The sequence below is a fragment of the Meleagris gallopavo genome, chromosome 1 (assembly GCF_905368555.1).
Source record: "Meleagris gallopavo chromosome 1, MGAL_WU_HG_1.1, whole genome shotgun sequence".
Classification (NCBI taxonomy): domain Eukaryota; kingdom Metazoa; phylum Chordata; class Aves; order Galliformes; family Phasianidae; genus Meleagris; species Meleagris gallopavo.
The window spans coordinates 13,636,550-13,862,768 of NC_139404.1; the positions used below are offsets into that span (position 1 = coordinate 13,636,550).

At 41.3% G+C, this 226,219-nt stretch overlaps 5 protein-coding genes and 2 long non-coding RNA genes across 16 annotated transcripts; 4 read left to right on the forward strand and 3 right to left on the reverse strand.

Moving 5' to 3' along the window:
- Positions 1-4,418: 4,418 nt before the first annotated feature.
- LOC104914493 (uncharacterized) lies at positions 4,419-10,632 on the reverse strand. Its single transcript, XR_004159356.2, has 3 exons — positions 9,685-10,632; positions 9,198-9,250; positions 4,419-8,658 (listed from the first exon to the last, which is right to left on the reverse strand). It is a non-coding gene; the product is annotated as an uncharacterized LOC104914493 (long non-coding RNA).
- A 164-nt stretch (positions 10,633-10,796) lies between these two features.
- PUS7 (pseudouridine synthase 7) lies at positions 10,797-32,662 on the forward strand. 3 transcript variants are annotated; one of them, XM_085217088.1, is made up of 18 exons: positions 10,797-10,936; positions 11,724-11,965; positions 12,742-12,813; positions 13,411-13,890; positions 15,650-15,746; positions 15,850-15,951; positions 17,233-17,377; positions 20,834-20,945; positions 22,246-22,323; positions 23,990-24,118; positions 24,339-24,464; positions 24,736-24,797; positions 25,225-25,385; positions 26,280-26,406; positions 27,335-27,436; positions 29,846-29,975; positions 30,996-31,087; positions 31,797-32,662. In XM_085217088.1, the coding sequence occupies exons 4-18, from the start codon at positions 13,526-13,528 to the stop codon at positions 31,931-31,933; spliced, it is 1,965 nt and encodes a 654-aa protein (XP_085073214.1). In that variant the 5' UTR covers positions 10,797-10,936; positions 11,724-11,965; positions 12,742-12,813; positions 13,411-13,525; the 3' UTR covers positions 31,934-32,662. The 3 variants fall into 3 exon arrangements, with proteins under 3 accessions (XP_085073214.1, XP_085073228.1, XP_085073224.1); XM_085217102.1 differs by having other exon boundaries at positions 15,650-15,734; XM_085217098.1 differs by lacking the exon at positions 10,797-10,936 and adding an exon at positions 11,293-11,413.
- Positions 32,663-32,942: 280 nt separating this feature from the next.
- Positions 32,943-44,809, forward strand: RINT1 (RAD50 interactor 1). Of its 3 annotated transcripts, none has more exons than XR_004159355.2 (13): positions 32,943-33,445; positions 33,514-33,755; positions 34,627-34,800; positions 34,873-35,022; positions 37,069-37,225; positions 37,959-38,069; positions 38,261-38,486; positions 40,571-40,708; positions 41,414-41,613; positions 42,763-42,977; positions 43,515-43,695; positions 43,776-43,919; positions 44,568-44,809. XR_004159355.2 is itself a non-coding variant. In XM_003201905.5 (13 exons), the coding sequence occupies exons 1-13, from the start codon at positions 33,269-33,271 to the stop codon at positions 44,782-44,784; spliced, it is 2,307 nt and encodes a 768-aa protein (XP_003201953.1). In that variant the 5' UTR covers positions 32,945-33,268; the 3' UTR covers positions 44,785-44,809. The 3 variants fall into 3 exon arrangements, 2 of the variants coding, with proteins under 2 accessions (XP_085073195.1, XP_003201953.1); XM_003201905.5 differs by having other exon boundaries at positions 32,945-33,445; positions 43,801-43,919; XM_085217069.1 differs by having other exon boundaries at positions 43,515-43,919.
- Positions 41,757-46,974, reverse strand: EFCAB10 (EF-hand calcium binding domain 10). Of its 2 annotated transcripts, XM_085217117.1 has the most exons (5): positions 46,800-46,974; positions 46,456-46,620; positions 46,194-46,278; positions 45,661-45,732; positions 41,757-42,960 (listed from the first exon to the last, which is right to left on the reverse strand). In XM_085217117.1, the coding sequence occupies exons 1-4, from the start codon at positions 46,897-46,899 to the stop codon at positions 45,699-45,701; spliced, it is 384 nt and encodes a 127-aa protein (XP_085073243.1). In that variant the 5' UTR covers positions 46,900-46,974; the 3' UTR covers positions 41,757-42,960; positions 45,661-45,698. The 2 variants fall into 2 exon arrangements, with proteins under 2 accessions (XP_085073243.1, XP_085073236.1); XM_085217110.1 differs by lacking the exon at positions 41,757-42,960 and having other exon boundaries at positions 45,275-45,732; positions 46,800-46,973.
- A 4,242-nt stretch (positions 46,975-51,216) lies between these two features.
- ATXN7L1 (ataxin 7 like 1) lies at positions 51,217-168,919 on the reverse strand. Of its 5 annotated transcripts, XM_085217036.1 has the most exons (12): positions 168,787-168,919; positions 168,286-168,354; positions 123,014-123,118; positions 84,181-84,403; positions 76,943-77,226; positions 72,180-72,262; positions 71,100-71,356; positions 68,666-68,858; positions 67,382-67,503; positions 61,085-62,021; positions 56,541-56,615; positions 51,217-53,878 (listed from the first exon to the last, which is right to left on the reverse strand). In XM_085217036.1, the coding sequence occupies exons 1-12, from the start codon at positions 168,899-168,901 to the stop codon at positions 53,837-53,839; spliced, it is 2,505 nt and encodes an 834-aa protein (XP_085073162.1). In that variant the 5' UTR covers positions 168,902-168,919; the 3' UTR covers positions 51,217-53,836. The 5 variants fall into 5 exon arrangements, with proteins under 5 accessions (XP_085073162.1, XP_085073168.1, XP_085073177.1 ...); XM_085217042.1 differs by lacking the exon at positions 123,014-123,118; XM_085217051.1 differs by lacking the exons at positions 123,014-123,118; positions 168,286-168,354; positions 168,787-168,919 and adding an exon at positions 97,907-98,141.
- Positions 168,907-178,253, forward strand: LOC109370887 (uncharacterized). Its single transcript, XR_014881363.1, has 2 exons — positions 168,907-169,036; positions 177,218-178,253. It is a non-coding gene; the product is annotated as an uncharacterized LOC109370887 (long non-coding RNA).
- Positions 178,254-192,051: 13,798 nt separating this feature from the next.
- Positions 192,052-223,836, forward strand: CDHR3 (cadherin related family member 3). The gene is made up of 19 exons (XM_085217139.1): positions 192,052-192,229; positions 194,572-194,774; positions 197,425-197,593; positions 199,687-199,772; positions 200,536-200,630; positions 200,722-200,826; positions 204,917-205,065; positions 206,369-206,558; positions 207,879-208,047; positions 209,489-209,588; positions 209,736-209,834; positions 210,830-211,056; positions 211,934-212,105; positions 213,724-213,968; positions 216,486-216,667; positions 218,183-218,196; positions 219,861-219,892; positions 220,557-220,605; positions 222,536-223,836. The coding sequence occupies exons 1-19, from the start codon at positions 192,184-192,186 to the stop codon at positions 222,847-222,849; spliced, it is 2,646 nt and encodes an 881-aa protein (XP_085073265.1). The 5' UTR covers positions 192,052-192,183; the 3' UTR covers positions 222,850-223,836.
- The last annotated feature ends 2,383 nt before the right edge of the window (positions 223,837-226,219 follow it).

Sequence of the window (226,219 nt, forward strand, 5' to 3'; positions counted from 1 at the left end):
TGTCCATTTGGTTGTTTTCAGGTCTACTCCATACCTAGGCTACCACTTCACATCTTCTGCTGCCTGAATTTCCTACAGTAACAGCCCTTTTTGCCCTCATCTAAAATTTGAGACAAATTCTCCTGCCACAAAAGCTGTCCAGTGTGACTGTTCCAGCAGATGTATTTGCAGATTTTAATTTTCTTGTCCTGGCACTGAATTACTCCCTGCTTGATCCTCTCCTCCTCAAACTTATAAAAAGTAATCATCTGTAAGTGTGTGCCATCCAAAATAACCTTCTTTTCTGAGCTTACCCCAGAGGACTACTGGAAGGTTGTGCAAGTCTCCATCTAGTTCACATATGCTGAAACACATGAGTATCTTTTTGCATTGCTTGAAATAGCTATACAGAAATTAAGAAAATCATGTGAAGACAGGGATTTAAACTGCTGTATGGTCCCTCGTATTGAGGAGATAAATGGAAAATGAAGAACTAGACTGATAAAAATAGAACTTGTCTTGAACTCCAGAGTAATATCCAGGTGCACATGCTGTAATTCATATACTGTACAATAGATGGGATGGATACCAAGTAAGCAAAACTTAACTTTAATTTATTCCCTTGGTTATGCAGATAAGACCAGACTTAAGAGGACTTCAAGAACATTTCCTAATATGACTTTTTCAGGACAAGATCACAAGGTATGTAAGTGTGAGACATGCGTCCTCTTCCATCCCATTTTCATACATTAGTAGCCTTATGTAACTTTTAATCTTTCATATCTCTGCAAAGACATGATATATCTTTCCACCATAGCCTAGCAAGCCTTTATCATCAGGGCCAAACTTGTGTTCCTGAAATTATGTTTAAACATCCACTGCAGACAAAGAAATGGCTATCAGTTGCATAAGAAGGTTTACATTAGCTCTGAATGAGCTATCTTGGGTTCAGTAGCAGCAGCCTCTGGCTGCTGTGAGCTATATTACTGAATAAATGAGTAAGTAAGATAGAAAATTAGCATGCTACACTGCTGAAGAAACCAAGATAACTAGTTAAAGTTAGCTTAAATTTGTTAACACAAGCTGTAGTTACACAGGATCAGCAGAGCTGATTTCTCAACTGTACACTGAAATGCAATCCGGCCATGCCTAACCTTCCCCAGTGCCTGGTTTGGATGTGTGGAAAGAGTATCATAAAAACAATCTCTGCTTTCACTGAATTTGTTAGAAAATGGATGAATATTAATTACTTGTATATCAAATTTTACAGCTTCAGAATAATTCACTAGCAAGTAATCTCATCTGTAGTGATCCATTAGCAGTAGGATGAGAGGGAATGGCCTTAAATCGCACAAAGGGAGGTTCAGGCTGGATAGGGGGAAAAATTTCTCCAAAAGAGTGGTCAGGCACTGTAATGGGCTGTGCAGGGAGGTGGTGGAGTCACCGTCCTTGGAGATGTCCAAGAAACATTTAGATATAGTACTAACGAACATAGTTTAATGGGCAATTTTGTTGGTAGGTGGACAGTTGGACTAGATGATCTTTGATGTCTTTTCCAAACATAATGATTCTGTGATTCTATGATTCTATTCTACGATTCTAAGGAGAACCAGGCAGGTTCCAGAACCAAAGGAGGGGAAAGCAGCTGTGCCATGCTCTGGTCTGGGCTGCCATCCGAAGAACTGCAGGATCAGAGTAGGGACCTCATGCACCACAATTGCCCTGCACTTCAGATAGGACTCAAAGCATTTTGGATTATATTACACTAATAATGAGTTTATTGGATACTGCATGCATAAAAAACAATTTTCTCCTAGTTTAACCACACTGCTTAATCATGCCTCCCCAGCAGACAGTAAATCAGATATTTCAGATGCTTTCCCTGCTTTTCTTCAAGTAGCATATCTTAATTTGCTCAGTTAACTAACTCAGGCACTCAGCAGTTTTTTATTCAAACATTATTTAATTAAGTAGGAAAATCATCCTTTTGTATACGCAAAGATACTGAATGTAAATAGAAATACGTATCAAATTGCACTCCCCTGCATGAACACTGCAGTTTGCAATGGAGTCATTTTAAAATGCCAAAAATGCTAGCACCAGAACATTTGCAAATGTCAGAAATTTAATTTAGGTTCTGAAAGTTTTTACTCTGAATAAGTTACACATTTTGTAACTTGCTTAACCTCTCCCTAATTGATGATCTTAAGCTTTTTTTTTTTTTTTCTGAAGGGAAAAAATTATGTATTTGTACTGAGTTCAAGCAATGTAATACTGCAAATTAATTAAAATATCTAAGTGAAGCATGTCAACTACTTTAATTACTACGTTACTCCTAATCTTTTTCATAGGATTTACTAATTTTTTCTTATTTGATAAGAAAACAAAGTTCATATGAAGGGTTAGTTCCTGAATCTGATAATTTTTTAATTCATTTTCCAGTTTCACATTGATCTGGTTAGAAGTCTCAGAGTTACTACAAAGAAACTAAGGATAGATACTAATAACGTTTCCTTTCACGGGAAAGAAAGAACATAGGAGCCTATTTGACAGGAGTTGTTGCATCCTCCCCAGTGAGTGAAACCCATTCCGCTGCTATGGACTAGGCAACTAGTTGAAAAAGAGCAAGTAGGGGGAAAAGGTCGTGTCTAGAAGGATGTACAAATGAGCTTAGAGTACTGCAAGACTGGGGAACTGAAATATAGCTGAGGGTCTTGGAAGGAAGTGCAGGAGATGAGGAAGAAGACTGGGAGAATGCTTTGATAGTATAAAAGTAGGAAGATGTAGGGGATATAGGATATCAATTAATCAAAAAACAACTTTCATTAATTTTACTGCTTATAAAACAAGGTAGTGATTTGATAGGTCAGAGTCTTCTTGGCACTTTTTAATGGAATCTGTCTGCACCTGAATTGCCAAATCTTTTGAAAGTGGAACTTCAGACAGGGATTCGTAAGTTTGGTCTTAAAAATGTACCTGTTGACTCAACATTTAGAATTAGACAAGATTGGTATAAATGATAGTGTAATTTGTACACTTGAGATCTCTGTATCTTTTTTAAATTTGAGAAAATAGCTTTTTTGCAAATCAGAGAGTTCTGGCTTTCCAAACTCGATAAGCTGAGTAATCAGAAAGAATTTGGTTCAGTTCTCATCGCATTTATTTTCAGCTTAGGAACATACAATTTATAAATAGCAATAGTTTTAAAATGAGTATTGAGCTTTACACTTTGATTCTGATTAAGGGACGTAAGAGAAATTGCAGTAATGACTGTAAGATAATACTTTCTCATTTGCACTAAGTTCAGTTAATTTTTTGCAGTAGTTGACCTGCACTCTTCCTAATGCCTAAATTCTCTTCACATTTTTACCAGTGTGTTTCAAATACACCTGAATTCAAATAAAACTGTCTCTCTTGTGAATATTTTTAGTTCTTAAAGTAAAACAGTCTCCAGTCAGTTATGTGATCTGTCTAGTTTCACGGTAGAGATTCTGAATTTGGTATCTTTTTTTTAAAGCAAACCATCGTTTTGTTAGTCTGAGCTGCAACTTGGCAAGTCTAGCTGGGACAAACTGAGTGTGTTTTTGCTCATAAGCCATTGCTGAGCATGTTGGTAATTTGGAGCCCAAGTCACGTGGCATACCTTTGTCACGTCAGTATTTTTGGACCTAAGCAAAGGATAGTCTAGTCATGAAGAGTGTGTTGTGCATAGGAGTTACTGTAGATATTGGCCACCTATGGCTGCTGTGTGATATTGCAGTTCAGTGGTGAGCCACAGTGTGCTGTGAAGATCGTTTCCTTCATATGGGTATCACAGCTTTGAAGGAATAGGACTTTTCACTCTGCTCTGGAGAGAGTTTTTCACATTTCCACAATTTGTAAAGGGCAGATTCAGATCTGTAAAGAGGAGTGTGAGACAAGCAGCTGCTGATTAATGCTTTCTGCTTTGTGCCTAATGAATTTTATGGATTAGAGTGAATAAAAAGCTAATTTGTCTCTTTAAGCATATATTGATATAAATGTGATCATTTTCTGCACTAGGTAACCTGGGTTAATGGAGTGTTGTTTCACTGTGTTCTGTCTGTATCAACAATGTCTTTGAGTGGCCTGAACTTGCCATTCCTTACAAATGGGTGAGCATCAATAAGCACTTCAACAAACAGATATTTCTTAAGCTGTCAAACTTAAAGCCTGAATAACATAAGGAGGGCAGTCAGACCTGCCAAATGGAAACAATGAGCATTTTATTCTAAAAAATGTAGAATGGGTTACAAATCAAACAAAACTTAAAAGTTCAGTTGAACTGCAACTCAGCTGTAGTTTATGAAAATGTTACTAAAGAAAAGACTGAAGGCAGCACCAGCGCCTGCTACCAACTGCCTGCTTTTCTGCTTTTCTCTCTATTCTATGAAGAAAGGCTAAGTGAACTGGGTCTGTTTAGCCTTGAGAAAAGACGACTGAGAGGGGACCTGATCCAGGTTTATAAATATCTGAGGTGTGGCAGCCATAGCGGTGAGGCCAGTCTCTTTTCAGTGGTACGTGGAGACAGGACGAGGGGAAACGGACATAAGCTGCAGCATAGGAAGTTTCGCACGAATGTGCGTAAGAACTTCTTCACGGTGAGGGTGACGGAGCACTGGAACAGGCTGCCCAGGGGGGTTGTGGAGTCTCCTTCTCTGGAGATATTCAAGTCTCGCCTGGACGCCTACCTGTGCGACCTGGTGTAGGGAACCTGCTTTGGCAGGGGGGTTGGTCTCAATGATCTCTAGAAGTCCCTTCCAACCCCTACTATTCTGTGATTCTGTATTTCTATTCCCTTCCTGCTTCTTTCATGTATAGCACAATGCACTACAGGCACACAATGGGAAAGGGTTCCTTGATCTGATGCAGTTAAAGTTCTTCATGTTCTGCTGCCAATTCCAGCACACACAGGAAACTAGAGAGAGACCTAAAGAGTTAATGTCTCACCAAGAAGCTGAAGCAGCAGCAGACCAAGAAGCAGGTGTCCCTGATTCCATACAGAAGCACAAACATGTACAGCCAACATCACCATGATCTAGGCTCTTCCCTTTAGCTTTCACCTGTAAGAAACTCTGTTGAAATTCTTGGGTCTGCACACTCTAAACACCTGAATTTGAAAAGATAATGCTGTTTCCTTACTTAAATTTCTCCCATACTGTCCATTCTTGCAAACTGCTTTTTCTGTTGTCTCTTTTCCTGCAGTAATTTAGTATTCTCTACTGAATGATGGTTGTCATGAGTGCTGCAAAATGCTTTTTGGTACTCTGTGGCAACGTGTATACTGAAGCAAGGCAGCAAAATGCCATAGCCCTCCAACCTGGAGCCTCAGACTACAATCAAAGCCAGTCATTTGCTGTGTGTATGTGGAAGAAATAGACCCCCAACCCTCCCAAATACTTCTACAGCATTGAGACATCAATCACAACTTTACCACGGTAGATTTTTCACTCTCACTCACATACACAAGTAGCAAGCAATCACTGATTAACAAAATCATAAGAACAGAAAAAGCAATAAAATATATTATGTTAATTCACATTTTACTTTTAAGAAAGATGTTTTATTCCAGGAGAAAACAATATGAATGTCAGTGAAACAGCTACCAGAGAAGAGAAAGTAAAAGAGCTGAGTTTACTGGTCAAGGCTGTCTGTCTTTCCTGGCAATCCATCAAACATATGCATATTTTGGAAATCCCTGAATGATGAAAAATGTGTCTTTTCAGTGTTGGAAGAGGAGAGTTTCTTTCCAAGAATACAGTGGTGCTTTTTAGAAGACCAGTGACTGAGCAATATGTGCGTCAATGGAAGTTCTTTTCAGAACAAACCTTACCCTACCAGTGTAGGCAGCTATTGACTAACATCACTGGCTGACTAAAATTCTTGTTGCATGAAAAGTACAGATAAATTGCTTTAGCAAGCACTTTCTGAATGGTGTCTGTGAAGCAGACTCCTCCCTCGGCACAAGTTAAGAGGAGGAGGAAAAAGAACTGTCAGGGCTTCAGCACTGAGGCCTTGCTTGGCTGATTTATCCCAGATGAAACTGGGGTTGGCCAACAGGACTTCAGCCAAAAATGCTACTGCTCTCCTTTTCTCCACCATTTTTCCTATTCCACTCCAACACACAGTTTCCACAGAAACAGAGTAGCACAGACAGTACAGTTTGGGTGCCTTTCTGCAGAGGTAAATGTTGTTTAACTGAACTGTGATTAAAATATTGGCTAGTTAACATCTCATTCTGGTGAAAAGCTTTATTAGAGTTAAAATTCAGAGATTATCTGCATAAGAATAAACATATTTGAAATTCCTCTTCCTCTCTCAACATTTTAAACCTTATATAGTAATGCGGGAACTGCATGACTGTCTGGCAGCAGAAATACCTAAACTAATATTCTAATTCATCACCTAGGACTTTTTCAGTATTTTTCCCCACTATTCATCATCAACACTGGCAAATGTCTGACAGAAGAAACAGAATCAAGCAAACCACTGTAACAGCCCACTACACAGCCTGCACTGTGTCTCACAGCCAAGGTGAGACCCAAAGCAGAATCCTTCCTACCATTGTGCTTATTTCTTTATTAGAAGGTAATTTTTTACTCTGAAGTGCACAGTGAAGGTGGCTGCATTGGGACACCAAGCAGGTACCTGAGCAATGTGGTTCACTGAAATGCTAACTCCAGTTCTGCCACTGAATGTTTCAGACAGCCTCCTGACCTTCCAACTGCCTGTAAATAATTTTCCCATCAGAAAAATGTTGTCATGCCAGTCATTAAGCCCAGTGATTAAAAGTTGGCAAGTACCTCTCATTCCTTATAACAGGCACACTTTGCTGGTTTATTTTCAGGCTTCTGGCCCTCATTCTCAGCTGCATGGGAGAGCTTATTTGCATGCTGACAGTGGTGATGTGCTGGCCCAGTGAACGCTCAGCCAAACAAACTGCTACGAGATGGCACTGTGGTGCAATATGCTCTTATCACCATACTTGAAATCATGAATGTTTACTGTATTCCTAGGCAGCAGATAGAAGTCCTTTGTCCTTCTTTTGTCACGTAGCCAGGAGGAAATGGGAATTACTTTTGCCTGTGCTAATAAGTTTGGACAAATCTGTAAGAGAAAGAAGGATCGACAGTATCTCCTGAGTGCAGAAAAGAAGGTGCTGATAGGTGAAGGACTGCATGTATTCTGAGGTCATATTATCCTCAAACTATGTGAAGAATTAGGCATGTGAAGAGGGAACGCTAGGTGTTGCCACAGCGTAAAAGAGAGCAAAACACAGTAGTGTTGGGCAGTGAGATTTTAATGTAATTCACCGCTATGATTAAAAGCATACCACGAGTATTGCCACAGTCCATTTCAGCCTTGTATCTATCAACACTTGATATGTATGCTGTGACTTCTAAAGCATTTTTAATGGCTAGATCCAGTTGTGCAAAGGACAACATTTCACACCAGTACCAGTGATCAAAAACAATCAAAGAAATTTTATGGAAAACCAAGTGTGACAGCAGATATGGCCAGGGCTGGCAGGCACATACAAAGCAGCAGCACAGCTCATTTTCTCTCTCCATTTCTGCTTTCCCCCTGCACATGAGGCAGCAGCCGTGCTGCAGGAGGTGATCACACCCAGCACATCCATGTACACCTGCTGCTCGGTAGCCTTGGGAGAGCAGTGAGAGCAACTGGCCCCACTAGGAGGTAATAGTTCAGGCTTTGTATGCAGGCTGCCTTGGTTGTTTTATTCTTCCCATCCACAGTGTTCCAGCATAACTACACAGGAAGGTCTTCCAAACCCTGGAGGTGAAAGGCCTCCTGAGATAATTATGGGTACAGGAAGAAATATGTTATTATTCCCCCAGCTCAGATTCCCTGAGTCCCTGCAACACTTGCTCTTTACTGTTCTTGCAAAAATCAAATGCTGCCACACAAAGATAGAGACATTGGACCTGTGGGCAGTAACATCCTGTTTTGTGTGCAGTGCTGCCAAGCTTCAGGCATCTAACAAACTTTTAACAGAGAAAGAGAAGGTATAAATGAATTTCACAGTTACTCCACAAATTCAGTGATTAAAGTTTTACCTAACATTCTGGACACATATATCCTAACCTAAAATTACTCTGTATAGCACAATTCCTGACTGATTACAGCTGTTTATATACATATATATGTTTTGTTTTGTTTTGAAGAGAAACTTGGTCAGAAAAATCTTCTCTGCCTAAAATTCTGATAGTATACCTACAAAACATGTTTCTCTACCTTTCTACTATTGCAGACTAATTGATCAAGGGAACTGGAGAGATCAATCTGAAAAATTAACACTTTTTCATTTTTAAAATAGAATGGGGGAAGGAAAAACGAATCCACTTAAAGGCAATGGCCTTTGAGTTAATGGCCCTTAAAAGCTCCATAAATTTCAATTTTTTTTTTTTTTTTTGTCTTTGTTTTGGAAGTCTGTATGATTCTTTTTTTGACTGCTCTCATCATACTTCAAAAGAACTTCCTAATTGAAATTGTTTACCTTGAGCATTAAGTTCTCCATCTCCCTCCATAACAGGTTTTTTTCATAACGCTTTACTTCTGTATTTTGCTTGCTAATGAATTATCACCTCCACTTTTCATTTCACACAAGGCTTCAAAACAGGCATTAGAAATGCAAACAACCTACATATGAAAAAAACACATTAGGCTTTTAATAGTTCTTTCATTCTAGTTCTCTGTGGTGCTATTAGTGACACAGGTAAAAAAATCAGACAAGTGCAGCTGGTGCAAAGGGTGTAAAATTACAACTTAATCAGTCAGATTGTCTGTGCCCCCGGGAGGGTTAAAGCTGAAGAGTGATAACTGATATTGATGCTCTCCTTTATTATTTTTTTCCATAGAGAGGAATACACCTTTGGGTTTTTGAGGATCCTGCTTGGAAGAGACTGATTTGACATGCTCTTGACATGAGTTCTCTTCCTACCCAGATTTACACTCCCACCTGCCAACGCACGCTGTCCTGATTCCCCTTCCTGGTGAGCCTGAGGGCACAAAGCCATCATAAGCTCAAACTTATTACAGGCCAGAACTGTGGTGACCATGGCTGGTCATTGTTTTTTCAACAAAAAACAAACAAACAAAAAACCCACTTCTTTTAGGCTGCGTTAAATAACTATATTCACATTTTAACTGAGATTAAAATATAATTTTAAGAATACCACCTGAATGATATAAAGGCCATTCATGATGGAGTATTTTTAGTTGTTAAACTAACCTGAGGAGGGGAAAAAAAAAAAAAAAAAATCAAGTTAGAGTTGCAGTCATATTTTCTTATACTTTGGTATGTAAAAAGGAGCACTTGTCTAAGGGAAAGAGAAAGCGGTGATGAACATACTGTTCTTTGCCTGCCTGCACTCAGAAACATCATAGCAGAACATGACCAAATATGCCATTTTGAAGGCATGATGTTCTCTACAGGTCATAATGGCTCTGTTTTATCTCAGAAACAGACATGAGATTCCCTCCTTCCTGTCCCCAAGCTGTAGAAAGGTCAGTCTCAAGGATTTTGCCTGTACAGTCTTTAACACAGGCAATTAGTTCTTTAGTAAGTTGAAGATTGCTTACCGGTTTTAAGAAAGGGGTAATTAAATTTGCTGAATATACTGGAAAACTTAAGAAATGCACAGAAATGATAGTATAGCTACTTACCTTGAGGTAGCACCTGCAGGTCCTTCAAAATGCTGGTTCTTCCCTATGTGAGACACTTCATACCACTCCAAATTCTATTCAATTCAAGCTAATGGTAATGGATGGAAGATCAACAGTCAACAGGGAGAGCTAGGGCAGGGAGAGTAGGGTAATTATCATACCAAGCAGAGGTTGTAACATATGAGCTTCTTAATTACTGACAGGATTTTGTAGACAAAGTGGTACTTACTGTAGGAATCTGGGGGAGGAAAAAATTAATGTTTTCGGGAACCTCTTGTGCAACATGAAAGAAGCAATAAGTTACAGGAGAGAAAAAAAAAAAAAGTTGGATGTGTGGGAGAAGTCTTACTGAAAGATTGCCCAGACAGATATTTTCAGGCAGATAGTATCATGTCTTTGCCTTGGATGGGTGAAGGTATGACCTTGCAACACCTACATACAGCAGCTATAGCAGTAATTCATAAGAAGACAACACGATTCAAATGACACAAAGCTCTTTTTCACATTTCTTCTACTGCCAAGACAGCCTGGGAATTGGGAAACTGCAGTCACAGCTCTGGAATCCTCTAAAAGGTCTGAAAAGACAAATTATATGTGTTGAAGTTAATGATGATTTTTGCACTACCGCTCGAAACAGAAAGGTGAACACAGACATTCCAGTAAGGTCAGAGAACGCACAGCGCAGACACAGCCCTCTTTGATAATGGCCCCACGATCTGCACGGCGCAGGCTCCGAAATGGCGCTTCCCGCACCGCCCGTCCCGGGACTGAGCGCGGCCAGCAGCGCCTCGCTGTGCTGACTCACTGCCTGTACCGGCCGGGGGAAAACTAAGCTGCTTCTGTACAGCTGTTGTACTTTAGAGGAATTTATAATAAATTCCCGCCTGCTTCCCCTAGATGCTTCAAAGCAGTCTTTTCGCTTCTAAAGGGATCTTCAGCGGGCCGGAGGTGCAGTACAGGCGCTGATGGGCACCACCGAGGCCGTCGGCTCGTTGGGAAAAGGAACCCATCGCGACAGGGCTGCCGAAAGGCTGCTGGAAGGCTGCCGAAAGACGCCCCGCAGCGCCGCCACGGCAGGAGCGGGCGCTCAACTCACCGCGCGGCGCGGGCGGTGCCGGGGCCGGCCGGCCTCCCTCCTACTCCCGCCCTCACACACGCGGAGGGGAGCTAGGGCGGGCCCGCACGGCTCGCTCCCCGCGCCTCCTCCCTCTTTCCCCTCTGCGCCCGGCCCAGCCTCCCGCTCCCGCGTGCGGTAAGTAGCGCCGTGTGCCCGGCGGCGGGCGGAGCTCTGTCCTCCTTCGGCGGCGCCGCCACCCCGCAGGGCTCCGTGGCGGCCCGTCGCCTCCGCGCGACTCCCGGCTCCAACTTGCCGCGGGCCGCGGCCCTGCTCTCTCGCCCGAGCGGCGCCGCCGCCCCGGGGAGCCGCACTGCCTCTTCCGTGCCGGGGCCTGACGCTGCCGCCCGCTCTGAGGCCGTCTCCCCGGCCCTGAGCCCCGCGGGGCTCGGCCCCGCTCTGCCGTATCGCCGCGTGTGCCCGCGGGCCGCGCTGAGCCGCCTCGCCTGTGGGGGAACGGCGGCCGTCTGGTGTCGGCAGGACGCTGGCCGCCGCCGAAGCGCCCCGTGTGGCGGGCCGCGCTGTGAGCGACCGCTCCGGGAAGAGAGGCGGTCTTGTCGGTGTAGCGGGAGATCCATCTCTGTCCCTGCTGAAACTGCTGCTCGGCCGCGCTGGGTGCGGAGTCTGGCTTTTATGGAAACACCTGTTCGTGAGGGAAGGGGCTGAGGCGGCCGCATGGCTGTCGGGAAGAGGCCAGACCTTTCCTGCAGTGCCCAGCCCCTGCGGGCATTGCACATCCCTTCCAGTCACGGCCCTCAGAACACGGCCCTGGCTGCCGTCAGGGCAGGACTGTGAGTCTGTTGTGAGCACGGGCAGTGTCCTGCAGCACTGCAACGTCCGTGGCCAACGCTGAGTTCTTGTAACCATTTGCTGTCATTTATTAGCTATTTTACAAACATCAGATTTATCATTACCTCCTTGGCAGGCGTTTCAGGGGTTTTCAGTGTGCCTGCTTTGATTTCATTCGCCATGCAGAAGGTCTCAGGAGCCATCTAGAAGCCTTGTCCACACTGATGCTTTACAGTCACGGCTCCTGACTGTATGTTTAAGAAGATATGGGAAGAATATGGAAATGCTGGTGAACTGCTTCTCTTGGATAAAATTACCTTACTTTTAAAGGAGGATTTTATTTGAGGACAAACTGAAATTCAAGCTTCCTGCTTGAAGGTACATTGCTTTGCGGATAGTTTTACTTTCTTCTGCATGTTTTGTCACTCTTTGAATCACTTAGTTTATAAGTCTGTGTATTTTCTTCCATTCTTTTCTTTAGCTTCCTTTTTCAGTCCTTCATTTGATGCAAAGCAGGTGTCCCTAGGACAGGCATTTTCTCTCTATTTACCCTACATTTATGACAGCTATAGAGTGAGAAGTCCCAACGAGGAGATGAACTGTGGCTAGCAGTAGCAATCAGTTAACAACTCAGCACAGGGTGATTAATGACTTAGTCATGAGTCCTCCTTTAAAAACATCATATTCTTTAAAATTTAAAAAAAATGGCTTTCCAGTGTTTGGAGAAGTAATACAGGATGGTGTGCCTTGCTGGCAGGTGGGCCCCGTCACAGGCTGTGGGCCCCTCAAGGTGTCCCTGCTCTGGAATGGTGTGCCTTCTTCCAGGAGTGCATCTTCAGCTGTCCCCAGCAGTGTCTCCTTCACATCCCTGCCCGTATCCTCTCACACCTCCTCTTGTACTTCCAGCTGTGCTGTCTGCTCCTTTTCTTCAATATGCGTTAGCACTTCTGCAGAGGGGAGTTTTGGCATGCGGTGGGTTTCATCCATTGTGGAAATAGCTGGAAGCAATTATAACAGCCACAGGGCAGTTGATGATATCCTTGCAACATTAATTTGTTTGTCTGTTTGCTTGTTGGTTCGCTTTGGTAGGTTGTGTTTTGTTTGTTTTTGTTTCTTCCTCCCCACAAACCTCAGAGTTTTCTTCCGTTTTTCAGGCCTTGATGTTTGGGTTCTGCTGACAGAGAGGTGGTGGCTGAAGTTGCCAGTGAAGAGTCTGCTCCACCAGTGTGAGTAGTCATACTTTATTCTCATAGACCATTTCACTTGCTTGTGTTTTGTTTGTCCCACTCATTCAAGGATTTTGTCACCATTTCCCTGCTATCTTTTGATCTGAATTATTGCCATCTTGTGCTCTGTATGGAATTGTGTGTGTTACAGCAGATGAATGTAGAAAAGAGGAAGATGAAGTTTTAGGCTTAGAAAAATCAGGCCATCCTCTTCCAATCCTTGCAAGGGGAATCAAGCCATCCTCTCTCAAACCTTGCAAGATGAAGTCTTGGTAGAATGAGAAATATTTGAGAGTAGTAGTTTAGCAGAAGATGTGGGAACGGAAAGCTTGATAGGCACTAAATTACTGTTGACAGCAGAGTCTACATGAACAGGGCTGGCTGCAGCTGTGATGGCAAAACTGATGGTGATAAAGAGATTGTGTAGTGTTTTTCTACAGTCTAATGCCTTTGATGCCTTTGGGTGGATATTAAGTGCCTTTAACAACTCCTTTCTTTCCAAGTCATGTTGTTTCAGCTGTAAAAAAAAAAACCTTTACCTGGTGTTTTACTAAAAATAAAAGGCAGAAAATTTATGGTTTTCTTGAACTGTTGCAGGGTGCACAGTCCTTGGAGTGGTGAAGAGGCCATGTATTGATATTGTTTTTAAGCAAACAAGGAAGTAAGCCATTCTTGCTTCTCAGGGCTTTCTATCCTACACTGTGCCTTAAACATGGAGACTGTAGAAATGAATAACATATCCTTGAAACGTCCTCATTCTGAGGATGATGCGGCTAATGCGGATGAAATTAAAAGACAGAAGATCTCAGAGAACTCTAAGACAGGAAGCAACTCTGAGCAGAATGTTCAGACTGTAATAGAACAACCTGACAAATCTATGCTCGAGGACACCAAAAATGAAATAATTCCCAATGAGGAGGGTGAGGAGCAGGAAGATGAGGAACTAGAGGACAGTGATGAAGATGGAGATCCAGAGAGCTTTGCAGACATGATGAAGCACGGACTGACAGAAAGCGATGTTGGCATAACTAAATTTGTTAGCTGTCACAAAGGATTTTCTGGAATCTTAAAAGAGAGGTAACTCTTTGTCTTGTTACGTATGTTAATTCCCCACATTAACAGCTGTTCTCTGTTTTCTAACTCACCGGATGCAACCAGATTATGGGCTGCTGTTTGGGAGGTTCATCACTTTTTTTTTCTGATGCTGAGATTGAAAGAAATGTTTAATTTGGCATTTTTCTGGATTGGTTTTGGTTTATTTTTTCTTTCCTGTCAAATGAGAGGGAAGCTCAGTGTGGATAGAGGTAGATGATTATGCTAATCTTTGCCATTTATTTTACTCTGTGGCAGCAGCATGCAGCATAAAGCTTAATGTGATACAGCTACCTTTCATACCGCTCTTCAGTGCTGATACGAGATGCAATACCTGATACTAATACTGAAACCATCCCTCTCCAGTTCTCCCCTGCTTTTTCCTAACTTCTGTGCAGCGATTGTTACACATGTATATTGGCAGATTGTCCAGTAGGCTTTAAAATATGTTCTGGTCAGTTGTAATGTCATTTACAAAACATAAAAGGGAACTTTATAACACGGGCTATGGATCTTACATTATATACTTAGTAATATATTTGAATACTAGTAGCTTTTTTCCCCATAAAAAATCTAATTTTTAAATTAAGCACCTTTGAGTAAAACTCTGAGTGCAAACACAAGAACTCTGAAAGTCATTGTTGTCCTACCTTAGCAAGACAGTTTTGTTTTACACCAAGTCCTTGTTTTTAAGTACTAACTTCACAAACAGATCATTTTATATAATAAAATATGTAATATGATATAAAGTGAAATGTTCTTGTGATGTATTTAATCTTTCCATGCAGCACGGAACAGCTAGCACAAGCCTTCTCTGGTGAGCACAGTCTGTGCTGAAATGCCTTTGGGGAAATTTGCCAGTTTTCAAACTGAAGCGGCCAGAGGTGGCTGTGTGGTAGAAATGTTTGTGGACTGACAGTTTCACTTTGATGTCAGTTTGTAGCACCTATAATTAACTTAATCCCAGCAATTTTATGGTAACCATCACTAGCATGTCTAGACAGCTGCAGATAATAAGGGAGGGTACAGAACACTCTTAAGCAAGGAATTCTGCCAATAACATGTATGGCTAATAGCATGGCACATGTAGAAACATAGGCTTGGAGGGTGCTATAGAAACATTCCCATGATGAAGTGTTTCATTAATCTTTCAACATTCATACATTTATAAACTGAGGATATTTTTTTTCTTTAGAAGTGGTTGCTAGTTAAAAAGAATGTAGGAAGTGCAACATAAATTGCCTCAACTCCCCTAAAGTTAGGATGTTTCATTGTTGGGCATCAATCCAAAACACTGTGGTCAATGTTTTTGTTGCTGTGACAGAGGATGCAGAACAGCTTATTTTGGAAGGTGTTCTCTACAGTTGAACACGTGGAACAGCTGTATTTGTTCCTCTTTTCTTAAAGAATGGCTAATGTATTTTGTCCTGCAGGTTGTTGAGAGCTACAGTTAATACATGTGTGTTGAAGTTGTAGCAAAGTAATGGAGTCTTAATTATTAGCAGGTAACTACGGCATCTGCTTGGGTATCTGCAAACATCTTTGTTTAATTATCTGACACTTTTTTGCTTTGTTTTCTTGGTATATTTTGAGGGATGGGAATGGGCACAGTTTTATCATAGCTGAAGTTTCTTTTGCGCTCCCTGGAATGGCTTCTACAAACAAATATTTTCTTAGGGAAGCACTCTGTGATGTGGGATTTCTTTTTTTAATTGCAATTTTTGTGTGCTTTTTTTCCCACCAGGTACTCAGACTTCGTTGTTCACGAAATAGGCAAAGATGGACGTGTGAGCCATTTGGATGACTTCACTGTCCCAGTGGATGATGAGGTAAATTTTGAGGTAAAGGTTTGGTAACAGCTGAATGAGCAAAAACATGAAGAGAATGAAAATTGTTTTATGTGGGTTATTGGTTGTTTGTTTTTCCCCCTTAAATATGTGTCAGGATCCATCAGAAGAAACATTCACTGTTTTGTCAGATGAAGACAAGAAGCGTTTAGAGGAGCTCCAGCTTCTTAAGAATAAGGAAACTAGCGTGGCCATAGAGGTAAAACGAATAAATAGTATGAAATTTGTGGGGAGGGAATAAGAGTGTGAGTGGTAATTGAGCTTTCTAATGCATGTCAGGTATGAGAGCAGCTTGTATGTGATGTTGCAGCAGGTAGTGCTGAAATGTTGCTAACTTAGGATGCAATTGTGTAAAGCATTACAAACACTTGAATTTGTGCATAGGAGTAGTTATTTAGATTTCAGTGGGACACCTGAACTCAAACACATCTTAATTTCTGTGGTGTTAAAATTTTCTTGCAATGTTTTGGTCCTCTGTCTAGTAGTGTTTTATAAGGTGCTTATTTGAGAAGTATTGAATAAACATCCATCCTGATAAAAAGATTATTTCGAAGGTGAGTATTAAGTAACTTAATAGAAAAGAGGCTAAAAATGGTCTTCTGTAACAAGAAATATAAGCAATGTACAAAATAAAACAATGCTTCGTATTTCTGAATAGTCCAATATTCCATATTTTTGAAGAACAGCTGTTGAATTTGTGTTAGATAGTAGAATAGGATTAGGTCTAATAATTTCAAAGAAGCATTAACATATTAAATAATCATAGAATGGTTTGGATTGGAAGGGACCTATAAGATGACCTAGTTCCAGCCTTGATGCTGTAGGGAGGGACGTCTCCCTCTAGACCAGGTTGCTCTCAGCCCCATCCAGCCTGGCCTTGGACACCTCCAGGGCAGGAGCATCCACAGCCTCACTGGGCAGCCTGTTCCAGTGTCTCACCACCCTCACTGTGAAGAATTTCTTCCTAATATCTAGTCTAATTTTGCCCTCTTCTAGATTAAAGCCATTTCGCCTTGTCCTGTTGCTACATGCCCTTATGAAAAGTCCTTTCTCAGCTTTCCCATAGGCCCCCTTCAGGTGCTGGAAGGCCTCTATAAGGTCCCCTTGGAGCCTTCTTTTCTCCAGGTTAGGTAATCTTAGGCTAGGTAATTTCCAAGCTATCTTACCTCATCTTTTTGTTTTTTTTCTTTTTCATATAGAAAAGCTTAGTTTTGCCAGAGTTGTTGCTAAAAGAGGAAATTTTATTAAACACAAAATTAGGGAATTTGTCTTGAGAATTTGTGGTTTTCTGGGATTTGTAGCATTTATTATTTTTAAAACTAATGACTAGGCCAGACTTCTTAAACTATACCATTCAGTACTTCGGTATGATTCAGTAGTTGTTTGGTTTTATTTTTAAGCGTGCAAAACTTTAAATCTTGGGGAGTCCTTTTCCTTTTGTGTTATTTGATTTTGTTTGTGCACACCTGTGTTTCAACAGGTCATTGAAGACACTAAAGAAAAAAGAACAGTTATTCACCAAGCTGTTAAGTCCTTGTTTCCTGGGCTGGAGACTAAAACAGAAGATCGAGATGGAAAAAAATACATTATTGCCTATCACGCTGCTGGGAAAAAAGCACTGGCAAGTGAGTTTCAGTATCACAGCAGTTGGGTAAAGTAAATGCTAAAATTAATCTGAAAACTAAAAAAAAAAATAAAAAAATTGTATCATTAGAAGGCAGTTCACATGGAGTGTACATCCTAATGTAGTCTGGCTTGCTGTTTTTTTGCAGCAGTACTGTGCATCTAAAATAACTGGAAACATAAAGAGTATCTACAGTTTATTTTTTTTTTTACTCATTTTTCTTTCCAAATCTTTAATCAAGTATAGGTATGTTAGAAGCAAGAGGATCTTTTGCTATTACAATGGAAACAGGCAAAGTAGGGGCTTTATTCTGTGTATTGTTTGAAGTGGACTTCATGAACCTGCCTGGAAATGTATGTGTGTGTTGTGGTTGTAGCTGAAATGTACCAGTGTAATCCTGACTGTCTTGAAAATTCATGACAAAATTCTTAATGACTAGATTAGAGATATTTTGTTTTCTCAGAGTTACTGTTTATACAGACATAAATTATGAGTATTTACTGTGGCCTTTAAGTTAGCTCCAGTTATGAGGCTACTTCTGCTTTCAAGGCTAATTCTATTTTCAGAGAATTGTCCATACATATTATAGTCACTATTTTGGAGCAATAGAAGTAATGAAAGATTTTGAAAAGGCAGTATTATCCACTTCAGTCTTACCAAATCTTGTTTTACTTATGGGAGATAAATTCATATGTTCTACATTTATTTATTTATGTTTTTTAATGTTACTACTTCTTTGCTCCTCCTGTAAGTTGAGAGAATTGTCTGAATGCCATTTAGGACACGTAATTATTATTCAGATACTTAACTATTATTAAGATTTGATTTAAACTGCTTGATTACTATTTCATTTCAAACTTTTGCAAGTGGTACAATCTGTAAACCTAGCCCTTTCATTGTAAAGAGGGAGGAGGTGGAGAAAGCAAAAGACAAAGAAATAGGATAATTTAAAATTTGAAATAAGACCATCTCCACCTTCAATTTAGTTATTACTTCTAAGGCTTTTATTATGGAATAAAACAGGAATTTTATTAAGGAATATAACAGGAATGTTGTATGTTTATTGGTACAAATTATAACACGTTGCATATCTCGTTTAATCATTTAGAAAACATGTATATTTGCATGCACTGTGCATGGATATGTATACTTAGCAACACAGAGTTCTCCTCAACCAGTTTTATTCTCTGTCAGTTTGTATTGTTTTTACCTTCACCTTTCCCTTCTGCTTGCATATTTTCTTTAACCATTGTTACAGTTGAATTTGTTTATTCAGCCAGTCTGATTTGACAGTATTGACTGTAGACTATTGACTGTATAGAAGAATTCAAGTATTTGGAAGACACTGAAGAGAACTTAGCGATGTATCTCTAGGATTAAAATATTATCTGGAGCACCATCTTGTGAGGCAGAGGAGCATCATCTGTTTAAACTTGGCCTTTTAAGTTGTGATGCTACAGCCACCTGTGCAAGTTGGTGGAGATGAGTGCAGTTTCAGTGGGTGTGTGTATGTGCTAATGAATGCAAGTTTTGGCTGCAAGTTGCTTTTAGTCAGGATTATGTCTTCCATGTTTATGTAGCCACCAACACTTCTTAGTCCTGTGTGGGCTCCCCAGGCAAGAAACTCTTCAGAAATGTGCAGTAATTAGCTGAGAGGTATCTGATTACTTTTGTTCATAACGTAAGCAGGTAGCAAAAATGACTTCCTAAAATCTTAAAATTAGAAGATACTTTGCGTCTATAGTAAGTTCAAACCCCAAATACTATAGATTGTCAGTAAATTGCTGTTTCATCATTGTCCACAAACAAAGTTTGTTGCGTTTCTGATTGAAGCTTTCCATATGTTCACCGTTTGCCTCTGCACGATTCCATTGCATAACTGTCTAAATTGCTGTCATCCACCACCTAACTGTTGGATGCTCTAAAGCATAAACAATCCCATAACCATAAACCTGCATGTTCACCTTTAAAAACCCTTCGACATTCTAAAAATTAAATGCTACTCTTTTGTGCTCTTTATGCTATGCATTGGGACAGAGGTCAGAACTGCAACAGGTAAGAGATGTTGACATTTCATGCTAACAAAATGAAATGCCAACCATTATGACCTCCTAAATTGTGATAAGACTGGCCAAACTACTTACAGTTCTAAAACAAAACTAAGTTAAGCCCCAAACAATCTACACACAAGTAATGTTTAAAATTCCCAGAAACAGGCAAGAATTGGGCTTGTGCTACCACTTTTTTTTGCTAGTGCAGGATAGTCAGTAGCCGTTCAGTGCAGAAAAGATATCTGCCAGTGATAAGTGATGTTGGAAGATCAGGGTTGATGATACTGTTTGAAATCTATTGTAAATTTCCCTTTGATTTCATTAAGCCTAAATTTTACCCTTCAGCCTTCTATTTCAGAACACAGTTTCCAGATTGATACAACCTCATGTATCGTGCATTCTGATCTTAACAAAGAGCTTCTAGCCTTCGAGTTGCAGAAAAAGATTTGGAAGAAGGCTTGGAAATATGATTTTACTGTGAAATGTGTAACATGACTCTGGAAAATAGCAATAAGGAATGCAGGCTGCCCCTCCAGCCCCATCTACCTGATTGAATACCCTGACATACTGAGTGAGGAATGGTTAAACATTGGGATTATAGCTGCAGCCCTCCAGTACTCAGTGTGATGGGCAGTGTGGGAACAGGCACACTGTGGCTGTCGTGCCCACAGCTGGCAGCCTCTTGGTGTATTGCATAGAGAACTGTTAATTTAGCTCTGAGAAGGGTTCTTTTCTTGGAGGATGTGACAATGACTGTGTGCAAGATGGATTGGTTAAATAAGAACTGTTCTGGATGGAGAAGACTTTCCTTGTGAATTGCTCTGTTTTCCTCTCTTCTGTTTTATTAATGATTTCTTGATGGAGGTATCTTGCTCTTCAAGGTAAATGCAAGATTTTGCTGAAGAAGACAAGAAGAGCTGCCCTTTAGTGAAAAGCTTAATGAAGCTTAAACATATTTACTGTCTCCATATAAATAATAATAATAAATAATACTGTAGTCTTCTTACAAACAGTGCTCCAATGGTCCTCATCTATTAGATGAGTTAGAGCAGACACTAGTTGAAATTTAGAGTGGCTTTTACTTTACTGGCTGAAAGTCAGTATAATGATAAAGGTTTTGAAGAGCTTAATCAAGTGAGATGGCAGTCAAGTGACATGAGGATCTTTTTTAGCTAGTTTTGTGACAAAGGAACTCACCATTTTGTATACACTGAGTATACTTTTCAGTGTGCTTTGTGGCTTTTACTGTCAATATTTAATTTTTCTTTTTATTTTTCTAAAGCAGATGGAAATAATCAGAAACTGACTATTGTGTATTTGTTTTAAATGAAGCTTCAATGGCAACTATATTCACTGACACAATTAAAAAGAGACGCTTCTAACATTCTAACCTTTTGTTTTTAAAGATCCAAGAAAACACTCTTGGCCAAAATCCAGGGGAAGCTACTGCCATTTTGTACTGTACAAGGAGAACAAGGATACAATGGATGCCATTAATGTCCTATCAAAATTTTTAAGGTAAGGCTGTTGTTTCTGTCAACTTGTCTATCATACAGATTTCCCTCTGCCTGTTTCATGTTAATGTGATGCCTCAGGGTAATGTAAGAGCAACACAAGTGGTTACTGTTGCCTAATCTTTAGCCAAGTTTTTTTTTTCTTAAAAAAAAAAAAAAAAGGATATCAAATTTAAAACTTCAAGTCTCAGAAGGAGAGAGCCAAGTGATTTCAAGTAATTTAAAAGACTGTACCCTGTTATTTCAGTGGCAAAAGTAATTCAAGTGGGCTCATTGGAGAAAGGTGAGGCAGCCCATTGCTTCGATGAAAATAACATAAATTAAAAGCTATTTGTTTCAAGTGTGTGCATATATATGAAAGTATGTTATGAGCATGTGTATGACACATACTGTTGTGATGATATGTTAATTTGTTCCTAAGCACTGATTGATAATCTGTAGTTCTATGTGTTAATTTCTCCAGGCAAACACAGTCTGAGTTCCTTTCACCCCATCAGGTGCAGCAACAAAAAGATTTGTGAAAGGCATGATGTGAACATAATGAATTACAGATAAAAGATTATCTTTAAATTAGGTCAATTCAGTGATCTATTGCCTGCTTTTCCACTTCTCTTCATTGTTTCTGTCCCAAAGTAAATATCTGTGCTTCAAACTCTATCCCACGCCGTATTAGTATTTCTATATGAGAAGAGACTATTGGGGGTGTAGTTTGATGGAAATATGTATGTAACGGCAATCCTGATACCATCTGGTGCCCATTGATGGAATAACTGGAAACACAGGAAAGGAAAGGAAATTTTCTTCTTGAGGATAGAATTGGAACAAACTTTAAATTAACTTCCCATATTCTCACATGATATGCAGGCATGTTATTCAAGCAGACATGCTATTTGAAGTTTAAGGGAGAAATGAATGTGTTGTGAATTATTTTATTTATTTATTTTTTATAGTGATTACTGCACCTTTGTGAACTGAGTGCATTTATGTAAGGAAGTATTTTGAAGGCTTGTAGTTTGAAAGCACAGTTGTGCTAGAAGTGAATCGGTCCGGAAGGTTTCCTTGTGTTTTACATGCTTAGAGATAACTTAGATAATGCCACACATATTCAGGAGTGTCACATTGCATTTTGTTTCCCAGAACTAGGCTGCATCTACATATATATGTGTATATTCTGTATTCTGTATATTTTAATGTAAAATTCATATTTTTCATATAAAATAATATCACTAGGTAATTATACTGAAAACTATGTCAAATCTGTCTCTGCTTTCATAGTTTTAATCTATTTCATTATTGCCTTTAAGAGTGAAGCCAAACATATTTTCTTACATGGGAACTAAAGATAAAAGGGCTATAACAGTTCAAGAAATTGCTGTTCTTAGGTAAGTAAAAATACACTGGAGTGTTTGCATTCCTACCACAGATACTTCACTACCTCACTATACTCCTCACTCAGTAGGCATGTCATGAGTAGCGGATTCATGTCCTGATCTTGCAAAGTACTGGAGCCATGCATTAATAAAAATACTGTAATCCCTCTTTTTATTCTATGGTGATTGCTGATATTTTCCATCAGCAGTGTCCTGAGTCAGAGGCTCGGCACATGTGAATGCATGTATCCAGATGAAGCAGTGGCCCAACTTGCCTCTATGTGCTCCCACACTACATGACCCTCTGCAGCACAGCAAAGCAGAATGACACGATGGAAATTCTGTTTCATTTCCATCCTGGCCTTTGTTTCCCCTTCCTCCAGTTGGAATCCTGTTTCCTTTCTTGCTGAACTTTCTGAACAGCTCCAGAGAAGGGTAACCACTGCCTTTCCCATCTCTGAGTAGCCAAAAGGGTAAGAAAAAGACAAGAAATTTTTCCTGCCTTAATCTGCTCCCAAAATAAAATTTATCTTGGCATGATCTGAGATAAATACATGGTTCCTTGGCACTTGAAATTAGTGCTACATCAGTAACTAAGGATGCCTCACAGCCATGGATTACAATATCTGTTTAGCTGCTGTAATATTCTGCCCCTGTTGCTTTTTACAGTCCTTTGAAAGCCGTTCTCCTCAAGTGGAGGAATTCTGAGGTCTAAAAGCCAGAAACTTGATCAAATCCTTCTTAAAAGGAAGGCATTCACTGCTTAATTGTTGGTAGTTTTTCTCCCAGTGGTTTGCATGTGCATACGCTTGCATGTATAAAGGGAATTCTTAATTTCTGAATCAGATAAGAAGCCCCAGATTTTAATTTCTGATAACAAGTTTATCAGTTGATGGGCAATTAGCTGAACTTGTGATTTAGCCATCTTGGGTGCTGTTCTATTTTTTTTCTAACATTGTGTCCTAGAGCTCAGCCTTTTGTAAGCATTAACAGCCTACTAGGGAGGAACCTGCTGATTCTGGTAGTGTTCAGTAGCATTGAGTACCAGACTCTCCTGTAGAGCACTGAAGAGAGGTGGAGTAGGGAAGGAGAGCTTACTGATCATCAGCCCACCCTGAGCAAAGTATACAAACTCCATACTGTTTGATAAACTTCTCTGTTTTGGTGTAAGTTTTAGTAGAAATGTCAAAGAGCCAGCTCTGTGATGCAAAGAACAGGACATATTTCTCAAAATGCTAGTGAGAAAAGAGAACTCAGTGATAGGTTCAACTTCATGCTCCTTCATTTCCACGAAGCTTACACAGTAGCTAATTACTTAAGTCTGTTTAAGATTGTGCTGTCTTGAGTATACTCGCAGTGTAAAGAAGAGTTACGCTTGTGGTGTAGGGTATGTTATGCTTTAGTATTACAACTTTGAGTTTTTGAGTGCATACACTAATACAAACATCAGACAGCATGAACGGCTTTGTCACAGTGTATGTTTTGTTGTGAATAAAAATAAACAGGTCTTTGGAATTTTCTTCTAGATGTTACGTAAAAATACTTCGAATAGAAGAGCAGAAGAGTGGTGAAACACAACTCACTGCTTTTTGTTTCAAAATGATGGCATTTTTATATTTATTTACCTTACTTGCTTTTCTAAACTGTTGGTCACTGTTGGTCTGTTTCTTTTTTTTAGAATCACTGCACAAAGACTTGCTCATTTGAATAAATGCTTGATGAACTTTAAATTAGGAAATTTCAGTTATAAGAATCATCCACTGAAATTAGGAGAACTGCAAGGGAACCATTTCACTGTTGTTCTCAGGTAATTTTTTTTCCCCTCAAACAGGACAGGGACATCAGTCATCTGGTTTTACAACAAAGAGGAAAGGTCCTATTGGGATGGAAGTTACTGAATTTGATGAGTGTTGGATAATGTTAATGTTGAGCTTTATTATTTTGGGGACCTTAAAACACTGTGAGCCCTTTAAAAAGGTTAAGAAAAGTTATAGACAGGTGTTTTTTTTTTGTTTGTTCAATGCTAGAAATATAACAGGAACTGATGACCAGATAGAGCAAGCAATGAACTCTCTCAGGGAAATTGGATTCATTAACTACTATGGAATGCAAAGATTTGGAACCACAGCTGTTCCTACATATCAAATTGGCAGGTATGTGTTGTTTTCATCCTCTTTTTTTTTCTTTTTTTTCCTCTTAATCTCTATAACTTTTAATTTATTTATTTCTTGGAAGGCTTTTCTATTCTATTGCATGTGCTAGTTTTAATTTTAGATTCATGAAGGAACTTGTTTTGAACTTGCTTCAGCAGGTGTCCTGCATAATGCCAATATTGCATAAACACAGTACTTACTTTGTTTAAATTTGCTAAATTTTAAAATGTATTTAGTAAATTCTTAATATACTTTCCTATTTGGATCTTAGAGCTATTCTACAGAACAACTGGAATGAAGTAATGGATTTGATACTGAAACCACGACCAGGAGGTAAGGACTGAGAAATACATGAAGTGTTCTTTTCCCTCCTCCCCAAAGAATTGTACTTTGAGGAATAACTTCTCGATTCTGATTCTTTTCATTTGAAAGGGCATTTGGGAGGACAACTTTGCACAGCTTCTGAAATTTAAATGTCAGCCCGTTTAGCAAGTGAGATGGAGTCTTCAGGTTCTCAGCCTTTCTGTTTCTTTTGGCTTACTGTGCAGTTTCTTGCACTGCATGTGGAAAGAGATCTGAATACTAATACACAGTCTGTTTGGACTGCACTTGGAGCACTCCAATCTCAAACATTCAGTGATTCTGTTGATCTCTGCAGTTACTGTGACTGAAATGCTAATTTTTCAATTCTTTTAATAGAAGAATAGATGGATTTTTATGTGTGTGGCTAAAATATTTTTATTTTGCATCCTTGTTCTAGCTGAGAAGGGATACTTAGTAAAATGCAGAGAAGAATGGGCAAAGACAAAAGATCCAGCAGCAGCTCTCAAAAAACTACCTGTAAAAAGGTGCGTGGAAGGACAGCTTCTACGCGGACTGTTAAAGTATGGAATGAAGAACATAATCTCTGCATTTGGCATAGTGAGTGTAAAAGTGCTGTGGGGCATTTACTGGAATAAACATATTCTTCTTACGGTATCACATGAATTTGAAATAGACTCATCAGGCTTCTGTTAGTCTAAACTTGTGTAAAACCTTTGCTTTTATCCTACCTTTTTTGCTTGAACTACTGCTGCATAGTAATGTGTGACATCTGTCACACATTAGTTAGTTAGCGTATGCATAATGAGCTCTCCTTATACCACAGTCTCTTTAAGTTGGAAGCCATACAGTTATATTTAGTAGCTGTGTATAGTATGGATCTGAGAATGGTGCAGAAAATCAGAGTTTTTCCTGTTGGTTTAAAAATATAAATCAAACTGACAGTGTGCTAATGAGGCAGCACTGTATAGATGTGGTGGATTCACTGTCACTTTTAAGTACTGTAATTAAGATGAAGTCTTCGGAGAAAATATCTCACAACCAGCAAATTATTGGCCCAGCATAGGAGCTGAGAATTAATTTTTTGTTTGTGATGAGGATAATTAGGCTAACACTGTGCTTTAACACCTGCAAAGTTTACTTAAGCATTTCAGGAGCTTGAATATGATTTCAGTGTTTTATAACAGCTTCATTTCTTTGAGCTGTTCAATTAAAAAAAAAAAAAAAAAGATGTAGCTTCTCATTTTTAATTTTAACACTTTTTTTTGTGTGTGTGTGTGTATGGATTTCCAATGTACAAAAGCATTACTTCTTTATACACCCTTTTTCCAAATCTCAGATAAGTTTTTTAAAAAGTCTGTATACCAACAAATGGTTTTGCTAGGTCTTCTGCTGGAGAAGGTAATGCTTCAAACATATGCATTTTGGGCTATGATTAAGAGAAAGTCCTAAAAGTACATATTTCTAATTTTTCACTTTTTTTTTAATCTCCAGATACCAAGGAATAATCGTTTAATGTATATTCATAGCTACCAGAGTTATGTGTGGAACAATATGGTGAGCAAGAGAATAGAAGAATATGGGCTTAAAGCTGTACCAGGAGATCTCACACTTAAAGGAGGTAAAGGAGGATGTTGTGAATGCTTTAGTCACAGGAAATTACATCAGAATTTACATTGGTAAATGTGTTCAAGCCTGGACCCCCCAGTACAGGAATGATGTGGAACTGTTGAAGCAGGTCCAGAGAAGGGCCACAAAGCTGCTTGAAGGGCTGCAGTACTTCTCCAGTGAAGAAGGGTTGGGGAAATTGAGCTTGTTTAGCTTGGAGAAGAGAAGCCTTGGGGAGACCTCATTGCGACCTTCCAGTACTTGAAAGGTGCTTAAAAGCAGAAGGGGGGACTGACTTTTTACACGGTCTGATAGCAACAGGACAAGGGGGAATGGCTTTAAACCAAAAGAGGGTAGATTTAGGTTAGATGTTAGGGAGAAATTTTTTACTCAGAGGGTAGCGAGGTGCTAGAACAGGTTGCCCAGTGAGACTCTGGATGCCCCATCTCAAGGCATTCAGGACCTGGCTGGATGAGATCCTGTGCAGCCTGACCTACTGGTTGGCAACCCTGCTCATGGCAAGGAGGTTAGAACTAGGTGGTCTTTAAGGTCCCCTCCAACCCAAGTCATTCTGTGATAGCATCTAGTAAAGCAGAGACTCAGTCAAAGCTTTGTTTACTTGGATTTTTCACTGGCATTTTGATGCACTGACAGCATACACAGTATTTCTCCTTCATGTAAGCTAGATGTCTGCTAGGAGACATCATCTAGCAGTCTTTACGTCATTCAGCTTTAAAAGTCCTTGGAAACTAGGCTGTGATTCTGCTTATAGCAGCCTTGAAAACTTATTTCTTTTCTTGGAAATGTTGTCTATTAAGTGGAGATTAAAACACAATGGTTACCCTCCCCAAAGTAGGCTTGTTTCAATCAAATGATTAATTGTAAATTTGGCTAATGTAGCTGTAACTAGAAGCTCTTTTCCTTTTCTGTCCTGACTGTAGCCACAGCTGTACACATTGAAGAAGGAGATGTTCATAACTACACCATTCATGATGTAGTGATGCCATTACCTGGATTTGATGTTATTTATCCAAAGCATAAAAGTAAGTCTGCTAACCTACACAATAAAACTGAAACTGTAGATCTGCTTTAAAATAGCTCTTAAAAGGAAGGTGAGATCTATGCAGCCTTCCTGACTCTCAAAAATTGACTGTTTCAGAGCTGTGCTCTAGTAGTAGATATGCTACTGTCAGCCTCTCCCACTTTGATAATAGCTTACATGGTAATTTGTTTCATTTAATATAAATCTTTTTCATATTTCAGTTTAACAAATAGCTTTTCCTGAAGAATTCTACTGAGGCAAAATGATTCATCATGGCACAGGGAAAAAAAAAGTAGTGAAAAGCTCATTAAGGAGTATATGCATTTGGTTTTTTAAAATTAGGAAACAAGCCCATACTTAGAGAATATGTAACTCAAAAACTTGAAGTTGGGAAGAAAATAAACAGATATGGTTTAATTAAATGTTAACATGTTTTCATCTTTCATATCTTGTTATATCAAAATTGTTTTTGATTGAATAAATTCAGCAATCCGTTTGGAAAACTGTGTTGTTACTAAGGGGTAGTCATAGAATCATTTCTGTGATTGATTGATTTCTATGACCTCAGGAGGCCATCTGGCATTCAGGCCAACTTCTTCGGGGCTTTGACCTGTCAGGGCTGAATTTTCCAAGGGCAAATAGTGTCTCAGGTCTCTGAATCTTCTCTAAGCTAAAGAAGCCCTGTTCTTTCAGATTCTCCATACAAGATATGTGCTACAACTCTTGGCCATTGGAGTATCTCTCAGTTAGACTCATTCTGGTTCATTAGAACCTACTTTGTACTTATACCTGCAACTAGACACACCGTTCCAAGTAAAACTTAATAAAAGCCCAGTAAGGGGCACTAATTGTTTTTCTTGGTGTAGCTACAGGCTACATTTCTGTTGATACAGCGTAGTATGCCATTAGGTTTTTTTGCTGCTGGTCTCCTTTCCACTGAGACTTTCAAATAACTCAGTAAAGTTGCTGTCTAGTCTTTTAGCATCACAAGGAGTTAAGTGTTCCTAGATGCTCTCGTGGGGTGCATTGAAAAGAGCATGGCCAACAGGTTGAGGGAGGTGATCCTCCCCCTCTGATCTGTCCTGGAGAGGCCACATCTGGAGTAGTTTCCTGCTCTGGGCTACACAGTTAAAAAAAAAAAAGACAGGAATCTCCTAGGAGTCCAGCATACAGCCACAAAGATGATTAAGGGCCTGAAGCATTTCCTGTATGAGGAAGGGCTGAGTAACCTGGGTCTGTTCAGTCTAAGGAGAAGACTGAGGGGAGATCTGGTTAATGTTTATAGATATCTAAAAGGAGGTGAGAGGCAAATGCATGAGGCCAGGCTCTCCTCGGTGGTGTGTTGTGATAGGACAGGAACAATGGCCTAAAAGTTGGAGCATAGGAAGTTCCATAGAAACATGCAGAAGAACATAGGGTGACAAAGCACTGGGACAGGTTGCCCAGAGAGGTGTGGAGTCTCCTTCTGTGGAGATATTCAAGACCTGTCTGGGTGCCTACCTGTATGACCTACTGGTAGGGTACCTGCTTTAGCGGGAAGGTTGGACTTGGTGATATCTTGAGCTCTCTTCTAACCCCTACAGTTCTGTGATTCTGTGATACAAGGACACTGTCCTTAACAAATTTCATAAGTTCCTCTTGGCTCAATCATCTAGCCTCTGCCTAGGTCCTTCTGAATGGCAGTCCTGTCCTTGAGCGTGCTGACTGCTCCCTTAGCTTGATCTTGTCCACAAACGTGGCAGGGAGTGAATTCCAGCTCCTTCTTTCCACAAGAAGGCTAATTTATTGATTCAGATTTCTCTGGTTATGCTGGTAATTGTGCTGTAAACAAGAGTATTTCAGCTGCAATGGATTCTTAGATTTCCACTGCCATCCCATCTTTCCCAGGTGTATATACACACACCTTTACTTGGGGATATGAGATTATAGTAGTTAATCATTGCTTTGGCACTGTAAGAGCTACTAAATAGTACCTTTTGCTAAGTTCTTCAGATGACTTTCCTAATTCTTTTCAGTCTCTGCTTTTTCAAAGACAGAACAAGCAATAGTTTGGCCTTTCTTTTTAAAACTTCATATATCTGAGATCAGTTTTCTGAAGTGTAGATAATTGGAAACTGTATATAAGATGCTAGTGAAATGTCAGTAAATTATTTTCTGAGTTTTGTTTTCAGCTTCAATTTTTATTTGTTAAGGAAGATTCTTTCTTGGTTACTTGCCTCCGTTAATCAGTTTGTATAAGAAAATACTGTAGTTAATAAAGTTTTTACTAAATAAGTTTAAATTTTTGTCTAACATTTAACCTATATACACTGACAACTATTAAAATGCGCATAAAGGAAGGAGTGCTCTATGAAAACAGCCCATTTCAATCAGCCACACTACAATCTCTGATTAATATCTTCTCTTCCAGTTGGAGAAGCCTACAAGGAGATGCTAGTAGCTGACAATCTTGACATCAACAACATGAGGCATAAAATCAGAGACTATTCACTTTCTGGAGCATACAGAAAGATTATCATTCGACCTCAGAATGTCAGTTGGTAAGTAGGAGGACAAAGAAACTTGGATGTGAATAGAGTAATATGTGTGATGACTAAGAACCATTAGATTGACCTACAGCATACACATGCAGAACAATGTATAGGTAGGAAGAAATCTTTGTGCATTTTTTCTCTCATTTTTCAGTTGAAGTTGAATCATAGTATTATTTCTTCACTGGTCCTCTGGTTTTGTAATGTATTAGTGTCAAGACATCTGTTGCTACCCTCCTTTGCAAGGGCTTGCCTAAACACTCCATAATTACTCAGGTTGATGGTGAAAGCATGATAGATAATATTCAAAACAGTTATTTTTTGTAATCCTGATATGAGAAAGTTGGTCTCCAATTAATGGTGTCAATCAGAAAGATTTCTATTATGTAAATGTACAAGATCATTGTTATTAGTGGCACCACGTAGCTGTCACATAGCAACTGAATAAATACCTTTTAAAAAGGTGACTGTACAAATGTACAAATAAATTTATCACTATTACATTGGAGAAAAAAAAATAGAAGGTTTGAAAGGGAGACAAAAATTCAAATATTTGAATTTTATTTTAATTATTACTGATATTTAAAGCTTACCTTCTTCCTAGTTGCTTTTTCAGCGTAGTCACTGCATATTGAATAGTTTTTATTATATGAATACGTTGAAAATGCTTAAGAACCTGTTTTAAAGTTTTAGAGAGGTTTCTTCAAAATTAAAAGAAAAAAAAGCCTTCAAGTATTCTCAGAGTTGACAACATTCTTCCCATAATTTCATAAACTGTACTTCTTCTATAGCTGGAAATCCTGATATTCCATGGGAGGAAAGAGATGAATTATGCAAAGAAATCTATCACTAGTTCATTATTTTATAATCCACGTGTAAACAGAAGCAAGTTTTGTACTTAAAGCTTTAGCTGTTACTGCAAGATAAATACCATCTTATCTAATTTAATAGACAGTAATTCCATCTCAATTGTATCATTGTAACTGCTGAATTAGAATAATAATAATAAATCCTATGTATGTTACGTAGGGAAGTTGTTGCATATGATGATCCTAGAATCCCATTATTTACTACGGATTTGGATAAGCTGGAAGGAAAACCTTTACCAGTTCTTCCTACAGGTAAATTGGTGTATTTGCTGATCTTTGCAAAACTGAAGGTTGACCTGGCTGTTGCTTTAAACTGCTACTTGTTGAAAGTTCTTTAAAAGAGCTCGCTGAACAAGACTGCTAAACAGTGGTATTGAAAATATCAAAATTAGGTGTGTAAATAAGGACCCTTATTTCTCAAGAGTGTGAGCAATTGTTCCAGCAATCTGTATCGGTTGCTACATGTTCTTACAGACATCTGTACAATCAAATAAACATCCAGCAATAAATCACTATGGAATGTGTAAAAAAAAAATTGGAAGTGAGCTACAAATTATTGCTATGTTTAAGTGTTTATCTGTGCTGAGCATAACAGACCACTCAGATACTTAACAGAATTCAATGTAAATCTTTCAAGTAACTTTGGTCACAAAGTCTTTCAACAGTAGTTTCCAGACAAAAAAAAGAAGGGTGGATAGGAATTCAATTTTACAAAACCGTCCATCTAGTTTTTGATGAACATTTAGAATATCACTTCCTGCTGAAAGAAAATGTTAAATAGAAGATAGTGTAAAGCAGAATTTTGTAAACCATGGACTGTAGACTGGGATGTGGTGATAAAGGCCGTTGTATGGGATCGCGGATGGTGGTGGAAAACTTTGGTCCAGTTTGGATGGGATTCAGAATAAGCATTACTTACGTTCTTTACTTTCTTTTTGTTTTCTCTCTCCTCTTATGATAGATGGTAAATTCCGGGCACTGAAGATGGAGTTCTCCCTTCCTCCATCCACTTATGCTACTATGGCAATTCGGGAGGTTTTGAAAATGGACACAAGCATAAAAAACCAAACGCAGCTGAATACTACCTGGTTACGCTGAGCGAACTGCTGGCACGGCCTAGATTTTAACATGCACAGAGTTTTTTCCTACTTATGTTCTGTACAAATCTTTAAAGGGTGATAGTAAGAGATCTGTATTTTTTTAAGTTTTTATTAGTGCATTTAAATTAAGTAGTTATTAGCAAGATGCTGGTTGTAATGTAATACAAGCCTTAGTGATTGGTGCTTTTTAATGAATGGACCATGAGGTTGCTTGAGCTGTGTTGCCGCATCTCTGAGAAGCAGGCTTATAGCTTGTGACCTGGACAGATGTTCATCTTGCTCTTTTTCAGTGAGCAGTTGGATGTTTTGATCAATTCAGCATACCTTGAAGTCTCTGTATTAAGTTACAGATTTAGGAGAAATAGTTAGAACTGAATGAAGGTCCTGATGGCTGTTTGCTTCCAAGAAGCTGCTGCAGTCAGCCAGGCTGTGGCTACGTGCTGTCACAAGGCACAGCTGTTTTAATTAGCCAAGGTGTTCTCCTGGGGAAAATGTGTGTATTTTCAGCTTTGCCACTACCCGTGCCAAGTACAGGTGCTGGGAATATGTTAACCAAAAAGAACGGTGTGTCAGTCCATAGCGCCTCGCTCTGTCCCTGGCTGAGCCAGGCTGCTGCTGGGAGGCAGAACGAGGCTGTTGTACAGCGGCAGCTACGCTGCGTTTTCAACGATTCTAAACCAAATCGGGAATTCGTGCTGCTTGTGTGAATAAAATCCCATGAACGGAAGGTGGTCCCGGCTCCGTGCGCTCTGAGAACGGGGGTATGGGTCCGGCTCGACACCGCCCGGCGGCTGCCGGCTCCTGAACCGGCGGGGCAGCTTCATGGTGGGAGCGCCATCTCCTTCCGCAGAGCTGCCCGGGACGGAGACCGCAGCGGTCGGTCGCGGCGGTCCCTCAGGACCGTGCCTGAGGAACAGCGCGGTGCCGCCCTCCGGAGATAGCGGGGAGGGGAGAGGAGAGGAGAGGGCGGGCGCGACCGTGGCCGCGCGGATGGCCGGGGAGGAGGCAGGCGCGCATGCGCCTCTGGCCCCGCCCAGGCTGTGCTGCGCGCGCCTCGGCTGCTGCGTCCTTGCCGCACTGTGCTGACGCGGCGGGGGTGGCGTGGGGCAGCGCGGTGCTGCCGGGCCGGGCTGAGGGGCAGGCAGGGTGCTGGTGGAGCTGCGCGCCGTCCCGTCTCCACCTCACTGAAGCTGGTATTGATATTAAAGGCCTCGTTTAACGTTCAGGTTGCGTTTCCCGCAGCTCTGTGTCCTCGGTGGGTCAGTAGTTGGTAGTGCTGCCTTAGTGGTGACCAAGTATAAGTTACGTAGATAACGTTGCGGAGAAAGAAGGCATGGCAGCCGTTAATGTGACGAAAAAAGAAGTCTTTAGAGATCCAGATCGCTGCGATATCCCATATTACGTTTCGGAATTTGTGGAAAGAGAAGTTGGGAATGACTACGATTCTCTGAAGAAGCTGGGCAGCCTCATCGAAAAGCTGTCTGAAAACAAAAAGCAGTTGGAAGAACAGGTGAGTATCTTTGCTCTTTCTCAGTGCGGTGTTCCTGTGTGAGGCTTAATGCTTATCTGTAAATGCAGGTGCTTACGGTTTCATCCGAAGTCCCTAAAAGAATTCAGAATGCCTTGAAGAATGCAGAGGACTCTAAAAAAAATCTGAATCGGCTTCTAGAGGAAGAAACTCTCCTGTCTGATTCCATCAGCAGCCACTTAGAGAAAGCTGAGCCGTGGATGGAGGATCTCGGAGTGCTGATCAGCCAGGTGGAGGAGATTGAGCGTCACCTGTCCTATCTTAAATGGATTTCCCGAATAGAAGAGCTCAGGTAAAGCTCATGTACTTACAGAGAATTCCTACTAGTGATATCACACAGCTTTTTCAAAGATTCAGTGGTAAATAAATTTAAGAAATACATGAGGACAGCAAGTTGTCATCTGATCATGTAAACTGTTAACATGTTCTCTCCAGCGAGAGCTGGAAATTATTGCTCTGGTTTAAGGAAGAGAGCAGTAACTCTCTATGGTGCTATGTGCATAAAACTTTTTCACTCATTGTAAGTTACAGTGAAAGAACTGAAATATACTTGAATAACTTGAGCAGAAATGTTACACTTCAGACTTTGTAATCCTGAGTTTTCATTGTGGTACACTGATTTTATCTTAATGGGAATGAGCAGTGCCATCTTAGTTTATGTGATTTGTAGCTGCTTTTGGTGGAAAACTTTGCGTAATGCTTGTAAAGAATGTTAGAAATTGAAAGGTACTTTTGGATCAAATCTTGTATAGAGAAACTTAAGTTATGAAACAACTTGTTCTAAGCTACAAAAGTGCGACAGGTCAGCTGCAGTCTGAAACTTGCTTCCACTTTTCCTCCTGGGAAGCAAGAGAAAAAACTTCTTTGAACAAGTTACTTAAAGAGAAGTGCTTCAAAGAACTGTGGGCCTCCATTCTTTCCTTCAGCAGTTCTGTCTTCAGGTCTCTGTGACAGGCTCTCAGCCACTTAAGGAATTTCACACAAAGAGCTTGGTTCATGAATCCTTGCTGAGTACTACACATATGTGATGGGAGTGGTAACCTAGTTTGTCTCATTAAAATATTTCAGATTGAGCAAGTTTTGTGTCAATTTCTCAATATGCAATTGGTTCTTTTGTGTTTTCCTTAGTGAATTTTTGTCTCAATTCTTCTTGTATTTTATAGTGATAACATTCAGCAGTATCTGATGACCAACAATGTTCCAGAGGCAGCCAGTACTCTAGCATCTATGGCAGAACTGGATATTAAACTTCAGGAGTCATCTTGTTCTCATCTTCTTTCGTTTGTGAGATCCACTGTTAAATTTTGGCATAAAATTCTTAAGGACAAGTTGTCAAGGTACGGGATGCCTCATCACTCCCTCATCGTTGTGCTGTAGCTCTGTGGTAAAGTATGTATTTTGTGTTGCAGTGACTTTGAAGAAGTGCTCACCCAGCTTCGTTGGCCATTTGTGGGGCCACCGCAGTCTCAGGCATTTGGCCTTACTGCACCAGCCAATGCTTCTGATGTTTATAACAATTTAGAGATGTTGTTCTGTCAGCTTCTGAAATTGCAAACATCGTATCCTTTAAAAATTAATGTATTGTGAGGGTAATAAATGTTAAAGGTGCATATTCTCGTGGAAAGCAGTAAAACTGTACTCTCTAAAGAGAAAAGACAATTTGAATTTGTTACTTTGTGTTAACATTAGAATGTACTTTTTCATATGGGAGATAATAAGTGAACAGAGCTAGAATTCAATAAATATTAATCACTTTAATATGCCCCATCCCAGAAGGGAGAGAGTTGAAAATATATGTGTGTGTCAGAAGGGAATTATAAAAAACAGAATGATTTTCATTGAGTAGCAATAGAATCTCCTTCTGTGATTGAGTGATCTGTCTGGTGGATGAGGCTGTTGGCAATCTACCTCGACTTCAGCAAAGCCTTTGGCACTGTTTCCCACAGTATTATCCTGGGGAAACTGGACAGATACACTCTTTGCTGAGTAAAGAACTGACTGGAGGGCTGGACCCAGAGAGTGGTGGTGAATGGAGCTAATCCAGCTGGTGAGAGATCACGAGTGGTGTTCCCAAGGGATTGGTATTGGAGCACATCCTGTTCAGTTGTTTTATTAATGACCTGGATGAGGGCATTGAGTGCACCCTCAGTAAGTTTGCAGATTACACCAAGTTGGAAAGAAGTGTCGATCTGCCTTGGTGTAGCAAGGCCCTATAGAAGGATCTGAACAGGCTGAGTCAGTGGGCTGAGGCCAGTGGAATGAAGTTCATCAATGACAAGTACTGGGTCCTGCGCTTTGGCTGCAACAACCTCAGGCAGTGCTATTGGCCGAGTGTAAGAAATGGACCTGGGGATGTTGGTTGGTGGTTGGCTAAACATGAGCCAGCAGTGTAGCCAGGTGGCCCAGAAGGCCAGTGGCATCCTGGCTTGTATAAGAAATAGCATTGCCAGCAGGAGCAGGGAGGTGATCGTCCCTCTGTACTCAGTGCTGGTGAGGCTGCACCTGAAGTACCGTATTCAGTTTTGGGCCACTCACTACAAGAAAAACATTGAGGCCTTGGAGCGTGTCCAGAGAAGGGCAACAAAACTGATGAGGAGTCTAGAACACAAATCTTGTGAGAAATGGCTGAGGGAAGTGGGATTGTTCTGTCTGGAGAAAAAGAGGCTCGGGAGAGATTTTAGCATCTGTCCAACTGCTTGAATGGAGATTGTGGCGTAACTGGTGATAGGACAAGGGAATTGCCTCCAGTTGTGCCAGGGGAGATTCAGATTGGATATTAGGAACTTCTCTGAAAGAGTGGTCAGGCACTGGAATGGGTTGTCCAGGGAGGTGGTGGAGTCATCCCTGGAGATGTTCAAGGAACATTTAGATGTTGTATACTAAGGGAAAAATATTGGAAGGTGAATGGTCAGACTGAATGATCTTGGAAATCTTTTAACCTTGGTGATTCTGTTCTCTGATTCTGATCTGCCTTTGAGGTAAATCAGAAGATGCTGCTCATCCTGTTCCTTTACTTTGAGGGTAAAATCAAGCAGAAATAAAACTCAAGATTTTTTTTGTTTGGTTGTTGTTTTTTGTTTTTTTTTTCCTGAAGTGGTTTGAACAAACAAAACCCCAGAACAGTACTGCAGTAGGAATGAATGTGGTCATTTTACGCAGCGTGGTGCTGGTAACAATTCTAGTCGGTTACATTAGGCCAGATCACTTGCTTCAAGGAGGGAAATCACATATTACATGTATTATTTTCACGAATCTTTGATACTCCTTTAAGAAACATAAATTCACATGTCTCTTGGATACAGGTTTGGGAGTGATGATGGGGTTTTGTTTCGTGATACTGATTTCCTAAATCATACTGACTTCAGTGACTTGTATAGTCATAGAATAAATAATTCTTAGCAGCCAGAGTTATGTTAAATATTTTATAAAACTGAAACTTTTGAGTATTGTACAAACTCGAGGAATTCTATAGCTTGTGTAATACTGCCAGTGAGGTACAATACAGTCAATGAGGTAGAGCTAAAACGTTTTGTTTTTGTAAACAATTTAAGTCATGCTTTTGGAGCAACTCAGTGCTTGTATTTGTCCTTAACTATCAAACTTAGAGATGAACTGTTAACTAAACCTAAACAATTGCCAGAAAAGTACGCCTTACCGCCATCACCACCTATTATCCTTCCAATACAGATCATGCTGAATCCTCTTCAGAAAAGATTCCGGTATCATTTCACTGGAAATAAACCAACCAATGTTTTAAGCAAGGTATGGAAGAAAACAGTTTAATTTTATTGCTACTATTTTTAGCAGCATTACATTATATAGCTTTAACGCTTTTGTTTTGGAAATTCAGTTTCTTAAAATATGTGGTACTTGTGTCTACTGTAGTGTGGACAGGCAGTGCTTGGAGACCTTTGAGAGGATTAACGTCTTTTCTGGGCTAGGCAATATTTTTCTCTTGCCTAAAGCTTTTTGAAATCATTACTGCAGCCTTAGATTCACTTCCATCATTTCAGAAGCATAGATTGATTTCATCTTCGTCCTCGCAAATCGTTTTGCAATGCTGAAAATTGCTTGAACTCAAAGATTGTTTAAGGCTGTGGCTTTGATTTTTGTTGCTGTGCTCTGCAACATTCAGGTAACTGAAAATACTGGATTCAGCTGCTGGTGTATAATGGGTATAATTTTGTTTGACATATGTCCAGATTGCTAGTTAGAAATTGACTTTCTTTTTGTATGAGTTATCTACAAAAGCTGAGTCTTTTCATCCAAGAAATGTCATTTAAGCAGGTTTCTTACAAGCAAAACATTAACACTGCTGTAATGCTTCTGCAGCAGGATTTGAGAACCATTTTGTAAGAGTTTAGATGTACAAGTCTGTGTGTTTGTGTTGACAGTCTTGGGCAAATCTAACTCTGACAGTTGCTAGTACAGAGTATTTTTAATAGTGTAATGCATATTAGTGAGTTTATTAATTTTATTTTATTTTTTAAATAAGCCTGAGTGGTATCTAACACAAGTGCTTATGTGGATTGGAAATCATGCAAAGTTCCTTGATGACAAAATCCAGCCAATACTGGACAAAGCAGGATCGCCAGTGAATGCTGGGGTAAGCACTTCAGTGGTTTTGTGTGTGTATAAATACCTACACAGCCTGTGCAGCACTCTTTTGCTGATTTTAACTTAGTGTGCAGTGAGACTTAACACAGTCCAATAACAGTTTTAAAAGTTAAATACATTTGCACATGTTTATATGTACCTCTCTCTGATATTTTATTCACTTCTTTTTTCTTTTAAAAGCTTGAATTCTCTCGTGCTCTTGTAATGCTGATTTTGGAGAAGCTGGCTGCTGATATTCCATTCCTGTTATATGATGACACTCTTTTTTGTCACCTTGTGGACGAGGTACTTCTGTTTGAGAGAGAGCTATACAGTGTTCATGGTTATCTCAGCAGCTTTCCCAGTTGCATGCATATTCTCTCAGAAGAATCCTGCTTCCAGAGATGGCTAACAGTGGAAAAGAAATGTAAGACTTGGAAGGAATTTTGTTGGTCTGTGTATGTTTTCATTCTGATTGGGCAATATATACTCCTCAAGTAGGATAAGCCACTTGAATGGGGCTACTACAAAAGACACATTCTTGAGGTCAGCAGTGAGTAGAATGCCCGGGGGTCAGTACTGGGTTCAGTCCTGTTTAATATCTTCTGTATTGATCTGGGTGGTGAGGTAGAGTGTACCCTAGGTAAATTTGCAGATGACAGAACGGGGGGAAGTGGCTGAGTCACCAGAGGGCTGCACTGCTATCCAGAGGACTCTGGACAAGCTGGAGAGGTGGGCTGGCAGGAACCTTGTGAAGTCCAATATGAAGAAGTGCAAAATCCTGCATATGGTGAGAAACAGCTGCCAACACAAGGACATACTGGGGGCCATCAGCTGGAAAGCTGCTCTGCAGAAAGGGATGTAGAAGTCCTGATGGACAATAAGTTGAACAAGAGCTAGCAATTGTGCTCTTGCTGTCCTGAAGGCTAATGGTATCCTGCATTAGGCAAAGTACAGCAGTTCCAGGGAGATGATCTTTCCTTCCCTCTACACTCAGTATTGGTGAGATCACTCCTGCAGTAGTACTGTGCCCAGTTCTTCCCTCGCCACCAGTATGAGGGGAGACATGGACATAGTGGAAAGCAGCACAGGGCCACCAAGATGCTGAATGGACTGGAGCGCCTCCGTTGTGAGGACAGGCTGAGAGTTGGGGCTGTTCAGCCTGGAGAACAGTGGGCTTCAGGAGATCTCATCACTGTGCCTTTCCCCTCTACTCTGCCCTTGTGAGGCCCCATGTGGAGTACTGCTTCCAGGCCTGGGCCCCCAGCACAAGAATGGCATGGAACTGTTGAAGCAGAACCAGAGGGCCATGAAGATGACCAGAGGGCTGTGACACCTCTCCTATGAGAAGAGGATGAGGCAGCTGGAATTTGTCAGCCTGGAGAAGGCTCTGGGGAGACCCCATTGTGGCCTTTTGGTAGTTAAAGGGAGCTTATTAACAGGAGAGACACAGACTTTATTCGTTTGCTGGTAGTGATACAACAAGGGGAAACAGTTTTTTTTTTACTAAAAACCAGGAAATTTAGATTAAATGTTGAAAGAAATTCTTTACTGATGAGGCCCTGGCACAGCTGCCCATAGAGCTGTGGGTGCCCCATCCCTGCAGGCGCTCAGGGATAGGGATATAGTGGAAAGGAACCAATCAACTATTTAAAACGGTTGGATTGGGCCCTGGGCAGCCTGAGCTGGTGGGGAGCAACCAGCTCACAGCAGGGGTTGGGGCTGGGGGGGCTTTAAGATCTGTTCCAACGCAAGCCATTCAGTGATTCTATGATCCATACCTGAAGGGAAGGTGCACAGAGGACGGAGCCAGACTCCAGCAATGTTCAGTGCCAGGACAAGAGGCAGTGGGCACAAACTGGGAGACAGGAGGTTCCATCTGAACACCAGGAAGAAATTCTGTGATGTGTGGGTGGCTGAGCACTGGCACAGGCTGTGGAGTCTCCTCCTTGGAGATCTTCAGAAGCTGCCTGGACGTGGCCTTGGTCACCCCGTTATAGGTGCCCCTCCTTAAGCAGGAGTTTGGCTAGACAGATTCAGGTCCCTGCCGACCCCAACCATTCTGTGATACTTCAGTATTCTGTGGTGGTTTTGACTAAAAATTGGTTTGGCTGCAGTAGTGCTCCTGAAGTTTATAAGACTAAGCTGTATGGGATCTAGTATGTTTAATTTTAGACAGTGTTACATATTTATTTGTGCAAAGACAGACTTGAAATGAAGGGAAGGTATTAATTTTTGAGGAAATGGAGAGGAAATATAGTGGAAAGGAACCATCAACTATTTAAAACAAAAACCACAGTCAACCCTAATGTTGTATCTCTGTCTGCAGTACTGTTATTGGAGCTGGTTCTATATAAAACCAGTCATCAGGAATTTTTCTGTACATGAAAAGATAAAATTCAACTTACTGGAGATAAACATTTTTATATTGATGATTTTTTGGATTTTAGATAATTGAGGTTTTTTTTATTATTAAGTACTAACAACATTTACAATTCTTTTGCATCTCAGTTGCTCTTCAGAAAATGGACTCTATGCTTTCGTCAGAGGCCGCGTGGGTATCGCAGTACAAAGATATCAGTGATGTGGATGAAATGAAAGTCCCAGACTGTGCAGAAACTTTCATGACTCTGTTGTTAGTTATAACAGGTAACTAACTAACCTATGGGCATTCCTCTTGTTTATAATGAGTAGCAGAAAAATGGCAGCTAATAGATTCCTTTATTGAAGATTAATTGTGTCAGCAACAGTTACCAAATAAAATTGTTGCAAAGTTGTGATATTTAACTTAATAAAAAATTTTCCAGTTCATCCTGTGTTTTGGACACAAATTTCAGGACAAATAATCTTGAGCTATTTAGATATTTAGAAAGTAACACTTAAAAAATACTGAAACACATTAGTAGTAGAGATACTAAGATGATCAGAGGGCTGGAGCACCTCTCCTATGAGGAAAGGTTGAGGGAACTGGGATTGTTTAGCTTGGAAAACAGAAGGCTCCCAGGAGACCTTATTGTGGCCTTCCAGTACTTGAAGGGAGCATATAAACAGGAGAGGGAACGGCTGTTTACAAGGGTGGATAGTGATAGGACAAGGGGGAATGGTTTTAAACTGAGGCAGAGGAGATTTAGGTGAGATATTAGGAGGAAGTTTTTCACACAGAGGGTGGTGACGCACTGGAACAGGTTTCCCAAGGAGGCTGTGGTGTGTGCTCCTTGATACTGTTGTGAGTCAGGTGTTTTGAAGTGCTGTATGATGCCTTTATAGTAGTAAGGATAAACTGCCAGTAATGTCTCTTGTTCAAAACTTTTTTCTTCAGTGTTGGATAATATAAAACATTATATTAATTCCCAGACAGGTATAAGAATCTTCCAACGGCTTCCAGAAAACTGCAGTTCCTGGGGCTACAGAAGGAGTTGGTTGATGATTTTAGGATACGATTAACTCAAGTAATGAAGGAAGAGAGTAGAGATTCTTTAGGCTTCCGATACTGTGCGATCCTCAATGCTGTTAACTACATAGCAACTGTGCTGGCAGACTGGGCTGACAATGTAGTAAGTAACTAAAATATTGAATAGTTTTGTTTGTGTCATAATATTTTATTTTCAGCATTACTTAAATGTATTCAGAAGAACTTATTATGGAAAAAGATAGGACTAGATATGAATTCAGATTGAATAAAAAAGATATTGGTAGATTACCATTTGATGTTTAAGCTTTATTAACAATCATGTTGGTAGATAGATGCAAAGAGAGCCTGAGGAATGGAATAATTTGAACAGCCGAAAAGGTGCTCCATAATACTGTAAAAGCAAGCAAGTTGATTTTGGAGATCTGAGCCAATGTTGCTGGTTGAAGTGCATGGAGAGCAGTAGCATACACATGTTTCTTGAATTCCTGTGCTAAGTTAGCTTAAATGGATTTGATTTGGGTACCTGTGTTACAGCTCAGACCAGGTGTGCAGAAACAGCACTCATTGATAACTGGTTATTAGGTGTGAATTATTTTGCTATATAATAGCCTGGTGACTGCTCAGCTGCTCTATGACTGCTGCGATACAAGGTCATACAGCTGTCACATGTAAAAGATGTGGAATAGGCACTGTGTGTGGGACGGGCAGCCTCCAGGGTTTTTTTTACCTTCACAGGAAACTGTGGCTCTAGGAAATCATCTTGATTTGAGGGGAGAGCAGCCTTCATGTTATGTAGCTGCATCTGCACAAGCATCTTGATGTTCTTAGAAGCAAAATGGAGATCATTACTGCTGTCATGTTAAATTCAATCCATTTCCTTGCTGTTGTCAGACCAGCAAACTTACAATTTAATGAGACATTAATTCTGAAACAAATTGTAAATTCTAGTTTATTGTTGCAGATGGGATGGGGTGAGGGCAGATGATTTTGACTGTTTTAAAGTGTTCTGCTCTCTTAAAGAACCTACTTAGTATTTCTCTGAATCTGTTCCTTTGACCTGTCTGCTGTTGTATTTGAAACCCATATTGGTTATGCTTTAGGATTAAAACACAGTGCTTTGTTTTTACAAAAATGGGGACCATGTGGAAATTGTTTTTATAATCTTACAATTGTAAGATTATGAAAGTGTCAGATGAGTGTTTTCTAGAATCCTACCTGTTAAAGTACAAAAGAAAAGTTCAAATAATAAGATTATTTTTGGTAGTACTTATATCTGATTGTCTTTCTCTAGTTCTTCTTGCAGCTACAGCAGGCTGAACTGGAGGTTTGCGCAGAAAGCGATGCTGTCAGCCAGCTGCAGCTGGGGCAGCTGGCTTCAATGGAGAGTTCTGTCTTTGATGAAATGATCAACCTCCTGGAACGCCTGAAACACGATATGTTGAGTCGTCAAGTGTACCATGTCTTCAAAGAGGTCACAGATGCTGCAAAGCTGTACAAAAAAGAGAGGTGATTCTGTCTGCTCATTCTCTTCTCACATTGCAGTTTTTTTTTTTTCTGGTAAAAATACTGAGGCAAATAAGGCAATAGAAAAATAAGAAATTCAGCTTTCTGAATAGGAAGGGCTCGGAGTAGCAAGCATTTCAAGGGGTTTTGTACACTTCAAGCCTATTTAACATTATGTTTTCTAAAGCACTTCTGCAATAAGTGGGACACATTACCTTAAAAAAAAAACAAGGAAGAAATCTGGGTAAATATAGCTTAGATGAGAATTGTTCTCTTCAAAGTAGTATTAAAAGTGGCATGTAGTGACTACTTCTGTCTTCACAGAATCACAAAGTTTCTTGGCTGGTTGATGATGAGTTCCTAAAATACTTCAGTAAACAAATACAACAGCTCAGTGATTACTTTTGGCTTTGAAGTGGAAAGGGAGAAAACTCTGCACCATTGAAAACAGCTAGGTTTTGTTTAAGCGATATTTTAATTTCAGCTATTGTAATACGAATAATTTCATTGTAATGACTTCAGTGTGACAATTTCTTTCAGGTGGTTATCTTTACCATCTCAAGCAGAGCAGGCAGTAATGTCTTTGTCAAGCACAGCTTGCCCAATGTTGTTGACTGTACGAGACCGCTTGCTACAGCTAGAACAGCAGCTCTGTCACTCTCTGTTTAAAATATTCTGGCAAATGCTTGCAGAGAAAGTGGACACTTACATATATCAGGAGGTGGGTGTGCACAAAATACACACAGTACAGTGTTGGTGTACAGTACAGTATTTTACAGTGTTGGTGGCTGGCCTAAACAGAAGGTACACCCCTTTCTGTTGGCAGATAATTATGGCAAATCATTTCAACGAAGGAGGAGCAGCACAGCTTCAGTTTGACATGACCAGAAATCTTTTTCCTTTGTTTTCACACTACTGTAAGAGGCCAGAAAACTACTTCAAGCAGTAAGTAGGAAATCTCTTCAATCTGTATTTCAGAAAAGAATGTCCAGATGCATGTGTTCTACGTATCAAGAATCTTTTCACAGTTTGATAGGGGAAGAAAGACTTAAAATATGTGGATCATCTGTGCTCTTGGGGAGGCACAGTGTTGATGTTTGTAACAGAAAATACTTAGCAAAAATAAATATGCTATTTCATAGACTGAATCATAGAATCATAGAATCATAGAATGACCTGGGTTGAAAAGGACCACAATGATCATCTAGTTCCAACCCCCTGCTATGTGCAGGGTCGCCAACCACCAGACCAGGCTGCCCAGAGCCACATCCAGCCTGGCCTTGAATGCCTCCAGGGATGGGGCATCCACAGCCTCCTTGGGCAACCTGTTCCAGCGTGTCACCACCCTCTGTGAAAAATTTCCTCCTAATATCTAACCTAAATCTCTGTCTCAGTTTAAAACCATTCCCCCTTGTTCTGTCATAGTCCACCCTCATATTTGTCATGCTACAAGCAGTACTTTCCTCTTCAGTACTTCTGATCCTTTTCAGAAGTCAGTAGGAGCTTTTTTTTCTTAGTTGCTGGGCATACAAAATAAAGTATCCCATGGTTGCTTGTTTTATAATCCACATGTACCTTTTTTCCCTCGTATAGCATCAAGGAAGCCTGCATTATCCTGAATCTGAATATTGGTTCTGCCTTGCTTCTGAAGGAAGTACTGCAGTCAGCCTCAGAAAACGAAGCACCATTACAGCCAAACCAGCCATCAGCAACAGCAGCATTAAATGAACTGGGAGTTTACAAATTAGCACAACAAGATGTTGAGATTCTTCTCAATTTGAGAGCTATTTGGCCAAATACAAGCAAATAAAGACTTTTTTCAGAAGTGGTTAAAACTTAATCTAGATCACTTGTTTCAAAAAAATAAGCAGAAAGCTGTGTCATTGGTTTGATCTAATCTTACTTTTCATTATATACAGTTCCAAAAAAGAAAAAACTTTAAGATGCTATGGTCCTGTCTTCTAACTGCACAGATCTTACTTTCTTTTCCATCACTACTTTGTCTTCACACTTAGAAGCTCACAGGTTCTTCATTACTAATGAATGTGTTACTTGTTTTCTGGTAGTCTGCCTTGTTGCTTTGGCATGCTGTCACATTGGTACAGTCAATACGGAGCTGATGCATGTATGCAAGTGCAGCTACATACAATATGAACAACTGGCACGCTCTCACCTAACTGCAGATGTTTTTCACTTCTGAATCCCTGGTGTAATGGGTGTTCTGTATTAAAATGTGTTCAGCAAGTCTCAGCATGGAGTGAAGGAATATACCATTTTTATTTATCAATACTATTTCAAAATTCTTTTTTTTTTTTTTCCTGTCCCAAAGCGGCCTCTGTTTTTTGAATAGGACTTCCTTTATTCTTGAGCTTATTTAAAAACTGTTATTTGACAATGCTGTCTTTCTCCAAACATAAACATGTTGAAGTTGCTGAAGCTGATGATGTTTTTTGTACCAGCACTGTGAGGCCACAGTTGAAGGAGGAAATGCCAAAACACTTATTTGTAAACAGGATTTCTACTTAATCAGGCAATCTTTTTATCTTAATACATTTCTAGTGCCTGGTAAACACAAACGTGTTTTTGTCATTTGTTCTCTTCAGCCGATAGCTAAAATGGATGGGGGAAAGATAAATGCACGCTTAAACTTGTCTTGACACACCAGTAAATGGATGGAGCAAAATACCTATTTCTAACACACAGAGCAGACCGTGGTTCAAATCACTACGCAGTCCAGCCTTCCAGCAACGTTTTCATCCTAGGACAGAAGAGAACATCTGGTTAGGTAAGTTAGGACAACTGGTTTGTTTTCTTGCAGTGGCTGTAAGTTGCCAAACGACGTCCCTCAAAGCACGCCGTGACAATCAGCAATGAGTGCAAGCTGGAGCTCGCTTCAACGCTGCCTTACTGCCTCTGCTGCGTTACAACGGTCAGCTTTGCTTGAGCGCGCTGTTTCTATAGCAGCGATTTGCCCCCTGGGCAGCCTGCTCCGGTACCGGAGGGGTCCCTTCCAACCCAAGCCATTCTATGCTGCTGTGAGCTGCAGGATTGCCTGATGCCGCCCGCTTTGTGGAGGAGGAGAGAGAGGGGGCTGCTTTGCAGGGATCCCGAGAGCTCAGCAGCCCTTCCATGCTACAGCATCGACCTTCCTAGGTCTCGCAGCGCGAGGTGGTAACCTTCAAGGATGAGCTCCTGCAGGACCCCTGCGGCGGCACTTACATTTCTTCCTTGAACGTGGCCAGCCCGACCTCCTCCTCATCCCCGACGCGCAGCTCTGCGGTGCTCAGCCCCAGCGTCGTAAGAACTGAGGGGAAGGAAAGAGGTTCCCGAGCAAGTCTTCGGCAGATGGAGTTAACGGCAGAACGCGACCGGGATACCGTTAAAAAACTAAACATATTTAACGTTGCGAAGCGCCGGCCGTGTCGGCACAAGCGCCGATACCGTAGAGATCTGAAACGTTTTCAACAAACGCGGGACCGACCTGCTCGGCACTGCCTGCCCGTGACGAAGCCGCGCCCCGCGGCGTCCAGCATCCTGAACACGACCTCCACGTCCGCCTCGTCCAGCACGGACGGCATCGCCGCCTCGCCGCGTCGCGCCGCGCGCACCGCTTCCAGCGCCCGGAGCAGGAACTGCCGCGGCCGCTCTGCAACGGAGCGAGGCCGGGGCTGCCGCGGGCCCTCCGCGCCCCTTCTTCTGCCCCTCCCCGCGCCCGCCCCGAGGGTCTCCTTCCCCGCCCCGACGGAACCCCTCTCCCTCTGGAGCGCGGCGACAAACGCCGCCGACCCCCCGTTTCCCCTCAGCCCCTCCCCCGGAGGGCCGCACCGGGCCGGCTGTACAGCAGCAGCGCGGCGAGGCGGTGCAGCAGCTCGGGCAGCCCGTGCCGCTCCAGGTACTCGCGGCTCCGCTGCTCGCCCGCCGCCATGGCGCGTTGCTAGGAGCCAAACCGTCACACCGCCGCGGCGCCGCCCCTCGCAGCCGTCACAGCCCTCGGAGGTGCCTGAGGAGGACGGGCGGAGCGGGGCGGACCTCGGGGCCGGGAGGGGGCGGAGAGTCAGCGCTTGGGGCAGGGAAACGGCGCGGTTCTCCTTCAGCGGGCAGCGGCGGTAACCAGCACGAAACGCGCGTCTAAAAGCTGACGATTGCGGTGTGCGCACACAGGAACCGCAGGCTTAAGTCAGCGTGTTTCTGTCAGGAACGGTTCCAAGAGTCACCAAGCAAAGCAAACCTCCATAGGAACATATATATATATATAATGTCATTTCTTTGTTAAGAAAGCACAATTTATTTCCTTGAAAAACGTTCTGATAACACATCATGCAAGGCACAGCACAGCACCAGCACATGCTGCACCAGGGTGAGCTCTGAGATGCTCACCCAGCGGAACTGCATTTCTGCTGATGAAGAAAAACGGGATTTGACAACGCATCTGAATGATTTCTGGTTTCATCACAGTAATGCTGCTAATTAAATTTTAATCACAACCACAAGGATCGTATCTATTTTTTGTTTGGTTATTTATTTAAAATTGAATTTTGCTGAAAGACTTTTACTTACTAACTGCTGTGGCAGGAGATGAGCCTCCTGTAGAATACAACACATAACTTCAGCCTTCTCTCTATCATCTCATTACAAAGGACTACATAGACTACCAACAGTCCTAAAGAGTGAAACGAAGAGGAGCAGGGCCTGCAGGCAGCCGTGCTGCCAGCTGCAGCACTATTTGGCTGGCAGGGGAGAACGGGCAGGTGGGCATTTTTCCAACTCAGAGGGTAGAAAACTGATGCGCAGGGCTGTGGGAAGAGATGGCAGCAATAGGAAAGGCTCTGTAAAGTGCCAAGGGTTGCCATATGGAATGGCAGAATGATTTTGGTTGGAATGGACCTCTGGTCAACACCTCCTCCTACCCCAGCCAAAATGGGGCTGGTTTCAAAGGCAAGATTGGGTAGTTGGTAGCATTGTCCTGTCATGACTTTAGTATCTCCAGGATGCTGATTCCACAACACCTGTTGTTCCCTGTTCTGGAGTTTGACCTCATTGCAAAGTCTGTGTCTAGTTTCCCTTGCTGTACCTTACATCTGTTGTCTTTTGTTGTGCACCACAACAAGTTCTTTACAGAGAAGAGGGGAAGTTCTTTACAGAGAGTGGTGAGGTGCTGGAACAGGCTGCCCAGAGAGGTTGTAGATGCTCTGTCCCTGGAGGTGTTCAAGGCCAGGTTGGATGAGGCCCTGGGCAGCCTGGTCTGGTATTAAATGTGGAAGTTGGCGGCCCAGCATGTGGCAGGGAGGTTGGAGCTTCATGATCCTTGAGGTCCCTTCCAACCCAAGCCATTCTATGATTCTATGACTGCGAAGTCTGGGTCCATCTTCTGTGCAGTCACTCATTATGTAGCTGAAGGCAGCAGACTGAAAGGAGCACTTCCTTTTGGCTATTTTCTTTTTTTGGAAGTGTACAGCTCTGCAAAATAACCCAAGTGAAAACCAGCTTTCTGCACCTTCAGGGTCTCCTTGAAAATGAAAAGGCAAGCCTGCTGTGTTGGGGTTACTTCTCAGGCTATGAAGTCCAAACACAAATCCTAAAGGCCATTAACAAAGAAGGAATTTAACTATGCAGCTCAAAACAAAAACAAAACATAACAAAGCCAGCAACAATAAAAAGCCAAAACCACCACTAACAAAAACCAGTCAACCAACTATGTATCAAAATAAGAGGGGGGGAAAAAAAAAAAGTAAAAGTAAAAAGCTGCAATTTAAGAGCGGAGCTGACCAGAAAGGAAAGCTTTGTGCATACACTGTTGAGAGAATCTGAAGGAATATGGGCTGATGTATTCTGCATCTGTGGTAGGGAAGACTAAAGGGTTGAACCTGAGTAATCCTTTCCAGGCTGTGTGTGCTCACCTGTGACACAGCACTCCAAATCAGCTCTGAATATATTTGCCACTGGGAAGGAAGGATGGTTCCTCTTCTGAGGTGATGCTTTGTCACCATTCCCCTCCCTGGCTCAGTCCAAGCCCAGCTGCAGACACGTGGGACTCGCAAGTTTTTTGGCCACTTGCCGCATTAACGCCAACAGGCCCTTACACCTGTAGCATGCTTACATTTACTTTGTTCATGCCAAACAGCTTCTCTGAAAAACAAGTCCTGTGTGGTGTCACATTAATCTTCTTAACTGCTCTGAATTAACCAAACCCTGCTTTAATTTCAGAACCAAAACTGACAGGTTGGAAAACACACAAAGGGGCAGCAGAGCATTCGGCACCACATGGAATCCCTCTGGTGTCTTTACTTTCAAAATCAGTCCGTCCTGGATCCTGAGGATTTCTGGCAAGCTTCCCTTGAAATGGGGAAAGCTTTTGGAATTCTTCCTTTCTCCCTTCTGTGGAGAGAGCTGCTCACAGACTAGATCTTTATGCTACTGCAGGTCAGCCCTAACCAAAAACTAAAAAAGGCACCCCCCTTCCCACCCAAAAAAAGGAGAATCCAGCTCATGTAATTTGTGATGCGTTACGAAATGAGAACAGGAGAGCATGCATGCCATCTACCGTGCATTCTGCAGCTGAAAGTGAAACCAGGGCCTGCTACTGAGTTACCAGCTGTATCTGCCCTCAGCCTAGGAAATGAAGTTTTAAAAAAGGCCTGTACTTGTTTGGAGTTGTAACTTTCAGGAGATATTCATGGAGAAAAACAGCAGAAAAAATTGCATGAAATAAACACTGTGTTCAAAAGTCTGAATCCGCTGCATGAATCGCCTCCAAACATTTCTGGAACCAGTAATTGGCGTGGCTTCCAATTGTCAGTCCTGACAGATTTGGATGAGTAAAACAGATACTGGTTGCAGACAGCAATGACTTTCTTCTAAAACAGTTATTTCCCTGGTAAAAACAGAAGCCTAAGAACTAGAGTGCAATAAATAAAAAAAGTTCTGGTGTGATTTGCTTACCTCTGGAACTGGTGGCATTTAGAGCATGTTAGATAATAGGAGAGTACTATTGCAAGCAAAATACTTGTTGCATAACCCAAAAGGGTGTGGGAAACCAAACAGAGAACAGCTTGTAAACCAGGACAGCAAAGCTGCAAGCACTAATAAATGACTCAGTCATATTTGGAAAATAAATGTAGGGCCCTTGACCTCTGCTGGCTGTGACAGATGATGGCAAGCAACCAGTAACTCGTGGCTGCAATAATCTGTTTTCTTGGTTGCAGCCTTGATTTCTACTGCCTGTAAGAAATACCTTACAATATCTTACAAACACAATGTCTCTTCAGCTATCTTCAGGCATACATGGAGATCACTCTGTCAGATGAAACTTCAACATGCACTGTGATCAAATGATGTTTGGTTTCTCTACAGCGTACTGAAAAGGTTAAACTCAAGACTAAAAAGAAACATCAAAATATAAGCAGCCAAACGTATTGTGTGGTGAAGAGGAAGTTCAAGATTAGCTTCTGCCACAGGCATCAAGAACAAGCAAGACATTACACACAATGCTGTTCAGCTGGAAGGTAAAGTCTTCCTCCTATTTTTGTTTCCTGTAACCCAGGGCAGCTTGCTACCTCTTCTGCCTGTTCTAAATGTATGCAAACACAAGCCCAACTTGTAGTTCGATTTCTTGCTTTCAAGACCATGCTGCAGTGATGTCTCTTTCCTACAGCATCTCCAAAATTGTTGTTCCTAAGAGGAGAAACACGAAGCGTACGTGTTCCCCAGATCTGCAGAAGAGGTCCGCTGAGTGAAAAACCAGCAATGCTCTGTGCAAAGCTGACAAGGCACCGAACAGTGTAAGTCTCATTTGTAACTGGAGCAGGCTTTCACAGAGAACAAGGATCATAGCACTTAGAGATAAAAGTTGCAGTTTTAGAATTAACAATGGTAATACATTTGCACTGCTCACTGAAGTCAGAATTCCTAAATCCAGCAGCTCTGGTGAGGTTAATTCTTACACCAAGAAGTAAGAAAACACATTCAGCTAAGCAAAGGAACTGAAACACGACTGATGTGTATAAAACCCTCACTCGCTGAGGATACACGTGCCGATGTGTGAGCACAGGAATATTTTAGACACGAGTGCCAAAAATAATCCCAGTTCAGCCCTGCAGAGGGAGCTGTGCAGATCTCCGGCACAACCTCTCAGTGCTGGCCACCCATCTGTGCTCTGTATGTCAGCCCCAGGGAAGAGAAGGGGCAGCCCTGCAATACACACCGCTTCTGCTCTGCAAAGGTAAATAATGACAGAACTCATCTGTTTCTTACAAACATATAAATTATTTTATTTACAAAGCCATGTTACAAAAAAAAAAAAAAACAAAAAAAAACAAAAATAATAATAATAATAAAGCAAAAAAAAAAACAAAAATACAATCGCTCACTAGAGAATATCTCCAGGCCCGGTGTTGAACCATGGCAGTATCAATCAGATACATGTTTGTTCTGGTTTTCCTTTTTTAAACTGTAAGCCATAGAATTTACTATTTACACCTACTTTAGACATTTATTCCGCTTACAATTATCACAAGCATGGAATGGATTCTATTTGATACTGCTAATACATAAAGGTGCAGGACAAAGAATGAAAATACTTAGTGTTACAAAATATGGATTGTAGAAAAGAAATTGGCTGTACAAGTATGGCATTTCTTTCTTAGAATGATTGGACATGCTTTCTTCAAAAGTCTTCTGGAAAAGGTTCTAAAATCTGTAGTAGGAAAGCACAATATAGCAGGTGCAAATTCATTTCTGTGCAACAACAGTTATTTAATATACCCCATGACTGACCAGCTATGCAAAACCCACAGAGTTTTGTTAAAGTGCCATGGGTCGACAGCATAACAAAATATAAGGTGTAAATAGAAAAATTTCTTTTTTTCTTCTTTTTTTTAAAACAATAGTTCACTGAGAATCAGCAATAATAGAATATGCTGTATAAACTATTCTCTACAAAGGTCGATCAGCACTATTTACAATTGTTACATCGATACAAAAGAAGGCATACAAGTTATCCAAGTCGCTTTTTATGGCTGACGGGCCTATGCATTGCGTATGTGTAACAACCAAAGCTTCTGAGCCTCTATTGCTGGAAACAAATCACAAGATTTTCAGGCAAAGGGTAACGAAAAAGAACTACCGAGTGAATGCTACACTAATAATGCATTATAGGCTGGTCCAGTTTATATCCATTTTATTCAAATGTTTACTTCCATTTCACTTTTCAGGCTGAAATTTTCAATACTTGTAATTAAATAATGATTACTCGACGATGAAAGACTGTGGGATTTTACTTGGTGCTTAACTTCCCCCAGTGTTGCCAGGTGTAAGCCGGTTGAAAGAAAGCAATTAAGCAGCATTCAAAGGACAGGCTCCATATTCCAGCTTTCCAATTCCAAGAGGCGTGGAAAGAGCTTAAAGCTTCCGAGCACCAGCACAGCGCTCCTCCGCCCACTGCTGAGCGCTGCTCCTCAGAAGCGACCACTGCACCTCACAACCACTCTCTTCCCTCAACAACCAGAAACAGCCGCTCGCTGATCACAGAGGATGATTTGTTACTGAGATTGATAAACTCCTGCGGTTTTGTAACTCAAAATAAATTAAAAAAAAAAAAAAAAAATCAACATAGTACTGCTCCTAAAACTGAACGAGACAAAAATTGTGCAAAAATAACAAAGATATGTACACATTTTTCAGTCTGAAGAAATGTACAATAAAAACATAATTCAAAGAACATTTTAAAAATATAAACATTGCTTAAACTTTCCTAAGTTTCATACTGTTTCTGAAACTATACGGTCAGTTAGCTCTGAAGTATAGCAAAACATAAATTATTACAAAATTAACACTATAAAAATTTATTTTAAGAATATTTCTAAACTTCTTTTTTTTCAAAGGGTCTAGCCTTGCTTATAATTGCTTAAACATTTTTAGTCTTAAAATTTACCTTAAGCCTTCTTTTTTTAAAAAAGAAAGTAGTAATAATCTCCCTATTTGCAGTCTCTCGCCTTTCCCCAAGATGTAAATAAACCAGCATATAAGTGCACTTTTAACACTGTAGAAATAAAAATCAACTCCTCCGTACTATTGTTCCAGTACCTAGCATTGGCTTCCTGATTATAAAATCTGTATTTTATTAAAAAATTATTCAGTAATCCTATAAGAAACACTGTCAGTGCAATTCTATTAACGCAAGCCAATCTGCTCAACGCCTGTCCTCGCACACTCAAACTGTTTACCGAAGTTATCAAGTTCTGTTATCTTAAGGGTCTAGAATTCCTCCAAGGGGATTTCACGTGTTGAGCCTTTGATAACATCCATTACAGTTTGGAGCAAAAATCCTCTGCGCTTCGATCGATCCCGGAAGATGCCGAACACTCAGAGTTCCCACTGAAATCATTAAATGCTGTAGGTAGAGAGCACCAGGCAGGGTTAATCCCTAAGGCTGCAGTGCCCCAGCTGTTTGCGAGTCACGAAGAAATGCACTCAATATTTATCCGCGGGACAAGCTGAAATACAGAATTACTGTAATTTTTACTTTATGAAACAATTTGGAGATCCTTTCAATAAATTCAAATCGCGATCTTTTTGATTTGCTTTGTTTTTGGAATGTCCACCATATTCTGGTAAGGAAACAAAGGGAGCATTGCAACGCTAACAGCTTGAAAAGGCATGAAACATAACCAAGCAGAACGCACAGATCAGTGGCAAATACAAGTGAAAAACTGAACAAATCACTATTACAGTTTTCTGTAAATTTGATTCTCTTTAAAACCACAAATTCATAAAAGGTTAAATCCATCTGCAGGTCATAGAAAAGAAAAACCCTGTGGAGTAGGGCTGCTGAGAGATAGAGATTATAGGCTGGTTCCTGTTCCGTGTTATGGAAGAGTCCTTATTCTACCAGTCCGGTTTGATGTCTTCTAGAAGAGAAACCAAGTTCAGATTCAGAAAACATCTTTCGGTACATAATGCTTTAACAACATCTGCATCCGAGAGAACTCAAACCAGGAACTTATTTCACATCCACCCCTATTTATTGATCACATTATAGACTTTTAAGAACTGCTTTGAGTAAACTGGGTATTTCCTTTTGCGACTATCTGATTTTAGAAAGTTTTAGTGAATCTTATGTTCATTAACTCAGTGTATCAGTAGAAATAAGAGCAGCAATCAGACAGTAACTTTGAGGAATTGTTTTTTCTGCACAGCACATTTTCATGCCTGAGGAAACCCCAGCACACATACTGGCACCTTCCCTTCATAGAAACAGCTCAGTATTTATAAACCACTGCATACTGAGATCTATGATCTACTTAAAAGCACTATGAAGAAAAAAACACTGATTAGTTACAGATCTGGAAGGAGGACAAAATCCGGACAAAACAAGCCTTAAACATATATACAGTATCTACAGGCACAAAGAATTTGACTGTAAAACTGTAACTTCATTCACATTTACTAAAAATGATGAAGATTTTGTAAGGAAAAGTAGTGCTTTTTATTACAGCAACAACAGCTGGAAAACCAGGCACACCTTTATGTACACAAGCTCCTGTTCAGTTCTCAAATAGATGCAGGAAAGTTCAAAGTAAACATAAATTGAGAACAACCCGTGTGAGCTGAAGTTGAGTTTAATGCAGTGGAGAAAGGCAAGCAGGTCCAGCAGGCATCGAGTGCCCACGGCCCACACAGCAACACTGAGAACACCACGCCTCTTATGTCTGCTTCCCAGGCCTGCTCTCAGGAATACATGCCTGTTTTTTTCCAGCTGTAAAACTCCATGTAGTAACTGACGTTCTCTCTGCCTACTGACATTGCATCACTTGGACTCTGATTATCGTGGTTACATCAGCACTAATATTAAAAGCAAAACAGTTCAGGCTTTCTCTCAGGCCCCAGCGTACACTGACTGCCAAAGAATACATTTGCAGATCCACTTATGTTACCTAATTAATAACACTTTTTATAAAGAAATAGTACAGCTCAGCTTCAGACTAGAATTTTATTTAGAGGCAACTCCTTCACCAGATTGGAGAATCAAAGCTGTCAGCAAAGCAGCTCCGATGTGGCAGTGGGAAGCAATCATGGCTCCAAGCACTAACATCCTGTGTCAGAGTTAACACAGAAAAAAAAAAAACCAACAGGAACAATACGTTTAGTAAAGCTTAACAGATCTTCATTTTCCTTTGTATTTGTATTCTGAACTCCATGCTCAGCTACGAAGCTGCCAGAAATATATTTTTAACACCAGTCTGCGAGGCTTAGAACAAGCAAACACTTCTATTTTTGATAAAGTCATGGAAACAGGCAGCTGAAAAGCTTACCAGTAGCCTCTGTTTGTATATAGCTGCCACAAAATTAATGTTTTGTCCAGTAAGGTTTTCCCTGCGGGATCCAGGCAACAGATCCCAGCACTATGTGCCTGGGCAGTGTGCATTTTGTACTCATACAGGAGCACAGGGCTAAAACAAAACCAGTTCTACACTTCAGATGAGCTTTATCCCACATTTATCACCAGTAGCTGGATGACAGTGTCTCACACAGCAGCTTGCCAGTCCCTACGAGTGCTGTGGTATGAAGACAACCCTCCACTTACTTCCCTTCAGTGCAGTGCTGTCACACGTACACTCCTTTGCATTCAGTACCAAGGGTGCAGAGGGTGGAACTGCTTTACCTTTTGACAGTTCATCATGACTCAGAACATGTTTTAATGGTGAGAGTGCTGTGGGTTATCACCACCACAATAATTACTTTTCTTATGCTGCACCTGCAGAGCAGAAACTAAGCAGCATAACCATCTGGAAGAACTACGTTGTGGTGTACTCAGAATGCACATGGGATTCTAAAATGCTGACCGGTCAAACAAAGAAATGAGCTGGCATTTCTGTTTACTTGTGGTTACATCTTGCTGAGGTGGAAACCTTTTTCAAAACAAGGATCCTGATAATTCTTGATAGATGACTCAATTTGGAGAGTCAAATGCAAAAGAGCTGACCTTCAGAATTTACTACAATTACCCAACCAGCAGTCTGTGCGATAAACAGGCCTGGTGGGAGCATAAGGATTTCTCAAGTCTGAGAAGAATGCAGGCTACACTTTCAGATTAGTTTCTCTGAACAATTAAGTCCTCTGCCTTCCCCGTCCTGCTTCTGCCTTCCCTTTGCTAATTTTCATTTCTGCCTCTTTTTAAACACTGTCCTTTCTGTGCCAGTCTGGGACTCTGCCGTGCCATCCAGCCCAGCAGGGGAAGCGGGACGGAAAAGACACGCTAGCTTAGCTGGATCCTGCGGAGACACGTTGCTGCTGCTGCTGCTTTTTTATCACCAAAGCAACAGACAGTGGGCATCGGATAAGCCAATGTGAAGCATATTATAGGTGGTGGAAAACAAGCAGAGAACTTGTTATTCATAAATCTCAGAGGGAAAAATAGCTGGAAAAACACTAAGCGTGAGGAAAAAAACCTAGTATTAACCTGTAAATAATTGCATTTATAAAGAAAACATATTTTAAGGCTTTGCAACAGAAAATATTTAATCACCACTTACAAACTATTTAAGTGCACTTTTAAAAAAAACAACTTACTTGTCTGTTGTGTACTGGGTTTGATGTACTCGAAGGACTGGATTGTGACAAAGCTACACTGCTATTTTTTCCAATCTGAAAGACATTAATTGAGCAGCATTGAGAGACATATTTGTCAGTTGAATGCAGACGCTGGTAATGGCTTTCCTTTTCCTGAGCGAAGTGGCACTAATTGATTTGCATTTGGAACACAGGTATTTTGCTATTACAAAAAAAAAACAAACAAACAAACAAACTTCTTCAGAGTCATAATTATCTCTTAGAGCCAGTATTTTACATAAACTCTTAGAAGGCACGTCAATACTACCAGAGATTAGAAAGCAACATTAAGAAATGGTTTCTGGTGGAATTCAGGTTGTAAAATCCCACCTCTGTGGCCAGGAGAACTGGTTTGTGTGCTCACCACACTCGCTTTGTCAGCAGGCCAGCAAATGACAGCACAGTGCTCAGAGCCCTCCTCCCACAGCCCCTGCCCTCTCCTTGGGGCGCATGGCTTTAGAGCAGCTGGCTGAGCACCATGGCACGCCCTGCCTTACTGCATCTTCTTCCACGTGGCCTTTGTTCAGCATTGCTCAAAGAAGCACATATTAAACAGCAGAATCAAACTCCAGAGGTTTGAACACACAACTGTCCCACATTACTGGATCACAGAATTTCTTTGGGAATAAGTGCACATTATTAGTATGTGTACATACATTTTAAAAGTATGTACACATACTAATAGTGTGTACATATTAAATAAATAAATAAATAAATAAATAAAATACTGCAAAATTCCATCTGTGTACTTAAATCCTTGAAAGATTACAGCACTCTGCAGGAGCAGTCTGTTTTAGACTTTTTTGCAGCGACCCATAAACACACGGTGGATATTTCTGTTGCTGCACAAGAGGGAAGAGAGCTACTGAATCAAAGGGGTTATGAGACTGACCAAAAGTGACCAGGGACACCTGCTCACAATGGACAAGTGACCAGATATGAGCAGTTATCCACATCAATGATGGACTTGAAGTAATGGCAACTTTAATCATCTGACAGAGAGGTAACGAAGATCCATCATCTGAACAAAGTGAGAAATGCAGCTGCAAATTTCTCACTGAATAGACAAGACTTAGGCAGTGGCCAGCAGTTTTCATCAACATCAGTTTTCTCCTTCCCTTCTGCAGCATCATTTGTTATTTCCCATTTCATACATACACTGAAGAGCAGCCTATGGCTCCCTGTACACACCTGGGCAGTGGTACACACCTGGGCAGAAATGGGCATTGCTTTTGCGTACAGCTGACTTCTACTGCAGTTCCAAACAATGGCACAAAGACTGAAGGGGCAGCCCCTGCCCACCCAGCTCCCCCTCAGCCTGTTCTGAATGTTACAGCTCTTCTTCTCTAGATAGCAATGCATCACATGCAGCTTTTCTTCAATAGACAAATCTTGAACAGATACACAGCCCTGTAAAATCTTTCCTAGCTATTCCGAACACTATGGCAAACTCGCAGACCTTTCCTCCTTATATCCACCATTGACAATATTCATAAAATCCTTGCACAATACAATACAAACACATAGAATGGAACCAGAGAATGGCCTGGGTTGAAAAGGACCACAATGATCATCTTGTTTCAAACCCCCTGCTATGTGCAGAGTCGCCAACCACCAGAGCAGGCTGCCCAGAGCCACATCCAGCCTGGCCTTGAATGCCTCCAGGGATGGTGCATCCACAACCTGCTTGGGCAATCTGCTCCTGTGTGAAAAACTTCCTCCTAATATCTCACCTAAATCTCCTCTGTCTCAGTTTAAAACCATTCCCCCTTGTCCTATCACTATCCACCTCGTAAACAGCCATTCCTCCTCCTGTTTATATGCTCCCTTCAAGTACTGGAAGGCCACAATGAGGTCTCCTGGGAGCCTTCTGTTTTCCAAACTGAACAGGCCCACTTCCCTCAACCTTTCCTCATAGGAGAGGTGCTCCATCTTTTAAATGAGAAAAACACTCACTGAGAAACGGGTTTGCAGCTTGCAGAGATCTTGGAATCACATGGAGAACACAGCCCACCTCTGCAGAGCTGCCCTCTGTGCTGCCCCGATGAAAGGCTGAGTGCTGCAGGCTGCTGCTGGGCTGCGCTCCTCAGCAGAAGGGCCGTGTGAAGACCGAGCAGCCGCAGGCCGCTGTGAGGAGAGCGAAGACAGCGCCAACCGTGCCGGGGCTCAATGCTGCACACACCATCTATAAAGCGGGAGGCTGAGGCCTCATCCTTTCTTACTTTTAAAAATAAACTCTACTACAAAACTAAGCGCTTAGCACTTTCAGTACTACCTATCAGGAAGACCTGAATTAAATTAGAAAAAAAGAAGTCCAGGGCTTATCAGCAGTCACTTGAGCTTTTTCTTGTGTTCTTATTTCCTTAATTTAATTTTCCTTATTACATCAGGGAGCAGGAACAAGATTTTAAGTAACGTCGTATTTTTTGTGGAATTTTTACTGCAATTGCACTTCTAGTGCACGGCAAGCCAAAACAGCACAGCTTAAAGCTGATTGCAAGTGCTACATCCTCTAGAGTTTTAGTATTCCCACATACAGGACATAATATTCTAAGACCCACGTGCTTAAGCGGGTGCAAATTTCATTTGTTTATGGCACAAACAAACAGCAGGAATTCAGCATCCTTGTCACAAAGCTGTGAGTCAGACACCTGAAACAGTCAGCTTCACCTCACTGCTATACTGGACAGCCAGCGCAGCTCCAAGGACAGCTACTTGAGCAGCAACAGATGACTTCTACATATACATACATATATGCACACATACACCTCTATGTCTACTGTTCATCATCATACATATCTAACATTTTTCTTAAGGGAAAACTACAGCGTGAATTAATCACATATTAGCAAAGGCCTCTGAATGACCCTTGATGGTTTGTTTACTGCTGTTATTGTGTGAGTTGCTGAAATATATCCTACACTGGCACAGGAATGTCCCACAGGCACATATCCAATCACTAAGGGACTCAGAATGTGAACACGGGACCTCCTTACAAATGCATATATCTCACAAGCCTACATACACCATATACATTTGTAAGACTTCTCTGGACTACAACAGCTACAGATATATTTACGTAACGTGAAAAGACGATGCAATCCATTTTCTCCTGCCAGTGTTTGCACCAAAGTAACAGCCTGTACTTACTTCTTCTTCCCATTTGAGATATGGTATCTCAGGGTAAGTTCACCTTTTTAGGCACATACGTATTTCAAACATCAGATGTGTGACTGAACGATGAATTTACAGCATTCTCCACTGATTTCAGTGACTTAAAGATTAATTCTGATTGCAAGACACATTTAAAATGATAAAGGGCTTTATAAAAGGATTTAAACAGAAAGACAATACTGTAGCCCATTTTTAAATGCCAGTTCAATAATCTCAGCTGCACCTCTAATGGAAGCAGGAAGGAGAAAACAGACATCTAAGCCATTCTGAGGCCTTCGTTCTGCCTGTTACACTGCATTTAGCATTTCTTCATTCCCTCCTTCCACTCCCACTGCTGCCTGCTGTCACCCATGGACTGCCTTGTCCTAGACACTACCCTCTCCATTTCTTAATTCTACTTCATGCACAACATCCTTGTGAAAGGCGAGTTTCACAATAGCTCAGAAACAAACCTGTCCTAAGCTACTTTCTCTGGATTTTCTGACATTGCTCTCTGTGTTTCTGACACCCAGAGGCCAGGGCAAGCTTTGTTTTCTGCACACAGCACTGCATTGGATGCAGTGGCAGAATTAACCAGAAGATCATATTAAAGATAGCACTGGCAGCTTTTTCAGCAAAATTTAATTTACATGTACTGTTGTCTATATACAGAATCACTGAAAGAAAAGCCAAAGCTCTATTGCTAATGATGAGGAAGAAACCTTATCTGCTACAGCGACTTCAATATTCTGAAGGTGTTCACAGTAAAAGATAAACAAGCGTCAATTAAAGATGATCTGGTTAAGATCTTAATTTCTTAATTCTCTCGGTTTCAAATAGGAAACAGCATCTGAAGTCACGTGTCTCAGGCCTCCCCCACAGGAAAAGGCAAAATGTAAGCACTCTGCATAAATGAAATGAGGTTTATCATTAACATTAAACAACGAATCAGCAACAAATGTGGGAAAAACAGAAATGTTGACTCTTATCTCCCAGCTTTAATGACACACAATTTATTTCAGAGAGATGAGGATTAAGACTGAAAATTGATTTCTAAAAATTACTTATCCATTCTTGACATTTAGTTTCACTTTCAAATTCACAAATGACTATTATATTAACTGAATAAAAATTCTCATTAAAATATTTCAAGACAGTAAAAAAACGCCTTTCCCCTTGGCATGTCTCTATGATTTGTACAAAATAAATACATTTCTATATGAACCCAAAAAATCAGCTGTTTGATGAAAAACAAACCAAAGCAAACACTGCATTTTCTTGTTCATAATGCATGAACTACTTCAAGTGAGTCAAACATGACCTGCAAAAAAATAACCAGAAGGGTCCCTTACCTGCCGAGAGATGGAGCTGCTTGTTGGATCTGGCACCGCAGAAATAAGGTTGGCAGTGCTCTTTCTATGAACACTATTCATACCAGGCATTTTAGTGATTTTACAGGCTTTGCTACTAGAACTAGAGTTTTTACGTTTTTTTCCTTCTGATTTGTCGAAAGAAAGGGGTAGAGAAGACACTGCATTATGTGCTCCCAGGGAGTGGTCCCCTGAATGGTGCACAAGAGAAGGTACAGACAGATTAGAAGAGTCAATACTGCTTACTACCATGCTCATGTGTTTCACTGAGTCTGTTGAACTACTTGATAATGAAGTCCGTCCTGAGGGCTCCAATTTGGCACTGAGTGGGCTTGTTCCATTGTTTGTATTGTGCACAGACATACTGTTATAGGAAGATGTGGCCTGATAGGAGTTCAAAGTCGAACTGGTGTTCAGGACACAGTTCTTTTTGTGGGACCCTGAAAATGAAGATGAGGAAGATGTCTGCAAAGATAACGAGGATGACGATGACTGCGGCTTTTTCTTTTTGTTACTTGAAGACTCGTCGCTACGAGATGACAAGTCTTTTACTTTTGAGGATTTGCTGGTTTTTGTTTTGGATGGCTTGTGGGATGGGGAAGGGATGACTGCTGGCACTGGTGACACAGCTGATGGCGCCTTGAAGGTCGAGTCCATGATACTTAGGCTTGCAGCCATATGAGGAAAAGCTGTAGTGTGTGACATAATGGAATTTGTATCCGACGTCGTCACAAAGGCTGCATTTGATAACATGGCTGATGTCATTATGTAAGAAGAAGTGATTCTTGAGCTGATAGGTGTTGACGGAATATATACTGCACTGGGGTTGCTGAAAGGTTGTAAGACGGACGCTGGAAAGGGAGTGGAGACGTGTGCTGCTGGAGAAGGCATGGGACTGTCTGCCGCAGGAGGGATTTTCCTGAACAGGAAAGAATAAAAGAGATTTAGATCCATTAAAAACTTCCATCTGAACAACATGGATAAGAGAAGATTCCTGGAAAAGACCAACTTATTAAAAAAAGAAAAAAAAAAGGCAAATCTGGTTCATTTTTGTTTTGCTCCCTATTCCGCCAACCAGACATATTTTAATATTCACAGTTTGAAATAAGTTGCACATTCTATAACAGCTTAAAAATACCTTCACTCCTGATTTTTTTCTTTATAAACTTCAAAAGCCTGTCACAAAGCTTGCGTGTTTTGATGTTCTAAGATTTCAGGAAAACAGCAAATTGCCTTTTCCTAAAAATGTATGTTCAGATGAGGGACACTCATTCTGTGAAGGCACTGGAGATATAACAGAAGTTTAGGTGAAGATCTATGCAGCGCAATGTTTTGTGCATGGAACATCACCCCTAAACTGTGCAGTTCCACTATTAAACCAGAGCTGAGCTGAGCTTCTGCACACTTGTCCCATGTTGCAATTACATATATGGTGTTACAATTAACCACCTTCTTACAAATTTTATCTCTTTTTTTAATCTACTTTACAAAAAAAAAAAAGAAAAAAGGGAAGGGAAGGGAAGGGAAGGAAGGAAGGGAAGGGAAGGGAAGGAAGGAAGGGAAGGGAAGGGAAGGGAAGGGAAGGGAAGGGAGGAGGGAAGGGAAGGGAAGGGAAGGGAAGGGAAGGGAAGGGATCTGAAATGCCTGACGGTGGAGTCTACAAACATACTAAACAATATGCTTCATTCACTGCATAAATGCACTTCATGAGTTTTGCCTGAAAGGTCAAGCTGTAGAACAGTTTCAGAATTAGCCTGAGCACAGGTCATACCTGTGAGGGCAGTAAATGAGTCAGTTTTGGGTTCTGTGAATTACTTATCACCGAGCTTAAAGAGGAAAAGGAGGTAACAGGTCAATGGCTCATCCTTGCTTCAATGCAGTACCATTCCCAAGAGCTCACGTGGACAGGATTAACTAGTTAAGTCATTCATTTCACTGATACTGAAGGACTGACAGAATCTGAAACAACACTTGATAAACTCTATGACTAGTTGAATACTATTCTGAGAATAAAATTTAATTATATTACCTGTGAAAACAGTAGAATGTACTTAAGTTCCTTTCTATTCTACCACCAACAGCACATCACCTATTACTTTATCCAGTCCAATGTTAACAAAAAAACAGTTTTCCATAATGTCTCTTGGAAAATTATCATGTGAGTTTTTCTCATTATTTGGACTATTAATCCTATTCCTCTTTGTTAAGAGCCCACAGAGCATCATAATTCTGCCCTTGTTAATCCCCAGTACTGACATCTCTTCAGTTTGAAGAGACTCACGCCTGCCCTCAGTGAAGTACAATAAAACAGCACAGGGTATGGTTTATGACAGAATTAATCCTCTGCTGTTTTACCATAAATCAAATCCTAATTAACAGGCTTTTCTCCTGGTATTCTTCCTGTAGAGACTCTCAGACAGGGTACTGTTCATGACAAAAATGAGTAAGGGTTTGCACACGGACTGTACTCTCAGAAATAAGCAAAGTCCTACTGCCTGTGACTTCCTATGGGGCTATGAACAAAGCAATTATCAGGCCCGCTCCTCAGTCTACTATTAAAGAAAAGCAGTAACTCTTACCCAGCTTTGTAAAATACACTAAGAACTAGGGGTAAAAAGCACTTTGTAGATGTTGTTATTGTTCTCAAAATATGGCCTTGCGTCCCTTTTATCATTTGGCTCAGCTGGATGAGCCACAGCTACAGCTGGACTAGCTCCACTACAACATAACAGCTTTATGCACAGTTCTGCCTAGGGAAGACAGGAAAGGACCAGCCCAAAGGATGGAGGACAACAGTGGGATACAAAAAGGATTAAGCGCTGTCAGCTTCCTGTGTTACACAGACAACTAAGTATGGATGGAATCCATTAAAATATTAGAGGCTGCATTAAGAGCTAGAATTTGGGAAAACATTTACAATTGGATTTAGGGGGAGCAGGACAAGACCTGTTTATTTCTTGTATCACACAACTACTGCAGAAGTTATTTTAGTTTTTCATGAAAGGAACGATACTTGGTGACACTTCCTCAGAAACCTGAATGTCTTTTCGCCTGACATACAAAGCCAACAGATAATAAGTTTTACTTCTCCTATTTATAGAAACAAAATTAGTTTTATTTGTAGGAGGTGGCAGACAGTGGTTAACAGCCAAAATTGCTAAGTAGAAGAAAGGAACCCATTCTGGACTAAGTGCGATCTGTCTCTAAATAGAGATGCAAGTGGTCCTTCTATGGCAAACCCACCCATTTCCAAATGATGTCTCCAAGCACAGTAGCACTGTTATCACCCAGTTACCAGGTCAGTCGGACAAGCCATGGTTTATCACAGAATCACAGAATTGTAGGGGTTGAAAGGGACCTCTAGAGATCATCGAGACCAACCCCCCCCAAAGCAGGTTCCCTACACCAGGTCGCACAGGTAGGTGTCCAGGCGAGACTTGAATATCTCCAGAGAAGGAGACTCCACAACCCCCCTGGGCAGCCTGTTCCAGTGCTCCGTCACCCTCACCGTGAAGAAGTTCTTACGCACATTCGTGCGAAACTTCCTGTGCTGCAGCTGATGGCCGTTTCCCCTCGTCCTGTCTCCACGTACCACTGAAAAGAGACTGGCCTCACCACTATGGCCGCCACACCTCAGATATTTATAAACCTGGATCAGGTCCCCTCTCAGTCGTCTTTTCTCAAGGCTGAACAGACCCAGTTCACTCAGCCTTTCTTCATAGGGGAGATGCTTCAGGCCCTTCACCATCTTTGTGGCCCTCCGCTGGACTCTTTCCAAGAGATCCCTGTCTTTTTTGTACTGGGGAGCCCAGAACTGGACACAGTACTTCAGATGAGGCCTTACCAGGGAGAGTAGAGGGGGAGGATCACCTCCCTCGACCTGCTGGACACGCTCTTTTTAATGCATCCCAGAATGCCATTGGCCTTTTTGGCCACGAGGGCACACTGCCGGCTCATGGCCAACCTGTCATCCACCAGGACGCCCAGGTCCCTCTCTGCAGAGCTCCTCTCCAGCAGTTCATCCTCCAGCCTGTATTGGTGCATGCAATTATTCCTCCCTAGGTGTAAGACCCTACACTTGCTTTTGTTGAACCTCATCCAGTTTCTTACTGCCCAGCTCTCCAGCCTGTCCAGGTCTCGCTGAATGGCAGCACAGCCTTCAAGCGTGTCAGCCAATCCTCCCAACTTCGTATCATCAGCAAACTTGCTGAGGGTGGCCACTATCCCCTCATCAAGGTCATTGATGAAGATGTTGAACAAGACCGGACCCAGCACAGACCCCTGGGGACACCACTGGTTACAGGTCTCCAGCCAGACTCTGCACCACCAACGACGACCCTCTGCGCTCTGCCAGTCAGCCAGTTCTCAACCCACCTCACTGTCCACTCTCTATCCCACACTTCCTCAGCTTTGTTATAAGGATGTCGTGGGAGACAGTATCAAATGCCTTTCTAAAATCAAGGTAGACTACATCTACTGCTCTTCCCCCATCCACCCAGCATGTGACAGCATCATAGAAGGCCACCAGGTTGGGCGAGCACGACCTCCCCTTGGTGAACCCATGCTGACTACTCCTGATAACCTCCTTTTCTCCCAGTTGTCTGGAGATGGTATCCAGCACAAGCTGTTCCATCACCTTTCCAGGGACAGAGGTGAGGCTGACAGGCCTATAATTACCCGGATCTTCCTTCTTGCCCTTTTTGAAGACCGGAGTGACATTGGCTATCCTCCAGTCTTCAGGGACCTCCCCTGTTATCCAAGACCTCTCAAAAATGATGGAGAGCGGTTCAGCAATGACCTCCGCCAGCTCCCTCAGCACACATGGATGCATCCCATAAGGTCCCATGGTCCTATTTAGTACTTCAATAATTTATATAAATAAAAATCAGACCTCGTTCATCTAATGGTTGGCATCCAATGAATATAATACAGTCCTGATAATAAACAGCGACATGAAACACTGCACTTTAGAGCAATTGCACTGAAAGAAGAATGCATGTTCCACTGCAGAATTTAAAAAAAAAACACAAACAATCACATCTGCAGATCCCACGAGCCTTTTCAAAATATATATTAAAAAAAATCTTTTTTTTGTGTAGTGCAGTCTATTTTCATATTTCTATGTAACCTAAGCATATAGTGGCAGCAACCTGCATACGTCACCTGCATACGTCATACGTGAAGAGGTGCTTCAATACTGAGTCAAAAACAGAAAATTAAGACCTCTAGTGCTGGTGAGTCTAGAAGGCACTGTGGACTAAAAATTTCCACATTCCTTTACACATTAGCAAATATGAGGACTGCTCTGAAAGTAATGCCTTCTATTTTATTATGCTGGCCCATGACAGCAGAGGTGGATGTTGGTGGTATGGCAGTAGAGGCTGAACCTTCCCACCAATATCCCATTACATTTTGTTGCTGTGTGATAGATGGCAGCAGAGGGGCAGTCTGACAGAATGGGGTCTGACACGGAAGTGTGGATGAAGCAAAGGTATGTCATGTGGAAAAAATGGCACTCATTGACATTCACTAACACTTGCTGAATGTCAATGCAGACCAACCAGTGGATGTGAGCACAGTGAGGCATTGAGTGATGTGTTTCAGCAGTGGCAACAGTGATGTGAAAGACAAGCCCCATTTCAGATGGTGGTGCAGAGCAGTCACACCATGAAATGAAGAGCATCTCTATCAGCTCATCCACACAACTTGGCAAATGGTGGTGACTATGTTGAAAAACAGTGTTCTGTAGCTGAGAATTTGCTCTAGCAAACGATGTTCTTGTGCTTTTGTATGTTGTAGTTTCCATGCAAATAAACAGGAGGCATTACTTTCAGAGTGACCTATGTATATATTGAGTTTCTTACCACAAAACACAAGTTTCACTGAGAAAAGTCTGAATGGTGATAAAGCTGTGTGACAAATATAAAAGTAGAGGCCAAATCCAACCTGTGTTATAAAACTGCATGATATCAAGACATACCTCCAAGCCCAGAAAACACCAAGCTTTCATGCACTTAAATGTTAGCAGAACTACAAAATTATTCCACCCCCCAAGATTGGAGGGACTACAGAAAAGTTCTATATCTGGCAGAACCACATATCAGAATAGGTGATTGCACTCTTGTGCTGCATATTCCTCAGTGGAAAAGAAATCTTGTATTTGTATAACAGGCTTAACACAGAGGTAATTTCAAAAACAAATCCCATGGAGCGTTTCATTCAGTGGTTATACAGAATTAAAGATGTTGAGCTATGCCCACGTGTAAAACTCCCACTTACTTCCACATCTGTGAATTCAAGTGTTTTTCTACCATGGAGTTTAGTGCGAAACGAAAATGGTCCCATCTTCTGTCAAAGACATAGTACCCTCTTCCCATTAAGCGACTACCATATGAACAGAACTGCAAGAAAAGATAGTTCAATGTTATTAAAAAAGTTTCTGTGCTATAAAAGAACAACCATTTATCCTGCAACATCTTTGTAATCTGTATTGCAAAACAGCTTTAAAAAGGTATTTCTCTCTATTGCAGCATAGATACTTTTTTCATGATGTATGAAATACACACGTAACTTTTCTGCCTAAAGTATACTTTGTACTCTGCTAACAATTCACTTTACTGTCAGGTACCTACCTATGTGTCACAGGGAAAGAATACAAATGCCAAGCTACTGTTAAGAAAGCAATTCTGGCTAATAACATTGGGGTCTGACAAAATTTCTCCTTTTCTCTAAGGAATACAGACAATGTTACAGTTATCACACTTTATTCTGCATAAGGAAAACACATAAATGAAGTCTTCACTGATTTCGCTCCTTGGCTTGATCTTTGTGAGAAACAGCTGCTCAGGTGTTGGCAAGTTCTCCCATTGTTTCTTCCCATTGTTTGTACAGCATAAACAAATTCATACTGCAAATTCAGTGACACAAGGTACTCTGACTTACAATAAAGTTTGCTACTAGCATGGGAGAGAGACAAAAACAGCTGCCAGAGAAACACATTCTTAAGCCACTGCCAGAGCAGATGGGCTATGCTGTGCTCTACTTTCCATTTTTAGATGAATGAAGCAATAGCTCCTATGTCCACATACACTCACATAAATGATATTTAATTACTGCTTCATAGCATACTACAAAGATCAACGAGTACCATAATAGCTCTTCAAGCTCTTCACTGCCATATGATTTTCAGAGGTATAGCAAATTGCAATAGTTTCATAAGAACTATGTATGACAACAAATTGTCTGTTCACGTCACATTTAAAACACTGCAACTTCACAGTTTAACAGAACTACACTCGATTCAGACTACTGAGAAGAAAACTAAAAGGAGAACTTTACTTTCTATTTCTTATCCCATCCCACAGCCGGCAATGTTTAACTATCACATGCAATGACCAGTCTTCTCCTTCTACCTGCTCCCATTCAAACCATAGTTTTCTGCCAAATGTAATATAGACTCAGAATAGTCTCCCATTCCTTACATTTTTACCAAAGCACGTTTCTTTCCTCCCTTCTTTAATTACTTAAGAGTAACAGCAAGGCACGCCAGCGAGAGAGACATACCCCAAGAGGTCTGGGATGGTGTCCAGAAAAATGACAGTCTAATTTCTCAGATTCTTCAGCTCCATCCACTTCTCCTTCATCACTGGACAATCTACTAGTTAAATCTCCTCCCATGGAAGGCAGTGGCAGTTCTGGTACATACCCACTGTGGTTTGAAGAACTGTTGCTGTTTATGCTATTGGCAGATGATGGTCTAGAAAGAGAAGATACATTTAAACCACCAGTGTTCAACAGCCCTGCAAAAGCACCTGACTGAGTCAAGCCTTGAAGTAAATTACGCCAGAAACGATCATGGAAAGAAGGACAGTAAAGGATAAAGAGCAGCTGACATTTGGTCTTGCAAGACCAAGTTGACATTAACAGAAGTATCTTTGTATTGCCTGAAAAGTTAAATCCACCAAAAAGTTCAGTTTAAGATCTCAACAGATGCAAAATATATTATATATGCAAACAAAACTAGATGTGTAAAATCTTCCCACAAAGCACCATTACTCCACTACTTTGTTAATCCCAACTGTCCAGTTATCACATTTATTTCTTACTGAAACATGCATACTAAATACAACAGGAGTCTTTAGTTTACTCCCTCCACAGTCAGTTCAGTATGTGCAGTCACTGGGAGGACTCTGCAGCACGTGAGGTTGTTTTTTGTTTACCTTTGCATACAATCCAATAAAACAAAGTGGGCATGCCTTTACATCACAGGACACAACGATGTCTGTCAAATTAGTGTGGAAGCAAACCAAATGAGAAGGGGTATTGGGGGGAGGGAAGGTGTGGACCTCTGTGACTGGACAAGATACCTGCGCTGAGCAAAACCAGAAAATGAAAAACAAGCTCTCCCAAACTAGCCTTCCTCATCCAGTGAACTTGGGCTATCAGCCGCTAAAACTGTGGACAGTGCCCTCTCCTGAACTGAGCTGGGATTGTTCAAAAACGTCCACCAGCTGAGAACCTCTGCTGCAGCTGCTGGCTGGTGCATGGGATAGATTGTCTGAGAGCTCCTCAGCCTTGAGGAAGAGGTGGTCTGGTCAGGCCAAGTCACTTTCAGGGCAACCAGCAAACTTTGCTTGGGGGAGCAGGCAGCAGCACGTAACCTCTGCCAGCAGAGCTGTAGGCTGTATGCTGACTCACAGCAGGGAGCAAGGCTTTCCTCTGGCACGGCTGCTTGCAAAAACAGGAAAGATGACAGAACAGAGACACTGCAGGAGAAACAGAAGTATAAATCGTACCAACGCAACATATGACTGCTAAAGTCCTTCTCCTTGCATACCACTATCTTTTCTTTGCAATTTCTTCTGCTGCCACTGAACCACATTTCAGTTTTGTTTTTTTGACTGTAACACCTACTAAAACTAATGCCTGCTTGTCCCTCTGTGCTCCTCTGCACGTAAGCACTGTGTGAGGTCACCCTTCTAAAAGAAATAACACAGAATTCTCATCAACTTTCTTATTCTTTCATTCATCCAAAGCCCTGCAAGATTCACCTCTGCCACTGAGTGAATAGAATTTCACTATGACTCGATGAACGCACAATAGAAAATGGAAATAGCTGTCTGTAGAACTGAAGATAAGACTCTGAAAGAGGGACTTTATACAGATGACCAAAAATGAATACCTAATTCTGACCAAGACTTCTGCAAAGACGTGACGTATGAAACAATGCCAACACAAAAAAAACCAACCAGCTTAACTCTATCCACTCCAGAAAAAAACAGGAGTACCTAAAAACCCACTCCAAAAGTGAAAAGCCATACAAAACAAATGGGAAGCTTCCCAGAGGGTAGAATAGAATTCAGTAGCTACAATACTTCATAGTGGTTCTTCTAAAGGTACGTTTTTGGAAATTTACATTGTCTTTCTGATTTTGTCCTTTCTAAGAAGAATTGCCACAGTGGTGGAAGACACACCATGGGCAGACTCAGACGGATGGGTTTAAGACCTAGCTGCTTACACTGTCATCTACATGGAAGCACACCTTTCTTTAAGACATTCCACTGATGTAGTTGGTGACATATCTGCACAAAACATTCCTATACAACTGCACAGAATTTTGCCAGCAGTATCTCAATTCATATAAGCAACTTTCACTTCCAAATGTGTAAGAATGACCCAGTTATAACCCTTCCTCATTACTACCAACCATCTTAGCCAAAAAAAGCTGTTAGTCTGAGCTTCAGACCAGAGGACAGATACCACTCCCTAGCCCAGTCCCAATCAGATCACAGACTATCATGGATGGGTTTACATTAATTTAAGAGTCCTCTACTTTGTACTGCTAAGAGAAATCCTTACATGAAGGTATGTTTTATCATGCAATAGCCCAAACACTAAGTGTTTATAAAATAAACTAAATAAAAAAGCTGTATAAAGAAATAGCACCTTTCTTACAGCAATTCCAGAATGCAACACTTCACGCTGGAGAACTGCTCACCTTGGAAGTACAGAATTTGGTGGTCTAGATTTTGCAGGAGATGTTACTTTAGATTCTTGCCCAGAGTTCACTGAAGATCCTGACAGAGAGTCTTGTGCTGGTGTGGGCTGGCTCTGATAGCTCTCCCTTGCCGATGGTGGATGCTCTTTGTCTTTTGCAACTTCTTTTTCCCTGGATCGAGCTTTGTGTTCAGCTAGAAGGATGTCAAACTGTTTTTTACGGCCTGGAACTGCTCGTCGATGATTAAGTGAATGAGTCTAAAAATAGGGTGGTTAAAAAGCATTTGTGTGTGCATGACATTGTTTATGAGTCCTCTATACTTCCGATACACCACAACTCTAAAAGATAAAAATCTACTTCAAACAACTTCAGCCACAGTTATGGAAATAAAACTGCTACTCCATATTATCTTTGATAATTTATGAAATAATTTCTTAAGAAATTACTTTTGCAAGAATTTTCATAGCAGAATCTATTGACTTACCTTTTCCAAGACAGAAAGTGTAATTCCAATAACTTTAAAATATTAAGAAGTAATGCCATTGCGGCTCTTAACTTACAAAGAAAAACTGATTTCACTGGATTGAAAAATGTGAATACGTTTTAAGCAAATGTAACCGATCACCTCTACCAACAGGCACTAGCTAAACATACAAATGGTTGTTATAAACATCTTACATTGGTGCTATTTTTTAATGAGACCCATCATTATCAGAAGAGCAGCCTCCAATTACATGAAAATAATGTTAAATTTTTACTCAAGTGATTATACTTCAGCATTTTTGCACATATGAGCTGAAAAGGGAGCACTAAAAATAACTTTTGTGCTTCTACGTGAAACATTAATGCTTTCTGCATAACAGAATGACAAGAAAAAAACATCTCTCTAGAAGTATCAGCAGAACAATGTAGATGCTCTGATTCAAAGGAACAGAATTACTCAAAAGAATTACCTGAAGACAGCATCTGAATACCATACCCACTGTCTGTAAGACAGGAGCAGGTATGACCTCTCAAACTACTGTGGTAGTATTTAAACTATAACAAAGCATCTGATATTTTATCTTCTAAGAAAAATACCTTGCAGGTGAGCGATCTTGTGCAAGGTTTCTTTGTTTCAGGATCCAGTACTCCACAGTGTTTATTTGGATCAAATTCTCTTTCTGTTTGATGAAGGTGGAGGAAAAAAGAGAAAAAGTAGATTATTTCAGGAATTTTAGCCAGAGCACCATATTTGCCTAACAATACTTAATGCAGCCAGGCTCAGTCCGAAGCACTGTTCCCAACCCCAGTTCCACAGTGGTGCCATGTGCATCACACTCAGCCACTTGTGCTTTTTTTTCTGTCTGTATGTGTTTCAAACAATTTAGTCACAGACTTCATAGGACTAAGTCTGCTTATGGAGTTATACTCAACAGAATGGTCTACACACATAACCCAGTCATATCCCAAGGAGTTCACAGAACCATAGAATCAGAGAATGGTTTGGGTTGGAAGGGACCTTTAAGATAATCAAGTTCTAACCCCCTGCTACCTCCCATTTCACTCTCTAACACTGACTGCTTCTGAAGCCATGAAACACATTTGCAAACCCATCCTCTAAATTTGACTACAGAGCACACTTAATACACATACAGACTAAATAGCACAGTGCGTTATATAACTTTACTGTGACATACTCTGAAACTCTGAAAAACAACCAGTGTTGTTTAAAACATAAACACAAGATTAGTAGTGACATGCTAAAAAACAGAATTTATCTAAATCTGTCTCATCTTCAGGAAGTATAAAGAGAAGCATATGTTAATTCTTACTTCCTTAAGTCATGGAGGCACAGAATTCAAAGTTTACAGAGATCATGAAAATAAAACTTCATTTGAGTTCTACTTATGATTAACATTAGAAATGTATTTAATATTTAATGTGCTATATTTGCATATTTCATTGTCGTTAATATTTCAGTATTTGTATACCACAGATAGCATCACCTCCTTTAAGTTGTATTAATATAATTCTAGGTTTTGCACTACAGAGCTGTAACAAAACCATGGACGTAGAGTTATTACTTATGCGAAAAAAATCTACCATCATCTTTACACATGTAGACATGGTATGTTTAACTGGCAGGCTGGTTTGCATCTACTTGATCATGGAATGTAACTGTTTGCCAAGGTCTTCTTTCACTATATAGTTGTGTTACATTTGGATAAAAATAAACATCCTGTACTTAAATACAACAACTGATGTAAGGACCTAAACATTCATTAAAAACAAACAAACGACGACGACAAAAAATCAGAGTTAAGATGAAGACAGTAATTCGCAGTTACTGTACAATGTTAGGACAATGACACAGCCAGCGCAACAGGAAAAATTGCAGGCCAAGGAGCCTGCATACGGTAACTCTTGCCTTCCAGGTAACAAAATTATTAGCAGTTGTATGTAATCTGCTACATAGACTTAAACACGACCAAGTTCAATTCACGGCTATGTTACTGGTCTACTAGCAGAGACATATATCAGAAAGTGAGCTTGGAAAGAATAGTCAGCACTACTTCTTGGTAAAATCTACCAAGGGTCTGATATCTGTCACACACATTTGAAGTTTCTGTGGCTTTTACACAGCTCAACAGAAATAATAAAAAGATCTGTGTATGACCAAACATTAAAAAAAAACAAAAAAACCCACATTTTTTCTTACTTTTAGTGGATGAAAACATATGTTCAGGAACTAAAAGAGATAATCATTGCTGTTTTTTTATTACAACCTCACAGAGGGAAGAAGAGTCAAACTCCTATTTGAGACATAACAAATAGAGACTCACAGAATGGTTTGGGTTGGAGGAGACCTTAAAGCCCACCCATCCCCAACGCCTGCCGTGGGCTGGCTGCCCCCCACCAGCACAGGCTGCCCAGGGCCCCGTCCAACCTGGCCCTGAGCACCTGCAGGGATGGGGCACCCACAGCTCTATGGGCAGCTGTGCCAGGGCCTCACCATCCTCTGAGTAAAGAATGTCTTTCTAACATTTAACCTCAATTTCACATCTTTTAGTTTAAGTCCATTACCCCTTGGTCCTATCACTACATGACCTTGCAGAAAGGTCCCCCTCCAGCATTCTCGTAGGCCTCCTCTAGGTAGTGGAAGGATATTTTTAGTTTCAGCTGGGCAGCTGTATTTTTAACTTCACCCCAAAGAGAACAGGAACTGAAGATATTTAAAAAACACAACAAAAAACACATTTTTTTTCCAGTTTGCTACAAGAAAACAGTGATCCACTTAGGCCCGGTAGCTACAGACTCTTTTTGGGGGTCAGGGAGCTGCTTTCCTCTCTCACCAAAGACAGCATCTCCAAAAAGGAGCAGGGGCATTCCTCACCTGAACAACCACCAGGTCTCAGCAAAGATTAAAAAAACCTACCCAAATAACAAATTAACCATCACCAACAAAAAAACCAACAACCAGAAAACCCCTTCAGCCACAGCCAGGGAAATGGTATGAGAGAAAATGGAGGCTACTGAAAGGAAAGAAAACAGATGTAAGCCAGTCAGACCTTCACAAATTAACAGCTGTACACTTGAACAGTGAAGGATGGAGTGAAACCTAAATGCCCAGCCAGCTCCTCATTCTTTTAATGTAAAATGGATGAAATTTATAGTAAAGCAAAAATAATCATCTCCTTGACCTTCCAAGATCTTTTTCTCAGCCTCTGCACAGTTCAGTATAACAATGGAGCGGAATCCATCATAATGACACACAATCTACAGGCAATTAATTTACAGTGCTCACAGAACTTCTGCTATTTGCATCATCACTAATTTATCGCCTTGCTGCACGTGAGGCAGCACAAGCAAGACTTAATGGATTTCAAATTGGCTAATCAGAGAGAAGTTTATAAACAATATCAATTTAATTTTTTTTTTTTAATCTTATGAAAGGAAACGGAGACCCGTCAGAGTGCTCAAGTGGTCCTGTGCAGAGTCCCAGTCTGACTGGAAATTTCCAGCACTGAAACTTTCCCTATCATACAGAAATGAGAGAGTGATAAGCCCAGAGACAGACTAATGACAGTCACCTCCAAGGAACAAGGCAAGCAAGCTGAAGGAGGGCCCTTCAGAACAGAAATGGCTCTCCTTTATGAGCATACTGCAGCAAGCACTTGTACAACAAAGGTACAGTATCTCCTACAGTGCTGCAGCGGCACATAGAGACACGATTATCAGTATCACTTTCAACTGCCCAAGCGAGAAGCCCTAATTGATTAGCTAAATTAAGCTTATGGAATATTAAAGGAAATAACGGGTAAAAAGAAGTCAATGTTTTAAGTTAACTGCAAAATACATTACATGGAGTTTTTCTGGAATAACAAATTGGATCTTCGCAAGTGAAACACGGTATAAAAGCCTAACCAGTTCCTTTTTCTTAATATTTTTTAGTTTTTGGAATGCTATCATGAACAACTGCTCTGTCTTCTTATATGCCACCTTTAACTAGTTAAGAAAGCAATCAGTGTTGGATCCCTGAAGGCGATGGCATCCTTCCATACCACACGCAGCCCTAGCAAATACCTCTCTCTGCTCTGGATCTGAGCCATGGTAGCAGTACCATAGAGCTCACTGCCAAATTTGAGGGGAAAAAAAAAAAAAAAAGTGATATTCAGTCAAAAATAGGACACACTTATTAACTGGAAATTAAAGCATTTATCTTGCACACTTATACTTGCTTCATAACCAGTGCATATTTAGAAGTCATTTGAACTAACTCTGTCATCGGACGATCTAATGTGGCTCATGCAGCCATTAGCCAAATTAGCCTTTCAGTACACACAGGCAGCTCCTGCTCAAACCACGAAGTACTGCCAGCAGATGAATAGACCCTGTGCAGCTCTTAAAGCAGTAAACTTGGGTCAGTTACTTTTGCTCAAAAAACAACTACTACTATAACACAACAACAAAACCCAAAATCATAGAAGCATCAAAACATTTTTTTTTTCCTCTTTTGATTCAAAACAAAAACATGTTTTCAGCTTCTGAGGCCCAAGAATGGCCACAGGTCACCACTGGGGAGCTCCATGGAAAAACACCTTTTTCCAAAGCATGGCAACCTTTCTAATCACCCCTCAGCCCTCCCACGTGGGGCTGTTCTGCACGTGGTGACAATTTGCACAGGGCCCAGTGCCCTCAATGCTGCACTGCCCAAGGCCACCTGAGGCATTTCCCCTCTAATGCCAGCCCCTCAGCCCCACCATCTGCCCCTCCTGAAAAAAAAACATAGGCTCCCACACTGACATCTTCTTGCTCCTCTCATATGTAAATTGCAGAGGAAGAGGGGGAAGCAAATTATGACTTTCCTAACTCCCCCCAAATCTCCAGTATCTTCCTAGAATTTTCTAGTATTTGTTAAAGAAAATTATGACTTTGTGGATAACTCCATGTCCTAAAGCTCAAGCTGCACAACTTGGTCATGATTGTTCTGAAGTCACTATAAATATTGTTTTTTGTTGTAAATAAACTGATATTACACAACAGACTGAAGAAGCCTTCTATCTTTCTGCTTTATGATTTTACTTCCTTAAAATTTTACTTGTGACTTTACTTGACCAGCTGGCCAATTGAGAAATGCATGAAGCACTCTACATTCAAGCTAAATGGAATGAGTATTTTGAAAACAGATGTCACATGCTACAATTTTGAAAGCTTTCCTTTTCTTACATGTAAACTGGCATCTTCCAGCAGAAAGATCAGAACAAAAACAGGCCACAGCATTTTACTAGTATATTATTTCTGAGCTATAGGAATATTAGTAAAGTGGACTATATCAAAAGGTAAACTATGACATTACTCACCTGAAAGTCTTTTGTAAGGCTTGTTACTGCTTTTAGTGCCATTCTGGTGTTTCTTGTCTATTGATGGAGCTATAATTCCTTTGCCGTTCAGAATCTTTTCTGGCGATGGCGGCACTGACTTGGATGTCAAACCAGATTTAACCAAGGTTGGAGCAGGTATGGTGGATGACGAGGCAGAGGAGGAGGTGATGGTGGTAGTGGTTGCAGAATTCATTTTAACGTTGGCACCATCTGCCTTCACTAGATTAGGAATTTTCTCTAGACTGACTACTGGAACAGGAACACTGGAAAAACAAAGAAAAATGTTCACGTTGCATTTTCTGTATCACAGATGCACACTTCATTAACTCTTTTCCATAGATAAAAAGAATTTGATGCAAGTGAAACAGCACCTTCAGACCAAAACGAAATACTTAATATCATTACTCACTACTTTTGTTCAATCAAACCTTTACAAAACAGCCATTTGTAAAGCCTGGCAATGGAAAGAATCAGGCAAAGTTGTTTGTTGTTGATTTTTTTTTTTTAAAGACACATTTCCCCACTACTCATAAACAAAGTAATTCTTTGGTGCCAATAACATACATCCCTTTAAGGATACACTCTTATGCCATTAACACAAGTAAGTCGGGGATACGTTCACTACAATAATGAAGTAATGTGCTAACAATATCAATAGTTTAAAATAAAAGCAATTCATTTGCTCAGAATGGCACACAAAAACAAGGAGAAAAGAGATTTTGAGCGTGGAAATCCTAGTAGCAATCCCTTAAAAAGTAACATAATCCTCAATGAAGTGAACATTGCTAAAATGTATTTTTAATAAAATCTGTGAACTTACAAATACCTTTGCCTCACTTAACTACTGCAGTAGCACGCTTGTGACACTAACACAGGTTACGTTCTCAGTATGGTAGCAAATCTGCAGCTGGAATTACAGAAAACTTCTATACTCTGTTGTATCTTAAGTGCAGAAGTAAGCTGGTCAGAACACAGAGCTGACTACAAAAAGATGTAAGGCGCTGGTCAGCATGAAAACAACTGAACTTACTCATAAAATGAGCACTGCAGGAGGACTCTGCTTTGCTTTTAAACAGATGACAAATAAATGTGTTGAAAATAGGAGAATGTCTTTTTTTCTCTAGATCAAGTAGTTTTACTATAATAGAAACTATACATAAACTGGAGCTAAACGTATCTTCGCAACCAGCTTATAATGCTTATCTTAATTCAAATGCTGATAACACAGTGAAAAGATCAAGCAGACCCATTATTCAGGTAACGCAAAGGAAGTTTTATGTGTTTTGCAGTGCACAGAACAAGTCCTACAACACACGTGGGCTGATCAGTAAAAGTGAGCCAAGCCTAAGGGAGCAACGCTTTGCTTTACTTTTGTTACAGACCAGCAAGTCAACCTTGAGAACAAGTGCAATTATTCTTTCTGCATTTCACTGCAATGTGGAAGAAAAAAAATTTAAATATTTTGATATTTTAAGACAGATATTCTGTATGACTCCATACAGCCTGCAGTAAATTATTTTAGATTTTGGAAGATACAAATGATAATCACTCTCTCTTTCTTAAGCTAAACGCACAACACAACATTAAAGAACTCCCATTTCATGTCAGCACAAGTAAAGCTGAATCAATAACTGAACTGGAAACTGGACGTTGCTTAGGACACAGCAACTGTGATTGAGACTACTAGTGACAAAAAAGGTAAACAATTCACAAATGCTCCGATTTATACTTCGTGGCTCAAGAGAGTTCCTTTTCCAAATCAGGTTTCTTTGACTGAAAAGTGAGGATATTTCAAAAAGTTATTTTGTTACCATATTTAAAAAAACATTTTTTGCATACAGAGTTTGTTCAGAGTTAGTAAAGACAGTGGCTGCAAGGAAGAGTCAGAAAAGGAAAATACAACAAAAAGAGAGGAAGGGCACATGGCAATCTATAAAAATGAGAGAAATGAAGGTATGGAAGACTGCCAAAGATATGCGAAAAAAAATCTATATTAATCTGTATTCAGCTGTGTTTTTTGTCTTTTACAAGAGAAATTCTAACAACAATAGCAATGTGAAAAATCACAAAAATGTTCTATGTTTCTTCTGTTCTAAGAAAGAATTATGATAATGCACTTCACTTGGATAAAGGTGTTTTTTGATACAATAACTGTAAAGTGCTGGTTGAAAATATCTGGGAAAAAAAAAAGCTGGGCAATGTGGCCAGAAGTTCCCAAACTGCAGAAGAGAGATCTTCTGGTCTCTGCACATTAATTTCTAACTGAACACTGGAATATTTGGCAACCTGGAGAAGATAACTGAGTGCTGCTGTTGCATTCGCACTGAAAACGTACACGAGAATATCTCAGAAATAATAATGGAAAAACTAATAAAAATAAACTGACAAGCAATCTGTTCATGTGGCTGTACTGAAAAGCAAATCTTAGCAAAAGGATTCTGCTTGCACTTTTTGATGAGGTTACCAGTGAAGTTGACAAAGATCACCAGGAAATTGTTACAATTCTCAGAAAATACAAATAAAAACACTCTAAAAGCAAATGTTAAACAACTGAAAATTAGCTTTTGGGGACTTCAGTGAGGGTGTCTGCTTGTGGGATGTTCAGCCACAATCACCCAATCTGAAAACCTCAATGGCTTTTAGAAATAAACACCAGATTACTGTTAGTAACATTTGCCAGTGGCATCAGGATTGAGGGAAACATGAGCAATGAAGAGACAAAGGCAGTTATAGAAAGTAGCACGGATTGTTTGGTAACGTGCATTCAATCAAAGAAACATATGCCATCAAATGTAAAGTTACACATGAAAAAACAGGGCAAATACTGGAAAATAAGGACAAAACTATTTAGTGGTCATGACGAACAATACGAGCTTTAATTGGATTTTGTGCTCATACTGAAAGAAAAGGATAGAGCAAATTAGATTAAGAAGCAGATTTGCTTTTCACGTACCCTTTGTTACACTGATACTGGAACGTGATTACCAGTTTTGCTGACCAGTATTCAAAACTGACATCCATGAATTAGAAAGGAACCAGAAAAAGGCTACAGATCTATCTGAGGCCTACAGAATACACTTTATCATGGCGGGCTTCAAAAGTTCACTCTCTTTTTTAGATAACTGATTTCCTTCTGGATTAAATAAAATCTTCTTCAGCAGAGCCTATAACAAACTCCTCAAACAAGGACGTATTTCTTCTTCAGTAACCTATGATAATTTCTTTCAGTTCAAAGCCATTGCTTGTCATGTCATTCCTAAGGAAGGGTTACAGTGTGCCACAATATCTGTCTCTCCCTATTACCTAAATTTTCATTTCAGGCTTTATTAAGTATTTTTTCCTTGTTCTAAGATAATTGTGCTGGATGGGGGGAATCATTTATTACTATAATCATTCTAAAGTCTCACCACCTCTTCAACTAATTTTTAAAAATTCTTAAGAAAATTCATAAGCATTAAAAACTGTAGAACATTGTTCTGGCCTGCAATCTGGAAGTGCTTCTAAGATGTAACAAATACGTGGCCTAAATTAACTCTTGTGAATTTTTCTGCATTAAATCTTGACAAGCTTCACTTTTTTTTTTTTTTTTTTTTGTATGAATAATGATATTTCCTGAACACAAAGAAATAAAGACTAAGGGATGATTAAAAAGATCCTCATAAATGACACTACAAATTGTAAATGATTACCCACAGGTATACCTCTGTGATCCTATTACAAAAAGACTGAGCTTGACGAAAATCATGAAATTTCCATCTCATTTTCTTCATTTTCTGAATTTCTGGCGGGCAGCAGCTAAACCTTGTGGAGGGAGGTCAAGGAGACTTGTTTCAGCTTAGAATGACAGACAGGTTAGAAAAGATCTTCAGGATCATCTAGCCCTTCATCCCAGTTCTACAGTGCCTCTGGACCATGGTGTGAAGAAGTGGATGCCCTGTAGCATCAGGGCACCCAGATCCTGTAGGGAGTGCAGAAAGCAAAGCTGTGCCCTTTAGACACACAGGGTTGGAGCCAGGACAGCTCCAGCCAGGGCAGCCAGAGCCTATGGGCCCCTGGGCAGCAGCCCTCTGAGAAAGGAACAGGCTGGAGAGACAAGCGGCACCAGAATGCCTTTTACAAATGGTACCTGGGCTGCTCTTATTAATGATGAACTCTTATTCAATATTATTATTATTACTAACAATCATCTTATTCTTTACCTTTTACTATTTTCTACCATCTTGCTGTATCTTCTACAACCTCGAATGCAAGCTGCAGAAACACTGCAGGTTTACGCCTGCCTCGTGCACACTGCAGTCATGTTCCAGCACTGCTCTAGCCTCTGAGCACAGCTGGATTGACAGTAATGATGCTAGAGAGACACAGGAAGAAACAGCTGAGAGGTATTTCCAGGTAATATAATCACAATATTCTTCCATACTCCAGCTAGGGAAGGATTAAGACAGAAGGAACAAAACAAAAGCAATTCCAGATCTCTTTCAGCTGAGCATTCTGATCACACATTTTAAAGCATTAGCTGAGGAGCCATCTGAACCTCTGCAGTACATCTCAGGACAAGAAGGATGCAGAGAAGAGAACAAGCTGCTAGGGCAAGGTTTATGATGATGAGTCAAGCAAATCAATAGTGAATTAAACACCAGAAGAGCTGGGTCTACATGCAGGCAGGTGTGACAACGGATGTACTGGGCCATGGTGTTGCAGAGGCCATTGCTACTAATGATAGTTCTATATCACTACTAATCCCAGCACCTAAAATTTAAGGGATGCTGAGTAAAATGCTAAAGAATCAGGTAAGTGCAACAAAGGTTACTCTAGTTCTGGAAAGCAATTATTACAAGCAATACCCTGAACTAAGCTAACCCATGTAAAGTAAATATCTGTGGCAATTACTACAATGAAATGGACAAACTCAGTGAATAACTGGAAGTTTCTGAAGATATAAACAATAACACGTGGATAAATGATGAATTCCACTCATATATTTTGAAGCAAAAATATTTTTCAGTAATTCGTTTTTAAAAGATAAGGAGGTGAAATTTGACAGACTGAACAGACAGGTGAATGGAAGATACAACCTTACCATGAAAAGGAATTACATTTATGAATAAATTTTTCTTTGAGAAAATGAGACCTGCTGAATATTTTATAGAATCCTAAATGAAAATGATAATCCAGGTAATTCTTCTAATTTTCCAGGTAGGAAAACTCTTTCTTCATTAACTGATGTCAGCTTGGTATGAACTGTGACAGTTATCAGACTAATTTTGTTCTCTAAAAAGCCATGTAAAAAGCCAGGCACTTAACACTACATTTTGAAGGGCAATTTTATCGATCTCCAGTTCAGACTGCTAGTGATTTGTTACATTAAGATTACAGTCTCTTGAAGCAGTATATACTTTATTTTCCCCACTGGAAAACAGAACCACAGTATTACCTCCTCAGAGAGCTGCAAGAATTCTGTAATTTATGACTAGATCTAATCACAGATTAATTGCCAAATAATTAATAAACCATTACAACAGTTTTAAACAACTCAATCTATCTTCTTAATCATCCATAGATGTTTGGGATTTTCCTAAATAGGAAAATGACTGGTGAAATCACGTAGTTATTTTGTTCCCTTTTGGTTTTTATTGACTGACAGAATGCCATCGGCTGCCAAAACAGAAGATATTTGCTTACAGCTTCACGTAGATGCTGAAATAGATATGGAAGTTGTTGTCTGGAACTGGAAAACAGATTCATAGTCGATAGCATTAATGCTCTGAAGAGCATTCTGAATTTCTTTTAATTAGTTTAAAAAACATGCTCTTGTATAAATATCCTCTCTTCAACATTCAACAATGAAAGGTCATTATTCAAGCAAGAATATTTTTTAATTGTAAGTGAAGCCCTTACATGTTAACTAAAATAGCCCATATCTCATCTGTGTGAGTAACCAAAACATCCACAATCTCTATTTTCAGATTAAATGAAATAGCTGTCTGCAATGTTCATCATATGTACAGGAATGGTGGGTTTAGATTTAAAGGAAAATGAGATTTATTCCAGTGCAAGGTAAATTCTGTGGCTAAGCAGACGGTGCTGTCTTTGAAATTATACTGAAGAGTGTATATTTACAGCAGAAAACATCAGCTATTATTTTAACTTAATATGAGTTTATACTTGGTCTCACTGGTGAATGATTTGCATGAAATTATTTACTGCTTTCAGGCAGTCTAAAATCATGACCCTCTTACGCTAGACACTGCATATAAAAAGCAAGGTTATTTACTCAGCCATTAGATAAAACTTGATGAAAAGAAAAAGGAAGTCTGATTATCTCAAGTTCACAGACACAGAACCGAGGCTGAAGAGATGAAGCTGTTACAGCAGCCTGTGCAGAAGCGGGAACCAAACCCAAATCTCCTAAGTCACCACCAATCTAGTGACCAAATCACAAAGCATCTTTTCTGTAGATAAGTAAAGATTTACTAGTTTATTAAGGACTAAAACAATGACCCAGTTCTGCTCTCCTTTACATTTTTGCAACTCTGCTGCAACCATCATCACCGTCATGGGAGGATGAGGCGGGCTGTCTCCAAGCCTGTATGTGGATATCTGTCATAGTACATGATGGGAAACTTCCACAAAATAGTGATTTTTGCAGCTGGAATTCTCTTTGTCTGATAAAGCAGCACATGCTATCAAAATACAGAAGGAGCTCCAACAGCAGCTGCTGTTGAAGATAAATGACTAGAAGCAGCAAGTTTTCATGAACACAAGCTAAGTCAATACTAGGAACTCTACAAAAATTATGTGGCTGATTAAAAGCATCAGTTTTAAGGGCTGACATTGTGAAGACAGGTGGACCTTGAAGATAGCAAACTGGCCCGATCCCGCACTTGCTACATGCACCGCAGACAAGCCAAAATTTGAGGGACCATTAGAAGAATAAATCAGCTCATTTTTCCTTTTCAAATATACGCATACATACATATGTCACCCTTATGTATGTGTACACAAATATACATATATGTATACAAATATAAATATATATAAAAAAACAAAAACAATATTTAAAAAACATCTTATTTTCCTCCCCTAGGAAATGTAGGGGCTTAAATGGTAAACTTTAGAACAAATAGCAGATTTTTGTTTTTTTGTGATCATGAACTACGCATAGGTACTTATTTCTGAACACCAGCAGCTCAGGTAACTGGTCTTCTGGAACTTACCATGGTTTATCCCTCGAAACTTTTGAAGGAAAGACTGTGTGCTGTTTGCTACTGGAGGTAAGTAGATTGTCTTTGGGCGTTTTGAATGGCTTTGAGTTGCTGCTGACAGGGTTATGGCCGCTGATACAGGATTTCGGTTTCATCTGCACTAGAGATGTCCTGGAATTGCAAGCTGGAGAAGCTGGAGAAGGGGAAGGTTTGCACATTGAACCGTGTCTTCGTTCTGCAATGGAAAAATAATATACTTTAGAGCACTTCATAGGCTAAAAGAAAAAATAAAGGTCAGGGAAGAGGAAATTTTTCCTCTCTATTCTAGCTGAAAAGAGTGGATGTCACAGGGAGTGGCATGGTCTAGAGCGGGCATGGGTTGATGGTTGGACCACATGACCCTAGTGGTCTTTCCAGCCTTAACAATTCTGATTCCAAACAGGATGGTAACAGACCATGAACTTTGCCAACACATAGCAAACTGTTCAGGTCTAAAGTCTCCCACACTGAAAGCGGTGTGGCTGGGTGCTGCTCTCTGGGCCTGCCCAACATCATCACCTCGTCAGCCAGGAGCGGCGTAAGGTGGCAATGGCAACCTGCTGCTCCAAGGACAAGTGTTGTATCACACCACAAACTGCATGCTCCCTGATTTGATATTTTAAGGAGAACTAAGAAAAATTTTCCCACAGGGAATCAAAACACGGCAATTTGTCTGGCATCTCCGTGGGTAAAAACATGCTGGGAGAATAGGGATTCATCCATGACTGATTTGCAATAGGCGAACACCTAAAGAATGAAGAGAAATGCTTAAAATACATACGAAGAATATTTTCAACTGTTCTTTTTACATCTCTAGTGACTAAACAAAGCTGTTTTCCATTAAAGACTAGGCACTTCCATACTCTATATCCAAGCCTCAACTACAATTGCAGAAATTCACTCAAGATTCTCCCATTATCGAAGACCCAAACATTCTTACTCATTTTTAACACAAAAAGCAGCTCCTTTCACCCCCAAATGCTGGTTCTCACCCTGCCATCATGTGCTGGTTTCCACCCTGCCACAGGCCTCAGCACACAGACTCTACCTCCAGAACTCTTTGGCTGGATGCAATTAATATACACTCATTTCACGACTCATTTGTGTAACGCCCACGGAAGCTATGCATTTGCCTCTGAAATGTGGAGTTTTATTCGTAGAATGTTTGTTTAGTGAAGTAATAGCTATTCTTTTAACAATTACCAACCTTCCCAGCAACTATTTAAACGATTGAAACTAGCTTAATAAAAATGTGTGATTTTACCATTAAATACTGATGAAAAAGCAACTGCTGCTTAATCAATAAAACCAAGCCACGTATAAAGTGAAACTTGGAACAAACATGCTTCTCACATACAAATCATGCAAATTCAGGATAAACCACTCAGATCCTTGCCTTAGCTCCTGGTGTTCTCCAGACCGACTCTCCTCTGGTAAACCATATGCTTGATGCTGTCCCTAAGAATATATTTGGAAGCTAAGTACGCTACTGTGTTATTAAAATTAATCTTCTGGAAACACGGACATTCAAGATACGGGCCATCTAAAATTATATTTTAAAGTCATCTAAGTATCACATGCCATAGCAGGATATTTTTTAAGATTCGCCTTACCCTGGATTTTTGATCAAGCTAAACCAAGACAACTTTTCAATTCATTAATTCCTGAGAGCAAAACAGTGTGTTGACTTTGGTGGCTTTTCTTTTTTCAATGTAACATACAAAATGATAGGAGAAGCACAGCAGTAACATGGCATTACAATAACACGTACCCCCCTCTTTAAAATAAATGCTTACCCAGAAGATAGGGAAGGAAAAGATCACAAAATTATTTATTTTATCTCTATGTGTCAGATCGGAGGTCAGTTTTGCAATCAGAACTGACTGTTGCACTTGGCATTTCCTTTCATCTCCAAACTGCCCAATACACAGCTACAGAAAGTCCTGCATACTTCTGACACTTATCTGAGCATTACCAGTGTTATTCAGCTTCTCTTGAAACCTCCTAAGTGTAGAATGGAAATCGCGACCACTACAAAATTATACAGAAGGAAGAACGTGAACAGTCGGTGCTGCACGGTCCTCGATGGCATCAGGCACTGCTGCAGCAGGGAAAATCAACGTGTTTGCTCACGTGAGGTAACATCACTGCAGCAGGAGCAGGAGCTGACGGCAGCAGCACCTTCGCAGAGCTGCAGGGAGAGCTGCTCACGGGCGGGCAGAGAGAGCAGGGCAGGACCTGGAACAGGAGGCCGGACAGCCAAGGTGGGAAATCACTCAGTCAAAGCCACACTGCGGAGGGGGGGATGGGCATAAATTGTAACTAAATATTGCTGTATTCCTCTGCACAAGCTATCATGTTTGGCACTTGTTTCTCTTTTTCTTTCTGTATGTGCTGGGTGGCTGCGCTTCCCTATCAAAATAAACTTCCTGGTCACACCGCCTCCTTACAAAATTCTGCTAATTTGCCTATTAACATTTTACTTGTTATGTATTGGTCTGCTGTCATCCACCCTATGTAATAAATGTGAATATAAGACATTTACAGATCAGATGGCCATTACAAAACAAGATATTCCTGTACTGGCACATCCGGCATGTAACTGCCCAGTCACGTAAGAACCTGGAAACCCCTCTGCAGTTGATGCACAGACAAATGGCACGCAGTGGGGCAGCTGAGCTCATGCACACACAGCTGTGGCCATAGCTGTCCCTGCCTGCATGAGCAAACAGCACAGTCACTGGCTAGACATGAACCCAAAGCAGATTGAAAGTTTTTGCCCCACAAAAAGAGAAGTGTGAGACAAGTGGAAATCCAGTTACCGCTCACAAAGTAACAGCCTAAACTTTACCGCCATTCCCACTGCTTCAGAAGCATGCAATGCTATGAATGTGCACTCATTTAAAACATGAGAGAACTTTCTGAATACATCCAAATAGATGCTTGCTCCACAAAAATAACAACGCATTTTCTGTTTTTCTTCCCCAAATTGCTGCTGCTGTCAACTCCAAGAACAGAGAGGGCATGACCAAAGTTCCAGTCCTTTGCCCCACACTAATCCTCCTGCAACCTCTCAGCTGTCTCAGTGCAGCCCTTGTGGCAACTGACGAGCAACATGTGACTGCTGCTGTCAAACAGTTAATGTATTAATGACACGAATCTCGGAGAGAAGTTTAGCACGCTCGCACTGAATTAACTGCGCTTCCTAAAGAATTTATTTCAAATCAATGTTTTTGTTTCTTTCTTTTTCGGAGTCAAACTCAACACTACATACTGTCCTAACGCACATTTCAAGCATTGGTAGCATTGCATACGGTCTTAAACTTTTCCAGGAGATTCTCCGTGTCCTATGGAAACATGGATACCATCCAACTTTCTCAGCCAAATCAGAATTGTTGTTGCTAGTTGTGCTAGTCTCCTTATGTTGTTGGAGACTTAACAGTCCCCTAGCCTCCAGGGCTTCTCTCCCTTGTGCTCCCTTTCTCCTCCTCCCTCCCGTGTCCCACATGATGCAGCCCCCTACCTGTCCCCAACCTCGGCTGCAGCTGCCCAAGTCCTCTAGGTCTGGCTCTGAATCTTTAACTCCACGTATACTCTGTGACTGGCCACAGGGGAATACTAGCAGCTGTTTTGCAGGAAACGCCACATCTCCTTCTAATCACACGCGAAAAAGCAAAGCAATAGAAAAGCAACACAATCTCCAGATCCACAAACAGTGTGTGGGAAAAGGGGTAAAAGCACATTCTGAAGTAGAAAGAATCTTCTCTAGGTTTCACCTTGGCTCTCACATCAGATCAAATGCCCACTTAGCTCATAGCAAGCCTTGTAACACCTCAGCACTAAACACACTGCCAGTACTTTATGCCAACCACGTGCTGATAGGCGGACTGCAGTCATTTTGCACCCAGAAAAGACCTTTACATGATACTGAAACCACAGACCTCTCTCGCCTGGACTACACACCAACACCACTTGCAGTACATCCCATCCGCATCCCTTCTTACCCCGCCTGCTCTACTTAATTCACAGCTTTAGCTCACAGTTAGCGTCCCCTTTGCTGGTGAGACTTAGAAGGTTGCACAGGAAGGAGTCATGAGACAGCTGGGGCGCAGAGGAAGATGTGCCTTTGGTCTTTCAGTACAGTTTGCAGGTAGTTTGAACAAAAAATCCCTCTAACTTTGTTGGAAGAGACGTGCCAGATCTCTGTCAGCAGCAGTCATTGTGAAACACAGCTCTCGCTGAGCACGGCCCTGCTTCCCACGCGCCGCAGGCCCGGAGCAAAGCTGGGCCACGAGGAACTCCGTGAGCGGCGTGAGGGACCGTGGCTCGGGCCCACGTTTGGAAAACACAAGCAAGACGCAACTGCTGAAACCCAGACATGTAAGAATGTTATTTGCTGTTAATAAACAGAAACGGTGTAACACCATTCCTTTCAAACTTAGGATCACCACAACACTCCTGTTTATAGCCCTTTTATTTAAAACAGCATAAACTAACCAGACCTCCCGTATGTGATATGAGTACCGCTTATCGTTCCCCACATACAATATTTAAGCAAACATTAATGCAATTTAGTATCTCAGCCACAAGTGACTCTGTTTCACAACAGAACCCGGTGTTGTTATGAGCCCGTTACTTATGGTAACGCCATCCAACACCTATGTACCAATTACAGGTTTTCTATTTACAGTATATCCCGAGGTGTTTTGTTACACCGTGTGGAGTTGAGCAACGCATACTTACAATTTCAGCAAAATGCAAAGGGAAACCTTCCACCTGGTACTTCTCCAAGTTCAAAGTTTAAAAATGCACTCGGCGTTAATTCTAATCAAACCAAACCAGGAAGAAAACGGCACATGCCTGAGAAGCGAGAGCCAGCACACAGCACGCCCAGCGAGCTGCCTGCTTGCAGAAATGTGTCATCCTGCAGCAACTGGCAGCTGCTTCGTAACAAGAGTTCATAAACACCTTGTAAGCACTTTCATTTTGCAACCGCGGTCTAAAAAAAAAAAAAACAACAAAAAAACAAAACCAACAACCTAACAAAAGGCAGGACGTGCAGCTCGCTAAAAATAAACACAGGCTCGGTGCAAACCAACTGCAGCATAACGTCGCGAGAGTGAAGGACAACTTTACCAGCTTTGTGGGCACAACGCTGCCCGGAGCGCAGCTGAACCAGTGAGGAAACGGTGCCCGCGAGGCGCTCCTCCTCCCCGCAGCGCGCTGCGAAGGAAACGGCACAGCGAGTTTCATTTTGATACTTCTTGTAAACTGACAAAGGAAACGCACCACCAGCTCGACCCCGGAGCCGACACGCTGCGCAGGACGCAGCTCAGCAATCACAGCTTCAATCCAGGTCAAATGACATAAGTGGGAAATTATCAAGTGCTAAAATAACCACCCTTCTGCCCACGTTTATTTACGACAAACAGGAGCTCCGCTCTCTGACACAAACCCACCGAAACGACTCTCCGTTTCACAAAGCCTACGAGCGCGAAGGGTCGGCAAACTTATGCAAAACATCCCGCAGGGAGAAGAAACGTAAACCGAGCCACTTACAGCGAGGAGCGGGCTGCCAACTTAATCTGATTCTACGACGGCTGTAAACGCGCACTTTTGGAACGCGCGATGATTCACGCTGCCGCAGATGCCGTCAGAGGAGCGCGGCATTCCGCACGCGCTGCCGGCAGAGGACGACCTGCCCTGCAGCGCCGCCGGCCCGCGCGCGCCGCCTGCTTTGACTTCAGGCACTCGCCGAGCGCCGAGTTTCAGGTCCTACCAGTCGGACACCAGCGCGGGGCCCGCGCCAAGAACAACACGCACTGAAAGCAGCTGTGGGTTGGGTGCTTTTTTTTTTTTTTTTTTTTTTTTTTTGGACTGTTGATACAACTGAAAGTTAAGCGCAGTTAAACCGAAGTGTAAAATGGAAAGCAACAAACCCACCTACTGAGAGGAAGACGCTCTGGTTTTGTTTGGCTTTGTTTTTTTCTTTCTTGACTCAGGAAAGAGGGGGGTGTTTGTGTCTGACGGAGCAGGACAAGCCTGCTGCTTTCCTGAAACATCCTTCGTCTGTGGGATAACGGGGTAATTACACATGAGACAGCAGGAATAATCTCGGGAATACCACTAAATTACTCTTAAGTAGCCAAATCTCTTAAAAATGGCCAAATTCCATAAAAAACACTCAGCATTTCCCAGAACACTTACTTCTATTCAGTAGGAAGTGTAAAAAAAAAAGAAGGGTCAAGCGGAGCACCACCACAGCACAACACTGCTTCCAATAGTGGATTCACTGTGCCAAATGCGAAGCGGAGCTGCTGGCTGCTTGCTCGCTCCTTCTGCGAGCACCCCGAGGCACCCCAGAGTAGCAGAGTTGGGAGGACGATGGCAGGGCAAATACCCTGTCCTGCTACCAACATCACGCCTTGCATCGCGGCAGCAGGAGTCCTAGATGTAACTCTGGTGACAAGGCCTACTTCTTCAGCTATAAAATGGGATAGTAACAATGCACAGTATTAACTTGCTTCAAAAAGGAGTTGGATATCTAAGTAGGAAGTCATCACTTCTTATAAAGACACAATTCTGTATGTGTAATTGGTATTTGCCCCCTGGCACACTGCTACTGCAGCAAAAGGTTGGCTACTGGAACTCAGCTTTTCACAGCTCGGTAAGATCAGAAATCCCTGGGCAAAAAAAACATATACAAAAGCAAATGAATCGTAGGTAAAATTTTTTGGATTTTTTTTTCAGTGACATTCTCCCAAAGAAGGGTGAGAAGAGCTTTGCATGGAAATTTCCAGCTGCACTGGAAGCAATGTTCTGATAGTCCAACATAAAACCTGTGAGACATTCTGAACTGCCTGGAGGGTGCGGGGTTAATGCCATCCTATACCCCGTGCTCATCCTGCAAGGACAGCCCTCATCTGCCTTCTGCATGGGTGTTCCATTACCTGCACTACCAGCCCTAACCTATTAAGTTCTCTGGCAGTCAAGCTATGATACTTCCTTCAAGCAACAGCAGCACCGCAGACAAGCAGGAATTCTACGGGTGATTTCGTGGCTGTATGTGAAGAGAAATCTTTAATTGGAGTATTTGTTGGACACAGCATTATGTTTAGCACTGAAATAAAACGTGAGCAGCAGTGGTCTAGTTTACTAGATACACAAATTCAAAAGCAACTCATCTATTCCCTCTCTGAAGCCCAGGACTTAAATCATTTTGCTCCAGACACACTGCTGGAAATAGTGGAAAATTTGGTATGACCAGCCCCCTGGTGCAGATCCTTCCCATCTAGGGTCATCTTATTTATTTACATGTATATCTCAGGTAAAATATGTCATTGCATCTCAATCTCCATCTTCAGTGATATTTACAAAATAAAGTAATTTACATATATTAGCATTTTAGGAACTCATCAGATGTTTCCCCTTATCTATAATAGGACTATTTGAGAAAAAGGGTATTCTTCAATGCTCTACTTAATCTAAACAGAGATAGAACAGCATTTCTTTTCAGAGCTAAGAGAATCTAAGGATGGACAACTGAGGTGGCTGGCAGGACTCCACAGTGAGCTCAGCACTAGATATCATATTTTCTCCATACTCAGATCAAAACTAATGGAATGAATGGTATTCAGCTCCTCCTACAATGCTGAATGCAATCACAACGGCTTTTCAGGTAACTGAGCTAACGGTACTAACCACATTACGGATACTACTAACAGAGTCAGATTTCAAGCAGTTAAAAACAACTGCCGTACAGATAAAAGAGTAAAGCAAACATTACAGCAAGATGAGCCATGTTTAAGCAGCATACATATATTTCAGACTGGCAAAAATACCCAACAACAACACTGTACTATATAACTCAGAGGAAACAACCTATCATCCTTAGGAGACATATGTTCATGATTGGTTTATATACATAGTATCATGACAGAGTTTACTCAATAACCAGATAACTTATTTCACTGTTCCTTAGAATAATCACGTACACAAGTGGTAGCACTACCGAATTAGCCGAGAATAACAGCCTTGCGGTGCTTGGATGTAATTTACTACTTAAATGTTTTGGCTTTTAGAATCCCAAACCAGCATTTTCATGATACAACATACGTATATATTTTCTCTCTGTACTAACAGCAAGCTGTTCCATTAGCAGAAAAATAGCGAGAAGCGTTTTTCTAAAATTCCGTGGCTTTTCTCTCTACATGTGCTCCACCTCGATCACCCTGAGCTGTCCTGCCCCACAGCACTGCTGCCATCTCATCCCATCTCCAGCTCCTTTGTGCTTCCCCAGCCCCTGCGAGACAGTGAGCAATGCCTGGTCTAGAGGCACCCGTGCAACAACTGTCAGAGCACAAGTGCTGCTGCCACACCAAATGCTGTTCTCTGGGGGCATGTTAATGAATATGCCTCTTTACAGTAGCTGGTTTTCAAAGAATCGCTGAAACTATGCATCTTTAATGCCATACTGGTAGGGAGTTAAAAATTCTGAGGGAAAAATCAGTGTAATTGGATGAGCCTTGTTGCTATTGTATTTATTTTTCAGGAAACTCAAGTTTACATTTTTACATGGTAATTTTACTTGTTCTTCTGTGTTTGTCACTCCTCATGGATACTCCCCAGCCTCAAATGAATCCCCTTCAGATATTCTGACAGCTTTTGAAAATCAAGTTAACCAAACAGATCTGCCCAACTGGGAACTGCAGGTTTGTTTTGAAATTTTAATGAGCTTGCATTTCAGTTTCATTCTGAATTACACTGCCTTTATAGCAGGTTTGATAAGTGTCAGTGCAGAGTATTTTCTCATTCCCAATGTTTTAGATAAATCAGCTCCTTATCTGTCAGGCTGATTATGTGCCACAAATCACAAAACCAATTCTTTAGAAGACTGCAGGGATAGCCATGGGTTATAACCCCACATTCACAGCCTCCAAAAGGAAGTCCAAAATAATTCCTGGAGAGGTCACTTATTCGTGTTTCTCTCACTAGATACAATTGCACTTACAAACACCCAAACCCTCAGCCTTCTACAGAAGAAAACCGCAAGCAAACAATACTATAGACATACCCAAATCACAGAGGGGTCTCTATAAAGGCACTTTGGTAGCTGCTCCTTTTCCTTCAGAACCTCTTTAGTTCTACTCTTATTTGCAAGTTAAGATCTAAAAATGATGGTTTCAAATTCAACTCGTATCATTTACAATGTCTAGCAGTGTAAACTAAACAAACTCATCCCTAAGAAAACATAAAGACATACAAATCAGCTTAAGAGAATCCCAGTTAAATGCACTTTGTGTTCTACCTCTGAATGTGTGTCTAAACCATTACTCACTGTAACTAACTTCATGTGCCATGCTTTGGATAAACGATGTACCAACCTTCCAATCGCTGACCTGAATGGAAGAGAATGATACGTGTCTATGATTTTAGATGTCACAGGAGGTCTCACAGAACAAGCACACAATAAATATCTTTCTAAAGTATCGTATGTTTGACATGTACCAGTTGTTGCAACTGGAGCACAGGTAAAACATTCTGGGATGACTTTCCTATAGGGGTTGAGTTGGCTTCATCCATGCCAGATTGAATGTCACATCAGGTGGGAAGAATGAACAGCACAACCCTTTGACAAGAGGGGAAAGCAGCTTTTGGCCAGTCAAAAAAAATTACAAGGGGAGTAAGCTTGGGAGCCAACAGGAAAAAGAGAAAACATTTTAAAGGGCAGGATTGCAATGTGTACAGATGAGTTATTTATAGAGTCAACACTCAATTACCCATGGTCAGATTATCTGTACCAGAGATGCAGAAACAAACCAGCTCCAGTTGGGCTCATTAGCCTACATGCAGCTTTGTGCAGACATTCCTACACTTCTGGGTTGGCGTGTGTCTGGAAATGTTACAAAAGCTTTTTCTCCAGCAAAAGACTGGAGTCCTTATTGATTTAAACTGAGGCGTTCTGGCTGTCTGTATGGCATTTCCAAAAGCAAGAACATTGTAGAAAGCAGAAGACTCCAGATGAAGCCATTACCTTGCACTCAGGTGAAGCCACTACCTTGCAGCATCAGTCCTGTGCTCTCAGTACCAAGAACTTTTACTAGCTCAGGCACAGTGTCAAGGCAGAGTTGGCTGCATGCATTCCTGCCAGCCTGCATCAGGGCTGTGGGAAGCTGGGGAGAGCAGTGCAGATGAGCGCAGGACACTTGTGACAACACAGCAAAAGGCAGCAGCCAGCACAGCAAACGCTAACACAGCTGGGATGGCCTCCGTGCAGAGGGAGCAAGCTGTGAAATCGCTTGGGATCGTGATTTAACAGCCAGATCATTTAAACCCGATAATCTCAATGAGAGAAAAGTTAAAATACAAGTGCTTTCCTAACTGTAGGAAAAACAAAGCAACTGATGGTACCAATCCAGACTGAAGCTGTTTTCCTGGCCACAATGCCAAAAGTGTAATTAACAGTGAAATAAAAAGGTAGTCGTGGAATGAAATGGAAAAAAACCAGCAACATGACTTCCTACCTGCCAATTGCTTCCTTTGAACTAGACAATCTGTGCTCATGCTACAGGGCCAAATCCTCTCTCACTCATCAGAAGCAGAAAAGTCCAAAGAGGCCTTACACTCCTAGATCCTTTTGGAAGTTGTCCCTCCTCATCAAAGTGATGGTGCTACAGCTGAAATAAACCCTACTACTTAGAGGTAACAAGAAGTATTTAAACTCAGAAATTGGAAAAGTTTAAAAATCTCCTTTTTTTTTCCCCCAGCCATGGAAGCAACTTGACCAAAGAGACAGGGAAAGGACAACATGCAGAATATTGGCATGAAAAATCTCAGCTATAATCAGCTGACTCCAGCCTGATTACAGAGGAGGAACTAAACTCTTTATTTGGCAAATTGATCTCAGAGCAATTATTGCTGTGTCTGCCAAATGGTAGCTAGAAAGTATAGCAGATTTAACCAGCAATGGCTAACACATGAACCAGAAGTATCCATGCCTGAGCAATCAACCTTGTCTTTAAATACTAAGGAAGAGATTTACTTAGATCTGAAGACCACAGTGTATAGCACAGAGCCTCTTAAGCAGTTTCATATGGTATCAAAAGACAAAGGGTCATGGAGGACTAGACAGAGAACAAGAGTTACCATGAACATCGCTGTAACACTTCTGGGAATCTGGAGTCATATATCTAAAACATTATTACCTCTTCCTTCTTTCTCCCTAGTACCAAATATCTTGATCTGCCAGATTGTTTGAAGTCTGAAACAGAAATAATTCAAGAAAAACAAGAGTTCAAAACCAAAATTCAGACTATTGTTACTCATCAGAGAATTCTGGAAGATTTAGTTGTTTTATCTCCTTAGATTTCAACACCTGAAAGCTGACAGCAGTAGAAGTTACAGAAGGTTTACCATCCTCTACTGTTTTATCTTAGGACACAAAATTCATTCTCATGATTAAGAAGTTAATACATGTATTTTGGATGGTATAACATTCAGACAACAACAATGGAAAATGATTATTTGCAGGTCTTAGGTACCGTGTTTTTTTGGGAGTATTTACTGATGATGAGAGCACAAGCACTAGAAAGGAATGGACTCAACTACTGATAAACAACTGGGAGCAACAGACTTTGCTAAACGTTCAGTGACTCATATTAGCAGAAGTTTTTGCCTCTTATTTACTGTAAGAAGGTAAAGGCCGATGCTCCCCCTTCCCTACTACTAAATGCCACGAACTAGGAAAGACCAGAAATGCAAAGCCCACAGCGTTAAACCACCACACTGAAAAGTCTCAACTGCTGTGAGGTTTAAGGAAATACACCAAAGGTATTTCTCCTTCATGTGGGCTCCACCACAGCAAACTTCAGTCGGTAGCTTCCAGGTAAAGCAGCTGTTTATCTGTCCAGCAGACACACACAAAACTGTGCTTAAATAAATTTTCTGCTCTGTTACTGCTCCCCCTGCCACAAGATAACAGTTCTAGCCAGGTACACGATTAGCAGCATGTGAAACGCTTTCAGAGAAGCTCCAAGGACACACATGTTGAAGGACAGTGACATGTTATGGCCTGAAGGCCCCAGGGAAATGCACGGAGGCTGGCACTGGGCTTCATGCATGCTGCCACAGTCATACTGCAATCAAGAGAAGCAACTTCTGCACCTGCTCTACCTCTTCTTAAAAACACTTCTGGTTCACCTTTGTTTTCAATCTTGTATTATATTAATATGGGACTGCATTAGGTGTAGGAACGGAGAGCAGGCAAGCCACGTAACTTAACCTCAAGTCCTTCAGTGAGTGCTCCTCAGATGCTACTGCTGGGCCCTGCTATCCTGTCACCTGGGGGCTGCCCCTTGCCACCTGGGCTCAGGGACCTCACTCTGCTTCACTATTTCATGCCCATCTGCCAGTCACAAAACTTACAAGCAATTCTTACCCCTCTTTCTGATAACTGATGGGTTCCAACAATCTATCAGTCCTTCTGAGAAGAAATGTTTCCAAATATCCAACCTGAACTCCCTCTGGCACAACTGAAGACCATTCCCCCTATAGCTGTTACCCATAAGCAGAGGCCAACTCCCACCTCACCACAACAATATCCTTTCAGACAGCTGCAGAGAGTAATAAGGCTTCCCCTGAGTCTCCTCTTCTCCACACTGAACCACTCCAGTTCCCTCAGCTGCTCCCCATGAGTCCTGTGCTCCACACCCTTCACAGCTTCATCGTCCTACAGTGCAATACTGATCAGAGATCTCAGAACAGGCTCTACAGAAAAAGCTTATTTGGCAGTCATGGACTTCCACAGCTGTGGGCAGATGCCACCTCCATTGGCTGACACTGGTCTCAGGAGGATCCTGTCTTCTGCTGGAAAAACCCACAGAAGTGCCACTTAAGACTTGATAGTTATCACAAAATCACAGAATGGCCCGGGTTGGAAGGGACCTCAAGGATCATGAAGCTCCAGCCCCCCCACCAAGGCAAGGCCACCAATCTTCACATTTAATACCAGACCAGGCTGTCCAGGGCCCCATCCAACCTGGCCTTGAACACCTCCAGGGACGGGGCATCCACAACCTGTCTGGGCAATTATAATCACTTATAAATAATGTAATGGAGATAGAAAACTTCTTTCACCTATTAAAACCTTCTTTTCTCCTATTAGAGCACATAGCAGAAGGTTGCAACTGGTACCCCGCAAGTAACGGAGCTGCAGTCCATGCTACAGCACAGCAGAGCAGCAGCGGTAATGCCAACACTAAGACATGCACACAGCCCTGACAGCCTGCAGGTAACCCTGTTCTTCCAAGAACTCCAAACTGAGAGAAACCACAGATATTTAGAGAATACAAACAAAAATATTCACTTTCTTTCAATTTAACTTACACAATTCAAACCATATCAAAGCTCCAAAAGCAAACACTCTGTAATTCCCCTGCTCTTTATTTAAAAAGCTCTAGGGAATTTACGTCAAGGAGCCCACTATGAAGCTGACAGTTGCTAGCTCAGGAATCAGCAATTTCCCAACTGTGTTTAAACTGCTTTGGTACCGCTGTCACGTCATCATTCAATTCAAGGTACGAGTGATGTTACTTCTGAGCCTACTGCCAGCACCACCAGCAGAGTCTGCACTGCGTTGTGCCACACGGAGACACGTGAAATGAACGTGACAGTGCAAAACCGAGGCCATAGGAATACATACTATGAAAAAGGGCGAAATCCCGGTAACCCCTCTGCACGCGGCTCTGGCCGAGGTTTCTCTGTCTCTCTGTACCCCTGTGAAGGGCAGCGATACGGCCTGCACTGGAACTCGGCATCAGCGCTCAGACTCATTGCTCACGCACCGGAGCAAAAGCGAACATCGTGGAGTATGTGAGATTCCAATTCCGCAGGCAGCACACGCGATCGTTATTTGCACAGCGCTACGCTGATACGGTTGGAAAAAAAAAATCACGGCGCAGATAAGGCGGGGGCCAAAGTCCCGCCGGGAGTCCGGCGGCGGCACTTCCCGATTTGGGCACGCCGCCTCACAGCCCCACCCCCGCCCCACCCGCCGCCGCAGCCCCGCTCCGGGAGGCGCCGGGGGACGGAGCGGCCGCCGCCCGGAGGTACCCGCGGCTCGCAGCCCCACGCCGCGGAACGGCCGCGCCCCGCGCGGCTCCGGTGCGAGTACGCCCGGCGCCGTGAGCGCCCCCTGGCGGAGCGGCCGCCGGCGGCAGCAGCCCGGGGCAGCGCGCCGTAAACAGGCGGCCCGGCGCATGCTCCCTGCCGAAGGCCTGTGCCGCGTTCTTCAGCCTCCGTGCTCCCACTGACAGCCAAGAAGGTCCCGAACGGCGAACGGCCCGGAACTGGCGCAGGAAGTGCCAACGTTTCCGTGTTCTTCTGAACAGCTGTCAACAGTGCAGAATTACAGAATGTCCCAAGTTGGACACCCGTGGCCACCCCCGTGGCTCACCGAGCCCTGCTCCCAACTACCTGTGGCACAGAAGCTGCACCCAGAAAGCCAGCCCAGGACTTCCATTGCAGCCCGGCAGCATGGGACCTCAGCTTAACACAGATCTATTCTCACAGCTGTGGCCAACATAAAATGCGCTGACAAATGCAAGCTCAACTTGTAAGGCACTTACAGCCATCTTATGTCTTAGCATGTGTACCTTTGCACACGTGGAGCTCTGTTCCCTCTTGTTCAGCTCAGAGATGGCTCTGGAGCCCTGTGTACACCAGTTGCTCATCCTCCCACCTCTGCAGTGTCCCCAGGGATGGCAAGGGGACAGGCCTCATTTACCCGCACCTCTCTTACTCACAGAACCCTCTGCTGGAGACCCTGGTTGATGAGGCAGAGGCTGGCAGTGCAAGCAGACAGGAGCAGCGCTCCCAGAGATCCGCTCAGCAGGGCACTGCGGCTCCTGGCGCAGCTCCAGTTGAGCGGAAGAGAGAACTGGATATGAGAGATCCTGCGCCACTAGGCCCGAAACGGAGCCCAGACAGTGCAAATGGAGCCAGTGAGTCTTTGAAGGTGCATAACCTGTGGTGGTGGGTTTTTTCCCCACCTTATTTAATTTCAGTGTGGGGCCTGAAGTAAAAACAAACAAGCAAAAACAAAAGCCCACAACAAACTGCGTTTGGGGCATGTGCCTACCTGAGCACAATAATACTACATGCTTCTGGGATTTCTGAATGAGAAGCATTCACTATGGGTACACATCCCTCATAGAAGAGAGGATTAATGAGACAAAATAAATAAGATAAATAATCAGGAGAGAAACTAGCAATAGATGCAGAAATAACAGGCGAGTATATAAGTAAATAACAGATAGTTAAGTAAAAACATTTAACAAACATTTTGGTAATATCTGGAAAAAAGTCCAAGTATATATGCACATATAAAGGCGAGATAAATTAAAAAGCTTAATTTTCCAGGTCATTACTGCATAATTTATGGCTGGGACGTAGATACTGCTAATACCTACTTGTGTGGCTCTGGCGGATGTGTGCAGGGCAGCTGGCAGAGCACCCAGTGACAATCCTGGGGATGGAGCCGCACTGCTGCACTGAGCGGCGCTGGCTGCCTCACGTGATCGTGTGATAACATTCACACTCCAGTTCTTGAATGGCAAGTCACAGCGTGGTTCTGAATGTTTAAATTCTAACAGTTGGTAATGTTAAGGAAGAGTTAACTCCCATGTGAAAAAAAAAATAACTCTCCAATGCTGATTTTCTGGGGAGCAGGAAGATGCGTAGTAACCATACAAACAAACAGCCTAGTAAATTTAAAATGATGCTTTCACTACCTGAAAATAAAAAGGCACTATCTGGCAAGCAAGGCTGATGTTAGTTTTTGTTTAAGATACATCCAGGAGGTTGTCCCTTTTTCATATCTTAAAATAAAGTGCCTTAAGTGATCCATCAAGAGACTGCCTGAACCAGTGCTCCAGGAAGTGATAACACTATCGTTTTCAGTCTAAAATGGGGAATCTAGCAACAATATCAAAACTCTTACTTAAATGTAAGAGAACAACTTCAGCTTAGATGAAGACCCCAGACATTTTCCTTATAGATGAACTTCCTGTAAATATTTTTCTTTACAAAATGGTGTACTAGGAGAGACAGGTTCTGCTAATGACAGACGAGATGTGTACCCAGTTATTCACAAAGCACTGCAATGTAACTTTTTTCTCCAGAATCTTAGCGCAGAAGTTCTAGCTACAGAACCCAGAATCTTTAAGAAGGTTGAAAACAAAACAAGCCAAGAATGAGAAATACAATTCACTGTATATAATAAATAATAAACAAGATTTTTAATTTTTTTTTTTAAAGATCACACTGTGCTCATCTCACAATCTCACAAGCTTTAACTGAGTGTCTAAGAAACAAGGAACAAGAGAAAGTGATTCCTTTGCAGCCTACACTTTTGAAACTCTGAGTGTGGCTCAGGAAAGAGTACTGCTCCATAAAAACATGAAGGAGACTGCCCATTTAGCCTTGGTGTAGACATGGGTGCTTTTAAGACTGTTTTGAAAAGAAAATCTCACCTCACTGTTGCTAGGTTTGGACCGATGGAGCTGGGTTTGTCCCTGTTCAGAAAGGGCATCATACCAACACCACATGGAGCAATTTTTTTTTTTTTTTGATGCTGTGCAACAGAAGAATATTCCCATGCAATTTTCAATAAAAGGATCTGAATTTTAAAAATAAGAACCCTTCTTAGCACCTAGTACATGGACACTGCCGAGTCTGCAATGTGTTATGGGACTAAAACTTTGAAATGCAGAAATAAGATTCCAATCTGTTGGGAGTATGTGTGCTTCTTGCTGAAGTTCTGTGGGCCTAAAATAGTGACAGAATTAATTCTATTTCCTCATAGTGCTAGGTAGGTCAACATGCAGGCTTTTTTTTTCCACCTAGAAACAAGGCTACAGCTTCAACAATCCAGCACTGGCAAAAACAACAGAGCTGATTTCAGGCAAAAAAATAAACCCAACACAGAATTGAAATACCAGCTCGTATATTTAAGCAGCAGCTGTATTAACTGTTTCAAGAAGGTTTTCTGTAATGACGTATTAATCACACACACAAGCCCAATTTTAAATGTTTCAGGGCCGTGGATATTTCTGCACTGGTGGAGGGAAGAGGAGTTCAGAGCAGTGTAGGTCAGAACATTTGGGAAAGCCAAAATTCTCCTGATTTCACCTGCGGAGATCATCTCAGACGAATCCCTAAAGCTCTAGCTGATCATCTGTGCAGATTCCTGGAAAAAACTGTTACCAGGTATCTTACCTAAACCATATTTAGCAGGGAACAGATTTCTATGAATTCCCAGCATCCTGACTCGACAACTTCACAAAATCAACCATCTCATCCATTTTCAGAAATGCGCTCTACCAAAGCTATGTCTGCAGCCTATAAAACACTCCTGATATATCACAGATCCTCATAAACAAATCAAATAACTGTTACTGTACTGAGAAACTGCCCCATCCCTGGAGGTGCTCAAGGCCAGATTGGATGGGGCCCTGGGCAGCCCTGTCTAGTATTGAATGTGGAGGTTGGTGGCCCTGCATGTGGCAGGGGGGTTGGAGATTCATGATCCTTAAGGTCCATTCCAACCCCGGCTGGATTCTGTGATTCTGTGTGGAAAAAGTACAAATCCTTGACTAGCAAGTGCTGCTTGACAGACATTCAGTTATGTTTCTGTTATCTTACAGATCAGGCTGATGCTTCAGCAGTCCCTAATTTTCAGAGCTGCTCCTCCAGAAAGGCCTGGTATTCTGGAGGAATTCAAGGGGTATTTTAAAAACAGCTTTGAATACTTTAACAGCAAAAGAAAAGACAGCCTCCTATCTCTGCTTTCCTAAGAAAGTTCTTTTTTACTGTGTTTCTCCTTCTTGGTCGTAGTCCAGAGGGGGTCTTTAGAGATAAGTTTCTTTTATTAAAAATAAAACACTGTAACAACAAAATTAAGAGCATTTTTTTCTCCATTTTGAGCTGAACAAGGATTTCTTGCTGTAAAACTTCCAACCTAAATTGTCTAAGCAAGCTGAAATAACAAGAGATGATCACATTGTCTTCCCAAAACATAGCTACACTTAACACTGTACAATCACATAAAAACCAGACCTTGTTCTCAGTTTCTTACAAACGATTATCTCAACACTTGGGCACCTCACGAGTGCCATGGAGCTCAGCGGTACTACTCTGGGTATGGAATAACACTTACATGAATCTAGAGTAATAGATGAAGCTAACCCAAAGAGGAACGAACACTCCTCCTCTAACGCTCAAATCTGCAGTTCTTTGTGCAACCTCAGAAACAAGACTCTTCAGTACTCCTCTTGTACAAACTTTTCAACTGTGCTAGGACTCTGAAAGCTTCTGAATATTTTTTAGAAGATTCACGTTAAATGATACATAAGGAGTGAATGCACAAGTAAAAATACACAGAAATAATACTTCCTATGGCAGTAATGCTGCTGAACAATGTAGTGTTTTCCTAAGTTTCCTTGCATGCACATTGCTTCCTTAATGGGTTAGATGGGAAAAGTCTCAAATGTTAACCAACAAATTAGAGCAAACAAGAGCATCGTGAAAGGCTGAGTAACCTGGGTCTGTTCAGTCTGAGGAAAAGACGACTGATGGGGGATCTGGTTAATGTTTATAGGTATCTAAAGGGAGGTGGGAAGCAAATGCATGGGGCCAGGCTTTTCTCAGTGGTGTGTAGCATTAGCGAAAAAAAGCAGTGACCTAAAACTTGAACATAGCAAGTTCCATTCATATATGCAGAAGAACTTCTTCATGGTAAAGGTGACATAGCACTGGAACAGGTTGTCCAGAGAAGTTGTGCAGTCTCCTTCCATGGAGATGTTCAAGACCTACTGGGACACCCACCTGTGCGACCTACTGTAAGGAACCTGCTCTAGCAGGGGATTGGGCTCGATGATCTCCTGAGATCCCTTCTAACCCGTGTAATTCTGTAATTCAGTGATCTTTGTTACTTCACCTGTGCAGTGCTATATAATGTTCGTGAGCACTCCAAAGTTGCATTTCTTTTCTTTTTAGAGATTCCAGAATTCCAGCTAATACTGTGATCTCTTACTGACTTAATTAATAAAGGTTTTGCTTCAGCCAGCCTCTTAGCATTGCATTAGAACCAGCAATTTAACTTATATTCACACCATTATTTTCATGTTGTGTGGACATACACATTTTGACAGCATTGCAGAAATGTACTCTAAGTTACAAAGAAGGTGATTCAAACTGTCAAACTGGTATTTAATTGCTTGTTGTGGATATGTGGAAAATAGACCAGAGTGTATTTATCTAAACATACAGAAGCACACTTGTGCTTCTTTTATGTACAAAAGTACGATCAGAAAATGTGTCTTACAGGTCACCTGCATGCACAGGAAGAATGTAGGTATTATTCCTACATTTATTTACTCCTGAATTACACATCAGTTTTTTCTGTTTTTAGAAAAACTGTTTTTAGGCTGCATGTACTGCTATCAGCCTTCCAGATGGATTTTTCCACTAACAAAATGGATAATAGAAAATTCTAAGATTAAAAAAATAGTAAAAATGTTTAAAACATAGAAAGTTCCTTACCTATTTTATTCCAATCTCCAGCCTTTCAGAAACTGGAGTCAGTTTCAGTCTCAGTGCAGTCTCACTAAACACAAGTGCACAGATAACATACAGTAAAAGCATCCTTAGGTACGTTCACAAAGTATTTGCAGAGACTCCTATTCAATCTGCTATCTCTTCCCTTCTGAATGCAGTGCTGCAGAAGCCAATATTCTGCATATGTAGTCTGGCAAACCTCACCACTTTTTGTTTTCTTCTAATTGTCATTTCCTACAATTTACAACTTTCACTTCAATGCTATTCAGTCAAAGGATACAGAATTTTAGTTGTGAAGTCATCCACTGTCAATTTTCTGTGTTGTCTGATAACGTTATCAGGCTAGCTCCATACATTAAAGCTCTCTCCTTAGCACATCCTTTTGGGGCTCTGAATTCCTATTAGAGGTGAGCATGCCTTTCGGGGGGAAATACCACACTGCCACTAATACCTGAATAAATCATCAATCTGTACATAGATCAATCTGCACCAACTACCACAAAAATACTCAAACCTGAACTGGTATAGCCCAGAAAAATACCACTTCTAGGCTAATGCAAACAGCAAATCTTTCATCTTCAAGGTAAGATGCCTTTTCCAAAAGTTACGCTTTTACAATTGTAGTTTAGATATGACAGGCCAAGCTAATTTAATAATTGTTGCTGTTGTTCCCACTGAACCACGTACTCTCCTTTTTTCTTTGCCTGATCAGCTTTTCTTGCTAAACCAGCTGAAAACTAAGAAACAAAAGGAGGAAAGATGTGAGGCCACAAAAAACAAACAAAAAAACAGAACAAACAAACAAAAAAAACCCCATATGAACAACCAAATCCAAGTGCACAGTATTCTCTATTTTTGATAGTGAGTTGAATAGTCTCACTGAAGCTGAGGTTAGCTGCAGAAGCACTGTGGGTAAGGAAGATGGAGGTGTGAGCAGGGACAGACAGGTGAGATGAGCAGGGTGGGTGCTGTCCCTCTGCACAGCATGCCCCAGGGCGATTCGATCCCCATCGGGTGCCCAACAAGCCACAGCCTGGCCCAGTCACAGCCATGCTGATGTCACCAACAGAGAAAGCAACCTGGAGAGATGATGAAGTTTGACAGTCTTGTTTCTACTTCTGATACTCCACACCACATTGCTGGCTGCAGCTCACCCTGCATTCTTCCGTCACAGCTTCATCCAGCAAAGAGGATGTGATAAATGTGGTAAGGACAGGCATCTCTTCATACAGTATTTTCAGAAACATTACTGGGAGTCTGTAAAGAACTGGACACAAAAGGAGACGAGCTCTTTGTTTACTACCTATATGCATCAGTAAGAAACAGCCTTCTTCATTTTCAAGAACAGTGCTCTGGAACAAATGATTGCTGCAGAGCTCTGTACAGCAGACCTGCTTCATGGCCACTCAGCATGCCTGAGGACAGCCACCTAACAGCTACAGCACTTCTGCACTCAGCACACCTTGCCAGACTTGCAACTCAGTGCTGTCATGCTATTAGTACCTTGCTTGTGACACTCAGCTACTTCATGGCAAAAAAATCCAGCCTTGCCACTGAAAATTCTCCCAAATCTAAACTTAAAACAACAAAATGTTTTACATTTTTAATTTGTGTCTTCAAATAGAAGATGAATTAGAAATACATCAGTGCACCATTCGTTCTCTTTGCTTACTAAAAGCCATGCCTTTCATTCAATTCAAGGTTCAACACAGTTTTACTACATTAAAACTAAGAATCTGACATTGAAAAAAAAAATAAATGAAAAACAGAGTTAACACTTTTAGGCGTGAAAATTCATTTGTATCATAAGAACATCAGTTATTTTATTTCTTGCAACCCTATATGAGTATTCTACACATTAAGGAAGGCCAGATCACTAAAGCAACAGAAATCAGGATACCTTCAGTAGCTTTGAAATAAGATGGAACGCACCCACAGTGACAAAAGTGAACTGCTATAGCACTGGGAGAACTTCTGTGCGTGGATAATCCACATAAATAAAATCACTACTAGACACTGCTGTAGCTAATCTTTTAGTTTAGATTCATACTGAGTAAAACAAAACATATTTTAATGTAACCATGTGGGTTGCATTTTAAAATTGTTTGGTCATTCTGGTCATCCGTACAATGTAATGTTTCTAGGAATGCAAGATATTTTTATTAGGCAGCCAGCTGCAGACATTGCTGGAAGTTAACAACATTAAGTTCCAAGAAAAATAACCCCGGGAAAATTACAATTCTGCTTATGCTTCCAAACGTTTCCCCAACACATGAATGGAATATCTGTTTGAATGGCAGAAGTCAAAGAGTTTTGATGCTCAATTAAAGGAAATAGTGATTTAATTGTAAGGTATCTTTTCGTTCTACTCAAAACTGCTTTTGCTGTAGTGCCTGAGGTCTGGTCCCCATTAACAGGAAGGCTGCAGTGACATAGTACAAAATAATCTTTAAAAAAATGAATGCTGAATGAATGAGCAACAGCTCTGAAAGAATCACCTCCCTGCAGAGAACACCACAGAAGTTGGGGCTGAGCAGCGGGGCGGCTCAGGCCCTCATCGCTTCATACAGCCCACCACCAGGCTCCCATCAGCGAACATTCGCTCTGGAAATGGAGTGGGCACAATTCTACCTGTGCTGAACGTGAGAGGCAGTGAAAGAGATCAGCAGGTCACCCTTTCCTCTTCTGGGGTAAGCATCAGTGCAACTATATGAAAATTGCCCTTGCCTTTGCTCATGGAAAGCAAATACTGAATGACTTCCTCATGTATGGGTGTTGACACATCCCACCTCAGCACAGGTAAGCCTGCATTTCTACATCCATGCTGTGTGATGGTATATGGAAAGACTATATGATAAATAGTCTTATTTTTTGCAATAACGCTGATACTTGATATTGCAACGTTCTTTCATTCGACAGAGCAATCTACAGAAAAAAAAAAAAAGGTATTTTAAGCCACAGCATGATTCTACATACAATAATCAGCACTGTAATTCTTCAAATTAAACAAGTTATTAATTACTACAAGTTCATCCGGCAACATTTCTTATGCATATTTCTAAATGATCTAAATTAAACGTATTGCTCTTAGCAAAAAGTGGAGTTTAGTTTTTGTAAATAGGTGCACTTTATTTTTTAAGCAACCAAAATACACGATGCTTCAACATTCTCCAAAGGATTCCACCTTTTGGTGACACAAACCAGAAATGTAACTCATGTTGCAGTCTCAGGGTGTTGTTACAGCACCACCCGGCATGAAGCTGAGCAGGCTCCAGCCCCTGGGCAGCATAGGAGCAGTGCTGGCTTACTGCTGAGGCCACTCAGCTTTGTCAGTGCTTAGGAAACCTGCGTGGAAGTTCTTGGCAGAACACTTTCAGACTCAGATCTACAAACCGTTTCTCCCAGTCCAAACCAAACCTCGCTGACTGAAGGCGCCCCAAGGGAGCCAGTTGTACACAGCATGCCTGCCATATAGCCATGGTCCTCCTTCAGCCTGGAGGGTGTTAGATCAGGGGTGGCCATTATTTAAGGAAAAAACAGACCTCTTCCAAACTACCAGGAACAACTGGAACATTGTAAAGACCAGCTGGTGACTGATCAGTGCAGTGCAGCTGAAACAGAGCTTTAAAGAAAATTATATGACAAAAACAAGAACAGCAAAGCTTAACAGGTATAACCAGCATAAGGCAGGGCTGCTGCTGTCTCATCCACTGAAATGCACTGTGTAAATGCATTATGTGCATTATGTGAAATGCATTAAGAATTCCAGCATAACAAAAGAAGGAAAAGACAAAAAAGAAACAGGCCCAGGCAGGGAGAAATCCTGTCTTAAAAACTCAGCATGAACTGCAATACAAATGCCAGGAGTGAGCGGCTTCCTCTGCGAGTGAAGCAAGGCTGCAAGCCCTTCCTCTGTCACAACTCCGTGCTTCCTTCTGCACATGCTGCTGGCAGTAGCACCATCACCGACACTGCCAGCAGCACAGGCACATATGCATTAAACACACCATACTGGAATTACGTACATCCAGCTTTAGAGAAGATACGTCTGAATGAGGCATTCAGCTTTTTGCTGCATGGACTGCCCACTAAGATTATTTGTGATGAAATACCCTATAATTTATACTGCATGACTTAACTGAATGAGAGCTTTTTTTTTTTTTTTTGTGAGCAGAAGTCGAACAGCATTTTGCAGAATGCAAAATTACTGCTCTAAAATCTACCGTAAAAAAAAAGAAAAAAGAAAAAAGAAAAAAGAAAAAAGAAAAAAGAAAAAGCTACCTTTGCATCTCACATAACTCCATAAATATGCTTTACAAAATGGAGTTAAGCAAAGCTTTGCTATGAAGCAATTCCCTTCACAGATACAGAACGCCCAAGTCAGACCTTCAGTTAGCCGAGTGTTTACACAGATACATAAGAAAGTTTCAGATGATTATGTTAATGAATCTAAAAAGAGGCTATAGCGCATTTTCAAGCAGATTTTCTCATAAACTGGAAAACAAAATGAAATAAGATGTGTAGTGGTGGACTCCTCAAAATCACGTTGGGGAAGACTGGATTGAAGTATATTTGGTATTTGCTGAAGCTGAGAAGGGAAATTGGCAAAAGAAAGGTGTGATATGATAAAGCAGCAGAGATGACAGTTTTGTTCGGTCATCAACAGGCAAAAGTGTCACCTGTTTTACTCACTTTTCAACTGATATTGTGCAATTCACAATATAGCTGTTGTACGTATATCCATTTGTCATTAAACATGACTTTCCAATAAACATTCTAACTTTCCCTTAAGATTAAATAAAATACTTGCCTTGTGTTTTCTCTTTTGTGATATGTATGTCTAGAAAAAAATGAAATAAAAATCAATCTAATCCTACATCAAGTGTTATACTTTAAGAAACAAAAACAAGATGCAAGGCAATTCTACTAAATTGACATTAAACTAAGATTCAGTTTAAAAACTGGAAAGATTTGTTTTATAAAATGGAACTGTGGAACCAAACCCCAGGAACTGAACTGAAATGAAAATGAAGAAGCATACATTACTCAGTGAATAGCTGATGGCTGTAGCTTGCATTCAGCAAGCTGAACGTGTTAAGTGTGGAGTGGAATATGTTTGTTTCTATAGCTCTCATGAAACCATTATGCTTTATTCTCAAGTTATCTGTTATTTGAACTTCATTTTATCTGACTGATACTATCTAGCTAAAATTGCCACTTCCAGACTGTGACACAAAAACAAAATAAGTTGTCTGCTTAAACATTGCTTCTGGTGTAAATGCTGGTAACAACTTTATCGTTTCTTCACATAACTGCATCATGTGATAAGCAACTGGAAATAAAAGAATCCTAGCACATGGGCTACTGAGTAACTTGAATCCAGTTCTGTGGATGGAAGAGCAGAAGAGACTGATAACAACCTTGCCAGGTTTCGGTGGCACAGGCCTCAGAAATGCATGGAAGGAAGGTATTTCACCTCACTGTCTGCACTTCCAAAGTCTGACTTCTCCTTTTGACTTTTCATCATGGGAAGAATGAAGGGGTCACTCATGGGATCACAGCAACCAGGCATCCTTGAAAGAAGGCACGAGTAACACCTCAGCTCTGTCCGCTCCTGCCTGCCCACAGCAGTTTGCTGTGAGGGTTGCAATAATCCCGACCCACTCTGTGGCAAGGAGGAATAGCTGCAGATCATGCGCCGGCAGATCATTGCTTGGCCCATGCCAACTGCGAGATAAAAGCTTTCTGAAGCTTTCATGTGTTTCCAAGAACTCCCTAACTGGGGAATGATACTTAGATACTGTAGTGATCTCAAAACTATAAATGTGTGTGCTAGCATTTCTGAATTTCTTTCTTAAATGTTGTGAAAATGATGTTGGATACAAGTGAAGAAGTCAACACAACATGGGCTGGATACAAAAACATCCCAAGGGACCTCTCTGCTTAGTTTCCTTAAACAACAAACCAAAACAGAGCAAAAAGCTCTGCTAAGTATGTTTCCTGCACCGGCATTTTTGTTGACCTCTCATTCTCACCCTTTTCCAATTACAGACAGACTGGTTTTGACCTGGCTGGTTCCAGCAGGCCAGGTAAGAGTGACTGAAGCAGCAGGGACATGGGCCAAGGAAGAGAAGAGAGCCTAAAATATTCCAGATTTTCCCAGGGCTGACAGGCAGACCTTAGATGAAGTTTTCACCACTTACCGAAGTGGTAACCGAAGTGGCCACCACCTTCCAACTGAGGAAATGTGATTGTGCTACTGGGGTTGTGTGTTACATTCTTGTGTACGTCCTTCCTCTGCTTTTAGCTTAAAAAAAAAAAAACCAAAAACTTTTGAAATCGTTATTCTTATTCTTTACCTTGATAGGACAAATATTACTGGACAAGTGTGGTATTATCATGTCGTGCAAGAGAATATTTAACTCAGTGCATGGATCTCCACCCGACAGGCTGTGCAGTGATGGTGCAGGCTGTGCTGCAGTGACGCAGAATGAACTGTAAGGGAACGTTGAGTCTTTGTCAACAAACCCAACACAGATAACTGCTGTCTGAGCATCCTGACTGTCCTCAGAGTTATTTTATATTCAGGATACGGCAGTACTTATCACTGATCCAATAATACAGAGTTGATACTACTATAGATCTTTTTTCCAAGTATCAATTTATAATTCTCCGAGGATTCTGTAACTGGTTTTATTTTTCTTTTCTGTAACTGCCTTTATTTTTCTTTAAGATCCCCTCAGATTTGGGACAAAAAGGGTAAACTGGATGTCCCACATCACATATAACTGTTCCAATCTCCAAACTAGTGGGTACAGGAACAGAAATCATTTTGTAAACCTATTCCCTTCATTTCCTCCATTTTTACTTCAGTCTTGTAAAAGAGATTTCAACTCAGGCCAAATGGAACATGAAATTTTTGCCTTTACCAGCATGAAATTCTCATTGAAAAGAAAATTAGTTATATTCAAGCCACTTCCTTAACATGAAAGACCTGCATTTTCTTCTTCAGCAAGCTCCATTTTTCCATCTCATTTATGCAGGCAGCGACAATAAATTGCTCCCTAGTAGTTATTCCAGAATTAAGGCTACTGTTGCAGTCAGGGTGCAACAGCTTGATCAGTTAATATATAAATACGCACACAGAAATGTATGCGTGCACAAAGACATACAAAAATAAAATTTGGTTGTTTTCTAGTCCTGACAAAAGATTTCAGTGGCTCAGAAGGTTTGGGGTTGTTTTATGGAATACAACAGTAATGCTGAGATTCCATCTTTAACTAAATGAATGACAAATGACTAAATGGCTGCAAAGCAGACTGGCAAGCATAAACCAATCCCATTTGTCCAGGAGCTCCCAGAACTCTCAAACACAGTTTTTGAGCTTCCAACCTACAAGCAAAGCCTCTCACTAAAAAGCCCCTTGTATCGAAGTTCAGAAGATAACATCACCTTTGGGACAGCACAGATAAATGAACAGTAGCAAGTCAGAAATGAACCCAGGTCAGAGTGGTAGAAACCATATGAAGAAACCAAATCAGTAAATGTACGGATGCGTATGATATACTGGGAAAACATTATGAGTCACAAATATTCTGGAAGACAAAAACAAACATGTACACATGAGGAATCCAATAAATGCTGTCTACTTAAATTTCCAAGTGAAATTAAACTGTATTTATGTTTCTTAGAGCAAAGGTAGCTGCCACGGAATTGGAAGGAAGACTCCAGCCCCATCCCACGAAGGCTAGCTGACTACCTACTAGGCAAGAAGAAGGTGAAGATGGTTGGTTTTCTTGAAGAGTTTCACCAGTGGCATGCAGCAAAGGTCTGCATTAGGGCCAGAACTATTCAACATACTCAGAAGCAGTTCAAAAAAGAAGGTGGTTAGCCAGAGAACGAGATCTTCAGTATATAATTACTATATAATTACTCAGAGAACTAAAGATAAAAATCAGCAGATTGCAGAAAGACCTAATGCTGCTGAATGGTGTAATAAAATAGTAAAAGAAATCCAATGCAGAGAAATGTGAAGTGTCATGGCTGAAAAAATGGAAAACATGGAAGAAAAAATTCTTAATTTTATATACAAAATGATGGTCTCTTAATCATTATTACAGAGTAATGAGATACTGGTTTGTAACCATCATCTCAGTGTTTTGCAGTGGTCAAATGTTTGTTAAGAAATACGGCACGCGATACCACTGCTTCCCTCATTTCAAAAATGTTTTAGGAGCGCTGAGTCAGATACAAAGACATGTGGCAAGGACACAGTCTCTACTAGAGTGACAATTAAACAGATGTGGACTTGTCAAACTAGAAAAGCGATGACAGAGCAGGGTTATGACACACATCTATAATGAAAGGTGGACAGGAAGTGACTGTTTGCTGCTGGGCAGCAGGTTCAAAACAAAAGGAGAAGTATTCACACAGTCTACAGCTGTGTACATTTTAAGAATCCTCTCTGCAAGATATAGCTGTTAAATTTCCATTAGGTTCAAAAAGCAATGGGTCAACAAAATTGTTCAGTAGTCCAATGACAGACATCACACCTTTCTTTTCAAAGTTCAATTTTTTTTTTGCTGCAGAACTTCCGCTGCATTTTCACCTAATGGAAAGGTATGCTGCATGCCAGGCTAGCCTACAAAAGGCTGTCCTGTTATGCAGTGATTTAGACCCAAATGATCTATGCTGATATAGAACTGCAGATTTTGAACTCACACAGAATTATTTTCATTTGAGTACAATCTTCTCTTGTTTTGCAGCTAATTCCTGCATCGAGGCTGTAATGGCTTCATACCAGTTTTTAGTTAATGGAGAATAAAAAAACCCCTAGGATTGAAAACGCACTGTCCCGCACTGTGCTGCTCTCTGCAGATTTAAGTGTCTCACCACACCTTTCCTGCCCATGCAAAAATGCTGAAAAGCTTTACTGCTCATTTCAGCATTCCTACTGAATGCATCTGGCATTACACAGCAACAAAAAGGTTTAAACAGCAAACTAATTCTTTGTTGTCCTAATCAACTTCAAAAGCACCATTTTCACAGTTTCTTACAGCTTTTAGCGACCCAAAGTCACAGCATGAGTCTTCATACTCATCTGAGCACACACAGTGGTACTGCCAGGGTGAGAAAGCTTGAAGAACATGCAAGGATATACCAGACTGCATCTTTCGTACAGTCTGATCACAAAGCACAAACAAAATCAGTCTAAACAAGTATGATCTACACAGACCTTTTCAGTATTACTGGCCAGTTACTGGCCCACATTTCAGCTTGCACAGATCTATTCCTGCTTCAGTATTTTGAGGTAAAAGGAAAAATGAGACTCTTCCCAGCCAATCCTTCTCCAAAAAACTGAATTAAAAAATTAAGCAGTTTTCAGTAACCTCAAACCTCTAAAACAATATTAAAATAAAATTTTCTAGTTGCATAATTAGTAACCCACAGCACTGACGATGCACTCATGAAAAGAATAACTCTGCACAACACATTATTTATTCACTGGGAATAAAATAGAAGCAGTAGTACAAAATAATGATAGACTAACACTAGCCTTAAACATACTTTTTATATGCAATGGTTGGTATTTTATGTAAGCATGGTATTAGTTATACTTCACTAGATATAGAGCAGACACTAAATATGATAAAAGATTATTTTCTCAGAAACAGGAAGTCTGTCAAAAAAAAAAAGAGAAAAAAAGTCTATTATTTCCCATAACGCTAGTCAAAGAAAACGTTTCCCATGAGCAGCATCAGTAATCTAACAAACATAAATATCTAGTGAGGCAGATTTCCTAGATTTTATTTCTGCATCTTAACAATTGGTAGATTTTGGAGCAGGAAGCTAAATCAGGCATTTGAAAATAAATTCTAATCAAAATACACATCTAGTGAGGTGAATAAGTTGCCCTTCATCTATTAATTCTTATTGTGTCCTGTAAAATCTGATTAATTACTCTATCCAAATAAATACAACATTTTTATTTTAGAAACTGAATCCTATAGCACTTTTAACCTATCTGTAATGATAAAATATATTTTAGAATGTCTCATTCAATATTTTTAGATTTTAATATGACAATTATTACATTAATACCTGAAGTTAAATAGAATAACATTAAACTGTTAAGATAATTATATGAATCACTGCAGGACTGGGAAATGAGAAACACTCAGAAGAGCTTCAGTTATAGCTGAAATGATGAGAATTTTAAGTACAGTGTTTTATGCATGCAAACAGAATATTTTGAATAGATGTAGCACCAGTCAGGTACCACAGTTTTACAGTATAACGAGCTGGTTACAATGGGACGAACTGAGGCAACCCAACCTGGGCAGCCATGAGGCCCTGTACTGTGACTGGGATGCCCTGGCCTCCTGCCAGGCCCAGAACCTGCTTTGCAAGAAATTCCTAAAGTTAGCATATGAGAAATTGCATGTAACAGCTGGAAAACTAACTAGACTGAAAACGGTCAGAGAACTGCTAGAAGTCATTGTCATCGGGCAGGCTTATGCACAAACTCCTACAGAACTGAAATGGAACACCACTGGGTTGTGACTAATCCAGATGCTAATTACCTTCTGCAACACAAAAACAAATCTGAATGCGTCAACTTTCAAAAAACAACCCCACCCAAATAAACCCACCACATCTTCCTTGTCTGATCATGGGCTGGATCAACAGAGAGCAACAGAGAGGAGCCTTGCTTTCCAGACTTTGGAATACGCTGAAGAAGCAATGACTTTCTGTCTGGGCCTTTGGCAAACCCAGATTCCACATCAAATGTACCTTCTGAACAGTGCAACATCACATGATATAAAATAGACGTATTCTTGCTTATGTTTAGCTCACCAAAACACTTCTGAACAGTGAATTCAAAAAGCTCTTAATTTGAACTTAACTTTACCTAAGAATAGGACTGTGGAGTCTGGTTCATTTTTTGCTTTGAGAGAAACAAACACCACCAACACATTCCTTCTCTAAGATGGAAGACATCAACTGAAAATTCTTCAGACCAGGAAAAACATACTATGGAAAACTTAATAATTTTGGCAGGTTTTTACAGTCTATGACCGTACCGTTCCCATCTCCCTCACTATCACACCCCCACCCCTCCACAAGTGCAGCAGTTGGGAGAACAAGGCACTAAACTCAGCCCTGTAAATTATAGTATGTAGGAGATTAAACTTAAGCCTAATGCTACAGTCAACCTTCAACAGCTGAGTTCTATAAATGGACACTCCTTAAAAGAAATCCTTATTGGTTACTATTTAAAACTACATCTCTATTAAAATCTCAACTGAAAGAAATTACAAGCGATATGCATCTCCATCAATGCCATGACAACACCATGCAGTTTAAGTATCTACTGTATCATTTAACAAAATTTATCTGCAGTTAAAAAAAAAAAAACAGTTCACTAATGAAGTATTATCAATGATTACATTACGAAAAAGAGAATAAAGAGAATTACTATCATTATAAATTATCTTAGGTGTAAACATGAACAAGGCACTTTCAGTGCATTTAGAAGCCCAATGCCATTATTACTCTGTCAACCTACTTCCTCTGTGGAATTATTTAAGATATTTAAGCACAATCAAGCCACTGTAAAACCAAAACTTAAATGAGTAAATTATGGAAAACACATCAGTGTTTTAGTTTCAGATTTTTTAATTTCACATGTAGGTCCAGAAATAGGTGAAGGGTAGGGGGGAAGGTCACTATGCTGAATAGCAACTGCACACATGCATAGCATTCTGTTCACTGTTGAAAGTCATCTTCTTTCATGTATACTCTCCAATGTACAATCCCTTGAGAGTTCAGCACTGCCAAAATGTTCCTGCTTTCTCATTAGAAGTATCTTTCAAATGAAGAAATTTTCAATTATTGGCATGCAGAATCAAGCCAAGGTTGGAAAAGACCTCCAAGATCACCTACTCCAACACTCCATCTACCACCAGTATTTTCCCATTTATCCATGTCTCTTAGTACAACATTTAAATGTTTCTTGAACACCTCCAGGGACAGTCACTCCACCACCTCCCTGGGCAGCCTGTTCCAGCCCCTGACCACTCAGAGAAGAAATGTTTCCTAATGCCCAACCTCAACTCCCCTAATGCAATTTGAGGTCATTCCCTCTTGTCCTGTTGCTACTTACATGGGAGAAGAGGCCAACCCCCACCTATGTAGATGGCAAGGGTGAATTTCTGAAATGCAGTTTTCTATTGGCAGTTGTGAGCTTTCCACTTAGACTACTCATTGACCTTCTATCTCTCTATATATTTATATATCTGACCTTTGTTTTAAGCTCTGTGAACATTAACTAATAATAAACAGGAAAGCAGTATAAGCAGTGGGATGATAGTAGAAAAGAAATAAAAAAACCAACCCTATAAAATATTGTACAGCTTGTTTCTAAGCAAGCAGGTCAGCAAGTCTGAACACAGCTCCGACTTAAGTTCACTTGCTAGACAGAGAAAAGCTTTAAGCTGATCTCAGTGACCTACAAGGTGAAGACACACCACATTGCTGCTGCTCTGAGCATTGGCTGCACATTTTTCAGTCTCTGCCACAGTCCATCCCTTGGATCTGGATGCTAATCTTTACATTCAGATTCACTTTATCTGATACACCCCCAATGCAAAAAGCATTGCTTTATTGTGGTTTATAGTGTGTCTGGTGGTTACAGCATTCTCCTCTCCTAGGAGGTGGAAGATGGGAGAATAGCAACTAGGAGGTAAGTCTACTAAATCCATGTACCTTGCTTCCCGGCCAAGTTATCACAGAGAAGGTAGGATTTTGTTTTGTTTTTCTTGAATGAACATAGCCTTGCCAGTGTTTCTTTCATCAAGCTCTCTCTAGGGCACATCCAAAAGAAACCAAACCCCAAGCTGTTCCAAATGAGTACAGTAGCCAATACTGAGGTGACCAACAGTCTCATGCATACAAGCAGCTAAGAATTCAAATGAACCAATGAATAAAAATCCTTAGGTCTTAAAATTTCGATTTACCTTTTACATATCTAAACACTTTTCTGAATCTGGACAGAGTCTATCAGCAGTTAGGATACAGAGCTGCTCTCTCCAAGACAGAATTGGTATTTCTGTACCCATTCAGAATCCCAAGAATTGCTCTGATAGTCTAAAAATACAGCACTCTAAGAACACCTAGGGAAAAAGATGAATTCAAAATAGTTCTTTTAGGTTTGCCTTTGCAAGGGTAGCATTCACCCTACCTGGATTATCCGTACAACACTGTACTACTATTTAAGTTCTATGGGAATGGTGCAGAAGATGGCTTGTGGCCTCAGTTTCACAGAGATCACTGCCACATTGGACCCACAGAGCCCTCAAGGACAAAGAACTGACCTACATCATTGGCACGCACCGCTGCAGGAACTATGGCTAAAATATCCACCACAGACAGGAACCAGAGAGTTATGCTATTGACTGCAATTTGGTCTGGAGAACAAGATTTCTGATAGACTGTAAAGCTAGAGAGAATTTTTGTATGCTTTCAGCTACAAAGAGTTTCCAATTTCAAGTAACAAATGAAAGTTGCAGAAAAAAATCAGTGTATCCTAGCCAATTGCACAAGTCAAGTTAAATGTACAAATACAGTACGTACAAAATACTCAGTTCCTTCTCTTCTCTACCTCCAAAAAAGAAAAAAGAATACTTGGATTCTTGCCAGTCCAGCTGCTAACATTAAACAACTGTTGCTACATTTAACAAAAAGCAGGGGGGAACAGTTCTCTTCTGTAGTGAAACCTAACCACAGGCGAGCCAGAAATTTATTTGATAAACAGAAACTACAGAACAAGTTTTGACAAAGCTGTGAAAAAAATCACAGCAACAGAATGAAAATCATTCAAAACGTCATTGTCATTAAAGGGCACAAGAATGCTTCCTCTGATAAAAGATCAAATGCAATGGATAAAATATTACCATTAAAAAAACCCAAACCTGTACTTAAAAAAAAATAAATAAGACAAGGAGTAATTGAAAATCATATCAAAACGGAGAATAATCCAGCGAATGTGACAGTGATACTCCTAACAAAACTCTTACAAACACGCAAGAATACTTGCTGCTAGTGTTCTTTATTCATGTTAGAAAAGCCAAGCATTACTATTCATACTGCAAGCTCAGCCTTCTGTTCTTCAATTGTGGTTCATTAAATTGTAACACACAAATATTATAATGTAGAATCGCTAGTCTGAGTAATTCAAAATATATAACTTCTCTTAGGAAAATTATTTATATTTTTCTGCACTTCATTACTTTCCAGCTTGTTTCTTTTCAGTGACACATATACGACCAAACTGAAAGATCAAAAGGAAATAACAGTTTTCCTACTTTCATAAGGACATGAGTATGTCAACCCAAGGATTTATAACACAAGTAAGAAACATCAAGGGTAGTTTTTTCTTTTTTAAGGAATACGAATTTCTACTTCTTAATCAGAAGACTGTATTTGAACAAACTTAGAAATAGGAAGGACAGATAGCAATGAACCTCCAATACAGAAATGAACAGAGATCTCTGTAGCCACTTTTCCTTGATGAAGCAGAATTGTTCTCCTCTACATGCTACTACATCAAATGGGGATCTTAACCATTCCATTCATTAAGATACCTTCCACATTTCTTGAAACTGTTCCAGAGTATGTTTGGAAACATGTTATAGTGCAGTTATTGTTTAACCAAGCTTTGTTATTTAGCTTGGTAATTCAACGCCTCTTCTCCCCCTTTACTTTTAACACTTTCTCCTCATTAACTTATTTCCTCACACTAAAAGAAGAAGCTAAGATGTTTTGACAAGCTCTCTGCTCTTCCAGAGCTACCTTTTGTAAGAGATTTTCTTTTCAACAGGAAAAGACCAAAGTTAACAAGTCTATGAGAGTAAGGAACATTTCTGAAAAAATAACCAGAACCGTATGTGATGCTTTTTATTCTGATAAAGGATAATGTGGGATAAGAATATGAAGCTTTGCTCTGACTGGGGCTAAAATAAAAGAGAAACATCTCCTGGGAAACGGTACAGGCCCTGTCTTAACAAGCAACAGACAGACTACCACAGAACTTGAGATAAGAGAAGTCGTACGTCAGACACCTCAGCACAGGCTGCTGCTCTAAAAATCTTCTAGAAAACAGATACATTGGAGAAAACAAACAAACAAAAAGCAAATGTTAGGAACATTATGCACTTCAGGGATTGTAAAGCACTACACTTTCAGTGTCCCAAAAATGTTCTATATTTTCATTGAGGTCAGCATTTGAGAACAAGCAGTCTCAAACCTAAAATTCTCCACATACCAATATACTTAGATATGCTACAAGCCATCTAACAAGGCTGATGTCTCATTTCAAAGCCCTTAATGAAGAAATAAACACATGTTCACATACTAAAATATATATATATATATATATATTGTTCCACTCTAAGAAGCTACTCTGTATCATATGCATATGAATGGTTTAATCCTTACAAATGGATGCAAACGTTTATTCCAGAGGTGTAAGGACTTGAAACTGCTCTTAACAATTCAGCATTTCTCTTAGAGGTTTGGACAGATCTGATGCTTCTCAACACTGGACTTTATGGTATGTTTATTACAGACTCCCAAGTTCAGCAATTCAGTCCTCCAATTAACCAGATCTCTTATTTTATTTTTCTGACTTCTGCCAGTCCAAGGTTGTATGACGTACCGGCCCCCATTTAAAAAGCCTGAACCACAACCAGATTTCTCTCTGCTTCTGCTTGATAGTCCAGGAAGCAAACCCTTAAAAGTTAAACAACAACATCTGCTTCTTCAATCTTCACAACTTCCCAGCACCAAGGCTGGCTGCCACATGCCTGAAATTAGAGACAAATGCAGCACTGGGTCTTCTAATGCTCTGAAGAAAGTCACATGCCATGATGGACACAAGAGAAGTGTACACGAGCCCAAATGTTCACTAAACTAAGCAATCCAAATTAAGCTCCAATGTCAAGACCTTTACACTGCAATGCAGGGAACTCAGAGACAAAAAGCACATGTCTGGGATGGATCTAAATCCTTACTGAGACAATATGCACTGTGTCTTATGTGTCTTACCGGGAATATTAGTAACAAACCACATATTGCAGGAGATTCTGGGATAGATCTCTACCAGTCCCTGTCAGTAGCAATAAAGACTCCCCATGATGCAGCCTTCAAGAGCCAAAAGAACAGTGGTGGCTTCTAATGCTTTCTTCTTCCATTGCCTTTGTTTCAACATTAAAGCTGCATTTCAACATGTGAAATAATATTTTTTATAGTGAATAGGATGGTCTTAAATAACCTCAAAGTCTACTGACAGAGATCTTCAGTATCACTGAATTTACAGTTATATTACTGCATGATCAAATTAATTAAAATCTGATTAATAAGATGCATTCTTTAGATCTTAGCCATTTCTTATCAAAATGGTTGTATGTTAGCCAATGCATGTCAGTTACACAACATGTAGTATTTGCAGTAGATTAACATGCTTAAAAAAATATCACTGTTGTTATACAAGAATTACTAAATCCTCCAAGAACATTTTCTTCTTCTAAAACTTCTTCTCTATATGGTTAGTATATCACTTTTTCTGTTTCATCTTTAAAACAAAAATAGACATATATTTAGAGCTCTTGTACAGGCTTTTTGGACATATTCTTGTATACATTTCCTGAAATAAGTTTGACTATATTAAGTAGTTAAGTACATTAAATACAATCTTCAAAGGGTAAAGCCTTTGGTCAATTATTTTCAATATTCTCAATCTCTTTTAATGCAACTTTTGATTTAAAAGTCTTTATTAACCTTGGGGTCTTAAATCCAGAATTTAACTCTCAATTGTTCAGTGTAACAGGATTGTGAGAATGAAGTGAAAGAACTGCATAAATAACAATAATGGAGAAAAGGAAAAAGGGACAGACACAGTGTCTTAGCAGTTCACAGGCAACACACTAACACAAAAGTTATGGTCAGTTCCAGTAAGCTCAGAAAGTTCCTTCCAACATGGATTACTTCACTCTCATCTATAAGAAATATTTTGCCCAGCTTCTTAGCTTTCTGCTATCCTTACCACAGTTCCTTTCAGTATCCTTAAATTGTTTAAAGAACGTATTACTAACAAATTCCACCAGAGAATGGTTGTTTTAACTATGTCATCCTGTAGCAAATTTTGACAGATAAAAAATTCAAAACACTAATTCAGCACATCACTTTACACTTCTTGTAAGAGTTTCTACATGGCTCCTGTGTGAAAACAGGCCCAACTTCATAGAATCATAAGAATCACAAGGTTGGAAACGACCTATAAGATCATCTGGTCCAACTGTCTTCTCATTACCACTGCTACCACAGGCACTAAACCATATCTCGCAGCTCCTCATCCAGGCACCTCTTGAAACTGCCAGGGACGGCGACTCCACCACCTCCCTGGGCAGCCATTCCAGTGCCTGACCACTCTCTGAGAGAAAAAGTTTTTCCTCATGTCTAACCTAAATCTCCTCTGGTACAACTTGCAGCCATTCCCCCGGGTCCTGTTCGTTGCCTGGGAGAAGAGGCCAAACCCCTCTTCACCACAACCTCCCTTCAGGAAGTTGTAGAGGGCAATGAGGTCTCCCCTGAGCCTCCTCTTCTCCAGACTAAACAATCCCAGCTCCCTTAGCTGCTCCTCATAAGACTTGTGCTCCAGACCCCTCACCAGTTTCGTTGCCCTTCTTTGCACACACTCCAGGGCCTCAACATCTTTCCTGTAGTGAGGGGCCCAAAACTGAACACAATACTTGAGGTGCGGCCTCACCAGTGCTGAGTACAGGGGGACGATCACCTCCCTGCTCCTGCTGGCCACACTATTTCTAATACAGGCCAGGATGCCGTTGGCCCTCTTGGCCACCTGGGCACACTGTCGGCTCATCTACTGCTTCCCAAGCCAGAAAATCACATCCAGTACAACTACAGAAGGCTACATCAATGCATTTTTGATAGAAATTAGTCAGGAATTCATCAGCACTTATTTTTTGGTTTATGACATACCTCTGTATAATGCATGAATTCCATTTTTATTTTCAACATGCATGCAGTTACTCTTGCTTGGCTGTTAGTAGTTCATCCATAGGAGCCCAAGGTAATATTTTGGTAATCTCCCTTCAAAGCAAATACATTTTTTACATTTTTCACTTACTGAGTTGCCTTGCTGTTGAGAAGATTGAAAGGGACACAAGATTTATGAAGTCTATTTTGTTGCACATAGGCAAGGAAAATCTCAGTGTTTGTTTTTTCATTTATTTGATCTCCCCTTAATGTATTTCACTGATATCACCACTAGCTACCATTCGTTATTTTGCAATCACCTTAAAATTAATTTGGTTAAACTGAATTTTAAGAAGAAAAATTTTAAAAATCTAATACAAAGTGAGCCATTCCAGTCATGCTCTGCAATCCTTTAAAACAACAAACCAGAAACAAACTACTGGACAAATAATGAAGAAACCACCATATATAAATAATACATAAACCAGACCTTGGGATGAAGCTTTCAGAGAATATTTGACAGCAGTTTGTTAATCAATAACAAAAATTTCTAACCAAAGCTATTCTACTTACAAATAAAAATTATCACCTTATCATATTAATTAAGAAATAAGTATTCTCCACATTTCTGCAGTTTCTCAAATGAACAGTTTTCAAGCAAATCTTAACAAATGTGACATAACATGCCAACTATGTTAAATGTTAAACGCTATGAGAAATAAAATAAACCCTATAAGCACCTATGTATAAATCCCATCAGAAAACAACCCATCACAACATCCAAGTTCTAGCTAACATCAACCAGTATCACTGTGCTGCTTTAATAAAAGATAATCCAACATTACATCATAACAGTTTAGGTTAGCTAGTATCTAACCAAGAGGATTGGTTAAAATAGCTTAATTTAGCATAACAATTTCAACTCGAAAAGCCCAGCTTCTAGGACGACTGATTTAACTTCCTTCTTTACACGAAACATGCTTATCTAAAGGCATTCCTCATATTTTCTGTGGAAAGAACACAAGATAATTGGAAAAGTATCTGCAATGCCTCTGTCATGACCATATGCAACAATTCTTAAGAGAACCATAGGTTGATTTGGCACTGTAATTCAGGAAAGAAAACATTCACTTACCGCAGTGCGACTGGAAAACCTGTGGCTTGACTACCTGATTGCAGATATTGCACACTACAAGATAGAAATCATCATGAGCTGGATAATGGCCAAATAAGTGCATATCTGTGGGAAAGTTAAAAATATATACAAGAATTAGAAATTATGCTTTAAATAAATGTTAAGAAAAAAAAATTTAAATACCGTAGGGCCATTATTGTTATATTAACTTATAGAAAGCAAATTTATACTGCTCCGTAACAGTTTATTACTATGTTTAAGAGATTTTTTTTCCTCTTCAGGGTTTCAAGGTCCTATACTACAGCTGTGGTCACATTCCCTCAGTCTGAGTCAGAAGGCAGGCAGCAGTGCTCACTGCCAAGAAGAGCACTAAACATTTCTGTGCTGGTCAGCTGTAGAAACAGCAGAAGAGTACGTCTTTTCAGATCTCTACAAAAAGATTCTTTCAGAAAACACAGTGCATGAATTATATGCTCCATGTTACAATATTCCAAGCTCAATTACAGATTGCTGCAGAAAGTCCCCTGCTTAAAAGCTGGTTATAGCAGCCAAGGACAGGGATGCTACAAGAGCTTCACACAGTCAGGAATGACATCCTTGTTCTGAACCAGATGTAATGACATGAAATTCCTTGTTCTCTGCAAATCTCCCTCCTTGTTCAATGCTCTGCTGTTTAAAAAAACTGGGAAGAGACAATGATGGTTAATGAGGTATTTCCCAGTGACAGCACAAGGAATTGCATGGAATCTGATGATGGGACAGTCACACGATGATGGGCACTTGTCCCTCTCAGCTGAAACACAGAAGGCAACACACACATTCTTAAGCCATTACAAGTAGAGAGTAAAATGGGCTTAAATTACTACTAAAGGCCTCAGAGCTCTAACAGCAGTGAGTTAACACACTTCGCTCTGCGTTGCTATAACTTGAGAACAAGCACGTGTGCTCAGCCACTACATTTCAGCTTTGAGGGCAGTAACTTTAGCCATGTTTGGTCCAATGACTGTGCCATCGGAGCCAACACTGCCAACAAAGGTGTTACTGCATTAGGAACTGTGTCTCATTTGGGCCACACGGGCCAGTAACATCTTTACTTGCTGTCATTTAGTTAAATATGTCACATCTTTAAGTAAAGACGTCACAAAATGGCATTCCAGTGTTACTCAGCAGCATCCCAAATCCATTACAGAACCTGCAAAAATGCCTTCTGACTCAGACTGAAGCAACAGCCTGGCACCTCTTAGGCAGGCACTTCTTCAACTGGAAGAGAAACACATAGATCCTCAATGACAATAAACATGCACAACAGCAGCAGTGATTGATAACCATTAGTTCTCCAAGAGGTTTTTGATGTGTCACTTTTATGTAATGATAGCTATTTCTTTCAAAATTGACTTAAGCAAGTGCATTATTTCATTAGTTCTTACCAAAAGCAAACATTCTGTCCCTAGCATTATGTTTTAAGAGATTTGGGCTAGCCTGCACTGCTGTGCAGGTTGCTTACAATGTTAGCACTTGCGGACATGGAGCAGAAACCATCTTCAGGCTGTGAGAGCTCCCCAGGACCAGGGCAGCCCCTCCTGCTATTCAGGCAGCCCCACAAGCAGATCCAAGCAGGCTTCCTTAGGCACACACCAGTACTACCAACTCACAGATATTGTCCTTACCCCTGAAAATCAAGCCCTGTTTCTGTTACTGCTCTTACCAGGCTGACACCTGGCTGAATGACTCACAGTCACCTTGCAGCGCTAGGCCTGGACTACCTGAAGCTTTCAATGTACCACAAGCAGGTGACTACAAATAACACATTTGAGGTAAATTTGAAGGAGTGCAGTAGTAAAGTATAACTCCTTTGATCTGCTTGCCTTATTTATTTATTTACATGTGATAGTCAAAACCTCATTTCCAATCAGAACATAGAGATAACAACAAACAGATTTAAAAACACCAATGAAAACAGTATTTCTTCAAGGTATAATTTCATACAGACTCCCAGCTCAAACCCAAGCATTTCATTACGTTTATAGAATATTTCTTTTTTCCTCTTGCTTGAATAGTCCAGTGACAATCTTGCTATGAAAACACACAGAATTTGCCTTTTGCAAACACAAAAGATACTTAAAAGTTGCAACCTTTTCAATGTTAAATTCTTTAAGTTGCTCTTAGCTTGCACCTCTCTGTACACAAGGCTTCATTCTACCTAGCTCTAAAGCATAGAGTCTGACTGCAGGGAACAACTTACAGAAACACGTACAGTATTAATATAGCAGAAATCTATCCAAGGACACAGAATAAGAAATCGGGTTAGTTCAAAAGATCACAAAATCATCTGCTTTTTCCCACCAGACATGGTCAAGTAGACAGAATGGCAAGTTCTAATACCTGCAAGCTCTCTGCAAACAACAAACACTCAGGTTCCTGTGATACTGAGGTGGCAGAAGCTGAGGTGCAAAGATACTGCACAGACACACAAGAGGGTGTACTAAAACAGAGCTGTGAGGGATACAGCACCAAGCATCAGAGTGCTGCACAGATGCAGGGTAAGTGACATCCTGAAAGGCAGCACCTTGGAAGTTTTTTTTGAGTTTGCAGATTCATAGCAATAGTCTGGTGGAAGTGCAAACCTCCATTGTAATTATCAGCCTTCTGTTACCAAGTTGATGTTATTAGTTACCTGTTAGAAGCGACTTAAACTAATTGAAAGACTGAAGAACAACAAGTTGAAAATCAGAAGCAGGAATCAGACTACACAAATAAATTGTTGTTCTTTAATGACGGTACCTAAAAAACTTCTATAAACAATGTCACTCAGATTGGATTCCTTAAAAACTCATTATGCAGGAATTTATAAGAGCAAAAATTCATCAAGTCTAAGCTGGTTCAACTAACCTTAGTAGTTCCATTGATGTTAACAAGACTGGCAGAAATCAATCTTCCTGATTAAACTCATGATTTCTAAGCACACACACATTATATATAAATTATTTTTTAATTAGAAGCTGTACCAAGCATTAGTATTGTCTCACCAGAAATTCAAATCAGAGATTTACTTTATTAGGCTTGACAATATTACAAATGCAATCCGTATCGTAGAGAATTTAGAACCAAATAAACAAGGACAGCACAAAATGAAAAAGGAAGCAGACAATATAAGTAAGCATATATCTTTTTATTATTATTATTTTTTATATGGTTTCTTCTTTTAATAAGAACAGGTAGTTGCTGATATGCCCTACCCAAAGCATCCAGAACAAAAGCATTTGTTGGACATTACTGTTCCTAGATCTGATTACAGCAATTTGACAATCTAGATCTTTTTATCTGCAGCAAAAACAACAGTGTCTCCAAACAAAGATTTATCTCCTAGAGGCAACCACTGCACCTGTTAGCTGGAAGCGCTGGCAATAAGCTCCTCAGGAAAGGTTAGCTTCAGACCACTTCCAAAAAGTAAAAGCTGCTCATGGGCCCTATCGTATTCTTTCATTTATTTGAAAATGCTTTCAGCAGACTGAAAGCAGATTTTGATGGCAAGAAAGGACAGGTAACTTATTTTATAGCTTTGCCAGACTTTGTGGAAGGTCTACTCTTAAGTGCCCTTCTCCTTGCTGCATCAAATCACTGGACCCCCCATAATGAAATCTTTTGGCCTGCCATGTATGTTAATACCAAGCATGGACAAAAGTCTTGCTTGCAAGTGAGCTACCTGACTAACAGGATGTAGAGCATCCTGTATCATGGCAAAATATGCAAGATACGTGGAATCAGAGACAGTGAATGCTGACTGTAGGAAACCTGGCATTCTCAGATTAAAATCTTAAACTTACTATTACTGTGTAGATGCTTTGCCGTGGTGCTTGGGAAGCAAATGCAATTCTGCTTGTAGTTTTTATATTACTAGCATTTGCAATTATAAAGACAGCTGTAGCCACATGACACAGTTTTGTAAGACATCAGCTTGGTAAAATGTGCATTAAAAAGCACAAATGCCATAGAAAGGGAAGAAAATGCTGCTTCTACAAGCTGTGGCAGGAACACAAAAATGCAGGTCTCAGATACAACTTTTAACTTCTACAATAACACACAAAATAATTATTTTTAGCAACAATCAAAGCCAGATGACTTTTATTAAGTTCCCTGTTATTATATAATTCATAATCATTTACATCCAGCCGTATAATAAAATGCAAACTAGAAATAATCTAAAACACTCTTCCCCCGCAGAATTAAGGTTATTGTGAACAGCAAGACCTCACAATATTGTGTGGGAAATTAAATTTTTAATGATGATCTTTTGCTATAAATTATACACACTTTAAACATTCTCTTATATATCTGCTGCTTTGCTAAGTAGTCACACAAGGCCTACTTAAAAAATATTAGTGATACATATGTGGAAGAAGGGTGGGAGGAAAGAGGAGAGAAGGAATACTGCAGTCAAAGTGGTTTAAAACTAACAAAAGAATAGCTTTAAAAAAAAAAAAAAGCAATGAAAAGAAAAGCCAAACCCATGCAGAGATACAGACTTTCAAAAGTCTGCATCTAGAAATTTGCTCAATATTTCCCTCTTGTTCTAGAGCTGAAAAATCTCTGCAGCATTCAGAAATGAGGCTTTTCTTCCAGAATTCTGAGTTTTATGAAATTTATGCAGGCTATTCACAATTTCAGCCTACAATAAGTTGGCAGCACAGGATCAGATTTGCCAGGGCTACCACAAAAATAATGCTTCACAAGAACACTGGACAATATAAAACTCACATGTTAAAAAACGTGCTGCACACTTGCAGCACCACGAAATCTCAGCTTTCCACATCTTAAGATAACGCAGATGATGAGACAGCAGCTAATAAAAGTTCTTTCTCCTTGAAAACCTCACTTCTGGAAACTTGTCCCTATGGAAGTTCTTACCTCCTGGAGCAGGCAGAAAACAGCTCTTCTGCTCCCAGAGTCTTTATTTCACTCTGTACAATGCAGATAAAGTGCAGCCCCTGATACAGAACAAACCAGTAAAGCACCCAGCTACTCCTTTGTGTTTGAAAAGGCATTTGATTTCTTCTCTAACAATCTTTTTTCTGTAACACTGTATGACTCTCAGAATAAATGTTATTTTGCAATTTTCTGTTTCAACTGTACATCAGGCAGCAGTGCCATAGGAATTTACGCTGATCAAAGCTAGGCACTGGTATGGTCCTTCCCCTCCATCCTTCATCCTCCTGCCCCTGCCTTCTGCCACCAGCATTCAGAAGCACATCATCTGCTTTACATAGTTCTTCATACATTTCTAACACTAAAATGATCTTTCCAAACAAGTTCCCACTCCGCTATTTAACTCTTCAGTGATGTAGTGTAAGGCAACCAAACAGGTTAACTTTTACCTTCTCTGTTCCTGAACACCCTGGCCTTCCTGTCTGTCCTTCAGTGACAAAGGGTGTTAGTAATAATACTAAGAAACCAGAGCATGTTGAGAGACGGTCCCATGTCACTAAGGTTCACTTGGTTGGTCACGTGAATTCCTGTTAAAGCTTTACTGTTAATTTTTTAGATGAGATTTTATACCACAGGGTAAACACAAACATTCAAGCTGCTAAAATACAGATAAAGTCCAGTGTATATGTGCATTTAGCCACTGCAGCTCAGGGCTGGAGTGGATTGATGTCCTGGGAGGGTGCAGTGAGAGCTGAGACAGAAATTGCCCTGCACTGCCTGTTCTCTTCTAAATCTGCAGGGAAAAACTGGGAGAGCAAGACATGGGGGAATGCAGTGGCAAAAGAGTTCAGCAGGATGACAGGCAATGAAACCAATGCTAAGGAATCAGGAATATACTGCTAAGAGATGAACCGTACAGTTAAAGCTTATGAATTCTATCAATTTCAATTATATAATGCTTACTTTTAACTAATTTTAACTAATGCTTAGCTTTAACTATATCTTTAAATAAGAACATGCAGCAACTTTAGCAACTCTCATAAAATCAAAATATTGCCTACAAAATTTTAACTGCTGCTAAAATTTTTTACTTAATGCAGGGAAATCATCTCATGAACCATGTATCTTGATTGTGAGATGCCTTCCATCTAACATATAGCAACAATTCCAGTAACTAGAATAGGTGCTTACAAGATCTACTACGATAAAATTGCATTAAGTGAAAACTCAGAAATGAATGAGTTAAGAAAACCTGTTGCTGTGCAGTAAGGTATATGCCAGTTCAGCGTATTAATGTCCAAAGACAAAAATAAACAAACAAACAAAAACACCGAAACAAACAAGCACCAAATCTTTCACCCATCAGTTAGAAAACTAACCTCAAAAACTAAGGTAAGCAAAACATAGGGAAGAAACAAACACTTGTATGCTTAAAAGAAAGCTAGAAGAGCCATGTAAACATAGACAGTAGTTCAATTACACAGGTAAACAGATTTGGCTTTTGGGCCATATGGAGATGCGGTATGTCCAAAAATGTTTCTGTTTTCCCTACCAGATACAATTAGTCTTTTTAAAGATATCACCTCCAGCTACAAACTTTGTCTTGCTTATGTCTGGAAATCACCAAGATAGTAACTTTATTATGAAATGAGAGTCAAAATTAAATCATTGATGGTAAGAAACATTGAAAGATATGTTACTTGTAAAGACCCTGACTACACAATCCATATCCAGAAGCAGAGATGACATTCCAAGTGTAGAACATACATGTAGAACACCCAGACACCTGCACATGAGAATAAGGCATGGAAGCCCTGCTCTGACCTTGCAGAAGGAGTGAATTTCTTTTACAAGCTCAAGTATAATACTATCAAAAATACTAGAGACTGAGTGTGTTCACACTCAGCTGGGAACACACAGGGGAGAAAAAACGCAGTTCACTGCATTAGACTTCAGGTTTATTCAGTTCTGAAAACCGTAAGAAGAGAAATAGCTTGGAATCATGTTCATTTCCCTCATAACTCCAAGTCAATGTCATACAACCTAACTGGAGATTCTCCATGAATCATTATGTGGCAACAGAACAATTCTTTCTTCTTGAACACCTATCAATAGAGGGCTTGCTGCAAATGAGACTTGTCAGCACCAACAGTATCCTTCATGGATGATGGGACCACATTTCATTTAAGATTGATGTATGGCTCTCCAGAGTTAGATGCCTGACCTTTAGCAACAGCCGCAGGGTTTCACCACACACACGCTTACTCAGACATCTGCAGCAGGTGGACTCTGCCAGCTTCTCTGCTGGGACAGCCCACCTTGGCATCCAGAAGACAGGAAGAGATCTCAGCACTGCCTGTTGGCTACAGTAACCAACAAAATTACAAGGTTTTGATGTACTGCCAGAAGATGCCAAAGCTTTCTGATGAACCAGTAACACTGAAAAAAGAAGGAATCAACCTAAACACAGTGGTAATGCAGAATTAGCAGAGTGAAGAGCAGAGATATTTAAGAGCCCATTGAAATGTCTGATGTCTTTTCAATGCTTTCCTTGGTATTTCAAATATTTCTAAGCTACAGAAGTACTGAAGCTATGAAGAAGGTACCCTGGATTTCTCAGCTTTCTCTTTTACAACAGCTGATGACTGCCACAGGGCAACAGCCTGGTCTCACTGCCCTTCACTGAGCAGCCATTGTTCGGTGGGCCGGAGACATTAACAGATTTCAAAAAAAGTGTATCGGACTTCTGCAAGTCAGGAGAGTCCTCACATGCTAAATATGTCAGTCTGTCCATAGGCAAAGGTGGAAACACTATCAGTGACAATTGGGGATTTTTTTTATTATTTTTATTTTTTTTCCAGGAAAGACGAGCCACTCAAATACTCGTATCATAGAGCTAACTCCTTATGGTAGCTTGGCACTAGAAGTTTGGCTAAGAATGCTAATGGAGAAGGAGACTTCTTCCCTTTCCTCAGTGATGCAGAATATATTCTCTGTTTCTCTATAGCCGTATCAGCATCCATCAAAACACAGGTGATTTCCATGACTGCCAAGATGGGTACCAAGCCAGCCAGCAAGGCAAATGGTGGTTAGGGAGTAGAAAAAAGGCTCTTCAGTTCCTGGCAAGTGAAACCTCAAGAATTTGAAATATGTTCTTACAGAACTTTCCTGTCCCTTTCTTTAAAAGGCTGACTTCCTTTCTACGCTTCTTGGTGAGCACTTGGTATGATCCCATTTGGAGATAGACTAATATGATAACAGCAAGTGAAACGAAATAAAGAAGAAAGGTTTGAGGTTGCTCATGCTTTCCTTGAGTTAAGCTGTAACAGATAGCAGCAAGACTGTGCTTTGTGAATATGACATAAAAATGGAAGGAAGAGCTGCAACTGTTACCATTCCCTCCTGACTTTGTACAATTAAAAATACTCATCTCCCATATGACTGGTATGCACTGCTGCAGCAGAACCAACAGCAACACCAATTCTAAGAACGTTCCATCTGTAAAAGTTATTTCCTCCCTACAGGACACCAGTTAAGACTTAAAAGAAAATAGAAATTCATACACTTTTAATTCTGGAAAAAAATCAGGTCCTTCTCTACTCCAAAGCAAATCTCAAAGATAACTTCTGATGTTCAAATTTAGGCAATAATTGCTAACCAATCACCACAAGAGCATAACAAGCTATTATGGGATCATTAAAACAGCTGAGAAACAGCCAGAGCAACCAGAGAATTGTAGTCTTAGTTCAGTGTGAATGTCGTTTCTGATTATGGCTAGCCAAAGAAGTGAGAAGTAGCATCAACTACTGTCAGTCTGTGTTCTTTTTTTACAGCACTAATCCTAAGAGTTCAGTATAATCAATAAATATTTACTAATGGTGTAGGTGAGCTATTACTTTAATTAGAATCAGCAGGATTTCTACATGTACCTAGTGCAAAGATCCAAAGTTTCCTGTTGTGTGAGTCAAAGTACTTGAAATGAAAATAATAACCTCTCCTCTCTCCAAATCACACAACCAGTGTGCCACACATCATCTTTATGGTAGGTCATGGTGAGTTGCTGAGAGTTTTTTTCATTATTTTTCTCATTTGTTAAAACCATGGCTTTGACGATTTTACATTAAATGATAAATTAGGTGGCCCAGAAAAAAAAAAAAAGGCAAGAATGTAACATCTCTGACATTTATTAACTTTTGCTTTTTTTTTTATTTTTAAGGAAATGCTGAATACATTCGCTAGTCCTTAACATATAAGAAAAAATTAAAAAGTTTTAAATACAATTAATTTATAATAACTTGTTTTAGTAGAACCATCATTTGGACAGACTACAGTGAAATCCTACAAGGAGTGCAGATTTTCTTCTTCCATTTCCTTGAGAATACACACCAACAACATTCACTCCACAGTCAATCATTCTTCAAGAGAAAATCCCCTGACTGAAAATACTTCCTTCCTATTTCTTCTGTGCAGACTGCCATGAAACAGACCTTAATCCTCCAACTGGCATTTTCTTCATAAACACTCAGCAAGACAGAACTGATACCGTGTCTCTCGCCTGGGAAGCTGCATTATTTTCTGCAGAAGAGCAACTCTGGTTGAAGGCAGTACAACTGGGCTGAAAGAGAGCTTAGTTCCTGGCTCCAGAACAACATTCTTGTATGACCTTGATTAGATTTTTCTGTGCCTCAGTATCCCATCTCTAAAATCAGGATAATATGCTCTTTGTCTGCCACTCCTGTTTAGATTGCAGCCTGTGTTCTCTTACTATTCGTCCATACACTGCAGCCACAGCAGAGCCCTTCATTTTGGCTTGGACTTCTCTATTCCTACAGAACAGGCGATGAATAAGACAACTCTCACTATGTTTTAGAACTAGTGTGTGACAATTGCAGTGCTATCATAAAGCCTTAAAGAAGTCTTAATAATCTTTACAGGAGCATTTGTAGATCCAGTTGGCATGTACAATTATAGCAAATATTCTTCTTTGTTGACATTACCAAAAAAAACTATTCATTCTTCACAGAAATCCCACTTTTTTGAGTAAGAGCCTACAGTTAAGGTTAAAAAGAAAGTCCTATAAATAGGTATTTTTCATGACTTTCTACCCTAAACAAACTTCAACAATAGTAATAATAGACTGTACCATCAGGACTACTGACTACACACTCCTAATTTTTCTAGCATAGAAAACAATGAGTAAAAACAAAAAATTTAGAAAAACAGAATCCCTAATCTCAGGTCATTTACAAAATGTGAAGCATCTCACTGTTTGCCCTTATATGGGACAAGTGAATCCATATGCTGTTCCCATTTCATCAGTTGTTGTTATAACAGTCTTTTTGTTGTTGCTGTTGTTCCTCTTTTTTTTTTTTTTTTTGTTACTGCTGTTGAAGTATCATTTATCGCTGAGGAAAATTTGTGTTTCTTTATACTTCACATCTAGTTCCTCAGCTCTCAGAGCGTTCTACATATTTTGACAATCAAGTTATCATTTCCTTATGACAAAAAAGGAAACATCCTGTTGCTTCAGTACACCTGAGAAAAAAATGCAATGTCCAGTAAAAGGGCAAGTCTAGTACCATCTTTCACTACTAGGTTGCTACTTTAAAGTAAGTGACTAGTAATTACTATGACCACCAAATGTTTGGTGTCTATTGTGTAACTAAATTTGTTACAAAGAAGTTTTTCCAACAAACATAAGGAATGAATTAAAAAAAAAGAGGGTACTTCCTACGCAGCCATGTATACCAATGTAAAATTCTTCCAATATTTGCCACTTGCCAAGTTCACCACCAAAGGTACTTCTGCTTTGTCACTCCAATTTTCCTTTCAATGACAACAACAAAAAAAGCCAAGGACAAAGAGCATCTTTCAAACTAAGAACTCTCCTCTTACCAAAGAAGCAAGGTACCTGCTCATTCCTAATGACAGCTGGATATTATATGAAAGTGTACTGTTCTGCTATTTCCAAAGTACACTAATTCTTATGCCAATTCTTTTTGTTACCCTTCTGCCACTAACTGCCCTGTGCTTTTTCTGTCTTGCCTCCTACATCTTTAACAGTGCTTCAGGAACATTGTCTCATACATACCAAGCCCCTCCTAGAAGATACATTCAAGTAGACTTTCAACAAGATCACATTATGTCTATCGCCTCTCTTTCCTGCAATGATGTATTTTACATTATATTTCCAGAAGACCCTGAAAGTTTAAGTGGACTGAAAACATCCAGCCACCTAATTTTGTTCATATCTTGTTCAACAATTTGCAATAAACAGTGAGAGCAAAGGTCCTCTTCTTAGAATACTTCATACACGTACAAATCCCTATGCCCAGAGAAAAGTACTCCTAAACATCAACCTCAGTATTGCTTTCAGAATGCTATTTGAAGATCTCCAAATGTTTCCATAGACTACTGCACAAAATACAGCATGTGTGCATGAATTCTGTAGTCACTACTGCAAAACTCTAAAAGATGGCTGCTAGCAGCTAACGTTGGAGCCATCCCTCCTCTTCTTTATCCTTCATACAACTCTAAATGACATGGAACTTAGCTCTCTTTCTTGCTGATATGCAGACCGAGTTACCACAGCATTCAGGTGGGCTTTTATTGCAGTGAGAGGACTTTATGGCAAAGAAGAATACGTGAGAGAAAGGTCATAAATGGATAACAGGATGTGGAAATATGAAAGAGAATGTTTTCAACTGAAGTTTGCACATACAAAAAACTCTACCCCAAGGCCACTTTGACAAAACTTTGACAAAAAGTTGATAGTATTTCTAGCGGAGTAAAGAGCAGCCTTTAGTTCCACTAACATGCAACTCCAGAAAATACCTCTCGTTTTAAGAGTTCTGCTCTCAAGGGAATAATTATCCTTGCAAGTACAATCAGTCAAGTGTTTCAGTCTGAAAAAAGTGCACATACATCATTAGCTCTTACAGTTATACGTACACAAAAAACATCTCCAGAATAAGAATATACTACTGCTGGTACAAGATGCTAAATACTAGTCTGGCAATGCAACATGCTGTGCTGGTACAGTGATCTCTTCCCCATTCTCAAAGAAAGACCAGGAGATACACACACTTTTACTAGATTAACTGGGTCCATGCTAAAAGCCTATTCTTACCTCTGAGATACCCAACCCTTGCAGAGAATATGCCCGTGCACAGCACAAGGGTCAGTACATCTCCACACGGTATCAAAACACCCATCAGATCTTCAATACGAACATCCTAAAACATACATACACATTAATTTCAGAGGTGTTCCCTCCTTCCTTCAGGGGCACTTCCAACAAAGTTATAGTTTGTTACAGGTACAGTATCAACCGAGGCTTCAGAATAAAACTCTGTAGTTAAAGCAAGCATCCTATAAAAGATCAAACCGAGTACTGAGACACACTCAAAAGAATCACTGTCTAGATGTGAGAAAAAGGAATCTTTTCTGTTGTTGCTTTATCAGAAAGAAAAGACCTTAAGATAATTTAAGAGCTTTCACCATCTAAAGAATGAATAAAAGAAACCAAAGTGTTACCCTCCTCTGAAATTTTAAGATAGTTCAGTTTTAAAGGCCTTAAAAAAATTCAAAGAGCAAACTTAAAGAAACCTGCACATACAGTAGTACTGAAACAGCAAAATAAAGAAATGAAAAAACTGTGGAATATGTGTTATTTGTATATATCAAAAAGATCCTCACCACTTATTACATTGCTCAGTAATACCCATAATATAAATCATCAGTTTAATATTGCCTTTCAAATGCTTGCTCATCCATATAATAAAAACTATTAATGGGTCTCTTTCCTTTTAATGAAGGAAAGCAGCTTATTAGTTCAATCACATTGTAGTTCAATTTCAAATTCTGCCACCCATTGAATACTGCAGAAATCATATTCTGATGTGCACGTGTGTAATTCTCACAATGCCATTTAACACACAAAATTATGCAATAATTTCATTTTCACATTCTCAAACAGAGGCTTAAACTTAAATCTTTGGAGAGTTTACTTCCTGAACAGGAAGGAAAAAAAGGGGGGCTGTTAAGGAATTAACTACTCAAAATAAGGCAAGATAACTACTTTTCTTACTTTTACCTTAAATATTTGATGCACTACAAGGAACTTTGAAGCTCACTTTTTTTCAAAACATTGCTTACTTTTCCACTATTTGGCAGCAGCAATAATTCCTAGTACTTCAAGCTGTAATACAAATACCATGAGGCAACATTTCTGCAGGTTGAGAAGCTTTTCTGTTTAAAAGACCTCTGCACGTGATCAAGAATCAGCATGCCAGTTCTGATTTTGAGCTGTGCTACACCGACCTAAAAAAAAAAAAAAAAAGAAAAAAAAGAAAAAAGGCTGTTCTGCAGCCATTTTACCACAGAGGCATTGAGTGTGCCTCTCAAGGCAGCTTCATCATGAATTTCCTCACAGTGGGTACATGACAGCAGCTGCACTGCTATTGACATCTGAACAAGGTTGCCATATAAGGACGTGGGGGTACTGGCGGATGGCGAGTTGGACACGAGCCAGCAATGTGCTCTTATAGACAAAAGCCAACCGTATCCTGGGCTGCATCAAAAGCAGCATGGCCAGCAGGGTGAGGGAGGTGATCCTGCCCCTCTGCTCTGCACTGGTGAGCCCTCACCTGGAGTACTGCGTCCAGATGGGGAATCTTCAGTACAGGAGAGACGCAGACCTGATGGAGTGCATCCAGAAAAGGGCCACAAAAATGATCCAAGGCATGGAACACCTCCCCTGCAAGTACAGGCTGAGAAGCTGGGGCTGTTAGCCTGAAGAAGAGAAAGCTCCAGGGAGACTTATGCAGATGAGTGTGATATTCTCACATTGGAAAAAAAAAAAAAGAACAAATATAAAGGTTTTTTCTTTTTTACAATAAAGAACACTAGAACACTGTTCTAGAAGCACTGAACAGGCCACCCAGCCGTGGTGGATGACTTGTTCCTGGAGACATTCAAGGTCAGGCTAGAGGGGGCTCTGAGCACCTGGTCAAGCTGTAGATGTCCCTGTTTGTTGCAGAGGGGTTAGACCAGATGACCTTTAAAGGTTCCTTTCAACTCTAACAGCTTCATGATTCCTAAAGGGCTCGGCCATTTTTACCAGGGAGCTAAGACCATTCCAGGAGCACGCACAAGAAACCAGTACAGAGGTTAGAAGTAAGCTGCTGAAAACAGGTCTGCTCAGTGATTGTCTCAGGTTCTCAGTGCAAACTTGTGAAAGGTCAGCAACAATATTTGCTGACATGGCCTGGTCCCAGCAGCCCTACTTTCACCAGCACCAGTTTTCCATGATCTGCTCATCCTCCTACTAGCTATCTGGAACAAATGGATCACCTAGCACTACTTATGCTGCGGTGTGAGGCCTGTCAGTTTCACCTAAAAGCAACCTCCCCGCCAGCACTACTGGGACTGGGAATAGCAAAGAGGTTATTTGTTTACTTCATCCTGTATTATAGTGTTGTGCTACCTCTGCAACAGTATTAAAAAAATAATAATTGTCAAAATAGGTCTATTTAAAGATTAATTCTTCATATGTCTAGGATCCACTTACTCAGTGTTTCTGCAAGTGTGCTACGCCTCCTGGTACTCCCCGGTTTACCTAGTTCTAGTAATACTGGAACAAGAGGTCTCCTAGATCCAGCCCATGACACAGCTTTTCACAGCCACTCTCAGTTCTCTGGCTCTCACCTGATTTCAGCAGTGACAGCACCTTAGCTGAATGAGAGAAAGGAGGAAGCAAAGAAAGGCATACCACCTTCTCTCATGGAATTCAGATATACTCTACCATTGTAAAGCAAGAAATATCACCAAGGTCTACATGCAGAGATTACACAAGACCTTTTCACTAACTCCATTAAATAAAAACATCCTCTAAACTATTACAAGGAACAAACCTACCCCCTGTTTACTGTAGCAATATGATCCTTGCAGGACTGTTACAAATGCAATCCAGCAGGCAGGACAGCAGACAAGGTCAGAGCGAAACCCTGCATTCTTTTACTAGCCTACTGGGAAAACTGTTAGCCAAATTTCTCAAATTCTTAGTGTTGCTTTCTCCATACATCAGGAGGAATTATGAACATGGTAACTTCTAATTAAACACTTTCAAATTTATTGATGAAAAGCACCATGCACAAAACCAAGTATTATGCGCACCTTAATATATGTGAACACCTCATCTACAAGTTTATGTGATAATTACAAAGGCATAAGTGGCAGCTAATTCCTATCATCACATTCTATCTAGGGAAAAAACAAAACAAAACAAAAACACAACAACAAACACTGGTATAAGTACTTTTCCAAAAGAAAATTCAACAAAATTCAGCTTCTGAAACAAACAGCAAATAACCTACCTATGGTGTCACAGCCACAAAGTGGACACCTGCCTGCAGAGTGTGCACAACCTCCAAGTGGAACTACATGGAAGTTCAGAAACAAACTCCATAGCTGTGTGAAGGGGGCACACACATATCACGAGGGACCCACTGGATCCCAACACAGCACCAGACCCGCAGAGCCACTCGTCTCAGGGATGTTGGCAGCAGCTGGACAAGACTGATGTGGTCCATAGATTTAGTAAAAAGTAAACTAATGTAACCACAAACAGAATCATTACCCTAACCAAAAGAGGCTGTGAAATTCTTTCTGTTAAGGAGGGTAAATGCCCGAGCATAGAAATCACATTATACACTAACATCAGCGCAGTACGAGAAAGACCATATACACCTGTGGTGCTAATTTGGGGTATAACACACCATTCCCAAGCTACCAGTGCACACCTTCATTCTCTATCTTTCATCTGACAGACATGACTGTGCTGAACTCTGCATCTGAACAACATGAGACAACGCTTTTACCATGGGAAAATACTTCTGTCACAAGATGAAGAATCCTAAACCAGCTTCATACCTCAAAGTATATTTGTTATTTTAAGTTCCCAAGTTCAAGTGGAGTACATCATTTGGTACATAAACAGAGGCCAACGGCCACATGTTAAGTCTCGTTTCAATTGTAAGCATTAAAGAACCAAGAATTTGTACAGTTTATAAAACTGAACTCTTTATTTTGATTAAAACAACATGTTTCTGCAATGAAAAAAGCCACAAAGAGCTGTAAAACCCACTGTGTGGAAGCAAATACTCTTCATAAGTTACCAGGATGCATAATTATTGTATGACTGTACAAGAGAGTCAAGGCAGTCTGGATGCCCCAACTATCAATTTATTTGCTGATTTAATGTATTTATATAGTATTTTGACTAATAGCCTTATCATTCATTTCCTACATTTGCAATACTCGTCAGAAGAATACTTGGAATATTCACTTCAACTATTAAAAAGTATTGCAATGCTACTGCATGTTCTCAACATAGTTTTTACCTTACCTCAGTTTTTCATTAGTGAATAACAAAAGATTTGTTTCTCCTGACTACATCACTCTAAACTCTTAATGAACACAAATAACAACTTGCTTCCACTTAAATGACAGAGGAACAGAATTGTGATTAGCAGCTTCCATTTCATGCACCAACTGAATTTTATGGTCAGCACTATCAAAGGCATCAGCTATTAAATTCAACTACAATACACTCACAATTTCAAAGGAAAACATGGGGATAACTAAGATCTACTCTCATATTCAAAGTCTTAGTCTATAATGAGATGATCTAGCTCCAACTAAGAGCTATATTTTACAGCGAGGAGAATGCTGTAGCTATCCACCACCTCCAGCTCAGCAGCTGAACACTTGGCCCATATTACAGACAAAATTTATTTATTGTGGTTCAGTATCAGTGGCATAGCTGGCAGAAAGTAACTGATGTTACCTTCTCTTGTCAAAGAAAAAAAAGAAAGCTATATGAAAATAAATAATAGCTTAAAAAAAAATCCCTATAACTCAATCATGTCCAGTTAGTTATCAAACGTGTCCCAATTATTACTGAAATAACATAATCATAGCTAGCTTAGAATCACTGTTTACATTCCAAGGTAATTCATGAGCACTTTACAACTGCATGTTTCAATAACCTTACAAGGACTTTTATTCCTCTGTGGAAACAGACTATTACAAAACGTCAAACTTGTTGCAAAACAATTGATGAAACTGCAAATAAAAATGATCTCTGCTAAAATTCCACCAAAAAGATGTTTCACAAAAAAAATAATAAAAGCATTCCTCCCAAATAACACTTCTTTCAAAAATACTATATATACTTAAAATACTTTTTGCAAAATACTATATATATGTGTATATATATATATGTATGTATATATATATTTTTTATACTTATATAGTATACTTATAAACATATAAAGTATATAAAATATATGACTACTCATTCCAGTTCAATCATCAGCCGTTATTTCTCTCACTGGAATCACACTTCACTTTAATAAAGTTAAAGAACAAAAGGCACAAAGACCTAAACTTCTATTTTAATGACTGGTTTACTGTATTGTCATCATCATCATCACAACATCTCTCCATGAGGACAATGATATCTCTTTAGTGACATGCATCCATCTGTCTGCATGCCTCTCAAATACAACCAGAAGACTTAGACTTAAAAACTTCCGAACATAACTGAGAAAGAAACTATCATTTCCAAAGCAATCAGAATTTTCAACTTTTCTTAAAAGTTTCTGCATGTGTGAGGTGACCAACATCATTCACTGTGGAAGCTATCCAGCTGTTAATAAAACTTTGCCCTCTACTTTGTCACACAGAGTGCTGAGCACACATTCCAAGGGAATTGGAAGCCATCGGTAGCTCAGACACCATCCCAACTCAGGACACTGAGTAAACAGATGCTTAATCATTTACCACACTTCTTGATTCTGTCAAGCAGATTCTGGCAATTTGCAGGCTCCTGTAGTATTCCCATTAGGTGGTAGCTGAAGCATTTACATGTAAACCAAATTAGGCAAGAGGGCAAACAACTGGCCAGGACACATTCCCAGCAACTTCAGGTCTGCTCCCAGAACTCCACCAGAGTGCCAAATCACCCCATCTCCTGTTCCCTACCCTTTTCTCCAGGTAATTCTTTATCACATCCAGCCCTCCATCCCCTTACATCTGCCCAAAAGCTCTGACAGAAGCAATGCTGTGTCAGAAAATGTCAGATGAAACTCAAAACCAAATAAAACTAGGTATCATCTCCATCAGCACAGCCCTTTGCAGAAAGCCTCCCTGAATTAACCAACCTCACAGCAGTGCTCCAAGTAAGGTTGCTCTCATAAAAAGAAAATACCGAGCTGATACACCACAAAATGAAGGAAATCCACCTTCAACCTACTGAGCATCACCAATGACAACAAATTGCTGCTCTGCCTGCTGCCTGGAGGAAATTGAGGAAAAAAGCCACAAATTTAAACCACCTCAGGCTTCAATATAGAGGTTAAATATCAACAATACAGCGCAGTCCATATATGTTCTTGTATAAATAACACAATACAAAGGAAGGTTTGCCAGTGTTTGCCTGGGTTCTGCCAGGTACCCTCTGTTTGACTGCATGTACACTCTTTCATAAGGTATCCCACTTTGTAAAACATACAGGAATTTCTGTCTCTGTAAACAAAGGAAGAATTAAAATACAACCTGCCTGCAGCAGACAGTGTCACACTGTGGCAGGTCTCAGGCTCCAAGTTCCTACATACAAACCTGACCCCCTGTTACCTTGCTCTCTGTGACAGTACCAGCAGCTGTGCAAAGTGAGGCAAAGTGGGATGTAGCCTCCATCCAGACACAACTAGCTACACTGCATCAACAGCAAGATGTAAATCCTTTAGGAACTCTGTTGAAATGTGCTACGTGCTGTAATTAGGAGCAATCTTTTTGCTCGCTCCAGTCTCATACAATCTCCAAGTGGAAGCACATCCAAAGCACTCTAGCAACAGCACTGGAGATTTCTCTTACATGTTTGGAGCAAGTCATTTGGCCTCTCTTTTTCTGTTTCTCCATCTGTGAAGTGTCACAGAAAGCTTGAGAGGCTTAATTTATTAACAGCCTGCCAAGTGCTTTAGACAAGTGTGCCTTAAAGTTGTGTTCCTTGGTTCTGAAAGGGTAAACCGCTAGCCAAACCAAAATGAAAACAATATCCTTACAGGAATGCTACGCAATCTGAATGCAGAAGCATCACATTTATCTAATTTGCCTTTACAGAAGGCCTCCAGACCCTAGGTATTTTCTTAGAATGGGATCTGAATCTCTGGACCCTTTTTCTCTATTTACTACTACACTCCTGGAGGAGGTGATAAGCAGGGAAAAGCAAAACAGTAATGCCAAATGAAAGTGACACATGCCCAGCCAGACTCGCTGCCCCCAGGCCGCAGGGGAAAGACCTCGACACAGGGAGGCCCATCAGCAATCTCTAATTGACAGCAGATGTCAATCACAGATCAGCTGATCAGGACAGAAAATAGTCTGGATATTAATGCAGACAAGGGCAAGCTGCTCCCCACACCTGCAAAAGGCCATGTATTGGATATCGGTAGTGAGCACTATTTAAGCATAGGCTTCCTTGAAAGCAGTATTCACGTGTAAATTTTATATTTAAACAAACCCACTGTTTGATCATATGCTTTTTTATAAACACTGCACTGCTGCAGGATAGCTGAGAGAATTCTCACAAAGCCATCCAAAACCATGATGTCATGGTTTCATGATTTTTCATTATCGGTATTCCACATCATAACATCATGCAATGCACTGGGGGTTTGACTGCTGATGCTCAAGTTCCGGGTGCCTGTCCAGCGGAGAAGAGCAGCTACGTTTCCCCAGGGGGCTTTGCGGTCAGCGAGGAGATATAACTCCCGGCAAGGTCACCTGATGCTCTCTTCTCTGCCTGCGCTGCTTCGCTTGCGCTTCTCTGCCTGCGCTGCTTCGCTTGCGCTTCTCTGCCTGCGCTTCTCGCCTGCGCTTCTCTGCCTGCGCTTCTCATCTCAGCGTTGTGGTAAGGCCGATCCACCATCAATTTCACATTCTCTCTCCTTATAAAATTCTGTTGATACCATATTTAGTAAATTACTTTGTTTTACCTCAGATTGTTGCCACTGTTTTCAATTATTTCGGGGTCCCTTATTTTCTTTCTTTTTCCGGGGGCGCGGATCCGCGGATCCCTCCGCCCTTCTAGTCACGGAACCGGGCCGAACCAGCCCGTAAACCGTTGACATTCTTGGTGGAGAATGCGGGCAACAGTTGCTTTTTAGCTTTTTGAACAAATCTCTCTCTCCGCTCTCAGACAGCTTCATTGGGAAAGTTTATCTGTTTCACCAGTACTGTCTGAAAGCGTGACCTTGAAAAGTCCAGGCGGACGGCCAATACTCTAGGATATTTGTAAACTTTGAGCCTTGCTATCTTGTTTCTGTAAAAGAAAAAAAAAAAGAGAAAAAATGCTTTCTCTACTGAAACTGTCTTTTAAGGGGCTGCATGCCACTGTCTCTTCTTTCTTAATGCTAAAAACATACTGGGCCTTAATTAAGTTCAGCACTTTGCTCTATGGAGCAATAGGTATATATAGCCAATTGAAAACATGGATGGAAATAACTATGTGGCATCTGCATATTATGTGGCATACCATTCCAGAGGGAGCTGCTAATTTTACAGGGTTGGGGATTTTTAAGCAGGTTTCCAGCCTCTCCTTTGAATTCTTTATGCGGATTTTCAATGCTCACCTGATCACATTATTAATCTCCGTGAATGTACTGCTCACCATTTCACTTATTATTAGTATTTATTATATTTTGAGGAAGTCTGCCCCAAAACCAGTAAATACTGAGTGGCAGGGAATGTGGAGAGGCCTGGGTGAGACTTTAGAGAGATGGAAATCTTCGGTGTCATGGAACTTTACTCCAGAACACCTGAAAGACCCTGAAAATTTAAACAGATATTTGAGACAGGAATGTCGCGGCTCAGGAAGATCTGAGGAGGCCCAAATTATTTGGGGCCTGGCTAATGCTTACCGGGCCTTATTCAATACTATCCTGGAGAGGGAGAGAGTTTGTGAAATTGAAAAGGAGAGTCTCAGGGAAACAGTGCAAAATGAGCGAGAGAGTCTCCTGGTCGAGAGAAACAGCCTCCAATCTGAGAGAGATGCCCTCCGAATTGAGAGAGACTCCCTGCAATCCAAACTCAACAGTCTTCAATCTCAACAAGACACCCTCCAATCTGAGCTAGATACTCTCATAATCGAACGAGACAGGCTCCGAGCTGAACTGGAGGATGAGAGCATTGGAACTGACCAACCTGATCAACTACAAGAAGCACCACAATTGATGTCACTTGCCCCTGTAAGAGGACGGAAAATGAAACGAATCTCGACTCAGTTAGAAGAGAAGAAAGAAGAGGAGAGAGGTCCAGAGGAGTGGCTCCAAGATCCACAAGAAGCACCCCTAAGTCCAGGGGAGGGGCCCTCAGTAAGACCACGGTCACCGGCGCCAATGAGGGCAACAAGAAGTCCCGAAAGAGTAAGAGGCGAGCAAGATATCGTTACTATTGTTGATCGATCTCTGAAAATGAATGAAATTCGAAGTCTGAGAAAAGACTTTTCACGTCACCCAAATGAGCCTATTGCCACTTGGTTACTTCGATGTTGGGACAATGGGGCCAACAGTGTGTGGCTGGATAGTAGAGAAGCTCGCCAACTGGGTGGCATTGCTAGGGACTCAGCCATTGACAGAGGTATTAGTACATGCCAGAACCAGGCCTTTACCCTCTGGAAGCGGATGTTGTTAGCTGTAAAAGAAAGATACCCCTTCAAAGATGATCTGATGCCTGAGAAAAAGAAATGGGCTGATATGGAAGAAGGCATCTGTTATTTAAGAGAATATGCTGTGGTGGAAATGCTACATAGCCCCGATTTCATTCCTGACGAGCCAGACCAAGAGCATGATCCCGAGAGAGTCAGGTGTACACCAAACATGTGGCATACATTCACAAAGACCGCACCAGAAAGGTACGCCAGCACATTTGCAGCAATGTATGGCAGAGGGGAAAGAAGACCCCTTATAAGTGAATTGGTTAATAAACTTCAAGACTTTGAGTTACATTTAAGCCCTCTGCGAGCTTGTGTTTCAGCCATTACAAAAGTAGCTGAAAAGCTGGACAGAATGGAGAACAAACAAGAAGATATAATAGACAAACTATCAACCGTGCCTGAAGCTGATAAATCCGTGGAGGTAACGGATACATCAAATGGGGACCAGAATTCCCAAAACAGCCTATTGGAGGGGCTCATCAACTTGATTTCCTCCCAGCCGGTGGCATCTAATGTCTCAGCTATCAAAAGAAGACGTTCTCCTGCTCGAGCAAGTGACAACAGTAAGTCCACATCACGTTTTGCCTTGTGGCATTACCTACGTGACCATGGAGAAGATATGAAGGAGTGGCATAAACAACCTACTCCTGTACTTCAAGCACGGGTAAGAGAGTTACAAGACAAATCAACCACCAAGGTGAACTTCTCCAAAAAGGTGATTGCTCCAGTTGCTGCAGACAATGAAGGTAACAAATAGAGGGGCCCTGCCCCCAGCCAGGGGGGGAAAGGGATAATAGAGTTTATTGGACTGTGTGGATTAGATGGCCTGGCACATCAGAATCACGAAAATATAAGGCCCTGGTGGATACTGGTGCACAGTGCACTCTAATGCCCTCGAGTCGCCAAGGGACAAAATCAATTTATATTCATGGGGTGACTGGAGGTTCCCAAGAGCTGACTATGTTGGAGGCCGAAATCAGCCTCACTGGTAAAGACTGGCAAAAGCACCCTATTGTGACTGGCCCAGGGGCTCCATGCATACTTGGTATTGATTACCTCAGAAGGGGATATTTTAAGGATCCCAAAGGGTATCGATGGGCCTTTGGAATAGCTGCTGTAGACACAGAAGGTGTTAAGCAGTTGTCTATTTTGCCTGGCCTGTCAGAAGATCCATCTGCCGTGGGGTTGCTACGAGTGAAAGAGCAACAAGTACCGATTGCTACAAAAACGGTGCACAGACGGCAGTACCGCACCAACAGGGATTCCTTGCTCCCCATTCAGAAGCTGATTCACCAACTAGAGAATCAGGGAGTGATTAGCAAGACTCACTCACCTTTTAACAGCCCCATATGGCCAGTGCGTAAAGCCAGTGGAGAATGGAGGCTGACGGTGGACTACCGTGGCCTGAATGAAGTCACACCCCCATTGAGTGCTGCTGTGCCAGATATGTTAGAACTCCAATATGAATTGGAGTCAAAGGCAGCCAAATGGTACGCCACCATTGATATTGCTAACGCCTTTTTCTCCATTCCTTTGACCAAAGAATCTAGGCCACAGTTTGCTTTCACCTGGAGGGGCATTCAGTATACCTGGAATCGTTTGCCCCAGGGGTGGAAACATAGCCCAACCATTTGCCATGGGTTGATCCAAGCTGCACTGGAACAGGGAGGTGCTCCTGAGCACTTACAGTATATTGATGACATCATCGTGTGGGGCAACACAGCAAAGGAAGTTTTTGAGAAAGGAGAGCAAATAATCCAGATCCTTCTGCGTGCTGGTTTCGCTATTAAGCGAAGCAAAGTGAAAGGGCCTGCCCAGGAAATTCAGTTCCTAGGTATAAAGTGGCAAGATGGCCGTCGTCACATCCCAACAGATGTGATCAACAAAATCAGTGCCATGTCTCCACCCACTAATAAGAAAGAGACACAATCGTTCCTGGGTGTAGTGGGTTTTTGGAGAATGCATGTTCCAAACTACAGCCTCATTGTAAGCCCCCTTTATCAGGTGACACGGAAGAAGAATGATTTTATGTGGGGTCCTGAGCAGCAGCAGGCTTTTGAGCAGATTAAACAAGAGATAGCCCGTGCCGTGGCCCTGGGGCCAGTACGGATGGAACAGGATGCGAAGAACATCCTCTACACTGCTGCTGGAGAGAAAGGTCCCACTTGGAGTTTGTGGCAAAGAGCCTCAGGAGAGACCCGAGGCCGACCCCTGGGATTCTGGAGTCGGGCGTACAGAGGGTCTGAAGAGTGCTACACTCCAACTGAGAAGGAGATCTTAGCCGCGTATGAGGGGGTTCGGGCTGCTTCCGAAGTAATCGGTACAGAAACACAGCTCCTTCTGGCACCTCGACTGCCAGTGCTGAACTGGATGTTCAAGGGAAAGGGTCCCTCCACCCATCATGCTACTGATGCCACTTGGAGTAAGTGGATTGCGCTGATTACGCAGCGAGCGCGGATGGGGAATCTCAACCGTCCAGGAATCCTAGAGGTGATCATGGACTGGCCTGAAGGCAAAAAGTTTGGAACACCGCCAGCAGAAGAGATATCACGTGCTAAAGAGGCCCCACCATATAATGAACTACCCGAAAATGAGAAGACATACGCCCTATTCACAGATGGATCGTGTTGTATTGTGGGGAAACACCGCAGATGGAAAGCCGCTGTGTGGAGCCCCACACGACAAGTTGCAGAGGCCACTGAAGGAAAAGGAGAATCGAGCCAATTTGCAGAGGTAAAGGCTGTCCAACTGGCCTTGGATGTTGCTGAACGGGAGAGGTGGCCAATGCTTTATGTTTACACTGACTCGTGGATGGTGGCAAATGCTCTATGGGGGTGGTTACAGCAGTGGGAGCAAAACAACTGGCAAAGAAAGGGTAAACCTATTTGGGCTGCTGACCTGTGGAAAGATATTGCTGCCCGAATAAAGAATATGGTTATAAAGGTGCGTCACGTAGATGCCCATGTGCCCAAGAATAGGGCTACTGAAGAGCAGCAAAATAACCATCAGGTAGACAGAGCTGCCAGAATTGAGGTGGCCCAAATAGATCTGGACTGGCAGAACAAGGGTGAATTATTTCTAGCCCGATGGGCCCATGAGACCTCAGGCCATCAAGGGAGAGATGCGACATATAAGTGGGCTAGAGACCGAGGGGTGGATTTAACTATGGATGCTATTGCGCAAATCATTCACGACTGTGACACGTGTGCCACAATTAAACAAGCCAAGAGAATGAAACCTCTCTGGGAGGAAGGGCGATGGCAAAAGTACAAATATGGGGAGGCATGGCAGGTTGATTATATCACCTTGCCACGATCTCGTAATGGTAAGCGTTATGTGCTCACCATGGTGGAGGCAACAACTGGGTGGCTTGAAACCTATGCAGTACCCCACGCTACCGCCCGAAATACCATACTAGGTCTTGAGACACAAGTCCTGTGGCGACATGGTACCCCAGAAAGAATTGAGTCAGATAATGGGACTCATTTTAAAAATTCTCTTGTAGGTACCTGGGCTAAAGGTCATGGTATTGAGTGGATTTACCATATTCCCTACCATGCACCGGCCTCAGGTAAGATTGAACGATACAATGGGTTGTTAAAAACTATGCTGAAAGCAATGGGAGGCGGTACATTTAAGCACTGGGAGAAGCATTTGGCAGAAGCCACCTGGTTAGTCAATACCAGAGGATCTATCAATCGTGGTGGTCCAACCCAGTCCAGCTCCCTACATACCGTAGAGGGAGATAAAGTCCCTGTTGTACATGTAAAGAATATGTTGGGAAAGGCAGTTTGGGTTATTCCAGCCTCTGAGAAGGACAAACCTCTTCGTGGAACTGTTTTTGCCCAGGGACCTGGGTCCACTTGGTGGGTGATGCAGGAAAACGGGGATGTTCAATGTGTACCGCAAGGGAACTTGATGTTGAGGGAGTGCAGTCAGTAATTCCTAGTGCGTGTGTTTATATTTTGTTTGTCTATATTAAGCATGATGTAGTGATGTGGAATAAGGGGTGGAATGTCATGGTTTCATGATTTTTCATTATCGGTATTCCACATCATAACATCATGCAATGCACTGGGGGTTTGACTGCTGATGCTCAAGTTCCGGGTGCCTGTCCAGCGGAGAAGAGCAGCTACGTTTCCCCAGGGGGCTTTGCGGTCAGCGAGGAGATATAACTCCCGGCAAGGTCACCTGATGCTCTCTTCTCTGCCTGCGCTGCTTCGCTTGCGCTTCTCTGCCTGCGCTGCTTCGCTTGCGCTTCTCTGCCTGCGCTTCTGCCTGCGCTTCTCTGCCTGCGCTTCTCATCTCCGCGTTGTGGTAAGGCCGATCCACCATCAATTTCACATTCTCTCTCCTTATAAAATTCTGTTGATACCATATTTAGTAAATTACTTTGTTTTACCTCAGATTGTTGCCACTGTTTTCAATTATTTCGGGGTCCCTTATTTTCTTTCTTTTTCCGGGGGCGCGGATCCGCGGATCCCTCCGCCCTTCTAGTCACGGAACCGGGCCGAACCAGCCCGTAAACCGTTGACACATGATGATGGGCAAGGGTCATCTAAAAATACCAGCTAGACCATACAGACACATACTGACCAGCTCACTTAACACCAGGCACACTTAAGAGTAGGTAGTATATACTTAAAGCTACCTGCTATTAAAGACACAGCTGAAAGAAAATAAGAAACCCAATAGAGAGACTTCTACATAACAGGAAATTAATGTTTTGTAGTTTTTCAAATTATTAATACATGAATAGCATAAAAAAATATATATCAGAAATCAGAATCGTAAGTGCTAGAAATACTACAACCAGCAGGAGCAGGGAGGTGACAGTCCTCTGAGCTCAGCACTGGTGAGGCTGCACCTCGAGTACTGCGTTCAGTTTTGAGTCCCTCACTACAAGAAAGACCTGGAGGCCCTGGGGTGTGTCCAGAGAAGGGCAGCGGAGCTGTGAGGGGTGTGGAGCACAGGTGTGATGGGGAGCAGATGAGGGATCTGGGATGGGTCAGTCTGGAGAAGAGGAGGCTCAGGGGAGACCTTATTGCTCACTGCAACTGCCTGAAAGGAGGTGGTGGCAAGGTGGGAGTCACTGTCTGCTCCCAGGTAACAGTGACAAGATGAGAGGTAATGGCCTTAAGCATGTGAGGTTCAGGTAGGATGTTAGAAATAATTTCTTCTCATAAAGAGTGGTGAGGCACTGGTACAGGCTACCCAGGGAGGTGGTGCAGTCATTGCCCCTGGAGGTGTTCAAGAAACATGGAGATGTGGCACTGAGGGACATGGGTTAGCAGTTGGTCCAGGTGGCCTTAGTGGTCTTTTCCAACCTTAATGATTCTATAAATATTTTCCAATATAGCACAAATGAAAAGCAGCTTTCATTTTGGCAGAAGACACACTCTAGAAGTGTGCACAAGGAAATATGACTGATGCTTGAAAAGAGTGGCACTTTGAGTCAACAGATACTCAAAAATCTCAAAATCTAAAACCTGATTGCAGAGAATTTTCTAAATATATGTATGTATACACAAGCATTTTTAGGATATCTGTTGTAATTCACCTGCAGAATTTCAGCATATAAAAATGCTAATGCTGCAGTACCATCCTTCACCTTGTTCTTGCTAACGTTTTTGAACACTTCATATCTTTTTCAGACTGCAGTGTGTATGTGCATCACATTGGCAGCTGTAGTGGTTAACACTGGTGGTAGCCAAGCACCACACAGCTGCTCTCTCACTCCTCCTCCTCCTCAGCAGGATGGGGGGGAAGCAGATGAAAAAGCTCACAGGGTGAGCAAGGACAGGCTCATTTAGCCAGCACACAATTCAAAAGATGGCCTGATTCTACTGTCAGATTTGCACTCTAGCTCTTTGCATCCCTAAGCTCCTGCATTAGCATGGAGCATTTCAGTTTCATGGTTCCACACTGCAGATCCTACCCTGTCTATAGTATCCTGAAGTGTAACTGGATCCTAAAAGTCATGTTTTTCCTCCTCAGAGGTGTAGCTCTCTGTGTGTGGGTGCCACGCTGAGCGCTCACTGTTAGCAGGAGTTAATGAGCTGTCTTTTGGGATGGAGCCCCACTGTCTGCAGTCAGCTGTCTCCTGCAGAAGCATATCTCAACATTTTGGCAAGGGGAATAGGAAAGAGAGGGAGGCCTTCTTCACAAACAATAGCCATCAGATGGAAATGCATGGTTCAAGACGCCCTGGCTTTTATCAGGCAGGATGCTGACACAAAACGCTGAGCAAGCCCCCAGAATAGTCTGGTGTCACTGTGGGCTATGCTCTGAAGTTCTCCAACTTGTCTCTCCTGAACCAAAACCAAAGATGACAGTCCTAATCAACTCAGACTTTGAGATTGCATCATGACATCCAGATTTCTTTTTATTTATTTTTTGAACATAAACCTTTTTTCTGTGGAAGTCAAATGAGAAATAAGAACTTTGGAGCTGTTACCTTCCAGCTTGATTAACAGCTACGAAAAGAACCACCTGAGAGGAAGCTTTGAGTCTTATACAGTACAATAGGGCTTGTACACAATTGCAGACCTGTATCTGACAGCAAGTGAGACCTGCGTAACACACAGATCATCATACCAGCCTTGCTGGTCACACTCTGCAGATTAAATAAATTTATCTGACTGCTTCCTCCCATTTCCACAAGTCTATCTCCACTGCGTGATACCTGTCTCCTTCCTGTACTCTTGCTTTCACATTAGAAATTAATTTTTTTAGTGCTTTATGTCAAAGTATCATCTTTCAGTTTTGTATTTGCCATAGTCTCACATGCAGCTCACCTGAACGCAGGTATGGACTAAATGATGCTGGGAACGTTAAGCACACCAAACATCTGCTTCATCTCAGCATGATTGTTGGCATTCTGCAGAGCAGATCCTGGCTTAAAAATCACAGAATGGATTGGAAGGGACCTTAAAACCCACTGAGTTCCAACCCCCTGCCGAGGGAGTTTGCCACCCACCAGATCAGGCTGCCCAGAGCTCAAGTGCCTCCAGGGACGGCACATCCACAGCTTCTCTGAGCAATCTGTGCCAGGGCTCCACCACCCTCTGAGTAAAGAATTTCCTCCTAACAACCAATCTGAATCTCCCTTCCTTTACTTTAGAACTATTCCTCCTTGTCCTATCACTATGTGCCCACGTAGCTTGTTTTTTTCACCCTCCATCTTTTTTATAAGTGCACTTTAAGTACTGAAAGGCTGAAATTTCCTCAAGAAAGTTGTCGTATTTGGTTCAGATATTTCAAATATGAAAAGCAGCACAATAGAAATACATGCAAGTATCATAAAGACTACCTTCACACATTGTTTTGAGTTCACCTCTAAGAAAACAAGTATTTTGTCATAAAAATCTCAGTAACATTGAGAACCCCACTTGCACGGGGTGTATGGGGGGGAAATAACAATAAAAGAAACTGGAAAAAGACAAGTTCCAACCTATTAGCCTCCAAACTATCTTTACAGAATACTGAAATGCTGTGTTTTTTAGAAATAGTTAATGCAAGCATTGGACAAATACCTGTCGCTACTCAGTGAAGCACCTCTCAAATGAGTTTGTTGACTGTTACAGATGTTTTCAGTGCTTAATCCAACATCTGATAAAATATGGATAGAGGGGCCTATCTGGTGAGGAGATCACAACAGTGATATTCAGTCTAAACATTCAGTATGCCTCTCTACATGTGTAACATTCTACATGCCAACAGAGCACAAACTAAATGTTGCACAGTCAGCTAAGAGCTGACAGATCAGGGATCTGCCAAGTTATGTCACCTTGTCACAGGTAGCAACAAGGAACTGAGGAAAACCACAGTACTGCTGGAAGGTAGCACAGGAAAGGTACAGCCCTGTATATTTCCCACTAGAAATAGTTTGTGCTCAATCACAGAGAATTAATGCAACCCTAAAACAGACTGCATACTGATACACATTTGGAGCAAATCTCATTTCTCAATTCACAATTTGTTTTACCATTGCCAATTGCAGGAAATAAGAAGTCTAAATCCATTCCACAGTCCTTTCGTTTTTTGTTGAGTGTGCAGGCCAGAAACCTTCCACTTCATAAAAACAAATGCGATATTAACTACTTTCTTTTCTAGAGCCTCAATTCATGTGGTCTTATTTTTCACACCTGTGGAGGCAGCAATACTACTGAGGTGGTAAGGGAGGAGCTCTGGCACATCTGCTTGCCACCTATTTTTGTGTACTCTGCTTACAAGAGATTCAGAACACCCTGAGTGTCTGCACCCAAAGCAGGCTAGGTGCTGCCACTCAGCTCATCTAAGTTGCAGAGTACCTCAGATCAGCAACAATTGGTCTTCTGCAGACATAACCAAGAGAAAACGTGATGTTTTCACTCAGACTGGCTAGTCCCTGACCTTATCGCAAAGAAGGAAATGATTTAAACGCTGAAGTCTTTCCAAGGATTCCTACTACTTCTTTTGCAAAACCGGGACACAAAGAACTCTGACACAGATCACTAGAAATTACAGAGCCTCTTACATCACTATAAAGATTGACCTGCCATGCCCATATAAATCCGTGGACAAGAAAACAACACCAGAAAAAGCATGTTAACAAAGGTTGTTTTCCAAACAAAACAAAGCTAAAGATCTTCAGGCCCAGCTGTCAGTTGTGTGAACTACAGCAAGAAGGCACAACAGCTATCTGCAGCGCTTCTAGAAAGATTAACAGTCACTTTGTTAAAGATTAAGTTTTTCTTAGAACTAACAGATGGAGGCATGTTTGTGTTTTTGACTATTGGGAAAGTAAAAATGGAGAATGGAAAGTGTTACTCACTCCTCTGCTTGTTGTTAAGGGACAGTCCTCTCTCACCCATTCTTCTAGAAAACTTTTTGCTTGGATCACCTTATCTTTCACAGGAACTGTACCAAAAGACGCATTTAACACATATGAAGTTTTAAAGAAGGGAAGAACAAAAAGCTTCCATATAATTTGGACTAAATCTCTACATTAAGACTGGTTACAGAATGTCACTATATTATTCTAGTTTTAAATCCAAGCTTCTTGGCTGGCTAAAGCAGGTGCTTCCCAGGAAAGCACTGGGGCCTCGTGCACGGATTTTGTGCAACAGAGAGTCTACTACATCGCTTGATAAGCTGCTCCTTTTTAATTGTATCATTCGAAAACTGCACCTTGCCTCTAGTCTGCACTGATCTAGCTTCAGCTTTCAGCCTTGAGAATCCCCTTAATCTCGCTGACAAAGAACCATCTAACTGACAGATACCTTCGCCCTAAGTACTTACGGACTTATCAGGTAGCCTCTACCGTCTGTTGATAAACTAAATAGATTGAGCTTCTTAAATCTTCCATTCTAAAGCTGATTATCCAGACCTCAAATTAATGTAGATTTTTCTGAACTCCTTCCAGTTTTTCCCAACAGTATGCACATCAGAACTGATACACAGTATTTCAGTAAAGCTGTACAGAAAGTAGCAGTATTCACCTCTCTACTGCTTGATTTCCCTGTCATGCGCTTCCAGCTCTTCACACAGGCCACACGCTTCAATTAATCAACGTTCTAGAGTAATGCTTCCTTCCCTCCTTGTATTCTAGACTAAAGTTCCTTCTAACACAACAAATTCAGAATGGACCATGACCAAATTTTCTTCCATTTGTTGTAAAGAAACACATTGTGGTTTCTTTTTTTTTTTTTTTTTTAAATCTTAATTGTATAAGCTCTACTTATGATAGAATGTAAGAATTCAGTACATGCATCTTACAAGGGAAAAACTGCAGAGAAAAACATTATGTCGCAATCATGCAATAGTTGCCTAATGTAAAGGCACCTCCTTAAATAGACATTTCCTTTAATAATCTCACCACTTCCCATCTATTTTTGCACAATAACATTTTAACATTCCCTCGTATATTCACCTCTTGAGGTACCAGGTGGCCACTGTAGAACTTTTTCTAAGCAAAATCAAGTGGGCATAACAAAAGATTGCTTCAGGCTTGAGGCAATGTTCTACCAGACAAAGGGCAGAGCTGCAGGCTGGCCAGGGAGGATTTGCTAATGTTACAAGTCAACCCATGTGGTAAAAATTAATTGCCAGTTATAATCTTCAATTATTGTTGGGTCACCATATAGTTTCTCCCTTTATCTTGGATAAAAAATAAATAAAAATAATAATCCAACACAGACACAAAGTAGCTAGGATGGCCACGCTTTCTTCATGGTGAGTTGCTAACACACAGTAAAGTACCTGTTTCCTCACACCCTACAAGTAAGTGGTCTGCTCTCTCAAGCATCATTCAGGTAACTATTCTTTGGAAGAAAGATTAGCCCTACCACTGCAATTCAAAACATGGCTCTCCTTTATTACTGCTTAATTTTAACAAGCAAAATTTGGTGCCAATAGAAGCACCATCTTTTGGAGCTTGGTAATCACGATAGTTGCCAGTGAAGTATGCCACAACCTCTGACAAGGAAAGGTAACGTGATTAGGTCTAAAAGTGTTTTGCCTTTGTATTTGCTAAAAAACAAACAAATAAAACTATCTACTTGCATTCACATAGGAATCTAGAAATAAGACACTGTTTCTTTCCTTTCTGAATCATCATGCAACAAAATATTTCAGTGGGGACTGGATTATACCCTATCAGTATACAGAAGATTTTCAGCATTCTTTCATTTAATTCCAGTGCAGGTAGGATTAGGCTGTCAACAGCAGCCATATTTGCATTCATAGTCCCCCATTTCAGTGACAAACAGATTAATTTCTGCACATAGCCAGCAGAAAAGTTTGGGTCTTTTTCCAGTGAAAGGTGATACATAAACATTATCAGTAGTCAACTTGCTTATTCTTCTATTCATTTGGTCCCTTCGCCTCACTGCAGTGGTAGGTAACGCTGCAGGCACAAATCACATTTCATATCCTTCCTCTAGATATGCACACACTGTCTTGATTACTACTAAAAGCAGCTTTAACACATGATTTTGAACACAAGGAAAGTCTCTCTCACAACCTCACAGTATTAAAACGAAGAACATTCTGCATACTGTTCTTGCTGTTCTCAATGCTTCCACACAGTGTTTCCAAAATTTGCCACGAAAAGCTCACATTTAAGGGGTCTCCTGAAATAAACTCAAACTTCAGAGGAATGTGGTCACAACAGAATCAACTCTAAGGATGAAAGTCAATACTAAAAGTCAAAGCTACTTAGAATTTTGTATCTCATTTAGCCTCTACTCCCACAGCACGCAAATAAATGGACATAAAAGAACTAGTCCAGAAGAAAAGAGCAGAGTATGAAAGAATAAGGAATATTATTGCATGTTGTGGTAGTTTCTCTTCAGTTTTGGGCTAATATCAAAACCAGGGCAGGATTTAAGAGAACAGATGAGGCTGATGACTAATAAAAAAAAAGGGAATGTATAAGTACTTAGAGAATAGGGGGCATGTTTAGGGAACGAATTTAAGGAAGATCTGTCTTTCAGTATTTATGTCCTTTTTGCAGTTTGACAATTACAATCAGTTTCACTTTCAAGCTCCACTACACTAAAACAGTATATAGAGAAAAGATTATTTTTACAAGTAATGTGCTTTTATTAGAGATCTGTTCTGCATACGTCTTTCCTGAGTGCTATGCTATGAGCTTTGATGCCTCCTTTCACATCAACAAATTAATTCTCTACCTCCTTCATATTCCTCCTTAAAATAGCTGCAAACATGCAATTCTTCAACATTCACAGATATTTACCTTTACAACATAAACTGCTCATAGCTGAATCTGAAGTACAGTTTAATAAGACCACCTCTTACCATTTTTTAAAGCTACTACTTTTATTTATTTTACACCATCTGAACATAAAAGTTGCACACTTCTTAATGCTCCTACAAATAAATGTTCTCTAAAAAGGAATTAAAAAATATCCAAGAACCTCACATTCAGAACAAACTCTTACCTGCCAGGAATGCAATAGAAGTTTACAATAGCTTTGTTCTATCAAAAAACTTGGAGAACAGTCAAGGTAGCGACAGGTACCTTGACAGCTGGAAACAATAATAAAAGCCACAAAAAAAAAAAAAAAAAAAAAAAAAAAAGCCACTTTGTAGCAGCATTCTCTGTTAAGTTCTTTACAGAGAGAGTGGTGAGGTGCTGGAACAGGCTGCCCAGAGACGTTGTGGATCCCCCGTCCCTGGAGGTGTTCAAGGCCAGATTGGATAGGGCCCTGGGCAGCCTGGTCTGGTATTAAATGTGGAGGTTGGTGGCCCTGCATGTGGCAGAGGGGTTGGAGATTCATGATCCTTGAGGTCCCTTCCAACCCTGGCCATTCTGTGATTCTGTGATTCCCTCATTCAGAGACGCAGCCATGAAGAATTCTTTTCTGATGAACAAGTAACCCCAGAATATGTAAAGCTGCATTACTTCTGTCAGAGTCTAAATACCTACAAAGCTTGGTAACATGCATGTCCAGTATGCTTTGAGTTATGAGATTAACTGAAGAAAACTTAAACCAAGCACAGAATATACCGAGTCTACCAAAAAACAAAACAAAACAAAACACACAACTACACAAAGCTCACCATTATTTCAAGTACTTTCCTCCAATTTTTCCTCATATTTTTGAATTGTCATGATTTCAGTTTCTTAATAAACTTGCACAAAATTCTCTCTGTCTTCTATAAAGCCAAAAAACAAAACAAAAACATGAACCACAGCACACAAAAACGCTGGACTTAAGAGACTTTGAATAAGGAAACTGGAGACTTTTTACAAACATTAATTCAATCTCAGTGACCCAGCAATGGGATGTTTATGAACCACTGGGATGACTGAACACTGACAACATGCAGGGACAGGCTAAAAACTGCTTGGGAAAGAGGCAAGCTAAGGAAGGAAACCTTCCCAGGCCAAAAGATCAGCTCAGACCTACCTCCATGGGGGAGCAGGCAACTCTTCCTCTAGCACCCTCTTCCTGTTCCTGTCCTTACACAGGTATTTAGACCTACCGAAGAGGTGTGAAAACCCATGATTAACTTCTTAAACACTAGGTAGCCTGCATCAGGAATGACAGCCATTCCCATGTTAACACCTCAGAAGTCATTAAGTCTTGCTTCCTTAGGGAAAAAAAAAAAAAAAAAAAAAAAAGTGCTGTATCACAAAGCATGCCCGTTCATAGTGCATAGCAACAAGCTCATTCTGCCCTGAAAGATAAGCAAGAGCCCATGTTTACCAGATCTCTGAAGATACACTCAGCATAATACAATGTTAGCCTGGGCCGAGTCCCTGAAAACGTAATCATATGGCCTTGCAGTGCTCTGAAAGCAGGAAGCACAAGCTAATATCAGCAAGAAATGGCTCAGGTAGATGTGTAACTACTTATGATGCACTCTGAAGAAGAAAACTGCTCAGACAGAAGTACTTTGCTACTTGGTTCCTATCTCCATTTAACACGTTGCATAATAAAACTACTGAGCGATGCATAGAAGCCTTCCACTGCCAAAGTCATGGTTGTCACAATCATCTTTTTCCAGAGAAAGGTGACAGCCTCTTGATTGCTCCAGAATCTTCCTCTTCTTAAGGGCTTTGATCTTTCTCAAAGGCAAGTGATGGATTCAAGCATGAGGCAGTCATTGAGGAGAAACTCCTGATAGTCCTCTCAGCCATCTCTAAAATCTTTCAGCTGAGAACCTGATGTGAAGGCTGACCTGTCATATTCTGAGTGGCAGCAATTTACTCTCCCAGCACTGCTTGCTATTCCCATCCCATTATTCCCAGTACCTTGGACTCCATCCTCTTTCACACTACTAACGTTTTTTTTTGTTGTTCTTTCTGCTTCTACCGTTGATTTCTCCTTCCCAGAATGAGGTTCAGCTACACCAATCCTGAACTCATGCTCATTTTAAATACCATTCCCTTTGCTTTATTCCTGTCTGTCCTAGAATTTGCAGTGGAAAAGGAAACCAGTCTGGAAATGAGGTTACTGCACATTTTTTCTCTCTTTCCTTGCTGCTTACTAAGCTGTACCATTCCTCCAGTTGAGCTGAACCCACACCTGCAATTTCAGCCTTTTCTCCTCCTACTTTTGACTCATTCCTCAAATCTTTTCTCTTGTATCCATTTCCTTCTCTACAATAGAATGCAAATATTTATTCCACGAGAAAGCCAGAAAAAAATAATAATCATTTCACATTCCCCCTTCCCACTCCCTTTCCCTTCCCTACAGCTCTCCCTTCTTTCTCATACCACAGATATGAAACACATATGTCAAAATTCTCACTCACATCACCCTATTCCTCACTCTTCCTTTGCTGCTTTTCTGCTCAACTTTCTCCCAGACAGCCAACCAATATTTCCTCTGTTTGGAAATCTACCTCTGATCCCTTTCTTCTCTAACTACACTGATTCTTCTTTTATCCTTCTTTCACCTCTGAGCTCATTATGAGCTGTTTAATGACAAATTACACTCGCAACTTCTCTCTGACTCCAGCCCCAAGTCCCTTCAGTTATACCTTGTAAAGCAATGCAAATATTTCCACTAAAGTATCTAGAAACTTCTTACTACTGCAACTTCACCACTTCTATCCTCCATAACCCATTTGTGTCTTTCACTAAAATTAAATGCATTTCTCTTTCCAAAGAGTTCTCCTTTCCTCATTTCCACAACTCTGCTCTCTCTTGCTTCCTTCCCTTCCTCCCCATATCAACTCCTTTCAAGGTCACTGAAAAGCTCCTTATTCCTACTTCATCTTCTCTTAGGGCTCCTGAATGACAACATTTGCACTTTCCTTCTGTTTGGGAATTTCATCCCCACACTCAGCTCCTTATGACACAGGTCTAAAGCAGAGTAGATTAATGTCTAAACAAAAAATCTCAGCCTATCTTTCTGACACCTCTTGTCACTGAAAAGCTGTCACCTTCAGCTCTATATAGATAGATCAGAGCTTAGACCTCACCTCTTCCACCCTCTTTCCCCCCCCCCCCCACTTCCTTCTTGATCATTGTGGACAGCATCATCATCTTGTCCATCATTCAGATATGAAATACTATGTCATCTTTGACAATGACTTCTCTCTCAATCCACTCATTCATGCTTTGTCTGCATCTGATTCCTCCTGTCTTGTACCCTTAGAAAGAAATCCTTCTCTCAACATCTCCACAGCTAAAGGTTTGTCCTTTGCTTCATTATACTTAATAAGATTTTCTTCTTTTTTGTCTCAACGAACATTATCCTGCATACTCACACTGTTTCAAAAGTTATTTTTTCTATTTTGTGATACTAATTGTTATTCCCTCTACGTTCATCTATGCACAATCCCCCAATTTCAAAAACTGGGAACAATTAATCTTTGCTTTTTAGGTTCCTACCTTACCTAAGCTATACTGCCCCCATCCTACCTGCCAAGACATCATTTGCTTACATATCCAGTTAGCTCATGATGTCAGTATCCATTTACCAAGCTTTCAACAACCACTCTGTATTTTGGTTCAGGTTCCTAGCTGCTGTAGGGAGCCTGCTTTGGCAAGGGGGTCGGACTTGATGATGTAGGGGTTGGAAGGGACCTTTAGACAATTCTGTGATTCAGCTTCCACACTCGAGTAAAGACAACCTTCCAAGCACTTGCAAAACTACTTCACTGCCCTGTAAACATCACCTGAAAGCTTTCTTTGCATTGCTCTAAGAAAATTATGCTCACTAGGCTAGTAGTGTACAAATTCTACCATCTTCCATGCTGAAGAACTGAGCGTCTTTGTCAATACTAAAACTCCTGTTTTGTCCTACATTAAAAATTACTTCTCTGTAATCTGCACAAGGATTTCACAACAAACACATGTGCAGATGCACACACCCCTTTTCCCTGTGCTGCTACCATGCTCAGCAGTGTCTAGTCCCTGAAGGGGCTGCTAGCATTAGGATCTTGCAAATAATAATTCTCCCTTCCTAATCACGGCAGTAAGAGATGAATTACTTACATTCATCCAGATCACTGTCCTCCAGCTGACTCCATTATCAGCCCCAAACAAACAAGGTTTTGGATCTGTCAGTGCTTGTTGTGGTGACATGGCTCCAACGAACTTTTCTAATCTAAATCATCAGTAGCATCCCAACTCGATGAGGTGTGACTAAAAGCAGCTTAAAAAATAAAATGCTAACTCTCACCTGACCATCGATCTGATCTGCACAATCACCGCCAGCCAAAAGGTGACTTGAGGACAGAACATCTATCAGAGATTCAGGGATGAACACGTGATGATTTACATTTCTTATATTAGCACTGTCCAGTGCAAATACAACCTCCAGTTCCCAGAGTCCCTGCCCCTCTCATGTCTAGCCCCCTGCAGTAGAAGGAAGAGGAAGAGTGACTGGTCAGAAACATCAAACGCTGTGTACCAGAAAAAAATATAAACAAAACAAAGAGCACAGCAAAGATCCCCACACAGAATCAAACGCCATGAACCCTTACCCTTTGACAGTCAACCTTACTTCTCAACGCTTCTTCCTCAGCCCTTCTTCTCTCTCTTCTGCTGAACACCTGTTCCAAGCAAACAGAAGGGGAAGCCAGCCTAACCCCCCCATGTGCTGTACACAGCTCTGTCACAACACAACTGCTTCCGTTTTACATATGATTCAGAGGGGGCCTGGGGATTAAGTGAAACTGCACTAGGCACAAACTGGTACCAGCAGTAATACAGAATCTACGACTTCTGTCTTCAAGTTCTTTGCCACTTCTGGCTGACACCCTTTTGGATCTGGGAAAAGACATATCTTTGTTCCTCAGACACAACACATTTTGTACATACATGAACATTAACAGCAGAATTCAGTAAGACTCAATTCTAAAGTCTTATTGCTGTCAACAGTAAAAGGAGGAAGATAAGCTGGGCTTCAGGTCTGTATTATTAATATAACAGACTGAAACATAAAAATAAGTTGCTGAATAATAATTACGGCATCTCAGAAGAAAGGAAGACATCTCTAATTTGTTGAGTGCCAGACTGAGAGCAATCAGAGTCCACTTCACCAACAATATCAGCAGCTTGCAAGCGTAATTTTTAATAAGCCATGCAACAAATTATAACATACCACTCCCTTAAAATCATCAACAATCATCAGAAAGTAGACCAGGAAGAAAAAAAAAAAAAAAAAAAAAAAAAAAGGAAATCATGCATAAAGTAGTTGGTTTTCTTTTGTGTCATTTCTGTCCTAAGCATGCTGGATTCCATCTTCAATTCGAGTTAGCTCAGATAGCTGCAAAGTACTATGATAAAAATTGGATTATTATACCCATACATGATTTATCTTCCTCACCCAGAACAAGAACCAAAAACTTCTTCCTACAGATGTGCTGAGAGATCTCTGTCAATAACCCTTACTGTTTCACTACAGCAATAGCCACAGGTCTTTCGGCATATAAGTTACTAGCTTCACCTGGCACCCCATACTAACTCCTGAATCTGCTTTTTCAAGTACAAGCCAAAGAGCATCTCTGCCAAGCTGAAGCTAAAAGATAGAGGGATCCAGTAACTTGACATTAATCCATACCCATGTAAACTGAACACCTTTTTTTGCTAATTATTCAAAAATCATTTTTAGTAACAAGTTGTCATGGCATTTAATATTAGAGAAGAATTAATTCCTTAAGAGACACCAGATATTCCTTTTCTTATCTATATATTACTTTCACTGAAAGTGATCTTACTTAGTAGTGCACATAGCATTATAAATCTAAACTTTCACTAGGACTACCAGAAATTCAAGCCTTCTGCCCACAAGATTCCAGTGATCCATAACTTAAAATGTAGTCTAAACACATTCCCTCTTCCACTGCTCCCATCTCACATACCTCAGCCTTCATTAAACGGCCAGCATCTTTTGCCCCAGAGGTAAAATAGAACTGATAATGTCTCCATTTTTAATTACTGAGGAACAAAAGGCCCACTTCAAGGAAATTACTCCAACTGAGAGGCAACGGTTCAACACTTGCATAGTCCCTCTTTAAACTGGAAACCCAACTTTCATCTATGAACCATTAACCCCATACAGATGGGGATCAATAAGGCAACAGTGGTTCTGTATCTCAGACAAAATTAGATACACGTGACTTCACTTTCTATGATGACAACAGGGCTTGGGGTCATTTCCCTTGCTCTCAAGTCCTGTGATAAGTTACAATGAGTAGAAGGAATGTCAGAGCAAGACTTCTAGTAGCAGCGCTATCAGCAGACAGAAAACCACGTGTGCTTTCTCCCTTGATGTACAAAAGACATACCTCAAACCAGAGGAGGACCAAGCTCTTCGGAGTAATTCTTGGACAAATACTGGGAAAGCTATCTCCTGAACACATGCCACCTAACCAAATCAGAATTTTCGAAGTCATTTGAGAACAAGAGTTTTAGATATATATTTTAACATATTAAAATCCTCATTCAAGACACTGAGTATCTGATCAGAGAACATTCTCATTGCTCTTCTCTTTTTACCCAGGGTGCAGGATGATGAGTTAAAGAACACGTTCTAGCTTCACAGTTACATACTTATCTTCTGGAAGCTAAACTATAATTATCACTTCATTTCTGGGCACTATCATACATAAGGTTCCATTCTTCCTCCATAGCCAGTCCTCAAGACATATACAGTGAGGCTACAGCCACAGCGTGGAGCCACTCCACTCCACTCTACTTGCAGAAGCTATTGAAAAAAGGGGAAAAGAATTGAGTCAGATATCATATACTGATCAGGAATTTAAACACCAGAACGCATACAATTCGAACCCACTGTCATTTCTCATCCTGAAGAAAAATCCCATTGGGACCTTTGCTCATTATTCTTATTCCCTGCAGAAAGGTGAGAACAGTAAGAAAAAGTTTCCCTTGCCAGAACCCACAGTTTTGTATCCTGCCAGTTCTCAGGTTGCTCACTCACCAAGCTCCACCTGAATATTGCAGCTTTTTAAGAACTAGTATCTCTGGAAGACCTTACTAGCTAACAGGGAAGAGATTTAAAATTAGACAGCATTAATTCCTCTCTTTTACCCATTGTAAAAAAACAAAAAAACAAAAAACCCAGATCACCAGCTATGGTAAGGTGATCTAAATCCAATCATCTTTTCACCTCGCCCTTCTGGGGCACACCGTTACCATTTCCTTCCCTCTCAGCCCTCACCAACATTCCTCACCACCACAAAAAAAAGGGAAAAGATGAGGGAATAAAAACAAGTTTTATTCTACAGTTTTTGTTTGAAATGTTTCCAAAGGAGACGGCACCATTCACAAGCCACTAGTAAACAAACTAAAATTAAAATAATTAAAAAAATAATAATAAAATCAACTCCGAACTCTATGCTTACATCAACCAGCTGTTTTTGTCTTCCCTTCTTTCACAATATCCTCATAAATAATTTTAGTCTTCTTCCTCATTTCTCATACAAAACAATACTATATGCTACATCCTTCTTCTGTACTGAAGTGTTCCCTGCCATCTCCCAACCTCCTTAACTTCTTATTTTTTTCCCCACGAAGAATAATAAATGCATCAAGATGCTTCACTGAAGAACAAAATCCTGAAAGAAAAATTAATTGGAATCCTCTTAGATTAGTTCTGATGGTGCCAGAGCATTTACCAAGTAACTCTCCATCAGATATTCATATGGAAAGTTTAAAAAAAAAAAAAAAAGTATTGGAAAACCAATAGATTTTAAGTTCTACTTTACATATGTAAGCTTCAAGTAAAATTGTCATGTTTGGAGATATACAAGCATCATACTGAAAATCTCAAATTTTAAACACAGAAATCAGAAAAACAGAATAGAGCCATTTTTATATAACATCCTTAATGCTAAACAACGAGTCAGAATGGTTACTGAAAAGATTATCTAAGACAAAACACACACATCAGATTGAAACCTCAATAATACAAACCCAATGAACTGAGAATCTGAAGCTGGCTATGACACCAAGTACCCAGATATAGATCTAAATCCCACAGGTCACATCTAACTCTGCTGTAGTTAGGGAAGATGCACAGGGTATCTTTTGCTCTTTTACAGGCAGTGTCTGCCTGGAAATAGTCCCAGCACTTAATCCTTGCACATTTGCTAAACTGATTATACATACATATTAATAAAGGAAAAAAAAAATAAGAAAACAGTAGAAGAATGTGATTAAATGTACAAAGTAGAACATATACCTTCAAAATTAATCTAAAATCAGGTACAGGATATTGCCAATAATAAAGTACCACAGTATCTGTCTTAAGCTTGCAGTTATGGTAATGTTTACAGGGCACAAATTGCCAAATAAATACGGACTCTCTTTGCTATTCATGCTATCTATAAGAAAATCTTCAATTCTTCAAATTCGCCATTCAACTTTTTAAAAATTCAACATAAATTCCAAATGCTGCTCCAATTCCAATAACCCCTCTTCTAGCTAAGCTGGTTGGCTGGTAGTGATTTGTCAGATAAGTTACACAATTCTGTTTCACCTTCCTGATTAGATAAGCAGATAAAGTTGCCTTTTTTTTTTTTTTTTTTTTTTGTGGCACATACATTTATGCATCAAATTTTGCATCTTCTGTAAATGCTTGCAACTTTGTAATCCTCTCTCCACAGATCTACATGCCAGTAGAAGTCAACCTTGGACAAACCGCATTCGCTGAAAGAAAACCCAAAGTATTAGCATGCAAAAAGCAATTCTATCTACAAAACTGAACAACAAATGTTCAGGAAATTTCTCTCCCAGCGTTGCTTCTATATCCACTGCAGAATAAAGAAAAGCAACGAGTGATCTTTCTGTGTCATTATTTCTTTCCTAAAGATGGCCATGGTGCACGTAGCCTCAGTGCACTGCTTGTGTCACGAATGGCAGAGCCGGACCGTGACCCCATTGCCCAGGGATGAGCCAGAAGTACAAATCACCAGGTGGAAATCCAGTAGCCCGCTTCCACACTGTCACTGGGTCCCCAGCCAGGCTGCAGAAGGAGGAAGAGCAGCCCACCACCCTATCCACAGTAGTATACAACCAGAGAGGAGGCAGCAATGCAGGAATGAAACGGGTTGGAAGTATTTGACATCAGGTTCTACCATAACAACACCCATCACTTTGCCGTGGTCTGGAGGTGATTACTGTCGTCCCATTCCACATCATCCTTCCTACAGTTTCAGTAATTTATAAAGGAAAGGCCACATAAATGTGGTCATGTAAATGAAAGTTGACAAAACTCAGATAAACATTAAAAGAAGCAAGCGTGGCGAGACCAGATTTTACACTGCCTTTATTGAACAGGACTGGTATTATTAATTCTTAACGTCCCGTCCATCTGTTACCTTACACACAAAGTCTGATTTTTGCACGACACCTCTCACAATCTCCTGGCACCGTAAATGACATAGACTGCCTACTCAAACATGTAAGACTGCAAAGCAAAAATGAGTTGAGTTTGATATTAAGACCTACCATGACCACAGCCTGTGTCTACTAAGAAACCCAACAAAAAATGTCAGTCAACATTGCACAGAACATTGTGTGCAAGACCCGAGGAAGTGCACGAGTGATTCCACAAGTATGCCAGCAATGCTTTCTGTGAAACAATCTAACTCTTCACATTTTTCCACACCTTTATTGCTAAGGACAGCGGGGCTCAAGCAGGGACTGCACTGGTGTTCAGACACTTGGGTGGGTGTGGTAGAAGCACCTGTGTTAACAGACTGCTCAGGTGAACATGGGAGAAGTGTTTCAACACATACTCATTTATCGGAATTTTGTGGAAGTTCTAAGTGATCCAAAGCAAGTTGCTACAAGGAAACAAAACAATTCCTACAGCTTTTTATTTTCTAAATGCAACAGTATTTTGTCAGCTTTTTTGTTTGTTTTAAACCGTTCTGCAATGCAAGCCCTATAAAAGCAGTAAGTAGTTCACACCTGTCACTATCAGTGATGACACTGCACGTTTGGAAATATTTTTTCTGGAGAGCAAGTTCAACTAGATCTCCCTTAATGGAGCCTGTGAACTCCCCAAAAACCAATAAAGGACTACAGCTCACCTTGTACACCAAACCGTTCTAGGAAATGATTTGCATATGGGTATGACTAAGGAGCAGAGATGCTCTTCGATCTTTACATCTCAAATAACATCACAACAAGAATTTGTACTCTAGGATTTCTAGGCACAAAATATTTAATCTCACCAAACCAAGTTCCCTATAGAGGTCAAGCTCTTCTACCAAAACTTGTGTTCAGTTACTTTTGAATAAGAGCATGCACAACATCACCGATAGCCATACAGAATGAGTCTCAAACCTTTCAGCTATAGATGAAGTACATTAAAATCCCAGTTCCGTCTCTAGATTGTTTTGGAGACAGTAAAATAAAATAGAGGAGTTCCAGCACGTAAAAATCAAGACAGGAACACAATCAAGCCTGGCATCTCTATCAAGGTCTGTCAAAGTGGGGGTTCTATATTGTTCTTAATTTATTTTTAATTAATCCATATTCTATGTGATTTTATCACACAAATTGACTTCACTAATTAATTCATTCTTTTTCAAGAGTTTGTTTATAGAACATAAAATTCATTTAGGCTGCTGAGGTGCTCAAACTTAAATAATGTAAAGGCAACAATACAGTAACAAGAACCTTTGCACCATTTCAGAATATCTATTCTGGCATTACAGATGATGGTGGGATTTCTCTCAGCACCAGGAAGTCACACAGAAGTCACTCTATGTCAGACCACTTGTTAGGAACCAATTTCACCAGAAATATTTATCATGATGGAAAGACAGCAAGCACGTAGCGCTTCCTTAACGAAACAGAGTGAACAGAACGCTACATGAGAGCATGCCCCAAACCATCCCACCAGTTGCACTAGATGTTCCTCCAGCACAATTTCAACAATGCACATCATCAACAAGATGCGTCAGAGTGATTTGTCTGTGCTGCCCAGCCGCTGACAGGACTAAGCCAAGCATGGCCTATGGGCAGGCATCATCAGCCTGGAATTTGCCCGTCCATACTTATGGTACCAGCAAACCCTCTGACCCAAGTGACCTATTGTATTGGGTTTTGCACAATACGCATGACTTGGCCTACTGTAAGGCAATGTCAGATGCTGGCTATTCAGTTGACTGTAAGTTGCATCCAGCAGCAAGAACGAAAGAATAAAATGCAACTTGGCCTGAAGAGAATGCAATGATCCTAAGGGACTGCTACAACAAGCTGAATACTTTTGAGAATATAAGCGTACATAAGAATACAACGTAGAGGTTATCTGCCCTGACGCACGGCTCAATCTGCTCACCTTCACGTAGAAGCGAGCGAAGCACTACACTGAGAAAGGACAGAGTCCCCAACAAAAATCCAATATGGCCCCGACTGGGCCATCCATTGCCTCAGGAGGACCTCGTCCCCTCCGCTGCCTTAGGATGACCCTGTCCCCTTACACACCTGCCACTCACACATAGCTGTGCGCCCGTACCTCACACCACACCAACACCTCCACAGCCACCTGCCCGCCTCGGGCACCGAGGGGCCGCCCGCCGCGGCCAACCACCACCGACAGGTAGGGAGATGCGCCGGCCCCGCGCTCACCTTCTTTATTGAGCCTCATCACCTCCCTGCTTTTCGCACCCTCCTTTCCAGTCTCTTCCAGATCTGCACCTGCAGAGGAGGAGAGGCACGGTCAGGAGCCGAGGCCCGAGGTGTGCACGCATTGTTCGGAGGAGAGGTGAGGAGGTGCGCGGCTCCGGCACCGCCACAGCGCTCGCGGGGCCCCCCCTTCCCTCCCCTTCCTTCCCCTCCCCGCGGCCGCTCCGCTCCGCGCTGCGCATCCTCCCCCTCGCCCCCTTCCCCCACCGCGGCTCCGGCCCAGCGGCGTAGCCCGCGCGGCGGGGCCCGGCCCGCGCCTCCCGCACGCATGGCACCGGGGCCCGGCGCGTCAGCTGAGCGCCCGGGGGGGGCGGCACCTCCCGCGGCGCGGCCCGGCCCGGCCCGACCCGGGGGCGCGGGGTGGGGGGCAGCCGTGCCCCGGCCGTGCGTGCGCTGCGGGGAGGGGAGCGGCGCGCCGAGCCGCGGGCCGGTCCCTGCCCTTACTGTGCGGGGGGGCGGCGCCGTGCGCGTGCGGGGGGGCGGCCTCCCGCACCCAGGCGGCCCAGGGCTGGCCCAGGAACGCCTCGGGACTGGGCACGGGCCGCTCCAGGGCCGCCATGGCGCCGCGCCTGCTCCTGCCTCCTTGTTGCTTTTCCCGTTTCCTTCGGCGGCGGCGGCGGCGAGCGAGCGAGCGAGACACGGGATTCGAGAACGCCGCACGTCATCCTCGGGACGTTCCGCCGCCCACACGGGGGTAGTGTCAGCCCCTGCTCCCTATCAGATCGGGCTCCCCGCCGCCCAACGCGCATGCCCGCGCCCCCCGCGCCTGCGCGCCGCGCGCCGCGACGCCGCCGGTCCCCGGCCCGCCACCCGCCCGCCCCGACGGCCCCGCGCCCGGCCCCGCCGCCCCGCGACCCCCCGCCCGCGGGCCCGGCCTGGAGCCGTCGCGCGGGGCCGCGGCGGAGGAGCGCCCCGGGAGGCGGCCGCCGGCCCGGCGCCCCGCAGTAAGTCCCCGGGACGCCTCTCGGGATCGCGGCCCCGCGGCGGCCCGGAGCGGAGCACGGGGCACCGGGCCGCCCTCCCCCGGCCGCCTCCGGCTGCGCGCCCGGGGAGCGCCTCTGGCGCGGCCACAGCCATTTTGTTGTCCGAGCGCTGCCCGGGCCGTAGTCGTGTGTTGGCAAATGGTTTTCGTGGTGCTGGGGTGTGGGGCTGCGGTGCGGCACTCGGGAGAGCTCTCGGTCCCGGCCCTCTCAGGTAATGCCGAGGTCTCGTCTCGCTGCCTGCGAGCCGCGGGACCCACACGTGCACCTTATTCTAGGCCTGTGTCATTGCTGGCTTACTGCTTCACTGAGGTAAGAATAGAAAATGCGCATCTGTTAAAAACACACACCCGTGGAAAATATTTGACGCGATACATCTAATTCACATAAAGGAATTACAGCATTAACCTACTGCTCACACCTACAAAGCCACACGCAAACACTGCTGAAGGTTTGGTCGCATTTAGGCAGCCCTGCTGAGGACACACATAGCATCACTCCTGCTGCTGGTCAGGGCTGTGGGCAGTGGGGAGCCCAGCTCTGTGTCTAGGGCTGCTGAGGGCCTCCCGCCATCCCTTCCCCATTACCTCTCCTCCCCAGCTAAGTGAAGACCCTTTGTCACCATTTCCATTCCAACCCATTCTGGGTTATGGGACAGTGCTGGAGCAGAGCATACAATTACTCTAGACTAAAACATAAAATAGCACGTAGTGCTGGCTTAATGGTTGCAGCAGTGGCCAGAGGGGCAGAACAGGAGCTGCTGAAAGCAGCAAAGCAGCCTGGAGAAGAATATGTGGTACTGCAGCCTGAAACAGATTTAAGTACTTTTCTTACTATTTTATGGAGACTGGGCTCTTGCAGCACCAAAATGGATAAACATTTTGGGCCAAGGACAAACAGCTTTGCCCCATATATGCTGTTAACAGACAGTATTAGATACAGACAGCATTCACACTCCACCTCTTCCAAAAAGTGGCTGGAATACACAAGCCCCATCACTAATATCTGGAGGCAAGCCTAAAATCTTTCATACCATATGGCCTGGCCAGAGTGCCTCCAGTCATGTAACGCTAGCTGCAAGAAATGACAGGAACACAATTAAAACAATCAAAGAAGCAGAGAGCTCGCCAACGTATGCCTCAAAAGAAAACCAGTCAATTGTGGCAGGCTTGTTAGCAACCAGCATGGAGCAGGCATGAGGTGTGCGACCTTAGATACATTACACTTAGAACTTTCAGCAACAGGAAGAGTGGTTGTGCTGTGATAGGAAGCCATGGTGAGATCTATCCTGGAATATTAGGTACGATTCTAGTCAACAGTTTAAATTACCCTTCTAACAAAAAAAGTATGGAAGCATTATTGGAATGATCAGAGGAATTAAAAGTCTGTCATATGAAAATAACCTGATTTAGTCTAGCAAAATTCATCTGGAAATGGTTAGATTTATATTTTTAATTATAAGAACACATAATCAGCAGCAGTGAAGAAAAATAAAAAGAACAAATAGGCATAAACTGCTTATGCTGAGGTTGAAAATTGGAAGATTTCCATTAATGAATGAGCAATAGAATAGTTAGATGGGAAAACAAGAGACTGGACTTGACAACTCTGAATTAAAATATTCCTATTTTTCAATTTTCATTAAACAATCGTTATAATGCTCGAATATTTCCTGATTTCTTTCTTAATACTTGCAAAGCACCCAGCTGTTTTTGTTCCTGGCAATGAAAATAAGCACCTGTTTGAAAGTACCTAACAGTCCTGATTTCAGTAGCATATTACAATTTAAAAAAAAAAACAAAAAAACAAAAAAAAGCCCTCAATCCGTGTTTATAATAAATACAACTTCAGTTAGGAATAGCAAGATGGAATTCCTTGAGAGTAGTGATAAATGACATGAAGTTAATGGTCAGCCATGTTTGGTATTTGTGCTTGAGCTGACAGCAAGGTGTTTGGACAAAAGACTTCGACAACAGCCAGATAGATTTGTAATTAAAGAAATTACACGGCACAGCCTTACGCGGTAATGTTTGTATGGACACAAAATATACATATCTGGAGAGAAGATTCAAAAGAAAGATGTGAGCACCCAGGAAATTCCCACCAATGAAAATCAACAGAGATCTCAGGGAGGTACATAAGGCCAAACATCTAACTAATATTAAACACTGCCACAGGATACGCAAGCAATAAAGCAGCTCCTAACCACACAGCTGAGAAAAAGGGGAGGGTACAGGGGGAAGCTATTTAATACAAGCTGCCACAAACCAAGCAAAAGAAGTGAAGAAACTTTCCAACTTTAACACATGGCACTAATCTACATGCTGCTCATCATGACATACCGCAGATCTACAGTCTAGGCTCTAACAGAAACAGACCATATGAAAGAAAATTAGCATAAAATCAAAGATGCAAGATGCACCAATTTTTCTTAAAAAGAAACAATCCAATGATTTACAGTTTGAGGGAAACATTTCCAAAGCCCTCCCCAAGGAATTCTTCCTCCTCCCTACCATATGTATTCAAGAACAACATTGTCGTTAAAGAAATAATTCCTCAATCATCAGAACAGTTATGTCTGACCTTCCAATGATCACTATCTTTTGTTTGGAAAGTGCAAGTTCTGCTTTGATTAAGTCTATGCTTCCCTTATGTTCTGCACCAAGGAATGACCCCCATCCCCAGGTAAACTGCAGATGGATCTGTCTACATTGGCTTGTAGGGTGCCAGCCCTGAAACTGCAGAAAAGCAGCTTCTGGTCTATGCTAGGGTTGCTCCCCAGGAGTGCTACTTCCCTGTGGGACTGAAAGACAGTGTGTGCAGCATGAATGGTAGTGCAGTGAAGTAGGAAGATGGGCGACCTGACATTAGAGAAGCTTTTCATGTGGTGAATTTGAATATGGGCTGCAGCTTTACACTGGAAAGTATGCTCAAACACTTCCTTCTTTCCTCATCCTGGCATCTGCTTTCAAAGCATTTGTAGGAAGACAATTGTATTTAAGACTTTTATTCCTCTTCCAATTTAGTATCGATAGTGAATCCAAAAGTTACGGATGGAGAAGAAGAGGGAAAGGCACAAACATTTTGCCACTGAAGACTTATTTCCGTAGGAAACGAGTAAAGAAAACATACATGAAAGTGCAGATGAAACATCCTCCATGTTTCTTTTCCACCTGCACACCAGTACAAAAGTTAAATTCTTTTGTGACCTTGAACAAATCATTCTGCCAAAAAAAAGTATTTCAGTCAGTCAGGAAAGGTGTTTCTGTCCCTCCCCAGTCCCTGTGGAATTTTATGTTTGTTTCAGCTGCAAAGAAGGGGCTTCTCTTATGTGTTTTTCAGAGTTTAATGTAATGCAGCCTTGATCTTGGTAGCTGCCTCTAAATATTGCAGCAATCTAATCATTACACAGAGTTACAAAGAAAACTGTATGCTTAGCAAATCAAAACCTTTAAGTAACAAGCATCAAAATACAGATGAAACTTTAACACAAATCTTTTTAATCCATATATCACTGATCCATAATATGACAAAACTCCAAATGCAAGCTTTCTACTAAGCAAGCAGGAGATAAAAGTCATACGTTTCTATATATACTTAATAGAATTGAAAACTTGGACTTCGTAAAATAAGAGGAAAAGTTATGGCATCGAGAAGAAAGTTGTGACCCAATCTTTGGTTTATATGGAGATCAATTCAACATTTCTCCAGTGTTTGGTATTTAAATGGTAAGAGAAAGCAAAACAGAACAGCAGTTCTCACATGTGGCTGTCAGAAACATCACATGTAATCACTGTGTACAAATAAATAATGACACGATTGCATTTCAGCTCTGTTACCATATACTGAGAAAATACCATGAGGTTGCTGAAGCTGCATGTGCAGTCACAACAACAACAACAATTTGTGAACCTCTGCTTTAAATCTTGTATACCTGACAATAAGTGCAGCAGATGGCTTTAAACTGGCTACAAAAGTATTACAAAAAACAGCTGGATAAGGCTTCGCTATCATAACAAGATTATAAACATATGATGTTCTTGTGACAAAATCATTATGATTTAAGCAGCTTGGCAAGAGATTCATTAGTACTTCTCAGAATCCTATTTTACAATGGATTTTCCACAATAGTGGTTTTATCTTACATAGCAGAAATTATTACATAGCAGACAGTTTTATGAACCCAGGTATCCACTACGGTGGGAATGGAACAGCAAATGAATCTCAAGAATTTCTTAAAGACTGTCAGTGACAGAGTTTGCATAAGAAAAGCCCCATCAAACCAACTGGCTGTCAGTCACAGAAGTACAGAAACTTCAGTTCTCTTCCAGGATCTCAAGAAATGTTAAACTAATTCATTTGTTGACGTGTACAAATAATTTTTAAAGTTTATTTTTGCACTTTTGCTAATTGTAGATTATCAAATTATAGTTAGGCTCACTTTCCATTTAGATAAATGAAATTTCCCATTACAAAATCTCCATCACAGGGGAAATGATACCAGAGAAGTTTGGACTGAGAAAGTGCAAAACCCACAAATAACCCTGTCTTTCTGTCCTGAAACTGATTCTGAAACTTTTCTGCAGTGCAGCATCCTAGTCTGTGTGATAATTACAGTAGCTAAATTAAGCAAAACGGATATCTAAAAAATCCTATATTGAGTTTTCTGCAAACAGATGCATGTAGGATTGTCATTAAAACATCTCAGCAGCTAGCAAAACAAATGCGAAAGCCACTTTGACCCACACCCTACAGCCACACTGTTGCCAGAAGTTCACTCTGTGTATGGTTTGGGATCACTTCATGGTCTCAGAAGGTGTCTCAAACAGTATGTGACTGCCATCATAAAAGCCTTTAGCTAGAAAACTGGATTAAACAGACACTTATAGCAGAGAAATCTATTTTAATATCCCCTGAAATAACACAAGAAAAAAAATTCTAAATTAAGCTTTTGGTTCCATCTTAGCCAAAGAAGCCAGCACCTTCAGAAAAAGAAACAGTCAAAAAAAAAAAAAAAATACGGAGAACTGAGAAAGAATTTCTAAGTGAGAGTATAATTTATCTTACATACCACCACTCGTATCCCAACGAAAGGTATTTCTCAAACAAATGTTGCAAATTGCTGTACCCCAAATGAAAAACAATGCTTGGAGCACTGTAGCAGCAATGATCAGATGAAAGGGGAAATATAAAGAAAGGTATATTACACAGAACTATGCACAGAAAATGCATAGTACATTGCCTTTTTACAGTGAACTCTGGAGAATTTAAAGAAAAATATGACCAAAAAATGGCTGTGAAGTAGAGGTGGAAATCAACAGTTACTGCACATTTCTAACCCAAGAGAGTTACGCAAGCAGTGTGAAAAATAAATTGCACATCCTTCTGTTCCAGTGTCTAAAAGCCTGCTCTGAACAATTTTGCTCACATATTGGTTGTAGTCTAAGTGCATTAATACGGCACTGTACTGCAGCTAATTTATCCCACTCTTCAAGAGGACAATTTATCTTACCTACCATATTACCATGGCTGGATTGTCTCTAATATCAAAGCTAGCAAAACAGCCATTGCATCTCTACATGGGACTTGTTGTGTACTGCAAGAATGCATCTTTCCTGGACATAGGAACTTACCAATTTGTTGTAAGAAGCAAAGCAGTGTGTTTCGTATTTTTCTGTTAGGGTTTCAGGTTTCAACCAGGAGTCTCTGGCAGTTCAGTTCAGACCCATCTTCCTTACCAGTATTTTAACTCCCTCAAGAATGTTCCCCATGTCCTGGCTTCCACCAGACACCTGAATATCTCAGCAATATGGTACAACCCATATCAAACAGTGATCTCAAAGTCACTTCTTAAAGCATGCTAGGTCCATGTTCTAACATTTCATTAAATGGATTTGTAGTGAGAAATGTAGGGTTAAAGCAGGTCAGGGAAGCACATTGGTTGCAGAATACTGAGAGCTAGATTTTTAACAATGTGGCTATTTGGGAAGATGAGATATATGAATGACAGTTCAAAAAACCATGGGGTGGTTTGATTTGAATGGATTTGAAGGGATCTTAGGGATCATCTAGTTCCAACCCCCATAGCATACACCAGATCAGGTTGCCCAAAGCCCCATCCAGCCTGACTTGGAACATCTCCAGGGATGGAGCATCCACAGCTCTGAGCAACCTGTTCCAGTGCCTCACCATGCCCGTAGTGAGTAAGTTCTTTCTCTTGTCTATTCTAAGTCTACCCTCTCAGTTTAAAGCCCTTACCCTTATGTCTTGTCCTATCACTACCTGCCCTTGTAAAATGTCCCTCTCCTGTTTTTCCGTAGACCCTTTTTAGATAATGGAAGGCTGGTATATGATCTCCTCAGAGCCTTTTCCAGGCTGCATAAACTCTCTCAGCATGTCTTCATAGGAGAGGTGCACCAGTCCTCTGATCATTCTCACGGCCCTCCTCTGGAATTGCTCCAACAGCTCGTTGTCCTTAGGTTGGGGGACCCAGAGCTGAACACAGTACTCCAGGTGGGGTCCCATAAGTGTGGAGTGGAGGGACAGTAGCCTCCCTTGACCTGCTGGGCACTCTTCTTTTTGGTGCAGCCCAGGATGTGGTTGGCTTTCTGGGCATATGGGTGTCAGCTCGTGTTGAGCTTCTTATCAACCAGCACGCCCATGTTCTCCTCAGGGCTACTCCCAATCCATTCTCCACCCAGCCTTTACTTTTGCTAGGGATCACCCCAACCCATGTTCAGGACCTTGCACTTGACATTGTTGAACTTCATGAAGTTCCTAAGAGCCCATCTCTCAGGCCCATTTTAAAAATGGGAGCTGTTTTTCCTTTTGCATCTCATCAGGTCCCATGGCTTGTGCACCTTTAGATTCCTCAGATAGTCTTGAACCTGTCCTTCTCTATAGTGAGTGATTCTTCATTCTCCTAGTCCCTGCCTTCAGATTCTGTTACTTGGGCAGTGTGGCTAGAGACTTGACAGACTAAAATTGTATTTCTCTATATTGACAGGTACTCAGAAAAGGCTGCAGTGGAATTGTTTCAAAACAGTGGCAGTGCATGAGTCATAGTGCTTCTTGAAATTATTAAGTATATCTATCATTAGTGCAGCAAAAATCCCTTGTATTTTACTTATTAAATATTTATCTGTTTGAGTTTTTTTTTAAATAGTTTCTTGGTAAATAACATCAACTCTAATATTTTTGAGGGCCTTATGCAAAGTAACCTCTTAACCATCCAGTCAGGACAGAAAAGATGAAATTCGTATGAGTTCTCTGTGTTTTTGAAAGGCTTGACAAAGTTGTTGAGATTTTGCAAGATGAAAATACTCGGGGGTGGAGACCATTACCTTGTCTCAACATTAAGTCTGCGTTCAAGCAGCTTGCTCCTTTCCTAAGCCTTGCTCTCTCAAAATACTTTTGTAAATAACAAAAACCACAAAACACAGGTCCCCAAAGATTTTCACACTTTTCTCATGAGGTAGGCACAGAAATATATTAAAAACAAAGCTTTCCTGTTGAATAATGCATATGATCACTCTCCATTCACTTGCACACTTGTGTTCGCTATCCCAGCGCTGTGTTGGCAGCACATGGCACAACAGGAACTTTACTGTGCCTCACTCAATGGACCATAATTGATTTTCTTCCACTCCTTCTCAGTGTAGATGTCATATTTATCCTTATTGTATCCTTCTTTCTCCCAGACCTACGCCTGTTCCCTCTTCTCTGTCACTTTTACCCTAAACACTACAGATTAGGTTTTCCTCTCCCATCAGTCACTCTTATGAAATGCTATCTTCGGGTCTCTAGCTGCCTTCCCACTTGGGCCCAGCTATCCTGACAAACACTGACATGTCTTTTAATATTCCCTGCCTTGTTTTTTATCCCCTGCTTTGCAGGTTGAAGCCTTTCCTCGTGGCTCCCTCAGCAGAGGACAGGTCTCTCCTGTATGTCTCTCCCAGACCTGAGGAGTATCTCTACCTCGTGCCAGCAAGCTGCCTCTCTCCTCAGAAATTTGTCTGGAGTTGCCCTCTTCACCTGTGGAGAAACTCGTTCTTCCTCTCCTCCTCTTTCAGCAGCTCTACTCTGCCTCTCCCTGGGTAGCCAGCAGGATTCCTCAGCCCAGGCTCTGCTGGAGGCCCCTTATATTGACTTCTCCAAGCCCTTGCTGCTTCCAGGAGCCATCTCAAATCAAACCTTACTCAAGGTGCTGAAACGTTTTGACAGTTGTTATGGTATGTCCTATTTCCAGCTTGTACAGGAAACAGACATTGAAATCAAAGAAGAAAGCGATCCTGTTCTTCTTGTATTTCTGGCTGAGGCTGGAAGTGGAGTGCCAGAAGTCCGCTGTGGCTGATTTGTTGTAAAGAGAAGTCTCTTGTAAGTTCCTTGCATTGAGAGTCCAGCAGTACTTTGTCCTTAGGAGATTCCCATCTCAACCTGGAAGAGTTAAAGATAACATCTTCACAGAAACACTGGAAATTCTGTGTGCAGCCCAGAGGATCTCAAAGGCTATAGCAGGAATTTGGGTACAGCAAGTGATATGCCTGGTAACTAAAGGCAACTGAAGTAAAAAACATGTTTAATATTCAGGCAATGGCTTGCATGCAATGAGAGGCTGTTTCACAGAAGTTTTGATAACATCATCCTTCAAAACATCTTGCAGGTGATCCTGCACTTCTGTCATCAAATTCTTCAGCAGGCATTTTTCAGAGACAATATGAATGCAGATGTCAGACTTGAATGGACTCAAGTTACAGTCTCACAGATGTAATTAAGTTTGCAATTAAAATTAAAATTAATCCTCTTTGTTTAATTCTGCTGAATTACTATTGTATAAGATCAATTAGAAATGTTCAAATTCAAAACAGTTCCTAAACACAAACTTATCTTTCTCCTTATGTGGAATTAAAGTCTTATTCTGAGTATCTGAAATCTGAACTCTTCTGTTTTCACTTGTATTTGTATTTACCTTCAAGGACCCCATCACACCCCATCACAGTCTGATAATGCAATGGCAGTTTTTCTTGCTGCATTATGAACACTTTTTTCTCGTGGCATTGCAGCAACTAACGACTTCAAAACACAATTGCAATTGTAGTCTGTGATATGGGAAAGACTACCAAAATCAGAAGGCTTTATGTTACTGGGCTGAAAAATCTCATAAAATTTTATCTGTCTAAACATATTTGGGCTACTGGTTGTCTGTGGCAAGAGGTGTCTGCTCTTCTGGTTAAAAGAACAATACAGACTTTTTTTTCTACACTCTCATACCTCATCAAAACTAGTACAATTGATACAACAACTCTCACAAATCTATTAATAGCATAAGCAGTGGAATTTCACTGAATTCTTTGTTCTGGTGACAGTGGAGTTGGGCACTGTTAATATTTCCAAAGCTATTCATAACCAGTGAAGCAAAACTTCTGTCACGCTGTTATAAAGGAATACAGATAGGAAGTTTTGTATACGTTTATACAAATCAGTGGCTGTATGTAAGAAATGAATTATGGTGGTGAGCAGACCCAAAAACAGTCCCTTGATATACACAACATTTAATAGGAATACGATATGAATTGCTAGAAATGGATAACCGAGTCTGTGTTGGAGGGTTAGAAGTGGTCTTGTTAGAAGGGCTTAACAGATTCTCTGTGCCATGAACGTGTCTCCTGCATTTGTAGAGGGAAAAGGAGAAGGGTGTCTCTAGGTTTTGAAGAGGCTCATATATGGGTGAAATCCTACATTTCTTCAGCATTTAATATTTTTGCCTACAGAAATTTTTACATCAGTTGACAAAGCCCCCTCAGACTGCCCTTGTCAGTCTGAATCCTAGTGTAGCCCACTGTTCTGTTCAGTTCTCACGTCACATTTTTATCTCAGAGTCTAAGAACGTCCAACATGTGTTAGCCATGGGATTATTGGTCCTAGGTTTTGCAAAATTTCCCATGCACACTTTTAAAACAACAGCAGAGGATTATGAGAGCTGGCCAGATACTGCAGACATAACTGTTTTCAGCAGCTACAACAGATGTTTTAAAAACATTTCCTTATTCAAATCTTCAGTCAGTTCAGGGCTGGTGAAATGCAGTCTTTTGTATTGTTTCCTGTCCTCAGTGTATTCTCTGGGTACAGTGACCTCAATCCTTCTTGTTCTTTACCTGCTTACATCACCTGCTGCTCCAGGTGATTTGCAGGGCTGCCGCTTGAATCTGCTGCTCCTACATCCACCCAGCCTTTGGGAAGGCTTCACAGAATCGTAGAATCACAGAATGGCCAGGGTTGGAAGGGACCTCAAGGATCATGAATCTCCAACCCCCCAGAAGAATTTATGTTCATTATTCCACTAAAATGGAACCAATTCTTGAAAGATATTTTAACTTGCCAGCATTTTATTTCCAAAGAGCACATGGTTAAGAAGTTTTATCAGTACCAAAACATCACGTGTTATTATTTTAGGAACAGTGATGATGCCACTGTCGTTTTACTTTCCTTTTCTCTGTCCTTTATCTTCCTCTCAAACTTGACCTGACCTGGGATTAAACAATCAGAAATGTTGTCCTTGTAACTTATGTCTCTTACTAAAAGAGCACTAATAAGCTGACCTCAGCAAACAAAAGAAATGGTTGGAGGGGCAAAAGGTGAACAGTGGTATACATGCGATCTCTACTGATTCATTTATACACATACTCCGCTTGCAGCACAATTGGCCACACATCAACGAGACAGAAGTTTTCTTTTCTCTCCGCTCACTTCCCTACTCTGTTTACCTAAGCAGCAGGAGTCATCTTAGCAGTTGGTAGTGAGATAAGATACAGAATCTAATTCGTCTTCTTGTCCCTCAGGAAAGACTACTGGCAGTTTTTGAACAAATGTCTTACTCTAGCCAAGATACTCTGAATGTAAATTTGGGAAGAATTTCTCCAAATAATTGCAATTTAAATGCTGAATCCCAAGTATATTTATTTTCTTAGCTTTTTTTTTGCTGATGTGAGTTGAATACATGCTTTAAGAAATTTCTTTTTCTGTGGTTGCTATGGTAAAAAGCAGGCCCCAGTCCTTTTACTTAAAACCCATGAACTGCAATTAACTGTTTAATGTTGTAACGTACAACAGCTCTAGTAACACCTTAACAGCTTTAAGCACGATACTCCATCATCTCAGCAGATGGTGATTTTTGGCATTCTGTGTTTTCAGTTTGTTCTTCTCCTTTATTATCCTTGCCATTATATCTTTTGAAAAATGCTCCTGGACTAACTTAATTGCAATTAGACTGAGGCACACCTTGGATCTTTCTGTATTTTCATTAAAGATGACCAATAAGTGAAAAAAAAAAAAAAGTTGCATGTGAATCCTTCGCAGTTATAAAAGCAGATTTTAAAGTACATTAACAGTCTGTTTCTTCTCATCCGCAACCATAAAAGTACAGTTTTGAAATACCCTCTGTATTCTGTAGGAGACCTACACATCAACAGCTGAGGAGACATAATTGATTCTTTTGTGAAGAAAGAGCCACCCTGAATGTTTCTCAAGAGCCTGAATTAAATGAGAGTTACCAAATACAACTTGTTTTAATGAGGGGAGTTGCCCTTTGTTATTATTTCTGTGGAGCTAGAGACAAAATTCCCCATGAATTTTGCTCATTGTTTTTAAGATTTATGGCTTGCATAATATGAAGATTTAACCATATTTAGAAAAAAATTGACAATGTCCAGACATTATCAAGAACAAGACTGTCTGGTAAAATTGCTTTTAAATTGCATTCTTTTTCCCATATTTGTATTCAATTTCTACCATATATTCTTTTTTTTTTTTTTTTTTTTTTTTTTTTTTTTTTTCCAGATAGAAATGTATTCTTTGGTTTTAAAATCAGAAACGTTCTTCATTTTGCTCCTTGAAGGGATTTTACATATTAAGCAGTCAAGGTACTCCAGGTTTAGATATTGTCTTACATTGTGCAATACAGGACCAAATAAAGGCTTTGTGTTTTTTGGTACCTTCAGCAACAGCAGCATTTCATCCTATTTAGGAAAAGAAAACAGTGCAGAAAAAGGAAAAAGAACAGTTTTCCCAGAGTCATGGTGTGATAATTTTGCAGCTTCAGGTTTTAAAATATGAATGTCTCCTTCACAGCTCTTTTCTGGCTGACTCCAGGTTTCTATGATTGTTATTTATTCAGTGCTGATAGTATGTCTGACATTGTGCAAATATAGAAAGAGATATTCATGTGGACTCTCTGCCAGGATTTCCTAGTTGTCAGTGGCAGTGTTAGCCTCTTCAAGCAAAAGCTTGAGGCTGTTTTTAAAATGGAGATGTGTAACCATCCCTCCAACATGCAGCTATGGGAGATACTGCTCAGCTGCACCCAGCAAAGCCTTGGGAGAATGGACCCAGTGGCATTTAATTAAGTTAGGACAACAGCAGCATGTGACAGCTCTGACTGATGAAATCTCTAACAAGAGACAGTCTTGATAGTTTCAAAAGCTGGAATTGTTTTATGGAAAGGTAACTGGGAGAACCAATCCTCCTGAATTAACACCTAAAGAATCAAACAAAGACTGTTGGCCTGAGTGCTTCATGTCTCGTTTTTAAAGCTGGTGTATCCATAAACTTTCTTAGAACTTATCTGTACGTTCTACTAACAGTCCATGTGCTTAGTTCATCCTCGCAGTGATGTTGGTGTCCCTCAGATTGTTACTGCTACTGGCTTTCTCAGTATCTTTCCAATGATAGCAGTGGAAGAATCAGTATCTTTCCAATGATAGCAGTGCAAGACTTCGTCAGGAACGAGTACCTCATTGACCAAAAAAAACTCACAAAATCCAAATCCACAACCCAAAAAAACCCACACATTCACTGGGGCAACACATTCATTAGGGCAACGCAAGTCACATATAGGAGTCAGCATCAAAAAGCCACACTTCCAGAAATGAATATTTTACTGAAGCAGACAAAAAGATTCATTAAAAATACACAAACCTTTGAGGTTCTGAAAGCTGAAATCAAATGTATTGAGTTCAATCCAAAGCTATGAAGAAAATTAAAGAGAGACGTATCAAATCTAATGAATAAATTGCAGATCCTTAGTTAGTCAGACCTTTTTTTTTTTTTTTTTTTTTTTTTTTTTTCCAAGGAAAAGAGAGCCCTCATATTTCTTTGCACTCCAAAAAGGCTTCCCTCTGCTTATAAGCAATTTGTACATGGAAAAAGATATATGGTTTACACTCAGAAGAAAAGTTTAATTAATTCTCATTTTACAAATCCTCCACAATATTTATTCAGAAGATTGGCAAATTCTAGAAAGTTCACCCATCCCTGAAGGAGAAGTTTTGTAAACAAATCTGGCAACAAATTTGTATTAACAGCAGCAGCCCTGCTAATCTGTCAAGACGTAGTTTGTTTCTGACACTCGATTAAATTATTTTTTGCTTAAGAATAGAAAGTAATTTACTACAAACAAGCTGTTTAGCTGGGACATGGTGAGTGCCCCTCTGAAACTTCACAGGGCATTTAATTCATTTTAGCAGAAAACAAGTAATAATACGCTTAGCACAATTCTTTTTTTCCTTTTTCCAAAACAGAAGCAAGGCTGAATTCCTGTATTCACAAAAGAGCAACAATGTTAGAGATTTCAAGGTCTGTAAACCCCATTTACAGTATATCCCGCGACCTAGACCAGCATTAATGCACATCCTCTGGACACAAATGAAGGAAGTGTTTTAGGCTGTGGTTCCACAGGCACTTTCTTGCCCGGACCCTTCATGTCCTGGCCACTTCTTCCTGGACACGTCATCCTCAGTTCTTATCCAGAATCGATTCACAGTTTCCCGGGTCTCAGCTAGAGATGATTAGAAATCTGCCATTAGTGTCAGCTAAGACAAAAGATACATGTATGGACATTATTGCTCTTTACCACTTCGAACCAACTGGACCACCTGGTGTGGGAATATTTTGGGGTCAGTTTCTTCATTCTAAAAAAAATTTGGTATTTCATCTCACTGCTTCCTCTTAGGATGGGAAAATAATTTGTGAATTTATTTTATGTCATAGCTTTCATAAAGCTGTGTGTAGCCTGGGGTAGAGGCTCAGCTGGTGCAAATGTCAGCAGAGCCACAACAGCTCATACCAGTGAGGAAGCTGTCCAACCTTCTTGCCACATCCCCAGCTCCCTCAAACCTAAAAGATCCAGATCCCAGTGAAGTCAGTGAGAGCTTTCTGTGCTGGATCCAGCTCTGCTGCACAGCCACTTAAGTATAGCACTTAAGATATTGGGCTAATGTTAGTAATCTTTTTCTGCCTACTACAACACCCAGACTGCCTGAGCTAGCCTTTGTCTCAGGCAAAAGCCTAAGGAAATTGGCTGGTTTTGTGTTGCATCTGAAAGGTCACTCCGTGTCCCCGTGGACCAAGAGGTATGGGGGAAGTAGGAATTTGTAGCCAGCTTCTTATTTATTTCTAGAAGTTGTCAGCTTAGATATTTTAGCTAATCTTAGTCATGGAGGAGTGAGATGATAAAAGTGTGGGTTTTAGAGCATCGCATTTATAGGTGCTTCAAAACATATTTATAAACATCTGCCATTCTTGCTTTTCAAGTTCTTCTTTAGATGGAATTTTAATGTATATTTATGGACACTCAGGGCAGTGCTGTTCTTTGCTTCTTCTCTAATACCACATGTAAGGACTTTGCTAAGTGACTCTCCCTGTGAAGCAAAGAAAATTCACCTAAAACCCCAGCAACTTGACTTCACACAGGAAATTTATTCACTACTATTATTGTGAAGCTCTTTAGTACTTAAATAATTCCTCATTTGGGATAATCTATGACAATTTTTTTTTCCAATCAGCACTGGAGAGGAAAAATATAAGGATTTATACTTATGTGAAATAATTTATGAAATATAAGCAAATTAAATTTGCAGCCTCTTGCTTAATTGGGGTTCATGCTATTTGAAAGAAGATGGAGTTGTAGCTATCTCAAATATGCTACATTTTCTCAGGTTGAAAAATATTACTCTTTCACACTATTGACTCTGATTTCCTCTGTGATCTAATCCTTTTCTTCACATGCTTAGTGGGCAGTGTCACAGCTACAAGCAATAACATACCAATTAACTCGGAGGTACTGATGGGACATCTAAGTAGTTTTAAGTCAACGTATATAAACATTATGTTACTGGCTTGAAAGTCTGGACATTGTTTGCAGCTGGAAGATTTGATTGCTTAATTGATTCTGAATTTCAAATTGCTTTTGCACATCAACCACTGGTTTGAATCTGCTCCAGATGGGCAATGACTGGAAGTTGTTATAATCTGGCATGTATTTGGTAGCATAGATAAGTGAGTTGACGGCCTCATTAAAAGTATCTCAGACGTATGCACTGATTAAAAAACCCCTCATCGCTGGCTCAGCAGGGGCTTGGCGGAGGGGAGCTGAAACGCTCTCTCAGCCCTAAGGGCTCTTTCTGGCTTGACAATGGACAGAAGTTTCTTTTACTGCTGCCCACAGAGGTGCTTGTAAAATATGTTATAGTTCAGTGTGTCTGCCTATCAGGGAATGCAATATTGGGATGGGACAGTGCTTGTTTTCACTGCAGTCAATGGAAAAATACAGCACATCACATCCTGAAGAACAGGGTTAAATATGTTCGCATCGATTGTGTCCTGGTAATGCTTCTTTGTTTCCCGAAGAAGCCTGGTGTGACTATATAGCACGTCTGTGTTTCATTCAGCTCAAGGCAGGTGAGCTAAATCTGATCCTGAATGACTTCTCGTCAATCTGACTCCTAGTTGCTATAGTGTTAGTCAAGTACACTTGCACTTTTTTTCACAACCTTTGAACTAAAGTGAACATGGTCTCTCCTCCAAAGCATTGTGACTCAATTCCCGCAACTTTTTTTTTTCTTTTCTTTTTTTTTAAATGAGAGAATGTACCATTTTGAATGACAAGTTTGTCAAAAACACTGACCAAGTTGACATCCCTGGCACATCTTTAATATGCTTTGTAACCCTGCCTACAGGAACTCAATGGCTTTCCCTGCAGACAGCTGGATTTCTGTGTGGCACTAGATGGCAATATTCCCTCAGCTCCAGCGGCGGTCAGGGGAGTGATGCACAGCAAGGGGACACATTCTGACTTTGTTGCCTGTTATCACTCACATAGCTTGTAGGAGCTAGGTTTTGTGTCACTCATGGCAGTCTGAGCTGCAGAAATTTTTCCTCTCTCTGTATATTCCCTCACCTATCTTTACAGCTTCACAGTTCTTTGTCAAAGCATTTGTTGGACAGGTATGTTTATGGCATGGGCTCTTCCATTTCATTAAGAAAGCTTTTGTGTTCTCAGGCAATTTCATGATGTTTGTGCTCAGATCCACAGGGAAGAAGTATCTGCGTCTGGAGTACTGCACTGCTTTCTGCTGCCTTCTGCCTATTGATGTGGTGATAGACTCAGTCAGGTCATTACTCAGCTGCAGTGTTGCTTCATACCACTCATCGGTGGCTCATTTTTTTCACTTGCGTTTGTTATCAGTTAAAATAAGCATTGTGTGAACTCAGCGACCATAAAAAAGTGCTCCTGTATCTGTACTCAGATGAATTTGGCCCTATCCTTGTTTGATATCACTAAAGGTTTTTTTTCTGATCTCAAAGCCCACAGGCAGCAAGGATCAGAGCCAGCTATGAATATTGCATTACCTTCTTTGTGTGGCTGAAACTGTGTTTGTCTTCAGGACACTCTTTTTCAGACCCGGATGTATTGAAATAGCACTTCACATTTCCCCCACCACATAATCCTTTTCCCAGATGACAGACTTATTACCATGCTGCCACAGTTCTGCCCAGGGAGGTGGTTGAGTCACCATCCCTGGAGGTGATCAAGAAACATTTAGATGTTGTACTAAGGGACATAGTTTAGTGGGGAAATATTGGTGGTAGGTGGACAGTTGGACTGAATGATCTTGCAAGTCTTTTCCAACCTTGGTGATTCCATGATTCTAAGATCCTAAAGCCATTCCCATTACCTCCCTTATTCTCTTATTGCACATTTCCATGTCCTCAGATCAGCACTCAGCTTCCCATGTCCTGTCTTCTTCTTTCTTCCACTCCTCAACCTTCCCTGAGCTTCCTCAACTATTTCCCTTTACCATCAAACATGCTATAGCCCCTGCTTCAATCCTCTACATCATAAATCTTTGTCCTCATGTTCTCATGCCACATAGCTGAGAATATCATGGTGCTACTGTGGTGGTATTGCTGAGCACAAGAATGGTGATGGTAGGACTGAGGCTATGCACCCTGCAGCTGATGTGCAGTAATGTGATGGAGAGAGAAGCTGACAGGATCACCAGGAACACAGAGCCTTGAATAAGTCACTCTGCACTTACTTCAGACCCCTCATAAAAGAGCATTGTCCTCCGCTGTGAAGTACTGAACAGTCCTCAGCCCTCCTGTTCCAAAGATGGAGGAACTTAACAGTTTTAAGAAACTGTCCCCCTTGAGTGACGCTCCGCCACGTGAGCCCCCTTCCTGTACCCAGCTGTACTCTTTTCTGTTAATTCCATATGCTTTTTGAAAATAGTGAATATAGAAATATTTTATTTGTGCAAAAATGCAAAGTCATTTTTACTGAATACAATCAATCCCTTTTGCTGAATAAAATAGACAGAATGCAGTGTGGTTTGTGATGCAAAGGCCTGTTTAAATAATTCTTGGTGGTATATTGAACTATACACCAAAGTGAAGTGCATCACGTTGTGTACATAGAAACCTCAGAGTTTCTGCACCCATATTTGCCCAGAGCATTCTTTCCTGTTGCATTTGCATCATTTGCTACTTCAAGTCCTTGTTTATATATTTACCAATCATCCCAGGTGGCCTGGCAATCACAGTAACAGACAAATTTGTAATCTGCAGTAAATACTGTATCCCAAGGTACAATGTTTCACCACATGAGCTCAGGCCCCAACCCAATTTCCAACACTCAGGAGACTTCATTGACCTCAGTGCATTTTTCACTGAATCTTAATGTATACAGGATTTTAAAGACAGCTCACATGATTAAAATTCAAGTTACGTATGTGGTTGGACAAGAGGTAGCATTTATTGCAGGTTTTGGATGTTCTAAATTACCATGTCTTTTTGATCTTGAACCACAGAACACAAAGTAGTTTCTGGTAACATCTACTTTTGCTCAACTAAGTGAATAATGAAGCTTGTGTTTCACTGACTTTAATGTTTTGTTGAAACAAACAAACAGCACAAGGGAAAAACATTTTGCAACAAAATGCTGTTTAAAGTCATGATATCTTACAATTAGCACCACTGAACTTAGCACTCTTTTTCTGCGGGGCCCTGGAGAAGTCACTTGACCTCTCTGTAGGGAGAACTCAGTTATGGGTATGGATGGGGCCCTGGGCAACCTGATCCAGTGCTTGTTTACAACCCTGGCCATGGCAGTGGGGTTGGAACTAGATGATTTCTGAGGTCCCTTCCAACCCAAGCCATTCTACAGTTCTAGATATGTTCCTGTGTCTAGAGCTTTACTGAACTAATTTCAGTGTCTTATCAGTGCTTATAAATATCTCAAGAGCAAGTGTCAAAAAGATGAGGCCAAGCTCTTTTCAGCCTAGCAACGGAACAAGGGGTGATGGGCACAAATGGGAGCCTAGAGAGGTCATGGAATCTCCTTCTCTGGAGATACTGAAAACCTACCTGGATGTTTTTCTGTGCAACCTACTGCAGAGAACCTGCTTTAGAAGGGGGTTGGACTAAGGTGATCTCCAGAGGTCCCATCCAACCCCTATGATTATGAGATTCTGTGATCTACTGCCTACCTCCATCCACATTTGTCATTACAAAACAGGAAGGAAGGCAGAGGCTGAGCAGGCAGGATGGAGTGGATGAAATGGGAAGGATTAGAACTATGCCTTAGTGCCCCCAAAAGTGAAGGCTCAAATTCTCAAGTTATGGAATAAGTAGGAAATGTCAGACTCCTGGTATTCATTTTTATTTTGCAAATGTTCTCATCCATAAAGCGTATGACTATTGGAGCAACGAGATAACTTGTTTTCAGTTCTGACAACAACTATGTTTCCAGGCTTCTGTGTCTGCTTACTCAGATTTAAGGCTGTCCTTCACTTAAACCTGGATGCCATAAAAGCCCTTGATGTGATGGAAGTGCTTCTTATTAACAGACACCTAAGTTAATTATCAAGATGACTTGCAGGTTTATGTGTCTACAAATCAATGCTAGAAAATAGATGGCCCAGATATCTGTCTGGGACGTTTTTACATAATTGCATGGGATCGGTTACTAAACTTGCTAAGCTGGGATCATGAGATTAAGATAGCCTGGATACTCATGGCTTTTAGCTTGCTCTTGTTACTCACAAATAGTACAGAGGAAGCTTTTAGCTGAGAAGTCAAATGAAATGGTGCGTAAATTTTTGGTGTAGGATGGTGAGGTACTCTTTTAATATTTTAGGAAAGGTTACCAAGGTAGCGGATGGAGAAGCTGTACTGTTTAAAGAGAGAGGATAGGAAAATAAAAGCTGACAATCTGAGTAATTTGATTGGTCAAATACCAATAAATACCCTTGACCTGAAGTTGGATCAGGGGTGGGGAAATTCTCATTAAGCTGCTCAATTCTTAGTGGGTATTTATCGCAATAAGAGCAAAATGCCTCTTTTCCTGTGGGTTGGCTACACAAAAGAGAGCCGCTGCTCTGGCTGAAATAGCCATTAATGAGAAAATTATGTCCTGAACCTCTGAAGTATTTGAAAAGTGAGAGAACATTTTTTTCTGTTAACGGACTAGAAGTCTGTTGAAAATTAAGTGCACAGAAAAAGAGTCCTGAAGCTGCACATGTTGTTATGCAAGGAGACTGCTTCTCTGATGCCAGCCTGTGTTAAAATTCCTCATTTTCTTGCGGACAGGCAATTGGAAGTTTGCATGTCAGATTTTGTTCTTTTCTACCTGATATCTTCATTTTCCATGTGCTTTATCTCTACATCCCAGCCTAAGATGGGGGCAGTCTCTCACATGCTGATCTGTTGGTCTTTTCCCTGAAACAAAGACCCTTAGTTTCTTGAAAGGTGTAGCACCTACCTCTCACTCTCTCCATTTTATCTGATACTCCAAAAGACATTTTTTTCAGAAATGTCTTTTTTCAGCAGTGCTCTAAAATGCCCAGGTTTCAAATCATCTTGAAAAACAAAGAATGATTAAAACCTCAGCTCCTTCCTTGACCTTTTCATGTACTCCAATTAATTTTTCCCTCCCTCTGCTTCGCCTGCAAACTCCCTGTCTGCACTCTTGCCTGCACTGCCCTGACCTCTTTTCATCTGGCTGCTTTATACCCCACAGATTTCATCCCTGTCCTTCTTGCAGAAGCAAAGCTCATTGCCAGCAAGCTCCTCCTGCCTTGCTCACTCTTCTAACTCATCTCTTCCTCAGCACCTCTATATTTGCCAATATGGATTTACTTATTGATATTATTTGATTTTCTACCAGTTTGGGGCTCTCTTAACTCTGGTATCTTTCTCGCATTCCTCACAACCTGGCAAGACAGATCAGGGAGCCATAGAAACCATCTCAGCAGGGGAATACAAAAAGGAGAGGCCAAGGGAGGCACTGAAGGTACTGACAGTGCATTAAAGAGGAAGAAAGACCCAGAGCCCTTTCTGCTCACAGGCACTCCTCCCACAGCTGCTCTTTGCCCCCTCCTCCCTTGCTCTGTGCCTCCCCCTGTCTCCCTGGTCACCTCTGTGGGATCTTCTCACAACATGCTTGAACGAGGCGGCTTATCAGGGAATACCTGTAAGCCCTGAAGACGGATTTTAAAAAAAAACATATTAACTGTTCCACTGGGAATTCACACAGCACCTGAAAGTTGCTGCAATTCCAGGAGAAGCTGGGGAGAGGCTGGCATTTTAAGCGCGTATGTCTTCCAAATGCTTTTACCATCCATGTCTCTAGGGTCCCTCTATGGTGTCTTTGGCACAAGATGTGCAGGGAAAAGTCTGATTGGTATCTTTGGATACTGAGTTCCTGTTGAAAGTAGATCCATGTGAATTCTCACACAAAGGACAGACAAAACAAAGATGTCGAAGTATGTATTTGTAGGCAAAAAAAAGAACATCAAACAACAAAGCAAACAACCACCACTACCAACAAACTCCCCAAAGCAGCCAAAGAATGAAGAGAAAGAAAATAAAGGCTAAAAAACTGTGATCTCTGAGTTCTCGCATGGTTTGGCTATTTGGATGGGAACTATCTATCAAAGTCGATGCTAAACAAATGTAAACATGTATCTTTCAGACTTTAAAATTTAGCCTTTGTTCTTCTTTAGCTCTTCTAAGAGTAAGAGAAATAGCAATATAATGGGATAGATTAGACATTACAACTAGAAGGAGGGAAAAAATCTAGCAGCAGTTTCACGCTGTTCTGGTAATTTGTAAAACATTATGTACTTATTGCCCAGGCCTTGTTCATGTTTGTGCACACAGATCTCATCTTTGTGATACGTCCGTTCAGGTCCAAAGCATCTTTGCAGACCCAAGAAAAGCATGTGAAGGGCTGAGCAATGATGTGCTGTGTAAAGGAACAGGTCAGACTTTTTTTTTCTGCTATGAATACATATGCATTCATATCAGCATAATTAGGTCATTTGAGGGTGAGGTTTTCCATATATATACATATATATTGCTAATGTAGTATCTAGGCCCACATTTCGCAGCGCAGTAGAAGATAAGCTTCCTCAGTAACAGCCTGGTGCAGCATGTGCTTCCAGGTGACATAGTGTGACCACACTTGCTTGAGGCCAAGTCCATATCTGGACTCAGCAGGCACTAGAAGCACAGCTCAACCACCAAATGGATGTTTCTTACAATTCCCTGAAGCAGTATCACCGGGACAGCCACAGCATCATGCAGAACCGTCCAGAGGTATATCTAGAGGCTCACAGATTGGTGTGGTTTCTCCAGAGCTGTGTAAAACCTGAATCACTAGCTCCAACTTCTTCGCAGAGCTGATAAGTTTGTGTGGAGAACCAACTGACAAATTCCTGAGCAACTAGATCTAATTGGGCCTGTTTTGGGCAGGGTGTTTGACTAGGTGACCTCCTAGTCCCTTCCAACCTAAATCATTCTGTGAGTTGATAATGATGCACCTGTATCGCATCCAGTTCCACTAGTTCCAGTATTAGTACCACCTCGATCATATGCTTCACCAAAAATGCTAGGACTGCGCTTAGGTAAAAAAGTAAAAGTTGCACAAGTGTACTGTGGGCTAGCTGTCTAAATGCCCAATCCAAGGAACCAGTGCACTGGTGTTCCGTGCTGTTCCTGAAATAGCTACGGCAAAGTTGACCTTGTCACGTGCATGTGCTGCAGTCTCACCTCCAGGTATGCAGTGCATGTTCCAAGTAATTCTCTGATACCTGGTGAAATGAGAAAAAATCAGGTTTCTGGTGTAAGAAAGAAAGCGTGAGTATTTGATCCTGGTCTCTGAAGTGAGCACTTCATTTGCCAGAGCTATTAAAACAGTGCAGTATTACCACATTTAGAACTTCCTAGGTTCTTTTCATAATGCTTCACTAATAAGATCACTGCAGTGAAAGGATTATTCATAACTGTTTTCTCAAGTGTGGCCCAGGTCTGTGGCTGGAGTGTGAGCAAGGAGCAGTTCCCTGACAAGCAAACAAGCTGACGGTGTTTAGAAACTCCCTTAGAGACACAGTCCTTTGTTTCATTCCTCATGCCACATGACAAAGAGGAAGAATTTAGGTGGAGCTGATTGTAAAGGAGGGAAAACACGCCATGGTCTTCCTTTAGTTGGCATCCTGAGAACCCGAAGGACAGGGTTGTAAAGACGATGAAGAGCACGTTCCTTCTCTTCATTTTGCTGGGAGTAGTATCTGGTAAGAACATGATTTCATTACACTGCTAAAATTAGAACACTGTTGGCTGTTGTACTTTCTCTTGGGAACTTTATAATGCATATTTAGGGATCAGACACGAATGGAAAAAATCAAGTAACAATTATTTTCCTACTGAAATAGATTACAGCAGTGGTTACAGCAGTATAATGAAGAGAATATGACCCCTCACAAGACTTTTTTTCTGGAAGTGGCACTTCAGTGTGCAATAGCTGCTGCTCAGTGTGACAGTGTTGGAGTGGGAAAGGAGGTCAGTTCTGCCAGAAATGCTATCTACTCTTAATATTGTAGCATTGTTCTTTCAAATATTGTTAGCATTTCTATTTGATGAAGTAAAACTGAACAGAAAAACACTTATGGAGAATATTAGGAGGGTATCAGTATTTTTGCTCACTGTAAAAACACAAAAAGTTTGACAGTACATACATGTTAGCAACTTAAAATGGATCTACAAACTGCAATCTGTGTGACTGATGGAGTTGCTTGTAGCAAGCTGTCTTCTCAGGTAGCATCACCTTGCTCTCAAGAAACTGAAAGAATTCTTCCAGTCCTCAGAAGACTGACAGTATTTGGTGTTTTCTTTGATGCTCCCCTGCAGTTTGTCAGGGCACTGCATGTGAATCTCAACTGGTCCTGAAGAACAGTGTTTGTCTAACCCATGTGGTTATGGGAAGAGAATAGCTTGAAGATATGACTCAAGCCCTCTGTGAATGTTAATGAATCACAGGTAATTAGGGCTTGAATATACATATACTTCCAAAAGCCATTCTCATAACTGCTTTATATTGGGCTCAGAATTTGTTAATGATTGGGACTGGTAATTCTGATAAATAATGTATTAAATTTATTCAAGCATAGTTCATGCTCTGAAGTGAGGACGTAACCAAGGATTTGTGGAAACAGAGAGAGGGCTTTTGTAAAGTCAGCTGAAAGAAGAAGCCATTTAGATACAGTATAGAAAATTTCAGTTAAAAAAAAAAGAGCAAAAAGTAAGCACTTATGGTTTAGAAAGACTAAAAGACAAATCCTAGTAAACAGCCAAGGAACTATTCAGAGATAATATGAAAATATAAACGTTTTTCTCCCTACATTTCTAAATGTTATAAATGATTTAATAGACTTTCTAAATGGTTTCTGTCAATGAACTGTGACTTGTTTTAAGTACTGGATACTGAATACTGCCCACAGGTTACATTCAGCACTCAACTCCACTTGTGAAAGTGTATTCCCAGAAAGCACTCTCAGCACAATCTCATTTACAAAGGCAATGTTTGTTGACAATGATTTCCAGAATCTTTAAGAACATTGATACAAGATTAGTCCTTCACTGGGTTTAGGAAAGAGGGACCATACTCCCTGCTTTGCCTCATGGACTCACCTATCACTATTGTGTTTGCTTCTTGGGAAGCAAAGAAACTAGGACACAGGGTCTGTGGTCCTATAGGGAATGATTATTTGAGAGTTCAGTAACAGAAGCAATGTCTGTCACACAAACACAAATCATTTGTAATCTGCTCCAAAAGGTCACTAGTGAGTCAGAGAAACAAGATTTTTGATAGTTTAAGGCAAAAATCACCAAGGCTTCTTCTAATGCCATTTGAAACTCTTGGAGCTGATTTCTTCCCTCCAGATTAAAGGCCCTACCACCATTGAGGAATGGCAATTGTAAGGCCTCTCTGGCGGCTGATGTAGGCCATTCTTCCCCAGCCACATGAGTAGGCGCGTGGCTCCTTCTCACCATTCAGAGGTGTTGCAACACAACACATTTCCCTTTGGCATTCCTAAGGCTTAGGCTGAGCACACACTTGCAAACATGCTGCAGACCTGATAGCCTCAGAACAGTCCCCCTAGAAGCTTTCTACCTTGCAGCTGCCCAGCAAAAATAGACTTCATGATACTTTTGCTGCAGTAGTTGCTGGGATATGAGCAGCCTGGCCTTTTGGTGAGCAGGGTCCACTGCCGTCCTGGCATGCAGTGCACGAAAAGTTTTACTGACAGCAGCCAGCTTTCTTGGCAAGTGTTTTGGATAAGCCATCAGCATTCAGTCCTTCTCAGTCTCATTGAGGTATGCTGCCAGTTTGGAGATATGAAGGCAATACTGCTTAAACATCAGCTATCTGAGGTGACAATAGCATAGTACTGAATCAAAGAAAAGATCAATTCTTCTGCCGTTAGTAATGGGTTTACTGCAGTGCAACACCACATTTCATCAGCAAAAGGAGAATCAGGGCATTTTGTGCTCTTGACACCTCTTGGCAGTAGCTGTGTGCTCTTGCCACTCTGAGACTCCTAGAAGTAATTTTTCAATCATTTTCATCTTACAGGAAGAAGAACCCCACTGCTTAGGGGCTTACCTGCAACAAGTACTGTTGAAGAAAATGCACCAGCTGGTGTTTCCGTTTATACCTTCAACATAACTGGTTCTCCATTGTCTTCTGGAGTTGTTGCAATACATCCTACCATAGTAAATTCGAATCCACTTACGGAAGCATTTGCTATTGTATCCGCAGGAGATCTTGTGTACAGGGTGAGTTTTCTGTTCAGCTTGAGCAATGCTCTGTCCTTTTGGCTCATGGCTCCTGGATTGCTGAGAATTGGCAGTGCACAGTGACTCATCCGTTAATCAGAAAAGTGTTGTAAATGCAGACTGTAGTGCTATTTGGACATACTGCAATAGATACGATAAACGGGTAACAATAGTGATTGCAATTTTAATTGCATCTAGGCAGAAACACTCATCACAATAATCACAAGGGCATATAGGACTGAGTTCTGTTTTGTGAGTTTATCTGTAGTTATCTGTAAGTTTTTCAACCTACTTAATATGGAGTTGCTGTGAATTTAAAGTGGATTATTTAAATCACATGGAGCTCCTGTTTGGACACTCCCACCTAGAACTGAAATGAGTTTGACTCACTTCCAAAACAGCGTAAGCTGAGTCAGATCAAAGCTGTGTTTAACACTGAATGAGAGCTGTGACCCATGAGGAAGTCACTTGGAGGTACAAAGTTATCACACTTCCACACATCCCTGATCTATTTCTATCTATTGTGTGCTCTTGTTCTGTGTCAAATGCAAGGAAGTTTCTATTGGCTCCAGCTAGCTTTCATTGTCGGATAAATTAGCCAGCATTGCCTCACGTTTGCCACTGGCAATGAGTGTTCAGAGGCATGATGCTTGTCACCCCAATGCAGCCCACTTGTGTGTCTGAGCCTCAACAGTGATGCTCTTGAGCACCTTTGAAAGACACAGATACATACTGAGTAGAGTCTTGAAAAATAATTTAGTACGCTTTCCTGGGTGTTTCCAAGGAGATTTCTTGAAAGAAAAGTGTTTCTCACTTCCTAGTCTGTATTGTGTCATTTTGAATTAAAGCTGTCTCTTCTGCTGCAAAATATAGTCCTTTTCTATGCCCGCTCATTCCTGTCCTGTGCCATCTACAAGGTGTGCAGCACTGTGCTTCTTGATGAGTGGGACTGGAAAACTAATCTGAAGGAAAAATGACCTTGCAAATAGCTAGAAGTCTCTGTCACTCCAAAGTGCCAGCTTATCATCATTTCTTACCACAGTCCCATTACTTAAATTGCCTCTGAGGACTTTGTATAACTTGACTGAACAGTAATTGGTACTGGGGTTTCCTAACCCACTTGAGGAACTGGAATGAGGTGTTTGAGCCAGTGAATATCAGTCATGAGAAACTCATAAAGAAAGCTACATACAAATTGTGCAAGCTAGCAGTTGACTGAATATGTGCAACCCGCAAGGCAAGGATAAATGCTTATGAGTGTCCGTAGTTAGTTTATTTGATGAATTTTGATACTTTTATTTATTTACACTATTTTTAGTGAATTTGTACCACATCTTTCAAGAGTAATGTGGTCCAAAATTAGATACCTCAGCTCTTCTTATTACCACTAAATCTTTGCTAAGATACAAGCAGTATTTTGTACGTAAGGTATGGGGCCTACAACTTCAGGTAAGTACCTGTTAGCACAGGTTCTCATGTATTTGTGAACCAAGCCCTTTTGCAGCAAGTCTGGGCAATATCACACTTCTTGATATGTTTTGGGGTTTCTGAGAATGTCCTTGTTACTGAGATATAAACACTGTGCTGAGAGAATGAAAATAGACTGTTGCTCAAAGCTATCTTGATGTGATGCTCCCTCTGCTCCCCAGGACTGAAGGGGAAAGCAAGGAGCAGTGAGATTCTCATGTGGAGTGAGGGGTGGGCAGTTATGGAGGGACTCAAGATGCTGCTCACGCTATCTGCAGCTGCTTCAGGTGTGTGGATGCTGCCTTTATCAGTTAGCATTGCTCCTGCCTGGAACCAAAGTAAGCCACTCACAGTCAATGCCAGTCCAAAGCCACTCTTTACAAGTGCAACTTCAAAAGAGATCATCTAGATTCACAAAGTTAGCAGCTACATTTTCCTTTCTTGTATCAAGAAAGGAAAGTTCTTGCTTCTTTATTAGTTTTCACAGTGAGGATTGTAGCATACAACTTTCAGCATCCTGCTCTTGCTCTGGTCCAGGCCTACGTTCAGGCCTAGGGCCCCCAGCACAAGAAAGGGACTGGTAGGCTTTAAGCTCCCTTCCAAGCCAAGCCATTTGATTATCACCTTCTATTTTAAGGGCTGATGAGCTGGAAGCCTTTCAAAAAAATCTCAACAAATCAAACATTTGCATTATCAGGCATAAGGACTGTGTTAATTTTTAATTAGTTCAATTTCCCCAAGCAGTTCTGGTCTCACTTTCATGCAGTGTGCTCATTCCTTCCTGTGGTTTCCTGCAAGTCTTCTCCCAGACCCACTTACAAAGGGAAGGGCCTTGTTCCTGCTGGGCTCTACATACTCCTGCTGCATGATCCTTCCTGCAAAGGAGATGTGCTTGTGGTCATGAAGGCAACACACTGCCTTCAGGGCAGGACAGTTCCTGCTGGGCTTTCTGCTCCCCAGACTGTCCCTCACACAATAGATCCTTGCATTGCTCCACAGTCACAACTTTTTGGTCTGCCTGTCCTTTTTTCCCTCATGTTTCTTGCACTGGCAAGAGCTGTGTCAGTAAGAGGAAGATAATCTAAAATGCTCACTGCTTGTTGATGTTCCTTGCATTCACTCCTACAGACTGTAACTTACATCTCTTGCAAGATGTGCTAATAATATTGATTTTTATTTTCAGGTTGTTACCACAGGAAACCCTATCCTAGATTATGAAACTATGCCAAAGCGCTTTGATTTACAGATTTTTGTTGAAGATACTGCTGGGAGGACTGACCTCAATACACTAACTGTCCAAGTAGCAGATAAGAATGAACGTCCTGTGTTTTGGGGAAATATGGCAATTCAAAGTAAGATCTGAAAAGAGCAGCACTCAAAAAGATGGCATCAGATACAGAATTTAATAGCACACAATGCCTGTAGTTAAAGTGGTCCAAATACAAAAACAAGTGTGGAACAGGATGCTGTTTCTATCAAAGCTTTATTTTGCACGAATATTTGGCATGCTTCATCTCCAGAAATGCTCTTTTAGTTTTCTTGAAGATTTGACTAAAATTGATTAAGACATTTAAATGCATTAAGACATTTAAATGATTAAGACATTTAAATGTTCCTTTATTTATATTTGTATGTTTTATCTTTTTGTTTGTTTGTTTGTTTTTGGTGGTTTTTTTTTTTATGAGATTAAGTGCCCTTGAGATATGAATTGTGAACCTGAAGTTTGATAGGGATGCAGCCTATACAGTATGGATCTGTGCTGTTGAAACTGGACGGATTTGAAGAGGGAAGATAAATGTAAAAAAGTGTATACTGTGGCTGTGCAAAAATTTGTACACACAGGAAACCAGGTTTGCTTTCAGGTCACAAAGATGCAAAAAGGAAAAGTCTGCAACAGCATCAACAACAGGGCTGCGCGTCTGGATCCACAATAGCACTTAGGCAAGGACATTCAATCATAGAATCATAGAATCATTGAATCATTTGAGTTGGAAGAGACCCGTAAAGACCACCTAGTCTAACTCCCCTGCAGTGCACAGGGACACCTACAGCTAGATCAGGTGCTCAGAGCCCTGTCCAGTCTGACCCTGAATGGAGCATCCACCACCTCTCTAAGCAACCTGTTCCAGTGCCTCACTGCCCTTATTGTAAAAAATGTCTTCCTTATATTGTTTTTTTTTTCTTCAGTATGAGAATATCACACTCATCTGCTCATGATAGGTGTTTGGGAGTGGCTGACAAACCCCCAGACCCAGAATGGCAGTGCTACATGGGCTGCAGCTGGCTGTGTGGGTGCTGCTAGGCTGTCCGCAGGGTTGAGCTCAGCACAGCACGGCCACAGCACAGCCGCTTCTCCAATGCCAACGAGCATGCGGATGCTCCGTTCCATACATTTAGTTTGTAAGGCAAATTAGCTTCCCCAAGGGAAGAGGCTGTGTCATCTTCTCAGTGTTGAGGGTGTCTTCTGTATCATGGGTGCTGATGGAATCTAATAATAATTAAATGTGACACTTCAGGGGATTGGCACAGCATGAAACATACTACGTGAGAGCTTGTTACAAATAAGTGCATCAGCTTAACTCTCAGCTAGAGCTGCCATAAATTGGTGAGCACAGATGTCTGATCTGTCTAACTGCATGGCTGTAGTTAACAGTACCAGCCACAATTAGACACTAATTGCGCATTCGTTGGTTATTAAAAAGCATCTCCCTCTCATTAAACCTTATATTTGTATTGTTGTCCTCTGGGAACAACTCATTATGCTGCACTGGGTTTCCCACTGCTGTGATGAGAAGCAGCAGTCAGCAGGGGTCACAGCAGCAATTAATAGTCCAGAAATGCCAGGTTCAGCAGACACAAAGGGCAGAAAGCAAATAATGGGATCTAAGGAGCTGTTGTTCCACTCACCACTGTGCCTGAGCCAGCTGCCAGTGGCTGAGTGTGGGGCAGCAAAGTTGTGGAGGAATACCCCTTGCTCTGAGTAAGGCAGGAGATTAAGCACAGGCCATCTACCATGTATTCACCCCACAGATGTAAAAGAAAAGCATAAATGAAGAGGAAAGGCTTTGAACTCTCCTGGCAGGGGGCAGGGGAGGGTGTGAAAGGGATGGGGATGGAGAACAGATCTTGTTCTCCCCATCTGCATGGCTGAGACAGACATGTGTCTACAAAATGCAGTTGTGCTCCATACCCATTGAGCAGCTCAGGGAAGACCTTATTTACAGATCAGTCTTTCTCAACTACCAGTGAGGGATGTCTACACATTTTTCCTTTTAATCTTTTGAGTGTTTGTGTTCGTTCTTGTGAGAATTTTGAAAGGGCGCTGGTGAAGTGAGAGCACACATCAGACAGTAATGCACCCAGACAGCTTCAGAATGTCAGTCTTCTTGCTGGTGCGCCCTTCATTCTTGTGCAATTAACACTGTGTGCACTTCTATCCATGCAGCTGTGAGGATCTATGTCTTGGAAGGAATGCCTCCTGGACTCATCTACAGAGTCAATGCAACAGATCCTGAAAATGGTGAACTCAAAGTAAGCCGGGGAAAAAAAACCCAGAAATTATATCAACTGCTGTATCTGAAGTGCTAATTGCCTCTTCCAACAACACACTTCATCATCAGGAACACTGGAAAAGGTTGAAGCGTTGTCAATAAGGAATTGAGGAAATCCAGCCTCAATGTTTGAACACAAATTGTATTTTGAATTCTCAGCATTCCAAAATTAAGGGGCATTGAAGGCAGAATTTGATGCAGTTAATCAGAGATATAGTAGGAATCATGTATTTAAAAAAAAAAGAAAAAGTCTTCAGAACATTTTTAGTAGAATAGAATGACTGAAAGTATGTAAAGTTTTTAATCTTCTATCTCACAATGTAAATTCTTTCATACGAGACAGTAAGGAAACTGGTCACAAGGCAAAGGAATCTCATTTTTGTGACAATCCCAGGGCACACTGTGACCCTGAGTTAAGCAAATGGATTAACATATTGTAAAATACTCTGGATATCAGCAAAAATCCCTGGAAATGATAACTTTGTTTGCAGAAAGGAGAAAAGTAGCAGCACTTAGCTAAGAATTGTTTTGCAGCTCTTCCTTGTTGGCTGTTGTTATATAAAGGAGCGCATTCAGGAGCTGGACCCAAAGAGGGAAATGCATCTGTGTGTCTCCATGCTTCATCATGCAGTTCTGGGTCAGACACTGCGCTGTGCCTCAGCCCTTATGCAAAGCAGTGCACAACCAGAGGGATGCTCAAACAAAATGATGCAGAAACTAATTCATTCTCTTCTTCATTTCAGTATTCACCACTCCCTGAATCAGTGCCATTCCGGGTCTTGGAAAATGGAGACATTTTTTCAAGAAAAAAAATAGATTACGAGAAGGATCCACACTGGTGAGAATTTCTCTTATCCATGTGCTTGCAGTAGGCAATGCTTTTCTATGTAGCCAAAGAGTGATTCTTGTTTTGTTTTCTTATTTAACAGCTATTTTTTAAATATAACAGTGACAGATCCAGAAGGACTAAACTCCACTAGAACAGTGAATATAAATATAATTAACATCGATGACGAAAGCCCTTACTTTACCACGTGAGTGAAAAACTTCCATTGCACTGAGAATGTAGATGTTTTCCCACCTTTACTGCCTTGGCACCAATGGGAGGGTGTCACAGAGGGCAAACTAATACAGCAACACAGTACTACCAAGAACAGTGTTTTCATTTTGTCATGTCTCCTTTTACTGAAAAGATTTGCTTTCATTTCCCTTTTTTATTATTTGTATTTTTATTAGTTTTAAGTTTTGCAGGTTCTGCTCTCTCACTAAGGGCAGCTGAGCAGGCTTGTACTTGTCAGCAAGTAGAGGTCAAAGCTGTGCAAAGACCCTTGGACAAGTTTAGACAAAGGCCTGAGTTTTAGCCCATGTGAATACAATCATACAGAATTTACTCTTCATGCAGATGTGTGTTTCACTGTAATAATGTTTATTCATGCAGAAATGTCTAGACATAAAAAGGTCTCACTTTTGATCTGCCTTTTCCTCTTCTTCTCAGCCACACACACGTGTAGCGACCTTAGTCCTCTTTGAAACATTGCCATTCCTGACTGTCATAAGCAGGAAATTGTTGTATCATACCACAGAAGTCAGAAATAGCTTTTGAAAATTAATGGAGCTTTAGTTGAAATAAAGAACATTGTTGAAAATTTGAGAAATAGGAAAGAATACCTATGTGCTACCAGGGGGCTATTTTGTGGTGGTAAGCACAGTGAACAAATGGTTTCTGAATCAGGAAGCTGACAAGCACAGTTCTTGTAGAATTGGTCTGATTTTGCAGTTGATTTATCTCTGTCATTCTGTGTGAGACATTAATTGGATTCTAGATGTTCTCTTTATATCTTCTGATCCTGAGGCTGTAGAAGGTCCCCAGTGAGAGTATTTATGGTGAGATCTCTCCTGCCACTTATGGAAAGAGCTGGCAGCCCAAGGCTTGGACAGCTACACTCTTTGCTGGGTAAAGAGCTGGCTGCAGGCTGAGCCCAGGGAGTAAAATGAACAGAGTTAAATCCAGTTAGTGACTGGTCACGAGTGGTGTTCCCCAGGGGTTGGTACTGGGGCCTGTCCTGTTCAATATTTTATTGATTATTTGGATGAGAGAATTGAGAGCACCATCAGTAAGTTTGCAGATGACACTAAGCTGGGAGAAAGAGTCAATCCACATGGTAGGAAGGCCCTACAGAGGGATCTGGGCAGGTTGAATCACTGGGCTGAGGCTGATTGTATGAGCTACAACAAGACCAAGTGCCAAGTTCTGCATTTTGATCACAACAACTGCATGTATTGCTACAGGCTTGGCTGGGGCAGAGTGGCTGAAAATCTGCATGGAGGAGAAGGATCTGGGTGTATTGACTGACACTTGACTGAACATGAGCCAGCAGTGTGTTCAAGAAGGCTAGTGCCAACCCGGCTTGTTTCAGAAATCATGTAGTCAGCTGGACAGGGAGGTGGGTGTACTCAGCTCTGGTGAGGTTGCACCTCACGTGTTGTGTTCAGTTTTGGGCCCCTCACTACAAGAAAGATGTTGAGGCTCTGAAGCATGTCCAGAGAAGGGCAACAGAGATGTGAAGTGTCTGGAACACAAGTCTGATGGGGAGTGGCTGAGGGATCTGGGATGGTTTGGTCTGGAGAAGAGGAGGCTCAGGGGAGGCCTTATCGTTCTCTACAACTGCCTGAAAGGAGGCTGTGACAAGGTGGAGGTCAGCCTCTTCTTTCAGGTAGCAGTGATAGGACGAGAGGGAATGGCCTCAAGTTGAGCTAATGGATGTTCAAGATGGCCATTAGAAAACATTTCTTCTCAGAAAGAGTGGTGAGGAATTGGAACAGGCTGCCCATGGAGGCGATGGAATCACCATCCCTGAAGGTGTTCAAGAAATGTGTAGATATGGTAATCAGGGACATGGTTTGGTGAGTAATACTGGTGGTAGTTGGACAGTTGGACTGGATGATCTTAGAGGTCTTTTCCAGTCTTTATGATTCTAAGTCCTAGCACCTGGACCATGCCAAAAGGTCACTGGGCATTGGTTTGGAGCAGTCCTCTGGGTGCTGTGTAGGCTGAGGTCAAGGATCCAGACCTTGCTGGCAGAGCGATAGAGAACCTAGGGAAATGGAAGAATGAAGTATTAAAGAGAGAGATGGATATTTTTGTTGCTACTTGAACTTCATGTATGAAGTAACCAAAAAGGTTAGCAGCTCTATCCACAGTGCTGTACAAGCAGCAGGAATCCACTTTCCAGTGCCAACATTTGCACATTGTGTTTCTAGACTGATTATTTCATCCAAATGTTGCCATTTCTGTTTATTTATCCTTATGTCTGGAATGCTGAAGGAGCTCTTTTAAATATTTATCTACTTGTGAGTGGAGTATCCATAACACCTAATGTCTAAGACTTAGTTGTTGTATGACACAAATAAGGCATGGTATTTGTTTGAATCTTTTCCCTCTTAGAGGGACCAAAAATAGAAGCTCAGTTTGTAAAGAGCTTGAAATTAAATTACTCTTTGTGAGCTGTCCTCACTATGTACATGCATGCCCTCACCCTGCTAAAATGTGAGCTGCATGCTGGGACTATGTGTTTTCTGACACTATAATAATTAGTGCTGAGATGGGAGTTGGAAAACTTGACAAGTTAGCAAACCTTCTTTATTTTCTCCTGATCAAAGCTGTCAAGAGCAGAGTTTCAAAGGGTCTTTCTAATTGTTCCCGTGGTATATGCAGGCACATCTGTTTTTGGTGTTCACAACACTGCATCAGCATTCACCCTTTTGAAATTCTGGCTGCTAAAATCAGTGGAAAACTTGTGGAGTCAAGAAAACAAAGAGGACAACAAAACAAATACGTGCTTCCTTCGCAACTATATTACAGTGTCTAAAAGGTCTGCTTGAACTGTGCTGTAAAATACGACTGGCAAGTGGTGGGTCTTCTGACAGCAGGACACAGCCCAGACATGGCTGTGTAGGAGATGGTTCCAGCTCCTGCCCAGCTGTATGAGCCCTTGGTGTAATGGGCACATTCTTGAGAATGGCCCACTCCTTCCTGAGAGATCTGTATGGTAGGGACAAGGCAGTGGCACATACAAGATTGGCAGGGCTGTGAAGATAGAGCTGTGGAGAGAGGTCAGAGTTGTGATTCCTCTCTGGAGCATAAAGCTCATGTCTTCCTGAACTAGGAACTATGCACTAGTCAGTTTGTGGTGGCAGTTTAAAATGTACAAAAAAGCTTCTGTCTTGAAACATGCTCCTAATGCTTCTTTGAACTGTTGAGCTTCTTCAACTCCCTTTGACTTTTGGAAGTAGATGTTTTGTGTATTCATGCATTTCAGGAGAATAAATCACCTTTCACATAGTCTTTGCACAGTTTCTGTATGCTTGTCCATACCTGTTTTAGCACATGGGTCAAGTACCATAACTGCATACCTTAGTGCCTATGTGAACACGCAGTTGCAACCATTATAAACAATCCTACACAATTGCCTGCCAGACCATATCTGAGCCATAAAACTCACTACATGGGAAATCTGGGAGCACTGGCATGCCAAACAGCATCTGTATTTAAAATGAATCAGACAGACGTTGGGAAATTGGAGCAACATCATGGGGACATCAGCAGGGCAGCCACAGGAATGTTCTTTCTTGCCTCTACCTGAGGAGCAGCCCATGACTTTTAGTAATGCTGTTGCACCCCATATGCCTCCAACATTCACTCCAAAATATAACTGTGTTACTGCTTCTATTTTTGTTTTTCTCCTGGAAAATAACAATTTACAGGAAATGACAGGTTGGTGATTCTACAGGGAGACAGACTGCTTGACTGAACAGCCCTGTCCATCTTTAGTTTCCACAATTCCGTGAAAGTCAAATTGCATTCACTATGAAAAAGTTGCAGGGAAAGGGAAGGACACTTATTTTTGCAGCTCTGTCATGCTTAATGCGCACGTTGCAGCTCAGCTGCTGCTGCAGTCCAGCTGGCAGAACCAGTGACTGGGATATTGACTGTGACAACAACTCCAAGCCCAGCATGGCGAAATGCTTTACCTCTACAATTGGTTGCTCAGCTAAGTCTGTGCTCAGCTGCTCTTGCAAACACAGGCAGGCCTTTTGCTGAATGAACGTTGCTTTCTCTTGCAGAAAACAAAGAATCTACAGGATTCCTGAGGAACAAAGCCCAGGAACTGTTGTTGCCAATATAACAGCTAAAGATCCTGATGATGAAGACTCTCCTAGCAGACTTTTCTACAGCATCCAGTCTTCTGACACATATTTCTCCATAAATCCATGTAAGACAAACAAAAACATGCCTTCTGACTCTCTCGAAAAAGAGAGTGGCCACACAGATGTTTTTGCCTGAGTGTTGATTTTCTTTAGTGTCTCTCCCTATAAAAAAGGAATGCTCAGCATGTTTTTAGGGCCAAGTTCTTCCATCAGCTGAATAATATTAACTAAAATATATTAAAGAAAGTAGACCAAAGGTGATTTATTGACAAATGTTTTCTTATGGCTGGAGATTGATGATTCCTTGAGTGGAAGTTGAATCAGCTGCCTTTTTCTCTAACAGTTGTAGTGACTTTTCTGGGGCTCTTGCAATGGCTGCAAGTACTTAGACCACAGCTTGCTCTCTCCTACATGAAATCTGCTCTAGCACTGTGATGCACAAAAACTGCTGCTCAGCTTCATAGCTTTATTCATGCCACTATTCAGGTGAGGCCATTCTAAAGAGTCATCTCCTATGTGCTGGTTCCATGTCCCCATGCTCTCTGGGGTGCACCCATCTCTGTCCTGAGGATTTTGCTCCTAGAGCTGTAATTCAGTGACTGCTCTGCCTCTCATCTGCTATTGTTTTAAAGATGTTTATCACAGTGATAGAATATGCCATCCAGCACAGCGCTGTGGGATATCAAGATTATCCTTACATGCTTTGGATTCCCTGCGCCCTTTGGCTGTGTATTGCTACTATCCCTCTCAATTTCGCCCCAAAAGGTAGAGGATATACAAACTGTTCCTTTATCTCCTCAGGACACTGGCAACAGTATTGTGTTCTGCCAGAACAATTTTCTCTCTTTTGGATAGAGGCTAACAGAATTGAAAAAGTAATTAATTGAACGGCTGATCAGAGCACTTGACACAAGCTGAGAGCAGATCTTTTGATATATGAGTAGATTTAGATGTGCTGAAGGGTGCTTGAAATACAACAGCAGAAAGTGAAGCCATCTTACTAGCTAGAGAACAAGGACAGCATGGGCTGCTCATTGTGCTTGCTGCTTGGTGAGTGCACTCAGCTCTGACTTGCACCATTTCCTTGAGAGTGTAATGAAATCTAAGTGCTTTCCAAGCCCTCTGCTGAGGTTGCCACTGGTGTATTTTTGAGCAGTGGGTATTTATCTGTGAAAGGCTTACGCTAGAGCTATCAAAGCCATTTTGTATCATTTTGAAAAGTAGTTAAACCAGTCATAATTTCTGGAGAACAAAAGACTTCAGCTTGCTACCTGTCTGCTGAGCTATCCTGTCCTCCCACAAGTACACCACGAGTGCTTACTGCCTTCCCTGAGGGTGAACATCTAACTGCTGGCTGCTTTTCCCCAGCAACTGGAGTGCTGCAGGTGTCCGGGAGAATCGACCGCGATGTCCTTCCCCTGCAGCTCCATCCCAATGTCTCCATGATAGTCCGGGTGGAGGACAGCCCTCGTGGAGGGCACTTCAGTGAAATGGAGATCACAGTCATCATTGGAGATATCAATGACAACCCACCAGAATGCAATCCCTCCACCTTCAGGTATTGATGCTCTGATTGCCTTAGTACTGCCTTGTTACCACAGACCAGTGCCCAGTGTAGGGCACGTCACTTAGGGTCCTCAGATCTCAGAGCCTCTTGTCATATATGTCTGTGCACAGTAACTTAGTCATGGACTTTGCTATGGCTCTGAACTCTCTGAGACCTTTGTGAGCTTTTCAAGAAGCATGGAGATGTGGCACTGAGGGGTATGGTTAGTGAACGTGGTGGGGATGGGTTGGTGGCTGGACTAGACGATTTTAAAGGTGTTTTCCAACATTAAAGAATCTATGATTCTATGATGATCAGCTGGCTTATGTTTGTAGATGAGGGTATGACATTATCTCCATTTCTCAGAAAGACTGAGGTCAAAATTGTCCATCTGAAGTGCTGGATGTGCCCATGCTGTAGGGGGCACAGCACTGCATAGGGTAGTTTTCAAAGAACTGCCACTAGAGGTAGATGGACTGTTCTGCAAATAAAGACCCAGCATCTCATGCCAAGGCCTCTGCAGTGAGACATTCCTGGGTAGTGGGTATCTGTTTAAATTGTTTGCTCACTAGCTAAGATAAATGTCTTGCATTTAAATCATGTAGTTTTATGGACTAGCAGGGAGAGAATCCAATTCTTCAGAGCGCTACTTGGTTACAATGTCCATGATGACAGCACAACAGTCTCTGTGGTCCATTGAGCTCAAACTTTCATCTGAATGAGGCAAAAGTCTTCGGGGGAGGAAATGAGAGACTGTATATAGGGATTGTACAAGGGAACATCGGGGCATAATGACATTTCAGTTAGTTCTTTATTCTTTTATTTCTTATTTTCTTGATTAAGATAAAATCAGCACCCTCCATTACCAATTCCATCACATGCGTCACTGAGACCATTACTGTCAACAGCAGGGCCAGAAACACTAGCTTTACAAGGCAGCAGAATGATCCAGGTATTAGTTAAGGAGAAAAGAATGAACTTCTCATCAGGAAAACATTATAATGTAATGAAAAAATGAGTGTTGTAAAGATGTTTTAAAATACAAATTAGGAACTGAAATAATCTTGAGCATTAAAATCTCATGGTGCCTTCTGTAGTTCAGTGGATTTTCAAGGTCTTGGTTTTGGGTCTGTGGCTGCTCATTACACAGGGCTGTTATCCACCACAGCATATGGTTCAGATTCTAGATTGCTTCATCAGCTGTTGTCTATTTAGATCTAGGATTTCACTTAGAAAATAAATGGAAGTAAGTCGATGTTTTGGCATGGAGTATATGAAGAATTCAAGAGAAATATAAGGAGCTCTGATGGGAAACATCTTTCTTTTAAACAGGAAAGAAATAAATGAAAATACTACTGCTGGGATAGTTCTTCTTGATCTCAGAAACAGCTGTAAAGATATTGATATTGATCCACCAAACAATCTATTTAGTTTCACTGGATTATCTGGTTTTGGAAGCAACAGCTTTGCTCTGGAGTCTGCTGAGTCCGGAAGACTTGTGGTCAGTCATTTGTGGCTTTATGTCAAGTGGACTCGTTGTAGAAAGCATCTTATGAGTTTTCACAAAGGTCATTTCTTACTTTGGAGTTTTTGCCTGTACAAGAAAAAGGGATTACTGTAATTCATGTTGCAACAGAGTGAGTTGGTGAGAATGATTCGATTAGATACAAGCTACAGACCCTTTAATAGGACAGTTTCTATGAATCCTACAGAGTTTGGAAGACAGAGGGCTGTTTTAAATCAAAACGCTAGATAGGACTGAAAAAAAGGAGTTTTTTAGGGCATGTGAAGCACCAACTTTGAAATGGTTAAACAAAGCAATCTGATACCATCTCATACCTATTTATTCACGGTAGATCATGGAAGATCTTTCTCTTCAGTGTGAAGGACTGCAATATGGTAAATGTGGTAAATATTCACAAAAGTGTGGTGGGATTTGTACTTTGTGTGATTTGATGTGTCAAAATATGACTTCCTTATGCTAATAGCTACTGTAAAATTTGCATTTGCCAGAATCCCCACCAGCTGCTGGACATGTGCAGTGATGGTTGCTTTGCTGCTTTAAAAAGAACCACAGACAAATATAGAAAAAAGAAACCCCACGAACTGTAGTGAGAGCACAGGCATTCTGCCTAAAAGACAAATATGCGATAGGTGCAGTAAAATGATTTTGTATGACTAACGCTAGTTTTTTATTAGAAGCATGTATGCGAATGACCGCCATCCTTAGCTGCTTCATCTACCAGCACAGAAGACATTTTCAGTGCTGCACAGGATACGACTGTTGTCAGCCCTTTGATCACTTTGCTTGTGTAATGTAATAGGCTATCTGAAGCGTCCCATCTCTCCAGTAGTTTACCTATAGACAAAATGCAGTGGATGCCTGTGCTTTAATCTCACTGCCCCAGAATTTATGAGGCTCTTGCAGAGAGACAGAGTTCAGGAGATGAGGATTTAAAGCTCTATATGAGCCACTGTTTAGTAGCTATTTGATTCCTGGATAAACTGTTGTGGCTGAACCTGATACCTTTAATACAAGTCTGCACGCCTGAGCTCAAGGAGCAACTATTGCTATTTAGCAATCGCAAGCTTGTGTTGAGCCAACAAAGGACACGGTAAATAGCCAGCTCATTACATGCACTTGGAATTAAGCAGGTAAAAGGCAAAGACCCTTTGCTCAAATGATACAAGTTCCTGCACTTAAGGGGAGGACAAACAGAAGGAAAGTGTCTTGACAAGAGACCCCAAACCGTGAACATGAAGGAAAAGCCTGAAATTCAATGCTGTAATTGATTTATAGCCTATATTACTCCTACGGGACTATTCTGGGTATTCAAGAGGGAGACCACATCTACAGCATGCTGAGAAAACTGATTGCCATCATGTGTGTTGTGACTTCATGTAAGACAGTATAAATACAGTTGTGTTTCTTTTTAATTTAGATGACTGAAAGTATTGATTTAGAAAATCCATCTAATCCAGGAGTTGAAGTTTATTCTTTGACTGTCAGGGTGCAAGATATCGCCTCTCCTAACTACTCAAGCAAGTATCCTCTTTACACATTTTTAAAAATATTTTTCTGTACTGCAACAGCATGGAGAGAGGAGTACCATATGTATTTTGAATATATGCATGAGAAAATTTCACAGCCATACTTAACTATGATTTCATCTTGTGTTGTATTTCCAGATACCATTTACATTTATATCAGGATAAAGCCAGTGAATGAATTTTTTCCAGTCTTCAGTAGTCTATCATATGAATTTAAAGTTCCAGAAATTACTAAAGGTACAGTAAGTAGCACCTACATGATAGGAGCAGCATTGTCATGCTGACGAATGCACTTTTGCTCCAAACACATTTTCATTTATTTGAATGAGGAAAATTGCTCAAAGCTCCTGTTCAGCTGGGGTCCTGTACAATTGCCTAGTACCCCTAAATAGACAAAACTGGCAAGAACTCCAGTTGTGCAGATAGAAATCAAGACAGACAAATTCAGCAATTATACAAAAAATCTGGGACAGAGCTGGGAACTGAACTCAGATTTCTTGTTTTAGATTGTCTTTCTGCTCTTGCTAAATTAGCATTTTGAAAAGACTGCGATAGTGCAAAGAAACCACTGTAGACCATGGTACAGATGAGAGAGGACTCCCTTGGCCCAGGCATAGTGTTAAACTGTCACCCCACCATCCCTTTAGACCCAGCTCACTGAGGAGGCAGAATGGGATAGGGATGCTTGGATGGGAAGTGTGTGCTCCAACAGGCAGTGTAGCTCCTCAGGCTGGAGCCAAGCTTTTTCCCATTTCTGCCACAGCCCAGGGACAATTGCTGCAAATGTGGCCTTAAACCGTAATCTAGGAGAAGGATTTGCATTTGTCTGTGCTGAGCCCCATAACTGCTGTTTCAAACTCTCCAGACAGAGGAGCAGCAATTTTTTCTCAAGGTATTCCTCCAACTCAAGCCAGTGCTTGGACACTGGAAATAATTAGTGTGTATTGGTGCCAGGCTATGGGGTGGCCCTTGCCACCAGAGAATTCCTGCTGTTGTTCTCTACGGATTCCTTGCATTGTGGTATTCATTGTTAGCAGATACATACATGGGGAGCCATACCCAACATGGTAAACCAGTGTTTCTCATGCCTTCGTTTTACTTCTTTGGGGTGAAAAATTCTAAAGCAGATATGTAGTTACATTTTTATCAAGCTTTGGCAGGAAAGAGCATTCTGTAATTCCTTCTCCTCTAAGTTTAAAATGTTGATGAAATACGGATTATCTTCTTCTTAGTTGGATCCAGTATTGGAAAAGTGATTGCCAGTGATGCAGACTGGCCGCCCAGTGTCATCACTTATTCCATTATAGCTGGAGGAGGGACCAAGGATTACACAAATGCATTCTGGATCAGCCCAATTAATGGAGATGTGAAGATTTTAGAAAGATTAGACTATGAAACAACTCAGAAACACTTTTTCACAGTGCAAGCCTCAGACCAAGAGAAGACTGCAACAGCATCTGTGAGTAAACCCACTCTACTTCTCCTCCTTTATCTATACTTGTCTCTCTTCTTGATAAGAATACTTCGAGCATCCTCTGTCATGACCTTATATTTTATTTTTTCATATCTGGTGGGAGGTGAATGGGTTCTAGGCCTGCTTTCTATTCCAGCCAAGTACTGCCCATGGAGACACTAGGAAGGAGGTACTTAATCTGTTTATCACCTGTAATATTTCAAGGCAATCAGTAAGGAAAACTTAGCATCAGGAACTTGTAATCATGACAGGTTTATCTGTTATATATTAAAATCCAACAAACACAAAAGGACAGAGCTTTGAGAGTGGTAAGCTTTTTCTCTCAACCAGATAACACCAGCTGACATTAAGCAGATCTGGTGTAACAAGGTTGCTTTCAGACATGCAGAAGGCCATTACCAGTATTTCTCTTTCAGTCTGGTCTGTCTGTAAGTAATCTTCATCCCTTCCATGGATCTTGCTCTGAATTATTATTAAATTGTACTAAGAAGCCCAACCAATAACTGTGAAGCAATTTGAGGCACTGGAAAGGAAGTTTAATGAATACCTGGAATTATTTATCATTTCTACTACAACACACCTCAGGTAATTCAACTAGTCAGACACATCAGATTGAAATCCCTGTGGTTTTGGAACATGATTCAAGTCAAGGAACCTGTTCCCAAAAGAGCACTGGTCACAAAAAGAAGTAAAGGTCAAACAAACATTTATGTTTTCTGATAGAATCTAGTTTGGAAGAGAGGTTCATTGCTCTTCAACTGCTGCTGATTTAAAGAGCAAAAGCCAAATAGTTTCTGAAGTTAATAAAATTCTGACCCAATACAGTGGAAGAGCTTCAGCTTTTATTATTCTTTCCTTTCAGGTAACTGTCAATGTTTTGGAAGTAAATGATGAAGAACCCATTTGTTCACCCAGTTTCTATTCAATTCAAATCCCAGTCAGTTTAGCAGTTGGGACCAATGTAAATGGCTTCAGGATTCAATGTCAAGATCGTGATTCTGATCCCAGATCTTTCCGTTACTTCATTGAAGAAGGTACTGTGTCAGAGTGTGTGAACTGAAAACAGTGCAAAAATACTGATGGTTCAATTTGATTTGTAAATAAAAATCTAGCACAGTTTGTATGCTGCTTCTTATGGAGAGCTAATTGTGATCCTCAAGTTTCACGCATCATTATTTTGCTGCATTTGAAAAGAGATGACTCTATAAGTTCACTGCTACTATCTAGAATGATGCCCTTGTACATTTGGATTGCCTACCACATTAATTAATCCACAGTTAACTGTATTATTGACAAGGACTTCAGTAAAATGAGGGATATATCTTCATGGTTAAATTTCACTTGCAATTACAGTTGAGTAAATCTTGAGAAATGTAGATGATTTCTGTTACCCTGTGTAGCTTTCACTTAGATAATGGCACGTGGTTCAAAATAACTGAGAAAACCTGCATGCCCTAGTTCCATGCTGCATGCACTAAAATCCTGTTATTAGAAAGAATGATTGAACCTATTAATCAATTGCATCCATTTGAAGAAGAGTACGGATTGGTATCCAGCTTCACAATAAAAGAGAATAAACTCTCTTGGGTGAATTTATTTTGCTATTGCTGATTTTGTAGCTGAGGTTATTGACTCACACTGCTGAAAATTTAATTGTAGTTGCTGGCATGATTTTGGTCTGTGCCAAGAAGTACAGCCTCAGAGAAATCCTGGGCATTGCTGCAGAGCCTGAGACCTTGCCGGGTGCAGTGTGTAGGGGCCCTCTAGAGTGCAGGCCTTGAGGTTTGGTTATAGAGATGTGATCTATGCTGTGCAGTTGGTCTTTGAGCCAGAGAGCTATTCATGGCCTCATTAGTTGTTGCACAGTAGATGTGTCACCTCAACTCTGGAGATCTACAAGGCAAAATAAGCAGAACCAAGGTACTTCTGGTACTTTTCTATGGCTTTGATTTCTTTTGTCTCTGGTCAGTCCAAAGACTGCACAGTCACCAGCAGATCTCCAGTAACCTGAACAGAGAATTAAGAGATGAAAGGCCGGACACACCAATCTCCTTTCTCTGCCTCCTGCAGCAACTCACAGAGGGAGTGAAGCCTCGGTGGAAATTAGCCCCTCTGAGTCATAAGCTGTCATCAGGGGGAGCCAGTCAATGTCTATGTGGTATGCTCTGGCAGAGAAACAAGTAGTGGGAAGGGACTGGAGGGACCTATGAGATGCTGGTAGTGCCCATATGGCCAAGGGGCCATTGCAGAGCCACCTCAGTAGTGGGACTGCAACATACAAGGGTTCTCACCCAGACTGGGTGCTGCTGCTTCTGAGTGCACTCCAGGCTACAAGAAAAAATCATTCCGGTGAGGTGAGAGTCTCCTCTTATATCCTTGATGGCACTGAGGAGTTTTTACAGCCTTGTCTCAGCTGTGTCCTCATAGATAGTCTTATTCCATGATTTTGTGATGATTTCCTTATATGATTTTATATATTATCAAGAAGATCAAGGAGCCATATGACTACACGGGCATTAAGTGATCCATACAAGTTTGTCAATAGAAACCAATCTTTTAGTTTGCTCCATGTGTTTATTTTAATGTGGGATTTTTCTTCACTTTTTTTCCTTTTTTGATGATTGTTTGTTTGTTCATTACTGTGACTTGCAGGCAACGTGAACAATCATTTTACCTTTTCGCCAGTGGCTGGCTCCAACACATCTCAGCTGATTCTTGCATCTCCCTTTGACTATGAGAGTGGGCTTGATACAAAATGGATTTACAGACTGCGTGTCTATATAACAGACGACAATTTACTATCTGCCGAGAACAAGGCTACACACCTAGTTAAAACTGGAACAGTGACTTTAAGCATCAGAGTTATCCCAAACCCAACAACTGTCACTACCACAACGGTAAGTTAACTGAAAATTATGCCCTACTCTTCAATTCTTTCATGGGTTAATCTGCTGAAGACTGCTGAGACTTAATGGGTTAATCTGCTGAGACTGAAGAAAAGAGGGTAGATGTATGCAAAAGGAAAGCAAAAACCTACAGTGGGTCCAACTTTAGGATGCACTGAGCTTCGTGTTCTCACACTGAAGCCCATGTTCATTGATTTGCCTGGTGTCTTGGGGATTGGCTCCAGTTACACATTTGTAATGTGTTTTGTACTGTAGTCTCTAAAAAGAAAAAGAATAAAAAAAAAAAAGACCAGTCACTCTGCCATTACCATGTAACTGGGAAGTTAAAGATTTTGACAGCTTTGTTAATAAAGAAAGAGTAGGGGCTAACCTTTGCCTAGAACCTTACAATTACCTCATGCACTACTTTTTTTAAAAGATATTTTCTACTCCAGCATCCTTTACTTCTGTGTGCTTCTTTAGCAGTGGTATGCATTACTCTGTGCCTACCAAAGCCAAAATAGACAAAGACAATAATAACAAGAAATCCCTATCATTTACAAGGGACGCTTTTCCACCCAGAGGTCACCTTCAGGTAAAAGTTCAAGCTGCCTGTCAGGAACTGAAGCAGTTGCGCAGATCCTCTGTATGTTCTGAGTCCTCAGCATGTTTCAGATGGAGAACCAGGCAGGTGGGCTGGATGTCTCCCGAGCTCCTGGGCCCCATAATGATCCATGGCTGGTATTCTGGCCTTACACCCAGAGCAGCATCCCCATGATACAACCTGCTCCTTGGCACATCCATCCCAGGGAAGCTCTGGCTCACTGTTTTTGCTTCTTGGCTGATTTTCACCAGACTGGTGCAGGATATGAGCAGCTTTTGCTTTCCTCCTGCCTGCTGCAGCAGCGCAGTTGGAGGGACACAGACCAGTCTGTCCCCATCTTTGTGCTGATTACTGCTTTCATCCCTTGCCATGCCATCTCGCCACCATCCAGGATCCATCCATTTTGTGCCTGCCTGCAAATGCCATTATGAGAATATGAATGAGAATATGAAGTGTAAAAGAGCTATTCATTGTGAAACTGTCCAAATCTGACAGAATCAGAGGGTGCTCCAAGCAGCATGTACAAAATCTGGAAGCTTTGCTATGGAAATGCTTAAATTCAAATTTGTAGACTGATTAATAATCCCATTATTATCTATGCTCTGCTGGGAAGGAATAAATGGTTTCCTCACAGCCTTCTCCTCCCCATTACTTGATATGGAAACAACAAGTTAAGCTGAATAACAAAACTTCTGTGTTTCTTCTCCCATGCCTTACCACAACTGCAAACAGTCTAGCCCACATACCCACAACATTAAATCTGCCTCCCCAGAGATACCAGTCTTCCACTTAAAGGCTGTTTTCCAGAAGAGCACTTCCATTACAGCACCATCTCCCATCACCACTTGTTACCTGTGAGTCTGGTGATGGAAGGCTGGTAGCACAGTGATGAGAAACGCTATCACAAAGTCACTTGTGACTTCTATCCCAGTGAGGCTACAGTGGTGGTGGTTTGAGATTATTTGATAGTTTCTTTAAAAATTTGGTGTACTCAGCCCTGTTGGCTGACAACAGACACTGACGCCTCTTCATTTTAAACACTTCCTTTTAATAGTTACAGGTATTACCCAGTTCAGCCGTGTTCTATTTTTTGAAAGGTGTCCTTAGATGGAAAGCAAATAGATATCCCACTAAATTTCATACACAATGTGATTACAAATGTCTTACAGAAAATTTAATAAAAACTTCAGTAGATGATCAGAATGAATAGAACCACGCCATGTATTAACCCCGTAGAACAAACAAGCAATTTCTGATCTGTGTAGGGATAGTCTCATGGTGGGACCCCAATGAATGAGCTGTTAGCACCAAAAGAGATGCCAGCTCAGAGCTGTGTCTCCTGGTGCATGGAGGATGTGGGAGATCGCAGCTGCTCAGGAAATGTGATTTTCCCTTCTGGAGCAAGGAAAAGAAGAAGTTTCACTTATTTTTATACAATAACACAATTCCTCAGGATTCAGCTCCTTTTACAAAGGGGGCTGAATGATCACTGCAGTGAAGATGACCTAATTCCAGTTTCGCCTTAGGTAATGAGAAACCGTTATCTTGATAATGGCAGTATTCTCTGAACTTCCAAACCCTCTGACAGCATGCTCACAGCTTCTCAAGCAATCTGAGGCTTTCCAGCCCCACCATGGCATGCCTATTTTAATATAAGACACTGAAACACGATCTGGAAGCAGTGAAGTGGGTGGGCTCTGTTTCAGTGCCTGTGGTTACCCCTTGAGCTTATGGCCCATCTCGGTCTTCACAGAGAGGTATGTGGGCTGAATCACCACCTCCAGCAGATGCTATCTGCCTCTGCCGATCATGAGCAGAGCCCTGGGGCACCTTGGGCCAGGTGTCTGGGTGCAGAAGTTCAGCCAGAGGAACGGTGCCGTACAGGAATGCAGCACTGAGAAACGTTTCCTATCTTGTTTTAATAGCCTGGCTTTACAGTGGTGACGAAGAGGGAGAACCTCTACTTGGACTCGGCGTGGTACGTGCCATTTGTCATCACGCTGGGCAGCCTGCTGCTCCTGGGACTGCTGGGGTACCTGGGGGCCCTCCTGGCCAGGTGGCTCTGTGTCCGCTGCCCGTCTGCATCCCGAGCTGACGGCACACCTCTGTGAGTGAGAATCCTGGCTGTTTTGTAGCCATATGCCCTCTGCTGCAGTAAGTGCAATTGCTGGCTGCAGCAATATAAGACAATAGGATGACAAGATGAGAGGGAATGGCCTCAAGATGTACACGGAGGTTCAGGATGGATATAAGGAAACATTTCTTCTCAGAAAGAGTGGTGAGGCACTGGCACAGGCTGCACAGAGAGGTGGGGGAGTCACCATCCCTGGAGATGTTCAAGAACCATGTGGATGTGGCACTGAGGGATATTCAGTCAGTGAGCAATATTGGTGGTAGGTGGACAGTTAGACTAAGTGATCTTAGAGGTTTTTTCCAAATGTAATGATTTTATGACTTTATGATTCTAATATTTGGTTTTAAGAAATCAACCAAAAATGTTTATGGATTGTTTTTCATGGATTTGCTAATAGTTCACCAAATCATTAGCAGAAGGTCATAGTGGATTTAGCATTATGACCTCTAATGACAGCTAAGCTCATAAGGCACAACTGGAGTCTGTACCTGTCTGTGCTGAGCAAAAATACAGCCATACTCCATGCCCATCACAAGGGTGGGTACCCTACGTACTCCTCCCGCTCAGCTGTGTTACTCAGAGGCTCTTTCAAATGTTGGCGCTAATGCCAAATTCTCTGTTCTGGCAAAGCTTTTGCAGATTTCCTGCAGCGCTCCCTTGGCCTGTTGCAAGGCTCTGACCCATGGAGCTTCACAGCACCTCTGGGTGCTCTTTCTTGGCAAAAGCCACTGGGAACAGTTCTGGTTCTGAGTGGCAAGAGATGGCTGCTGGGAGCCAAGGTGCCTGCAAACTGGCATTGTCACAAACACAGAGATAAGAGCTCTTTCATGGGTTTGAAAAGGATTTATGTAAGTATTCTTGGGACTCGAGGTACATTTGGAAATGATAGAAAATGTAAAGAGGTAATATATGACGGTGATTATAATTCAAGTGATGTGTGCAAGAAGTTTAGCAACTTGTGATAAAAATGACAAATGAATCCAGGAGCATATAGCCTGGCCATTGTTATTATTTATTAATAGAGCTAGTGATTCATTGGGAGGCAGGCTTTCCCATTAAAAAGCAATTTTTATATTTTCAAATACGTTTACAGTCTTTCATATATTTAAAAAGTATTATCTGAGCACAGCAGATCAAAAAAATTGACCTTCCTCGAAGGATGGAACAAGATAAGAATGTCTGAACATGCATTTTTTCCAGATTATAAAAATCCATAATGCTATAATCAATAAGAGTGTATCTTTTCATTATCATTCCCTCTTGGAGAGGTGTCAGAGCAACACTCAGGGTTGTTTTCCTGTTTGGGAACAGTGTTAAATGGAGCAGGCATTCAGTGAAAACAAAAACATAAACAAAACCAATCGAGCATATCCCAGAAGTCAAGGAAACACATCCTTCTTGCCAAGTGGAAGAGAATGAAGCATGATACTTTTATACAGGGAAATTAAGACATTTGTTAACAATATCTCTCACTCTTCTTCATTGCAGGATAAATGCTCCAGGTGTGTACTTCTTTATTTTGATACCTCTCAACAACACCAAGTTTACTATTCTGTGTAAAATTTGTAAACCCATTTCTAGACAAATACATTTGCTCCAGTACAGAAATACTCAGATCAAACACCCTGGCTGATGATGGGATGCCAGCCTAAGTGATATCATTGTCCTTGCAGTATTCATGTCTATTAATTATTAGGCAAAAGCCAAATTCAGAGTAGTCTAGTTTTCTGGCATGGATAGAAGAATGACTGTATTTTTTATGTGTTAATTCTTAAAAAAATGATTCCTTCCCTCATCAGCAACTGCCTTCCCCATTCTCCAATGCCTTTCATTTCATCCTGGCACCATTAGATATACCTGAAGATTTATTTTCAAGTATTGGTGCCTTTGCAGGGGTCTGTATCACTTAGCAGGGGTACAGGTTACACATACAAAAAGAAGTGTTTTTTAAATAGGTGCTTTTAAGCATGTTTTTTCTTATTAGACCCATTAGCTTTCCCCTAACAAGCATGATTTGTATCATCTCATTAAGAATCCACTTTTATAACTCCCTCTACTCAATAGTTTCGCCCAGCTTGAAAAAAACATGACTAACACAGCCCAACAAAGCTAGCTGTTCTCTTGGCTTCCCAATTTGAGGCATTTCAGCATTGGCCAGATTCCAAAAAAGCAATGCTTCGTGTTTTCTGAAAACACTGGTTCCCAGGGGCGGGCAGAAAGGCCCGAAGGCTGGTTAGAATAGATTTCCTATCAACACAATGCCTCAGCACTGCACACCCAGCTGCAAAAGCCAGTGTTGCCAGCAAGCAGTTCTCCAAAGGATGGACATTAAGCAAACTGGTGAGACAAAATCACAGCAACTAGTTGGGTATCATCCACAATGCCGTGCTGCTGAGACACCACTACATTTGTTTGCAAGTGGGATGAGTTAACAGCATGGTGAATTCACATGTAACCAAACCGTTCTTCAGTCTGAATTTGACTTGACTGGATCTGCAGCACTCCCTGGTTTGTCTCCAGATGTTTGAATGCACAAGCTTTGCAGGTACAAACACTCATGGAAAAAAAAAAAAACACCAAACACAATAATCTGCATTTGTGGTTCAAATATCCCCTGGAGGGTGATTTGCTTGCTGGTAGACAGCTAGTCCAAGCTCCTACAACACCTGAGTCCTCAAAATATGCCTTGAAGGGGCAGTATGTGGTGCACAGACCCATGATGGCTGGGCCAGGTGGGGTGAACTCACCCCAAAGAAATCCCCAGTTGTGGTGGTGTGGAATGGCATAGATGAAAAGAATTATTCACGGAACAAAGACATGAATAAGCTTTAATAATGAACATATTTGAATTTCTGTATCTATTCATATTATTTAGGAAGGAAATTTTACTTAAGAAACCATTGTTATTTATTCATTATTGAAGGAATAAGACTTTTCAATGTATGCACTTTGGTTAGTTATTGGCAGTGGTTGATCCTCACTCCAAAACACTCTGAAGGTGTTCGCTTTTCAAATAGCGTTAGGGATCATCCTGTGAAAAGCAATAAGGCCCTTTTGAGCAAGTTGAGAAGTTAGGAACAAAAAAAAAATCTCTGTTTAGTGGGGGATGAAAACGTAATATCTGATTACATCTGATTCTTTGCTATGTGCATTTATTTTTCTGTAGAAAAGAAGAAACCTAAGAAAGAAGTGGCTTTGGTGAGTACTGCTATCCTCAGAACAAAACAGAACAAAGGTTTTATTCTGAGCCCTATCATGCAATATGACCATCTTTTTATGGAGGATGACCCTTTTCAAAAAGAATGCTGAGATGCTAAGGGAGGAAAAAGAACTGTCCCTAAATGCAAAGTAGGGTAGTGTTGCAGCTGATCTCCTCATCTAGAAGCAACCCTACATGTGGTGATGCTCACCTACATCATGGTCCCTTTGCTTCCAAGTGCCAGATTCTGCAGCCTCTCTGGTACTATTTTGCGACAAAAATACTGCAGTGACTTTCTTTGATCCCAGATAGCTGTAATGGTATAAAGATTGCAATGTCCTCCCACTATGCACTCTCCCTTCCCAGGTTCTTTGCAGAGAGAATTCCCAACCTTTCCCTGGGTGGAGGTGACCCTCTTGTGGTTGCACACGTGGAGGTATGGTGTATGTCAGACTTTTATAATTCTCCTTTGAACATCTAGTAGCAACACCTTTCACCACAAATGGCTTTTGTTGCCAGTTTTGATTAAACTCAGCCTACAGGAATGCGACATACAGGCCATAGAAATCCACCTCCATCCATGTGGGTCAACATTTCCAAGTCATTGCTTTCCTTGCTTACCTAATTCACAGGATTCATTTAACAATTTGTCTCTCTTCACAGGAAATGATAAAACTCAACACTGTCTTTGACGGAGAAGCCAGAGACCCAGGTAATAAAAAGCAATTAACAGTGAATATGAACGTTTGGCCAGAAAGAAACTGGATGAATTGATTTAAATACAGTTCGACATTTGCTTTTCATACTTCAAGTTTGCTGTTTCCAAGGAGAGCGGGAGCTCTATCTTACAGACAGTGAAAAGCAGGAGAGTGCCCTACTAACAATTCTAATGGAGGAATATTCCCACTTCCAATGGCCAGATTATTCACTGCTCACCCACATATATGGATCTGGTGCAGGAGGTAGGAAGAGAGGAGGAATCAGCTATTGTCCCCTGCCCTGGTTGCTGTCACAGTTCCATGGTTTTGACCTCTCCTTGTCTGAGAAATGGCCACAGGTTGATGGAACTGCAGGTATACGGGTTCTGCATTCCAAACTGCTCCCTGGTTGCATGGGTGAGCTGATTGCTCCTGCACAAACCTCCTCCAGAGAGCAACAGGTATTGCTGCCATTTCTCTGAGTCTTGAGCATTGCTGGTTGGGGAGGACAAGGAAGAGCATTTGCTTTTAGATAAACTGTGGCAGCTGAGGGCCCCAGCATGGAGAAGGGTGGCTGGTGAAATGGGGCACACTCAGTCAAAATATGCCTTCAACAAACACATCTGAAAATAGGCTCAAAACAATAGGTCTCAAATTATTCTGAAAAGAGGCGGGTTTATTCTGAGCCTTGGATTAATCTGTCCAAATTTCCACCCAAGTGTCTGTACTTGTGTTTCTTATTAGCTGGCTCCAGGCTCTCTGAGGCTGTGAGCTAATAGGAAACACTAGGCAAAGGGACTTGGGTGAACAAACGGGGCCCTACTGTGCAATTAAGGCTATCCAGAGAGCTGCTTGAGGCTGGTTTAGCTGGCCTCAAGCCCACCTGCTATTTATAAAGAGGAGCGGGAGGGATGAGCTCTGAAGTCCCCTTTGTAACTGGATTTGTTCAACACTAAACATTGATGTTCTCCAGCCTGCTGATTGCCAGTGTTGTGGCAGGCAGCTGGTGGTTCCCTTCCTCACAAAACTGATCACACCACATTTTTGGCTATCTGAGCCCCCCCCAGCAATAGCACTTGAGTCATGCCTCACACAAGCACTACAGTATAACATGGCTTTGTAGTTCCAGCAGAGAAATGAGGCCTCCCTTCTCCTCCCCTCTCCTCTCCGTGGCTCATTCCAGACCTTAGAGGATCAAGTGTTGGCAGTTCAGAGATGAGATTTGATAATTCCCAGCATATCAGCTGTTGAATTTGATTACGAGGGCCAGTCAGGAGCTGCTGCCTGGTCTGGGCTGCTGTAACATGTCTGTCCTGTAAGCACTCAGGAAACACCCTGTGAAGAGATCCAGTTTCATCTTTAATTGCTCGAGTTGTGTTAATGTGTCAGAAACCATTAATTCTGATACAAACTGTAACATGCAGTAACACATAGCCACTATTTCCTTCCAGGCCTTAATAGTCCCTTGTTTGTCTCATATTAATAATGTTTAATTAAAAGCAGTACCACTAAAGCTCCTGATTCTCTACCTGTTTAGCAAGAGACAGTAAATTAGACTAGGGTGATATGATCACATGGGACAGATGGCAGTTTTTCCACCTATCTCTGAGCAGTAAATGAACTGAAAGAGCAGAGACTTACGTTTGGTGTCCAAGCAGAAATTGTTCACAAAATCTGAAAAGGGCAAAAAAATTTGTAGCCAGTTTTTATACAGATGCAGAAGCATCTCGTTTGGGCAGTGACCACAACTGGTACTTGCCCAGGAAGGTGGGCATATTTGCTTGAAGAAGTGAAGCTTTCCCTCTTGGCTCTGTTCCCAAACAGAGTTTCCAACAGGTTTCCAGGTATTTCACATTTTCTTTTTTAGCCCCATCACGAGATCTGTCTCATCTTAACCTGCTAAAGTAGGCATGATTTAATTCCTTGTCTTCTCTTCTTTGCAAGTCACTGGCAAAATGTATGAATTCAATACCCAGTCAGGGGCCCGGAGGTGGAAGAAGAGCAGTGAGCCCCTCCAGCCCACTGCAGCCATGCAGGTAAGGTCAAGTGCCATAGGGAATGGTGGCCAAGAGACAGACAGAGCAGAGGTGCCAAGCAAAAAAGAGACTTCAGAGAAAAGGAAAGAGCCAAGAGAAGCTGCCAGGCCCTCGGCTGGGCCATCCCAAGTACCAGGCCAGGATGGGCTGGAGGTACCGAAACAGAAAGAGGAGCCTGAGGACAGGGAGTTACCCTCAGCAGCCCAACAGCGCAGACACTGACTCTTCTCCCTGAATGAATGCTGCCTTTGGTTACACCAGGCCTAAAGCTTTCTTCCTCTCTCAGCTGCAGAACATCAGGCGGCCTCTGCTGTGGACCCAAGGGCAGGATGAAGTTGGACTTAATATTGACATGTGTGGGTAAGACTGGGAGAGAAGGGATGAAAAGTAACAGGACAGTGACTGTGATCTGGGAGAATGCAGCCCCTGCTTTTCCATGTGCAAAGACAGTCCCTGCAGGCAGCAGAGGCTGTTTACTGAGAAAGGGAGGATGTGGAAGAGTGAGAAAAAGAACCTAAAGCATCATAATGGACAGAAGCATCTGCTGCCCCCTGGGCTGTAGCTCCTGGCGGCTTCCTTCTGGGAGAGCTCCTTGCCCCCAGACCAACATGGCCATGTCCCCAGATCACTTTCAGGGTGGGCAACATGCACATGAACACAGAGAATGGGGCCAGGAGTGCAGCTGTGTGGAGAGCCGAGCGTGAGGTTGGCTTCCTTCTCCTGTCTCTGCTAAGTCTGAAAAGCAGAACGGGTGAAAAGCAGATTAGAGTTGAAAAGTTTGCTAGTGTCAGCTAGAAATATTTTCGTTCAGTGTTTTATTTCATCCTTCCCTCTCATCCAAACTTGCCATAGAAAAGAACATAGCTTGAAAGCAGTTTTGGATTGGGGACAACCCACATCTTGTCATGGCAACTAAGGGCCTTATGTCAATATTTTCAGCTTATTTCTCTTTTGTACCATGAGCAGCATTCAATATCTTCACCTTTGGTATTTCCTTTGGCACATTCAGTGTTTTACAGAATCAAATGGAGCACACTTAAAAGAATAATTACAGTAAACACATGTGGTGAAATAATCTTTTCCAAGTGTGAGCGTGTATAATGTAAAGTGCTGTCAAGGAACCTGATATAAAACAAGCAAACCCTGCAAGATTTCCGAAAATTATTTTAATCGGAAGAAAATTAATTATAAATGATTACTTAATTCTCAGTGGCTTATATTCTTTTCTTTCCTGATGAGAAAAAGGTGGTGGTTTTTTTTTTTTTTTTTTTTTTTTTTTTTTTTTTTTTTATTGCATCAAAGGACAAATCTCAGCTTGGTGGCAACAGAAAACCCTTGGTCTAGGTTCAGGGGGGACAGTAAGATCCTGCCACACACACTGGTTTTGTTGTATGAGGGAGGACGTGGCCAGGACGTAATGCCACTGAGGATCCCACACATTACACAGCCACTCCTCACAGTGCTGCAGCCTTTTGCTGCACTCCAAAGGAGTGATTTGGCTCAGGAGCAGCTTTCCTTACAAACACCAAACATCTGGAGTCAAATGACATTTCATTGAGCAATCAGAAACTCAGCATGTCATGGACATGAAGATAGAGATAGGAAAGAGTGATTTATGGTCTCTGAATGTATTATCAGTTCCTGTGGCTGTGGTGGTTGTTATAGTGTTGTTTGCCCCTCCAGCACCAACAGGGCTGGTTGGAGCTCCAGCTGCCATTGTTCCCATTCATTGCTGTAAATACGCTACGTGCAATCTGTGTAGGTGGTTTTCCAGTCACTTAGAGAAGTCCTATGGTAACTGATAGTGCTGTTGTAACTCCAATCGCTTTGTCATTGTGACACAAAGAGTGTCCCAAAGACACACCCAGCACCTCCAAATATTGTATCTTCATTATCCATGGAAGTTAAACGAACTGTTTTCATCATTTTCTTAAACCTATTTTCCTGGGCATTTCTCCGGGGCAGCCATTCTGCTTCCTCCATTCTTCTCATTCTACTTTTGCGATTAAGAGATAATTACCCCCTATTGAAGAGGAGGCAGAAAGAGACTGCAGTTTCAGCCAGAAAACCTGGAAAGAGGTGGATAAAAACTCATCTTTGGCTACTGCTGTTTCTGCTGCTGAGCTACACAAAATTCCTTCCTTCCTTCTCAGGAAAAAAAGCCAACAATGGCAAAACATGTTATCACAGCACACTGTGAACATCCATCTAAGCAAACTCATTGTCACAGCCAATGCTGTTGGTGCTGCGGCCCCCCACAGCTGGCCAACAGCTGGAGGAAAGACACTACCCCAGCACTGGAAGCCTCAGAACAGCTGATGGCTCTACAAAGAGGTACTGCTGATGCCCAAGCTCTGCCCGGCCTCAGAGCTAATACTGCTCAGGGTGGGTGAACTTCCTGGTGCAGCCAGCCCTTCTGGGGGCAGTGCCCACAAAATAAGCCATTGTACAACTCGATGCCACTTGCTGCATGGGGAAACCAGCATGCTGAACCTAAGGCACAGCTACATGCTTCCTGACCCACTCTGGTGGTGTGATGCTCATCTCCAGCTCCATCTAATTCTTCATCCTACTCTTTGTTTTCACTATGCACAAACTTACATTCAGGATCTACAAAATCAAGGAATAGCAAAGCTTTATCTGAGCTTCAGCTGTATGTAAAACAGCACCATTTTCATAGTGTCACAGAATCACTGAGGTTGGAAAGACCACTAAGATCCTCTAGTCCAAGCATCAGCCCATGCCTGTGACCACTCCAGACCATGTCCCTCAGTGCCACACTGACCCTTTTCTTGAACACCTCCAGGGATGGTGACTCTACCTCCTCCCTGCGCAGCCTGTGCCAGTGCCTCACCACTTTCTGAGAAGAAATGTTTCCTAATATCCAATCTGAACCTATCCTGGAGCAACTTAAAGCCATTCCCTCTCCTCCTATTACTGTTGCGAGAAAAGAGGAAAAGAGGCGACCCCCATCAGCTACAGCCTCCTCATCAGCTACCCCCAGTGCTATTGACTTCTTTCCCTGTGAAGGAATCAAGAACAGCCTCATATCTCACCAGGAATGCAGTTATTTGTTCTTTTTTTGGTTGAGCAAAAGGAGAGAAGACAAAAATGACTGACCTAGACACATACCTATTACGTGTATGAATATATGAAAAGATGCTGCGCAGTGCAGCTTTAAATATTAGAAACCTCATTTAGCTGTTCAACCAGCTTTGAGCTTTTTCCTTTCAGAAGTGTTTCTGAGAGCACACATTCAGCATTGGAAACAACCACTAGATGGACTGTGAGCAAGGACAACGTACAGGCTCGGAGCATTTAATTACTGGAATGTTTAGCTGAGACTGTGAGACTTTTCCACCATTGGAAGAGTTCAGAAGGCAAGAATGCTGCTCTGTGCAGGAGAGGACAGATTGGGTGATGGGAACACGTGTGAATTTTGGTGCCATTTATTTTAGAGTGATGGCACTAATAAACTGAGACTACAAGAGAAAGGCTTCTGATGGTTCAAGCAGGGTGGCTGAGGGCAACAGTTTCTGCCCTCTAGTTGCTTGTTACACATTGCATATTAGTTATATCCAAAGTCTGCCAA

Excerpts from the sequence above, each read along its gene's own strand:
- EFCAB10 (XM_085217117.1), bottom strand. The coding sequence starts at position 46,899 with ATGGCGGCGGGCGAGCAGCGGAGCCGCGAGTACCTGGAGCGGCACGGG. Across the intron at positions 46,621-46,799 it reads GCTGCTGTACAGCCGGCCCG|AGCGGCCGCGGCAGTTCCTG; the intron begins GTGCGGCCCTCC and ends GCTCCGTTGCAG. Across the intron at positions 46,279-46,455 it reads GGGCAGGCAGTGCCGAGCAG|TTCTTACGACGCTGGGGCTG; the intron begins GTCGGTCCCGCG and ends CCTTCCCCTCAG.
- CDHR3 (XM_085217139.1), top strand. The coding sequence starts at position 192,184 with ATGAAGAGCACGTTCCTTCTCTTCATTTTGCTGGGAGTAGTATCTG. Across the intron at positions 208,048-209,488 it reads CTGAGTCCGGAAGACTTGTG|ATGACTGAAAGTATTGATTT; the intron begins GTCAGTCATTTG and ends TTTTTAATTTAG. Across the intron at positions 220,606-222,535 it reads CGGAGAAGCCAGAGACCCAG|TCACTGGCAAAATGTATGAA; the intron begins GTAATAAAAAGC and ends CTTCTTTGCAAG.
- ATXN7L1 (XM_085217036.1), bottom strand. The coding sequence starts at position 168,901 with ATGGCGGCCCTGGAGCGGCCCGTGCCCAGTCCCGAGGCGTTCCTGGGC. Across the intron at positions 72,263-76,942 it reads GCCTTACAAAAGACTTTCAG|AAAGAGAATTTGATCCAAAT; the intron begins GTGAGTAATGTC and ends TTCATCAAACAG. Across the intron at positions 71,357-72,179 it reads CAAGATCGCTCACCTGCAAG|ACTCATTCACTTAATCATCG; the intron begins GTATTTTTCTTA and ends CCCTATTTTTAG.
- RINT1 (XM_085217069.1), top strand. The coding sequence starts at position 33,269 with ATGGCAGCCGTTAATGTGACGAAAAAAGAAGTCTTTAGAGATCCAGAT. Across the intron at positions 41,614-42,762 it reads CAGACTGGGCTGACAATGTA|TTCTTCTTGCAGCTACAGCA; the intron begins GTAAGTAACTAA and ends GTCTTTCTCTAG. Across the intron at positions 42,978-43,514 it reads AAGCTGTACAAAAAAGAGAG|GTGGTTATCTTTACCATCTC; the intron begins GTGATTCTGTCT and ends AATTTCTTTCAG.
- PUS7 (XM_085217088.1), top strand. The coding sequence starts at position 13,526 with ATGGAGACTGTAGAAATGAATAACATATCCTTGAAACGTCCTCATTCT. Across the intron at positions 20,946-22,245 it reads GTCCTATCAAAATTTTTAAG|AGTGAAGCCAAACATATTTT; the intron begins GTAAGGCTGTTG and ends ATTGCCTTTAAG. Across the intron at positions 29,976-30,995 it reads CGACCTCAGAATGTCAGTTG|GGAAGTTGTTGCATATGATG; the intron begins GTAAGTAGGAGG and ends TATGTTACGTAG.